The sequence below is a fragment of the Lissotriton helveticus genome, chromosome 1_1, assembly GCF_964261635.1.
Source record: "Lissotriton helveticus chromosome 1_1, aLisHel1.1, whole genome shotgun sequence".
NCBI lineage: Eukaryota > Metazoa > Chordata > Amphibia > Caudata > Salamandridae > Lissotriton > Lissotriton helveticus.
In genome coordinates this window covers 190,634,637-190,922,994 of record NC_136057.1, presented here as the reverse complement: position 1 = coordinate 190,922,994, position 288,358 = coordinate 190,634,637, and the positions used below count along the sequence as shown (strand labels likewise).

General features: G+C 46.3%; 1 protein-coding gene across 2 annotated transcripts; it reads left to right on the top strand.

Annotated features, from left to right (window-relative positions):
- Nucleotides 1-64,755: 64,755 nt before the first annotated feature.
- On the top strand, nt 64,756-220,067 carry DUSP12 (dual specificity phosphatase 12). Of its 2 annotated transcripts, XM_078662962.1 has the most exons (7): nt 64,756-64,898; nt 138,851-139,153; nt 162,201-162,314; nt 189,811-189,929; nt 194,350-194,443; nt 212,871-213,057; nt 219,050-220,067. In XM_078662962.1, the coding sequence occupies exons 2-7, from the start codon at nt 138,900-138,902 to the stop codon at nt 219,209-219,211; spliced, it is 930 nt and encodes a 309-aa protein (XP_078519088.1). In that variant the 5' UTR covers nt 64,756-64,898; nt 138,851-138,899; the 3' UTR covers nt 219,212-220,067. The 2 variants fall into 2 exon arrangements, with proteins under 2 accessions (XP_078519088.1, XP_078519168.1); XM_078663042.1 differs by lacking the exon at nt 64,756-64,898 and having other exon boundaries at nt 138,949-139,139.
- Nucleotides 220,068-288,358: the final 68,291 nt, after the last annotated feature.

The window sequence follows — 288,358 nt, the reverse complement described above, 5'->3', positions numbered from 1 at the left end:
GCTACGCAATTAAAGTGAATGAAACATGAACACGTGATAGAAGCAGTGACTTAAACTGAACTAATGAGCAGGAGGCAGGATCTTCTCGCGAGAGGAATGTGAGGAGTTCTTGAGATGTGGATCGCAGGGGCAGAGACATGCTGCCGAATTCACTATTTCTGGAAATAACACTTCTGATTGCCAATATTCAAAGCGAGGATACATTTTACGACAAGATGCAGGAAAGTGTGCAAATGTGCAGCACTAAATAAAATGGCTCCGGGGGCCTAACATAATTACGTAGCTTTACAGGCATGTTAAGACTAACAAACATTTATATATTTATATTTAGATGTTTGTGTACGATTGAAAAACGAAAACACCATATGTATTTGATAAGACACCCTGCAATCAACTTACGGTATCCAATAAAGTTTGTTTAAAAAAAAAAGACTAACAAACATGTTAAATCAATACAATAATTACATTGAAATTGGCTACGTAATATATCTGTGCATTTTTAGGCACACATAGGTGAAGAATTATTGTTATTAAGGCAACGCGTATAGCCGGTTATGCAGTCCAGTTTCCTTCTTACCAGAGGCCACCCCTGCTGCTATCCAGCTGCAGTCTGTAGTGACTCCTGTGATCTACAATCCTGCAGATAATCAATTCAAAAAGTCGTCGATGCTGCTAGACGGGTCCAGCCACTTGTGCAACACTCCCTTCCTGGATCTTTTATTTTTCAAGCGAGCAGTCTGTCAATAGTGGCCCATGCCCCTATTATCGTGCTAGCCATCTCCAGTCAGTAGCAGCCCCTGGAACTCTATTCCTGCTAGCCAACGCCAGTGATTAGTGCCCCATGGGAACTATTAACCTGTTACCTAGCATATATTCAATATCAAGTGCCAATGCTGCTTTTAGCCAGCTCCAGTACCTATTGGCACACAAGTATTCTTATCCAACATGGATTCGTGGCCAGCTCTAGTCAGTAATGACATCTGAGACATGCTATCCTGCTGGCCAGTTCCTGTTAATAGTAGCTATTGAAACCTAAATCCAACATACATTTAATACCAGTGGCCAGTGTTACTGCTAGCCAGCACCAGTCATTTTTAGCCCACAATATGTTATCTTACATGTAATGAATACCAGAGGCTAGAGTTGCTGCTAGCCAGCTTCATTCAGCAGTGGCCCCCTTCCCCTGGTATCCTCAATAGGATCAATAACAAAGGCCTGTGCAGCTGCTATCCTGCTCTGGTCAGTAGTGACCTCCTGGGGCCTGTTATTCTGCATATAATCAATAAGCATTCAGCCTGAAGATCACTCACCTTACATCCTCATGGGACATTAGCACTTCAATGTATTTATTTGCATCATACTGTACCGCACCACATCACATGATGCAACAAAATCTCTCCACAGTGTCAAAAATAACCTCATTGCGCCATGCACTAAAGCCTGCTGCATCACATTTCAGACTAACTGCAACATTACAAGATACCAGTATATATGACACAATAGAACTGAACATCCCATACAATGCCATGTTTTACACACAACATTCCACAGCCTGGTGTGGCATACTACACATCAGAAAATATCACGTCATGCCTTAGTAAAACAAAATGCAACAAATGACATCACAGTATAGCCCAACACTACACCATGCCCCAACGTTCCCCCCCATGTATGACCTACCAGCCTAAAGTACTAACTCACAGTGCTGCACACACTACCACAACATAGCACTTTACATCAAGTCTCATCACTCAATAAAGCCCCACTCAGAGCTTAACCACATAACTCATGCTATACTATGTATTGTTTTGTAAATGGATTTATGTAGCGATTACTACTCCTGACGAGGCATCAAATAGCTTTTTCGACGGGTTCCATGCTACTCCGGAACCCAAAAAGGATTAGTGGTGAATTAATATAGTGAACTATGAAATTAATTTGAGTGGTGGATAGGTTAGTCTGTTATTTTGATTGAGAAGGATAGTGCTGTGAAAGGTTTGCATTTGAATAGTGCTTGCTACCCCTGATGAGATGTCACCCCAGCAGACAGCGGTAAACTAGTGAAGAGATCCTGTTTATAGATAGACACATCATTCAAGTCGCTGTGCATTATCTGTACAGGTTTGTACATTTCTATCAGTAAAGCCATGTAAAAGGGAAAACGTTTTGTCTAGCCTGCTAGACGGATTGGACGAGTAACATAAACCAGAGTGGGCGAGTTTGGGGCAGATCTCGAGAGGCTGGGAGTTCCAATGATGGGGTTCTAGAAAGTGGACAGATTGGAATCCAGATGATGCAGAGTGACTTCGGTTTCATAATCGGGTTCTCTTTGGCAGTTGTGCTACATGACTGTTGTGAAGTTAGCAGACTAGTGGTTGTGGGTGGAGACAGGGGGAGGGCAGGAAGAGGAGGAGCAGGAGCGAGGGAAGTTAGTTAGTGTAGGGACGGGGTCAGGACGAGACCTGTGGAATAAAGCTCCATTGAATAGTAAGCTGTGTTTGTATTCATTAGTAGCACGATGCTACACCTGGCGACGAGGGTGGGATAAGGTGACCCACTAGCAACATAGGAGAGCAAGGAAAGCAGCTGACCCGTCCAGAACACCAGCCAGACGCGACCGCTATCTGCGACGTCTGTGCCCCGTGATTGCCGCCGCCTCCAGCCTGAGGCCAGCGGTGGAGAAAGTGTTCACGACCAGGAGATCGTGTGTGGCCACGGCAGAGCAGAGAAAAGCAAGACGCTGCCCCTCTGGTGTCCGGCGCTCCGTTCGCGCCAAATCCCGGGAGTGTGCCCCGAAGCAGAGAATCAAGAAGGAAGGGACTGGGAGCCTACCCCAGCCTTCCTGAAGTGTCCTGCACAAGTGAAGAGTGCAGCGAGAAGCGAGCGAAACTCGCGGAGGCGCCAGGACAAAAGCGCCGATGCCGCCGACACCGGGTCTCACCCCCGATGCGTGAGAAACGGCACGCCGCGGTAAACAAGACGCGGGAACCTGCATTGGCCTACCTGAATGGTGGAAAGTGGCCAGAAGGTGAAAGGGAACTGCCAAATCCTGATTACTGGAAATAAGGACCCTCGGTGAGTGCTGAAAGAGACTGAGTGTGACTGAAAGTGAAGAGGAGCTCAGACCTCGTGGATGACTGGTGGCGGCCATCTTGGAGTCAGGCAGGCGTGAGGACAGACTCCATAGTCATTGTGTGGTGGCCATCTTTAAGTCAGGCAAGTTTCAAGACAGACCCCTTGACTGTTACACGGCGGCCATTTTGAAGTCAGGCACTGATGGCAGAAACAAGCATTGGCAAACAAACAAGCATTGGTACCCAAGAATAAACAAGCATTGGCAAACAAACAAGCATTGGTACCCAAGAATAAACAAGCATTGGCGAAGAAACAAGCACTGGTACCTGCAAACAAACAGACATTGGCAAACAAACAAGCATTGATACCCGTAGACGAACCAACCTTGACAAAAGAAACAAGCATTGGCACCCGAACATAAACAAGCATTGGTGAGCCCAAGTGAGTGTGACAAAGACACCTGCAAACCGTGCCAAGATGTCCTGTGATGAGAGAAATCAGCCTAAGGCTCCGGGTGGGTCGCACCTGCGAGCGCCTGAACCCCTAAAAGTGACCACTGGGGGCACCATGGGTCCCAAATGGCAAGAATGGTTCGAAGAATTCGAGGATTATATCGAAGGATCAGAAGTGACTGAGGACAAAAAGAAGCTGATTGCCCTGCGTAACCTGGCGGGGCGAGAGATTGTTAAAATAATTAAGGACCTTCCGGCCACAGAGGCAGATACTTATGACAAAGTGCGTGACGCTCTGAATAAGAGGTTCCTTCACAAAAAGAACGTCGACTATGAACGACACACCTTTCACTCAGCACGTCAAGGGAAGGAGGAACCAATGAGCGCTTTCATGATGCGACTGAGGAGACTAGCCAAGCACTGTGCATTTGATAACTTCTCCATGGATGCTGCAGTAAAATCACAAATAATTGATGGATGTCACTCCGATCAACTGAGGAGACGGTTGCTGAGGAAAGAACACACAATAGATGAGATCGCGGAGATGACACGGATCTTTGATCAAGCAGAGGAGCATGCGGCTGCCATTGAAACAGGGCACAAAGGGAGTCGCGAAGTAGTGCAACGTGTGCACGCCAGAAGTGACCAGCGAAGAAGCTCGAGAGACAAGCAGTGGAGGTCACGCCCGTCATCTCGTCGAGAACAATCGCGACATCAGCGGCGAGAACCATGGAAGAAAGAGAGGAGATCTGAAAACACAAGGAAGTGTTTCCGGTGCGGATATGACTACCCCCATGTAGACAGCTGCCCTGCCATGGGCCAGAAATGCCGGAAATGTGGCAGAACCAATCATTTTGAAGCAATGTGTGGAGAGTACCACCAAGAGAGAAGAGGCGGAACCAACAAGACAGTTCAGCCTGAGCCACGAGGAGGTACCTCAAGAATGTCCCGATCTGACGGCCGAAGACACCATGCACGAGCGGTTCAAGATCAAACTGAGCTGTCATCAGGGTCGTCCCACTCCAGCAGGGAATCACGTCGGTCCAGGTGGGACCGGAGATCACCGTCCAGGGAGTCCAGGCCGTCATCCAGAGACTCTGTATACACCATTGAATATTTGAACTTGGCTGCGGATCCTGATCAGCTCAAAACATATCCAAGGCTGGACATCAAGGTTGGCAATCATGACACCAAATTTGTACTGGACTCAGGTGCGTCTCTGAACTATATTCCAGTCACTGAATACGACAGAATGAGCCCGCGTCCCCCTCTGTCATTCGCACCTGTCAGAGTTTTCACCTGGATGGCCAAGAAGCCACTTCCTTGCCTGGGGAAATTCTTGACAACCCTTACACATGAAGACACAACCATCTCGGCAGTCATCCACGTTATCAAAGGCCCTGAAGCAGACTGTCTATTGAGCTTACCAACGGCAGAACGACTTCACCTTGTAGAAATTCTTTTCAAGGTCAGTGTAAACCGAGACGTGACAAGTCAATTCCCCAGACTCTTTCAAGGGCTAGGTAGGTTGAAGGGCTGTCAAGTGCGGCTGCACATCAACGAACAAGTCAGGCCAGTGGCTCAGCATCCACGAAGGGTGCCGTTCCATTTGCAGACTGCCGTGGAAGAAGACCTCCAGGATCTGTTGGCCGCTGACATCATCGAGCGCACTGAGGGCCCAACTCCATGGGTATCTCCAGTAGTCATTGTCCCTAAAAAGGGCACCGCCAACAAAGTCAGACTCTGTGTAGACATGCGGTTGCCCAACACTGCTATTGAAAGAGAGAGACACCCAGGACCACACTTGAGCGACATGATCTCAGCTCTCAACGGGGCTAAGGTGTTCTCCAAATTGGACTTAAATATGGGGGACCATCAACTGGAACTAGAGGCAAAATCCAGATACATCACCACATTTGCAACTCATCTTGGGTTATTTCGATATAAGAGGCTCAGCTTTGGAGTTTCTTCAGCAGCTGAAATATTTCAAGAGGCTATTAGACAAGTCATCCAGAACATTCCCAATACGCTCAACTATAGCGATGACATTCTTGTGTACGGCTCTGATCTACGAGAACATGACATTGCACTCAATCGTGTCTGTCACGCACTACTGGAAGCTAACTTGACCCTGAACAAGGACAAATGTGAATTTCATCAGGACACATTAAAATTCTTTGGTCATATCTTCTCCAGTGCTGGCATGAAGCCTGACCCCGACAAAATTGGGACTCTAAACAACACCAAGAGTCCTCAAGACGTTAACGAGCTCCGGTCATTCCTCGGGATGGCCAGTTACTGTGCCCGGTATATCCAGGACTATGCAACTATCAGCCACCCCCTCCGCATCCTGACCAAACAGGGTCAACCATTTGAATGGACTCCACAATGTGAGACAGCATTCAAAGACATCAAGAAGGCGGTGGCAACTGCAGATCACCTGTCATACTTCAATCCACAACGGAAAACGGAAATAACTGTGGACGCCAGCCCCGTTGGGCTTGGGGCCATCCTGGCCCAGTATGATAACGATTCAGATCAACGTCGAATCATTGCTTATGCGAGTCGCAGTCTAACTGACCCAGAGAGGGCATACTCACAGCCCGAGAAAGAAAGTCTTGCCGTAGTGTGGGCATGTGAACATTTTCATGTTTTCATATATGGTAAGCGCTTCACTCTAATTACAGACCATCAAGCCCTTGTCACCATCTACGGAAATCCCCGGTCCAAGATGCCCCCAAGAATCGAGAGGTGGGGCCTAAGGTTACAGGAATACACATTTACAATAGTCCACAAGCCGGGGAAGTCAGAAAACCCGGCTGACTACATGTCCAGACATCCAGTCACATCGTCAGCCTCTAAGTCCTCTATTGCGGAAGAATATATACACTTTGTGACAGATCAAGCTCTCCCTCCTGCCATTCCTATGGACACCATCCGTGAATGTACGTCCCAAGACGTTGTCATGCAGAAGGTCTTGCGTCGCCTTCGACACAACAGGTGGAGACACGATCCTACGGATACAGAGACTGATCCACTCCTCAAACAGGAAATGCAAGCTTTTCAACATGTAAGTGGTGAACTGTCTGCCACCACTGATGGCATACTGCTGAGAGACCAGCGAATTGTGATCCCTACCAAGCTGAGACAAGGAGTAGTTGCAGTTGCTCATGAAGGTCATCGGGGTATTGTATCAACCAAGCGTGCACTGAGAGAGCGAGTATGGTTTCCATACCTTGACCAAATGGTGGAAGCCACATTGAAGGATTGGCACCTCTGTCAGCTCACAAGCAAAAATGACCCTCCTGCACCATTGAACATGACCCCCCTTCCACCGGGAGTGTGGCAAGAGATTGCCATTGATTTCTATGGACCCCTGTCATCGGGCAAATATGTGTTGGCCATCATTGATGAACACTCCAGATATCCATTTGCACACTTTGTACCGTCAACCAATGCCGCGAGCACTCTCAAGGTGCTTGATGAAGTCTTTGCGGCTTGGGGAGTTCCCTCTAAAGTGAAGACAGATAATGGGCCCCCATTCAATGGACAAGACTTTGCAGCGTTTGCAAAACACCTAGATTTCCACCACCGTAAGATCACGCCCCTCTGGCCACAGGCCAATGGAACAATCGAAAGATTCATGGCCACGCTCAAAAAGACTTTTCAGCATGCAACGGCAGAGGGAAAGGACTTGCAAGTAGCCCTCAATGAGGTCCTCCGAGCCTATCGGACAACCCCTCATGCTACCACAGGGCAGTGCCCAGCGACTCTCATGCTGGGGCACCCCATGCGGAACCGCATTCCAACATGGGAAGGGGCCTTACAACCGTCAGTGTCACCGGCTCGAGAACATCAAGAGATGATGGTGACTGACAAACACCGGAAAGACAAGATGAAGACATACGCAGATCGACGGAGAAGAGCAAGGTCACTCTCGCTACATGAAGGGGACCAGGTACTTGTCAGACAAGAGCAGCAGAGGAAGACTGACTGCCCTTTCAAGGATGAACCGTTAGTAATCACAAAACGGAAAGGAACTATGTTGACTGCCGAATCGGAGCAGCGACGCATCACCAGAAACATTTCACACTTCAAGAAACTATCGCAGGACACCACCGAAACTGCATCCAGTGAAGTAGCCATTCCTGGTTCGGCTGAACCACGGACAGATGATTGTGAGAACATTAGTCCTGCTGATGAAACACCTAACAGCATTGGTCCGAGTGTCAAATCGCCGCGACCTCATAGGAATACCCGTCCACCCAGGAGACTTATTGCAGAAATGGACTAAGAAGTCAGAGTTTCATTTGTTTTGTTACAAAAGGGGGAGATGTTGTGAAGTTAGCAGACTAGTGGTTGTGGGTGGAGACAGGGGGAGGGCAGGAAGAGGAGGAGCAGGAGCGAGGGAAGTTAGTTAGTGTAGGGACGGGGTCAGGACGAGACCTGTGGAATAAAGCTCCATTGAATAGTAAGCTGTGTTTGTATTCATTAGTAGCGCGATGCTACAATGACTGCCTCACAAATGTTTTTTAGGTAGTCCACAAAAGTGCCATGGGCCACTTTGAAAATGATTTTCAACAACTTGTGGAGAGGGTTTTTTGTTTCAGGAGAGAGCCCTGCAGCTCTGTGGTGTAAGGGAGTGGTGCGAGTGTCTGGTAAGTTCAGAAGGGTTTTGGTAGTGAAGGTAAGCACCTTATCTTATGGGAAGGAGGAATACTAAGAAGAAGATTATTGTAGTAATCCAATCGGATGTGGAAAAGCGAATGAATTGGTGCATTAGTCATGTGGAATGGTAGAGGGAGATAAACGTTATTCATATATTCATTATTTGGTATCATCCTGCAGTGGCGGTGATAGTAATGAGTGCTGTGATGTGCAGTGAATAGTTGGAAAGTACCCTTCAGTTTCTAGCAGAAGAGAAGGACAAGGGAGGAGGAGAGAAATGGAAAGAGGTAGGTGATGTGATGGTAGCAGCAGAGGAGGTAGGCGACCTCCATTTCGATGAGTTCAGCATAAGGGTCCCAGGGGCTGTCCAATGTTGAATTACATTGAGACTGTCGGAGATGCTGGGCTGCATGTGGGAGAGCAGGGAGAGAAGAAGCAAGTTTTTGCATTAGAAGTGGTAGGAGAAGCTAATAAAGGAGATGTCCTGAAGTGAGGTGGTTGAGAGCAATATTATACAATGACCGCAAATTGACACTAGAGATCCCAAAGGGAAGAGTGGCCATTGTGAATCTCTTTAGAGTTCCAGTCTACTACGAAAGAGCAGTCTGTGATAGCTGCCTGGATCCGGGTGCAATATTCTGACCTGAGAGTGAGTGTGGATAGGGCTGCCTGCTGTCGCCACTATTGTTTGTGCTCACCATGGAACCATTGGCATACAGATTGTGAGCACTAACAGGGGGAAACGGACATACAATAGATGGACAAACTCCTATTATTTCATTCAAAGCAGATGACATCTTGATATATTTGACCAATGCTGCCACTGGTTTACTACCCATTATGGACAGTTGGACTTGTTCAGTGAACTATCGAGTCTGCGCATGAATGCAACTAAGTTGTGCCTTTTCTTGCTGACAGATTGCGGGGTGGATCGTCTGACGAAGGCCAGGCCTGTCGGCATGCCAACCGCTTCCCAACCTTTCTGCCAACTGGCAATCCAGTGTAAAAAAGATCCGTACCAAGTTAGTAAATAGCTGGAAGTGTTCTTTATGGTGTAGCACAGTACAATTGGACCTGCTAGCAAACAGGCCCCAGGGAAACTGCCCCCAGAAAGATCATTCCAAAGAATCCTTGCAACCATGGAACTATGACTAACAAATGAATGTAAACCCACAGTGTACAATAAAGTATGTAACATCCAGATTTACGGAGACCTTGTGGTTGTTCGGGAGGACATCCTGGGCAAAGCGGTTGCTTCACTCCATGCATCAGTAATGTTTTGGCAGTCGAAACCCCGGACACCCGTGGGATAAGCGGCACTGACAAAGATGCTAGTTCTGCTGCATCTCATGTATGTGTTTGTCAACGTGTCTCTAGTACTGCCCAGCGCTGTGTTTCATGACCTGAACGGGTGGCTCTTCCGTCTCATTTTGGCAGCGGGCAGAAGGCGAGTTGTACCGAACAAACTTTGTATGCCCCTTACGGCGGGGATATTGGTGGCCCGGATTATGAACTATACTATCTGGCATGCTAGTTGCAATGGGTAGTGACATGGCTGGCCCAGAAGGAGCTATCGGAGACTCAATGCCTCTTGCCCTGGGGGACGAGTAGAAAAGTCCTCAGGGATGTTGTTGGAATGATCCCACATGTAACTGTACCTCAATTCTTGCTTTGGGTGGTCCGAAACTGTTGAATAAGTTACTAGCACCTACTGTGCAGGGGAACGGCATACTCGCTGGATTTAGCGCTGTGGTATTTTCCGGCCTTTGTTAGGGCCAGGAACACGGCACATCGGTCATCGTGGCAGTGAACAGCGGTATCTACATTGGTCCAGTTTACAGGCGTGTATACCGCGCCCCGACAGGACAATTCCTGACTCGCGCTGCATTCCAGCTCATCCTCTCCCTCACCAAAGACCCCACCACTGCCAAACTCAACTTCCAGAAAGGAATGCAAGACGTCGCAGTCTGGATGACCAACAGCTGCCTGAAGCTCAATGCCGAGAAGACAGAAGTCCTCTTCCTCGGTACCACCCCTTCTGCATGGGACAGCATCTGGTGACCGACTGCCCTCGGAAGCCCACCTACCCCCTCAGAGCCTCGGCATCGTACTCCACTCATCACTCACCATGAACCGACAGGTCACGGCCGTCACCTCCAGCTGCTTCAACACACTATTACAAAGCACTATTACATCACCAACATGTATGAAGCACTGATCAGGCAGTGTGCTCTAACTAAAAGACTGATGGAGCCAAGACTTATAAATAACCTTGACTGACAGGGACTGGAGGATGGTCACAGGGCAAGTTCTGCGGGTCTCCAGGAATGCGCACTTGAAATTATTAATATTGAAATATGTACACCAAGCATATCTCACCCCGCCTGTCTACACAGTATGTTCGCCATGGCAGCACATGAATGTCCCAGAATTGGAGCAGGCAGACTTCTACCACACAACATTAAAGTACTGAATGATGCACCCTTTCTGGACCTCAGTTTGCACACACCTCACACATGTCACAGGTTGGCACTATATTACCACACCCAAGACCTATCTTTTGGGCCTGATGCCTTGCCCGAGACGGACAAAGCAGGAAGCAGACTCCTAGACCTTGTACTGGCGTGCAGATTGATAGCAATGCAGTGGAAGGCGACCTCGGCGCCGTAAGTGGTGGCACGGAAAAGTGACGTCAGACGATGGACACGGGCTGAGGATATGTTAACAACGTCTCCACCATCATTTCTTGGGAGGGGAACTGTTGTTATTTTATTGGAAGAAGAGTGTGACCTGAGACTGCCTCAAACCGTAATACTTCAGGTCACATAGTAGGAGGCTCACAGGCCCCGTGAGGGGATCCCCATGGGTTGGATTGGGATAAAAAATCGGCATGGGCACGCAAAAAAAGAGGCTAACATTTGCATATTGCCTTTTCTGCAAAACACTGCTGCGGCGAAGTTGTATAAAAAGAGGGGGGGGGTTGACAGGCATATTTTCTTAACTTTACCTAGTAAAAAAAAAATGTGCACGTATTAGTTCACACTGGTGAAACACACTGAAAACAAGTGAGGCCACTTCTGCTCAGGCCCCCTTCCCCCACTCAATGAATCTATGACGTTACAACGCAAACAATTACAACGCATGCCTTTACAACGTGGTTTTTACATCACAGCTGCCATTACAACGCATGATTTTACAATGCATGCCATTACAATGCATTTTTTTAAACTACCATTACAACACATATCATTACAACGCATACCAGTACAACGCATACCATTACAACGCATAATACTTTTGGGGTAAGTGTTGGATAGTGAAGGGGTATAAATCACTGTTCCCACTCCAGTGAGTGCAACAGTAGGGTAAGTGTTGGATAGTGTAGGGGTAAAAATACTATCCCCCTGTACCCCAAAACCCATACCCACCCTAAAACTAAAAAATACCCATTACTTACCTTATCATTCGTTGTAATGGCATGCATTTTAATAGCATGCGTTGTAGTGACATGAGTTGTGATGGCATGTGTTGTAACTGCATGCGACGTAAAGGCAATTGCGTTGTAATGACTGTGTTGTAAGGGTAGTCCATTGTAATGACTGCGTTGTAATGGTTGTTTCCCCGCTTAATCTCCATATATTAATGGGCCGGCCCAGCGAGAGAAAGGGAGTGACACCTCTCCCGTTGATAAAAGGGAGGTAATGGACGCTCATCTACCTCCAGAAAGGCCACTCAGGCACCCACTGGGCCGCCGGCGGCATCCAAACAACAAAAACACCACCGAATTGCCCCCAGGCTGCCCAAAAAAGCATAATAATCAACTGATAGGGAGGAGGGATTACTCTCCATTCAGTTCCCCGTTTCAATATTCCAATAATCAATGTGGTTGAATGGACACTTGTAACTACATAACCATTGGTTGTAGTGGAACACCCTCATGAACGCTATGGTTTACGAATGCGGTGTATAACTATTTCCGCCCCACATTAGCATTGTTGGCATTATCATTGGGTGTCCATTTGTGCTATATGCCAGCCTCATCCAGAGGCGACCTCTGGTTTGGTAGCAGTGTCCAGAGAGAGAGGGGCACCCCCAGAACACGAGGTGAAAAATGGATTGAAGAACTTAAAAAACAGAGTCTATCCAGGTTCCACTTTAATATAAAAAGGTAAGGCTCTGTTATTAAAAATAGAGGTGGGTATAATATATGGATCAAGTTACTGGGTCCAGTTATACCACTTAACTTACGTCAACATGTTTCTGCTCCTTATCGCCCAGCTGGGTCTCTAGAGCATTCGTCAGGACAAACAAACAAACATAGATTCACTTACACAACTTGTGCAGTATTCATCAGTGTTTTTTCTAAAACACTCAATCTTTAGCTCGCTCTCAATTCCTGTAATAGAAAAAGAAGAAGGGAGGCAAAACAAACAACAATATATTTGCAATTGGGGGGTATAAATATAAGCACTCATAAAATCTTGGCCGCCTGTTTGTTTGTTTATTTACACAAAATTGGTTTGTTTATTTACACAAAATTGTTTTGAGCTCCTTTTACAACACGAGAGCTACAATTTGGATTAATTTATCAGAATCAAAGCTTAGTCCCCCATGAATGAGTCCAGTCTCCGTGATGATATCCTTTTGTCGGTAGACCAGTCCAACTTCGATAAAAAAGCGATATTCATTTTTCAGTTTTTAAAGAACACTAAAAGAAAGATATACCATATGATAGTCTCTCATACATAAGTGTAGTTCGGCCCATGTCAGTCCCCTAGAGACCACCACTTGAATACAGTGCTAAAAAAAAATAAACAGAAAAAAAAGGCACGCCTTTTACATTATTTCTCGAATGGAGATAAAACAGTGCTTATATTTATACCCCCCAATTGCAAATATATTGTTGTTTGTTTTGCCTTCCTTCTTCTTTTTCTATTACAGGAATTGAGAGCGAGCTAAAGATTGAGTGTTTTAGAAAAAACACTGATGAATACTGCACAAGTTGTGTAAGTGAATCTATATTTGTTTGTTTGTCCTGACGAATGCTCTAGAGACCCGCCATCGCACGGCCGCGGAGCGGAGCGGACCACAACTCCCAGCGTGCCTTGCTGACCGCCCACTTCCTGCACAAGCGCCAGGAGGCGCTACAAAAGGCGACAGCACCCGCAGGGGAGCGGGGAACGTTTTTGGCAAATTACCGGCTCCAGGAGGGGTCGTCCGCTTTCACCAGCACCAGCACTGCTCAGCGCCACTGGGTCCCTGACGTTGTGGCCGCCCCCGCCGCTGTGCAGCGCCATCGCACGGCCGCGGAGCGGAGCGGACCACAACTCCCAGCGTGCCTTGCTGACCGCCCACTTCCTGCACAAGCGCCAGGAGGCGCTACAAAAGGCGACAGCACCCGCAGGGGAGCGGGGAACGTTTTTGGCAAATTACCGGCTCCAGGAGGGGTCGTCCGCTTTCACCAGCACCAGCACTGCTCAGCGCCACTGGGTCCCTGACGTTGTGGCCGCCCCCGCCGCTGTGCAGCGCCATCGCACGGCCGCGGAGCGGAGCGGACCACAACTCCCAGCGTGCCTTGCTGACCGCCCACTTCCTGCACAAGCGCCAGGAGGCGCTACAAAAGGCGACAGCACCCGCAGGGGAGCGGGGAACGTTTTTGGCAAATTACCGGCTCCAGGAGGGGTCGTCCGCTTTCACCAGCACCAGCACTGCTCAGCGCCACTGGGTCCCTGACGTTGTGGCCGCCCCCGCCGCTGTGCAGCGCCATCGCACGGCCGCGGAGCGGAGCGGACCACAACTCCCAGCGTGCCTTGCTGACCGCCCACTTCCTGCACAAGCGCCAGGAGGCGCTACAAAAGGCAACAGCCCCCTCCGCCTCGCGGACGCGCGCGGGCGGCGCCGGGCGGAGCCCGGGCAGAGCCCGGGCAGAGCCCGGGCAGAGGGCGGGCCGTCTGTGGCCGTCCGGGGCAGGAGGAGGCAGGGCTGGGCCACCCCATTTCCATCTACCGTGCCGGTTTCAACTTGTGGTGCCGCATTTCAGTATGTCAACACGCTCCGGTAAGGCCTTGAGGGGTTGCGGGGAGAGTACCCCCAGCGGTGCTTTGTTTGGCTCAATGGACAAATTCCTGACAAGGGTGGCGGCTGTCATAGACAATGAACTTGCCATATCTGAACGGCGCCTTTCACTTGACTTCCCTCCTGCTAAAAGTCCATCGCCAGCAATGGTGGTGTCCCCTTTAAATCCTACTTCCCCTGCACTCTTGCTTGGAGATTTACCTGGGGATTCCCTTATTGCACCTCCAATGGGTGGTTTAGAGGGGTTAGAAAGCTCACTGATTGGTGTCCACGGTACCAGCCCATGTGCCGTGCTTATAGATCCTTGCAATGAGCTCTCCTTAGCAGGCTCACCTGGCACTCAGTTCCTACACTGCCCTGAGGTTCCTGCTCTCGCCCCACAAGCCCCGTCCAAAAAGCAACCCATCCAGGAGCCCATTAAAAGGAAGGGGAAAAGGGCAAATCACACTCGAAAGGGTTGCCCATCTAAGACTACTAACCATCCCAGGTACCCGCCCCTGAGGGGTCCTTTCCCCCAGAGCACTGCAGGACCGGTATCCTCAGGGGCAGCCATTTGCGCTCCAGCTGTTACTGATATAGTGCCACCTTTCTTGTCGGCCCCACCAACGCCTGTTCAGGACAACGTGGGTCACTCTATGGAGGCGTTTGAGAAGATGGTCAAGTCTCTTGTGTTGCCACTTATAGACCAGGTCAAGAGGTTGGGGGAAAGGCTTGACTGCTTTGAGCAGGCTACTAGGGACAATTTCTTTGCCCTAAAGACCCTTCTCAAGCACCAGCCCAAGCCCAGTGAGGATAGGACAGATAGGCTAGAGGAGTCCAATAGGATAGAGGCCCCAGTGAGACCCCCCCTGGGAGACCAGTTGACGCAGCCGCCCAAGTACCCTGTACCTGGGAATACGATCTTGGCTGCTCCTAAGGGTGGTCCTAGACAGACAAAATCGAAGGCTCCCACTTGTGTTGCCCACGTGCATGCTACCCTTCCCCCAGCAGTAATATCTCCGGTGGCTACCCAGGCCCCAAGGCAACACAAGAAGGGAGGGACGGGCCCTATTTCGCAACCTGGGGTTGCCATATCTGATGCAACTGGTGGTGTTGCATCAACTCCTAAGGTTGCATCTATTCCCGTCCCACCTACAAATCGGCCCCCTTTGGGTCCTCCTCAGATCAGTAGACGCAAGTGCCCCCCAGTTAACCTCCCCCCTGAGTGCCACCCGTATGTCGTCATCCTTTCGAAAGTCCCCCCTCTTGGGAGTACCCAGCGTGAAAACCATCAGGCACTAAAGAATAAGGTCATCCACTGGCTGAAAGCCAACAGGCCCTTGCCCGCGGGAGTGGATGGAATTATTCTTGGTGTACGCAGGGTGGGTTGGATTGGACACGGGAAAAAATCGCTTGAAGGGGATTGTGTGGTTGTAAATTTCCAAGATGCTAGGGTTGCCCAATTTATATGCTCTCAAGGTCAACCCACGGCTGGTTCGGGTATCGACATAGTCGATTTGACATTCTTTTATCCACGGTCTACTATGACCACCCCCTCCATCCATCTTGGTCAACCCTCCTTCATTGGCAGCCTAGGGGGCCAATTTTTGGTGGAAAACACTGCCCACGGCCTTCTGACCCCGGGAGTTCCTTCCCAGCAGCCATGCCCAGCCTCAGTGATACGAAATTGGGGACCTGGGAGTTGTTGACTCAGTTATGATCCGGGGGAGGACGTTGTGGCCCCAGGCTCTGTCGCTGAGTCAACACCATACCCCAAATCCATTGGCTCCTCCTCCCCACTGCAGACTCTGGCTACGGCCGAGTCTGTAGAGGGGAAGGGGGAGACCGGGGCTCCCCATAATTCTCCGCCTGGTCCCCCTGACGTGGGTTTTGCGGACTTGTCACCCCCTGTCGAGGATTGTAGCATTGCAGCTGTAACGGACCCCCCGATTAGGGTTTTCAGCTGGAATGTTGCGGGCCTCGAAAGGAAGCTGGCGTTGCCGGATTGGAGCAAGCGTGTGGAGCAATACTCCATTTGCCTGTTCCAGGAAACATGGAGCCGGGTGCCCCTTCATAAGGCGGGGTATTCCACCCACTTTTTGCCGGCAGCAGAAAGTGCAACTGGTAGGGGCCGCCCCTCTGGCGGTCTGTTAATCTGGGTAGCCACCGAACTTAACTGTAGGGTGGAGGAGAAGGACACTAACTGCCCTGACCTCCTAAATATTTTGCTTAGAAATTCCCAGGGCAGAGTCATCCTAAACATTTTTAACATCTATGCCCGCGGCACTAAGGGGGGAAGAGAATCCCCAGTTATAGCTTGCTTGGAAGCGCAACTCCGCTCATCTCCATACAGGTCTTGTACACTGTTGGCAGGTGACCTGAATTGCACTTTCGAGCCTCTTGATCTGGACATCCTAGCAGATCAAGAGGAATTTGATAATGGGTGGGGGATTCCTCCCCTGGAGCTTGGCCCTGTTAAAAAATGGACAGAAGTGGCCCTCCAGATTAACTCCCTAGTTATGGAGTTCGGGCTTAGAGCTGCCAATGGCAGGACCAGGTCCGATAAAGTAGGGGCGCACACCTACAATAGGCCAGGACACACGTCACGGATTGACTATTTCCTCCTTGACATACATCTGTGGGGCATGGTGGAGGACATGGTAGTTTTACCTTCTGTGGAGAGTGACCACAATCTACTGTCCCTCACCCTGTCCCACAGGTGCGTCAACAGCACCGTGAGTGGGTCTTCTTGTAACCCCGCTCCAGACCTGTCAGTGGTCACGAATTGTGGGCGTAGGCTAAAGTGGGCGAAGCTAGCTCTTTCGGAGGAGAAAACCTCTGCGATTAGGCAGCTTCTGGTTTCAGCCCTGGCCAATCTTGACTGCCAAGAGGAAGGGCAGATGGAGGTGGCACCTAGGTTTTGTGCCATAATTCAGGCCATTGGTGACCTCTTTGTAGTCCCAGCCCACCCGAGCGGAAGGAAACCCAACCTACGACCGGGTCAGGGCTGGTACAACCAAAAGTGTAGGGAGGCGAAATCACTTCTTATCGAGGCAGTTAAGTCCAAATTACCGCTCAGGACTAGGGAGGCCAGGAGACACTACACACTCTGCCAGAAAAATGCAAGGATGGAATGGGAGGATAATTTCTGGCAGGACCTCCTGGCTGCCAGCCGTGGGAAAGATGCTAAAGGTTTTTGGGACATGGTGGGCAAAAGGAATCGTCCTGACGATTCCCGGAGGACTTGTGCAATTAATGCCCAGACTTGGTTTTCCCATTTCCAAAATCTTTACTCTGTTGTTGAAGGCCCACTTAATGATCCCTTTAAAATTCCATCCTTTATTCTAGACCGAGACCTGGAATTGTTTTCCCCCCTCGATGTAACAAAGCAAATCAAAACCTTGGTCCCCTTGAAAGCAGCTGGCCCGGACGGCCTACCGGGGGACATTCTCCGTGCCTATCCGGAAGAATGGGGGGCTCTAATCTCTGCACTCCTCAATGCAATCATGGGGGGAGGGCTTGTGCCTGACTCCTGGAGAGGTGCGGAGGTGGTGCCCATTTTCAAAAAGGGCAGTCGGGACTCACCAGGGAACTATAGGCCTATAAGCCTAATAGACTCCAGCCAGAAATTGGCCGGGAAAACCATCTTGGGGAGAATTACTCAATGGGTGGACGACAATTACATTCTGTCCGATATGCAGGCTGGGTTCCGTTCGGGTACAGGAACTATTGAACAGGCCTTTAGGCTCTTGTTGTTACACTGGAAGGTGGTGGTGCTGGGCAAAGGCAGTCTCTATCTGGCCTTTATTGACCTTAAGACTGCCTTTGACCTGGTACCTAGGGAGGAACTTTGGAGGGTGCTTGATGGTTTAGGGATGCCCCCGTACCTACTGAACCTCCTCATTAACCTGCACACCAACACCTATGCCCAGGTTAGATGGGGGTTGAATGGGGAAAAGACCGATAAAATCAGGGTCGAGAGGGGAGTAAGACAGGGCTGTGTTTTGGCCCCCACCTTATTCTCCCTCTATATTAACGGGGTGGTAGATCATCTACTGGGCGAACCATCAGACGCTCCTAGCCTGGGTGGAGTAAAAATTCCAACTCTGTTGTTCGCCGACGACACCCTCCTCATCTCCAAAACCCCCCAAGGTCTACAGTCTTTACTGAACCGCTTCCAGGATTTCTGTACCACTAAAGGCCTCGTCATAAACATAGATAAGACCAAGTACCTAGTCATGCACCCACCCCGCAAACTTGGTCGCCCTCCAATTCTGAACTCTATACCCCTAGAAAGAGTGGCGGAATTTGATTATCTGGGGATCCGTCTGAATGATGCAATGAGCTGGACTGCCCACATTGCTAAAATGACTCTGGCTCACAAAAGGGTGGGGGGCGCCCTTCTTAAGGAGTACAATAACTCCTCAAAACATTGTGTTGCACCCATACTTGAGATTTACAAAGCCCGTGCAGTCCCTGCTTCTCTCTATGGATCGGAACTGTGGGGCTTGGGCAAGGTCGATTCACTGAGTAAGGCCGAAAATAAATTTATCAAGGACCTTCTTGCTATCCCATCGAGCAGCCCGACCATCCCAATGCTCTTGGACACTGGCTGTAAAGCCATAAGGGACCAGGCTCGGCTTCGTCCCCTTCTGCTCTGGGCACGCTTGTGGAGGGTCCCGGAGCTACAATCTTACGCCAATGGGCTGGCAGAAGTGATGCATGCTGATGGTTGGAGTAGCATCAAATGGCTGAAGGACATAAAACATCTTTTAGGGGAACTGGGTCTGGCCTCTTGCTGGCATAGTCACTCCGCTCCACCAAAGAAGATTTTAAAAAAACTTTTCTGGGAGTGGGTTGACGTGAAGCGCTCTAGTAGCCAGCAGCATTGTAAAACCACCGCAGCTTTCCTGTTGTTCAAAGACGTTGTCTTGTATGAGCCATATATGGATATTATAACAGTTGCCATGGATAGGTCCTTGTATATAAAATTTCGGCTAGGAACCTTGCCCTTGGCGGATCTCTGTTCAAGGTGGAATAAAGCCCAGCACACATCACGCTTTTGTGCCTCTTGTCCGGACAAACCAGAGACGGTGCCACACTTCCTTTTCGAATGCCCGGACTATGGTCGCCCCAGATCACGTTGGCTTGGCCCCATTTGCAGAGAACTGGGGACTCGTCAGCACTCTGTTGCCCTTCGGATTCTTTTAACGAACACAGCCCCTCCTATTGTCTGTGCTGTTGCAAAATTTTTAAAATGGGCTTGGTTGATAAGACTTAGAAGACTGTCCATATCAATTTAATTCTTTTTTAGCTAATTTATTCTGACATATTGTGTTTTAATTACCATTCTATTTGTACAGTCCTACTTATTTCGACATGCTGTTTTTATCTTTTTGTACTGCTTTTATGATATGTGCATATCGAAATAAAGCATCAATCAATCAATCAATCAAGTAAGTGAATCTATATTTGTTTGTTTGTCCTGACGAATGCTCTAGAGACCCGGCTGGGCGATAAGGACCAGAAACATGTTGACATAAGTTAAGTGGTATAACTGGACCCAGTAACTTGATCCATATATTATACCCACCTCTATTTTAATAACAGAGCCTTACCTTTTTATATTAAAGTGGAACCTGGATAGACTCTGTTTTTTAAGTTCTTCAATCCATTTTTCACCTCGTGTTCTGGGGGTGCCCCTCTCTCTCTGGACACTGCTACCAAACCAGAGGTCGCCTCTGGATGAGGCTGGCATATAGCACAAATGGACACCGAATGATAATGCCAACAACGCTAATGTGGGGCGGAAAATAGATATACACCGCATTCGTAAAACATAGCGTCTAAGAGGGTGTTCCACTACAACCAATGGTTATGTAGTTACAAGTGTCCATTCAACCACATTGATTATTGGAATGCCCAAAAAAGCAGCCTGCAGGGTGGATTTGGGCGGTGTCTTTCTTGACCAAAAAAGCACTTCACAGCTTGAACTTTGATACCGGCCCCTTGGCCTTTGCCCGAGTGCTCGCCTTAACAATCTGAGCCTGGGTCCCCGTAGAATCCCTGACACACCGTGGGTGATGTGCATTTCACACAGCTGCTCTTGCAACTCTACTCTTGTAATCATACCGCATAAATGTCTATATAAAATGATGTCAGTGATTAAGCCGTGATTACTGTTTGTTATACACCAGCAAATAAAAAAAGTTGTAGTGACATTGAAGGGGGAGGGGGTGCTTTTTCAGATGTATAAAGGGAAGTTAAGCCACACTGTAATTGCTGGAGTACATTCTTAGAAGAGAGATATATAGTGAGCCAATTGAAATCTAGGCATTCTAGTATCTTACAAATGAAAGTAGAGTGGATACTGGATGATAACTGAAGAAAGGTGAAGCGTCAGCAGTAAGATTTTCAGTAGGGATAATACAATAGCAGTTGTGAAGCAGTGAGTAGGTATTAGGTAAGTAGGAAGGATGGAATAGTGAGGTTCAGCAAAGACATTATATTCAAAGAAGGTGTTTAATAAAACCATGAATAGTTCAAATGTTGTCTTTGATGGATTTGCTGATTTGAGAATTGCGATGAGTTCTCTTGGTGAAAAAGCAGTGATGTGACAGAGAGTATCAAAGAGATGAAAGGGAGAAGAGGCAAAGGAGGTGAAGTAGCAGGGTGGTTCCAATAGTGGTGCTCTTAAAGTAAAGTAGGGCGGAGAGAGGGTGGTGTGAAGGATGAGTGGGCTTGATGGGGAGATTTTGTAGGATGAAGGGTGGAAGTGAGACTGTAGTGATGAGATGGTGTTTTTGAAAGTACGCGGACTTGGCTTTGGCAGCAGCTAAAAAGGGTGTGTTTAGTGCATTTATGTTGGTGGTAACATTTCCTTGTTGAAATTGTAAGGAATTCAGTAGAATGAATTGCAGTGGTTCTTACCCTATTGATTTCTGTGAACCCACACATAAGCATTACTGGATTTCGGGGACCCCTACTAAATCATAACTGGAATCCGGGGAACCTCACTGAATACTTACAGGAAGCCAGATACCCAGGCTTAAGCAACATCAATGTTGTGTCCCTTAAACCAATACTCAGACATACAGAAGCACCCATTCACCAAACAAATAGCAAACTATTTAATTTAATTCACAAAGCAGTATACAAAAATTCATTTTAATGGAAAGGTTTGTGTTTTTCAAATGAGGCCACACATCATCCGCGCTATATTTTGTTTGAGGCACTTGCACTGTTCCCACGAATCATTCTGAGGGCACTAGCTTATTTTTTAGCCTCCAAAGTCAAATTCTTTCACATTTATGGAAAGTTAATTTTAATTATTTTGTTTGCTTCAGCAGCAACATAAAACGGTTTCTGATTTCACCATGCCAACCTGTTCCACTTAACAATAACGTCAACTTCAGATCTAAATCACTTTTTGATTGGTCCATCACACATGACAGGTCACTCTCATGATCTTCTTTCCCTAATTAATATGGCCTGTCCTGCTACCTATTCTGACAATTGGCATCACTCACATTTCATATATGTCTTCTTATCTGTTACAACAAAGATCTGCATTATTTTGCAGCTGGTATAAAAGTTTCCCGACCACCGGTAACAACGAGCAACTCAAAGATAGCATTAAAATAGATGTGTCCAATCTTAAGTAAGTGCCTTGTTTAGAGTTTGCGGGCACGAGACTCATTCACAAATGTAATATGGCTGAAAGGACATATACCACAAGTCCCATTAATGCGAATGCACTTGCAATATTGCAGACAGGAGACCGCCCACGTTCGTGACTGAGTTCCCTGTGTGTCAAAATTTAAATAAGGCCCTATGGCTACATATTCTTTTCTGGTTGTATTAAGAATACATTCTAGTCCTCGTTCCCCCTTCAATCTAAAATATATCTCACTTTATCTAAAAACGTTTCCTAATTGTTTAAAACTGCAGCCAGCCAAGGATCTTAGTTAAAAGTTCAGCTTCCAGAAGAGCTCTTTACAATACATCCCTATATGTTCATAGGAGACATTTCAAGGTTGTCCATAAAAAAAGGGGGGGGCGAGGGCAGTCATCATGCCGCACGGATGTGAATCCGTTCGGCTCCGGCCCAGGCCCCAAGATATAAGATGCATTAAGGGTGCTACACGTATCCCAAAGCCTCAACTAGCCGGTGTAGTTTCTGACATGAGGAGATGAGCCCCCGATTCCAGATTTTGGCGGCCTTCTGAGTTTGTTGGCGGAGCTCTTGTACGGATGCGGCGCCTCACAAAATGGCGACTGGTTGCTGGCGAAGACCCTGGACCTTGTGAGGTCGCTCCTTCACCGCCAGACCGGCTTTGATCCACGACGGCTCCCTCGGTGCGGCGGCGTGTTGCTGAGGCCCCCCCCCTCTGCTGAAGAGGCGCATAGGTCCGCTGGGGGCGACACCCGGACGGGAGATACTAGGAGGAGCGGTTCGGGTGAGTGAGGCGCAGAGGGAGATGGGACCGCTCCTCCGACTGATCTATCCTTGTCCCGTGCAGTGGTGGACCGGACCGCTCCTCAGTCTGATCTATCCTTGTGCCGTGCAGTGGCGGACCCCCCCGGTGGGGCAGCGTGAACTGGAGGGCACCACATTGAGCTGTGCGTCAGTGTGGGGGAGGCTGCCTGCCTGACCCCAACATGGCAACGGCCATGCATGAGTACCCGTCATTCCACGGCACGAGGACTCCAGCCAGCCCTGTGCGACCGCTCTGCTGTTACTAGCACAAAGGCAACCACGTCCATGCTCCGGGCGGTTGCGGTCCACCCTGGTGACACCTCGGGGGAAGAAGAATCCTGAACTGAGCGGCGACTTGGTATTTAGGATATTGCCTGACTGTCCCCACTATGGCGGCAGCCGCATGAAGGGAGCCATTTTGCAGCACGAGGTCTCCAGCACCTCCGCTTTCTCGACAGGTCTCTACAGTGAGTGCGTAGGAGTGCAGCAGCTCCAGGTCCTGTACAGAAGGGGGCCTGGAGGGCCGAATGGTTGGCATCAGAAGGGGACCATTCCCACGAGCAAAGTAGCTTACCTCATCGGCATAAGTTATTCAATCGTCCCTAGAGTGGGTGAAGGACCAGAGCGGGTCTCCCACTGATGAGCTGCGCCCTCTCTGCACATGAAGGACGGATAGCCTTCTTACTGAGCGTAGGGAACAAACCTCAGAGTCCCGCAAACCTGGCGACAGCGAACACCCACCATCGGACCTCCCTCCGGGTGGTCTGTGAAGCCGGACGCCCACTCCTTGGCGGAGCCCGTGTTGGTCTCCTCCTCAACCCCCATATGGCACCCTAAAAGACTTCGACCAACAAAGTCTCAAACTACTTTGGCCGAACCGGAACAGACTCCGACGCACAACTCAGAAGCACCATGGCGCTCACCCGAGAAGATCTATTAGAGTCGCTCAGGGAATTCAAAAGGAAACTAAGAGAGGGCATCAAGGCAGACATGACAGCCAAGTATAGATGGGCCTATCCCTTCGGCATTGCCTTCCCCATGGATAATAAGTAGGGGCATTGCACAGAATTCGAGGAGATGATGAGCTCCTGGGTCTCATTTCACCCGCCTCTCCAAAAGAATCCAAGGCTCAGAACAATGAGGGAGACCGAAGGGGGTAGAGAAGTAGCGCCGGAGCATGGAGGATGGCAGGCCGAACAAATAAGAAGCCTCCAGGTTAACGCCGGGCAGATACTGGTTTGAAAGGACGCTCCTCGAATATTCAGTTCCACTTAAGGGGGACTGGCATTGAACACTGATATGTGGCCCGAAGAGGCCATGGATGACAGTGCACAGGTCTAGGACGTCCCCCGGAACTCTGGCTACTAGGAGCAGTTGCCCGGGAAGGGTCTTCAGTGTCTGGTTAATCATGTCTGTCAGGGCTTTGCTATCTGCTAAAGATTGTGGCGAAATTTGCATCCTATCTGTGAAATAGCTGGGGTAACTGGGAGCGGAATTGATCGACAGGAGACCCTCCTCTGAGATGGAGGTTCCTACGACTCCCTGTTTTGGGTTTTTGTTGTTAAATTTGTTGTGTATCGTGTTGCTTTCTTATTTTTCAACGCGGGGTAGGGTCGGGTAGGTGGGAGGAGCAGGGTCCAGATGGGTGGCTTTCTTGGGACTTAAGCAGGTTGGAACAATTGTGCCCCAGATTATGACAGTTAACTGTCTCTCCTGGAATGTTAGGGGCCTTAACTCCCCATATAAAATGCAATCCCTGTGGAAATATTTAACGGACCATCAGATCCTCCTGGCCACCTTGCAAGAAACTCATCTCAAGAAGACTGAGGAGGGTAGGCTGAAACACTTGATACACCCCCAGATATTCCGCTCCTCTACTGCCACGCAGCAAAAAGGAGTAGCTCCCCTTTTTACACCATGCCACTAAATCAGATGCATCAGGGCGCTTTGTAATGGTGCGCGGGGAGGAGCTTAGAGGCAGGGAGTGCACCATAGCCACAGTATATGTACCTAACACGGGGCAACTGGAGTTCATGACCTCCTTCCTGACCACACTGGAGAGGTTTGCCATGGGTAATATTCTGCTTTTGGGGGACTTAAACCTCATCTGGGACTCTACCTTAGCTGCAACTCATCCCCAGAGAGCTTCGGGGGGGGGGGGGGCATTTAATACATCTCTTAAGGCAACGATTAGGCCTGGTAGATGCATGGAGGGAAACCCACCCCACTGAGAAAGACAACAATATTTTTTTCCATTCCCACAGAACCCACTCTAGAATAAGCCATGTCTTTCTCAGTCAGTCCTTCCTGGGAGGAGTTCTGGACTCTCGCTATCACCCGATCTGTCTCTCAGATCATGCCCCACTAGAGACTACATTAGACTGGCCTGCACCACAGTTGAGGCACAGGAGTGGTTGTTCCCCTATGTTCTTAGCCAGGACAGACTTCAGGGATGAACTGCGGGCGTCTATCAAGGAATTGTTTTAAGAATAAGGACCCAGCTCTGACCTCTTTCACTAACAATTGGGATGCCTTTAAGGCACTGGTACGAGGCAAATGAATAGAATTGGTCACAGCCCTCAGAAACCAACAAAAGGAGGAGAGGCTTCAGTTAGAAACAGGCTTACAGGGGGCGGAAAAGCAACGTAAAGCGTCCCCATCCGCCCAATCTCTCTGGAAAGTCACTGCCCTTAAGGGAAAGTTGAAAGCCACATATACTAACAAGGCCGAACGTACACCGTTGCGGCTGCAGGCCAGAGGGTAACAAAGTGGCAACAAGATAGGGCCGCTCTTAGCGCACCAACTCCTGGTAAAACAAGAAAAAAACCTATGTTAAACAGATACTGAATGACACAGGCGTCTGCCATTCCACGGAAGAGGACAAAGCAAATGCCTTTGGCCGCTTCTACAAAGCTCTATACACTGCGGACCCAGGAGGCAGCCAAGCCCAGGAGCACTACTTGCAGCCCTTTACCCTGCCCCAGGTTTCGGCTCACGAAACGAAGAACTAAGTAAACAGTTCTCCTGGGAGGAGGTCCAAAAGGCAATAGATGCTCTGAAAATGCAGAAAGCACCGGGCTCGGATGGGCTTAATGCCCACTTCTATCGTACCTTTGCGCCCGAATTGACTCCCCATCTCGTGACCCTATTTAATGAGATAGTGAATGTGCGTAAAGTCACGGACACCATGGGGGAGGCCCTGATTACAGTTATTACTAAAGCGGGTAAAGACCCAACACTGTGTGCCTCTTACAGACCAATTGCTCTTTTGAACCTAGATGCTAAGCTCTACTCTAATTTTAGCTACACGCCTTGATAATCTCCTCCCGGCGCTGATAGATCCCGACCAATCAGGGTTTGTCTAGGGGCATCAGGCCCATGACAACCTCTGCAGAATGGCACATAATATTGAGGAGAGGGTAGGCATTCCCGCGGTCCTCCTTTCTCTGGATGCGGAGAAGGCTTTGACCGCGTCGATTGGGCCTCCTTAGTTGGAGCCATGCAACAATTTAGGTTTTGTGAAGAGTTTATAAACATGGTGCTGGCCAATTATCACTCTCCCACTTCTAGAGTTCTGGTGAATGAAGGGGCGTCTGAGGCTTTCCCGCTCACGAGGGGAACGAGACCGGGTTGCCCTCTGTCCGCCTTGCTGTTAGCTCTCAGCATTGAGCCCCTGGCGGAGAAGATAAGGGCCAACCAGGACATCAAGGGAGTGCCCTTCGGCCCGACACTCACAAGATTGTTCTCTTTGCCGACGACGTGCTCCTACCCATAATTGATCCACAGACCACGTTTCTTGGCGTTGCTAGTGGAACTTGAGAGCTTCAAGAAAGTGGCGGGATTCCAGGTGAACAGCTCTAAATCGTTTCTTTTAAACTTGACCCACCCTGCAGTTGAATGGGAGCATATAAAGGGGACTGTGCCATTTTGTTGCACTAACAAAAATCTTACCTACCTAGGGGTCAAGCTCACTCCCAAACTATCGGGCCTGTATAAGGTCAATTAATTATCTGCCGCTACTGCGGCAGATAAAGGGAGATATCAAAGGCTGGAGAGCTGCCTACACTTCCTGGATTGGGAGAATAAATGCGGTGAAAATGTATACTCTCCCTAGACTACTTTATTTCAAGGCCTCCCGATTTCTGTAGATAGGGAATTTTATGTTGACCTTAAAAAGGCAGTCACCGAATGTATATGTCAGGACCAAAGGGCCCGGCTCTCGCACAGGATTCTAACCAGGCCCAGATTAGAAAGGGGACTTGGCCCTCCCGGATTTTAAGAAGTATTATCGAGCGACCCAGCTCCGAGTCATCACGGAATGGTCACTTAGAGAGTCAGAAAAAAACTAGTTGCATATGGACCGCCAGATAACGGGGAAAACTATTTGGGAACTTCTGTGGTTAAAAAAACAGCACAGACCACCAAATGCTTACATCAGCACCCCTACGTCCACTACCCTGAGAATCTGGGATATGCTTACCAAAACGCTATCCCTAAATACCTCTCCCTCGTCCTTCACCTCCATCCATTTTAATTGTGACTTCCCCGGCCATGCAGGAGGGGCCTTTTACGCAGTGGAAACAGGGGGGCTGTCTAATGATGTCTCATCTATATAAGAGGGGGAAATAATGACGTTTGCGGAATGCGCCAAAGAATTCCAGTTAGCAGCAACTGAGGGTTTCCAATACACCCAACTCAAACATTGGGTGCAGCAACCACAGGAGCGGCTGGCTGCCATCAGGGAGCTGCTCCGAATAGAAAAGTTTGCAAAGTCAGGACCTTCCACCAAAGGCAATATCTCTTTTCTGTATGCCCTTATCCGATCGCAGGTCTGGTGGGACTGCCCTTCCATCAAACCATTTTGGAAGGAAATTGGGTCTCACATAAAACTGATTCTAGGGTATCCCATTCCAGAGACCATTGAACACACCCTCTTGGGCATAAGAGATCCTCTCCTGAAGAGACAAACAAACAGTGACCAGACCATTATGTGGTTATGCCTAGGTGCCACTAAGATGGCAGTCGCATCAGCTTGGAAGAAGCCTGAGGCCCCATTCATCATACAATGGCATGCAAGGTTGTGGCAAGCGCTGTTGCTCGAACAACTGACAGACACTATGGAGGACACCAGGAAAGGCTTTGACGTTAGTGACATACCTCTCGGAGGGTCTACCCATGTTTGCATGTAGCCCAGACTGGGGCGCCTTCACCTCTTTCATATCTGAATAAGTAGCGAGTCCCCCAGGGAGGACATCCTCCCACCTTGAGTGGCTCCTGGGCTCGTCCCGCCGCTCACCCCTCAAGACATTGCACTCCATATTACTTACACCATGATACCTTGTTCAGATTGTATTTCTTCTTTTATTTGTCAATTAATGTTTTTCACTTAAAAGAGCATATTAAGGATAGTGAGCATTCACACTCTTGCTGAGTACACCCGCAACTGGGCAGTTACCCAAAAGATCTAAGCAGTAAGAGCACGCAGGGGCGTAGAAGCATAGATGAATACTGGATCGAACCCTCATTCACAAGTTGTGTTTATCTGTAAGATTTCTAACGCATTTGACCTGATTATGGTGTGATTATACTTGCCATGTTTGCATTAATGTGATGCTCAGGAAAACTTCAATAAACAGTTTGTTTTTAAAAAACAAAAAACGCCTCCACTTATTTTCAAAACGGCTGAACTGCTGATCCAACAATAAGCGAATCCAGGTATGACACACTCACAGGAACTTTGCAACTCCCTGCTTTCTTTATTTTCATACAAGATTCTGTAGATTAATCCCCTAATTCCCACGCTTTAGTATCACTAAAGAAGAATTTTAGATGATGTCTGATGTTGGGTGACAGATCTTTACCAACTTATGTTGCACTGCAAAGAAGCACTTAAAGGACATCTGACATGTGAGCCCTTATCCAAAGGCTGATTAATTTTTACTTTGACCTGTGGTTTGTTACAATTCCTATGCTTCCATTTATTTTTGAATAATCCACCTCTAGCAGCCATTTGATTTAAATGTGATTGTAGCTTACAATGCATCCGCTTTACTCCCATCACTACCCTCCCCGGTGTAGTAGTGATCCTCACGGGGCAGGTAGGAGTAAATAGTCAGACAAAGGCAGAGTTGGCTCTTGATAGCGTTTAAAACATTTTGGCCTTCATAAAAGGGCTACCAAGATGTTACAATTCAAGCGTAAAGTTGTCGATCAAATACATGACCCATAAAGCATCAGTCACCAGTTGCCATAGCCTGTACACCGGGACGGTAGTTGTCCAAGTTGAGAGGAGAATGTCCTTTGGATACTTGGCCATCTCCAGTAGACTGAAGAACTCTGCCGAGGAGCATCCTTCAAAAATGAGAGCAACACCTTTCAGGTAGCTCCTGGCACAAGTTGTCTTGAATTGTAAAACTCACCAGGGCAGACCGGTGAAATCAGGAGCAGGGTGGCATAGGGGTACTGTCCCAATTAATCCTGTGACATCTGAGTCACTCTAAGGTTCAGTATCTTAGCAACTTAAGAGAATGTGTACTATCAACCACCCACTGTTCAAACAGCTATCGAGCATCCATTGTGTTTTTTGTGGCCTGGCTCCATATATATATATAAAAAAAAGGTACAAGTGCTCTTAGGCAATGGGCACTTGGTGAAGCCTGTGGCTAGTATGATGGCTAATATGAGGTTTTATATGGGGTCCTGGGGCAGTCAGAGTTTACTGGACAGTATCCCTGGGCCATTGTACTGTTATTCAGATCAACATGACACTCCCATTTTGGGACTTGACTCTCTGCGTGAAGCAAGTCAAGAAATCAAGGCTTACTCCAGGCTTAGATTCAATGCAACTCAATCGGAAACACTCATTAACCGCAGTGTGCAACCAGTGCTTCACTTTATACAAAGAAAACAGCTTTTAACAAAGACAAGTAAACAGTTCATTTAAAAATAAGATGAGCAAATGTTCCAAGCTCATACAGAGCCAAAATTACAAGCCTAAACACCTTTATAGCCGTTAGGTGCTAGGTTGTAGGCTGTGAGGCATTTCACCAGTTACTATCAAGCGAGGTTGTAGGTTGTTCATTAATGCTGAGTCCTATAACAAATGTTAATCAACTGGGTAATGCTTCTAGTTGACTTTGTAAAGTTCAAAAGGTCTTGGTTCTCTTTTGTAAGAAGATAAAGATGATTTATGGGATACAGCCATGGATCGAGTATCCAGGCGTTATTAGATGTACTCTGTTGGTACACAGGGTGTGCAGAGGATAAAAGCTGTTGATGCTAAAACTAGTCCTAAACATAGTTTATCCTAAAAACCTGCCATCCAAAAACAAAATACCCAACAAAAGGAAAATGGTGGGTGCTCCTAGTGATGTCATTAGTGTCTGATTAATGATGTTTGGGGATACAGTGTGGTTTACAGGAGACCACAGGTAAAATAGCAAACCTTGTCTATGCAAAACCTGTATTTTTCATTCATTACTGTAGTAAATATGTAATCTATTAATCGTGTGCCCATAAGGTAGATGTGTGGCTAGTGTTGTTTATATAGCACAAGACTAGGGGCCATATGTAGGTAAATTGGAAATACCGATTCCTAATTACCGAATTTTACCAAATCGCTATTTAGAAATCGGTATTCCCAATGTACGTAATAATTAGGTAAACTTTACCGAATCGGTAACAATCGGTAAAAATTTACAGAATCGGCAATACCGATCAGTGTTTCCGAATCGATAAATACCGAATCGGTAAATACCGAATCGGAAATTCAAATACACAGCAATTGAGGAATCAGCCAATCCTGTGCAACCACCACCCCTCCCAACCAGGAAGTGGCCACACCCAGGCAGGTGCACTCAATCAGACCTTCTGGAGAGGCTGGGAGTGCAGAGGAGAGCAACTGAGCCACTGCCTGAAACTACTCTGAAACTGTTTCACAATGGCCAGCCAGGACACAGAAGGAGGGGAAAGTAAGAAAAAGCTCAAATTCAGCCAGGAGGAACTGCAGGTCCTTGTGGAGGAGGTAGTCAAGCACCACAACAAGCTTTTTGGCAAACAGTCCCTGCAAGTAGCAGAACTGGAGAAACGCAACATCTGGCTTGGAATCCAGTCCCAGGTTAATGCAATTGGAGTGACCACCCGGGACATTGATGTGCTCATAAAGCGTTGGTATGATCTCCGGATCATCACCAAGAGGAAGCTGGCTTAACTAAAAATACAAACCAGCCTGACGGGAGGAGGGAGGAACAGGGCACCTGCCCTGAATGAACTTGAGAGACTGGTGGAGTCAACAATAGAGTCAGAGAGCGTCTGTGGAATTGGAGATGCAGACAGCTCTGCCAGATCTGCTTCAAAACAAGGTATGAAGCATGCACAGCATTGTGCCCCCCCTTCCCTGATCCCAAATCCTAAATTGGGCTATGTGAATCCCACTCCAGTCCTGGTTTTACTTCAGACCCGCAATGCATTATGGGAGATGTAGTCAGTGAAACCCCTATCATAACAGGAATAGTACTGGACAACAAGGCATGTGACACACATCAGCGATAAGCAGGCAGACGACAATGAGATAGTGTTGCAGAAATGTATTTTAATTGTAGCAATGCAGGACTGCAGGTACACTGAGCTAATGTACAATTTCTGTCCACAGGCGAGACCTCATGCAGGACTGCGCAGAACAAGGGAGAGAGGGCACCCCAGAGGGACACCACAGAGAAGGCCACAACAAGTGCTGGCCACACAACATCACCACAGCCAGCCTCACTACCACATCCAGCCTCACCACCACATCCAGCCTCACCACCACAACCAGCCTCACCAACATCAACACCACCTGCAGTGGTGAGACCAAGAAGGCGAGCTGTTGCCCGACTGCTGGATTTTTGAATCCTCCTCTGATGACTCCAGGAGGGGGGGGGGACTCCTACTGTGCCACAGGATGGCAGCAATGCTGGTTTGGTGGCCACGACTGAAGGAGCACACACAGGTGCCAGACGCCGCCGCAGGGCTTGTGTGACAAGTCCACCTCCACAGGATGGGAGCCATGATGTCTTTGGTGGGCTGGAGGCAACCATGGTCAAGGTGCAGCACCTACAAGGAAAGGCAATACAGTCAGTACAACGACAAATGAGGCGCCTCAATTATAACGTGGGCAACATAGACAAGGGCATCAACTCAATGGCAGAGGGAATGAAGGAGAAGGCAGCGGGCATGCGGGACCTGTCCCAGTCTGTGATGCTGCTGTGCAGTAAAATGGAAGAGGACAGAGTTACAAGGCACTGGGAGAGGCAGAAAATGGGGCAACATACTAAGGCAGTGAACCGGCTGGCAACTGCCACTACATTACTATGCAGGCGCTCCGTGGCCATGCAGGAGGGGCTGGCACACTGCAGCACTGATGTGTCTAGGGGACTGGTAAAGGTCACCACTGCTCTGGAAGTGCTTCTTACAAGTCACTCTGCCACCTGGTGCTGTCGAAGTTCCAGACAGCAAAGACACAACCAGTCGGAGCAGCATAACACCCCCTGTGACAGACACACGGAGGAGCAGCAGACGGCATAGGGCCGCCACTGGTCCCACAGCCAGTGACGAAAGTCATTCAATGCCATCCAGCAGTGTTGTGCGTGGGCGCAGATGGTGGTGCAGCTCAAACTTTCAGGACAGTTTTGGGTGAAGTAACCCATTGCTTCCTACTATGGATGTGACAAATTGGAGATTTTGTTTGTGGCGAAGAGCCCAGAAATTAAACTACGTCATTCCATTCAAAAACTGGCTGTGTCTCCTTACTTACTTAAAAATAGTTGCATGTGATCTCTGCCCGTCTCTGTCTCCCATCTGTTGCTGGTGGCACTTCTGCTGCGTTGGGCTCTGGCTGAAATTCATCATCTTGGTCCTCATAATCAGTTAATTCCACTTCTGTTCTTTCTTTGTGGCAAGGTTGTGCAGCATTGCACAAGTTGCAATGATTTTGCAGCAGATGATGGGTGTGTACTGACGTGCACCTCTGCTTTTGTGTGCTTTTCAATAGTCCAAAGGTGCGCTCCACAATGCTGCGAGTTGATTTGTGTGCCACATTGTATCATCTCTCTTTCGGGGTTGATGGGTTTAGGTAGGGGGTGAGGATGAATGACCGCACTGCATATGCACTATCGCCTACGTGAGACAATGCCATTAGTCACATATACCAATACACATTCATCTGCAGTTAGTATAAGGGAGTGTCACAGTAATTTACCTAGCAGGTATCCTTCCCCAAATTCTCCCGCAGCCAGGCGTGTGTAGATCCCACTGTTCTGGAAGATGTATGAATCGTGGGTGCTCCCAGGAAATTTTGCCACGATGTCAGTGATTATGTTGGCAGCATCGTAGATTACCTGCACATTTATGGAGTGGGTGGACTTTCTGTTCCTGTAGATGTACTCAGTGGCTGCTGGTGGGGAGATTGGAATTTGTGTGCCATCAATACAGCCTATGACATGCGGGAACTGTGCCATCTGGTAAAAGTCTGTGTTGGTTTACAGCAGTTCCGCTTGTGTGTATGGGAAGCTGATGTAGTGATGCATTCTCTGCATCATGGCATCCAGATACTTTCTGAAGATGCGGGACAGACAACTCTGAGACACCCCGCCTACCGCAGCTATCACGCCCTGTCGCAGGGATTCTGCTCCTACACAGACCTGTGCCTAGAGACTTGGAACCTCCGTCAATTAGGGTGTGCCAAAACTCACCTTAGTACCCAAAATCTCCTACCAGACTGGCAATCAGTGTCTCATTGGTTCTTAGAAACTCCCAATGTTTAGACAACCCAGAACATGGACTTAGAACACCTCAGGTAACGTGGAAAACATGAACACTCTTTCGGTATACTAACAAATCAATCCAGAACGAGGAGTCAATGAAGACACGTGCATGTATGAAATGTTCATTTCTAATGCATTGTTCTCAAGCGCAATATCTTAGCTAATACAAGCAAACATATAAGAAACAAAGTAATCAGCATAGTTACTAGTCCATAGAATACAAAGGGAGAAATCATGTTAAAATGCTAGAGGGAAGAAGGCTAAATAGCACCTAAATCTTACCCTCCCTTGCTAGTATATTATATTATATCTAAAGAAGGTCTCTTTGGGTTTTAGCAGGGCGCCCCATACCTCTGACCCTAGTGGAAAGGGATCACATCATCTTCCACCAGCTCTCTGCATGCGAAGCATTATCAAGTGTGTGTGTGTGTGCTCTGTGTAGTGCAATATTAATCGCGCCTAAAGCCAGAGTTGGCCACAGCTGCATGTATGTTATGTCTAGAACGTGCGAAGATCAAACCTCACAACAACCCCTGTGTTGAACTAACTTTGAAGGCCTCGGCACTCACTGTACAGACATAGCTTACCAAACAAAGCTGATACTAATAGCAAAACATATTATTCTCGCGTGAAGCAAAATATTCTACTGGGCTCAAAGCTCTAATAACCTTCAGTTTTCCCAGGATGGGAATGGGATGCTGAGTGACATCGGTCTGTCTGTGAAGAGGAAGATCGCAAGCAGCTCCTAATTTCCCACCCTGCCAGGAATGTGATGTGGGCGAGAAGGTACTACCTTCCTTACCACTGGTTTATTTTGAAAAGACACGTGCAGCTCCGGTGCCTCTAGTTGGGAGACTCACTGCCCTGTGTAGTATCCTCACATAAGAGACAGGAACAAGTGGACTTGGTAGAATTTCAATAGAGCTTTATTCCACTGGTACAAGGATGCATACACCTTCTCCACTGCATTCTAAGTCTCAACTGTACTCCTGGAGCTCTCCCACTGTTCTTTACACAATGCTAGGCAACATGGACTCTCAAGCATGAGGAACATTCGTAGTGAGATTCTATGTTAAAGGAACCCTGTGAATAAATACAACAATGATATACTACACACCCCCTTCTTAAACAACTTAAATAAAATGCTACACATCCCCCTTAAACACAATAACACCACCCCCTTGCATTTTCAATAAGCAAGGAAAACTTGTGTGCAAACAACGTTTTCTAACAATGTGGGTTTTGTTGATAGTTCTTCCAGACCTTCTGCTTTTTTGCCTACCTCACACTTACTAACAGCCTATGAGTCTGCCTTGGTTTCCTCACTCCTTGCTTCTCTGCACACTCCACTCTCTTCACAATCAACTCCACACCAATTTGGTCCAACCAACTCTCCAGTTCTATCAGTCGACCCAACATCCAGTTTTTCATTATCAGTAATCTTGGTTTCCAACCACCCAAAGCGTCTCAATCTATTTTAACCTCAAAGTTCCATATGTGGCTCTCCGGTATGTATCTCATATCTAGCAATGGCTAACCAACTCGTATGGTGAATGCCACCATCCTCAAGTTCCACAGTATTCTTCATCACTTTAACAATTTTTCTAGAAATACTAAAGCGGCTTTCCCCTTTAATCATTTTCCTGCCAGATTTCACTCTTTCCCACTGACCTTCCTTTAAATCAACTTCCTTCACTTTGTTCCTGGCATCAAAGTACACTTTATTCTTTGACTGAGAAGATCTTGTACAATCATTAACATTTTCAACATCCAAATCCACAATCTTACTTCTTCTCATCCAACCAGGATTCAGTTTACAGTATGGCAATCTACCTCTCCTAAGGCAAAAAGGGCTCTGACCAACTGTTTCATGCGGTGTCAATCTGTATTCCATACCATCCTTTTAATTTCGTTTTTCCAATTACCCTTACCTTTAATGGCAAGTTGGATAACTCCTTTCAACATTCTATTCATTCTCTCAACAACAGCGTTACCTCTTGGATGATAAAGGGCTGTAAACTTTTGTTCAATACCTGCCTTACTCATGAAAGATTTAATCTCTTCAGATTTAAATTGTACACCAATATCTGTCAACATGACACCTGCAAATCCTTCTCTAAGAAACATCCTCTAAAGAAACCTAATGACGTCCGCTGAATTCACCTTATCAACAATTTCCAATTCAATCCATCTAGTTAACATGTCCATCAAAACTATGACATGCCAACGTTTCCCATCTTTGTCTGTTAATGGACCCATTATATCCATGGCCACTTACTCCCAAGGAAGATTGGGACAACTCAAAGACGAGGAAGGAGGGTTGAGGGTTTAAAAAGTTTTGTCAGCACATTCACATTCCACATAACTTCTCACAAACCTCTTTACCTCTATGTCAATCCTAGGCCACCAATACAGCATTTTCAAATTTCGTTTGGTTCTTGAAATACCTGCATAACCCTCATGCACTAAGTAAAGCAGTTTGCTCCTGACGTGACTGGGAGGAATAATCCTTTCACCTCTACAAATAAAATCACAACATAGGCTTAGTTCATCTTTAACCTCCCAAACGTCTCTTAAATCATCACTACACTCCTCTCTGCATTTTTCCCCAACCAGCAGTGATTTTATTTTTTACCTCCAGCAAAACCTTATACTTGAGGTATGCTTCCATCCACTCTTCCTTCCTTATGCACGAATAACTGCTTTTATCCAAAATGCATGGCACAGAATACCAAGGGTCTTGTTTAACTTCTTTAAGTGACAGAGACATTCTGCTGTGAAAATCTGCAGTAACATTGTTGACTCCAGGAAAATACTGGACATCATAAACCAAATCAAGTAATCTCATAGAAAAAACAAGCAATTCTGACCGATGCTCTAGACAAACCCTCTGTAGTTAATAGCTTCGTCAGAGGTTTATGATCTGAACGTAATGTGAACTTCCTGCCCCAAATGAATTTTCGTAAGTGCTCCATAGCCCACACACAAGCTAGTGTCTCCCTCTCTGTCACCAGATACAATTCTTCCGTAGGTGATAGAGAACAAGAGGCAAAAGCAATGATTACTTACTTGCTTTGTGTAGACATTTGTGACACAACACAACCTAACCCTTGTTTGCTTGTTTAATTCAAACAAAACATGACTAAATATGCTCATTCCACTCGAAATGAGCATTATGCTTCATTAAAGCCCTCATCTTGTGCGTTTTCTGTGCAAAATCTTGCACAAATTTTGCATAGAATTCGGCTAAAGCCAGGAAAGTACGGAATTCTTCCTTATTCTTAGGTGCAGGAGCTTTTACAATGGCCTTCACTAACTTTTCTGTAGGACTAATACCTGCTTCAGAAATCTCATGACCAAGGTAGATTACTTTTTTCTCAGAAAACTTACATTTTGAACTCTCCACAGCCAAACCTTTATCTCTCAAAATACCCTGAACTTTTCTTGGGATTTCATCATGAAGTGCTGTGTTCTTACACATCACAAGAATGTCATCTTGAAAGAAAAAAACCTCAGGAATGTGGCTAAATATTTGGACCATCAATCTTTGAAAGACCACTGCTGCGGACGCCAACCCGAAAGGAATGCTTTCAAATTAAAAACAGCCAAATCGTGTGCAAAATGTGGTGAGGTGTCTACTTTTGGGTTTTAGCATTTTCTGGTGATATGCTGCTGTTAAATCCAGCGTAGAGAACAATTTGGCTTGCCTTGTCAACATAAGCATCTCAACACCACCAATCAACATCCAGCACAAAGGTTTTGAAACTCCTTCATCAGAAATGTTTAACACAACTCTTTTACGAGTGACACCCTTTTCATTTGATAGATCTTCATTCTCACTGGATGAGCTTTCCTCATCGCTGGCCTTTACATAAGCAACTTTTTGAGAAACTGAGAATTGTTCTTTCTGGTTTCTTTTGCATACTTTTGCAAAGTGACCAACAATTCCACATTTGCAGATTTGGCTGGACTGGACTGGTCTTGCCGCATGTGAAGAACTGCCACATCTATAGCATGCGTAGTTTGTGCTTCTTCCTTGCTCAGCAAAGTCTCCTTCTTTCAATTTTTTGATCTCTAAGCCTGACATTGCTCACTATGTTCTTGTGTTTGTTATTGGATATTTTACCTACAATCTCAGTAGAGGCCTTTTCTTGTGATAAAGCGCTCTAGCACAATGATCCGATAGTTCCGCTTTTTTACCATTGCTATAATTTCTTTAAGTGGATTTTCTCCTTCCACACAGAGTTTATCCTGCATTGCTTTATTTTTAGTGTACATGACAATTGAGTCGTGAACCAGTTCATCATGAATAACGCTGAATCTGCCTCTACTAGTAATATGTTTCAAAGCAGCCACATATTCTTCTATAGTTTCACTTTTCTCTTGCTTCCTCTGAAAGAAGGCTTGTCGTGTGACAACAATAGATACAGCCGGTGTGAAATGTCATACCCCAAAACCCATACCTATCCCTAAACCCTAAAACTACCCCTGTACCCCATAACCCAAAACTATATCTGAACCCTTAAAATACCCAAACACCCCAAAACATATACCTCAGTACCCCAAAACATATACCCCTATACCCATACTTACCTTATCCAAACATAAAAAAAACATGCTTTTACCATTCATGAATTTACAACGAATTTCGTTGTAAATGTATGCGTGGTAAAAGCATATAAAATGTAATGCCATGCGTTATAATGGCATTGCGGAGTCATGGTACTTTCGTAAAGAAGTATGCGGAGTGATGGTATGCGGAAAGTTGCGGAATAATGGGTGTTTACCCTCCCCGGTACATTGGTGGCACGGCGGCCCACATCTCCAGCAACATACTCATATTTTTTCACCACCGATTTGAAAAATGCAGAGTCTCTCTCATTGATGGCCAGCACCGACATACACTTTTAGACACACCTCCCGCCACAAGTACTAGAATTGCGAACTTTAGAGCTGGGGAGCTACGTTCGAATCTCGGCATAAGCTCAACATCCTGTGATTCCAGGCGAATCGCTTTGTCTCCCCGTGCCTACCACAAATGAATGTGTTCTTCTGTAATGTAAATTGTGCTCATGACATGTTTTCGAGTTCGCGCTATATAATATTGCAAGGAAAAATAAAGGGGCATATTTACAATAAGTGGCGCATCCCTGCATATCAGCAGGGATGCGCCATTTATTGTGCGCCATGCCTACGCCATGCCTACGCCAACATGGTTGCGCTGCATTTACAATGCGGCGCACCATGGGGCAAAAACGGCACAGATGAGTCACGCATCTGTGCCGTAAAAGTGTCGCATTGCTGGAGTTGCGTCGCAGGCACGACGCAGCTCCAGCAATACTCGGGGCCCTATTATTCCAATGCTGTATCAATCCTTACGCCTGCTTCAAGCAGGTGCAGGGTTTTGACTCAGCATGGGCACCAAAATGACTGAGTGAAATCTTGTAGATCCTCATCCTCTAAGTTAGGGATGTAATTTAGGAAATAATCTTTCCATTGGTTCCATTGAACTGCAGGTTCACCAAGTGCTGCTAAGAATAAAAAATTAGCTAGCTATCGCGCCAAGAATTTTCAATTCTATTAAGGACACGGAGGCGAGGATTATGCTTCTCTTTCTTTTAATGCTACACACAGCAGCCAATGAAAATCATTGTATATGTAAAACAAACTACATTTCCCATGATGCAAACATACATCACTTCCTGTCATGGCCCATAAGAACTAGGCAACACCGGATATAGTCCTCTTTCTTTGCTACGAACTTGAGTCCATTAACAACACTGATCCAACATGAATCGCTTCCAACGTGGAAGAACAGTCAACTGGAAAGAATTCCACCAATCCGCAAGACAATCAGTCCATCTTCTTTTCAGAACCTGAAAAAATGAGAAAAAATACGCCCGTAAATTCTGTCAAGCAGATCATATCAGGGTGGGCATAATATTACAATACATGTAATAAACCGGGTGGGATAATCCTCGCCTCCGTGTCCTTAATAGAATTGAAAATTCTTGGTGCGATAGCTAGCTAATTCTTTATTCTATTACAGGACCGGAGGCTTCGTATTATGCTAGTTTAAAGCTCTTGAAACACCACAGAGGAAATATCACCCACCGGTTTGTAATAAAACTGTTTAAAAGTAGATTCTGAGGACCAATCCGCTGAACGCATGATGTCCTGAACAGTACATCCCAGCATAAAACTCTTAGATGCCATGGCACCACGTACAGAATGAGCACCAAACATTTGGGTATTAATCCCCGCCTCCTGCATAACATATTTCAACCATCTGGCTATAGAAGCCGCAGTAACAGGCCTGAAAGGCTTTCGCAAAGCAATAAGTAGCTGGTTAACACCTGCCGGTCGTAAAGACCTTGTACATTCCTCATAAACCTTGAGACAATTCACCACACAAAGCTACGTATTGGAAGGAAATGCATGATAATCAATACTGCTAGACATCGTCTTAGTCCTGGACGTAATATTGAAAGAAACTCCTTGAGGAGTAAACACTCTACCTGTAATATCCAAGGCTTTGACGTCCGATGACCTCCGACAAGCCGCAAGTCAGAACAGAATAGCCAACTTGGCTGAAAGTTGTTTCCTGGATAATATTTCATTCTGAGGCCAACTATTGAACAAGGTAAGTACCAGAGAAACATCCCATAGGGAAGTGTATTTGGGCTTAGGCGCATTCCCCACCCTGATCCCCTTTAAAAGTTTACAAACAAGGGGATGCATGCCAACAGGCTTACCCTCAATCTGAGAGTGACCCGCCGAAATCACGGAACGGAAGTTGTTAACTGACCGATAAGCCAAACCCTCGGAAGCTTTCATGGAAAGGAAATTCACAATGCAGGGTAGTCCTGCCCCCACGGGATCCACGCGTTGTTCCACGCACCATCGTACCCAACCCTTCCAGGCTGAAGCGTACCGTTTCCTCGTGGAAGGGGCCCAGGCTTGATCGATAAAGGCTGAAGCCTGTTCCGAAAACAATGGCATTTGCCAACGTTTCCTGAAAGTCTCCAGGCCATCAGGGACAGACGTCCCGAAAGCACCATTGGATGAGTCTCTCCCTGAGGGCCCTGGAGTATCGTTGGAAAGTCCGGGATCCTCCTGGGAAGATCGCAACTGATCTCCAGAAGGCTCGTGAACCAAGGTTGCGATTTCCAGAGGGGGGTCACTAGGATCGTCTCCGTCCTCTGACGCACTATCCGTGAGTATACTCGCGGAATCAAAATGAAGGGGGAAACGCATAATTCAGGGACTGAGACCAGTCCTACGTGAACGCATCCGTCGCCAGAGCCGACGGATCCGGCCTCCAACTGAAGAACCGAGACATCTGCCGATTCAACCGGGATGCAAATAGGTCGATCTGGCAAGATCCCCATATCCTCTGCAACCAATGAACCACCCATGGTTGGAGCTGCCAATCGCTGTAGTCCCTGAGGTGGCGCGAATACCAATCCACCACTACATTCGACTGACCCGGTATGTACTCGGCTACAACCGATATCTGACGATTCAGGCAGTAGTGCCAGAAGTCTTTCGCTATCTCTACTAACATGGAGGATCTTGTACCTCCCAGTTTGTTGAAATAGCGCACCGCTGAGATGTTGTCCATCCTCAACAGTATGCAACATGACACGTTCTTGGGTGACAGAGTTTTGATCACAAACGATCCGGCCAGAAGCTCTAAACAGTTTATGTCGAGATCCAGTTCCTGCAGGGACCATCGCCCTCCTGTAGAAACATCCCCGCAGCGTGCACCCCAGCGGCTGGCGTCGGACTCTATGACCACCTCTGGAACTGAACCGAAAATGGCTCGACCGTTCCAAGCTTCCACGTGGCCTAGCCACCACTGAAGCTCTTGCCGCACTTCCGTGGATAGAGGAATTAGGTCCGTGTATGAGAGACCCCGCTGTAAATGCTGGATCTTCAATCTCTGCAGGGCCCGATAATGCAAAGCACCCGGAAAGATCGCCTGAATGGACGACGCTAGAAGACCCACGATCCTGGCCACTTGTCGAAGCGAAACAGTCTGTTTGGACAGAAGTGCACGTAGCTCCTTCTGGATATCGCGTAACTTGGACCTGGGAGGGTTAACTGAGCCGTGTTGGAATCGATCACAAATCCCAGGAAATCTATCTTCTGGGTTGGACAGAGAACGGACTTGGACTCGTTGATTACAAATACGAGATTTTGTAGCGTAACAATGGTCGTGTGCAGGTGCACACTGGCCATGTGTCCTGAATGAGCCATGATCAGTATATCGTCCAGATATACTATCATGCAAATCCCCTGCTCCCTGAGATGGGCCACCACAGGCTTCAACACCTTGGTGAAGCACCAAGGAGCTGATGAAAGACCGAAAGGAAGGACCAAATATTCGTACCACTGGTCTCTCTACTGGAACTGCAAGAACCTCCGATGCGGAGGAAAAATCGCACCGAGAGGTAAGCGTCCTTCAAGTCCAGGCGGACCATCCAGTCCCCCTGCTTCAGAAGGTCCGCTAAAAGATAAATGCCCTCCATCTTGAAGTGTTTGTAAACCATGCAACCATTGAATTCCTTCAAGTTGAGTACCAACCTGTAACCGCCTCCTTTCTTCTGGACTAGAAAAATATTGCTGCAGAAGCCGTGAGGGCCCTCGTCGCAACGAGCTATCGCATGCTTCTGCAGCAATTCTCCTATTTCGGAATCTATAAAAGTGCATTCTGTTTGGGAAAAAGACAGTTGTCTGGGATACCTGACCTGAACGGGAACCTGAAAGAAATCGAGATGAAAACCCTGTACAGTTTCTAAAATCCATGCATCTTGAGACAATTGAACCCAATTTTGGCGAATACGACCCCCGAGAGGGAGTGGAAATATATCCGGAGCACTCACCTGAAGATTATGTGGCTTGGAAACCACCACGATATGGTCCCCTGTTGAATTTCCGCTTATTGAAACGCTGCCTGGTAGGGTAGAAAGTCCCCCCTCGGGTGGAATCCCAATCGCCTCTACCTCGGCCAAAGTCTCCTCTCTGGGGACCGTGAAATTGCTGGCGGCCAAACAAGCGTCCCCGGCCTCGTCCGGCCCTGTTAAAAACACCAGATTGGAGAGCACGCTTAATGCCTGACTGGGCTTTAACTAAGGTGGTAAAGGTACCCACGTATTTTGCAACATCCTTTACGAAACGCTCACCGAACAAATTGCCATCAGCAAGGGGCCCTGGTTCAGCGGCCGCGAGTTTGGTGAGGTTAGAGTCCATTCTCATGAGGAGGGACTTCCGGCGCTCCGTGGAAATAGCGCAGTTGGCATTGCCCAAGAGGCAGATAGCCCTCTGGGTCCAGCCGGCCAGCACGTGGGGATCCCTTGCTGCCCCTGATTCCTGCGCATCCAACGTGATTTCCAAAATCTTGGCTAGGGGCCCAACTACGTCGAGGAGTTTGTCCTGACACCCTCTCCAAGCACGGTCAATACCCTTCTTAGGGTCCTTTGCAAATTTCTTGAGAAAGGTCAGCATACTGGAGTCAATGTCTGGGGTTTCTGCTACCTTGTCCGCAATATCAGGCCTGGGACACTCAGACCTGAGTCTATTCCTGACTTCCTTGTCAAAACTCTTTCTAAGATTGTCGTGAATATAAAGGGCGACTTCCGGCGCCGGGAGCCAGTTGGAAGATCTAGGATGCACAATGTCTGTGGGATCGAATGTAAAAGGAGTGGACACTTGTGGGGAAGGCTCCACATTCTTCGATTTCTTAGCCCTCTTCCTCGGAGGGGACTCATCCGAGGTATCAGTGGCGGTAGTGTCAGTATCAGTGTCCGTATCCGGGGCCCCGGGCTTACCGGAATCTGGAGCCGGTAGAGACTGCAATGAATAAGTGTGAGGCCACGAATCTGCCTGCGAGGCAGCAGGTCCCTCATCCTTCTTGGGCTTTGGATTCTTTGTGAACCCATGGCGCTTGGCGAATTTCTCTAATTGCATAGTGATAGACTTTAGCGCAGTTGCCAAGGCTTGTTGGACAGTTCCAGGAACCGTCTTTTCCAGGGCCTTGTTCACAGAGTCCTGAACGGAAGCGTCCAGGGCCACAGCAATCTTATCCTCAACAGAGGTGGGGGCCACCTCCTCTCGTTGAATCTCATCCTCCTCATAGGTTACCCAGTCCTCCATGGTAGCCCCAAACTTGTACATGGGCATGTCTCACAATAGGGTAGAAGCCTGGGAAGAGTACAGGGGGGAGCCAACCCACAGCACAACAATAATATCACCAGATACCTTGCTCCTCAGCCAAGGCTGTATAGAATTATTGCAGCCCACAGGGCGTAAAATGGAGCCAACCAAGCAGAAAATATACAAAGGAGGTGTGCACCCTCCAGGCCCAGCGTCTTTCACAGCCTGCAAGGAGTAGAACCAGCTCGGTGAACAATCCGGTGAGAAATGCGAAGAAACACGAAGGAACGTGCAGTAAAGGTGTGCGTAGCCCAATCCTACCAAAAACAAGCCCAATTGGGCTAAGCACGCTGGAACTATGAAGAAAGCGAAAGGGAAAGGCTCCGAGCGTCTCCGGCCAATGAGGGAGGCCTCAGCGCTCACAACAGGTAAGAAAAATCCCCGCCGTCGGCGGCTCGGTACTGGTGATATGAAGGAGGACCCTGACACGCAGCGACCGCTGCAACCTAGTCCAGCTCTGCGGGAAAGCAAGTCAATGCCGCCGGAGCTCGGACGCGCCGCCCGTACGCGTGTCCGAGGCAGGCGCGATGCTCGCTTTGAACACGGCAAACAGACTCGCGGCAGCTCGCGCTCCTCCCCACTGACAGCGGGACACGCGGCCGCCCCGAGACACAACACGGCAATCACAATCAGCAATGCGACAAAGCAAGTACACCCATTAACAGCACGCGCACAAGCGCTATAAAACACTCAACGAGGCATCAAAATAACCTTAACAGATCATATATCATTATCATTATTATAACAAGCAAGAGTAATAAGGCACTTAACTGGCTGCGTGAGGCTAGTTCTTATGGGCCATGACAGGAATTGATGTATGTTTGCATCATGGGAAATGTAGTTTGTTTTACATATACAATGATTTTCATTGGCTGCTGTGTGTAGCATTAAAAGAAAGAGAAGCATAATACGAAGACTCCGGTCCTGTAATAGAATTCTTTAGGAGAAGAAAATTGCGTAGGTGGAGTGTCCCCTTGCACAACCAATCTTTCCTTGGTTGATATGACAATTTTAACTAAGCAAAACTTGTGAGTTCAAAATAATAGCAAACAACTTATGGTGTATGCATCCTCATATAAATACCTTTAAAACCTGGTGTACTTCGACGCTCTGAAAATATGAAAATCCTTGGTTTGCTAACATCAGAATTGGTGCGCTTTGCTTTGTCTCCATGTTAATTACAAGAAACTGACAGAAAAAAAACGAAATGGTGGCACGTACCATGACCCCTAACTCCTGAGGTCACGTTGAAACCACGTAGCATAAGGAGCTGTGTGTAGTAAGGGTGCCCAGGAAGGTTTTGAGGTGACGCACACAAAGCTGGTCAGCGCGTCGGAAAGTCACAATGCTTGCGCAACAGCGCGTGTGGATCAGTGGAACGCGCACAGGAGTACGCTCAAGGCAGCGCATGTGGAAGACTTCAAACAATGGTTAAAACGGTAGGAGCTCGTGCCAAGCGAAATTTAAGTAGGGCTTTGCTGGCACTTACTTGGCACCATTGAGCATTTCGAGCACTGATTACACAATCGAGGACTCCCTGCGTTGGCTGTAGGTGGAAATCCCTGCTGATTTCTTTCTATGACAGGAATAACCACTTTTTCTTAAACTTGATTGAAGTGTAGAACTGACGAATACAAGTTGAAGTGGTATAGGTTCCTTCCAGTCGTCGCCAAAATCATGTAGTATCCACACATAAGAGACAGGAAAAAGTGGACTTGGTAGAATTATTCCACAGGTACAAGGGTGCATATACCTTCTCCACCGCACACTCCAAGTCCCAACTGACCCACCGTTCTTTACACAATGCTAGGCAACATGGAAACTCAAGCACAAGGAACATTCGTATTGAGATGCCATGTTAAAGGAAACCTGCGAATAAATACAACAATGATATACTACACCTTGCTGATATCGGATAATAGATGAGAAACAATCTCTGCTTTAACACTGCATGCGGTAGGAGACAAGGGGAAGTTGGGTGGTAACAATCCCATAGAGGAACAAAAAGGAGAGCAAGGGTTATGTTCACCAAGGTGAACGGGGAGTACTCCTGTACCCCTGGGTATGACTGCAGAAAAACAAATGAAGGAGTACCACCAGCAAGAATTCACAGGTTGCTATAGGGGTGGAAGGTTTAGACAAAGAGGAGAGAGTCTCCTTTTGTTAGAAACCCCTCACTCATCACCTAGTGATGACATGCTTCATCATCGGGGTCCACCCTAATGACCTAGCGTCATCAGGGTGTGCTACAACACCTGATTACAGTGGAGCAGGTTGTGAGTGGTGGTGCGTGAAAAAAGAAAAGGTAAGTGTGTTAAACATTGTCCTGGTTTGAACTTGAAGAAAATAAAATTTTTATTGGCAAGCAACTGGACAATGTTAAAATCGTGGCGAGATAAAGTGAGGGCAGTAATGAGCCCGTGTATCTCTCTATGTGTTAGGTCTACATGTTTCAACCTTCGAGGTTCTGATGAACCAGGTTTTCTTCAGGACCTTAAAACCAAGTTGGTGGACGGTCTGCGTCCCCTAAAAGACGCACCCAATCCTACCAACTGGGACCACTGGATGGCAAAAGTGTGCCCGTGGTATCAGCTCGCGCCACAGTGGGTGAGCTCCAAAAATCAAAATGCTCTCAATGGAGTGTTCGAGGACTTCATAGGGCAGGGGAGGTTACCCTCGCAAAGAAACGTACTAGTTTGGTGGCGAGGACTCTGGCCGGTAACCTACTACCTTCACCGCCCCGTTAGTCAAACGGGGTCCTGAAGAAAACCTGGTTCATCATAACCTCGAAGGTTGAAACATGTAGACCTAACACATAGAGAGATACACGGGCTCATTACTGCCCTCACTTTATCTCGCCACGATTTTAACATTGTCCAGTTGCTTGCCAATAAAAATTTTATTTTCTTCAAGTTCAAACCAGGACAATTTTTAACACACTTACCTTTTCTTTTTTCACGCACCACCACTCACAACCTGCTCCACTGTAATCAGGTGTTGTAGCACACCCTGATGACGCTAGGTCATTAGGGTGGACCCCGATGATGAAGCATGTCATCACTAGGTGATGAGTGAGGGGTTTCTAACAAAAGGAGACTCTCTCCTCTTTTTCTAAACCTTCCACCCCTATAGCAACCTGTGAATTCTTGCTGGTGGTACTCTGTTGTAAATGAAGTTGGTGAGACAGGTAAAAGACTTAATGAGTATTTATTAAGCACCACAGAGAATCACTGGTGTTCCCATCAGAAAGCAGGGAGCTAACTGACTCAGCAGAACACAGTGGAAGATGACATCAGGGAAAATAGAATGTAAGACTTAAAGAGGTACAGTAAAACATAAGTGCAGAGAATACAACATATCCTCTTCCCTTCGTATAGAAATAACAAACAAAAGTCTATAAAAAAAAAAAAAATACTAAGTACATGCTCTTCGTTACAGAGAGAGACCTTACTTGCAAACAAAATCATGTAAGTAACCCGGAGGTCTTCTCACTCTCTGAGTTCTACCAACCCCTATCTCATTAGGGGGCACATTACTCTCACACTCAGCCTTCTTATACAGCGCCACACAACTCAAATTCCAACTCTCACCATTAAATAGAGTCACAAACCTCTTATGGACAGACCTGACCTTAAATGGTCCCCTGAACTTTGTCAACCCGATGCCAACTCGACCAGGTTTGACTTTCACCCAATCATTCACTGCAAACTTACTCTTTCCATCAGGTCCACACACGTTGTCAGAATTATCAAGACTAACGGGAACGTCAGCGTTCAGATACTCCTTCATCCATGCAGCAACAAGCTTAGTGCCAGCTGAACGCCCCCTCATGACACAAAAAGGAATCTTACCAGTCACACCATTTTCAGTAGTTCTGTAGGCCCAAACCAGATCATTAACCAAACCTCTCACATCCATCCTAGAAGAAATCGCCATCTGGATGGCACCTTTAACCATCCGGTTCGCCCTCTCAACTATTCCATTCCCCTGGGGGTTGTAAAGTGATGTCCTTGAGTGTGCAATACCGCACTTTCCCAAGAAATTGGCCATCTCCTGGGAGGTGAGTTGCGTCCCATTATCGGTGATAATCCTTGTTGGAAAGCCTTCTTCTCTAAAAATTTCATTTAACATAGCAATGGTGCTATTCGTAGTGATCTCCTTCATGAATTTAACTACTAACCACTTTGAAGAAACGTCAACTACTACTAGCCCAAACCTCATATCTTGACTCAACTGGTAAAACGGGCCAATGAAATCAAGGCATATGGTGTGCCATGGATACCCTGGGTCTTCTATTGAGCCACAACCAGTATGACTACCGACTTTAAGCCTTTTCTCGCTCTCCAAGCAGTCTGTACATTTTTCCACCCACTGAGAAATTTCGGAGTCCATTCCGGGCCACCAAAAATTCTCTCTGACTCTCCTCTTAGTGAGGGACTGTCCTAGGTGACCCTCATGGGCTAACTTAAATAGAGTAAACCTCACTTCCTGTGGAGGAATAAATTTATCTTCCATTAAAATCATGAAACCATCTTTATCCAAGACAGACAATTGTTCCAGAACCTTCAAATAAGGGCGAAGTGCAGGGGATAAGCAACTCTCTCTCCTTGGACCCTTCACAATCAGGTCTTTCACTTCACTCAACACCACGTCCTTAGTCATGGAGGTATTCCACAAACTCCTACTAATTGCCCCAGCACACATATCTACAACTTCATCCACAGCAGCCACAGAGCCCTCAGAATTGAAAGATTCCACCCCTAACTTGTCTACCTTCTCCCAAGGTAGTGGAAGTCTAGAGAGTCCATCCGCTTGGCAGTTCTTCCAACCCGGAATATACTCAACAGTGTACAAATACTCTTGGATTCTAGCAGCGAGTCTAGCTAATCTGGCAGAACCCTTGCCAGCCCCACCAGGTGAAAGGATTTTAACTAAGGGTTTGTGATCTGTCAATAACGTAAACTTAAACCCCCACAAGTACATTCTATAATACTCACAACCCCACGCCGCAGCTAGGGCCTCCCGCTCGATTATAGAGTAATTTCTCTCAGCCGTTGTGAGTGTCCTTGAAGCAAAAGCCACAGTTTTGAGTCCAGATTCATGTACTTGAGCTAAAACCGCACCAACTCCCACAGCACTCGCGTCCACTGTCAAGACTGACTTACGGTTAGTGTCAAACGGTGTTAAGATGCCTGCTTCACAAATCTCAGCCTTGATTTTTTTAAAACACTCCTCTTGTTCCACACCCCACACAAACTTGCATCCTTTCCTCAACAACACTTTGATCTTCTCGGTTTTCTCTGCAAAATCTCTTACAAACTTAGCATAATACTCAATGAGGCCGAGAAAAGGCCTCAACTGATCTTTGTCACACGGAGCTGGTGCATTCCTGATAGAGTCTAATAAGTCTCTCTTGGGTTTTACCCCGTCAACAGACAAAGTATATCCAAGGTATTCAACCTCCTCCACCGCAAATTTACATTTCTCTTTCTTAAGAGTCAATCCTGCTTGTTCCATCCTCTCCAAAACAGTTTTCAAAATCAAATTGTGTTCTTCAACAGTCTCTCCAAATAACAGAACATCGTCCTGGAAATATACCACGTTGTTCACACCCTTCAGTACAGCCCCCATCATTCTTTGAAATACCCCAGCTGCAGAGGCAAGTCCGAACGGCATACGTGTGAATTGGTATATTCCCTCAGTTGTTATGAACGCGGTCAATGCCTTGGAGTCTCGATGTAGTTTTATTTGGTGATAGGCGCTGCGGAGGTCTAACTTAGAGAAGTACTTTCCCCCTTTTAGTGATAAAACCAGCTCGTTGATGTTCGGTAAAGGGAAGTTGTCTACTACAATGTTCTGGTTCAGGGTGCGAAGGTCCACACAAAAACGAAATTTTCCATCAGATTTGGTCGTAATAACTACGGGGGAAATCCAGGGCGACGTTTCGATCTGCTCTATCACTCCCTGGTCTAGCATCTCCTTCAACATCTTCTTCACATCTTCACGTGCAATGAATGGAACCTTCCTCACCCTGTGTTGCATAGGTACGGCATCATCTCGCAGTACAATTTTATGCACATAACTTCTCAACTCTCCAATATGATCGTCAAACAAACCATTCATCCCTTCAACAATTGAATTTGTGGTTATACTATCTACAACCATCACCTGTTGTGCTGCCCTGGGATTTATGATTATACCAAGGTCATACTGTTGCCCCCATCCCAAAATTGCAGGACCCGATTTGGCTACATACACCTTTCCTTCAGCGGAACGGTCCTTAAATGATATTACACATACCATAAATCCAATCACATCTATACTCTCGCCCTGATATCCACATGGACTAATATCACTAGCAAACAGTTGCACATCCTTCCAATTTGCTAAATACATATCTTTGGGGATAATAGTCCACAATGACCCTGGATCAACCATCAACTGAATCTCAATTTTATCAATAAGGAATAGAGCTTTAGGCCTATATCTTCTACCAGGCACACCTTCATTCACACCATTCTCACCCAAACACAATATTTTGTTGGCACCCTCAACACTAATAATGTCTCTCACTTCTTCCTTGTTTTCGACAACAGCCACTTTATCGGCGTTTGCACTCCTACACATCTTGGCGAAATGCCCTTTCTTCCCACACTTCCTACACATTTTGTCAATAGCGAAACATCTCCTGAAATCTGAACTATGGAAAGTACTCCCACACCTACTGCACATTCTTCCTTGGAATCTATTCTTGTCATTGCCTGAAAACCCATTGTTAAATCTCCTCTGACTTCTCTCCCCCAGGTCTACACTTTTCCTGTTCACAGCAGCAACTTCATCATGTTCAACACAAGAAACTCCATTCCCTTGTACATTTTCCTTTGCGTTATCTTTTCTTTCCATCTCTCTCATACATGCATTCGATTCCTCAACTACTTTTGCTATGTCAATGGCCATTTGCAAGGTAGGATTTTTTGCAGCCCATAGTTTTTCCTTTTTTTTTTATTCCGGCATTGTACTATCAACTGGTCTCGTATCATTTCGTCCCTTATCTCTCCGAAATTACATTTAATGGACAGCTCACGTAATCTAGCCACAAATTGATCCACTGATTCCTCATTCCTTTGGGGTTGAGTGTAAAATTTGTGTCTTGCCATGACGATGTTTACTTCCTTTGCATATTGCTTTTTCATACGAGTCTTTGCTTCTGTGTACACGTTGGTTATTGCCCTTCCATCCTGGTTTACTCCTACCGGAAGATATTTAAAAGAACGTTGACCCTCCTTGCCTAATGCGCTTAACAAGAGGGCTTTTTTTCTAGTTGCACTGAAATCCTTCCCATCAAGTGCTTCAATATAATTCTCGAAAATGTCTATCCATTCATCCCACTCGATGGGTGGATCTCCAGTAGTTTGTAGAAACATAGGAGGTACAATGACATTGAGATTCTCCATTTCAAATTGTTTTTAATAAAACAATACTACTTTTTTTTTTTTTTTTAACACAGAGGTGATCAGTTTTAATTGATGTGTCTACTCTCCCACATCAAACGCGCAACAAAATGTATACTTCTTTCAGTTCAGTACGTCAAAATATTATTCCTTGAAAATGTTTGAGGTAAGCTATTCAATTTAATGTCTCAAATTCTAGACTCTATAGTCTAGTAATATGGATTGTGTAAGAAACAACTTGTCAATCTCGTTAGCTTTGAGCCTTACAAAAAAACTATTCCGATTTTCTAAATAATTTCCTCACCGTTTAAATCGCCTCTTTTGGTGTTTGCAGTCACTCGTTTTTTGGGGAAAATTGTCACGGAAAGTGTCCTTTACCAGCTGCTACGATGTTTGTTCAACGCGTTGTTTAGTCATTGAAAAACAGCGTTCGTTGCCTAGTTACGTGGTAAAGCTTTAAAATGGCCGCTACGTACGCTACGTTGCGTCACTACGTCACTGCCGCTACGTCACTGCCGCTTATGACGCTCGTTTCCTTTTACTGCCCAATGCTTCCTTCTTGACGCTGGCCAGCTGAAGCATCAATGGCTCCGTTCGGAAAATGTCACCGGATTCCAACGGTGAGTAAGCTCGTGTTTCTCTGCTCGAGCAGGATTTTGAAAAATGCTGCGCAATGTTAAAAGTGACTCCGTATTCTTACTGGTGCTGTCGGTTGATTTTTTTGAAAGATGTTTACAGTCATACAGTAATGGTACGAGTAAAACGCACAAGTCAATTAATTCTGTTTCTTCTGTACAAGTTGCGCTTTCCACAATTTAAAACGACGCGGTTACAGTTCCATTTAAATCCAAGTATTACGGAAGATGCACTCAGTCACTGTTACAGTTCACTTTGTTTAGCAACAAATCCTGTTTCTTCTGCAGAGACTACGCCTTTCACAATCCCAAAACAAGTAAGGTCATAGTTCAATTTAAATCCAAAGTACAAGCAGGTGAATATTCCCTCAAACTCACCAGTTGTTTGAGAAATTAGCGGAGTTGTCTTGTTGCCTTCAAGTGTAGAGTTTCCTCCCGTTTTTGTTACTGTTTTAAAGTTGCAGAGACATTTCTGTTCCTTGTTCACAGTTCCTCTGAACTTGAAGTGCGTGGTTCTTCTTTTCTACCAATCTTGCGTGGTTCTTTTTCACCAGTGGAGTTCTCCTCCCTCTGTGGTTGTCCAGCTCCCTTTGCTCATCGTCGCCATGTGTTGTAAATGAAGTTGGTGAGACAGGTAAAAGACTTAATGAGTATTTATTAAGCACCACAGAGAATCACTGGTGTTCCCATCAGAAAGCAGGGAGCTAACTGACTCAGCAGAACACAGTGGAAGATGACATCAGGGAAAATAGAATGTAAGACTTAAAGAGGTACAGTAAAACATAAGTGCAGAGAATACAACATACTCCTTCATTTGTTTTTCTGTGGTAACAATCCCAAACACCTTGTGCACACCAGAAAAGTTCTCAAGCAGTAGTGGGTGGTTGGAGAAAGACAAAATGTGGGAAATAAACCGCCTAATAACCAAAGAACACAGGCACAACAAAGCGCAACACAAAGCTTCACTTATTTCCATGTTATCTGTGAAATGTGCATTCTTTACAAAACAATGCTACCACTGTACGAAAATCCATATTATGCCTTTACCTTAATTTGCATTCTGGGGATACTTGTGCTTGAGTGCATTGCAGCTCTCCCGCTCTGCATTTGTGCTAAACGAACTGTTCCAATAATATTGTTACACATTACACATGAACTACAAATCTATCTAAATACCCTATTAGAGGTTCAGTCTTTATGAATAGCAATACTAATATATTGAAGTTCATAATCGTCTCCTTTTCACGGATGCCAACTCCAAACAAGCATTGTTTGAGAGCTGGAACTAAAATATGGAAAACGTAAAAATGTCAAAAACAAAAAAAAGAAGGTGGGAATATGGACAACATGCTTCTTCCACCTCCAGTAAAGTGGAAAATGAGGTTGCTGGGTTTCACAGCTTATGGGAGTCATCTCTCCTCTTGTCGTGCCAGCTTGATGTAACCGTGTTTATAGAAATCTGAGCCCTGCAGAGTCCAGGTGGCCAATGTTTGTAAACAGACACAACACCGGTGGGCCACTTGCAAGTGCAAAAGAGATTTTAAAGACGTGCAGCAAAATTGATTTAGGCGCTGTGTCGGTACAGTTTGGCTACTGATTTAACCACGTGTCTGTATAAACATGTATATTGCAGAGGTATCATTACCAGTCACCCAAATCAAAGGCACTGGAGTTTAACCACGTGCACATGCTACAAATAGCACAGCTCAGTGAACAGAGTAGCACAGCCCTGTCGGCACTGCCTTGTTTAACAAATACATGGGAGTTTATGTACAAGAATTGTCTCTAGCTAACGCTAGTTAGCGGCAGTTTTCTTAACGTGGCCTATCACTAAAAACTATCGCCCTGTTAGCAATGTATTTGCAATACATAGTTACATGGCGATATTTTCAGGTAGCCTCAGTTAAAACTGCCGCTAACACTAGCATGAAGGCGATACAAATTCTGATGTTATCGGGCGAAAACTGATGAAAGATCCATTAGCGGCAAAAAAACTCATGTTAGACTGTCCAACGTGACTTGTTTTGCCTCTAGAGACAAAAATAGCCTATAAGTCCACCTTCAATGAAAAATAGAGAACAAAACCAATGAATGCATAATGGAATAGCGAGGGCCAAGTGCAGCACAGATCAACAACCCCACCAAGCCCCCCAACAGACAGATGACCAGCCAGAGTCCCAGGGGAAGAGGAACTTCAGGGCTACAATCATGAAAAGAAGCGCATTACTGGGCAAAACCAGTGACGCATCACTTATCATTGCGTACTCTTTACAACAACATGGCATCTAAAACCTTGAAAGGGCGAACAGTCCTCAGGGCCCGGTGGCCTCGCTGGGCTTTCTTCTGGGACCCGGAGTGAGATGCTGAGGTGCTGTGGATTTGCTGGGCCATGACGATAGACATTGAGGAATCGGCGATCTCCCTTACCTGGTGGTTAAGTCTGCCAGGTCGCATGGAGACAAGTTGCTGACCTGTGTGAAAACACCGCCTGGTGCCCCTTGGAGGGCTCCTGCCCACCAGCATAGGGAGGTCTGCATCGCATACCACGCGCCACCACTACACCGCACTGCATCACAGGCCGGAGGATGTTGAACTGGCTGGAAGCTGTGGAGGGTGATATCCCTGAGCTGTGCTGAACTTGTGTGATGGGAGCACTGCAACTTCATGCCTAAGGGAGCCCTGTTGCATCACCTGGATTGGGAGGTTCCCCAGCAGACTTTGTGGCGACAGCTGTACCCAGGCTTGCGAAATCCCGCCTGCCTGAAGGTCCTACTGGCTGAGTCACAGATTTGGACAGAGTGCAGCGGATTGTGCCACAGTGTCAATGTCCAGGTCAGGAGAAGGTGGGGCGTGTAGCGGAGGAGGCCGGGAGTCGAGTCGGACCCAGGCCTAGCTCCTGTGGTTGACGCACCCCAAGTGGCAGTTGATCCACTATGGAGGAAGAGCGTCGCCCCACTGCCTTCAAGCAGTGCAAGGAGAGGAAACATAACATGATGATCTACTCATGTTATGTTTCCTTTGCTATGGGGCTACTCACGGCCAGGGCAGGGGCAGAGTGGTATGCCCACTCAAGTGCACAATGACTGTTTGGTCGGCCCTCTCAGGCCGTCCAAAGCAGTCATGCGCACTTCCCTGTTTGCAATGAAGGCTGCATTACAGCCTGCATGGATTACATGCCCACCCCTCTAGGCCTGGCTGAACGCCTTGTCACGGTGCTCAAGAACAATCACAAAGCTGCACTGGAGCATTGTGATTAGCTATGGGGAGGGAGCCTGGCTGCCTGCTTCCTGTCCTGGAAGCAGACTCAGGAGAGCAGGAGCACAGAAGACACAGGACCCGGCCTCAAGGTAACAATTATTTAAAACCCCCGCTCCTGCCACGTCCCCGCCCCTTCCAGTGTCCTTTCCCGTGTTTGCCACCTCCCAGCTGTCGAGTCCCCCCCGCAGCACAACTTAATGGCGGCTGCTGTGCCGCCATGTGCAGTGGGCGTGACACTGGTGCACCAAAGGCACGCCTGTCTGCATCTGTCTGCCCCTGGACCGCACCCAGCACCAAGGACCCTTCCTCTCAGACACTCTACCGCTATGACTCCAACACCATCCTCGCCATCAACCCTGGACGGCACACCACCTGCCATCTAGCAACACTGTAGAAGTCTCTAGCACCCTGCACCTGTTGAAACTGCAAATGCACCTTCTGCCACACCAGCACCTCCTGCCACATAGCCGACCAACAGCGCAGAAAACTGGCTCAACTGCATCCTTATCAACGAGCGGTCCCTCCACAAACATGCAACAGAATACTGGAACCTCCTCAACGCCGACTCTTCAGACATCGCCTTCTTCACGTAAACCTCGACCAACCTCTGCTCCGGTCCGGACATTGCAATCACCATCCATGACGGCTACAAATTCACCCGCACGGACCATCCCGAGCTCCCAGGAGGAGGCATTGCCATTGTCTACAAAACCACACCCCGACTGACCACGCACTCTAATTACCTGATGGTGGCTATCGAACACCTCCACTTCCAGATCTGGACCAACGCCAGCACCACCCTCTGCGGCACCCTCCCCTACAGGTCCCCCAGGGCCATGAACCCCCATTCACCGATGCCATTGTAGACCTCATTGCATACCAGGCTCTCCCATCCACCGACTACATCCTACTCGGAGACCTCAAGTTCCTACTGGACAACCTCAGTGACCAGAACACCACCTCCCTCTTGGAGAACCTCGCCAACATCGTACTCAAGCAGCTAGTCACCGCACCGACCCACATAGCCTGACACATGCTCGAGCCTGTCTTCTCCACAAGCGGGAAAGTCAACTATAGCCACACCACAGGATCTCCTGTACCGACCATCACTGTTTACATCAAACCTTCACCACGCCCAGATAACACCATCGGTGCCCCGTCATAGTTGGATCGAGTCCACCAAAAAACTTCCCGTCAACTCCCTCAGCACCACCACTCTGCCAACGCTTACAGACACCAACACCAACTACACCGAAACCCTGGCACCCCTCAAGAAAAGACCAGGCAAACAACACTCCAAGAAGGCCAACTGGTTCACTCCCAGCCTCCACTAGTCCAGCCCCACCTGCAGACGTCGCAAGAGGAGATGGAGTCACAACATTGATCAACTCCGCAAACCAGTCACCCTTCCACCATGGCGCAAGGGTTGATGCGTTGGCGCATGGCAGCCATTGTGCGCCAACATAGGGTAAAAAGACAGGGGGCTTATTCATGAGCCCCTTCTGACAATTTCACCCCGCCAGTGCGTCATTTTCTTGACTTACTTGCAGCGTGAGTCTTGTACCACACTGCGCTGTATTTTCCAAGTGAAGCATCTAGGCCTATGCGTGACCTTGTGAAGCCCTGTGCCACATTATACCTGCATCAGGTATAATGTATGCAGGGTGGGTGTTCCCACGCAACAAAGCCTCATGAGAGTAGCGCAGTGAAATCCATCAGATTTCACTGCAACAATTGTAGGACGCCTCCGCGTCAGTACCTTACGCCTGCCTCATGGCAGGATTAAGGGTGATGCAGTGCCACAGTGATAGGCTGGTCTCATGCATTTCTGGAGTTGTGTCACGCTTGTGACACAACAGCAGCAATGCGTGTCTTTAGCGCTGACAGATACGTCAGGATTCCAGACGCATCTGTCATTAATTGTGACAAGGAGCGCCGTACAGAGAATACAATGCATCCATGGTGTCGCAAGAAGGGCGTAGTGAAAGGTTTTGCAGTGCTGTTTTGTCGCAGCGATGCAACACTTTCCATGAATGAGGCCCAGGAATGCGCCCTATATTATTGATGGTGTGCATTCCTGCCCTGTAGTTTTGTCGCAGGGCAGCGCAGCAACATTCCTTCTGGCACTGTTCAGCAACATAACCTTCTGAAATGAGGCCCCAAGTGTTTGCACCATATTTAAGACCAGCTATTTTCTGGGCTTAAAAAACTGCCTCTAACTGGAGTTGGAGGCAGTTTTGGGGGTTTTGCACCAGACAAGGAATTCCTGGTAAATATCACAAAGTGGGGTTAGCGACAATTTTTACACGGGAACGCCCACATTGCATCTCATTTTCGTTAAGTCCCGCTAATAGAAGTGGCGATCCTAAAAAGGCACGTTTACGCTGGAAAACAGCCGCTAACTGCAGTTAGCGGCAACTTGTACATATGGCAATAATAAAAAGCCACTGTAACGTCAAAAATTACGCTACAGCGGCGGTAACTCCCTATACATATGCCCATTTGTTTTTTTGCTTTACCTCTCCCCAGAGAAAGTAAGCTTCCAATTGATCTTCAGTTACCCAGTATGTCAATGCAGATACTCAGCCTAGAATGCAAGGCTTGCACTTAAAGGGGTTAATTCATTTCAGAATGCATGTGAAGTTGTTCTGTCCGAGAGGAAGGAAGCAAAGAATATGGCTTGTGGAGGGTTCATGCACCCTAGAAAAGATTCTCACTTCAGTCAATAAGCTAGCTGGTTCAATTACAGGATGCCTGGCTGTGTTTCTCACCTCTAAATATTCAGGTAAAGGTTAAGCATGCATTATTTATTATGAATGTATATTTATCTGATTGTGATGCTTCCCAGCCGATTCCTCACACCACCTAGCAGTGCTAGGCAATTAACAGCCCATCCTGTCTGAAGCACCCCGATTCCCTCACAGAACACAGTGTTGCCTTTCATATTGGACCCTGCCTGGTGTTTTTCGCAAGAGGCCTGCTCAGACTTAGCTCCTGCTCCCTTAGTCCAGAGTAGGGTCCTGCTTTGCTTTCCTTTTAGTCCTATGACACCTTTTGTCCCTTTTAAAACTCCTGTCAGAGCCCCAGTAGAACTCAACCAAAACACTTACTAAGGACAAGAGGTGCACAATTTACCTTGGAAGACCTGAACAGAAGGACAGCTCAAGTTAAGTGGAAGGCGGGGCTCTGGGCGACCTTAGCTGATGGGAAGAAAGGGACATTATACTTGTACAACTGTGAAACCTCATCTACATAAAAAGCTGCTGGAACAGTTTGGCTCACTGCCTTAAGCCAGCTCATTTGGGCAATGCTCCTGCTGAAGAGACCTGCCTTTTTGCAAATTGTTAAAATATAAACACTAGTGATTTAACTGTTTTATTTACTCATCATTAGCAGACATTGACACAGTGTTATTGTACACCAAGGAACAACTTCTGGTGCTGACAAATCAGGATTATGAATCTTGCCATATTGTAAAAATCCATGCCAGGAAATTATTGTGCCCACATCTAGTGTGTTACTACTGGCACGGGTATCACCCTGGCAGTTATTGTAAAACATGGAATATGGTGCGTCTTTTTGTCAGCACAGATTGTTGTCAAGGATGCCCTGGTTTATGAATGTGGGCTTCATATGTGACTCTGCTGGCTTGCTCGTCCACTCTTTGGCGTGTTCTGAATTTTGGAACGGGCAATTGTGCATGCTGTCTGAAACCTGTGCTTACAAGTGTAGGCCGAGCCGTCATGTAGCGGTAGAGCCAAAGGGGGATTGGCTGTGTACATCACTTTAGCACTAACATGCCCAGTCAAAAGGTATTCCTTACATTCAAGTGCTGTTGGTCAAGAAAGGGAAAGAATGATTAACCCTGGTATGCGGAGGACAGGTCTAGGACACTGAAACAACTAGCCCCCTTGATCAAAGTGAGAACCTCGTGTATGCGTGGTAACGGATGCCTGTCCACCCATATGCTGTTGTTGAGGTCTCTAAGGTCCACACACAACCTGATGTCCTTCCCTGACGATTTTGTTGTCAAAACGATTGGGGCCAGCCATTGTAAGCACTCTATGGGCTCAATGACCCCTTGAGCTAACAGTCTGTCTATTTCTGCTTGTAGGGGGGCCTGCATCAAATGAGGTATTGGCCTTACTTTTTGAGCAACCGGCTTGGCTTTACTTTTCAGTATTATAGAATGTTGGTAGTTCTTCAGTAAACCCAGCTCATCCGTAAACACCGTGGGGAAATCCTTACACATTTCCTCACCACCTACTGACTGGTCTACCAGAAGTACCTGGTCGGGACTGTTGGTGTCTAACTTGATGCCTAATTCCTTGAGTGTAGGCTTGTGGATTTAGGTAATTTTCTCAGGAATAATTTGGAGAGCCTCCCACATCACATTCTTATTGCAGGGGACCTTAATGTACATCCCTATTGGAACTCAGGGAATACTGTAACGGGATTACTGGGTTGCCACAGACAGAGAGGTTTCCATTTTGTTCACACTCGCCGAATGATCTTTTGAATGAATTTAACCTAATCTCAGCCATGTCTGTGGTGGCTGATCACACCATTCATGATGTACCCACATATAAAGGCACCCCGGGGGGCTCCTACATTGACCATATACTTCTCTCTGGTGCCCTTGGTACTTCTATATAGGATTTTAAAATACAGGAGAACCAACTCAGTGATCACAATCCAGTCTGTATTCAACTGGGTGGTTTGATACTAGAACTTCGTAAGAAGAGGTTAGATGGTGGGGTCCTAAAGTGCACTGATGGTAAACTACGCTTAAAGTGGGCAATGGTAAACTCAAGCCACTTGTATGAATCAATTAATAACACGTGTGGCACCGAGCTGGCTCTCTGTGTGTCCTTGGCACCTGCACCCCAGGAGATCCTGTCAGCTTTTGATGGTATTGTATCAAAAGTTGGGGCAATGTTGACTGTGTCTACTACGGGGCAGGCTCGTAGTGGCTCAAAGTGGTTTGATCACTCTTGCTTGCTCTAAAGCAAGTCTTGATTTAAAGGCGGCACTAAAGGCCAGACCCAGAGACCTGGCACGAATTAGGGCATCACGCCTCTACTATAAAAAGGCTCTAGCTAAACGTAAAACAGAAGTGAAGGCCTCTATTTGGGAAAACCTGTTAGATCCCAAAATCCTTGGAAATAGTGCGAAGTTTTGGGAAATTATAAATAAACCGCTTTTTGAATCATCAGGCAATCCCAATTTGGGCACTAACATACCAGAGGAAGAGTGGGTCTCTTATTTTAGCTCTATTTTTAATAGTAAAATGCCACAAGCAGAATTTAAAAAAGGAGTTTTAGAAGATAACCCTCTGTGCTTTTCCATTTGCGAGGTTGAAAAGGGAATCAAGGGTTTATCAAGTAACAAAGCTCCAGGGCCCGACGGTCTGCCCCCAGACCTTTTTAAATCACATGTATCACTATGGGCGCCTGTTCTTACTGCTGTGTTTAACGCAGCCGTTGTACATGGATGCCCTAGGTCGTGGGGGGTCTCTACGATAGTCCCAGTGTTTAAGAAAGGGAAACGCAACAGCACGTCCTGCTACAGACCAATATCATTAATCGACTCTGTGGTCAAAGTAGCGGGGGGGTAATTTTGAACAGATTAACAGCCTGGGCGGAAGAGCACAATATAATCTCCCCGATCCAATACGGCTTTAGGCCAGGCCACTCCACGATTTCACAGTGTCTCAACTTGTATATGGTCCTGGGAAAATACACATTGGCACGTCAGGGTACAATTCATATGCCCTTTATGGACCTCTCATCAGCCTTCGACTGTGTTAATCAAGCTAAGCTTTGGGAGGCCATGGGCCACATGGGCGTGGAGCAAAATCTTGTTAATCTGCTGGCGGACCTACACCAGGACACGAGGGCTAATGTACGTTACTCCCAGGAGCTAAAGGTAACAAGGGATTTTGGAGTGCACTGAGGAGTCCGACAGGGCTGCATTTTGGCCCCGTTTCTTTTTAATTTATATATTAATAATTTGGAGGAGAACCTTTTAAACACTCGTGCAGATTACCCCTATGTTGGGCGCAAAGGGCTACCCGTTTTACTTTATGCGGATGACGCCGTTCTGTTGGCAAGGACCGCAAAAGGGCTTCAATTGCTACTTGACTCCTTTTACAGTTTTATGAAATCCCGAGATCTCGCCATTAACAACACAAAATCTTTTTTAATGAACGTAGGGAAAGGATATAAGAAGACATTCTTATTTCATATTAATGGGGAGAAGATCCCTACTACAAAAACCTTTTCGTACCTGGGTGTCCTGTTTGATAATCAGTTGAAATGGGGCCCCGCAGTCCAGAGGAAAAGGGGGGAGATAACTCGGGCTAACACGGCCATTTTTAACTTTGCTAGGAAAATGGGCAATCGTCCAATTGCTGCAGTTAAAAATTTACCAGGCCAAGAGTGTGGCGTTAGGCTGCTATGGAAGCGAGTTATGGGGGCATACGGTAGCCAATCACCTTGTCGTAGCAAAAAATAATTTCCTGAAACAGCTGCTGGGGGTCCCAAGGGGAACGGCTAGTTTTATAGTGCATGAAGAATTAGGCATTCCCTTCTTAAGTGATACCATAGCACTACGGCCATTAATGTGCTGGTTAAAATGTTGGCTAAACAAAGATCTGCCACTTAATCACCAACTTCTGAGAGAAGCCCTATCATGGGATAACATGCATAAAATCCTGTGGCTAAAATATTTGAAAGACTGCTTCTCAGAATTGGGGCGACCGGAGCTCTTTATAAATCCAGATTCTATCAGCAGAGGTGATGTTGCGTATGTGAGGAAAACCTTTTCCCTCTCTCGGTATCTGCATCGTGAAGAGGTGGAACTGAACAAAAGCAGTGTCCGGAAATATGTTGTTATAAAATCTACACCAAGTATGGAACCTTGTCTTGGCCAATGTCGGGCTTTGATCGTTTTTTAGGTCGAGCGACCTATCTCAATGCGCATGTGCATTGAGCGGGAGCGAGATATATAGGGGCTTATCGACAGTTTACCTAACTGGCGATTCCACTGGCGATTTCTTGCAGTGCATGTGAAAAGGAGCTCAATGCGCAAGCGCATTGACATAGAAAAGCGCGTGCACAGGAAAGACAGCCATCTGCCGCCAGCAGCTTCACTTCAAAGGGATCATTTCGCACTCTCAGGCATTTCTCCTCCCTAATTTATTCACTGCCGACGGCCAGCCGTACTTTCACTTTGACGGCGCCAGGCCGTCTCTTGTTCTAGTTGAACACTTTTGGTAGCCATTATGATCACGTTTACACTATCGGCCACGCAGTGAAGGTTAATAATAGATCTCACATGGGTGCGTGTCTCATTGCTATCAGCACCGCACTACTGCCTATACTCTGTATAATCCTTGTCTGTTATTGACTTATTGACAACACGACATTAGATCACACAGATTTGGTTCTGCTCACTGTTTTTAAAATATTTGTTATAGTCTGCATTAATACACAAGATATTGCACAGACCGCTTGGTTTGGGTGGAGCACGCCTAGAATTATTGTTCTATCAAAGATTGGTCGCAATGTATCGAAGCAGACTTTCTTTGACTTAGCCTTTGACCTTTCTGCAGCCCATGGTGTTAAGACACGGTATTGATGAAATATTCATGTAGTTACCTGCAGTCATTTGTATTGGTGCTCAATGTGCTTTCAGTCTTGTATATATATGGGGCATTATTGCTTATTAGGACACAGCTTTTTTTTTTCCTTCCTCCCCTGCATTTTGAAATATGTGGATTGTAGGTTACAACCATTCAGAGCGTGCAACATTGCCAACATTTGCTTAAGTGCCCATATATTAGTGTAGCAACACACTTACAAGGGCCAAAAGGCGAGACCTATTGGCAATGCCAATGCTTGTTGTTAATTAAGTTCCGTTTGGATCTTTTCCACCTATTGCTTGCCGTCCAAAGGGGAGCCACCGAGGTCAAGTGCTACCTTCCTGCGGCTGCGACAATATGTCTCCGCAGGACTTGGTGCACTTTTTATTTATTTGTCCTTATTATGATTTACCTCGGAGGTTTTACTTAAAGCCTCTTCTTAAAAAACTGAACTTTACCCAGGTTAGACCTGCACTTTGTTACTTACAGCCGCTAACCCACGATTGCACTTTATTTGTAACTGGATTTTTAAAACTAGCACTAAAATTTAGAAATAGCATGGAGGGATAACTGTTTTGCTTTTAACATTGTACTGTACATGATCAATTGTTATTGTTAACTCTGGAAGTGGTTTTTAGAACGATTCAATTTTAACCTTGTTTAATGAACTGTACTTTTATGGTTGTTTGTATGAATAACCGAATAAAGATTCTTGAACCTTGAAGTGTAGTTAACTACCTATTATAGGATACGTACTGATATCAAAGCATTTTTGACAATGCATACACTATCACTAAAATGATAACAATTCTGTTAAGATGTTCATACTTTGCAGTAGTAACAAAGCCCAAAAGTGAAGGCACAGTCTCATTATAATATAGCATAATTGCTAACAAGTGCAGACATTGTCCTGTGAGTATACAGCTAACAGGTACTCTTTAAATAATCACAATGACAGTTGTAGATAGTAACCAATTAAAGTTGCAGGAACATTGTGAGACTTACAGGTCATAGGGAAAGGCCAGGCTCACCAGCAGCCGGACCCTGGAGCTCTTCGCAGAACGTGAGGAAATGTGAAAATAATTTTTTTTTAAGTACACACATATATTTATTTGTATATAAGATGCCCTGAGACCTATTTGGACAGTTAGTTCTATTTCTATGTCTGTGCCGGTCCCGGTTTTTATTAATTCTGAAAATCTGGCCACCCTCCTTTGGCCTCCAGAGTCAAGCCGTTGCACGCTTGGCTCTGGAGGAGCCTCAACCGCAGTGCCCTAGGACCCATCTGAAATTGACCAGTGAAGATCTGCATCTCTTGCAGATGTGGTGAAAGCTAAAATACCCCGCGCAGCATGTTTCGAAAGGAGGCCGTGCACGCTGTAGATATGTTCTGTGGCCGACCTCTCCCTCGACCACTACAGAAACAACACACGAGTACCACGGGCTTCTGCCTGCAGTCGGAACAAAGACACGGCAATGCACTCACTGGAGCATGAGAACTTGAAAGTTTCTTCCACGTTATGAAAGATGGGAAAACTGACTGTTCCTCTGGACCTGTCAGAAAAGTTCCCTGCACTTCCCGTGCTTTGGCTTCACTGTGCATGAGGGAAGCTGGCATTTTGCTTGTATTTGTCTTATGTGCACCACAGCTTCAAAGACTACTGTGAGAAACGTTCAAGAAACTATTTATTAGCAAAAAAAACACATCGAACAACTGAGCCGATGTCATTAGAAACGATTAATCGTATTTCCTGTTATTTACTAAACCATTTATTTATCTTAGCTACATTATGCATTCATTGTGTAGAGATAAACACGCCAACACCCCTTCCTTGTGCGTCACGGTCCTCACGGAAAAGAACTACAGGGGATTTCCGCCAGGCAGCTCCTGAATCAGAAGCGGAGCCAGTCAGAATCAAAAAGAGAGAAGCCAGTCGGAATCAAGAAGAGAGGAGCCAGTCGGAATCAAGAAGAGAGGAGCCAATCAGAATGAAGAACAGATGAGCCCGTCAGAATCAAGAGGAAATTGGCCAATCGCCGACAAGACCCTATGTGTACTCTCAGCATGCTGCCGTGAGTCAATGGTGTTGTCATGCTTTTCCCCTCTGTTCCTGCTGTAACTGCAGCCCTGTTTGGCTGGATGTGAAGCCACACTAGGCCACTGGTGAGTATATGGGTGTGCTGGATGCTGGATTTGAAGCAAACGTCCAACTGTATTTCTTTAGCACGTGGAGCGTTGATATTAATAGCGTATTAGAACAGCGCACTGAGAAGATAGTTTTGTACATCTGGTAGTCTAAACTCACATATTTGAAAGTTCTTTCGTACTTAATCGGTATCAAAGATTATGTATTTTAAGTATCTTATAGGGTTATTAACCTGCTGCGCAGATCTTTGTATGGCCAGCATTTGTGAGGAGATTATAAGCGGTAAGATAACTGGTAGTTAATGCAGATCTTGGAGATTTCTGTGTTTTGTCCGATTGACTCCTAAAGTAGCATAGAGGATTAATGTGCCTGCTGCAAAGCAGATCGTGTAACGTACAGATCTCATCTTTGTATTTTATGTAACTAGGTAAGTGGGAGAATGCTTTTGAGACTGAGATCATTTGGTGACTTACAGATCATAAGTTGCAATCCCTCGAATATGGCACAGCAATATATTTAAATATAGGTGTTCAAGTAATCGTGTACCTGAGTAACTGTGCAGTTGTGCACAGCTGTGTGTATGTCAACAATTTAAAATAACACTTTTACATTTTTCTAACACAAATCAATAACAAATCATCATTAATGTGTTTTTCATTTTTTTCAGGTTACACATATATTTATATACCTCTTAATTTTTTTTTTGAAATTTTCCATTAACACACTTCTTCAAAGTGTACAGTCAAACAACCATAAAACAAAAGACTTATGCAGATGAATGTTGTTTTAACATTACTTCATCATTATCCGTGTGTTGCCCTATGCATTTCGGGATACAAGGGTCCCTTCCTCAGGGGCCTCTAAAGACATAAATAATGAAACCATCATTATTTAAGGACAATACCTATAACTTACATTGCTACCAATATCTTGCTGCACCACCGTTGTTCCTTAGTGTCACATTACTGCAGTCTCAATCAAATAGATTCACAAAACACAAAGTAATGAGTGCATTACATGCTCTCAATTTCCAGTCCTAATGTGCAAGCTTTCCTGAAGAAACCCATGGCCAAAATTCCCGTGCCTCATAGCCATCACAAGCTTCTATCAGCTATTTTGATTTTAATTGTAAACCACCAGTAGTTTAAACATGCTTACGTGATACCTGATATAAAATTGCTCACTTTCAAGACCGAGTCTCAAGGTTGCTGTTATCAAACCAACTTCTTGAACGGTCAAAAATCTTTAAAGTATGTGAGCTAAATCAATACACAATCGCTCTTCTCAGAGTCAGCTGAGCTGCAGTCAGGGGTTCCGGGCCGGCGCATTCTGTGGCTGTAAACGCGACAGTACCAGACGGGCGCCGCTGCAGACTCATGAGTCAGCCGTCCTGGCCACCACCATGGCCCCGAGGGGTCTTCGGTGATCGGACTTGCACTTTGTCACAAAATCACGGGACTCATTTTACAGTGGGCTGGCTCACAGTGCAGAATTCAACTGCCGTCCGCTGACTACCCATTGGCAGGCACTGACTGTGATGTCAGTGAAAGTATGCAGAATGCTGCGCCGCGGGGCAGTGATTATTTCAACAATCCACCAATGTTGCATGATTTATAGCGAGCTCAGCCCAGGCCAGCCTCTAGACTGCCGAGCTGCACACACTGCACGTGGCTGCTGTGCCACTCCATAGGTAATTAAACAGGCTACAACCAGCGCTCGGCCGCAGTACTTGACAACTGACGAGGCACAGGCGCTTATATGCGTGACTTCGCATTGCCATACAATGATGCGGACTACCACACTGAAATGTGTTAGTCTAACGCTTGATGTGTGGTACTTGACAGGGCTGAAGAAGTGCTCCTTTGAGAATGATTAAAGTCTTGATAGTACAGGCAACCCAAAACACTGTTATGTTTCCTATCCTGACTTTGTGTTTCGCCCAACCGTTCACTCTCATCATATAATGTCTAAACTTATGGATGATATGTGATTGCTACACCACATAACCCTCATTGTCTCATGTACATTTCCTGTACATTGATTTACTTTCTCTGTGAGATGTAAAGCGCTCTGACCCCATACAGTGGGATAAGTAGCTCTATAAAAGAACTAAATACAAAATTAATTAGTACGTGCCATTTAAATCATTATTAATATCATTACTCATACACATAGATAAATATTATTTATTTATTTTATTTATTGAATTTGTATTGCGCACAGCTACCCGCAATGGGTTTCCCGGCGCCAGGGACAGACTAGAGAAGAAGACAAGCAATTGCTGAGGGAGAAGAAAAGAGGGACAGAACCAAAAACTCAAAACAGAAAAGTCTTCAATTTTTTGCGGAAAACCAGAAGATTAGTTTCTGTTTTTAGCGCCAGCGGGAGAGCATTCCACATCTTCGGTCCTAAGTGTGCGAATGAACGGCCTCCCATTTTTGCCAGTCGAATTCTTGGAATCGCGAAATTGCCATTGTTAGATGACCTAAGAGAGCGACTAGGCTGATATGGCTGGACAAGATTGTGCAGGTAGATGGGGGCAGAACCCTGACGAATCTTAAACAGGAGACACAAAGTTTTAAAAACCACACGATCAGAGATTTTTAACCAGTGAAGGTCACGCAGAGCTTGCATTGCGGACATTCTCCGTGGAACATTGCACAGAAGGCGGGCGGCTGAGTTCTGTACAACCTGGAGTTTATTTATTGTTGCTTTATCAGCTCCTAGATAAAGCACATTGCCATAGTTGATACGGGACATCACAAGGGCCTGAACGACAGTTCTTCGAGTGGACTCAGGCAACATCCATATGATCTTCTGCAACCAGCGTAAGGTATTAAAACAGACTGCAGCAACCTTAGTTGCCTGCTGTCTCATCGAGAGTTTCTCATCGATTAGGAAACCGAGGTTACAAGCAACCGGCACGGGGATAGGTAACGGACCCATGTCACTGGGCCAGTGTCTAGAGCCCCACAGATCTTTATGTTTGCCTAGTATGATAACCTCAGTCTTTTCTCCGTTGAGCTTCAGCAGATTGACTTGCATCCAAGCTGCAACGCGAGAAAGGCCAGTTTTTAGGGCAGAAGTGTCCTGAGCCCTGCTGCTAGACAAAGAAAACACAATCTGCGTGTCGTCTGCATATGAGTATATGGACAGACCGGCGTCCTCTACGATAGAAGCAAGTGGTCTGATGTAAATATTGAACAACAAAGGGCTCAATATAGACCCTTGAGGGACGCCGTGAGCAGATGAATGAATCGCAGATTCAGCTTTGTTTGAAAAAACCTGAAATGTGCGCTCATTAAGAAATGAGGCCACCCAGGCAAGCGCTGGTCCAGCAACACCGAGGGAGCGGAGGGACTCCAGTAGGATGGAATGAGACACGGTATCGAAAGCAGCGCTTAAATCAAGAAGGATAAGCGCAAAGGTCTCACCGCTATCAATACCGTGTCGGAGTCGCTCGATCACCCCAAGGAGTGCGGATTCGGTGGAATAATTAGCGATGCCCATGTCTTACTTGGGAGTATTAGGGGGTTGAACAATGTCAAAAACCTGCCTCTGAGTCATAGTTTCTGAAAAGTACGTATGAAGTGATCAGCTATGTACTTTTGTTTCTTTCTGTTACATTATCAGCAAGATGTTAGGCCTCAGATGGCCTCCTGACAGGATATTTAAACAAAAGATGGTTGTTGAAATTTGGCCTTTGTTTGTGCCCGATTGGAAGTGAAAATAATAAAACCACCTTGCTGCCAGAAGGTTGCTGCACCAAACGGAATGCAGACACCATGCGGGCGCTGCTTAGTTGTGTCCTGCTATTAGAAAAGGACACCAGGACAAATTCAGCATATTTCCCTGAGTTGGCCAGATCCCCGATCCGGCCCAGAAATGGCTACTGGAATCGGGATCCAGTAGGATCCCCCCTACTTTCCACCACTGATAACAGCTGTTTCTGTTTTGTATTGAATTTACTTTTTAGACCAAAACATTAACATTTTCAGAGTTTCTGTTGTTTTCCTATGAAAATATGCCACATGCATCTTTGTTTCTAGTTCTGTTTTTTATTAGCCTAAATTGCATTTTAAAATTAAATAGGCATTTCAAGTCAACCTACTTCTAATGTTCAAGAAAAAAAGATAAAGCAGATGAATGTTTTCTTAACCACTACAGTGCTAGGGGTTTTCCCGCTGTGCTCTGGATGTTCATAAATCCCATTATTCATGACAAAGCCAGCTCGTCATGAGCGCAGCGCAGGTAACGCCCATGACGAGCTGGCTTTGTCATTATAACGCCTTCGGACAAACATTCATGCTTGTGTTTTGCACTGCAGTTCCTTGCATTTTGGGATCTATGGTTTAAGTTTTACCCAATTATGATTAAGGGCATATAGCTCCCAGCATGCAAAAATAAAATGCTTTCCAAAAGAAAGAGGATTTGCTCAAGGTACGACAAATGATAGATATATCAGGATGCTGGGTAACCTCAGTGCTACCCCATCTTTTCAAACCTGTAGTCCTGAGCTTCTGAGACAATTTTAAGTACATGCAGTTGTTTGAACCTTATCTGTTTAGCATACTTGACTTTGGTTTTTGGCTGCTAAATGAATGCCGACCAAAAGTACCAGAATGCATATTCATGTGTCTGTTGGGACAGAAAAGTCTTCTGCATGGTAAAAGACAGTAAAAGAGTTGATTATATACTCAATCTCTGGTATCTTGTGTCTCCAGTTCAACCCCCTTTGTTTTGAAAGATACCCACGTTTTAGAAATGTTAATTCAGAAAATCTGAACAAGAGAAACAGAGCAATTCCACAAATTAGCAAAATAATCACAATGTTGGTGTAATCCTTAGCATGCCCCTACCCAACCTTACTAAAACCCTTTTCAATCTCACCAACTCAAGAACCTACAGATTCCCAAAAACCATGTGCTCCCAAAGCTACCAACCTAGGGACCTACAGATTACCAAAAGCCATATTCTTCCAAAGCTTTGACTTCACAAGAAAGATAAGTTGTTAGCAACATATAAGCTTATTGTTGTCTGGGATGAAGGAGCACCACTCTCTCACCTTCATAACCCTGCAAATACTGCCTTCTTTCGTGAGAAGGAAACTAGCGCTAAGCGGTTCTTATAATCATCACATGCAATAATAATTCATTTATTATTTATATGTGTTAATGCGCCTGCAATGTTAGAAGCCTGCCAGTTAACAAGCATAGATAATCTTCTAATTTTTACGTCATTCATAGCAACACGAATAGATGGAATTATATCCCTTAACCTCTTCCATGCTCATGACAAGGTCAGCTCGTCATGCAGTACACTGGAGCTGTGCTTATGACGAGCTGACCTTGTCATGAACAATGGGACTTCAAGATGTTCTGCACCCAGCGGGAATTGCCTTAGCATTGAAGGTGTTTAATACATCTAGCACAAACTTACAAAAAACGCTCTTAACTCTCTTCAATCTTACAGCATCACTCATCTCATTCACATGGTAAACCAATGGGAATACCAAAGAAAGAAAACATGAGCCTACCCAATAACGAGGCCGGTTAAAATAAGAAGCCTTGCCACTCAAATTTTATATTCCTCTAAGTATTGGTTCTTTACCAACTAAAAACTCTTTATTAACAACACAAATTCTCTCACGCTGACTATTTCCCACAATCTCTATTGACTTCCCTCCTGTTGGTCCATTATGCACCATTGCAAGTGGAGGAGTGTGGCTCCCTGATGCAGAGGTCTGGCCCGGGACCAGGGTTCAGTTCCCGACGCGGCAGGGTCCTGAGCCCAAAAATGTCCACGGACTCGATAATTCTCTCCTCTGTGCATATTCTAATCATGGGGTCCCACGCTGCAACTCTGGGCAATAGTTGCTTAATCTCCACTACGGCGGCCCACCCGCTGCGGGATGCCTGGCTTTCACCCTGGGGATACCCAGTAGGGGTTATCTCACAGGGAAAAGCCAGGACGGGTTCCCAAGGCAAGCGCCTTGATGCCTTTGGGTGATACGTGCGCTACATAAGTCGCAATACAATACAATACAAGTCAGCCTTTCTCTCATGCTTCATTCTCCACCTTGTATGCAGATTTGATGTTCTTAAATCCTCTTCAGCCTTAATATATTTCCTGATGTTTCCTTTCATCCTTCCTGTCTTTCAAAATGTTCACTTTTCTCTTAATATATTGTTTAACCCATTAAGGCTTCTCTTTATTCACACATATTTCCCTTTAGTAATTTACATTTTCAAGTTAGTTTGTGCAACCATGTTCAAATATTTACTATAAGTTCCAGAATACCCAGGTTCTCCGGAAACAGGAAGGGTTTACAGTGAAACATTGAAGTCCGACAGATATAGTAACAGAAACTACTGAAACTCTTCATTAACGACACAAATTCTCTCACGCTCACTATTTCCCACAATCTCTATTGACTTCCCTCCTGTTGGTCCATTATGCACCATGCGCAAGTCATCCTTTCTCTCATGCTTCATTCTCCACCTTGTATGCAGATTTGATGTTTTTAAATCCTCTTCAGCCTTAATATATTTCCTGATGTTTCCTTTCATCCTTCCTGTCTTTCAAAATGTTCACTGTTCTCTTATTATATTGTTTAACACATTAATGCTTCTCTTTATTCACACACATTCCCCTTTAGTAATTTACATTTTCAAGTTAGTTTGTGCAACCATGTTCAAATATTTACTATAAGTTCCAGAATACCCAGGTTCTCCGGAAACAGGAAGGTCTTACAGTGAAACATTGAAATCCGCAGATATAGTAACAGAAACTACTGCTTATTAAATATACTAAGAACAACTTTGCAGGATAAGCTACAGTTCATTAGCAGTTGGTGATAATTAGCTCCCTCACCTGCAGAAGAAGGCAGAAAAGTGCACACAAGACAGTTACCCCCATAATATCTATACTCTTCCAATAAATTTGCATATACATTATTTTTAGTCTCCTGGGGGCTAAGGATGTGCTCAATGAGTCTTCGGCACCTCTTTTCAGGTGCTAAGGATGGATCCAGAAAAACCTGGCATGAGAGGCAGTACCAGAGGGATTTCCTTTTGCTATTTACAGCTTGGGCTGCTGGGGACTAGCTACTCCAGCAGTCTGCAGCTGTTTTTTCTCTCTGTTATGACGTCAATGCGATGTAATTAAAGTGAAAGTAAAATGAGCCCGTTGGCTAATTTACTTTCACTTACATTGGTGCTCAGGGTCATATCTCAGCCCCCCTAGCACTCGTCTAGATGAAGGGAGGTAGCATTGGAAAGGGGAGAATAAAAAATTTGCTAGCATTCGCGCCAACATTTTTCAATTCTATTAAGGACACGGAGGCAAGGATTATGCTATCTCTTTCTTTACTGTATAAAACACAGCAGCCAATAAAAACATTAAATTAGTTATAACAACTACATTGCCCATGGTGCTTTGCACTGGTAACGCCTCCTTGGCCCTCCATAAGAGCCCTTAGTCCAATCCCATCATCCTCTTTCTTTGCTTGAACTGCAACAGTTCATAGATCAACCATAACTCTAGAACATCCTCCAACATGGAAGTTAATACGGAACCAAGATCCATTTTGTAGTCTTCAACTGGAAGAACTTCTTATTCAGACTTCTTGTCTGCGCCTAGGAAAAAATGAACAACCTGCAATATCTGTGTATCAAATTCCTCATCATGTCATTAAACACGGGTGGGTAATATGAACAATAACCTTGTACATAGCCGGGTGGGATAATTTTCGCCTCCGTGCCCTTAATAGAATTGAAAATTCTTGGCGCGAATGCTAGCAAATTTTTGATTTTATTACAGGACCGGAGTCTTCGGATTATGCTAGTTTAACGCTTTATTAAATACAACAGATGTTATGTCTCCCACCGGCTTATAATAAAATTGTTTAAAAGTCGATTCTGCAGACCATTCAGCACAATGCAAAATATCCTGAATATTAGAGCCTAACATGTAAGACTTAGATGCCATGGCACCTTGTACTGTCAAGTCAAATAACTTTATTCGGTTATTAGTAATAACAACCATGAAAGCATATTTCATTAGACATATATTAACTCATACAGTCAAAAGAATTTTAAAAGCAACATAGAACTAGAAAGTCACAAGCAGAATGTACTATAAAAATATAAAAGGTACTATAAAAATGTAAAAAGTTATTATTAGCTAAGAATATATCTGTCAATGGCACTATTACCCCCCCCATGCTTTTCCTAAATTTAAGTGCTAATTTTAAAAAGCTGCATACAAATAAAGTGCAATCACAACTTAACAGCTGAAGGTAGTAAAGTGCGGGTCTGATTTGTGTAAAATTAAATTTTTTGAAGCAAGGTTTTAAGTATAGCCTCCGTGGTACAGTATAGTAGGGGCAGATAAAGAAAAAGTGTGCCTGGTCTTGCGGAGACTTTTCGTCGCAGCCGCAAGCCGGCAGCACTTGACCACGGTGGGTCCCCTTAGGCACGGCCAGTAATAGGTGAAATAAGTCCAGGCGAAACCTCGTCAGCAGGAAACGATCGTAACCTGACATAGGCCATGACAAGTACGGTTCCATGAGCAAAGATGTTTTTAATAGCACATGTTTCCGTACACTTCCTTTCTTTAATTCGCCATCCACCCGGGCTAAATACCTGGATGTAATAAAAACCTTCTTCACATTAATAACATCCAATTTCGTAATGGATTCTGGGGTTGAAAAGAGTTCGGGGCGCCCTTATTCAGTGAAACAGTTACTTAAGTACTTTATCCAGGGAACTTTAAGCCTATTTTCCCATGTTAATGCTTCCCTCAAAATTTGCTGGGTAAGTGGTAAATCACTGTTTAGCCAGCAAAGTAAGGGGTTAACAGCTATCTTGTCACATAGGGAAGGCATACCCAACTCTTCATGTACAGAAAAGTTTGCTGTTCCCCTTGGAACCCTCAGTATCTGTTTTAGAAAGTTGTTTTCTACTACCTCCAGGGCTCCTAGTGAGGCATATCCCCTTACCTCACTGCCGTAGCATGCAGTAGCAACACTCTTGGCTTGGTAAAGTTGGAGCAGCGCAGCCACCGGGCTATTGCCCATTTTTCTTGCAAAGTCAAGTATTGCTGCGTTTGCCCGGGTTACCTCCCCCTTTTTCTTCTGTACCGCGGCTCCCCAGTTCAGTTGGTAGTCGAACAGGACTCCGAGATAAGAGAATGTTTTTGTTACTGGGATTATTTCCCTGTTAACATTTAGGTAATTTGGCTTTTTATTACCTTGGCCAACCTTCATTACGAAAGATTTGGAGTTATTAATGCTCAGGTCTCGAGACTTCATAAAGGCAAGGAAGGAATTTAACAGTGTTTGAAGACCAATTGCAGTCCTGGATAACAGGACTGCGTCATCCGCATAAAGCAGAACCGGCAGTCCCTTCCGTCCGACATAAGGGTAATCTGCTCCTGTGTTTAAAAGGTGCTCTTCCAGGTCATTTATATATAGGTTGAAGAGGAACGGGGCTAAAATGCACCCTTGCCGGACACCCCGATCCACACCAAAGTCTCTTGTCACTTTTAGATCTTGTGTGTACCGGACATTTGCTCTCGTGTCAGAATGCATATCTGCTAGCAAGTTAATTAGGTTCTGCTCTACACCCATTTTAGCCATGGCGTCCCAGAGCCTTCCACGGCTTACACAGTTGAAAGTCGACGATAGGTCCATGAACGCCATGTGAATTGTATCTTGGCGGCCATGGTGTATTTCCCTATGATCAAGTACAGGTTAAAACACTGGGTGACCGTAGAGTGACCGGGCCTAAAACCATATTGAATTGGGGATATTACTTTATTTTCATCTGCCCATGCAACTAGCCTGTTTAAGATTACTCCCCCCACTACTTTGACCACAGAGTTAATTAAAGATATTGGTCTATAGCAGAGGGGGCTATTTCGGTCTCCTTTCTTAAACACGGGTACGATGGTGGAGACCCCCCACGACTTTGGGCAGCCAGAAACCACTGCCGCATTGAGTACAGCAGTGAGGACAGGCGCCCATAGCGATATGCAAGATTTAAAGAGGTCCGGAGGGAGGCCATCTGGCCCTGGGGCCTTGTTGCTTGTTAGCCCTTGGATTCCTTTTTCAACCTCATTAATTGAAAAGAGCATAAAGTTCTCCTTAGGAGCAACAAAACTATGTTCAGCTTGAGACTCATTACTTTTAAAAATCGAACTAAAATGGTTAACCCACTCCTCCTCTGGGATATTTGTACCAAGAACAGAATTACTTGGGTGGTCAAACAGGGGTTTATTTATAATTTCCCAGAACTTGGCACTATTTCCCAAGGTTTTGGGATCTAAGAGGGTCTCCCAGACACTTTTCTTTACCTCTTTCTTTCGTGTAGCAAGGGACTTTTTATACCTGGCGCGCATGGCCTTAATGTGAACCGAGTCTCTGGGTTTTATTTTCAGGACCATCTTGAGATCTCGGCTGGCCTTAGAGCAGGAGTTGTCAAACCATTTCGGGTTACTGCCAGCATTGCCTTTAACTGGCACCATTAACAACGACCCTACTGTTAATGCAACACCCTCAAATGCAGCCAAGATTTGTTGTGATGATGATACTAGTGACACACAAAGAGAAAGTTCGGAACTGCACAAGTTATTAATAGAGGTGTGCAAATTTTCACAGTTCACCATTGTCCATTTTAGGCGACGCTTTCCATTTATACACTTTAAAGTCCCACGAGCTTCACGTGGCTTTCGCTGTTCAAAAACTCCCCGACCCAGTTTGATGCATATAGGGTTGTGGTCACTATGAATGTTCATTTGGATGGAGAAGTCCAAGACAATATTGGCAAGATCAGCGGATAATAAAATGTGATCTAGGTATGACCCATTTGTGTGACCTTTATACGTGGGGACAGGGTGAAGGGTTTGTTCCGCCACCATAGTCATGGCTGTAATTAGGTTATTTTCATTCATCAGGGTATTTAGTTGTGTTCCACGCCGCGAATGATCGAAGTGAAAGCCTTTCAGGCTATTACATCCCAGTTGGTCAATAACAGTCACTCCTGGGTTCCCACAAGGATGGGTATTAAAATCGCCTGTGATCAGTATTTGACGCGGCAGATTTCCCGCATTGTCTCTCAGAAAGTCACACAAGGGCAATATATTACACTCTCCATTCTGATTTACTGCATTATAAAAGTTGATCAGAGTAAGGGTGTTTTTGCCCCTCTTTAGCTCTAGAACTTGGATATTTCTGTTTCCAGAATGACGCTTGACTTTGTGACAGGTGAGTGTCAAATTAACGTAGGTTGCCAGGCCCCCCTTTGCTCTTCCACTATTCGATGGTTCTGCTGGAGTAAAAAAGCTTTGATACCCCTCAATATAAACATTTTTTTCCACCAGCCATGTTTCTTGGAGGCATATCACTGCAGGTTGCTTGACAAAAGACAGCCAGGTGGTGTCGCAGGCTTTATCAGCCAGCCCTGCAATATTCCAAGACACTAAACTTGCACTACAGGGTATTAATGAGCACAATATTTTGGTGTCTATATCTGTGTTTGCCTTTTCAGCTAGGTTAACGTACGATGGCTCTATACGTATGACTACCTGCTCTTCCGTGATGTTATACGTTTGGTCTACATGAGTGGGAACAGGACTATGGGCGTTTAATAAGTTAATAGGTCGATTTAGCCGGGCTAGTGATGGTACGACCTCGGGTGGGGATCCCTTTTCTTGAACTGTGAGGTTGTTTAGTTCAGGTTTTTCAACGGAAATAGATTTGTGCAACGCATTTGTGTTAACCTAGGCCTATATCATGTTGTATATAGTCGGTGTAATCAGACAAAATTGATGTTCCAGGTAGTCAATCAACCCCTTCCAGGCCTCCTTGTCCGTAAAGGGCATCAAACCTATTTGAGATAGGGACACTGTACTGGTTGTTGAAATGAGTTGAGTAAGGATACTCGTATTGATATAGGTGATGTGGGCCTTCCCGCCTCTCTAAACTAATATCCTAGTCGTTAACAGGAGCACCTATACCCCATCTGTTTGTCGTTACATTCCACTCTGGCCTTGTACTGAATGTGCCCAAAATTTTTGAATGTCAATACCAGCCTCTTTCATAATATAATAATTGCTGCAGACACCGATTTAAAAGGTTTCTGTACTGCATTGAGCAGTTGAGTAGATCCCTCTGGTCTCAACAACTTAGTACATCCCTCGTATTCCTTTAAACAATGCACAACACATAATTTCTCATTGCAGGGAAAAGCATTATATGTCACATGTCTAGATAGAGTTTTCGTACGACCTGTGATAGTAAAAGAAACTCCCTCCGGAGTAAATACTCTACCTGTAAGTTCCAATGCTCGTACATCCGATGAATTCCTGCATGCCGAAATACAAAGAAGCATTGCCAACTTGGCAAATAACTGTTTCCGGCATAGAAGATTATTCACTGGCCAATTATTAAATAAGGAAATAACAAGTGGGACGTCCCATTAGCCAGAGTATTTGGGTTTAGGCGGATTTGCCACCCGTATACCCTTAAGTAGCTTGCATATCAGTGGATGCATACCAATAGGTTTTCCGTCCACCTGATTATGTCCTGCTGAGACGGCCGACCTAAAATTATTTACCGACCTGTAAGCCAAACCTTCGGCCGCTTTGTCCAAAAGAAAATTTACAACATGGGGTAGGCCTGCCCCAACGAGATCCAAGTGTTGTTCCAGGCACCAACCCATCCAGCTCCTCCAGGCCGAAGAGTACCCCTTTCTAGTTGACGGAGCCCAAGCTTGCTTGATGAAAGCTGAAGCTGTCTCCGAAAATCCTGGCATTTCCCACTGTTGCCGGAAAGTGGCCATGCCATCAGGGACAGTCTCTCGTCTAGGATCAGCGGATGCTGTTTTCCGTGAGGTCCCAGGAGTAGGGAATTCGACCACAATAACATCCTGGGAAGGACGCAGCTCATCTCCAGTAACACCGGGAACCATGGCTGTGACCTCCACAGGGGTGTCAACTGTATCACCTCTGCCCGTTGCTTGAAAATGTGTGACGTCACTCTGAGTATTAACAGGAATGGAGGGAACGCATAGTTCAATGCTTCCAACCAGTTTATTTATTTACTTATTTTATTTTAGTGTTTTATAGAGCGCGAACTTGACCCGTGAGGGTATCGGAGCGCTTTAGTTCTGAAGGAAGGCATCGGTTGCTTTCGGCGCTGGGTCCGGCCTCCAACTGAAGAAGTTGGAAAGCTGGTGATTCAACCGGGACGCAAACAAGTCTGTCTGACATTGACCCCAACGGGTCTGTAACCATTGGAACACTGTTGGGTCTAGTAGCCAATTGCTGTAATCCCTGAGATGTCTCGAATTCCAGTCCGCCACCAGGTTGGACTGCCCCTGGATGTACTCTGCAATCACCGTGATCTGTCGTTTCAGGCAATAATGCCAAAAATCCTTGGCAATGTCCACTAGAAGAGATGACCTCGTTCCCCCTAACTTGTTTATGTACCTGACCGCTGAGATGTTGTCCATCCGTAGAAGGATGCAACATGAAGTCTGTTTGGGGGACAGAGTCCGAATCGCAAAAGAACCCGCTAGGAGCTTTAGACAATTTATGTGTAACGACAGCTCTTGGGGCAACCATCGACCGCCTGTGGAGATATCTCTGCAGCGCGCCCACCAACCCCAACGGCTGGCGTCTGATTTGATGACTACCCGGGTTGTGATCCGAAAATGGCTCTTCCGTTCCAGGCTTCCAGGTGGCCCAGCCACCACTGCATTTCGTCTCGCACCTCCTGGGTTAACGGAACCACGTCCGTGTAAGAGAGACCCTTCTGTAAATGTTGGATCTTGAGCCTCTGAAGTGCTCTGTAATGCAGCGGTCCTGGGAAGATCGCCTGGATGGATGACACTAGCAATCCCACTATCCTGGCAATAAGTCTGAGAGACACCTGCTGCTTGCTGAGAAGTGGCGTAATCTCTTTCCTGAGATCCTTCAACTTCGATTTGGGAAGACTCAATTGTGCTGACTGGGAATCTATCACAAACCCCAGAAATTCCGTCCTCTGTGCCGGAATTAGTGCAGACTTGGCGTGATTGATCACAAAGCCCAGACTCTGCAATAGGGACATTGTCATTTGAAGATGATGAGCCATTAACTCCGTGGTCTGCGCCATTGTTGGACCTGCGATGGGCAAGCCCAGCACAAAGGGGGTAGCTTGGCTCAAGTGACAAGGCAAGTGAAGGCTGTAGTGTTAAGCCAGCTCTGACCCAATAATAACTCCTTGTACATCCACACCAAAAAGAAGGACACCGCACCACTGCTGTAGAAAAATACGATTCCTTTATATAAAAGTTCTTTGTTGTGAATAGGGTTGACTGGGAAAGCACATATACATTTCTTTTGGTCATACAGTTCTGGTAATAAATAGTATTAATAAATAGAATAACTTCAGGAATGAGTATCACAATAAATATCAGAATAAATATTGGTTCATTTAAATAAACAACCACATTTTTCTTCTGGTATCGCTGCCACCAATTAAATACTTTAGAATCATTACATCTGCAATACGTTTCAAATGGGAAAGATAACTCTTACAGTTTATGCTGTTGTCAATGACCAGGTATACGGCTTCTCTGAGCACAAAATAAGGTTTGGGACTCTTTAATAATCACTCAAGGCGTATGCGCGTATATCTAGAAGGCAAGGAAACACAGTAAATACATAATTTGCACTCGGCGGTCACCGGGATAGGATCTCTGCTTTGCCGGTGAAGTCTAAGCGCGCCTACGGGCTTTAGCAACACTTGAGCACAGGCGGCACCAGTTCAAAGTCATTAGACTGACGAACGGGCTGCCGGAGAGGTCACACAACCTTCGCGCACAGTCAAATAAATGCCGGTTCACAGTTCCTTCACAACGCTGCATTCACTATGAGGAAACGGGCCCACCTCACATCGGCTGCAGTCAAGATACGATTCAGTCGGGCACAGCACTCCTCTCGTTAGCAACGGGGCTCTCAGGGGCTCCACGGACCACCCTCCGACTTCCGCAGTCAGGGTGGTTCCCGCCCACAGCTACAGCTCCCGGGTCACTGGGGAGTGGCAGAGACGCTAGTCCCGCCCAACGAAGGCCGGCCTTTCCCCGCCCCGGCGCACCACCTCACCTTCTATCTGCGCAGGAAGCGCTCTACGCTGGTGGGGCTCGGAGACGTCCGAGCTCCCCTCTAGAGGCACCTGACGCAAAGGGGGCACAGCTGACGATGGTGGTCGCGGCGAACTTGCTTTCGCCGCGCGACTCGATAAGTCGATCACAGTTCACCACCGGGGGGGCGGAGAGGCACACGAATCTGGCCACAGTCTTTGGGGGCAATGAGGTACTCGCTGGGCAGGCGCTGTAGGCGCTAGATCACTTCTCACGTAGCTGACTGGAACGCCAGTCAGACACAACGCCAGCAACCCTTTGCTGCTCTACTGCCTGCGCCTCCAGCCACCTCAGGGGTCAACAGGGCAGGTGTCAATCTGGTGTCAAGTCTGGAATCTCTTAATCCTTCATTCAATCTAAACTTCATCAACATCATCTAAAATGGCCGCCAGGGACTGGGCCTTATATAGCCAGTGCCCTGGGGTACTGGCACGAACCAGAAGGTTCTAGAACCTTCTCCGGCTGTGACAATGACATAGCACTCTTGAGGGGTATTTAGGACACTCACAGCCACCGTACTGGGGTTCTAGAGCAGCCATTTCGTGTACCTGAGGAAAATAAAGGAATTCCTGTCAGAAATGTGCGCCAAACAAAGGGCGCCAAAACCTCAAGAGGCCAGGGTTCATGAAGGCTCCAATGGGAGTCACTTCACATGAGAAAGAAAGGGTGTCCACCATTTTAGGTGCATTTATACAGGTTGACAACCCCAATTTGTAATGCCACAGGTTTGGGCCAGGCGCCTTGTAAATAGGTGCCACAAACCTTGTGAGCAACTTGGCGTCAAGGAACATCTAACCCCATGAAACAACACATAAAAAGTCCTGGTAGACAAATAAAAAGCGACAAATTTTGGAGGTACAGGGGAACAAAAGAAATCATAGTGGTGAGGGGACTCTCAGAAGCAGACGGGTCTAACACGCGTCCCCCCCAGCTGAAAGTGGGGAGAGCTACCCAACCCCTTGGGAGTCCTCAACACTAAGGCGGAAATACCTGGAGAGACCGTCTGCATTGGCGTGGTCAACTCCGGGCCGGTGTTCCACCCGAAAGTCCATTCCCTGTAGGGAGATAGACCACCTCAACAGTTTGGGACTTTCCCCCTTCATTTGCATGAGCCAACGAAGGGGTCGGTGGTCTGTCTGAACAAGGAAGTGTGAACCAAACAAATATGGTCGCAGCTTCTTCAGTGCCCAGACCACCGCAAAGGTTTCCCGCTCGATGGTACTCCACCTCTGTTCCCAGGGAAGCAGTCTTCGTGACAGAAAGACCACGGGCTGATCCAGACCCTCTTCATTGAGTTGCGATAGCACCGCCTCAATGCCAATGTCGGATGCATCTGTCTGGACAATGAACTCTTTTGAAAAATCTGGAGCCTTCAGGACTGGAGCTTTACACAATGCTTGTTTCAGAGTGTCGAAGGCTCGCTGGCAAGCCTACGTCCAAATGACTCTCCTGGGTTGCTTTTTGGCCGTGAGTTCTGTAAGGGGTGCCACGATAGTGCCATACCCCTTCACTAATTGTCTGTAGTAACCTGTGAGGCCCAGGAAGGCTCGGACCTCAGTCTGGGTCTTGGGGGGTTTCCAGGCCATGATTGCCTCAATCTTCGCCTGAAGGGGCTGCCCCGTTCCCCGGCCCACCAAGTGTCCTAAGTACACTACCGACCCCTGTCCAATCTGACATTTGCTGGCCTTCATCGTCAAGCCAGCCCATTCCAGGGCCTGGAGAACGGCTTGCAAGTGCTGCAAGTGATCCTCCCAGCTGCTACTGAAGACAGCTATGTCATCCAAGTAAGCAGCAGAGAATGACTCCATCCCAGTGAGGATCGTGTTCACCAGCCCCTGAAAAGTGGCAGGAGCGTTCTTGAGCCCAAAGGACATGACGCAAAACTGGTAGTGTCCATCAGGTGTGGAGAAGGCTGACCTTTCCTTGGCTCCATTAGACATGGGAATCTGCCAGTACCCTGCAGTGAGGTCCATGGTACTGAGATATTGGGCAGCTCCCAACCGGTCAATCAATTCATCCGCCCGAGGGATCGGATGAGCATCCGTTTTGGTTACCGAATTTAGTCCTCGGTAGTCCACACAGAATCTCAATTCTGGTGTGGTACCAGGTGGGGCAGCTTTAGGAACTAACACCACCGGGCTAGACCAAGGGCTACTTGAAGGTTCGATGACGCCTAGTTCCAGCATCTTAGCTACTTCGCTTTGGATACTGGCCTTCACCTTGTCAGACAGCCGGTAAGACTTTGACTTCACAGGTGGGCTGTCCCCTGTGTCCCCGTCATGGGTACACAAGTGGGTCTTACCCGGGACAAGGGAGAACAGAGGAGCGAATGACCCCAAGACCTGGCGACATTCCTCCTGCTGCTCAGGAGTCAGGGTTGGCGAGAGTTTCACTCCGTCCACTGACCCATCCTTTTCTTGAGACGCAAAAAGGTCGGGGAGAGGCTCCGTGTCCTCTTCCTCCGATCCGTCAGTCACCATAACCAACATGACTTCGGGCCTCTCGTAGTGGGGCTTGAGGCGATTGGCATGTAACACCCGATGTGGATGCCGAGGGGTCTTTACGTCCACCAGATAGGTAGACTTGCCCTTCTTCTCCAATACCTCGTAGGGGCCTGTCCAACGATCCTGGAGGGCACTCAGCTCTCCAGGCTCCATCACCCACACCTTCTGGCCAGGCTCCAACTCCACTGGGTGAGCTTTGTGGTCATACCACGCTTTCATAACTGCCTGACTGGCTTCCAAGTTGTCAGAAGCTTGCTTCCACAACTTAGCCATTTGGCTTCGGAAGGCCAGCATGTAGCTCACCACATCATGGGGAACTTTCCGGGGAGACCTTTCCCAGGAGTCCCTCACCAGGCTGAGAGGTCCACGTACAGGGTGCCCGTACAAAAGCTCGAAGGGGCTGAAGCCCACTCCCTTTTGCGGCACTTCCTGTAGGAAAAGAGCAAACAGGGTAGGAGGACGTCCCATTTCCTCCGCAGGCTTTCGGGTAGACTTCTGATCATACCCTTCAAGGTTTGGTTGAACCTTTCCACAAGACCATTGGTCTGTGGGTGATAAGGAGTGGTGAACCTGTAAGTCACTCCACACTGCCCGCATATATGCTGACAGGAAGTTGGTCCCCCTGTCAGACACAACTTCCTTGGGGAATCCCACTCGGGTAAAGATCCCCATCAGGGCCTTGGCCACTACTGGTGCAGTAATGGTTCTCAGAGGTATTGCCTCTGGATACCTTGTGGCGTGATCCACCAGGATAAACCTGTGACCGGATGATGTAGGTGGATCTAGGGGCCCAGCAATGTCGATGCCCACCCTTTCAAAGGGGGTGCCAACGACGGGAAGTGGTTCCAGGGGAGCTTTCAGCTTCATCCCTGTTGTCCCACTGGCTTGGCATGACACGCACGACCGACAGTATGTGTCGGATGCCACCCTCATTCGAGGCCAATAAAAGTGGGGGACAAGCCGGGCAAAGGTCTTGTCCTGACCCAAGTGTCCTGCCAAGGGAATCTCATGAGCCAACTCTAATAGGAAGGCTCGGTAACACTGTGGGACTACCAGGGCCCGTGACAATCCGTGCACTGGCGCCCTGGGTTCACTGTAGAGGAGACCATCCTCCCAGTAAACACGATAGTTCCCAGACTCGTTACCTGCTGCCTGGGCTTCAGCCTGTTGCCTCAGACCCTCAAGGGTGGGACATTCCCTTTGTCCCTTGCTCAGTTCCTCCCTGGATGGTCCTCCTTCCACTCGCCACTCAGCGGGGATAGGCAAGTCCTCCAACGGAACTATGTCCTCCTCCACGGACACCTCCACAGGTGGCCTATCCGTCTCACGGGGCATGGACCTCGAGGCAGGCTCCTCCTGTCCTCGAAATGTTCCCTCATTAGCAGCTGGGTGGGCCATTGTTCCAGGCTCCAACCCACGCGACTTCTCCTCCCGAGCAGCCGCAGACCTGGTAATCACACAGGCCCAATCAGGTGTACCCAGCATCTCAGTATGAGTCCGGTATTCCACCTCCTTCCAAGCATTGTGCTCCATATCATTGCCCAGCAGACAATCGACTGGCACGGCGGGGCTTACGGCAACTCGAAGTGAACCTGCAACCCCTCCCCACTCAAAGGGAACCTCGGCCACAGGATAGTGGCCCATTCTGCCGTCAGCCATCGCGGCTAGATGAAGTACGCCTGGAATCACCTGCTCTGAGGACACCAGATGACTCCTTACCATAGTCATACTGGCTCCTGTATCTCTCAGAGCTTCCCCTCTATGGCCATTGATGGTGACCCATTGCCCATACTTGGTAGTATTTGAGGGCACCTGGATCTTTGGAACCACCTCCCGATCGCCCAGGGACACTAAGGTGACACCCGCCCACTCCCCCCCTTAACTAAGGGCATTTCCTCCCCGAGCGCTACACTAGCGACTCCCGGGGCCTTTCCTCCAGTGGGAGGGGGTGGTCTCTTTGGGCATTTCACGTCTCCCTTATAATGTCCAATACCACCGCACTCATAGCAATGGATAACCCTTGGCTGCTGACTCTGGCCAGGATTAGGGTTCTTCTGCGGGTTAGCCTTAGAAGTGGAGAAGAAACTTTTCCCCTTAAAGGTATTTTGGGGACCTTTGGAGAACTCTTTCTTATTATCTCCCCCCTCTTTCTTCTGGGGAGCGCCCTGTCCGGACTTCTGAGAATCTCCTCCCGTATCCCCTTCGTGGACACTCGGGTACTTGCCCAAATGTCCGCCTCCTCAGCAAGCTTACGGGGGCAAGTAAGTTTGCTGTCTACCAGGTGTTGCCTCAGCTCGGGAAGACATTTCTCGAGTAGATGTTCCTTGAGTATCAGGTCGTACAACCCTCGATAGTCCTCCACCTCATTACCTTGGACCCACCCATCCAGGGCTTTCTTGGCAAAATCCAGGAAGTCAACCCAATTCTGTGAGCTCAGCTTGTGGCTGCCCCTAAACCTTTGCCGGTATTTCTCGGGGGTCAACCCAAACTTCCTGATGAGCGCCACCTTCATGGCGGGGTAATTAACCTGTTCCTCCCGGTCTAGGGCCAATAGGGCATCCCTACCTGTCGGAGGCATGTACCGGTATAATTCACCACCCCAATGCTTCTCATGGATCCCATGGGCTCTTAAGGAGACCTCATAGGCTGCCAGCCACTTGGCTATGTCATCTCCAGCGGTATAACTGGCGACTACGTCCTTGGGTAAATGGGGCCTGGGCTCCCTGGCAAATTCCTTTGACTCGACACCCTTCGGAGTGATGTTAGGGGCCTGGAATTCGAGCTCTCGTAGCTTGAACTCGTGTTCCAGCCTCCTCCCCTCCCTTCTTTCTTCCAACTCCATTTGTGCTATTTCCCACCTTAACAGTCTTTCCTCTCTCCTGTCAGCTAACTCGGTTTCTGACAACCCTGTCGATGACACACTGCTGCCCTCCCGTGAGGTTGCCTTGGGGCTAATTGACATCTCACCCACCCCCGGGGGACATTCCGCAGTCCTATCAATGACAGTACCTCTGTCCGATTCCTCCTCCTCCACCGTTCCCTCCGTGTGTGCTTCCACCCATGCTCGCAGACTAGTACGGAGCTCCTCTCTTTTGGCCCCTCGCCTGACAAACACTCCCCTCTCCTGACAGAAATCCTTGAGCTGTGCCACAGTATAGGTCTCCAGCTCTGACATTTCGAATCCCATCTTGTCAGTGAAAAGTGTGGACCACCACCCCGAAGTAGGTGACCAGGATAAGAACTTTGAGGGTCACTTCCACCCACCTCCAGGAAAGAATTTGGAAAAAGCAAAACGTTGAATTTTAAGGGCCGCTAGGAGAAAACTCCGGGTGTGTACCTGTGGTGCACACTGAATTATTATGGGGTTCAAAACAAGCACGGCTCGCAATTCCACCCGCTGAGCACCAATTTTATGTTGGACCTGCGATGGGCAAGCCCAGCACAAAGTGGGTAGCTTGGCTCAAGTGACAAGGCAAGTGAAGGCTGTAGTGTTAAGCCGGCTCTGACCCAATAATAACTCCTTGTACATCCACACCAAAAAGAAGGACACCACACCACTGCTGTAGAAAAATACGATTCCTTTATATAAAAGTTCTTTGTTGTGAATAGGGTTGACTGGGAAAGCACATATACATTTCTTTTGGTCATACAGTTCTGGTAATAAATAGTATTAATAAATAGAATAACTTCAGGAATGAGTATCACAATAAATATCAGAATAAATATCAGAATAAATATTGGTTCATTTAAATAAACAACCACATTTTTCTTCTGGTATCGCTGCCACCAATTAAATACTTTAGAATCATTACAACTGCAATACGTTTCAAATGGGAAAGATAACTCTTACAGTTTATGCTGTTGTCAATGACCAGGTATACGGCTTCTCTGAGCACAAAATAAATGTAAATGTAAATGTGGGTGTACTTGTAAAGCGCACTGCGACTCCATGGAGTATCCTGGCGCTGAAGACCGCTGGGGAACCCGTCCTGGTTTTCCCTGTGAGATGGTCCCTTTCTGGGTATCTCCAAGGTGAAACCAGGCATCCCCAGCATCTGTGGGGGGCCGTTGTAGAGATGAGGCAAGCCTAATGCCCAGAGTTGCCGAGTGTGGTCCCTGGTTAGAGTAGGCACCGAGGCGAGAATTATCGAGTCCGTTTTGACCCTGGTCCATGACCCTGCCGCGTCGGGAATTGAACCCTGGTCCCGGGCCGTTCTCTGCTTACGGGTCTGCCGCCTCTAACCAGTGAGCCACACCACTCCACTCCAATAAGGTTTGGGACTCTTTAATAATCACTCAAGGCGTATGCGCGTATATCTAGAAGGCAAGGAAACACAGTAAATACATCATTTGCACTCGGCGGTCACCGGGATAGGATCTCTGCTTTGCCGGTGAAGTCTATGCACGCCTACGGGCTTGAGCACCACTTGAGCACAGGCGGCACCAGTTCAAAGTCATTAGACTGACGAACGGGCTGCCGGAGAGGTCACACAACCTTCGCGCACAGTCAAATAAATGCCGGTTCACAGTTCCTTCACAACGCTGCATTCACTATGAGGAAACGGGCCCACCTCACATCGGCTGCAGTCAAGATACGATTCAGTCGGGCACAGCACTCCTCTCGTTAGCAACGGGGCTCTCAGGGGCTCCACGGACCTCCCTCCGACTTCCGCATTCAGGGTGGTTCCCGCCCACAGCTACAGCTCCCGGGTCACTGGGGAGTGGCAGAGACGCTAGTCCCGCCCAACGAAGGCCGGCCTTTCCCCGCCCCGGCGCACCACCTCACCTTCTATCTGCGCAGGAAGCGCTCTACGCTGGTGGGGCTCGGAGACGTCCGAGCTCCCCTCTAGAGGCACCTGACGCGAAGGGGGCACAGCTGACGATGGTGGTCGCGGCGAACTTGCTCTCGCCTCGCGACTCGATAAGTCGATCACAGTTCACCACCGGGGGGGCGGAGAGGCACACGAATCTGGCCACAGTCTTTGGGGGCAATGAGGTACTCGCTGGGCAGGCGCTGTAGGCGCTAGATCACTTCTCACATAGCTGACTGGAACGCCAGTCAGACACAACGCCAGCAACCCTTTGCTGCTCTACTGCCTGCGCTACCAGCCACCTCAGGGGTCAACAGGGCAGGTGTCAATCTGGTGTCAAGTCTGGAATCTCTTAATCCTTCATTCAATCTAAACTTCATCAACATCATCTAAAATGGCCGCCAGGGACTGGGCCTTATATAGCCAGTGCCCTGGGGTACTGGCACGAGCCAGAAGGTTCTAGAACCTTCTCTGGCTGTGACAATGACATGGCACTCTTGAGGGGTATTTAGGACACTCACAGCCACCGTACTGGGGTTCTAGAGCAGCCATCTTGTGTACCTGAGGAAAATAAAGGAATTCCTGTCAGAAATGCGCGCCAAACAAAGGGCGCCAAAACCTCAAGAGGCCTGGGTTCATGAAGGCTCCAATGGGAGTCCCTTCACATGAGAAAGAAAGGGTGTCCACCATTTTAGGTTCATTTATACAGGTTGACAACCCCAGTTTGTAATGCCACAGGTTTGGGCCAGGCGCCTTGTAAATAGGTGCCACAAACCTTGTGAGCAACTGGGCGTCAAGGAACATCTAACCCCATGAAACAACACATAAAAAGTCCTGGTAGACAAATAAAAAGCGACAAATTTTGGAGGTACAGGGGAACAAAAGAAATCATAGTGGTGAGGGGACTCTCAGAAGCAGACGGGTCTAACAGCCATGATTAGGATGTCGTCCAGATAAATAATCATGTGCACCCCCTGCTCCCGCAGGTGGGCTACTACTGACTTCATCACTGAGTGAAACACCAAGGAGCCAAGGAAAGCCTGAAAGGAAGGGCCGAATACTCGTACCACCGACCTTTCCATTTAAATTGCTGGAAACGGCGGTGTGGAGGGAAAACGGGAATGGACATGTACGCATCCTTGAGGTCCAACCTGACCATCCAGTCTTCGTGCTTCAGTAGATCTGTCAAAAAATGTATCCCTTCCATTTTGAAATGTTTGTAAATGAGGTATTGATTGAATTCCCTCAAATTCAACACCAGTCTGTGTCCACCACCCTTCTTTTGGACCAGAAAAACATTGCTGCAGAAGCCGCGAGGCCTGCCATCGCAAAGCCTGATTGCGTGTTTCTGCAGCAATTCTGCTATTTCGGAGTCTATAAAACTGCACTCTCGTTGGGAAAAATGGAGAGGTTTGGGTAAACTGTCTTGAAGTGGTGTACTGTAGAACTTCAGATGGAAACCCTGTACCGTCTGAATCACCCACGCATCTTGCGTAATCAAACACCAATTTTGAACAAAGGCCTGAGTTCGACCCTCCCAATGGAAGTAGAGATACGTCTGATCGGCTTACCTGAGGAATTCTGTGCTTGGAAACCAGCCCAGTTCCCACCGCCGTGGAAAAGTTGTCTGTTGAAACGTCGACGAGTGGAGTAGAAGGTGCCCCCTGTTGTTGAGTCCCATTTTCCTCGTCCACAAACATGGCGATTTCTGGTTGGCTAGGGCTTGAGCCAAAGTCAGGCAGAAACCACCATTCTACGTCCAAGCAAGGAAGTCACCCGCCAAGATAACCCCTGCTCACCCCCTTGGTAGCTTAGCACGAGCAGTCAGGCTTATCTCAGAGGCCCACCACAAAGGAAACTCCATACAAGGTTATATATAAAAATAGCCTTTGTATTATACCAAACACATTAGATAATAAATACACACTTTACAATGTGCCATAGGCACGGGCAGAATTTACAGGGGATTATACACATGGGACAGGGCCACAGGGACCACATGACAGGAATAAGCACTTTTAGAACTAGCACTTGGTAGAATTAGCAATTTGTAGGACTAACACTTAGAACATAGAACATATCGTAACTTGTAGCACCAAATAGAAAATGTAGCACACAACCAGTAACCATTGGAAACCGGTAAGCACCACCTACGCAACCCTAACCACCTTAGGAAAATATCACGCAGGGAACCAGGAACTACCTAGTATAACTATACTAGGAAAAACAACCACCCAGGCATAAAAATACATTTAGGGGTATAGGCAAGAAGCTTGGCACATGATGTATAAGAACCAATTCAGAGGTATAGGCAAGCACATGATGCATGAAAACACATTCAGCATATATTCACATATTGCGCAAAGATCACATAGGGCATAAACATGTACCCCATGCAAGGGCACAACACCAGAACTGTCCCCCAGGCCAACTGGCCTCTCCGGGGCTGAAACGCCCTGTGTCCAGAAAGTCAGGGCTGGGCTGCGCAGGCACCCAAAGGAGATTCACCAGGACCTAAACGTAGCAGCTGCCCACTAAGTGCTGGTTAGCTGGGGGTCTCCTCTGGGCTTTTCACTTAGGCAAGGGTACCCAAAACAACATGGGAGATGGGGAGCCTCGTGGGCTCTAGACAATAATGCCCCCGACGTTGGAGTCCCCCCTCTGGGGACTCGGAATCAACAAATGCCCCCTGAGCCTCTCGTAGGCTCTCCACAACAGTGCGCCTTCGTTGGAGTCCCCCTCGTGGGACTCGGGATGCGAAATTGCCCAGGAGCCTCTTGGGGCTCTCAACAATACTGTGCCCCGGTTGTTGGAGCCTTGGGGCTCGGAATGTAGCAATGCCCGGGGGTCACGTCTGAGCCTGGTAGGCTTAAAATAAACAATGCCCCCTGAGCCTCTCGTGGGCTCTACCTAAAATAATGCCCCCAGGAGCTTTGACAGGCTCTACACAACTGCGCTCAGGTGAGGCGACCTGCTCGGGGGACCCTTACTAAAATGATGCCCCCAGCACTGCAAAGACGGAGCCCCACTCACTGGAACTCCTGAGGCGGGTGCTCCTCTTCGGTGAACTTCCTTGCTGCGCCTCCTGGCGGCTGCGGGGGTGGGAAACACTGCCGGTCTCCCTCTTCACACGGGGACCGGCGAGGTGTGGCACGGCTTCTCGACCCGCTGCCCGGGTCTCTTTCTTCTTCGGGCAGCGTGGGGCACCAGCAGGCAGTCCGGGGCTCTCCCTTGCTCTCGGGAGCCCTGGTGATGACGTAGCTATCTTTTTCCGGGTCAGGCTGGGGTACTTTCGGGTCGCGACGGCAGCGGCCCGGCAACGTCTTTGCACTCTCCTGGGCAGCGGCGGTGAATTCTTTCTCCTCAGTACGGGGTGGGATCCGGTCAAATAAATAAAATAGGGTGGGCACCTGTTCTTGAGGCACAAACAAAATCGGCAAATAAGAGGGGTGGGCACCCGCGCCGCAACTCGGCTAACCGGCTTGGCAAAATGCAGGGTGTGCACCTGCCTTGAAAACCAGCCAAAAGAGGGATCCCCACGCTGGGAAATCCCTCCAGGAAGGGATCGCCTGCACAAGCGGCGCAACACGCTATTTTGAGGGGGAGGCCAGCACTCCCCAGGCACTCCCCAGGCACTGGCAGGCCACCCAAATCCCTACAGGTCCAGGGACAAAGTCCAAAAAGAAGGGAAGGCGGGGGGGGGGCAAAGTCTGGGCCCAGGGGCCAGCTCACAGGGCCCTCCAGGCAGGGAGGCAGTCCCAGTGGCTGTCCTCCTGGCGCCCAGCAGCAAAAGCAGGCCCCCTCCTAGTTAGGATCAGCAAAAGAACATTTACATGGGGTCACAGCCCTCTTTTATACACCAAATCCCTTTGTCTGCGGTTGCAGGGTGGGGGAAAAACCAGTCGCAGCTGGTTTTGGAGCACTCTGATGTGCTCAGCCCCTCTTCTCATTCACTGGCCAGACTAGGGACATTAGACGCACCACAGGGGGCGGAGCCAGCATTTTGTGGGGAAAGCCCAGCCCTATTCCGGTCCCAGGTGCACCCCTCCCTCACATTAACATGCAGATCTCTCCACTGACCACCGGGGCAGACCCATCCTTACTCCAGGAGGCCGGCTCACCAGCCAGCTCCAGCCAATCACAAGCCAGACAGCCAATTCACATAATTTACTCACAGGCCAACTTCTAGAAATGGCACTTCCACACTAGTCACAATCATGCCGCACACATCATCGCGCAGCATTTAATCACACGAGTCCGCACATACCAAACTCACACCTGCATTCCCCACTCATCAGGAACTAAGATGGAACATACATTCCCCATTCATTCCTATGGGAGGGCAGGCCAACCTTACCACACGCACACACTTTACCCTGGGACACTGTGGTAAAGTGCGCAGAAGCCAAAAATCACTAACACTTGGTCACAATAAAAAGCAAAAAGTTTAGGGGTGAACCTGCCAGAAGGGCCAAGTCCAACACACGGGTTGACGAAACACGTGTCGGCTGGCTATTGTCAAATGTACTGATCAAGATTGACTTATAAATCTTCTCTACATGCAAAATTTGGAGTTTGACCTTCATTCCTTCAATGAACATTGTCTCTAATGTTGGGTTCTGACACCAGGACCTATTACTCTATAAACGTGTGCACAGGACTTGGTTCTTATCTGTTTGGTGTAGGCCTCCCTATACTAATGCAGGGGTTGTTTGTTATCTGGGTTTGTTTCGCCTGACCTGTTTGCACCGTGAAATCAGAAGACTTACACAGAATCATACACGCTTGAGCGCCATATCTTCCTGTCCATTAATCTAAACCCATCCTCCTCCTCTACACCTCTGGGGGGACCTTGGTTATATCCACGGCCTGACGAGCGTCCCCTGCCTCGTCCTGCCCTGTTAAAAAGGCCTTGCTGGAAAACGCGTTTAATACCTGACTGCGCCTTATCCAGGGATGTGAATGTCCTACATATTTCGATACATCTTTTATGAAACGGTCTCCGGAGAGATTACCTTCGGCCAAGGGACCAGGCTCTGCTGCTGCCAGGTCTGGAAGGTTAGTATCCATGCGCATGAGCAAGGAATTACGCCTTTCTGTGGCTATGGCGCAATTTGCATTGCCTAAAAGGCAAATCGCCCTCTGGGTCCAGCCTGCTAGTATACCCGGGTCAACTGGGGTTGCTGCTTCTTTGGCTACCAATGCCATTTCCAGGATCTTTGCTAACAGACTCACGACGTCAAGAAGTTTATTTTGGCATCCGCGCCTAGCGCGGTCAATGCCCTTCTTGGGATCCTTAGCAAACTTCTTTAGAAAAGTGAGGAGACTAAAGTCTATCTCTAAGGTCTCTGCTATTTTATCTGCTACTTCAGGCAGAGGGCATTCGGACCGGAGTCGGTTGAGAACCTCTTTATCAAAACCTTTGCGAAGGTTCTCATGAAGGTACTCAGTGACTTCAGGAGCTGGAGACCAATCTGAGGACCTGGGGTGCACGATGTCACTGGGATTGAAACTGAAAGGAGTATTGAGTGCTCCTTCAGGGTTTGCGGACGCCGCCGTCTTCGCCTTCTTTTTAGGAGGCGGTTCCTCATCAGTAGTCCGAATCAGTGTTAGTTGTGTCGGTATCGGGGTAAACCTTCTGTTTACTTTGCGCCTTGCCACCCTCCGTGTACCCATGTTCCCCTGAAGGAGCAGGAGGAAGATCGTTTAATGCGCTGGCATGCGGCCATTGGCTGCCCTGCGCTGCGCCTGCAGTTGGTGGAGTGCTTTTCCCTTTATCTTTAGTGAAGCCATGTCTTTTAGCAAAAGTTTCAAGCTGCTTAGTGATAGGCTTAAGTGCAGCAGCTAAAGCTTGTTGCACAGTATTTGGTACTGTGTTCTCAATAGCCTTATTGACTGAGGACTGGGCGGAAGCGTCCAGAGCCTCCACAATGTTATCCTCAAGTACAGTCTCCTGCTGTCCTTCACAGTACACCTCCTCTACGCCATCTTCATAAGTCACCCAGTCATCCATCATCTCTTAAGGGCTGTGGTGAAATATACAGAATAACACTAACATAAATCTGTATATAGACATGATTCAATACAGAGGAGTAGGGGGTGCAAGCCCACACTGCACACAATCACTGATGGCCAAATAAGTTTGTACCTAGCCCCGTCAGCAAAGCTGTTGTCAACCCCTTTGAAAAACCGAGGTGTATGAGCCAAAAAGATGTCAGGAGCGTGTGCTCACTCCACAAGGCAGATTTTCTTGCAGCTGACCTGGGCGTCACCTCCACCAACTAATTCCTAGGCAAATACAGGGAAAAATTTACTCTCAGCACGAGCGTGGCGTGCGCAGCCCAACGCGCGTCAAAAAAGGAGCGCTTGTGCAACGCATGCCTGCCGTGAACCACTCTGCTCTTGCGTGGTGCGCAGGCGACAAGGGGAACCCAGGACACTTCAGGGCTTGTACGCGAGGCCGGTAACTGGCTTGAAATGACCGCTGGAAGCGCTTGGGTACACTCTCGCGAGGAGCGCGCTGAAACAGACATACTGAAAACAACACCAGCCGCGCTGGGGTACAGAGGACAAAGTACCGTCACAGCGCTCAGATCGCGCTAGGCATAAATAAACCAAACTGCAAGTAAACCACAAATAACTTCACATAAACAGTGATTAAAACATAATTGCCTAAGAGCAAAGGCATAAACCTGACGTGCAAACAGTCATGAATCAGAATAGATAATACAGCATAAGTCAAAATGACACCTCAGTAGAAAAAATAACATTTCTATAGAGAGCAATCGATGGGCACTTAACTCTTGCTGTGAGCAGCAAAGAAAGAGGATGATGAGATTGGACTCATGGCTCTTATGGAGGGCCAAGGAGGCGTTACCATTGCAAAGCACCATGAGCAATGTAGTTGTTATAACTAATTAAATGTTTTTATTGGCTGCTGTGTTTTATACAGTAAAGAAAAAGATAGCATAATCCGAAGGCTCCGGTCCTGTAATAAAATCTTCCCTTTCTAATGGCATCTTTCCCTAGTTGAACTCTGTTCGGGTAGTGCCTCATGAGGGTGACCCCCAAGCAGGGATCCACCCACTAGATACGAGGGACTATTTAGGTCGAGCCTAGCGGCAGTGTGCATGCGCTGCTGCTGTAGTAGAATATGGGAGAGAAGCCGTGCCCACACTCCGCCCATATGTTTCATTGGCTTTGTCATTGTCTTTCATAAATGATGCCTTTGTTAATAGGCTTGTTTGTCCCTCCTTAGTATGGCCTTGTCTTCATTTGTAACCTCCCATGGCTACTGGCCCTTTTACTTTGGTTGTACACAGGACCTGTTTATTAGTCTGTAAGCACTGTTTACTTTATTGAGTTTCTCTTTCTGCAGGCCGGACATGCACTGCTTCAGCTGAAACCACTTGTGATTTTTTAAGCAGCACAACCACCCTTGTTACACGGGCGCCTGCTTTCAATCACTTTAACTTTTATCTTGTGTCTGTTTCAACCTCCCCCAAGTAAAATGGATTTCGAAATGATTAGCAAATTAAGTCATGTGAATTTCAGGTAGCACATAATCCTGTGCAAATGGACTGAAGCAACAACAGCATATCTGTGTTACATGTCACCTCTACTAAAGTCACCTGACGGGTTGTTTTCAAAAGCCTGTTTTATTAACAACAACAACACTACCACCACTACCACCAATTCCACCACCACCACAAAAACCACTACTGCTAATGCCACCACCACCAATACCACCACCTCCACCTCCAATACCACCTCCACCTCCAATACCACCTCCACCTCCACCTCCAATACCACCTCCACCACCAATACCACCTCCACCACCAATACCACCTCCACCACCAATACCACCACCACCACCAATACCACCACCAATCCCATCACCACCAATCCCATCACCACCAATACCATCAACACACCAATACCATCACCACCACCACCAATACCACTAATACAACCAGCACCAATACCACCACCAATATCATTACCACTACCACCACCAATGTCACGACCACCACCAAAACCAATATCACTATCAATTCTACCACCACCATTACCACTACCAGTACCACCAATACCACCAGTACCACCACCACCAACACCACCAATGCCAGTACCACCACCATCATCAATACCTCAGTAAACTCTCATAGACTAAAAACCTGCAGCATCAGTCCAAAAAGAGGTGAACCTGCAAAAAGAGGCATTCCTTTACAGTCCTAAGAACAGGAGGAGGAGCAACGGGCCATTTAAGATTTGTTGAGGCACACACTTTAGCCAGCTTACTTTTGATAGTGCTGTTCTTCTTCTCCATGGTGTCTGATGATTGTAGACGATAACTACAGTGGAACTTCTGTTGGATTTTGAGAGCCGTACTTAATTGGTTTATGATCTCATTTTTAGGTTTTGCCTGCACAGCGCTTGCGATGTGCTTGCAAAATTTCTTATGTTCAAACAAAAAAAGAAAATCTTAAAAGGGGCTTAAAAGCTGCTGTTAGGAATGGAATTCCTGGTTAGCTGAGGTATGCGGCCAGACAGGAATCACCTCTCTAGTAAGTTTTATTTCTGTCAGGGGTAAATTTCCAAGCTTTCGCTGTACAGGAAAATATTACAGACGAGCTGATGAAAACCCATAATACATATAAGTTAGTAGGTTTGCACAGACTCAAAAGGGCATTCCAACCATGGGGAACTATTGCTTACCACTTTCTCTAGCCCCACTATGTAGATCTGCAAAACAGTGGAAAAATAAGAATTGCTAGTTTTCAAACCCTACCATGGTATGAGCTCTGACATAATCAGAGAGGTTATTATCAGAGCTTTTATATAATGAGATTACTGCCATAACGTGTCACTGCACAACGTGGCACCAAAGCGACAAGTGAATTTTGTTACAGGACAAGTTGATTTATGAAGCAACCTGTCCTATGGATGGTACATTTTTTATTAAATTCCGCACCCCTGCTCACCCTCTGGTATCTTTGCACAGAGCAGTCCGGCTTATCTAAAGGGGCGATGTGTAAAGTTTTTGTGCAGCACATACACAGTAACACAATGAATACACCACAAAAAGACTCCACACAGGTTTAGCAAAATAGGTTATCCTATTCTGAACAAAACAAGACCAAAATGACAAAAATCCAATGAAATAGAAGTTGAGATATTGAATTTGAAAAGAATAAGTGTGCGAAAGCGCTTGGAAGCAAATAGTGCTATTCGGATTAATTTAGGTCGTAGTGGAGCGGGGCAAAGTCAACGTTTGGGCTGACTGAGATGGATTGCAAGTCGGCTACAGGACTCCGCAGGCCCTGGTGAACAAAGTACCTTTCCTGGTCACAACAGCGAGATGTGTGGAAAGATGCATTGAAGCGGGTCCTGCAGTCGAGGGAAGCGCCTAACTTCTCTGTGCAGTGATGGCGATGTGCCGGTTCTGTGGACAGATGCCGTAGTTGAAAGGCGTCGAGTGATGCGCCTGGTTTCTCCACGCAGTCTAGGGGATGCGTCGATTTCACGAAGCTGCAGCAGCGGTGATGCACTGTATGAAGCGTTGATCTAGGAAGGCAAAGCGCTGGTTCCGATGCGATGCGCTGATTCTACTCCCGCAACCGGGTCGATGCATCGATTCGGTCACCTGTAGATCGGAGATGCATCAAAATATGTGTTGCAAGTATCTGTCCCACTTCAGTGAGCCATGCACCGGACCAGGGGTAAAAACTCTTTGATTTCCCTGAGTCTCAAGCAACAGGAGGCACGCCAGCAAGCCCTTGCAGATCACGTAGAGGGAAGGCAGAGTCCAGCTCTTCTTCAGCAAAGTCAGATAATAGCAAGGCAACAAACAGAAAACCAGGCTTTCCCGATCAGCAGTTCAGTTGAGTCCTGAGTCCTTTAAGCAGCACAGAGGTTCCTCTGGCACAACTTCAGTGAGGGGTCCATTAGTTTCTGATTTGTTGGGGTCAGAGACTTATACCCAAAAGTGCCTTTGATTAGGGGTGACTTCAAAGCAGCTCTCTGAATTGCACATGTCCTCCTTTCTTCCCAGCCCTGTCTGTCAGGCTGTCCATGGGGGGGTAAATCAATCAGCCCTTTGTGTGGGGACATCACTCTACCTATTCAAGTGAAGTGTTAGCCCCTTCCTTCCATCCTTCCCAGGCAAGGCATCAAAATGCAGATGTATGTAGCTGGGTACTCGGTCACATCTATCTTTCCTCTGTTTGTGACTGTCTAGAAGGCATTCATAAAGTGTAGCTGTCACCCACCCCAAACGTGTATTGGAGACAGGCTGTCCGGCACACAGAGCAGTACGTGCAGAGAAATGTCCATTTTCTAAAAGTACGAAGAAGATGACAGAGTGCAAACCATATCTTTTCATATTTCATCAATGTAATGAAAACATGGGGTGTCTTTTATGTGACTGGACAAACAAGATAAACATTGATTAAAAGCTTGATGAAAAAAGGAATAAACTTTTGGATTAACTGGATCAAATTGTGGCATCTTTGTTTTGCAAATATAAAGGGTGTGCGTCCGGAATGGGGTGACACTTCGCCCTATTTTCCTTTCGTCATTTTCTAAAAGTGGCATTTCTAAAACAGCAATGTTAAATCCAACTTCACCAGTAAGGAGCATTTATCATCACAATTAAACATGAAAAACCTCCTCCTCTCAGCATATTAGGTGATTCCCAATGCTAGTCTGAGAGGAGTAAGCCTCTTAGTAGTGAAGAACAAATGTTGTTTGTCATTACCAGGGCATACAAAATATAACAGTACATGTCCTACCTTTTACTTGCATAGCACACTCTGTTATGGCTACCTTAGGCCTTCTTTAGGGCTTACTTCAAGGTAATAAAAGGAGAGTTTAAGGCTTGGCAAGTAGTTTTAAATGCCAGTTGAATTGGCAGTAAACCGGCCTGAGACTGGTTTGAAAGGCTACTTCTATTCAGGAATGTGGAATTCCTATAGCCCGTCGCCCAGGACATATTGTTTGGGGTCAAGGGCAACAAGTGTCCATGACTATTTTGTCCTTGGGACAAGTAGACCCAACCCCCTACAGCACAAACCCTTTGGATGCCAATTTGCAGTACCATATTATGGACAGGGAAAGGCATTGCCTGCAGTTAAGGTAATATGTGTGTCCATGTGTTAATGCTGTTCAAACTTGTATTCATGGTTCATTAATGCAAAGCCTTTATTATTAGTGTCAGTAAATGTTGTAAGCTCAGACTGCACTACTGACAGTGGTTCCAGTATAAAAATGTGCCCACGTTTTCAATGTTTAGCAATATAAGGCTATGTATAATACTCCCAGAATGCTCGCTGATTAGATGCAAATATTTGCAGAAGCTTGAAAGCAAGATGGATGATTCTTTGCTTTCAAGCTAAAATGCTCACAAAAAAATGGTAAAACAATTAGTTGAACTACTGTAAAATTTTAGGCACCATTTCTTTGCAGCATCATTTAGTAAAATGCGTTGATGTATGCTAGTATTTCCCCGAAATATTCTTAATGGAAAATCAGTGTAACCAGTTTTAATAAGATTATGGGAAACTAAAAAATGAACAAGCATTGGTAAAGTCAATAGGTCTTAAATTGCTGTTCAGCCTTTTGGTTTTGTCAATGCGTGACTTGTTTTGGCATGTTTTTTGTAAAACCTTATTAGTGTGGGAGCTGCAGGGCCCTCATAACAAACATTGGCAAAAGCAAAAAAAAATTGGTCTCAAAAAGCACACATTACTACAGTAGTTTCTGGCACTGAACAAAACAACTGTCGATTATGCTCCTTGTGAAACAACAGAATGCTGTCACTCACAGTGCAGCTAGCCAACAGACCGAGAGAGACAGAATTTTAATAAACACATATTATCATGGTTAATGCCAGACTTAATTAGGGGCCCAATTATTAATGTCGGAAATAAGGGTACTCCTGTCCTTGTATTAAGTGCAGATATCCGACTTTTGTGAATTCACAAGACTATACAGAAGTAGGCCAAGAAATAGTACTCATAGAAAATATTAGTGAACTGCATATTAGCACAGGGTCAGACTGAATTGCATATAGCCATGTCTGAACTGGGGCGGCAGAGTGGGCTAAAGAACGGTGATGGATTAAACCCAGATCTTTTGACTGGGTGTGAGTGTTTGATTGGTTCAGATGCTCCGTCCATCACCACCCCCTTTTGTACTGCATATTAGCATAAGCAAATATTCAAGTGTAGATTTGCTCATGTGAAAATTTGATTGTCTGCAAGTTCACTTTCCCTTCAACCAATTTTTTCCCAACCCTGGAAGAAGTTTTATGTCTGCCATTGTCAGTAGTAAATTTCCAACCTTTCTCAGTATTGGAAAAGATTAGAGAAGAGTTGGTGAAAACCCTTGCAAACCTACTAACTTGCATGTTTTACAGACTCAAAAGGGCATTCCAACCCAGGATCTGATGCTTACCCTCAGCACGTAGTAGTATGTAGATTGGGAACTGTGGCAACATAAGGGAATTGGTAATATTCAAACCCTCCTATGAAAGGAGCCCTGTCATAATCAGAGAGGCTATTTCAGAGCTCTATTATATTGAGATTGCTGCCATAATTTGTCACCACTTTACATGGCACAAAAGGGACAAGTGGATTTTGTTACAGGACAAGTAGATTTATGAAGCAACCTGACCCATGGACAAGTAGATATTTTATTAAATTCCACACCCCTGCTATTGATGTCACAATACCATAAAATGTGTATTTTTAAAACGCACATTCACCCAGAACGGTAGCTTGGCACTGAGTAACAGATGCTTATTGTTGCCCAGTTCCCTGGTACTGATTTTATCGACCTCCAAAGGGACTTGTATACAATGGAAGTAAAAAAAAAATGGCAGTCATGTATTTTCAAATTACACACAGGTTTAAGAAGAAGCACTTAAGCACTGATTAGCAGTGTTTAAGTGCGCAGTCTTAAGGCCAACAAAAAGATTCAGCAAAACATGGACGTAAAATGCAAAAAGATTGGGTAAAGACCACCATAAGGATGCCAGGTCTAACACCCCCGATACATACCTCAAGTTGCCATTAGTTGATTCCAGCGTCACACTAATTTATGTGCTTCTGATTGGCCAGCACGTCGACTGCTTTCACTTCCGGCTCTACTTTGCCATCCATATCGTGGCATGGAGCTTGGCCCAAGTATACCTTCCGGTCACTGGCCAGTGAGTTTTCTTACATTGGCTACTCACTCTGAAGGTTCTTTCTTTATTTCATTTCCCGAGAAGCACTCCACACGAGTGCAACTGCTGGCCTCCTTCTCTCATCCCAGCTTCTGGACATTCTTACATTTTTACTTTATGATGGCATGATTTTTATGCAGATACGGTGTAGGTAGATCTAACCCACCCGTTGTTTTTCCGTTTGCCCCGCCTCCTTCTCGCCCTCTGTTGTTTTGCTGCCCCCTCTCCTGTTGTTCATGACCCTGTCCGTGCTTGACCAATTTTTGCTCCTCCCACCTCCTGTTGTTTGCCTTAACAAGTAGCACCCCCCCTCCCTTTATTGCGTGAAATGTCCCACCCGCACCCTCCCACGTGTAATGTCGTAAATCAATTAGTAAATCAAATAATTAAACTTCCAATATTTATCCCTAGAAAAGCTCATACCCCAAGTCAAGATTCTTAATATAAAATGTGTAAAATCACAACAGTTGTACTATTACTGTCTGTGTATCACAGTAATAGTCTCCTGCCTTTCCTCTTAAATGTACTCAATTTAAGCTTACTCTGTGCAGCCGAACTAGGTTTCAGTCTCTGCGTCTGCTCAACATTCTGTGATTCACGGCAAATCACTTAATCTCCCCACGCTTCTAAAAATAAATGAATGTGGCCTTGTGTTATGCATCTGGTGCTCATGGAAAGTGCTCTAATACCTTCAGATGGAATTTGCGCTGCAGAAAAACAATAAGCATTGGCAAAGTCAATAGATTGCACCTCTGCAAAATCTGTTGGTTTTGTCAATGTTTTTTAGACATTTTACTCAGCAGCACTAGATGCTATACAGCATGTCTTAAAGGAAAAAATAAAAATAAAAATACTCTAATGCGGACTACACAGTCTGCGTAATAACTCTTTAAAAAAAAAACTTTAAGCCTTGTTGTATAACAACTAGCGCCGCTGTGCAACATTTCTATGGGTTGCCCGCATCATACTGCTTTTAAAAAAAAAAACGAAACTTTAAGAGATTGTGCACTGCGTTGTAACATATCTGACAAACATTGACAAAACCAATAGATCACAGAGGCGCATCCTATTGGCTTAGCCAATGCTTGTTGAAATGAGTTCCTTGGCCTGTCTCAATAGATGTTAGCAGACCAAATGGAGGAATCCACTCTCTCAATAAGAGTTTGACAGCTGTCATACTGTTGCTTCTCCTGGATGGGCAGGCTGCAACCCATTTAGAATACAGACAGACAATCACAAGAACATATTTAAGCCCATTGGAAACGGGCATATCAATAAAATCTGCCTGAAGTCTAGTAAATGGGCTTTCTGATTTGCCTAGGTGACTCATGACGACTAATGTTTTCTTTCCCTGATTATATCTCTTGCAAGTAACACAACTCTGTCATAAATATTCTGCTATACTTTAGAATTTTGTATTATGACAGTGCTTTTTTGAAAATCCTGGTCATGGCCTATCTCCCCACAGGTTTATGCCCATGTAAATGACGGGCCATTGAATGTAACGTGGAGTCTGGGAGTACATAACTGATGTTGAAGAGTAACCCACAAATCATTAAAGTTTTTCTTACAACCAGCCAATTTCCATTTCTTGCACTCATCTTCTGGTTCTTCTTCCTGGAGATGCAATAATTCTGTTTATGTGGTCTGTAGTAGATTAAAAGGAAAATAATAAAAAAAATTCTAGCTAACGCATCAAGCATTTTCAATTCTATTAAAGACACGGACGCGAGGATTATGCTGCTCTTGCTTTACTGGCAAAAACAGCAGCAAATGAAACTTTAAACAGCATAACCCGGAAGGACAACCCCCTCCATAATATGACCCAATAATTACACACACAATACTTTATAATGTTCATGACGTAGAACATCTTCCTCTTTCCTTGCGTAAAACCTTTCAACACAGTCCTTAAACTTGATCTTCAAACGCAGAATTCTGCCGATTCCTTCATCCACTTGACTTCAAACTTCAACCACAGAAACTTCTTCTGTCGCTCCCGACAAGGGACACCATTGACTCCTTAAGCCGGTTTACTCTGTTCTCCTGAAAAGAGAATATACGTTGTGATATACCATTCACTGAATGTATGTTGAACAATAAACTGGGTGGGAAGAAACCCATTAATGAAATACATAATATCATATCAACATAATCCGCAATATGAACAAAGTCCAATCACATATTGTAAAGTACAGTTTTGCGGGTGAGATAATCCTCGCCTCTGTGTCCTTATTTGAATTGAAAATTCTTGCAGCGTTAGCTAGAAAATAATTTATTCTATGTCAGTCCACGGAGGCTCAGATTATGCTAGTTTAAAGTTGTCCCACCACGTTAGTTGCAACTACAATCTACAATTGGTTTGTGATAAAATGTCTTGAAAGTAGAATCAGAAGACCAATCCGCCGCAGTCAAAATATCTTCCAAACGGGAACCTGAGGCAAAAGCCTTAGAGGCCATAGCTCCTCTTACTGAGGCCTAAGTATCAATACCTGCCAAATGACCCACCTGGCAAGTGTTGCGGCAGAAACTGGGTGAAAGGGTCTCTGTAGAGAAATCAACAACTATCCTGCAACATCATTTCTAGATTCCCGAGTGCAATCTTCATTTCAAACATTGTGCAACACACAATTTGCTGTTATGCAGGATATGAAACACATGTAGAGGTTCGAGGTTTTGCTGTTATCATGCCGGGGACCATCACCTAAGATCTAGTTTTTAGCAGTTCATGCCGAATATGTTATCACCTGCTAGTCACTGTCGGTCTGGCCGTACCTGAGGCGGTACACAGGTGCTTCTTCATTCCTTTTCATATGCCCATGGATATACATCCCTGCAAGTTTGCATTTTATTATTTGCATCAAATTTCCATACAGTGTCGTTTTTATTAGTCTGAATTGACCTGGAGCAAGTGTCGACGCTGTTTTGACATATTTTCATTGGGAGTTTACAATTTGATGATGAGTCAAATCTCCATACGGTGTTCTTTTTATTACTTTGAATTTACCTGGATCAAGTTGCTATGCCGATTCGGCCTATATCTATTGGAGCATTGACGAAGTCCCAACAAGGAACGAAACGTGTTGGCTGTGTGTCGTTCTTGGTAAAAACTACCGAAATAAAGATAATAATTACTGGACTGAAAGAACTTGTTTCGGATTTCAATGAGTGCGCCTTCTCCTTTTTTATGAACAAATTGACCTGAACTGCACCTTGGGACGACGGGTACAGGAAGTTTGTCGCACCGGAGTTAGATTTATTGATGGTACTTGTGTTTTGGTTGTGCTAGACCTTGGTTGGTCGTCCTGTTCTCTATTTTTTCTACACATAGAGTTTGTTTTGGTTCTTTTTGATATAGTAAAAGAAACCCCCGAAGGCGTGAAAACCCTACCTGTTAAATCCAGTGCTCCTAAGTCTGACACTCGTCTACATGAAATTAAACATAACAGAAGTGTCAACTTGGCCGCTAATTGTTTACGAAATAAGCCCTTATTTGCTGGCCAATTCCTGATAAAACGTAGAACCACATTAACATCCCACAACTGTGAGTACTTTGGCTTGGGAGGATTCACCAACCTAATGCCTCTCACTACTTTACAGCCTAAAGGATGTTCCCCCACTGGTTTACCGTCCACGTGAGGATGGCTTGGCAAAATCGCAGATCAGAAATTGTTAATTGTCCTGTAAGCTGAACCTGTGCTTGCCAAAACTGACAGGAAATTAACTATCCTATGAATTCTGGATCGCACAGGATCCCCCTGTCGTTCCACACACCAACTAACCCACTTACGCCAGGCTGATGCATATCGGGAGCCCAAGACTGGGATAAGAAAAACATTACGTTCTCCGAAACTCCTGGCATTTCCCAGTGTCTCCAGAAAGTCTCAACGCCATGAGGGACAACTGTTCTTGAATTACCAACGGATAGGAAAGACCCAGAGGGTCCCTCAAAATCTTTGGGAACGATATCAGACGTATTGGATGTGCACACGACAGGGCCAGCGCTGCTGGGAGCCATGCCTGTGCCCTCCAACACGGGGATATCAACATCACTTCCGCTCTCTGCCTGCGCATCTGTGTCAAAACTCTCAGAATCATGACGAACGGAGGAAATGCATATTGCCTCCCCGTTGGTCATGATTGAAGAAATGCGTCTGAGCTGCTCGCCAGAGGAACTGGTCGCTAACTGTAAAACTGAGGCAGTTGTGTATTCAGTCTGGACGTGAACAGATCTATCGAACAAGGACCCCACTTGTCGTTCAGTTGTTGGAATACTCAGGGATGAAGTTGCCAACCACTGGAATCTCGAAAGAAGCAAGAGTTCCAGTCAACCAACACATTGAGGTCGCCCGGAATGTATTCCGCCGTTACCGAAATGTGGTGGAGGAGACAATAATGCCAGAAATCCTTGGCTATTTCCACTAACATCTGGGATCTCGTGCCATCCAGACGGTTGATGTATCTCACTGCAGAGACATTGTCCATCTGCACTAGTATACAACAACTCTCCTTCTGAGGGGAAAGTGTCATGATCGCAAAGGCTCCCGCTAAAAGCTCCAGAAAATGTATGTGGCATTTCAATTCTTTCGCGGACCATCTGCTATCTGCTGGTATCCGACTCTATCACCACTTCCGGAACTGATGTGAGAATGGCCTTGCCATTCCATGCATCCATGTGATCCAACCACCAAGAAATTTCGGTCCTGGCTTCCACATCTAACAGAATTTGTTCTGTGTAAGTCAGACCCTTGCAAAGGTGCAGAATCTTCAACCTCTGGAGCGCCCTGTAATGAAGGGGACCAGAGAAGATGGCCTGAATGGAGGAGGCTAACAACCCCACTAACCTGGCTAACGCCCGTAAGGATATAGTCTGAGAGGCAGGCGCTCTCAATTCCTTCTTGATTGCAATCAGTTTCTTCAGAAGGAGTAACAACTGGGTCGCTACTGAGTCCACTTGGAACCCTAAGAACTCCATGGACTGGGCTGGAATCAGTATAGACTTGTCGAGTTGATGACAAACCCCAACTCCTATAGGAGTTGTGTCATCCAAGCTTGATGTCGAAGTACTATATCCACATCTTGAGCCACGATTAGAAAGTCGTCTAAATTAATAATGAGCCTGACCCCTCGGTCTCTCAGGAACTGAACAACAGGTTTGAGGAGCTTGGATAAACACTAAGGGGCGGACAAAAGTCCGAATGGCATTGCTGAGTATTCGTACCATTTGGTTCCCCATTGAAATTGCAGGAACCTCCGATGAGGAGGAAAAATAGGAACCACCAGATAAGCGACCTTTAAATAGAGATGTACCATCCAATCTCCTTTTAAGAACAAATCTCGGAGTAAGTGTATGCCATCCATCTTGAAGTGGCGATACACTATCCAAGAATTGAACTCTCTGAGGATTAACACCAGCCTGAAACCGTGATCATACAAACACTGTGCTGATAAAACCGTGATCGTGAGGCACTGACTCGACGATTGCTGCTTTTTGCAGCAAAGCTGCCACTTCTCTGTCTATAGAAGACCTCTCTACATGGGAGAAATGAAGTGGTTGCGGCCTGACCGTCTGTCTTGGGGTCGTGTTAAAGTCTAGTTGAAAAGTCTACTTGAAAACCCTGAACTGTCTGAAGGACCCAAGGGTCGTGTGTCAAATCTTCCCACTTGTGTAGGAACCAAGCAATCCAACCCTCCACTTTGACATCCCCCCACTGAATCAGATTTACCTGAATAAGAGGCGTCTGTCGTTATTCTGTCCACGATAACCTCCTTTTTAGGTCGAGCCTAGAGCAGCGCATGTGGTGTTGCTCAACTTTTAGTAGGGGGTAGAAAAAGTGCTACCCACAAGCTTTTCCTGGCCTAAAGCTTGGGTGCATGTGCGCCAGAACGCACGCAGCCGCCATCTGCCTTATCTCATTAAGCCTTCAAGCCGTCATGGCTCATTAAGTGCTTTTGCGCGCAGTGCACGCTCACACTCCTCCCTCTGCCTCTCTCTTTCCCGCTGCAGCCCCCATCTATGCATTCCACGCGGCATCTCTCATCGCTCATTTTGCCCTTCACTGTCTCCACCTGTTCCTTCCTCCCCTTTGCCTCTCTTCAGTCTGTCAATTTCTTCTCTGTCCTCTCCCCTCGTCCCTTCCAATCGCAGCCACTCTCCTGTACTCATTTTGCTTTCCCTCCCAACTCCTTCTCCTCTCCCTCCCCCCTACTCTTCAACATTCCTTCTCGGTGTGGAGCTGTCATCTAACCGCTAAACCATTCCTCTTTTCTGTTGCTCCTTTCCTCCTCTCTCCTTCCCACTCGCACCACTTTCTTTTCCTGCTCTCTCTTTTCTCACCTTTCATTGGTTTCCTCTCAGCCCCGCCTCTCCTCCCCGCCCCCTCCCCTCCCCGCCCCTCCATCTGCTGTTGCCCTGTAATCCCCCTTCTTGTAGGCGTGAGGCAGGCTCAATGAGCCCCTTTGGGGATGGGGCCGGACTGCGGAGATACAGCGCGTATTGCAAACAATTGAAATTTTCCCATAAACTCGGGCTTGTTTGCTTTGGGGAGAGTTCCATCTCCCCTTTTGACGTGTGCTCGGCTTTTGAATATAAGCCCCTCAAATAACTTTTCAGATGCAAGACAGGGTCTGACACATACCAGGGCAGGGAGAATACCTTCTCCTGGTAAAACCATTGTAAAGTTACTTTCACCTAGCGCCCCAAACACATGGCAGTATTGTTGATTGTTGTTTTGTAAACACCAAGTACACGTGGCCTGAGGGTTCAGAAGTTGAGAACATCACCTGTGGGTTCTAAAGCACTGTGAGCCCCTAATGACACCCACATTGATAGGCTGGTTCTGAACTACGATAGTGCTCGCTTCTGTTGAAGATTTACACCAGCATCATCAGTTTCATCATGCCAGTGCGTGTCATTTTTTTAGTTTGCTCTTTGCTGTGTCTTGTGCTATGTATTCTCCTGCGAAAGCCCCAAAGGCACATTGACAGACCTCTGAAGCATTGCCTACCACTCGCCTCTACATCCAACTCTGCTACTAGTTGGAATGCAAGTCGGAAACGGCACCTGCACCACATAGGCTACGAGTGATGATTTCCACTTTAGCCAGAGACAACCCGTGGTTCAGGGAAGTCAACTGCTTGGAGGCTTGGGTCCATGAAAAAATATAGACCGATACCTACGATAGCCACGGAGAAGTGTTGCATATAATGAGTTTTAGGGATATAGGCCTAAAATTATCCAACATTCTTTTTTTAGATTACGCCCTGCTCCCGAGCTGTTAAAACACTCTTTAAAGAACTCTCTGACGACACAAGCCCTACAAACCAGGATCTTCATGAAATGCAACAGGTCTAATGCAAAATACTACCGATTATGTACAAATAAGAATACAGATAAGATACTTGCTGAGGCTCCGCGATCGGGCTACCATCCTGCCCATTACCTGTGATCGCCGGGAGCCTCAACTTCCACACACATCACCTGTGCTGCCCTGGGGCATCCCCTAAGCGACCTGCAGAAGCAGCTGACGGACGGCGCGTCCTGGAGAGTCTCCTACCGGAGCCGAGCGCCGACGTTGAAAATGGCGGGCGCAGCCCCGTCTCCCGGACGCGGAACCCGCTAAGGGCCGACACCCTCATCGACGGCCACAGAAGATACTGCCAGCTGACGACGGTGGGGAATCCCGGGGGAGCTGTGGGTCCGGCCCTCGAGGGTACACTTTGGACGGCGCTCGATTCTGCCTCTACACCCCCGGTGCGCAAGATGGCGGCCGCCGCACCAAGGCTCCGCAACCCCGGCGCTTCTACCTCATCGGAGGCCTGATCGGGCTGTGACACCGACCGACCCGCCACCGCGGACCACGAGGGACCGGCGGACGCGCCGCCAGAGCGGGGCTGTGCCTCCGGGGGCCCGCAACTCTCCTCGAGGGCGGTGAGTGCCAATCGCTCCCCCCCCCCCCCGGAGTCCCGACACCGATGCCCGGCGGGGCCCCCCCACCTACTCGAGGCCCTGCAGGGGTGCACAGCCCACATAGCCACCGGACAGAGGGAACCGAAGGTCTTTGCGTTGGGGGCTAGGTGGAGAGCCCGAGTGCCTGACCCTAACATGGCGCTCACGGAGGCCTAGGCGCCGAGAACAACACGAACCTCGCCCCCCCCCCTGGGCCGATACCACCTGACCCCGCCGGTCGGGCACTGACTCTGCACTGTACATTGGCGAGGGAGAGGGCGCTTCCACGACCTCCTGGCGCCGGGCGCCAGGCGCTGCCGGCCCTGACGAGCCACCTCTGACACCCCGGGCTGGTGGGGAGACCCCCCTTGGAGTAGGCCGGGGCCACTTGGAGCCCGGGCGTAACTGGAGAGGCCTGCCAGCATCGGGCTACCACCTACCCGGACGCGCAGTGAGGTGAGGGTTGGCCGATCACGAAGCTACACAGCAGCCCCAGGAAGTTCGGCCAGCCGGCGACCGGGAGCCACCCCTGCAAGGGCTAGAACACCGAGCGGAGCCCTCTTTCACCCCGGTGCCCCGGCTCCCAAGATGGCGGCCGCCACCCCGGAGCTCCGATGCCTCAGGGCTGTTTCCCTGCTGGGAGCCTGATCGGCCCTCAAACCCGGACAGCTTGCCACCGCGGACTACAGGAGGACCGCCACTCACACGGAGCTGAGCGCTTTGGAGACCCCGCCACTACCATCGGTGAGTGCTGTGCTGCCATTTCCCCTCCTGCTCCCTGAGGATCTCAGGTCGGCACCCCGGTGGCCCCCTCTTCACGTCCACCCACGAGGATAGCCACAGAGCACGCTGCCACCCGGCCAGAGCACCCAGTTCGCGCTCACACGTACAAACTGCCCAGTGGATCCGAGTGCCTGACCTTAACATGGCGCCTGTGCAGGCCTAACACCAGGAACAGCCACGAGTCCCGCTCTGGGGACGAGAGCATCCCACCTGCATTGGAGACATTGTCAGCGCCTCCCCTAGCTCACGCCACCCGACCTTGCCCTGCCGGTCAGCGCGGGCACTGGACCCCGCCCTGTGAGGTGCAGAGGCCCCCACGCGATCGAATCCACCGACCCCGGTGACCGCGTACCACCCTTGACGCCCTTGGTGGTGGCCCCCCCGGGGTGAAACGAGCCTCGCCTTGGACCCGGAGGAACCGGAGTGGCGGCCCACTCACCCACCGATACCACGTGGCGACGACCTACCACCCGCAGGACACACGACGACCGAGGGGAAACCCCCCCCTCTTCCCCTCAGCAGCACCCATGGGGAAGCCGAGGAACATCCAGGGGTCGGCAGTCCCAGAAACGGCTGTCGAGAAGATGCCCCAGACGAGGGCGTGGACACAGTCCAATACGTCGCAAGCCGACCCTACGCTATCAACGAAGCTGGACCAGGTGCTGGCAGCAATAGAAATGTCTCGCCTCTCGATGGAGGAGAGATTAGGCACCCTGGCAACAGACATTAGCCTGATCCGAGATGAGCACCGTAAACTGGCGGACAGAGTGAAGGAAGGTGAGCGGATCGTGACTGAATTGCAGCCAACGGTGCAATCGCAGGCAGCAGATATGCAGGAGATCCTACGCCGCGTGACGACCCTGGAGGAACGCACAGTGGATTTGGAGGGACGCTCGAGACGCTGCAACATTCGCGTCCTGGGCCTGCCGGAGGGGATAGAAAACTCGGACCCTCTGACCTACATGGAATCCTGGACTAAATCATTCACCCCGGACTGTGACCGGTCGCCTTACTTCTCCATCGAGAGGGCACATAGGGTCCCGGCCCGGGCACCCAAACCTGGTCTTCCCCCGCGGCCCATGCTGGCCAAGTTTCTGCACTTCCGGGACCGGGATGCGGTGCTTCGTGCGGCCCGGACGGCGGGCCCCCTGCAGTTTGAGGACCAACACGTTATGGTGTCCCCAGACTATGCCAGGGAGATTCAACAGCGTCGATCCACGTTCCTAGAAGTCAAGAGGCGCCTCCGCGCGAACGAACTTCAATATTCCCTGCTGTTCCCTGCCCGCCTCAAGGTGATCCACAAGGGGAAAGCCCTCTTCTTCGACACGGCGGCGGACGCACAGGACTGGACCGAATTTCATTGCCCGCTGCTCCCTAAACCCGGACCCCGGAAGGCGCGCAATAATGACTCCAGACGGCCCAAGAGACGTGGCGCTAACCATGAGCGATCTGGCCACCCCAAGAGCCAGACGTCCTCCCCAGCGGGCTCACCCGATCTCACCCAAATCATGCAGGAACGACGAGACACCCTGTGGGCGGTCACTGAACTACATTCGTCACCCCCTGCTTCGGACTTGGAAGGTCAGCCACACCTATTCACCCCGGAGAAAGATCGAGACAGCGATGGAACCATGTCGGGATTTGGCCCGATCTCCTCCCCCCTTGTTGTGGCACAAACTCTGGACGTTGCCCTCACCAGCCAACCTGTCACTTCCTCGTGAACAACTGAACTGTCACCTGACATATCCTTTTCTTGAATGCCTGTGATGATGCGCGACGTCTAGAAACCTAGACTGATCTACTAGATAATTGTAAGCGCCAGCCAGCGATAGATATTTCTCCTACTAGAGCCCGACCCGCGCACAGGCCCAGCGTAGACACATGCTGCCACCCCCGCAAACTACTGTTGAATTTCTCCCCTAGTGGGACACTAGTTTGGATATGCCACCCCCAGTGACGTATCCTCAGTATTGGGACAGTTACCCACCCGAAGTTCTAGTTACTGTTCACCTCCCCAGTCCCCCCCCCACGTTTCAGGAAGCTTGGCGTGCAGGAACATACACGACACGCACACATAGGCGGCACACGGGAACTGTAGAGGGGCCCCTCCCCCAACCACGTCACCCTAGCAATGGCTATCCCCCACTCTGACGTTAGTATCCTTACACTAAATGTACGGGGCCTACACACACCCAGCAAGCGCTACTCTGTATACTCCTACATACGGCGCATGGCGGCCAACATAACGTTCTTACAAGAGACGCACATTAACGCTACTGAACTCATTCGCCTACAAGCCAAATGGCGGGGGACCATCTGCGCCACACAATATTCAGCATTCGCACGCGGCGCATTAATCTGGGTGAGACCTGGTACTCCCTTCCGGGCGCTCCGGCGAGTAGTAGATAGAGAGGGCAGATACGCGCTTCTGGAAGGAATTCTTGATGGGCAAGGGGTACTACTTGGCAGCATATACGCCCCTAATACGGATCAGGACCGGTTCTGGGATCACCTTACGGGCGTCCTGGCCCAGTTCACCACAGTCCCATGGGTGCTGGGAGGCGACTTTAACTGCACACTAGACCCCTCACTGGACCGCTCACATCCTCCCCCCACGCACTCCCCGGCCCCTCGGCAGGCGGCCCTCTTCAGGACATGGACCACACACTGGGCGCTCATTGATGCATGGCGACACCTACACCCACTGGCTTGCATCTACTCCTTCCACTCGATTCCACACAACCTTCGGGTCCGCCTAGACCGTTTCCTCTGCTCTGTTCCGATCCTCCCTAAGGTTACATCTGCAGATTACCTGGGACGGATCCTCTCAGATCATGATGCCCACATAATACGGCTTACCTGGCGCCCCCCGCATCCACCGGTCCCCACCTGGCGCCTCCCCAGAGACTGCCTAACGGACCCGGTCTTCAGGGACACGCACAAAACCAGCATAAGCGACTACTTTATGCACAATGAGAACACAGCGTCATCGATACTAGTGGAGTGGGACGCGTATAAAGTGGTGGCAAGGGGAGAATGCATCAAACAGATAGTGGGGGTCCGCCGCACCTTAGAACGGTCGCTCTTAAAGACGGAACAAGCTCTAGCTGCTCTCACCAAACGGCCTGATGACTCGGAGGAACACGCCGTGCTCACGGCAGAGGCCAAAACGGAATACCAAACTGCCTGCGCTGACCTCCGTAAGTATAACTTCAGGGCATACGCCTCTCGGGTGCACAAAGACAGAGACAAAACCGGGGCTCTTCTGGCCTGGATGGCGAAGCAGGACACCGAAACCAAGCCGATCACGGACATTCTCAACCCGGAGGGTGTACTGGTGCAATCACAAGCGGAGATTCTCCTAGCATTCCAACGCCATTATACACGAGTATACGAAGCCCCGACATGCTGTACCCCGTTCACCGCAGATCAGTTTTTAGACCCTCTGACGCTGCCCACGATATCGGATTCCGACAAGCGCACACTAGACGCCAAGATACTCCCCTCTGACATTACCCAAGCAATACGCGCCATGTCCCGAAATAAAGCACCAGGACTGGACGGCTTCCCACTAGAATACTACGCAACATTCTCTCCCCTGGTGGTTCCCCGTCTGTCACGGGTGTTCGGGGCGTCACTTCACCTGGGGAAACTACCCCAGTCGCTACAGGAATCCGTGATTGTCACCTTTCTTAAGCCCCACAGAGATCCGCTTCACATGGGGTCATACCGACCTATCACACTCCTGTCGGCTGATTGTAAGATCCTGGGGAAGATCCTAGCTGATCGTTATGCGCAGGTCATACGCCCGCTGGTCCACCCCGACCAATGCGGCTTCGTCCCCGGGAGGAATACCTCCCAGAACCTCCGCCGAGTCTTCCATATCCAAGATCAGGTACGCGACAGATTTCCCCGCGCTGCCTGCCTCATTATGGACCTAGAGAAGGCGTTTGACACCCTCACCTGGCCCTACCTATTTTCGGTCCTGCGGCGCCTTAATCTCGGCCCGACGCTCCTGGCATACACCCGCCTCCTATACACCGACCTCACTACTCGAGTTCGTATCGGGAAACGTATCTCACCGGCGTTTGCAGTCCGACGAGGCACAAGACAAGGTTGCCCCCTGTCGCCCCTCCTGTTCGCGCTAGCGGTCGAACCGCTGGCGGTTCGACTGCGTCGGGAGGGGATGGACTGGGGAGTACCGCTTGCAGACGGGACCCATTGTGTGTCCATGTACGCGGATGATCTCCTCATATATGTCCGAGACATTGAAATGGACCTAACCCCCATAGGGGCCACATTGGCGGACTTTGCAACTGCCTCGGGCCTACAAGTCAACTGGGACAAGTCCACGGTTTACCCCCTACACCCGGACCTACCCCCCCGAGACATCGACCTTGGACCACATAGGCTTTCATGGTCCACGGAAGCTCCCCGATACCTCGGCGTCCGCTTATACCATTCTCCGACGGACATCTTTGAGGGCAATCACCGCAAGGTACTCGAGAGTCTGCGCCCAACGGTCGCCTTCTGGAATAAGTTACCACTGGCCCCGATTGGACGGATAGCCCTTGCTAAAATGGTGATGCTCCCCCGGCTCCTCTACCATTTCACAAACCTGCCGGTGATACCACCCAGATCCTTCTTTCGCGACGTTGATTCCCTCTTAGGAACTCTCATCTGGGGAGCAGGCCGCCACAGAGTCGCCCTGAAAACGCTTCAACTCCCCACAACACAGGGGGGACTCGGAGCTTCATCCTTCGAGGCATATTTCCTCGCAGCACAGCTCCAGTGGCTGTCCTACTGGACAGCGGACCGTTATCCTCAGGAGACGGTTACCCCTACTGGTAGAATCATGACTCCGGAACTCACCCGTCTGCTCCTCCCGGGCACCAAGCCACGGCGCACTTACCCCCTCCAGGTGACGATAGCGCGCCGATGTATGCTACGGATTCACCGGCTGTCTCCCGCTAGACCCCCATACTCCCCGCTGCTGCCGCTAATAGGCGGCCCCAAGCAGGATTCCTACTTTGCGGCCCCACTACTCGCCGACTGGTCCCGCTGTGGCATCACAGATCTAGAATCACTCTTCGAGGAGGGTCAGCTGAAACCGCTGGACCGCCTGGTCGCAGAATACGGGCTCCCCCCAGGCCAATTCCTCAGGTATAGGCAACTGCTCGACGGATACCGACCCCATTTCAATCTCCAAAATGGCGAGCCAGACACGCATCCAGTAATACATACTATCCTACATATGGGGGTGGGTCGCCACCTGGTCACATGGCTATACAAATCCATCCGGGAACTCTCATACACCCCCCTGACGACCCTGCGAGCCACTTGGGAAGAGGACATAGGCCGTGTTCTACACGACTCGGAGTGGACTAAAGCTCTTGAGGCCCCTAAACGTGTTTCTAGAAATGCCCGCTTCAAAAATATTCAATATTATATATTACACAGGGCATATCTCACCCCAGCGCGATTACAGAAGTTCTACCCCTCCACGCCATTCCTGTGTCCCAGATGCTGTTCTCCAGCTGCGAACTTCCGTCACATGTTTTGGGACTGTCCCAAACTCCAACCCTTCTGGCAGGGGGTGCACAACACACTACTGGAACTCACGGGTCTCACTACACTAGCCACCTGGGAGTCCAGTGCATTAGGCATCCTCCACATCTCTAAACGTGAGCCGGTGCATAGGCGCTTCGTGTCCTTAGCGCTCCTACTAGCCAATAGATGTATAACCATGCGCTGGCGATCCCCAGAGGGTCCCCCCATAGCACACTGGCAGGGGGCGGTTAACAAATGGGCGGCAGCGGAGGAAGACGCTTTAAGGGAAGAAGAAGCCAAGGGCGCGCGCAAGCTTCCCATCTCCATGGAATGGGCCATGCTCCTTCACAGCTTCCGCCAGTCCACGCAAGCTGGAGACCCGCCTGACCCTTCCCCTCCCCCACCCGGGAAGACCGGTAGCCTTCACCTGAAGTGAGCCACCCCAGAGTCGGACCCCGATAACCCCCTATATCCTAGGCAACCTCTCGCATGTCCGGCCACCCATGGGTTTCTCCCCCCCCCCCCCCTCGACACCCGCCGCCATTATCTCCCTACTTAGACCCTGCTAGCGCCTACACGCTTCCCTCCCACAGTTCCGTTACCCCCCTGTTCACTGGTACCACTGTTGTGTGCACAGTACAGATCTAGATCCGGCGCTGTAACGGCATGAAAGTACCCATCTGATCTTATTCATCGCCCCTATGGCGATACCGTCCCATCACCTTTCAGCCTGCAGGAGCCTTTGCATGATTATAATGCACTGATTCACCGAAGTCATGTTTATGTGTACCAGTTCTATATAGCAAGAAAACGTTGCACACATAGCTGTTCGTGGCTGAATGTTGAGGCCACGTCGGCGATCTGTTTATTCTGTACTGAAATACTTTACTGCAACAATAAAAACAAATTTAAATAAAAAAATAAAAAAAAATAAGAATACAGATAAGATAACTTGGTGGCCACGATACTTAATTTGTAAAACAGTAAGTGCTAGGGCCCAGATTTTTTCTCAGAAGCCAGTGACCAGTGCTATCAAAGGTCAGTCAGCGATGCTGCATACCAGTACTGTGTAGTCTTGATTCCACTTCATGACTCTTTAACACACCACCACCCACTCCCTGCCCCTTTAACAGACCACCACACACTCCCTGCCCCTTTATTCTACTCTTTCAGGTTCTTTCCATTGCTTCTTTCTGTCATTGTTTTTCCGTCTTACTTTTCCTCTTTCTTTTCCCCTATTGTTTTTCTCTCTCTCTTTCTTGTTCTTGGTCAAAGTCTGATGAAGAGAAATAACTGACAGTCCCAGAAATTCGTGCTGGTGGAACCCACCTGCAAACACAGGCTCAAATTAAAGTGTAGAAAACTTTTATTGTTTCAGTTAGTTAAAACCACAACAATACATTTAAAAAGAGTCGACTAATGTGTTTAACATTTCTTAATATATAAGTGCGATCTCTGTTGGTATGTTCTAGAGCATTCCAGTCTAATACCAAATTTGTTATTTAAATAGAATAAAACGTAATTAAAATACAATCTGTCTGATTTAGTGCAGAAGGTCTTGGTTTTTATCACTTTTAATGTTCCAGAGAGCTCTCTCCCCGAGCTACCACAGTTATGTTATCCTTTTATTGACTGGGTGCCAGGGAGTACTTTAGCGCTTGGGTGTGGGCTGCAAGGAACTTTAGTAGTAGGCAGTTCAATCGCGTGTCTACTGGGTTCAAAGTTGCCATAATTGCAGATCTGCACGTTCTTATGCCCCGCTCGTTCATAGACTTTTTTAAAAGAGATATTCGAGCTTGAGCAAGATTCGGGCAGATACAGACAAGATGGATGAAGTCCTCATTACTCCTCCCACATAATCTACAGATTTTGGGTCCGTCGTGCACCCAGATTGGTTGGTCCATAGTCGATGGAAATTTCCCCAAGCGGAGTTCCATCAATTTCTGTTTTCTGTGAGCTGGGAATGTGATTGTTAGATATGGGGCTGCCACGAGTGTTTTGTAGTTTGATATGACCATCCATGCGTGTTTCCTGGTGCTAAACGTGGCTTTATCGAGTAAGAGGGAGTGAAATTTTGTCGACTTGTTTATAGCTTGTTTGAACGCCGGGTAGGGCAGGTTGAGTTCCCAATGTTTTCTTGTTCCGGTCTCAGTTATAGCCTTTTCGAGATACTGATTGTATGGGGAGTTAACATCAGATCTTATTTCTTCCCATAATGCTTGGTGCAATTCCGAGGCTGACGTGTTGTGTTTCAGTGTATACCAGTACTTAATGCTTGCGTACTTTCTTCCCAGTGTCTCGTTTATTATTCCGAATTCTAACCTCGTCTGAGCTGGTGAGGCTCCCTGATGTATGTGGAAGGTGGATTTGAAGATGGCTGTCTGCATTTTGTTGAGCAGATCTGCGTCTTTCCCATGCAATCCTACACTGCCATATGACAGGGTTGGAAGGACTTTTGCTTTTATTGTTGCCAGTAAAGGTTTATATGATGGCCCCGAGAGCTTTTTAGCCAAAGATCTAAAAGCAAATGAGAGTGAGTTTGATCTCTGAGAGATGTAGGACATTTGCTGCTGGTGGCTTTGTCGGTTATCAAAGTGGAAGCCCAAGTACTTGAAGTTGGACACGGCCTCTAGCTTTGTCCCATCCAGGTAGATGTATGCGCTGGCTGTCCGCCGCCTGGTGATCAGCATTGTTTTTGTTTTTGTTGTGTTTATCTCCAGGTTGTTGTTTTTTATGAATTCTGCCAGCCCTGCTAATAACCTTTGAATGCCAATCTTCGTTAGATTCAACAGTACCACATCGTCCGCATAAGATAGATGAGTTAGCGGAAAGGAGCCAAGTTTAGGTGGATGGGATGGGATCTTATTCAGACTTGATGTTAGGTCTGCCATAAAAAGATTAAAGAGGTGGGGGGCTAGGACACAGCCCTGCTTTAGACCTTTACTGGTGTTAATTTTCCTTGAGAGCCGTGTTCCATTCCCCAATTTAACTACCATCCAAGTGTTGGAATAAAGGAGTAGGATCCCTCTCAGGATTTTATCCGGGATGTTCCAACTGCGCAATTTCCTCCATAAGATATTCCGATCTACACTGTCGAATGCTGCCTTTAGGTCAATAAAACACAGGTGAAGGGGCTGTTTTCTTCGAAGATATTTATCGGCTAGCACTGAGAGAGACATAATATTTGTCAGTGTCCCGGTTCCTTTCCTGAAGCCTGTTTGGTTCAACGGAATTCTCTTTGTGTCGTCGGACCAGTTTATTAGATCTTCCAAGATGAGGGATGCAAAGTACTTCGCCTCTACGTCTAGGAGTGCGATCAGTCTATAGTTAGCTGGGGATGTTCTGTCTCCTCCTTTAAAAATTGGTGATATTATGGAGCCCTGCCAGCTTGACGGTATTTTATTTACAGTTGTTATCTCTTCAAATAATTGTTTTAATTTCCTACTCCAAAAGTCCTGATCAGTTTTGTAGACTATTGGGGGGATCCCATTCGGCCCTGGAGCACCGTTGCCACGTGACTTCCTTATGATTCTACTTATGTCCTCTTCGCTGTACCTTGCTTGTTTGACCTTGTTTGATACATCCTTCTTCTCCTGTGGGCTAGCCACGTCACAGTAAAGCCTGGTTACCAAGAGATCCCCGTCTGGTGATGGATTTTCTCTGCGTTCATCCTTATTGTTTGATGTTTGCATACAAGCGGTTCTAATTCCACCGCTGAGAGTGATACTCCCTTTTCTTTTTTGGGCCACTTTGTTGGTAGTTTGTTGGATTGCCCCCGAGTTAGACTGATCTGGTGTTATCTCTGCGAACCTCTCTGTTAAAAACGCGGCCCAGTCTGCTTCTTGGACATTCGATGATGTTGGATTTGAAGGGTGATTTAAGCTGTTGATAATCCTCCAAAATGCGTTTGAGTTGGTGTTCTTGGCGGTGCAGAGTAGTTTTGCCCAGAAGTCATCTTTCAGAGATCTTTTGTGTTCCCACATTTTCTTTTTATATTCTTTCTTGAGGTTTTGTCTTTGGACCCAGTCTTTGGATGACGTAGTTGTCTTTTTTAATGCTCTGGCATTTCTCCTTATCTCTATTTTGAGTTTTGCCAGGTTCTTTGGCAAAGTAATTTTCTTATTCCGAGGTTGTGCTTTATTTGGGACGGACGTACTTGCTGGTAAATTTTCTGTAAAACTCTCCCATTTTTGTATTTGGGTACCTGTTGTTCCCTCACCCTCTATTTTTAGTCTCTGCACATTTGCCTGCAGCTCATCAATGTTGGCCGTTGTCCAGTTAAGTCGTTTTAAGTTAGTGGTCGTGAGGTTATCTCCCACTGTATTACAACTGTGATATTTGGTCAGTTTTAAGTTGAAATAAATATGTTGATATGAATGATCACTTTTTGAGGTGTGTTCTATTGAAAATTGCTGGACGAATGGCAATAGTGAAAGAGAGACTGCTGTGTAATCGAGCCTTGATGCAGACGAGGTTCCTAGATGGGTGTACTGTGGTGGATTGTCACCTTTGGTTCTTCCGTTAAGGAATCGCAGCCCTAGGAATTCCAAGCTAGTTACCAGTTTTCGACCAATTGGGTCGAATCGCTCTGTTTGCAACTGAGTTTGAGGTTTGACATTCCAAAATTCGTTGTCAGCTGCTATAATCTCATCATCCTCAGGCGTGTAGATTAGATTTGAATTAAAGTCGCCTGTTACAATGATGTCCCAGGGTGGATTATTATTTCGAGTATCCCTGATTATGGATACTAGCTGATCCAATGTGGCTTGTTTCTCTTTTGCCTTTGGAGGCGCATAAAGGTTAACCAGTAGTGTCGGAGTTGGTCTGCCTGGTATAGTTAGTTTTATTAATTGCATGTTTGGCCCGTGAGGGGCTATTTGTTCTGAGTTAATCTTGATGTCTGACGCAATATAAACTGATAATCCCCCTTTCGGTCGACCGTAGAGGAAATTTTTCCTTGCTGGTATATTGAAGTGGGTGTACCCAACAAGATGTAACTCCTCCAATGCCCATGTTTCTTGGAGGGCGATGATATCACATGCTGTCCAATTGTGAGGGGGCAAGCCTTCTTCCATCCATTTCCTCGCTCCGGCTATATTCCAGGACAATAGGTGGAAGATTTCCTGGGTGCTATCCTTGTGAGGTTTTTTGGGAGGTCAATTATTGTTCTGTTTGTTTAATGTGTCTGTTTACCAGCGCCAGTAGGCGGCGTCATCCTTGGAGTTTATTTGATTGCCTGTTATAGTTAGGGGATGGGTTGTTGACGAGGGGCTGTTTCCTCTAGCGTTCCGTAGTACTGAAATTTCCTGCTCCTTTCTTTCTATCCGATTTTCTGTTTTCACTTTTATCGCAGGACGAGCTTCAAGAGGGCCTGGGTAGCGTGGTTTTACCGGCCTTGAAAGTCTTATACCCCATAAATCGAATCTCTCTCTGTAGGATAGTATTAGCTGGGCGGTTTCTGCTGTTCGCCATGTTGTTAACGTTTGTTCCAATGAGCTAGTTGTATCTTGCTTGCAGAATTTGACTGATAGTAGGTCCGTGTTAGTTAGGTGTTGAAGCCCTTCAATGTTGGCAAAAAGTTTAAACAAATTTCCCCTGTTGAGAATGTCATGCTTCCCCTGAGTTTCGTATTCCGGGGTAAAAAATAGTTGTTTAAGATGTAAGTTGTCATTGCTAGACCAGTTCTCAGGGCCTTTCCCTAACTCTGGTGTGTTGTCTGGGCTGATTTTGCAGTATGGCCCGGTCCCGGCGGATGTTTGTGTTCCGTGCGTATTGATCCCTTGTGCGCGCTGGGATATCGTGGTCATTATGGTCTGGTTATTCTCTTTTGTTGAGCCTCCGTTTGTGGCAGTGTTTATCTGGGGGGCTCTGATGTAATCAGACTCTGTTCCTTTCCCTGGAGTGACATCCTCGTTGCGGTTCAAGTTTATGTGACGGACTCCGTGCCTTAGTAATATTTTTATACCCGCAGTGGGGGGTAGAATTTTTCCACCCCAGACTTGGCTTTTGCTATTTACGGCTCTTTCATTTATTTTTCGTGGTACCTCCTGGTTATTATTTATGTTAGTAGGTATGCCCTCTGTTGTGGAATCTTGTGACGTGCCTTGAGGCCTGCTTTGTCTTAAGATTGTTTCTTCTCTGCCTTGTAGGCAGTGTTTCGTTCCTTCTTGTCGTTTTTCTTGGAAGACTTCGCTCCTTTGTCTGGCTGGTGTTCGTTTTTTATTCTCTGTCGCCTCTTGGCGTTTTCCCGGAATCTCCGAGGTTGTAGGTAGACCTGGGGGGCCGGTTGATTGTAATGTGCTGCCGTTTTCTATGCAGCTTCCTTTTTCCACTGCTTCAGTTGTCTGTGTTCCGTTGCCCAAGACTGACCTCGGCTGTGCGTCTCTGTTGTTTGTTTCACCTATAGCCGTTAATACTGTGCATGTGCCAGCGTTGCTTATCGTCTCTGTGCGAAGGACCTGCCTTTCTTTTTTTACTAGGAGCTCTTGTCCTGATGAGTTATGTGTTTGATCAAATGAAACGTTGGATTGAATCGTCGTATTTGGTGTTTCATCCTTGTTTATGGCTGAGGTGAATATGGGGAATATTCTGATACCTTCTTCCGCGTGTCCTGTTGGTTGTTTATTCCTTGCTTTCCTTTCCCGTTTTTTTTGTCGCCTTGTTAAGGAAGTTGTTTTGTTTAGAGTTGTTATGTTCACTGCTGGGCTTATTTCTGCCCTGTTCTTTCCTTTAGAAGTATCCGTTTCTGGGATCTTAAGGATATTATGGTCAGTAATTTTTTTGGTTAAATTTACTGTTTCCGGACTGTTAGCATGGTTGTGATCGATAATTTTCCTGATTGAATTTTCATTGGAGAAATGTGGATCTGATTTTCTTACTGCCAGTATTTGTTCTAGTAGATTGGGAAGGAGACTTAATTTGTCTATGATCGGACCGCAGGTGCGGGGACTCTGTTCCACCGTATACTTTGATTGAGCTGTTATTATTAGGTTATTTAGTTTATCCAATTTATTGTCGATCCCCGCAATGTAGTGGGCTATGGTGTTCATTAAGTCGACTTGGATGTCCATTTTGTCAGATTGCCAGTTTAAAGCCTTTACTGTTGATTGAAGTGTTTCTATTGTAGAGAGAAACAACCCTGAGTTGCTTACTCTAGTGCTCTGTTCGTAATTCTGATTCAATGGCAAATCAGCTAGTTCTTGGGGAAGTAAGGAATTGCCCGGTTTTGGGGTAGCAGTTCTTCCATCTTTGGGATTTTCCACTGTTTTTCCTTTGCGTTGCAGTTGGGTAAATTGCCCTTCCTCGTTTGTATTGCCTAGTTTCTTTTCTGAGATTTCTTCCCTTTTATAGTTGGTTATACTTGTGTTTTGCCGCTTTTCCTTGTTTATTATTGGGCTTGATGTGGGGCTTGCCGTGGGGCTTGATGATTTTGTTTCCCCCATATTGTTCTTCCCTTTGTTTTTGCTTGTGTCTTGTGTTAATTCGTTATTTGGTGTTGGACTTGATGTAAAGTTTAATAGCTTCAGCCAAGATGTTTCTGAAGTGTTCTGACTAGTCAATTCCTTTTGGGTTGTATTTTGTTCCCTGTGAATCTGGGCTTTGGATATCTGGGGCTCTTTGTTAAGTAATTTCTGTGTATGTGGTACTGTTGGGGGACTTTGGGAATTGATTTCTGAGAATTTTTCAAAAAAAGTTAATGCTACTGTTGGTGTTTTCAGTTCTGCATTGGATGCTGATTTTTCTGTGCACGTCAATACTTCCTTCGTCCTCTTACTATATGAGGTGATCTCTGTTGCGGTTCTGGTTGCTTGTGTTTTACTCAAATCCGGAGCAGAAATATATCTTGTTGTGCGTTTTTGCTGCTGGGGGGTTTCCTGATCGAGACCTTCTCCAAGTTCGTCCTGCGTATGGGCCATTACTATAAATTCGTCCTGGTAACTATTTCGGCCAGGTGAGCTAGTTGAGTTCGTCCAAGGTACCTGGGCAGTTAGTTTCATGAGTATTGGTGTTGGGCCTTTGTTGCAAGAGACCTTCTCAGGGGATAAAGGTGTAGGTAGACCCGGAAGAGATTGTTGGGTCGTAAGGAGAGTGGCTCCTGGATTTTTCAAAAAGAAGAAAGCTTTGTTCGCCTCTAGTCTCTCTCTCTCGCCCTGCTTTTTTCTGAACATTGATGCGATTGGAGAGATAAGCTGGGTGGATAGCACTCTTGGTGGCCCTTTTTTTGTGTCCGTTTCCTTTGGTGATGGTTTTCCCTGATTTGCTTTGCACTGATCGAGTGATGGGGATTTCTTTGCCTTTGGGGTCCGTTTTTTCTGCTTTGGTGTCCTCCTTACCCTACCTGATCTCATCCTTTAAGGGCTGCCTGGATAATTTTCTGGTATCCTTGCAGCCCGGTGTCTGTGCCACCTGTATCACCTGCACCACACCAGCCTTTGCCTCCGACTCCGCTGCTTTCCACTCCCCTTCCCCTCCCAAGCCTGTCTGCCCCCACTAAATAGGAGCAGCTGCTGTCCGGGAGGATGGTGAGATGTGACTGCAATATGAAGTCTAAATTGCCGGAAGTGTGCTAGAGCCTGTGTGCTAGAGCCTGTTGGAACACAGTGCCTCTACGATGGTAATGGCCTGGAAAATTTGATGAGGTTATGGTGTAGCTGGGGTAGTGGAGAAGGAACCATACAAGATGCAGCAGTTAGTTAGTGGTTTGTAGTTAGTGGGAAGTTGCAGCGTCGCTTTAAGTGATTTTCCACTGTTGGTGCGATATGGCGCTTATCCAGCGGTTAATTGCCCCCTTTACGCTCGGTGTGCAGCGTTATGCCTCCCTCCTGGCGAATGGTATCCACATACAATGGGAGGCAGTATAGGCTGACCTAGCGGTGGGGTAGTTGGGGGCTTGGCTGGGTCCTAGATGCCTGCCTCCAGCCTTTGCCCTTGCGGCCTCTGTTCTTAGTTCTCAGTTCTCCTACCGCCTTCCGCTGCCAGCGCCTGCAGCCCCCCAATGCCCCGAAGCTGCCTGCGCGGGGTCCGGGGGTAATGGCTCCGCTACTGTGCAGTCCGGTCGCCACGCCTCTGCCAGTTGAAAGGGGGCCAAGTGGGACCCGGGAGGGAGGGTCACTGTCTGTGAATTCAGTGAGGCTTTTCGGTGGTGATTTCAATAAATCAGCATTATTCCGGCGCCTTTACTATGTGCTCGAAGCTCACGAGTGCTCTTGCTCCTCGCTGTCCCTAGCAGATAGCAGATAGCAGATGGCAGATGGCAGTGAGAGCAGAGAGCAGAGAGGGCGCTTCTGCACTTTTCTGAGGCGAGGTTGAGTGGAATTGTGCAGGGGGAGGAAGGAAGTTTTGATAGATGGCTCACCTCGGCTCGGTTTCCCCTGCTCTCCTGGTGGGCGCTCCTGCACGGTGACTCACAGGTCTTGACTCCTCACGAAGCACCTGGCCTCGCCTGGCCTCGCCTCGCCTCGCCTTGCCTCCTCCAGGTGCCTTTCTCCCAGCGTCCTCCCAGCGCCAGATACCGTGACCCCAGCTCGCACCGCCGGTGCTGGTACGGCGAGAACGGTGACCTGAAGCCTGAATTGCACGGAGCAAATCCACCACACCGAGGCAGACGCCCTCCGCTTTCCTTCCAAGGGTTTTTCGGTTCGCAGCCGTCCTGTAGCTCTGCGGCTCCGCAGCGTTCCGTAGCTCTGCTCTCCACTCCTCGCTCTCGCTCTCGCTCCTCCTCCAAACAGAAGCACTAATTGTTGCATGAAATGTACTATTTGTATTCCTTTTCAGCTATGGACATGTCATAGTTCATTGGTGCACTTCACTTTGTCTGAAAGAGGCACTGTAATATTTAGCTCGTAAATAGTTCATTAGTTTGCCCGTGTACAATTGGGTTCTCACTTCACTTTAAATTGGTTACTAAAAATTAAAGTCGGCTAGCAGTGCAGTGAATTACAGAAATACAATTTCAAGACAGCAGGGTACAATCTAACCAAACTAGAAAAATAGAAAAACAAGCATTGGCATAGCCAATAGGGCTCGCCTTTGGGACCTTATAAGTGTTTAGCCATGCAACAGTTGATGCTGTTGTACCAATGATATTGTGCTGCATAACTAAATACTTATAAGGTTCCAAAGGCGAGACCTATTGGCTATGCCAATGCTTGTTGGAATCTGCTTCTACCACCGCAGTTTCTGGTGGGGTAGAAATTGGACCTCTGGACTCCTCCACGTCCTCTTTGATCCGATCCTCTGGAGGTCTGATTGAATCCAAGGCCGGTCGCTCGACCCCTGAAGCGTCCGGCCCTGGTAAAAAGGCCAGTGTGGAAAACCTTTTTGATGTTACTCTGGGCTTTGTCTTGCGCCGAGAAGGTGGCCTCATATTTACCAAGTTCTTTTACAAACTTATCTCCAAACAGTAACCCATTCGCCAGGGTTCCAGCCTCCGTCGTGGCCAAATCTGCAAGTTGCGGGTCAATGCGCATGAGGAAAGATCTCCTCTCTGTAGATAATGCACAATTTGCATTGCCTAAGAAACAGAGGGCCCTCTGCGCCCGCTCTAATACTTCAGTCGCATCCAATGGTGTGTTAGAATCTTTGGCTTTCACAGCTGCGTCTAGGATTTTGTGAGAGGGCCAGACACATCCAGCACCTTATCCTGGCTACCTCTCCATGCCCTGTCCAAACCTTTCTTAGGGTCTTTAGAAAACTTTTTTAGGAACGTGGCAATGTTAGAGTCCAGTTCCGGGGTCTCTGCTACTTTGGCCAGTAGGGCCGGGCTAAGACACTCAGGCCTTAAAGTAGCACGCACTTCAAGTTCAAAGCTTTGACATAGGTTCTTTTGCACATACTGCGCCACTTCCACACATGGCACCCATTCGCTGGATCTCGGGTGCACAATATTCCTGGGATCGAAGTTTAGATTTTTGTTAGAATATTACTCACATTGTGCATCTTGCGCTTCGTTTTAGCTGTCTTTTTAGGCTCCTTCATTACCTGTTCAGAGTCAGTGGTATCCGGGGCGGTCGGAGAGGACTCCTCCTCATCCCCTGTATTCAAAAGGGTTGAATTGCCAGACTAGAGAGAACCACCATAACCATGGTCTTTCATGACATTGGATGCCATTCTAGCCAGGACCTCAGCCAAAGTCTGTTGGGATGATCCACCTATTGCAGTTTTAAACTTACGTTTGCCATAATTTTGTAAGGGGCTGTGTAAATGGCTGAAGAGCCTTGATTAATGCCTTGTTCACAGAGCCCTGGACGTGGGTATCCAGGGCTTCAACCAGTTGTTCCTCCAGCTGGTGCTCATAGGGCACCTCTTCCTCTACATATTCATTATACTCTGCCCACTGGTCACCCTCCTCTGCGTAGTACGCCATCATAAATTGGACGTATGGAGGAATTTCAGGGGTGGACTAGCTCAAGTGTGTAAATGCTGGCTGAAACCCCTGAACTACACCGTCCCTAATGTAAATGTGAAACCGGCACTCTCCCTATCACTGACTATATTTGTAATTTTTATGCCAAAGATGCTTATTATGTAGCGGTGGGAGCCACCCTTCAAATTCCCCTGAGGCAGTGCCTTGCAAACGTTTATGCGCCCTGTCGGGCGTTCCAGAGGCTGAAGATCGCAGCAATGAAAAGCCGATTCGGCTCCCCGCGCATGTGGCCACAGAAAGAGGACTGCCTGCTTCTTCTAGCGCGCATAGCGCGTCTGCCTCGCTCCCGCTCTACACGCCACAAAGCGCCGTAGCGCTATGAATAATTCAAAATTTGCGAACATACGTGACAAGAATTTTCAATTCTATTAAGGACAAGGAGGCGAGGATTATGCTTTCTCATTTCTTTAATGAAATGCTCAGCAGCCAATAAAAAACAACCAAAAACTACATTTCCATGAACAACAGGGAATGACCATAGAGACTACAGTATAAAGGGTCCCAACATTAGTCCTTCCTCCTCTTTCTTTGTTGTGGAAACAGTTCAAGGTCAAAATACAATCCAATGTAGAATAATAAAATCAACTCCAAACACGCCGCAGAAATCCAAAGGATCTGGAAGCAGGCAGTAGAAGAACTCTGGGTCCGTGAACCAGGGGAAAGATGAATTTCAGAAGGAAGTCGGCAAAGTCTACTTCGGGTCTGAACCTGAAAGAGATATAGAGCCGTAACATCCAAATAATGCAAGAGAGTCAAAAGCAATCCAGGGGTGGGGGAAAGAACAAGGAACATATTTCACAATAACATCAAATAGATTGCAGAATATAACAATGCAAATCAAGAACAATGGGTGGGATAATCCTCGCCTCCTTGTCCTTAATATAATTGAAAATTCTTGTTACGTATGTTCGCAAATTTTGAATTCTATGTCAGGACAGGAGGCTCCGATTATGCCTGTTCAAAGCTGGTCCACCACCACAGAAGCAACACTATCAATTGGCTTGTAATAAAATGATTTGAAAACTGAATCAGAAGACCAATCTGCGGCCTTCATAATGTCAAAAAGAGTAACCCCCATGGAAAAAGCTTTAGAAGCCATTGCTCCACGGGCAGAATGTGCACCAAACACAGATACATCAATGCCCGCTTCGGACATAAGCCAACGCACCCAGCGCGCCAGAGTAGCTGGAGCGACAGGGCGAAATGGTTTCTGTAATGCAATTAACAATTGACCCTGCATGTCTGAACGTAAAGAAGCAGTACTCACCTCATAATCTTTCAGGCACTGTACAACACAAAGATTGGGATGTGCGGGAAAAGACGGATAAGTTATAAGAGTAGTATTACACTTAGTCCGTCTGGAAAGGCGAAAAGAAACACCTTCAGGCGTGAAACTGCGACCCGCAAGATCTAAAGCGCGGACATCCGAAACCCGCTTACAAGATAGAAGACACAGCAACATGGTCAACTTAGCGGACAACTGTTTACGGGACAAGAACGAATTGGAAGGCCAGGCCTCCAAGAACCGCAGTACAATGGAAACATCCCATAGCGAGACATACTTAGAAGTGGGAGGTTTCGAGAGACGAATACCTTTAAGTAATTTAGAAATGAAGGGGTGTTCCCCAGCTGGCTTGCCATCAATTTGGACGTGGCCAGCTGAAATAGCTGAACGAAAATTATTGACCGTCCTATAGGCCAGACCAGAAGAAGCCAGAGACGCCAAAAAATTAATGATCAAACAGACATCCGCTGAAACGGGATCAACTTCCCGTTGAGCACACCAATCGCACCACCGCTTCCAAGCACCTTTGTATCGCTTGTGAGTATTGGGAGACCATGCCTCACTAATGAATTTGGAAGCGTCGCTCGAAATGCCCGAGATCGTCCAGCGATCCCCGAGATTGATTGAATCAGGGGATGCGGATCTTCTAGAGCATCCAACAAAAGATTCCACTTCTGGGGAAGAAGGAGAGGCGGCTCGCAACACATCTCCAGGAGAACCGGGAACCACGCTTGAGCCCTCCAGAACGGAGCAATCAGAATCAGATCCGCTCGAAACCGCTTGGCGTAAGCCAGAACCCTGGGAAGCATCATGACCGGGGGAAACGCATAGCACAGAGTCGACGGCCAATGCTGAAGAAAAGCATCCGTGGCTAGAGTCTCCAACTGTAAAACATCGGTAGTTGCGTGTTGAGGCGAGAGGCAAACAGGTCTATGCGACACTGACCCCAACGCCGAAGAATGGAACGGAACACTCGAGGATGAAGCCTCCAGTCGCTGTAATCCCGAAGATGTCTGGAGTGCCAATCCGCAACTTGATTGTTGCAACCCGGAAGATACTCCGCAATAACGGTGATCTTCTGCTGCAGACAATAATGCCAAAAATCCTTGGCTATCTCTGCCAACACCTTGGACCGAGTCCCGCCCAGTTTGTTGACATATCGGACTGCGGACACGTTGTCCATCCGGAGAAGAATGCAGCAACTGGTTTGACGCGGAGAGAAACACTTGATCGCAAAGGAACCCGCGAGGAGTTCCAGACAATTTATGTGGAGCGACAACTCCTGAGGTGACCAACGACCTCCCGTCGAGACAGGGCCGCACCGGGCTCCCCAACCCCATTGACTGGCATCGGATTCTATCACCAGTTCCGGCGACGTCCCGAATCGAGCTCGACCATTCCAGGCCTCCATGTGGTCCAACCACCACTGCATCTCCCACTTCACGTCCTCCGACAGAGGAATGTGATCCGAGTACCTGAGACCTTTCCGGAGATGCTGAATCTTCAGACGCTGCATTGCTCTGTAATGGAGGGGACCCGGAAAGATCGCCTGAATTGAAGAGGCTAACAGACCGACCACACGTGCCAACGATCTCAGTGACACAGTCTGTCTGGAAATAATAGACGTCAACTCCCTCTTGATGCAACAAATCTTTTGTCTGGGCAAGAGGAGCTGGCAAGAGACGTAGTCTATCTGGAAACCCAGGAAATCTATAGACTGAGTGGGAGTCAAAACTGATTTCGGAATATTGATCAGAAACCCGAGAGATTGCAAAAGACCGATGGACCACTGTAGATGTAGCAGAAGCCGATTCGGACAATCCGCCATAAGGAGAATGTCGTCCAAATAAATTATCAGTCTGACTCCCCGAGCTCGCAGGTGTTCCACAACTGGTCTCAGTAGTTTCGTAAAGCACCATGGCGCCGACGAAAGGCCGAACGGGAGAACTTGATATTCGTACCAAACTCCTAGCCAACGAAACTGGAGAAACCGACGATGAGGTTTGAAGATCGGGCTCGACAGATACGCATCCTTGAGATCCAGGCGCACCATCCAGTCCCCCTCGCGCAGGAGATCCCTCAAGAGATGGATGCCCTCCATTTGAAGTGCCGGTAAACCACCCCATTGTTGAAGTCTTCCATGTTGAGAACCAGACGAGATCCGCCTCCCTTCTTCTCGACCAGAAAGACTGAGCTGGCAAACCCCGTCGGATGACGGACGGTTGGACGAATCGCCCCTTTCTGTAGAAGAACAGTTATTTCCTCGGAGAGGCAACCCTGATCGCGAAGGGAAAAACTTAAACAAGGGGGAGGACGGGTCTGATGCACAGGATGATAGAACTCTATCTTGAAACCTTGTACCGTTTCTAACACCCAAGCATCGTTGGAGATCATGCGCCAGTTTTCGAGAAAAAACTGTATCCGACCCCCCAATATCACATCGCAAGCATGAATCAGGCTCACCTGCTGAGTTGGAGTCCTGGTAGTGTCCTTGCTGTCCTCCGGAGCGACCTTTTCCATATTGGCCCTTCCCCTTGCGGGAAGGATAGAAGTTAGCTCTGGTGGAGTAACCTGAGTCCTGCGCTCCTCCACGATGAGAGGGGTTACCTCGGTTGGACTGTTGAGCATGGCCACGGCCGAACGAGCGTCCACGTCCTCGTCCGGCCCTGGCAAAAACCGGACGCATAGCCCGGCGCAAGGACGCTTGCGCTTTGTCAATGCCTCTGAAAGTTGAAACAAACTTAGTAAGTTCCTTCAGGAAGGGCTGACCAAATAAGAGACCCTGCGCTTCAGGACCAGACTCCGATGATGCGAGCTTGGACAGCTTCGGATCCAACTTCAAAAGAATCGACCTGCGCCGTTCTGCAGACACTGCGCAATTGGCATTACCCAACTGGCAGATTGCTCTTTGTGCCCATTCAATCAATTCGTCCGGGTTCACAAGAGCTGAGGCCTCCTTTGCCTGAAATCCGAGATCAAGGATCTTTGTAAGAGGGCCAAGCATGTCCAACATCTTGTCCTGACAAGACCGCCAGGAACTGTCAAGGCCCTTTTTCGGGTCCTTAGCATATTTCTTTAAATATGTGACCATCATAGGGTCGACCTCCGGTGTCTCAGCCAAATGGTCAGCGAGGTCGGGCCTCGGACATTCCGAGCGGAGTCGTGCACGGACCGAAGCCTCAAAAGGCTGCCGAATATGAGCCTGAATGTAGGCCGCCACAGCAGGCGAAGGCAACCATGAAGACGAATTTGGATGCAAAATATCCGCCGGTTCAAATGTGACCACCGAAGGACGTTCCGGTGCGTCCACAAAATGCTCCTGACGGACACGCTTTTTTGGCAGGGGTGAAGCATGGTCCGAAGACGTGGAAGAGTGCACATTGTCCGAATCAGAATCATGAGGAACAGAAGCACTGGAAGGTGCAGACGCCAATGTTTTGGCCAGTCTCTGGAAGTCTGATTTATGGGCATTAACAGGTGACTTCGTGGATTTTGTAGAAGGAGGCAGCCAGCCTTGTTACTGGGCATACAAAGTCAAATGACGCTTTAGAGGATTAATTGCACGTACCAGTGCTTTATTAACCGATTGTTGGACACCTTTATCCAATTGTTCCACCAAATCATGCTCCAATGAGCCTTCATCCTCATCCCCATAGTAGTAATCATCGTCTTCATAGTAATATTCGGCCATTCTACAAGTGTAGAAAAAAATATAGAGCCCACAAGATGATCACAGCAATATTGAGTGTCAAAACACAAGTCCAGGGGGAGTGTCAGAACCCCACAGCAGGCTTTGAGAAGAAGCAGGCACAAACCTGACTCCAAAAGAGTTAAAACGTGGAGGGAGCCAAAGCCTGCGCAGCACAGAAACACTCTAGGCAGAGCCTATGCGACAAAGTATCAACCGAAGCCTTCACCAGACTCCAGTGTCACACGGGGATAAATATTTGGGACACGCTGTGGGCAGGGACGCCTAAACGACCGTCGTCACTCAACCGACGCTGAGGAAACCCCAGAAACCGGAAACAAAGCAGCGCGCATGCGCGACCGCCGCCTGACACCAAAAGACCGTCTCGAGAGCGCTCGCGCTCTCCCAAGAAGACGGAAACCCCTGCTCCCGCTCCACCAGAGTCTGCGAGCCGCAAAGAAGCGCCCGGACTGAAAACGGAGGTGAGACACACGCTCCTAGAACAAATACCGCTGCACGCCGACAGCAAGGGAAAAAAGCACACGAAGAGACTGAGTCAGAGAGCTCCAATGACGTGCAAATACAACGCGCTACAGTCAGATGCGATAAACAATGAAGCAAACTCAGCAATACAGTAAGCAAATACAATAATACAGGAAGCAATCATCAATATAAGGCAGAAAGATATATAAAGCACTTAACTGGCTGCGGAGCAGCAAAGAAAGAGGAGGAAGGACTAATGTTGGGACCCTTTATACTGTAGTCTCTATGGTCATTCCCTGGTGTTCATGGGAAATGTAGTTTTTGGTTGTTTTTTATTGGCTGCTGAGCATTTCATTAAAGAAATGAGAAAGCATAATCGGAGCCTCCTGTCCTGACATAGAATTACTGCCTACACGCGCACAGAAAGGCCAACCTCATAAACCTATTGCGTCTTTTAACACGTTCACATTAAAAAAACAAGCATTAAACCACCAATCATAATATAAATACAAATCACTTAACTCGCTGCTGCAGCAGCAAAGAAAGAGAAAGATGTTCTACGTCATGATTATTATATAATATTGTGTGTAGTGATTGGTGCATACTATGGAGGGGGTCGTCCATCCTGGTTATGCTATTAAAAATTTCATTGGCTGCTGTTTGTGCCAGTAAAGCAAGAGAAGCATAATCTGAGCATCCGTGGACTGACATAGAATTGACATTATTTGCTTTTTCGACAGCCCTTGTATTGGTTTCGCAGTGTTCAGATTCTTGCACTGTGATTTGATCTCACAGCTACTTTGCCACTTGATTGGCATAATGGTTTGCCATTGCGACTAGGTTGCCACCAGTCTAATGGGCCGTACATTTGAGCACTGCAATTTCTCTAGGTTGCTGTATTGCTTTCAAAAGTTCAAGAATGTACGAACCATTCCTAGTGGCAGTACCAGAGGACATGTTTATGTTGTCCATGGAACAAGTGGACCTAACCCCCTCCAACACAAAACCTTTGGCTGCCGGATTAGAATATCGCATTAGGGTTCAGGAAAGGGCATTGTCTGCTGTTAAGGTAATATGTGTCTGTATCTTAATGTTGTTCGAACTTGTATTTATGGTTCATTAATGCAACGCCTTTACTATTAGGGTGAGCACTCTAAGGACGTGTTGTAAGCTCCTACTGCACTACTGCCAGTCGTTCCAGTATAAACATGTGTACAAACATTTGGAAAGTTTAACAATATGAGGCTGTGTATAATGGATCCAGAATGCTCTCTGGTTAGATGCAAATATTTGCAGAAGCTTGAAGGCAAGATTGATGATTCTCTGTTTTCAAAATAAAAAGTTCACAAAAAATTCACCTAGGAAAAAAAAGTGTTGCTAAACTACTGTGAAATTTTAGATACTTTTTCTTTGAAACATCATTTAGTCAAATGTGTTGATGCATGCTAATACTTCCCACCAACTATTCATAATGGGAAAATCAGTGTAACCAGTTTCAACAAGATTAGGAGAAACATAAAAATAAACAAGCATTGGCAAAGTTGATGGGTCTGAAATTGGTGGTCAACCTTTTGGATTTATCAATGCATGTCTTGTTTTGAAATAGGTTTTGTAAAACGTTATTGTTGTGGGAGCTGAAAGGCCTTCAGCATCATAACAAACATTGGCAAATGGGCCTATATTCTCCTTGTGAAATAGCAGAATGCTGTCACTTTCAGGGAAGCCAGCTGATAAATAGAGGGAGAGAGAGAGAGAGAACATTTTATTAAAAAACAAAAGGTGTTGTATAACCAATTAATAATCTGTTGGCTAATCTTTGTACTTGTGCAGGAGCAGTAGGTCCTGCTACGAGAGTACGCCTGGAGATTGAAGTAAGTTATACAAATTGTACAAGTCTCCTGTATAGGGCAACAGTATAGTTTAAACTCCAACCCCCTTCACATATGTCAGTTGATCGGGGCGAGGACGGTTGCGTAGCCTTCCAAGACCAGCCACATAGCCCCTTCCTTGCTCTGAGGCCCCTAGTGGACATTTCTGTGTGTGGCAGTTGACCAGCAAACCAGTTCTGATTTTCCTTGTAGTTCAGAGGGATTTCCAAATCTTGGTAAGCTCTTCAATGTGCCGGTGGGTCAACCACTATATAGGCATACAGAACTGGACAGTTGTATGCCTACACTGCAGTGATAGGCTCGAACTCCACCCATGACTAAAATGTCTCAAAGGCGTACACCGCATGCGCAGCTCTTGCAAGTAACGTTTTCACTTAATTGACCCCTATCACAATTGGTGCTGCCATAGTGAAAGGATTCAATTGAATTTTGAATCAAAGAATTAGAAAACCCACAGAATGAGGAATAACAGTTTATGAGACAAGCTTGACAAACCTATGGAACTAGCTGCTTCCTTATCCGCCAGTAGGAGGTAACCATGATTACTACGGACGTCTCCATAGTGACATAGTAATGATTCACGTGTGTGAATAGTGAAAAATTACAGGCATAACCGTAAGGTACGAGTCCATTGCTGGGCGCCAACTGTTGGGTAAACTACGACTTTGGCATAGTTTTACAAGGTTTGCCTTCCAACCCACAGGTGACACAAGTGAACTTGGTTCAGTGCATCAGCGCTGAATGAGAAAGACAGGTTATTGTAGCACCACAGAATCCCACCTAAGATATTGTTGAAGTAGAGTTCTTGCTTTTGGATTACTAACAATCCCTATAAGGGGAACAGGGCACTGTGGTAACAGAAACAAACCTATTTCGTAATTCACAGTATCACTTACACACACACACACACACTGCACTAAGAAGAATAGACCCTTCTAAATAAAAAGCATTTATTATGACCAGAATAACTTGTTTCTCAGTACTAATACAATTATGTTATGTTATGTTATGTAAAAAAACGTATAAAGCGCACTTTCACCATACGGTTTCTTGGCGCTCAAGCTTTCATAAAAACAGTAAGAAGGCACATTTTAAAGAGAATAAAATTAACATAGCATGTTTAGAATGTCATCTAAAACCTAACCCCCTGAACCACTTCTGTGTGGTTTAGGGGGTTAAGGGCTGAGAGAGCATGGAAAGCAGAGTAACGCCCAGTCTAGAATTTCTTGGGGCGAAGTGACACATTGCAAACCTTGTCGACAACAAGAGCTGTCGTAATCAGTGGAGGCATGAAGGCATTGTTTCCTGCGAAGGGCAAGCACTCGTTGCTTTATTGGCCTTCCTCCAGGACTCTGCTTTACCAGCACTGGGCAAGAACTAGCATTTTTGAAGTGCACTGGCAGTAGGTGAGTAAGTCTTCTGGCAGAGTCTCATTTCTCATTCCCACTCCTTACATTCCCTGCGGCCCATTGATTAAAAAATTCTCAAACCACTCGCAATCTGAATCAGAACTTATCTTCTGATTTATGTTTTTCTGAATCTGTTTCGTATGCACAATCATCAGTGTCCCCTTGATCTTTCTGATTTGCGTCAAATCACGACACAGTATTTGGCATACTTCAGAATATTAGCAATACTTTTAGTCTGCTAACACGTTTCTTTTCGGGTTCTATAAATCTGCAGGAGGCTATCATAATAATTCAAAAGATAGTGGTCCAGCACTCCATTCAGCATTTAGTGTAAGCACTATATACAGAGATAAATTCTCAAGAACCGGAGAAGCAGGTCATAGTATGATGTCTTTATTCATGATTCTTCATTCTTTTTTCTAAAAGACACACTTGACGTAGTCATAAAAAACACACGAAGTAGCCACGCGTTTCGTCCTTACGGACTTCTTCAGGGCCAATACGTTCATGTAACACGACCTAGATATTCTCTAGATGTAACAGCTGCCAAGGGAAGTTTAAAATGGCATCCAGTAGCGGCCTCAGATCGATCAAAAATTCAGATAAATCATATTTGTAATGACGAAACCCGTTGGCTACTTCGTGTGTTTTTTATGACTACGTCAAGTCTGTCTTTTAGAAAAAAGAATGAATGAATGGCCAACTAGAAATGCTATCTCCTAACTATTGGCTGCGACTTATTCACTTTAAATATATACTCTGCCTGTACTGCACGCCATTACAACTGTTCAAAATGAGGTTATCGCCTGATCCCCATTGTTTAAGATGCCGTGCACCACAGGCCATGTTTCTTAATCTAGCATAGAACTGCCCAAAAATCGCAGACTTCTGGTAGAAGATTTACAATATACTACATGAAATCATTGGTTTATCACTCCCTTTCTCAATCCCTTGGTTAGTCTACATGGGTATGTGAAAGACCTACCCAATACATATTGTTGGCTGACGGTCATGCTACTCCTATTAGCGAAACGTAGGGTAGCAATGCACTGGGTCAGGAGGACAGCCCCCTCTATCCAGGCTTGGCTTAATGAAGGGACATATTTTCAGGAGCACCTCTCCACTTATTGGGAACTTATGCCAATACGTTCCCGCCCTAAAAACATATGGAAACCCTTTAATGCCTTTATCTGGCAGATAAATACAGATTCATCTGGGCCTGCGGAAACGTTGCCTTTAACATGGGACCACTAGATCTGCATAGAAATTTCTTCAACCTAGGGCCACCTGCATCAGTTTTTCTGTATCTGCATGTTCTTTAGCCTGACACTATCATGACCATTCTGATGTCTTTCTGGTATGTAAAGGGATCTAACCTGTATTGATGCCAGTGGATTAATCTAATGCTTCCTATGAACATAACGATGGGTGCCTTATGTGAGTGCTTTTTAAATCAACACGTCTGCTGTTGTTATAATGTTTTTGTATTTCTAAATGCCAATAAACAATTAAACAAAATCACAAGGAACAATAACTTCAAATATTGTATCCAAATCAATCAAAGCATCCTCGAAATTGTAATTGACCTATGATCCTTCTTATACCACTTGTCAGGGTCCACTCTCGATTTTTGAAATTTTGTCATAAAGGGATAGTTCAATGCACATAGTATCTCTCATGTACTTCCTTTAATGGCAATTCTGCCACTGCCTTAGGTTCTGAATCACTTAATATCACCCATGCTTTCTTACCTATCTCAGTATTTTTCTTTTTAGTACCAGTTTTCTTTTGCCACTTCTCATATATAATCCACTCTCTCCACTCCTTAATGTGCTCAACTAAATCCTTAATGTGAGCTCACAAAGTTGCTAGGGCCCTCTCTATTTCTACTTCACTCAAATCCATTCTTTAATGCTTCTGAGTTTTTTTGAGTTGCATATATCAAACCCTTGCAGTTTAGCTACATTCTCTAGATTATTCTATGCTTCAAATGCACACCTTCCTGCTTCTTTGATTCACTCATTTAATGTCATCTACATAATATGGAGTTACTCTATTTAAATCAGTCGTTCCCTGTAAAATGACTCTGAATTCAAACTTTGAGTGCAGTATTAACCTCTCTCACCTTAGGGAGTGCATTAGGCACATTAGAGGCTATGGTAGACGGAGCAGCAGGCATAATAGTAGAAACACTGCTTCTGCTAGAAAAAGGAAAAGCCATTGATGCATTCTCAAACAGAGCACTTGCAGTTGCACTCTTACTTGCTATTGCAAGCACCAAAATTCTCTTCAAAGCAGGGTTTACCTCCCACACCCATATCGGATACCAGTCTGAGCTTCTACCTGTGAACCATCTGTAAATGGAGGAGGTCTAGAAACCAAGAGATCATTTAAGAAATTTTCCTCCTCCTCTGACTCTTTGTCTTGTTTTTCCCTGTCAGTTTCAGACTCAACAGCATTCTTTTTATTTGTTGTCTCGTTAACTATTGTGGGGAACATTTAAAATCCTTTAAAGATCTTCTGTCTGAGTACAAATCCCAATTTTACTGCTACTTACAACTACAGCATTCTCTTTAATCCCATCATGTGCTCCTTCTTGACATACCTGACTTTAATCCACTTGCACCAAGGATCCTTTTGGGTCCCATGGGTAAGGCAGATGTCTCCCGGATTTATAAACACTTCTCATCAATTCCCCAGCTCCCCTCACAACTTTGAAGTCACTTTGGGAGGCGTGGTTGGGGCCCCTTGACAAGTCAGGCTGAAGAGATTCCTGTATGTCCTCCAGAATATTGGTCATCCCATCCAGACTCAAACTCGGACAACACACATACCTCTACGTATCCTATCTCGCTGATGTCCGATTGTAGTGAGCTAACAAGCAGGCTGCACCGACCAGTAATCAATGCCAACACGGGGCGGGGGCTAATTTTTTCTATGTAGTCCCCCTATTATGCAGTACTGGCTTGGAGCCTTTGCCTCGCTTATGCAGGTGATTGGGGAACGAGTGAAACCATACCCAAGAAACACAAGAAGGTGTGGGGGAAATAGTGGGCAAATTATATTCTATGCTGATACATTACTGGTTTATTTCTTCCAGTCCTGTTGATGTGATTCTCACTTCTTAAATAGGTAAACTTTAGGTTGTGTTATTGCTTATTTCAAAATTAATAACATTTGGATATAAAAAGAAAAAACTCCTTCCACAATATCGTCCCTACAAAATCTTTCACGAATTCCCCACTTACTTTCTATCCAAAGACTAAATTAACTCTTAAACTGTTTCTTCAATTTATTTTCCTGCTGCTATTTAATCTCATTTATTCAGTGCTTCAAACTGTGTGGGTTTAGGTAGTTGCTTTGTCTCTTTCATTATTTGTATTGGAAATCTAACTTTATCATATTAAAGGAACTTACACTTTATGAAATTGTGGACAATGTTTACAGTCGGGGACGTTTTATGTGCAAATAATTGTTAATGGTGGTGTTATTCTAAATAGGCCAGTGGACTCAAATCAATATTCAGAATGCTTTGGGTCTTCATGCTGAAGTGGAAGACTGAAAACAGCATCTGTAAGGCGATGGAGCTAATTAGCGGCTCAAAATGGGTTATGAAACAAGAGAATTACACTGCAGCAAAGAAAGCCTTGCACTATAGTTTACGTAGTCCATGATTGTTAGGGTTCTGCAGGACGTATTCAGTAGTTCAATCCAACAGTTCCATGCAATCGCATTCAATAAATACTTTTCTTTGACTTTTCTATATTTGATTCTCTAGGAACCCAGTGGCTTAAACCTGGACTGCAGAAGATTGTCTCGTGCAAAAAATGATTGAAGTCCAGCCTGGTGTTTTCATAGGTGGTGCTGAAGATGTAGCAGATCCAGGGCGACTGAAAGATGCAGGAATCACCCATGTGCTCACGATAGACAAGGAGGCTCCACAGACTCCATCTTTTTTCTATACAAAGTTTGTTTTTGCCTTAGATGACCCCAGCACTGACCTCCTAAGCTACTTGGATGAGTGTATTTCCTTCATTAAAGAAGCCATCTCAGGAAGCTGTTGCAAGGTATTGGTTCATTGGTGAGTTGTGTGCATAAAACCCCATTTGTTTGTGTGATGTGTGGTATTCTTCCGTCTTACTCTTTACTTTATAGTAGTACATTAGTATTTCCTATCTATGTCTAGGCTTTCACCAGGATTTGAAGAAATTGTTGCTATGCTTTCTTGGGAAATGAATGGAAAAGAGAGCAAACCCAATTATGCTATAATGAATTAGTCAATATCGAAGCAGTAATGCATGTATAGAATGGAAGGCTGCTCAAGTTAGGTTTGCATCTTCTGTAAAATAGGTGTGGTGTATTGGGAGTATTTGTACATGACCCACACATAACTGTACAATAGGTATTAGGTGTTTTCTTCCATCCTGTCAGGGAATGTTCAATTAAATATGATATAATCAAGTGGGTAACACTTGTAACTTGAGGCTCTGGCATGGGTGACCATAAACGTGACCCTGCTTATCCCCTGATCCTGGTTTTAATGTCTTTTAGTATACCGGCAACGATTTGAAGGGATGGAAGTGCCATCTCTACACATTACGAAAAGGAGGAGGTGAATAATGTGGCAAAGAAGTTTTGTTTGCTTCAGGAAAAGCGGGTGGGTTAAGCTAAAAATGGGAAGCCCTGTTGTGCAATAATCTGACCTTACCAATTGAAGAAGAGTTTTGAGGAATTTGAAAATATATTTGAAACGTTTGGACAGGTTTCAGATGTGTACAGTGATATGTTGTGCAAAGTGTAAGGAAAAGAGTTGTGATGTAAATTACATTTCAATTAAAACTCTGAATGGTCCTTGGTTTCGAACGTTTAGTGAGTGCAGCGTAATCAGGGGAGCGCATTGAGATTCAGCATGCATTTTTCTCTCTGTGTCAGACTCAACATGCGTTTCAAAGAAGGACTTGACTCTGTCATCAATTAACATTGTAGTAGTTTCTGATTCTGTATCAGGACCAGAGGATTCAGATTATGCAGTCTCTTATTAAGCTTCATTTCTCAGCAGCTAATACACATCTTCAATGAAACACATGTATTCATGTAAAAGTACAAGATCCAAGAATATGGTGAAACTACAAATCCCTACAACGCACTATAGAATAGCCAATCAGCATTCATCTATCCGTATTTGTCATATAGTGTGATTGAATTATTCCTCCGCTTTTGCTGCTCACCATCTATGTTAAGTACAATGTAGTTATCTCCTACAAATATCTCAAAATTATTCATTGCTTAATAATTAGTTTTCTCTTTCAGGTTCAAGATTTGAGTTGCTGACTTTGTTGGCAACTTCAATCTCGAATTATTAATTTTATTGTCCCTTCTGGACATTTACATAAATATTTCAACCTGTCGCTCGCGGCAACTCTATTTTGAGAGTCTCATCTCTTCAGGTGTACTGAAGTGACCAATCAAGTCCGCCTCCTGTAATTTCTCACCCTCCCTGGCAGTAATCCTTTTCCAACCCTCTTCGGATCAAAGTATTTTTTTCATCCAACTTTCTCTTTGGTCACCTAATCTTCACGCTGCAGTCTAAGGAGCTCGACTGACACCCTGTTTCTTGACATGTCAGGACCCGCCCTTGCTCTGCCAATTACTACCTCAGTTCCACTCATATTAGCCCATTAGCATTGGTCCATCCCAAGGTATTTCTTAGCAGTGTATTCTTAGTAGACAAAAAATAAAGAGGATCCCATCTTGTCATAAACCTTAAGGAATTCAAGGATTCTATACAGGTATTTCAAAATGGAAGGTATACATCTTCTTAGAGGCCTTTTAAGAGAAGGCAACTTCATGGTCCAGCTGACTGTCAAAGAAAGTTGCTTACATAGCAATACCGATTTATGCACCTCATCGTCGATATCTTCAATTTCAATGGAACAACTGTACTTACGAATTTCTCATACTCCCTTTTGGTCTCTTCTCTGCTCCTTAGTGTTTCACGAAGTTGATGAAACATGTGTTGGCATTCCTGAGAGCTTGAGTAATCTGCTTGATCATCTACCTATGCGAAGTTCTGATAATGTCTGAGACCTATTTCTACTGTCCAATACGTAAAACTTCTTGGGGGGTGGGGGGGTGAAGGCGGGGGGGACGAGGTGAAATTATGTTTGTTAGTCGGGGCAAGCTAGGAGTTTTGACATTACTGCATCATTCACAACATCTCAGCAGTTCATCTTCCCTGCAAAATGAGCAGGCTAGCAGACTGGATCTAAAGACATCTCTGAGATTCCAGCGAATGGAAATTGATTTATTTCTTCTACTCCCAGATAACCCAGATATGTTGTCCATGCAGGATAGCTTTTTTTCCTTCTCGCTTGACTTTTCAACTTCCCAGGTTGTGCGGTTGGAGACCTGATCATTTCGCTCTGGCGATGAATGTGTTTCTTCAGGACTGGAAGGACTTGAATTATGCAGTTTCACCTTTTTAGGTCGAACTTTCGAGACCTGTTATATATACTTTAATATAGACTTCTCTGTGGGCTTAAAGCCCTCCCACTGCTTTTTATTTGTTTGTTTCAGTGTCCTTTAAAAATCATTGCTTGCTAGTGGTCAATCCTTTCTCTTTGCCTTCCTTTTTTTCTTTCGATTCCTCCCACGGAGCAGTGACCAAGTACTGTATCTTTACGCTTTGGTTGTTTATCTGTTTGGGGAATATGTTTTTTATTTCTTTCCTACTTGTGTTACACTGTGGGTCCATCATCCCCTTTGGTATAAGTTGACTGGGGGTGAGTGTTTGATTTGCTCAAGCTCTCCGTCCATCATCCCCTTTGGTATCGCTTTGTTCACCCTAAGTTGGCAGGGTATGCCCAGCTGTTGGTCCATTGCTCACTCTGCCACTGGATAGCCTGGCTGAAGAGGGTTATGGACCCGAAACGGGTCCCAGGATGCTTGTTTCCGGTCCAGGGAAGACATGGATTGGCAGTTCGGGCTGGACTGTTCCCATGAGGCACAGGGTCAGACTGATTTGCATATGGCCATGTCTGAACTGGGGTGGAGTGAGCTAAAGAATGATGATGGGTTAAACCCAAATCAGTTGACGGGGGTGAGTGTTTGATTTGCTCAAGCTCTCCATCCATCATCCCCTTTGGTATCACACTGTGGGTGCATGTCCCGCCACGGAGCCCATATTTTATTGCATCTTCCCTCCCGCCCCCTCCTTTCCCTGTTGTTGCTGCCATCCTTCCAGCACCTTCCGCTCCGTTACTTGAATGTATTGCCCCCAACCCTCCGTTATGCTCTTTTTGTCAGCAATAAAAAACACCTCTGACAAGGCTGGATTATTTACGAGGCTCGTTTCTTTTGGATATTTTATAGTCCGCTATTCACCCAGGACTTGTTTGCCAGAGTTGCTTGTGTGAACTACAGGGTGTGCTCTCTTTATCACCCCTGCAGCGTCTGGCTAAACTTACATTCTGAGGTAACCCTCTGCTTCCTTCAACTCCCTTTTCCCTCGTGGTCAGTAATAACTGCAGGGACAACCTCGCAGAGGAATTCAAGCACAGGCTGGGGCAGCTGCTAACAAACAGCAGAAGGGGAGATGCGAAGAGGAAAAAAAAATGACAAAAGGCGAACTGAGAGAAGAGTGAGTTACACCTGACCAATGGCAAACCATTCACACGCCGCAGGGCTGCACAGCCAATGCAGTGACCACCATAGAGAGACGAGCTCATGACTTACCCCCTTCCAAAGTTACTGCCTGAAGAGCAGCGGGGGTTCTTGCCACAGCACAGAAACACAAGTGTTTCTATTTCCGAACTTAATGGCTGGCTGCAGGCATCGAGCCGGTCACTTGGACGGCGTTGCACAGTGTCCTCCTGCAGCTCATGTCGGGGAGACTCTGACTGATCCGGGTGAGCTGCTGCTGGTCATGTGGCTGCTCTTTGCGTCCACAGAGTTAAGTCTTTGATGTAAGCATGTACTTCTTTCAAGATCGTGACTCCGGGTGTATTTGTAATTTGAATTGAAGCTGGGTTTTGATTTTGATTTTTATTCATAGATTTTCATTATGTGTGGTCAAATTTCTGCAGATGAAAATCAACCATTCAATGTGTTGATATAGATATTGGGTGTAGATACAATTTCCGCATAGCCCTTGGTACTAAAACAATAATTTTTCAAACTTCATCAAGACGGGACATGCGACTCCCAAACGTTGTCAGCGCAGTATATTTTTTTAGCTTAATACCCAACCCATCCTTCCAAGTTCCTTACTATATACATGCCTTCTTTTCAAATTCACTGCTTGTAAGTACTCGCAGTGATCTGCCCAGGATCCCACAATGTGGTTAAGTTGACAAGCTGGGACTATGATATCCGGTTTGCTGGTTCAATAACTAACAATGTAGCCACTACCCAACACCATCCCTCTTCCGGTGGTTGACCGTGTTCCCTGGTGCGCTTTCTAATTTTCACACGTTCTTTAGTATCAATTGGATACTATGTGAAAACAAGTGCACGTGTGTGTGTTATCAAGTCGATCCACATGTAAATCCCATACGTGCCCTATGAACTGTTTTGTCTGGAAATCCAGTATAGCAGGCAATATGCAATAAACCGACCACTGCTACACCACTTGATTAGTAAACACATTAATGATTTACCACTCTGTTGCCCGCCTGACTCATAGGTCAATACAGGCAGAATGACACACTGGAAGGCCGCAGCACTGAAGCTGAGGATTGTTACCTGAGTCCTGGGGTGGTCATTAGTTACAAGCAGTAGCCATGGTGGATGTTATTTACCAAAGGTGTTCCATGGCCCTACTGCACTGCATTTTGATAAGCAAGTTAACCCTTTGTTAACCCTTTGTGTCCGTGACACTGCATGAGTAGCTATATGCCAAGGTATTGTATCATTCAAGAGGTGGCTGTAGGTTTGGTAATTAGATTGCACAACAGTGTTTGGTTCCCTGGAACTAAAGGTGTTACACACAATGTAACACTATATAAAGTATACCACAATATGTATCCCTTCTGTCCTACTTTCACAGCAGCACTAGGTGCAATGAGTGAGAGAACAAAGTGGGTTTGAGCCCAGTTAGTTGAAAATCCTCTGGAAATGTCCTAAAGCGCAACATATTTTAAACACCTACCCACTAATCACCTAAAGTGATCCTGGATTCGCACTCCCAGAAGAATGGTTTTAGAGTGGCAAAGCCTGGGTCTAAAGTCAGAGTTCTAGTGTCTAATTAGCGGTGGGCTCAACTTTCGTGGTTAGTGGCAAGAGGAACGCCAGATACATTTCAAAGGGAGACCAGTGAATGCTCCCATTGGTTCCCGAGTTCAAAGTCAGAACGGTGTATTCTGCGCATACATCGCTTAGAAATGAATTCATATAAACTGTTCACATTAAACAGCGATTATTGGCTTTTAGTTCCTCTTTTTCCATGTTCAGTGCCATAAGCGGTGACTTGGTAAAAACAACATCACTTATGCCAGAAGCCAGCAAGCCCTGCTGTCCTGCCAGTCTGTATCATAATTGTGCTGCAAATCACATGGCTTCAGTACACACTGAACATTCTCTAAGATATACCTCTCTACCATTCATTTCCAGATAGATGTGCAAAAACATGGGTTTCAGTTCCATTATCCATTTATCATCCTCAGAATAAACATGAAAGGCGGGATCACACAATTGAAAAGTGATAAAGCTGCGATGCTATATGCAGTATGTGTTGCCATAGTGTCACTTTCTCGGAGACAGCATACAGCAGAGGCCAGGAAGGAGGTGCTTCATGTGCTGGAGATAACGGCTCCTCATGTTGCCCACATTAACAATAGTGTGCGTAATGGCTAAACATTTATAATGTCCCAATGGCGAGACCTATTGGCTATGCCAGTGCGTGTGCTATTATTTTGAGGTTAGCCCTTAAGTTCAGAAAACAGGAATCAGAAAGCATTCTAATAACTCCTCCTTGGAGAACTCGGAGTTGGTTCCCTCTATTTCTGGAATTGTCTTTCCAACTTCCATGCATTCTTCCAGTTTTTCCATTGCTTAACCTAGATCCAGTGAACCGACTGCATCTATTAATAATTGAACATCTGGCATGGAGACTTTCCAGAGATGCTGGCAAGTGCCATGACTTTCAGAACAAGTTCATAATCTTATTGACAAAGCATGGTTAATGTCAACACACTAAACATCTTGTTCATCTTGGAACATATGGTCTGGCGTATGCTTGGAACGGGATTTGTATCCTGTGGCAGCGGATGCCATTTACATAGTTAATTTCTGAGCATCTTTGGCTTCTGAAGGTCTGTCTTACAGGACTATCAATTCTTAGTGTTCTGCAATTTTGGCAGGATATCTTCCAGTCTCCAATAATCCTGCTTGAGAGCAACCTCTTGTCTTTAAGCTCTTACGAGGTGTTTGATATACTTCCCCTCCTCATCCTAAATATTCATCTGCGCAGGATGTTTCCGTACTTCTGAAATTCCGTCAGTCTTGGCCTGCTAATGTATTTCTTTCTGAAAGAGCTATAGTCCACCAAACTATCGGTTCTTTTCTGTTGAGCATCTTGTAAAAGAGTTTCAGATATTAGAGCTCTGAATCTAAGAGGTAGACATTTTCCCACAGAATGAGTTACCTATTTTATGTAAAAAAAGTAATCCGGTACCAACCAAATTATATATCATTCTTTCCCTGGGAGACAAGAAATTGTGTGGTCCACTGTTTAAAATTCCCCATCAGGTCAATTGTTATTATCTTTTGTGTGCCCTTATGCTTCAGTCTCTTAACTAGCCCTAGCGAGATGGATTAAATGGATTTTATCAGAAGCAGGCTTTGATACTTCTACGTTTGGTGCTCGTTCTGTCAGAGGTGCTCAACATCTAAATCCTACAGTGCTGGTGCACCTTTAGAAGACATTATCTGCATGCTGATTTGGTCAACGGACTCCATGTTTAATGAATTCTATTATAAACCAGGAAGTAATCATTTTTCATTAGTGATTGATTAGCTTTGAATTTGCATACTCTGTGCCTGCGATCCTGACATGGAATCGAAAATGTTGTAGAATTAATGAACAAAAAGTTTGAATTCTATTCACAGTGGAGAAGTGTGGCTCAATGGTTAGAGCGACAGACCCTGATGCAGAGGTCTGGCCCGGACCAGGGTTCAATTCCCGCCTCGGCGGATATTGGGCTCAATTTCCCCGGACCTGATAATTCTCGCCTCAGTGCCTATTCTGATCATGGGTCCCACTCTGCAACTCTGGGCAATAGCTTGATTAATCTCCACAACGGCCCCAACAGCGCTAGGATGCCTGGCTTCACCTTGGGGATGCCCAGGAGTGGGGACCTCACAGGGAAAGGTCAGGAAGGGTTCCACAGCGATATGTGTACAGTGCCTTGAGACCCCTTCGGGGGTGATACGTGCGCAATATAAGCACTACATTTACATTTCACCTTGGCTAAGATTATCCCACTTTTGCTTAAAATTTCATATACCTATTCTATTAGGAATTTAAAATGTAAGATATTTTGTTACAACCCTCCCTTTTAAAAATATAAAATTTTGTAGGTTAATTGTTGTAAGTATTCTGTTCAGATTTCTTCTTAGTACTTCAAAAAAATTCTAGTTTTAGATGTTCTTTCAATGATTATCACTTCTGGATGACTTCTCAACCTCGCAGAAAGTGAGGAAGAATTCCATTGGACTATAACTTATATGGATGGCTGAATGCTGATTGGTAATACTACGTGCTGTAATAGATTATGTAGTTTCCCTGTATTCATGGATCTTGTAGTTCTTACAGTAGTACAATTGTTTCATTCAAGATGTTTATTGGCTGCTGAGCTAAATTAGGAACTGCATAATCTTCGCCTTTGTGTCCATAACAGAATTGAAAATTCTTGTTAACAAATGCTATAAAAGTTTTGATTGAGCTTGCTGTTTGTTCCCTCGGTGACAATCACACCAGATGAATTCCTTTTCAGCTGTTGGGGCAATGGTTATTGTTCATGCCTGAATTTTCTGAGGCGATAGGCACACCATTTCACTTCCTAACTTCATATGAGCCTCGTGTATCTTGTGCTTGCTGATCGCTAACAAGCTCAATGTTGGAATAAAGTGATATATATTACTAAAAAAAGCGAAGGTTATAGTGATGTTATAGTAAGTTATGATAAGATCTGAGTTTTTTTTCTAACCAAAAATGTAATAATTCACTGAAAAGGGATATTATTATTAAGTGACAACAAAGTTTTAACCTAAAAACACTACAGAAATGTAGCATTTATATTTATCATTGCTAACTATAACTTGTACCCCCGTCATACACTGCTTAGGAGCTCACGTATTACATCGCTCATGACTTGTTCTCTGACATTATCCAATGAGTATGTTCATTTTTTTTTTAACCTTTACATAGTGGCAGATAAGTATCATCCTAGTTTTCTACCTAATTTTTTTAGCCTCTATTCTGCTAATGGCTGTGTTTAGAAAATGCTTGTGCACCTAATGGGTCTTAGAGGTGTTGAGCTTTTTGTGAATGTTGGTAAACACGGCTAACACTGTGTTCAGGTGATAGTTGATGATTTGTGTCCAGTGTGTTCGACACAAGTAGTTTGGTTTTACCAACAGATTTCAAACAGGGCGAATAATCTATGTAGTAGATACTAAGTATTATCAGCAGCTTTGTGTATTTGGAGGGAAGTGTCTCAGTACAACAGCTTCTTCATAGGAGAGATGGCTCTTTGCACCAGATACCCTTGAACATATGCTTGATTGGCCACCGAATGCGATCTATCAATGAGGTTTTCAGGAGTGTCTGAAGGCTGTAAATAGTATGACTGACTGTTAGCATCTTCAGCTATATAAACCATGGTTCTGTCGGGCATAAACTGATTGCTTCAAGATTCACACAATTAACCCCTTCACTGCGGCGGCTATTCCGCCGCAGTGCTAAGGGGGCGGGGCGGCCGCATGCTGGTGACGGAACCGCTCCGTCACCAGCGTCGGTTGAGCTGTGCTCGTGACGGAGCGGTTCCGTCACGGCCCGCCCCGCTCAATAGAACGTTCAGCGCAGGCGCAGAATTCGCGCCGCGCATGAGCGTTCTATCGAGCTGGGCGGGCCATGACGGAACCGCTCCGTCATCAGCACAGCTCAACCGCGGCTGATGACGGAGCGGTTCCGTCATCAGCATGGGAGGTGTTAACTAAATAATCCATTAGTCCTCAATTGAATCAATCAAAACAATGAACAGAACAAGATTGCAAATCCAAACCTTTTAGGGTATATCCAAGTATTTTTATTAATTATTTGCATTCATAAGTACCCTATTTTGAATAATAACAAGTTAAGTACATTGTAAAACGGCTCATCAAGTGTGGAGAAGGTGATATTCAGTGCTCAGTGACATACTGTGCAAAGGTGAAATATAAATTAGTGACTTATGGTACAGTGATGGAAGGGAAAAGGGGGGATATTTGGCCAGTGAGACACTAGTTTCTAGGTGGTTCTGTGGGCCACGTCCGTTGGTTATTCCACAGAATATCTTTGTAGCTGGTCCAAAGGATTACACAGTCGACGTTTAGAACCTAGAGAAGATCTTTTTGTGGGTCAATGCGGGTCTTCATCAGGACTGGGGGCGGGGAAGGGGGGTTGAGGGTTAGAGGCCTGTTGGTTAAATTAAGATTCAGTCAGGTAAGGATTTACGTGGGAAATGAACAAAGCATGTAAGGGGGTATTCAAGAAGTGATGACTCACCTCTGGGGACCCACGGTGGGTGCCCCCAGGCTTGACTAGTAGATAGTCACTTGTAATAAGGATGGCAAGAGGTCTGGAGGATCCCTTGTGGGTTGGTTCTAAGGAAGAAACGGGTACTGAGATTAATGACCCATTCTTCATTTAATCTGATTAAGAAGCATGGACCACTCAGACCAATGATTCACCTGATTTTAAAAAAAAGCCTACTCGGTCACTTTCATCCAATTCCTGAGGTTTATTCTTAATCTTTCCTCAGTTCTAAGCGTAGTCAATCAAGCGCGATCTAAAAGAAAACAGAGGACACCAATTAGTCTGGTCCGTCCTGTTAGGCTCATCGAAGATCGCCTACTACAATGCCAAACGGAATGGGTTAAAAGCGGAAAAACACAGAGCCCATACTAATGAGGTCCGTCCTTCCGAGGTATGCAATGCTGCATTACATTAGCACCTAACGCTCACCTTAGTTTAAGCATGCCTACTCAAGTAGCGAGGATACGATACGCGACATGATTTCCACTGCGCTGTCTCTGCTGGCTCTGACTCTGAGAACCAAAGCCGCTGTCATTCCAAACTTGTATGAACTGGCTTGGCGAGCGTGAGGATGTTCCGTTGTCGACGCGTCATCCAGTTACTAAGCAACCAACTGTACGCAGGTATAGGGGATAGCCTATAGGAATGCTTGCAGGTTCCAAGTGTATGGATTCAGTGATTTGTTTTCTCGTCGTGGGCTCTGGTGATACGGAGTAAACACCGTTGGCATACTGATTCATTGAAATCTAAATCGCGGATAAACCACAGGCAATGGTAATAAGGAATAATTCTGGGAAAACCAGTTAGTCATGCACTCAACCAATGTTTTGCAATGAAAGTAAGGTGACATTATTATACACAGGCGGTGCTTAGTGTGGCATCAATCATAAACATCAACCATAAATGCATGTATTCCCTTAATCCTATATTTCTCATTCGCGATAAACTTAGTGCATACGTCATTATCAGTGATGTGTGTATATATATATGGGTTACCACGTTGTAACTTACAATGTTAGCATCTTCAGGCCTTTGGTGTTTACAGTGATTCCTCTCTTTTAAGAAGTTTTGCATGGAGTGTTCTTAGTAAATACTATTTAGGTTGAGCCTCGCAGCGCACATGCGCTGCTCTGCGAGTGTCTTTCTATAATGAAAATATGCAAAGGGCTAAAGGTGGGTGCATGTCCCACCTCTTTTGAAAGGTTCACTCCCACCATGGTTTGCCACGGGAGCAAGCAGCGACACGTAGGGCGGCAGCTGCAGTGCCTACTTGTCTCCCCTGCACCAATCCCCCTTGTCTCCCTGTGTCCACTCCCACCACTCCTCTTGTGCAGGGCATGTAGTGTATTTTACTTGTGGAAGCGCTGACCAACAGATGCCACTGAAGACAGACTGCAGTGCGCGCCAAGTTAAGACTGCACTTTTCTACCCGTCTCTTTAGACTGGATAACTGAAATAAAGCTAATAAATTCAGCACGCAATGCATCTGCAATCCTGATTCGTTGTGTTCCTTGGCGTTCCTACTTCTCCAGCACGGCATGATTATTTAACAAAGTGCTGCAGTCGACCAGGCTGCTAACAGGTCACCTTTCAATAGAAAAACAAGCTGGCGGTTTGCCGCACTCCCTGGGTTAATGTTTGTAACCTAGCAAGTGGCAATTACTTCAGCGAGAGCTGAAAAAAACACTTTTCCACAGCCAGCTTGTGAGGTGGTTTCGCAATCAGCCAAACAAAGTCTCTTTCCGAGAGAACCTCAACATGATTGCGGACCTCTGAGGGTTACGAAGTCATAAGTGAGGGAGCTAATGGCAAACAATGCGCATTGTGTAGCAGCATTTCATGTAGCACGTACTGCTCCTATGTGGGTCACTGATGCGCATACCTATGTGGGCAGCATGCTTAGTTGTGTAGGGGGCGTGGTTGGAAGATTGTAGCCATTGCTTTTGGTCCATTGTGGCAAGTGTTTGCAGAAAACATTTCACTCATTCAAAACGGATTTGGGTAATAGAGTGGAGCTTTGGGCATCCTATGGTGTTCATTAATCCACCCAGGGGCTCTTTACCTTTTGACTTTGTTTGAGCCCCACTTAATCATTGCTAGAACCCAGGGACTACCACATAATCATTGTTGGAAACAGAGGACACCCACTGAGTCATTACTGGTAGCTGGAAACCGGCCTAAGCACTATCGATAATTTGACCCGCAAAATGCACAAAAATTACAAAAGCAAACATTCAAACAAATACATAAATGCTGAGGCTTTAATTCACAAATTTAAAGAACTGAATTTTAATGGGAAGGTTGGAGCTTTTATACATTCAATTTAGGGCATTTCTGTTTGATGCTTTTGCACTGCTCCCATGAAACAAGCTGAAGATACTAACTTAATGTCTTGGCCTCCAATTTCAAATTCCCTCTTGAAGAATGTTTCAAATTGTTCAACTTTAAATGTTGCTTCTTCGTTCATATACATTTTAATAATATGTTACTATTTAATTTGTAAGCAGTCGTAGACTCGCTGAGTCATCTTCATGGACACTCAGTGTTCTCCACATTACAGGCTAAGAACCGCTGCGTTCAGTCTGTTCAATGCCTGAAAATAAACTCATCCTATGGTAATTAATAAATGTGTCCTAGAACATAGTAATGAAGTCACATAGTCATCATTTAGGGTAAAAAAATCTACAGTTTAAAGGCCATTAAATGCAGCAGTGGGTTTCTCAGTACACGTTTATTTCAATTCAATTCAAGTAACTTTATTTGGTTATTATACATATAAAATAACCATAAAAGTACAGTTGTCCTATCGCAATCAAAAGTCATATTTAAAAAATAACCATAATGTTACACATGGTTAAAACATATATAGTAAAATTCATATTATAATAGATTTCCGAAATCTAAAAACAGTCTTTACACGGGCGGTAACAGAAACAACAGTTAGTATATTATCCAGTTTCTGAATTGCCAGGAATGCGGGCGGCATCGTCTTATTTCCATACTTTTTAGTAGTGGGGCAATCCATTTTTTCCTCGGTACCATGTAAAATGTGCAGAAAAACAAAACATGCATGTACGATTGCGCCGACAAATCATCACAAGGCACTTCGAGAGTGATCGTGACCAGTCATTCCCCTCAGGAAAACTTAAGGATCTATGCGGGATGTTAAGTCTGAAGCGTGTTAGTAAAAACCTCTCAAAATCCTTTATAGGTAGCAGGATGTAAGGTTGAATGTTACCAGTAACCAGGGTGAGGTGGTGTGCTACCACTGTGGGTTTGGTAATTTCATTAGTTATTCTTAGGTCACTCAGATGTGTCATGCAAAGGTTTTTAAGTGCCTTTCTAGAAACCTGTAACATAATAAGGGATCGTTAAAATATTCCAAGTGGCATGGGTTTGGTAATTTCATTAGTTATTCTTAGGTCACTCAGGTGTGTCATGCAAAGGTTTTTAAGTGCCTTTCTAGAAACCTGTAACATTAATAAAGGATCGTTAAAATATTCCAAGTGGCATATTTGTGACAAAACGTTTTGACATAGTGTAGCCATCTAATTTTGTTGGCATTGTCAATACTCATCACATCTTTTAAAATAAAACAATTAAAAACAGACTCTGCGGTGGTCCAAACACTATGCCACAATAGGACTGGTTGAATCTTAACTAAATCTTCCAAGGACGGAACAGCGAGTTCTGTGTGGCAGATTAGGGTGGAAACACTGTCCGGAAAAATATATTTTCTGCCACCTGAAATGTAGAGACATTGGCGTACCCCTGGATGCCTGCCACATAAGTAGCGATTGCTACACATGTAGCTCTGTAGATGCATAGTAATTCTCCTGGTGATCGCCTATACATCTTTCTGCTAAAATTTGTCAAGGCCATTACGGACTTACAAAAAAGGAGCCTTCTAGTTTTTATTGCATTGCTCCATGAGCCAGACTGATCAAACAGTAACCCTAAATAGGAGAATGTGGGAGTAAAATCTAAAAAAATTGAATCAATACAAATTGACTTTTTCTTTTTATTTGCCCCAAGGCCGCAGTTCATTGGGAAAGTTTTAGAGCAATTAATTGTAAGGCCCAGATTTGTCATGAATTGTGAAAAGGACATTACCACCCTTTGCATAGCAATGGGTGTCCGGGTCATCAAGACCGCGCCATCTGCATATAGGAGTGCAGGGACAGATCGTGCTACTGCCATGGGCAGACCCCTGCACTCCCTAAGCAGAGTATTCTTAAGCCCATTAATATATAGGGTAAACAGAAATGGGGCAAGAACACAGCCTTGCCGCACCCCTCTCGAAATCTGGAGTCCCCTAGTTAAGTCCCCGTCCTTTCCAAATCAGACATTTGCCCTTGCCCCTGAGTATAATTGCCTCAAAAAGGCGGTTATTTGACTGTCGACCCCCAGCCTTTCCAGAATTGCCCATAATTTTACATGTATACCGCAATCAAACGCTGATGTTAGGTCAACAAAAGTTAAAAACAGCTTCCCTCCCTTGGCTTTCGTATATTTGTGAATATGAAGATTTAGGCTCTGGTCAACAGTGCCAAGGCCTTTTCGAAAGCCATATTGGAGATCGCTAATGATTGATTGCTCGTCTGCCCAAAAGTTGTAGTCTGTCTAAGACCACACGCCCAATTATCTGAAAGGTGGAATCTAGGAGTGAAATTGGGCGGTAGGAAGCTGGGCTTGCTCTTTCACCCTTTTTGAATATGGAGACTATGATGGATTCATACCACGTTTTTAATAGGCCTATAGAGCACCATGCATTAAATAATTGGGTGAGTAATGGTCCCCATAAAGCTACATTGTTTTTAAACAGATTGACCGGGACTCCGTCCGGTCCCGGAGCCTTACCACCCATACTAGCTTTAATAGCTAATTTAACTTCTTCCAAAGTGAAGCCCATATCCAGTTGCTGGGAGGGGTGGTAGAGCTCTTGGTCGAATTCTGGCCCTTCCTTTTCCTGGTCAGATAGAGGTTGATCGCTATAGAGTTTGGCGTAATGTGAAACCCACTCTTCCTCCGTAATAGAAATCTCAATGTTTATTTATGTTTCCTGCTCGTGTTCCAATCCCTGCTCCATCATTTTTAATTTATTTATAGTATTCATAAGTTATATATACGTGCTTTATGGCAAAATACTTACAAGGTCTCAAAGCCGAAACCTATTGGCTGTGCCAATGCTTGTTAATAATCTGTGGTTTATTCATCATGAGAGTTTGACTGCCTGCAAACAGTGTGGTATGCGGTATAGACTCTGCATAGAGTAAGAGTAAACGCTGTTTACAGTACGCACATTTCTTCTCGTATCAATTTCATTTCTCACTAGAGTTTTGCTAACTGAGAAGGGTTTAATACAGGGGAAAGGCTGTCCGTAGTAGGGCTTTACTTATGTAACAGGTCGTGAGGAAGTTGGGTTTCTCCAAACCTTGTATACAGTTTGAACATTGAGGGAAATAGGAGCTATCTATGTGTGGTTGATTATTAACATGAGTTTTGTTACCCATTCAAAGTATGGTATAAAGTCTTTGTCCCACGTTACAGAAGCTTGTTTCACATAAGTGGGTTATATGTGTGATGGCATTAATGATGCTTTATATTATTCTGAGCTATTTGGTACTTATTGTCATACCCCTAATTCCTTTATCCTTTTTAGAGTAGTGTGTACAAAAGTAATTTGGATGATGTTGTCAGTGATGTAATCGGTGATGACATCAATGATATTTTTATATGTCTTCGGTGATGTCATACATAGGTCATATAACATGTCATGAGTGATGGAATATGTGAGGTCATAAGCAGTGCATGGTGAGGCGCAATTTATAGTTAGCACATGAATTTCTGGGTGTTTTTTAGTTCATAACGGTACGTTATCACTGACATTTTCACCTAACCATAACATTACTTTAACCTTTGGTGTTTTTCAGTGAATTTCTAATGGTTTTCAAAAAATTATTATTAGGTAACTATAACTTCACTTTAATCTTTGTTTTTCTCACTGAATTTGTAGTTTGTTTTTTATTGTAAAGTACCTTCCTTATAGAAAAGTTATTACAATCAAGGTGACAAGATTACTTCGTGCTCAATCAAACGAAATGGGACCGGATAAGTGGTCTGCCAACTGCTACATCGGCAGTTCTCCCAATATCCATATACCTTGTTGTGTTGCACTTTAATTTAAAATGACTATTTAACTGTGTGTTTAAATTTGTATTGAGAACTCTTGCGAGAGGTCCATGAGACACCCGCGGGAGGTCTGCCAGAGTGAGTAAATTGACCCCTCACATGCTCTCTGAGGGGATGGAACTTGTTGTCTACTCTAGCGGATTTTCATAAGAAGACAACATTATTACGATATACTCACTATAAGTATATATTCACCATATTACTAAAGTTAAAAACGTAAATGATAGATTGGGAACATATATTATTAAAAAAAAAGTATTAATTGTCAATTGCGATCCTACTAGAATCTCGCAAGACACATTCAAGAGGACTGCAACAGCATAGATATACCCTTTAAAGAGATTTGATTGCTTAATAGTAACGTCACAATTTATGTAAGGAAGTACCCACCATAGGTTCCTCTTTCTGGAAAAGCCTTTTCATGATCTTTCATCTGTTCCTGTTACCACCAGTACCTTTTCCTTTTGTTGGTGTCTGCGCAGGTGCTGGTTTGTTAAAATGTCATCTTCTGAAAGTGGAGAGGGGTCAGGGCCACCAACATGGACTGAGGCCCCTAAAACATCTGCAGAGTCCCTTGTTTGGGAAATGTTTACAATTCTTGAGGGAGCCAAAAAAGTGTCCACTTGGACAGCAACATGCAAGCTAAGCAAAAAGGATCTTTCCCCTGGGACGCGTAAACCATATTCGTTTGGAATACCAGGGACGTGGCGCCACATACACGCAGTGCATCCAAGTATTGCCAGAGTAATGCCATAAAAAAGTGTAGAGGTATCTTCTGGAGTTACTAGTATTCCATCAGTAAAACCAGGGAACTCTGTTCCTCAACAAGGGCAGGCAAGCAGGCTGACTTGGACCCTGCGTATCTTAATAAAGTCTTGTGCTGCCAGCTGTGTGGCACAAAAATATTTGTATCTGAAATCAGCAGCAAGAGACTGGCTGTTCCATATAAGTGCCAACCACATAGTAATTTTTACTCTTATGTTTTTAGTCCTTCCTTTCCCGGAGTTCTTTTTGCTAAATATTTTATTTTATCCCTGGGGGAAAAGTTTTTAAAAATGTAAAGTTTTTGCAAAAAAAAAAACAAATTAGAAAAGTTTTTTATATATATATATATATATATATATATATATATATATATACATAAATTGACTATTAAGAGCTACCCTACATCCTCATTATTCAATGGTTTATTTGAACATCTGCAGAGTAAGAACTTTGGAATACCCCCAGACCCCTTCTCTATACCGAGCTGCTGGGACGCACTAAGATTTATATATGGTCAACAGAGGATAATACATACAATATCTCTGTGCAGTGCTGGGAATTAAAAAAAAGGACATGGTGTAGATCTTGAATACCCCTTTACATAATTTGCATATGTGATCATCCCTTTTTTTTCTTCCATGCACGCATTATATTTCTAAGGGGGAGCATCTTTAAGATAATGAATCTTTGCACCACATGATCTAAGTTCCATTCCAAATATGATTGTGCAGTGTTTTCATTACAAGAAGAGCTAATATAAAAAAACGTATTTTTACTGTCACAAGTATGTCTATGCATTTGCATACTAAGGGCTGGGCAAAAGAACTTAAGAAATATCTTTAACTCAGCCCTATACATGTTCATAAATACTTCTTTCCCCAGTTTAAGCAAATTCAGGGCAAATAATGGATTTTTACCGAATGTGAGATCAAAAACATTGCCTTTACAGTTTCAGTGGCTCATAGCTTCCTCCAAATATTCCCTTCAAAGTGCACCAGGCACAGCCCCCAGCATAGTATTGTAGCCAAACCCAACACATAGGCACTGGCCAGTGCGAGTTCTAACCCGATGGCACATTCTGGTTCGGATGTATTTAAAGAACAAAACATTCTGAGGATTTTGTCCTCCATCAAATCTAATAAGCACATTTCTTAATATCAATTGTTTTAACCTCATATAATAGAAAAGGGTAAGGGTGTGCAAAATGTCTCAGAAGATGCAGGTTATAGAAATCTACGCAGCCCTTTGCATTGCTCGCTGTTCTCGGAGTCATATTGGCTATTTGTGCCCTATCATCTAGCGAGGAGCTAAAGATCTTCCCCAAAAAAGTATACTCTTGGACTACATTCAGTGATTCTGTCCCCCATACCATTTAAAATGTTTTTTTCCTGATGATTTCTGCCTTTAAAAGAATTCAATTTAGCTTTTCATCGTATGTTAAAAAAATTACTGAGAATAACATTTCAGATTATTCAGTCTTCTTTGTAAGCCTTTAGGTGACAAATCAAACATTACAATATTGTCAGCATAGAGTAGGTAAGGTTGTTTTTGACCACCGCCTATAGGAAGGTCTCCTGGGGATTTTGATACTACCACTGGTAAATCATAAATCTAAAATAAACAGTAATGGGGTCAAAAAGACTCCTCTGTTTCCGACCATTATATATACGACCATTATATATACTTAATTTTGTTGCAACTCCTTGAGTTTACCTCCTCCCTCTATCTGTCTCCCTCCCTGTCGCCCTCCTCCCTCTGTCTGTCTATCTCCCTCCCTCTCTCTCTGTCTCCCTCCCTTTCTCTCTGTCTCCCTCTGTTTCCGTTCCTCTGTCTCCCTCCCTCCCTCTCCCTCCCTCCCTCTGTCTCCCTCCCTCTGTCTCCCTCCCTCTGTCTCCCTCCCTCTGTCTCCCTCCCTCTCTGTCTCCCACTCTCTCTGTCTCCCTAACTCCCTCTGCCTCCCTCCCTCCCCCTCAACCTCTGTCTCCCTCCCTCCATCTCCCTTTCCCTCGATCTCCCTTTCCCTCTATCTCCCTCTGTCTCCCTCCCTCTCCTTCCCTCTGCCACCTCACCCTGCGTGTGTATCAGCCCGGGCTGAGACAGCTTCCCAGGCGCGCACACACAGCCGCACCCAAGTACTTCACAGGTCTATAAAAGACCATTTACATGTTAATAAAGCTTTGTCTTCATAGTGCCCCTGCATCTCCACTCTTGACAGTCACTGGAATCGCCCGGCCCCCACAGAGCAGAGTCTGTGCTGCTGCAACTTGCAGTGTTTGACGACACTCCTTAAATTGTTTTAAAAAAACACAGGTGCAAGCTCTGTGCGCCGCCAAAAAAGGCTTGCCGGGCCGCTGGCGTCCCGCCGGCCGTACTAGGAGTACCCGTGTTCTAGTGTATTCCTAATGAACATTGTCACTACAGCATTAAGTAGTGTTATTTGTCTATAATTCAATGGGGAGGACTTGTCTCCTTCTCATAAGGGGGTATTATGCTGCCACTCCAAGATGATTGAATAGTCCCACCAGTATAACAACATTTAAAGATGGGGCCGAAAGACTGGTCAGCGATGGGCTTCTCTCTTTATTCAAGTGATTTGTAGTTCGTCGGGGCGCATGACAGCCAAAGATCTTGCTTTTAAGATATATCTTTGTAGCCATTAATGGACCATACACTTTCGTTAACCCTATGCAGATAGTTGATTCAACCCGTGGGGTGTTACCATTATTTCCATTTGCAGCTAAAATCCTGAAAAATATTCTACTCCCATATCTCTACTAATCGCAACTGGAGAGGCATCTAGTCTAGTCCCTAAGACTTCCTCAGTTAATTTCCACAAACTGTTTAATATCCAATATCAGGGGCGTGGCCAAGATGGCGACCTGACCAGACGTCCTTTCATCGGCTCCCCGGCCCTGAACCCCATATCACTCTTTTATTAGCAAAATACCCCCTCAGAACTCACCGATTTCACCCTGCTGTGTTTGGTGGTACGGCGAGAAACACTTGCCAAGCTTTTGGCGAAGGAGGTGACCGCTGGAACCACTTTCTGATCTTCCGCGGCGCGCCTGAGGAGGGGCGGCTGTCATGACGGCGACGGCCTGAATCGAACCGCAGTGTCGGGATACCATCCTGCACCTGATCGGAGGGCGGTGAGGAGCGACGACGTACCCAGAGGCGGAGAGCAGAGCCCGGCATAGGCGGTCAGTCCTCGGGGCACCGGAGTCCACTGGAAGCTGAGACCTGTGGTGGGCTGGCCCGTCGGGCGCTCCCAGACCTGGAGGGAGGCCGCTGGCCTCGGGGCAGACCCGGCCCTGTGGAGCGCCCTGCTGACCGCCGCTCCCGGGGACGGGAGCCTCCTGCGGTGTGCCCGGCTGGAGTGGTCGATCTCCGGTGCGAAGAAGCCACATACCCGGCGGCGCCCGGTGAGGAGACGCTGCGCGACCGGAGGAGGTGAGCAACGGGCAGACGCCAAAATGGAGCTTTAGGCCTTCCCCCGTACAAAACAGAATCGCCCTTACGGCGTGGACTCGACACCCGAGCTCCGGAGAGAAGGCAAGAGACTTTCCCAATTAGATACAGACCCCCCCTCTGGTGCGTGTGGCCCTGAGGGACGGCGCCGAGCAGAGAGGCCTGCACACACAGCACCAGGGGGTCTGGAAATTTAATCCTTGGCTCTGGGCCTAGCACAGTGCCGGTGGGGACGGGCCCTCAGCAAATGCGTCCGGACCTTCCCTGCGGCACCCAGCACCTAGGGACCCTGTTGCGATAAAGCCGGGAGGCCTGGCCCTTTGCCGCCGACGCACTGGCCCGGCCTTGGAGTGAGGGGCCCAAGCACCGCCGGCTTTGAGGGGGGCAAGAGACTCTTCATAGCCCCAGCGCGCGTTGTGGACATCACCGTGGACGGACCCCCGCCATACCTGCTAGTCGCACAGGGAGGCCTGCACACGCAACGCAGGGGGAAATTTAAGCCCCGGCGCTGGGCCTAGCATGACACCGGCGGGGACGGGCCCTCAACCAACACGCCTGGGGACTGGACCCTCCCTGCGGCACCAAGGCACCCACCACTTAAAGACCCTGTTGCGATTGAGCCAGGAGGCCTCGCCCTTTGCCACCGGCGCACTTGGAGGGAAAGACCCAGGCACCGCCAGCATTGAGGGGGGATCATAGACTCTCCACAGCACCGACGCGCGGTGCGGTCATCACCGCGGACAGACCCCCGCCATACCTGCTAGCTGTGGGGGACGCCGGCTGGTTCTCTGCAGAGGTCGGCCGCACCTTCCTAAACCATTCGGGGCGCTGAAAGAGACCAGGCCACGCTGCAGCGGCCCCCTGGATGACATAGGGCCCGCGGTCCTCGAGATCTCCGAACTTGGCGGCAGCATGACTAGCGGGGGGCGCAAAGGCAACCGCACGATACCCGACATGCTCACCAAAACCGTCCCTAAAGGGGGGGGAAGACCCAGGCGCCCCCTTCGCCATCAACCGGCATCGCTGGGCAACATCGAGAGGATGGAGAGGCGCCCATCACAAGTACCTTCCTGGAATCCCTTTTTAATACCCTACGGGAAGACTTCCAGGTCCTGAAGCAGGAACTAGCGGGGGAACAGCGAGAGCTAAGCAGAGACATTGATGGACTGGGCGAGCGAGTGGCTGCAGTGGAAGAAGCTGACCATACCCGCAGTGAGGAGCTAGCTCACCTTCAGCAGGAGGTCCTCCGCCTTCAAGAACAACAGGTGGACCTACAGGCACACGCGGAGGACCTCGAGAACCGTTCCCGGAGGAACAACATTCGGGTCCGGGGGTACCATCAAAAGCGGAAGGGAATAGCGTCACGTGCTACCTGCAGGACCTCTTTAGAGATATACTTGGGGAACCACCTGAATTTGTCATCCGCATTAACCGTGCACACAGGGTGGGCCTGGCAAGGCGCGCACCGGCCCCACCGCCGGACATCCTAGCATTCCTCCCAGACTTCCCCCTGAAGGAACGGATTCTACAAGTGGCCCGCCAGAAACAGCCTCTGCAGTTCCGAGGAGATTCCATCGCCCTGTTTCAGGACCTATCGACCATCACGCTGCAGAAGAGGCGAACCTTCAAAGTGGTCACGACATTTCTACGTGACCATAAAGTACCATACTCCTGGGGTCATACATTTCGCAGCACCATTGCGTAGACGAAATGGCAGCTGGTGCTCCTTTCAGGATGGCCTGTGCTCACCATCCTCCCCTCTGTGGAGCAGCCCCCGCCCAGCTATTGAATGCAACCAGTGCGGTCCAGAGGTCTATTTTCACACCCAATACTACGGTCTCATGCTCACCAGCGGAACCAGTAACATGAGGCCTACAAGAGCGCACTCCACCACAGCCCGATGGAGCCAACTCCCCCCAGAAGCACCTGCAGGATAGTCTGGAGACCTCGGAGCGTCTCCCCTCGTAAGATCACTCATGCTTAGAGCTCACTCCACCACAGCCTGATGGAGCCACTGCCCCAGAAGCACCTAAAGGATAGTCTGGAGACCTCCCAGTGCCTTCTGCCGGTAAGATCACGTATGCTTGTAGAGTGTGCATGGTGCAAAATGAGGCTTCTCAGATGTGGGAGTGGAGTGAAACTCTTTTTTTAAAATATATATATTTTTTTATTCATCATCATCAAGAATACGCGGGAGTACAGGTTATAGAGAGAGAGAAAAGGAAAATAAAAGGGACAAAATTAAAATATTATAGCCGTTACATCGATATTCTCAGATCCAATGATTTCCGGCATAAAAGAAAGAACGATATCTGCAGTTACAATAGAAAAATGTGTCCTTGAATAATATAATACACTCAGTAAACATTCCATTTATAATCAGTCTCATTATTTGATGCCTGCTTTACATCTCTCCTAGACTCTGCTTCCATTCTGAAACTGGAGCCCAAATCCTTCTCCCAGCTTTTTTTCTTTTCCCTCCCCTTTTTTCATATAAGGCTTTCTCTAGTATATATGTAGCCAATACCCGGGAGATCCATTGTTGCAGTGTTGGCGGATTTGGGTCTTTCCAAAGAGTAGCAATACATAATCGGCTGAGAGTCATTGGAGTGAAACTCTTAAGTGGTCGTGTTGGTCGGCAGTTGCCACCCCTAACCCAGCCCGTTGGCAATATCCAGTCTCCTCCTCTGCAGACTCCTGGTATCAGATTCTCACCTAGGAACACTGGCCTCTCTACTCCAGCACCAGTAATCCCAGATCCTTTTAAGGGGGTGTACTGAACCATGTAGTTAACTTAAATCACACAGGCTTTCTCTTCCTGCAGGGGATGTCATTCCTGCCCAAGTAACTTCTGTAAAAAACAAATGTCATTCTTGTTCATTCACTAATGAAAGATTTTGTTTTTCAGTCATGCAGGAGTCAGTCGCAGTGCAGCCATTGTAACTGCTTACATGATGAAGGCCAGTGGCCTCCAGTTCCAGCAGTCCTATCAGGCACTTAGGACGGTCAAGCCAGATGCTGAGTAAGTCATTTAACGCCTACTACCTTTTCGGATTTCGCACTACCAGGAAAGCGTCAGCCAGTTTGTCTCTTGTGTGCTCCTTAATGACATCATATGTGCTTGTTGATTGATCAGAAAGCTCTGGCATGTAAGAAATGCAGCGATGTGATAATTTTAGGAAAAAAACCTGCAATATCTCAATTATTGGACTATGAAAACAAATACTACAGCTCAGTCTGTATGTTCCTTGGCCTTCCTCATTCTTGAGAACATTACATGCCTCTGATTGTTAGTTACTGACCTTTTTAGTTGTCTGGCAATCCTTCCTTTTCTTGCTTCTTTCTCCTCCCTCCCAATCAATCAATCAGTCAAAGGTTTGTTAAGCGTGTCTACTCATCCGTAAGGGTCTTAAGGCGCTAGGGGTAGGAGGGGTTGCAGGATCCCATCCATCAAGGAGGGGGTGTGTCGAAGAGGCAGATTTTGAGGTTCTTTGCGAAGATGGGGAGCGATGTTGTCTGTCTGAGGTGTACCAGGCTTTTGCTGCGAGGAAGGAGAAGGAGCGTCCTCCCGATCTGTTTTTTCCGTGTGTGGGGGACCGCGGCGTAGGAGGGTTGGGCTGATCGTAGGGTCCTTTGGGGTGCCTGGAAATTGAGTCGGCTGTTCAGGTATGCTGGTCTGGTGCAGTGGAGGGCCTTGTATGCGTGGGTGAGTATCTTGAAGGTGACTCTCGCCTCGACGGGGAGCCAGTGTAGTGTGCTGGGAGATGTGGCAGTGTTTTGGTAGGTTGAGGACCAGTCTTGCGGCAGCGTTCTGGATGTTCTGTAGTTTGCAGGTGAGGTGAGGTTTTTGTTTATTCCGGCGTAGAGTGTGTTGCCGTAGTCTAGTCTGCTGGTGACCAGGGCCCAACACTCTTCTGTGTACTGGCGGTGGTCCCAGGGACCGAGATCTCACCATTGTCTCTTATGCGGAAGTTGGTGGTGGCTCTCTCCAATGACTCCACGCGGGATGCCCCCACGTTTAGGAGCGGTCTTGCGGCTGTCGCAGAGTGGGTGACTGCCAACTGTCTCCAGCTGAACGCCAATAAGTCGGAGGTGTTGCTGGTGGGAGAGATACTGAGCTGTGGAGCGAACGTTAGTGGCCCAAAACCCTGGGGAGCGCACCCATCCCCAAGTTGGTGGTAAAAAATTTAGGGGTGTGAATGTATTTAACCCTCAGTTTTCAGGACCATACAAAGAAAGTGGCAGGAACTTGTTTTGGCCTACTCCGTGCACTGAATCCCCTGCTGGGTTTCTTCGACCCGTCCACCCGACAAATCATTGTCGAGGAGGCCATTTTGTGTAAGGCTGGACTATGCCAGCGCGCTCTACCTGGATGTGAACAAGGCAGAGGTTATGCAACTGCAGAGGGTCCAAAACCCTGCAGCCAGAGCCCAGCTTGGGCTCCCTAGAAGCTGCCCGACAGCTGGTGTCATTCGACGGCTACACAGGCTGCCTATGGCCAAGCGGATTGAATTTAAAGCCCTCTGTGTGGCCAATCTGCTGGTGCCCTACGTACCTTCGCACCAATTGCGCTCCATGGAGCAATGTCTGGTCACCGACCCTCGGGTAAAACGGTTATATGCTGGTGGGCATTCCTTCCGCAGTTCAGCAGCGAAACTCTGGAACTCCCTCCTCTTTCAGATTTGCAGTCTGGACAGCTTCCTGGCATTTCGGAATACAATTAAAACTTATCTCTTCCCTCTGGTGTAGGCTCTAGCTTCTATGTCACATTACTGTCAGCTCCAGTACGCCTCTTCGCTGAGGCAGCTGTGCGCTTTATAAGTGGGGTTAACATTACATAACATAACATAACATCTAGGAGCATCTCCTTGGATGCCTGTATTGTGTAGCCTTGTGATGAGTGTGTGATGGGAGACCATATTGAAGGCTGCAGAGGTATTTAGGAGGATCAGAGCCACAGTCTTTCCTCGGTCAAGAAGGGCTTGGATATTGTTGTTAGCCGCTATGAAGTCTGTCTTGTGACCGTGGTTGCTGTGTTATTTGTATTGGGATGAGTTGAGTAGGAGGTTCTGTTCCAGGTGTGAGGAGAGTTGTTGGTTGATGGCTTTTTCTAATACTTTGGCTGGGAATGGGAACAGGGAGATCGGTTGGTAGTTGCCGAGTTCGCTGGGGTCTGCCAATGGTTTCTTTAGTCCCTGCTGGTGCGCCATCCCCTTTCCAGTAGTTTACAGTGTCATTTAGCGGTTCTGAGGTCTTCAGTGTACCAGCTAGCCGTTCGCTACTGTTGATGTACTTTGACTGAGTGTGCCCTGGGTTCCTGCAACCAGGTACCCAGGGCTTATGTACTTTCCCTAAACTGTACTGTTGCAAAACCAAATTGTAACTCTCTGGCCACATACAAGTCCCTTCTCCCAAAGTGAAGAGTCGATATGGGACACATCCCTGTATGCCATGCCTACAAGCCACTGTCCTGGCATAGGTAAGTCACCCCTCTAGCTCGGTGCACTATACCAGTGGTGAGGGTACAAGTGCATGAGCTCTGTACCCCTACAGTGTCTAAACCAATTCTTAGACATTGTAAGTGCAGTATTGCCATTAAGAGTATATAGTGCTGGGAGGTTGTCATTACGAGCTCCACAGCACCGTAATGGCTTTACTGAAAACTGGGTAGTTTGGTATCAAGCTGCTCAGCACATTAAACCCACACTGATGCCAGTGTGGGATAAAATGAAAAATGCACTCAGAGGGCATCTTAGAGATGCCCCTGAAAAACGACCTAAGTTTAGTGTCCTTGCTAAGTGGCTGCTCACCAGCTGCCACCACCAGACATGTTTCTGGACCCCTGAGTTGAGAGCCTGCTGCTCTCGGGGGTCTGAAACAAATCGCACCCTGGGACGAGTTGCCAAGCCTCCTTGCCCAGGATGGGCATGGTCCACGAAGGGAAAGCTTCAAAGGCTTGCCAGCTTTTGAGCTACCCCAGCCATTTTTGCTTTCAGCAACTGGCCTCCACCTATTCTGATCCCCCACTTTAGGCAGGAGAATCGGTGGGAAAACCAAGTGAGAATGGGAGGTGTGCTCACCTTTGCCAACCCGACCCCCTCAGGTGGGGAAGGCGAGCTAAAGTACAACTCTGCGTCCCCGCCATCTTGTGGATGAGGGGACCCAGCATCCTAGAGGCCCCCCTCCCACTGGAGAGTGGCATAATAGTGGGTGTACCCACCCCAAGGAAGGGGCCCATTGGTCCCGAACTGTACCTACATGTAACGGCCCTGAATTTAGTAATTTGGGGCATTCCTGAACCTTGCCTCCTCAGATATGAAGATAGAAGAGAAAAGACCGAAGAAGCCGTGCTGAACTAAGAAATGGAGGCTGCCCACTGACTGTGGCCTAGCCCTACTGGCCTGTCCCCACCTCGAACCTGCTCCAGCAAAATCCCTGCATTTTCTGCAGCCAGCAGCCTTCAAGAACCCGGATGATCTGCCCTGCCTTCCAAAACCAACACTTTGTCTCCCGTGAGCACGAGATTAGCTCACCAACAGACTCTGGCTCTGGCGAAATCCACGAATCTGCACCACTATGCACCTGACGCCCATGGCCTGAGTTTGAGTGACCCAACACCACCAGGAGGTCTCCCCAGCGATCCTGACCTGAGATCTGGTGATCTCTGACTTGCCTCGAATCTCCACTCCACTAAACGTCTACAGCCCCTTTCTGGAGGATCCCCCCGACCGCGGCTGGAACTGATAAGAAAAACCCAACGCCTAAAGACACCCAGGCACTCGACGTCATACAGCCTTGGGCGGCATAACAGACGGTGTTCCAGCATCCCCAGGAATCCCAACTTACCTCTCCAACTGGTGGACACCTCCAGAAGATCTTTGTCCCAGAGCCTGCAGTGTTTGTTGCAACCGGAGAATCCCCATTGAAATCAACAGGGCACCCGACGCCAAAACAGCACCCTCCACCCAGCTGCCCCTGTGCCACTTTGTGTGCTAACTCTGATCCCCTTTTTGACCTGAGCCTAACAGGTGCTTTACTCCCACAACCTTGTGGCCTGCTCATGAGCAGCTACCCACCGCAGGCCCCATATCCCCCATTGGATAACATTGGGCTTCAGCACTCTGCACCCGACCGCCCTAGTGCTGCTGAGGGTGTTTTGAGAGTACATCCTTGACCCTTGGGGAACCCTTTTTCTAATCCCAGAAACCCAACTCCCACAACCAAGTACTCACCTGTAAACCGATAACTTAATTTCCTCCCATAGGATTGCAATGACTGCTTTTCTTGAAAATTGTTCTTAATGTTGAGTTGGTTTGTATGGAACTCTAAGAAAACTGCAAATATATAAAAAAAGCTGCTTTACTTACCTTTTCTCTAGGATATGTCCCAGTTTGCTGTCTAGGCATTTCACCCTGAGTAGAAAAAGTAATCTGTAACATAATCAAAAGTAATCTAACAGTAATTTCAACTGTAGTCAAAGCATAAAACACTATATAAATGTAGTTGCAATATATATTGTGTAAACACCTCTTGCCAGACAAGTATGACTGACTGAAGTTAAATTCAACCTGCTGGTACAAAACTAGGTCATAGGAAGTGCCCAGCCTCATTGTTAAGGAGTTTGACTGGCTTTCGGCAAGAGAGGTGAAAGTGAGGGACCTGGTATGATTAAAAATAATGAGGTCAAAATGCTTCTTACTGATGAGTAGGCATAGAATAAAAGTAAATAATGCAATTATACGAACATGTTCCGCTTATTTTACCTGGAAACAAAAGAACAATGACAATCCTATAGATGGAACTCGAAATTGTTATTTGCTTTCATGCTTACCAGAATATCCGATTACGAGAGTATGCCCCAAATCACCTTTCAAGTGTCAAAGCTTCTTTGGACGCCAGGTTAGTTTGATCATGTCCTATTTTGGCGACCATCAGTTGCTGTGGTCCATGTTTTTCTTTCAATTCTGGGAGTTGTTGAGGAGGAGCTTGGCGGGCATCCGAGATGGCCGCTTGAGCACAGCGCTCTCCGGACCCTCGCCGCCCCCGGCATTTTATCCTGACTGAATCCTGATTTCTTGCAAGAATCCGTGTGGAGGACGTTTGGCTGATCAGCCTGGCACCTTTCAGAAATTGATTTGGATCTCTTATTCCTGAGATATGATGGTCTGAACTTTTGGACTCCGCCCTCGAGGTGCGCCCGGGACGGGGTGCGGTTCTGTAGCCGTCCTGGAATTGAACAACAACGGCAGGTGATCTGGCCTTGTGGGTCCCCCTTCCTAAGTTTCGGTTTCGATTCTGTTCCGACTTGGGCCACGGGTGTGACTATCGAGTTGCGGCTGAGACCTGGAGGCGGATCGGCTGTTGGGTTTTTCCTGCGGACTATTTGCTGGCTTGGCGACCTCTACCCGAGTTGTGCCCCTCATTTTTGTGTACTTTTGATCCTGTGCTTTGGGTGTCGGGCCCGTCGACCCTGGTGGCTTGTCCTGTGACGCATCTTCAAAATGGCGGGCAGAGGGGACAGAGAGACGCGCAAGACGAAAGCACCTCTGCGCGGAGCCCCGGTTCAATCAAATGTCATGGACCGCTATACTCATTCTAAGGGGTCCCCCGGAGCTGCCCTGCCTGGTTCTAGTACAGCGTCCGAACGAGTTTTGGAAGAGTCGGCGGAGCCCTCCCTACAGGACATCATGGGCGCCATCTCGGGCGTGAGGGAATCCACCGGCCTACAGTACGAGGCCTTGGCCCATAAACTTGACACCGTGGCTATTGAGGTTAATCTTATTCGTGCTGATCTCGGCAAGACGAATGAGAGGGTGCAATCGTTGGACATTAAATCGTCCAGCCTCACGAAGGACGTCTCGGAGCTCCAGACAGAAGTCGGAAATCTCCGTCGGGTGCACGACTTCATGACCCGACGTCTGGAGGATTTTGAAAATAGGGCAGGTCGCTGCAATGTTCGCCTGGTTGGTGTACCGGAGAACCCTGAACCCCACTCGGTGGATCTCCTGGTTGAGGATCTGGTCTTGAACCATCTTGCCCCTTCCGGCCTTACGAAGTTCTTCACGGTGGAACGTGCACATCGTGTTCCAGGGGGCAAGGTTCGGCCGGGAGCCCCGCCGAGACCCATTGTAGCGAAGCTTTTTCACTATAGAGACCGGGACGCTATCCTGCAGGCCTCACGGGTGAAGGGCCCGGTGGCCTTTGAGAATGCTACGGTGAACTTTTACCCGGACTTTTCCCAACAAGTTCAGAAACAACGGATGGAGTTTCGTGGGGCCAAGAAACGTCTTCGGGATCGGGGCTTACGTTATGCTATGCTCTATCCCACCAGACTTCGGATCGAGTATAATGAGCGTACCCTTTTCTTTGATCGCCCAGATGCTGTTAATGACTGGCTAGACTCCTTGCCTGACCGTGCTCCTGAGACTGAATCCGCCGCTCACCCTGGTGGTGCCGAGGGTGGTGTGGAGATCTGACTGTTTGGCTCACATGTTTTATTTTGAATACATTTTCAGGATTGTTGACCGGCGTTCCTCTGCATTGTGATTATTTTATCTTTCTTTTGTTACTTTTCGTTCTTGATGTTTGTCAGGGGCGGGTGGAACGGAGACCTTTCCTCCTCCGGGGTCTTTGTGTAGACTAGGGGTTATGGGGCGACAGGCACACTGCAGGTTGGGGTGGCTCTTTAGCTTTTTGCAGGGGTGCAGGGTGGGGGGTGTTTCCCTTCAGTTTGGGGGAGGGGGGCTGGGAAGTTCTTTCTTTTTTGTGTGTTGTTTTCAAGGCGAATTGCTCCTGTGTCTGCTGCTGTTTCTGGTGTCTTGCTCGTGGATGAGGGGTCTTGGCTCGGGTGGTTGGGATGGGGGGTAGAGGGTTGAAATTTGTTTCCTGGAACGTTAATGGCCTGGGAGATCGTATTAAGCGCAGTGTGGTCTTGAATTGTATACGACGTTTGTCGCCAGATATTGTTTTCATGCAAGAAACCCATTTGATTGGTAATGTTTGTAATGCGATGAATAGATGGGGCTACCGCCTTGTGGCGCACTCGGGGTCTACCTCCGGATCTAGGGGTGTGGGTATCCTTGTTCGAACCTCCCTCCCCCTAGCGATTGACGAGGTGATTCAGGATGACCGTGGGAGGTATACTGTCTTGGTGGGTAGATATGAGGGCCGCACCCTATCTCTCTTTAATGTTTATGTTCCCCCGGGTTTACAGACTTCTACTTTCACTGATTTGGGCCGTGTTTTGTTAGATCTCCCTGAAAGTACTCTCTTCCTGGCCGGTGATTTTAATTCGGTGCTTTCCGGCCTTCACGATCGCCATCCCCCTAGGGATACTCCGCAGGCTCAGCAGTGGTTGGGTGGGTTTCTGGATACCTTTGGCCTTGTGGACTGCTGGCGACTTTTGCACCCCACTCAGCTCCAATACACTTTCCATTCTGGGGCTCATGGCAGTCTGTCTCGGCTGGATTATTTCCTGATGCCCGCGGCCCAGTCGTCAGCGGTTCGCGAGATTTTGCATTTGCCAAGGGGTATTTCTGACCACTCGCCGCTCTGGCTTCGTTTCGAGGTTGGGGTGGAGACAGCGGGCCGAGTGGCTCCAATTAACCCATGGTATCTTTCCTCTCCTGAGACTCGTACCCTCTTGCTCAAGTCCATAGATGCATATTTCCTGGAGAACGAGGGGTCGGTCCCTTCGGCTGTGTCCCTGTGGGAAGCCTTTAAAACTGTGATTCGTGGACAGGCCCTCTCCTTGATTGTTGAAGCCAAGAAAGCCGGGAGGAGGGAGGTGGTGGACCTTGAGGGGGAGATCTCTGCTTTGGAGGATGAGTTGGGATCTGGTGTCACGCCTGAGAAACTCCATGCCCTGGGTCTAAAACAGTTTGCATATAAATCCCTGGTCACGGACGCTGCTAAGGTGATGTTTCGTGAGCAACAAGGCAGATTGTACGATGTGGGTGATAAGGCGGGTAAACTCCTAGCGTGGTTGGACAAGAAGGACAGAGTTAATCGTGTGGTGCCTGTGATTCAGTCTGCGAGTGGTGAGAATGTGACTGATCCGACTGCCATTGTTGATCGTTTTGCGGAATATTTCCGTGTTGTATATGCTCCCGTGTCTGAGAGGGACGTGGCTGACTCCCGCTTACTCTTGCGCGATATCACTTTGCCCTGTGTCACCGACCTGGACCGTATTGCTTTGGACTCCCCTTTTACGAATGATGAGATAGCGACTGCTATCCGTTCGCTCCGTTCGGGCAAAGCGTTGGGCCCGAACGGGTTGCCCATTGAGTTGTACAAGCTACGCCCCGATAAGATGGCGCCGTATCTTCGCGCCATGTTTCTAGAATCTCGTGAACGTAACATCCTTCCCTATGATCAGCGCCTGGCGACAATTGTCGTCATCCCTAAAGATGGTAAACCACGTGACCTCTGTTCCTCATATAGACCCATATCCCTGTTAAATGTTGAACCCAAGGTTTTGGCGAAACTTTTGGCGACTCGTCTCCTTTCGGTTCTCGGGGATTTGGTCCATCCGGATCAGTCTGGCTTTATCCCGCATCGCAACACTGCTTTGAATCTGCGACGCCTTCACGGCGTGATGGCGAGGGCGGGGCTTCTGACTGAGCCGGCCATTTTGGCGTCCCTGGATGCCTCTATGGCCTTTGATACTGTGGAGTGGCCCTATCTATGGGCGACTCTTGAGAAATTCGGATTCGGGTGCGAGTTTATTAGCTGGATTCAGTTGTTGTACGCGGAACCTCTGGCACAAGTTGTGGTAAACGGTAGAGTGTCGGCTCCCTTCTCCTTGGGCAGGGGTACCCGTCAGGGTTGCCCCCTGTCCCCGTTGTTGTTTGCGCTCGCTCTTGAACCATTGGCGGCCTGGCTCCGGTGGGAACCGTCCCTTAAAGGGATTCGCTGGGCCCCGGACTTCGAAGACCGCGTCTCGCTTTATGCGGACGACATCCTTTTGTACCTTACTTCCCCTCGCAAGTCTTTAACTGTTTTATTTGACGTTCTTGTGTCCTTTGTCGCTAACTCAGGCCTCGTCATCAATTGGACTAAATCCTGTGTGTATGTTTTGTCTGGTGTCTTGCCTCCGTTGCCGAGCAGACTTCCTCTTCAGGTGGCCAGGGATGGCTTCAAATACTTGGGGGTTTTTGTTACCTTGGACTCGTCCCTTCGTTTTGATCGTAATCTCCTTCCCCCGTTACTTAGGCTACGTTTGGACGTTGCCCGTTGGCGCAGACTTCCCCTTTCTCCCCTGGGTCGGGCGGCCCTGTTTAAGATGATGTCATTGCCGCGGTTTCTCTATGCTCTCCAGAATTATTTTGATCCTATCCCTAAGTCCTATTTTCGGGAGATTGAGAGCCTTCAGAGGCAGCTTATTTGGGATGGGCGTCCGCGCATTGCTCTCGCGAAACTTTCCATCCCGTGGTATGATGGGGGCATGGCGCTCCCCGATATTAAGAGATATTACTGGGCTTCCCATCTGTCCGCTATCAATCACGCTATGTTTTCGCCAGGTCGTAATCCGGCGTTTGAAATGGATAAACTTCAGCTTCCGGGAGGTGACTTTAACAGAGTGCTTTATTCTCGCTCCGCTGGGCGCCATCTTGTGGGACCTACATTGACTGCTTTGACGGTGTGGCGTGCCGCGAATGTGAGCTTGGGCTGGGAGGATCGCTTGACGTTGGCGACGCCGCTTTATGCTTCAGAACGTCTGGGCGGTCTTTGGTCTTCCAAGGGTTTCGACCGTTGGGACATGATTGGGATTTCCAAGGTGGGGGATGTGTACTCTAAGGGTTCTGTGCGTTCGTTTCAGGCCCTCCAGGCTGACTATGGCCTGAGTGGTCGGGAATTCTTTCGTTATTTACAGCTCAGGCACGCCCTGGCCTCGGTGTTTGCTCCTGGTGAGATTCCGCCTGACTCTTCCCCCCTTGAGGACCGTATCCTTGATGGACATCTTCCTGATAGCACTATCTCCCTGATCTATAAAAAGTTGATTAATAATCGGACCGACTTATTGGCCCGACTTCGGGAATTGTGGATGGGAGATGGGTTAGAACTTGATGATGAGGATTGGCAATCAGCCCTCTCCTCCCCGAAGGAAGTGGCTATTCCGGCTCGTCTCCGTCTGGTTCAATTGAAGATCCTTCATCGGGTGTACGTGACGGGACCGCGACTGGTGGTGATGGGCTTTTCCTCCGATGGATTGTGTAAGCGTGGGTGTGGTTTGCGTGCTACTTTCCTGCATATTCTCTGGGAGTGCCCGATGGTGGCTGCTTATTGGGCGGCCGTGCTTGAAGTGATGGCTGCGGTGACAGGTGTGTCCTTGTGTCCGGAACCTCGTCGATGTCTTTTGAATGTTTGGGAGCCCACGGACTATTCGGTGGCACAGACTAGATGGGCCACCCTGGGCTATATGGTTGCGAAGCGAGACATTGCACAACTCTGGGGGGCCTCCAGGCCCCCTGACCTCTCGAAATGGGAGGATAACATGGATTGGTCCATGTTCCGTGAGAAAACTGTCTATGTGGCCAGGGGCAGACCCAGGGCATGGGTGAAGATGTGGGGTCAATGGAACGACTACCGTGGCGACATTTGTACTCCTCCCTTTGTGGGCACTGTTGAGCTTGCCCTGTCTCCATAGGCAAGCGTTCTTGGAACCTTTCATATAGGGGTTGTGCTGGTGTCTCCGGCCCTCCCCCTCCCCTTTTTTGTACTGACTTCTGTGTCCCTCCCCCCCCCCCCTCCGAGCTCCTCAGTGCTTAGTGTTTTGCTGCTGTACTTCTGTTGCTGTCCCCCCCCTTACATCCATTGAGCTGACCTTCGGTACTATACTTTCGCCTTTTGTGTGTGTTTGTTCTATTCATATAAATAAAATTTGTTTTTGTCCTGTAAATAGTGCTGAGTATTGCATTGTTGATTGACTTTTACCTCTGCGGGCATATATGATATGTGTCTACTCCTCTTTTAGCGGCCGGCCCGTGTGGTTGTAGGCCCATCCTTGTACTTTTTTGCTTACTCAAATAAAGGTTTTAAAAAAAAAAAAAAAAAAATGTAAACTTAAATTTCACGGCGACATATCGTGGAATCGACCTACCCCCTCTGCCTGAGGAGGACATCTGAGTGGCATCCTCCGCACCCTGCTATGTGTCCCCTAAGTTCTTATCACTTGACTGTTTTATTATCTCACTGGTATGTGTATTTTGTATCTGCTGAATCATGTGCTGTACCTCGAAATGTGACCACTGTCTGCACATTGTTTAGATTATTATTTTACCTGCATGTTCAGCAGGGATTGCTTACTTTCATGGAAATGGTTATTGATGCACATATTGTCCAAATGATTCATTGTCGCCCGATGTATCACAAAATGTCCAAATGAAATCTGTTGTTAAAAAATAAAAACGTACATTTCACAATAAAAAAAAAAAAAAAAAAAAAAAAGAAATTCTGGGAGTTGTTGTCTTTTTTGTTCCATTATAAAACCGGAAATGGAAGTCCCAGAATTGAAAGAAAATAAACTCTATTTGAACAGCTCCTCAGGCATGGTCCTGGTAAACTTAGCAGCCTATAGTAACCTCATGGGCCACAGCGTGTGTTCTATGCGGTTCTGTGTCCAAGAGTGAGGGTAGTGGCACCTCTTGGGTGCAGTCTACACTTCTTTGGACATGTTGGTTAGAGTCACCCTTGTGTCCTGGTGGATGCTTTGTTGCATCACCTCTCCTACATTTGTTTCCCCATCCCCAAAGTACGTTGTATTCCTTCTTGGCGCTGTGCTTCCTTATCTCCTATGCGGCCTTCAACCAACCCCCTCATTCCAGCGTCTGTGCGGGACAAAGACTTCCAGTAGCTGGCTCTTGGCATGCCACATCTCAGACCCCGTTCCACCACTAGTCACCCCACCTTTGGGAACAACACAGATACAAAGAGGTCGAGTTAAGGTGAGGAATAACCCACCCTCTCCACACAACTGGCACCAAGGGAGGGTACTGCTGCATTTCAATTGTCAGGAATCTGGCATAGTCATTGTCAGGTCTCCTTGAACCTCCAGCGCTTCTTGCCTCATACATGAGGGCTCTAGTAAATGCCTACAAGGGTGTCACACTATCCTCCCTTGTGGTGGTGACTATAGGACTCAGGCTTCTTGTTCTCTACCCCTCTCCCCGGTGTCCCTCCTCCAAGGGGTCTTACACAGAATACAGGCCTCAAGTCAGCATGCCCTGGCACCTGTCAGAGCATGGGGTCTTCTGTTTGCGGGGTGTAGCCTTTTACCTATCCACCCCAGCACCTCTTCATTCCACTGAACAGTCTCACATCCTTGGGCTCCAGCATCTCCTGCTCAAGCTTGAACCCACCTCCTTTCGATCCAATGTCTCCTTTTTTCCTAACAACACCTCCCCAATGGACTTTAGTGAGGTCAATACCAGCAATGGCCACAGGTCAGACCATTCTCATTTAATGTAACAACATGTAAGGCTACTTTATATATACTTTATATTACCTATTACCTATTTTCTTTAGTGTGTGCATAGCACTCCCATACTTAAACACTGGTATGGGTATGGAAATTCCAGAAGGATACTTACTCCTTTTTTGTATAACAGTGCTACATGCTCTGCAATGAAACATTTGAACAGTAATTTCTAAGTCTGAGAGAAACACCTTTATGTCAGTTTCCATTGTGCTGCATACAAATTCAGGGGCCTGACTGGAACTTTCCTGCTGCCCCAGGGGTGTGATTTTTAGTCCCTCTGAAAAGGATATCTTTTTTTTTTTAAACAAATTTTATTGAATGAAGATACATATGTATGCAAAGCTCCGTAACCCAGAGTCAATCGCCATCATCATCGTCCTAATATCCACTTCAGTGATTTACAGTAAAATGATAAGAGAATAAGGAAAGTAGACAACAGACCCCCCCCCCCACCCAATCAACAAACCCCCCCCTGACCCCCACCCCCTTGAAAAGGATATCTTTACGACCTACTGTTGAATAAAGATTAGGCGTTGAGATTAGTGGAGTATGCTGCCAGGATGGGTGGGGTGGACCTGGTACGTGCCCACTTGGTTTTCAAATGGCAATGGACAGTGCATACACAAACGAAGCTGACACCAGGTCAACCTTCAGGAAGGTCTCACTATACAGGCACCCTAGGAAGATCAAGGGAACTCATCAAACAAGTTTTCTTTGGCAACGATACTTCTTATCCACCCACTGGCTGCTACTAGGTATATAGATGGCGTGCTCAAAATGTAAAGTCACATCACTAGTGTCCCTATGAGGGCCAGAAGGACAGCCATGCTGTTCGAACTATAAAATGAAGAGTTGAACTGCTTACCTTCACTCCAGGACCCCAGCTTTAACTCCAAGGCTCACCTGTCGGACTTCATGTATGACCTACAAGGGTACCGAAAGTGTCCATTGCAAAAACATTGAGCACAAAATATTGTTAATAATCATGCAGATGGTGAAAGCTTCTCTAATCTTCCATATGCCTTAGAAGAAATGTCTCAGGTGTTAATACAGTTGTGACAAGGCGCATGTAATGTTAGATATGTATTATTGACCATACAGCATCACTGACATTACATCACTAAGTCGTGAAAGCCTAGACTTCACATGGTTATAGTTGTGGCTTAAATACCAATACTCATACTTGTTGTTGTGACCCTGCAAGACCATTATTAATCATACAACACAATACAAACAACCTTATGCTTACCCCTTTGTTGCTGCTCTATGGCGGTTTGGCTACCTATCAAGCTGTGGATTGGCCACTACCAAGGTGCGGGCCATTAGAAGGGTCATGATCGCCACACCTGCTTCTGCTCTCTGGAGGACTTTCTGAGCCGGACCTCAGCTGTTATTTTGTTCCAGTATCTCTGGCCCTCTCACCTCTTCCAGAAGTGCAGGCTACGGGACGTATGGACCCTCAGGGTCTGCAGTTTCCGTGCAGTGCCCTACCAGGTTTTCTTCTGATGGAGGCTCACCCCCTTGCATATTGGTCCAAGCAAATGCCAGATTAATAGGCAATATACAGATTCGTAATTTTGTTTGTCGAAATACAGTAGAGAAGTATCTCTTTTGTCTTTGATCTTCGACCATTCACTCGCTCCCTAGCATTTCTCTTGCTTATATCCTTTTCTGTGTCTTTCTCCTCTTTTTTTTGTGCCTCCTTTTTCACTCTTCTATCTGCTCTTTGCCTCCTTTTTGCCTTGGTTTCTCTGCTTTTTCACCCTTTGCTCCTCCTCCTGCACCTTTTCCCTGTGGCAGTCTTCCTAATTTTCCCCTGCGCTCCCACCTGCTCTTCCCACCATTCCTCATGCCTGCTCTAGCCCCACCCACTCACTACCCTGCGAACCCCACCTCTCTCCCTCTCCTTCTTAGTGGCAGTAGCAGGAGGACAGGTGCAGCAGGCATGCCAGTGGAGCACCATAGGCAAGCTAGTCAGTGCCACATCTAGTGCCAGGACCCCTGGTTCTCCTCCCACTTACCATATCCAAGAAGCTCCACTACCCCAGTCCTTGCCCCCAACCCCCTTCCCATGCCTCTTCTGAAGCACTACTCTCCACCCGCATCCACCACACCCATTTCTTCACCAAAACATGACCATGAATTCCACACCCCCACAAAGTTCCCAACACCTGGTTGCTCACCAGACAACCCGCCGAAGTCTTTGACCACCTGCACAACCTCTCACTGGAACTGCTCTTCCTGACAGACCTGGCTGACCCTGTTGTCGCCCTCCAGTACGGTAGGCCTGGAGTCGGACTCGCCATCATTTTCAAAGAGGGCATCCTCTGCTCCACCACGTCCGCTGACACCAGCAGTTGCAGTATGGAACACCTGGCCATCAAACTACAACAACTTCACGCCCCAGCTGGACTCTTGCTGCCATCCCACCCATTGAGACCCTCCCTTAGAAACTCACCATCACCAGTTCGGAAATCACAACGGCCATGTGGTCCATGCACTCTGGAGCACCATACAGACGCATGCCTCGCCATTTCATCACCAAGAGACTGGACCCAATTAGCTCCGCTCTGACAATGAATAATTCCATCTCCACAGCCACATTCCCGACACCTTGAACTAAAACAGTATGTTACCCCATTACCCCTCTCCCTCAGCAGAACCGAAAACGTTGGCCAACAACCCCACACATCTCCCTGCTGCCCTACCCTGCAAATTTCCTGCAGAAGATCATCCACAAGCGACTAGTCCATCACCTTTACCTCAGCCACATCTTCGTCCCAATTTATTCCAGTTTCTGCTTTCATCACCGCCACATATGACATCTGACTGATCATGGATAGAAGAGACCCCTCAGCTCTCATCCTACTCCGCCTGTCTGCCGCCTTAGACACTGTCTCTCACCCACATCCTCATCTGATATCTCCACGAAGCTGGCATGCAAGGACCTGTGGTCCACTGGATCTGCTCCACCCTTACAGACTGTGGGCCCCAGTTAGTCAGCCTGGCTCCTTATGTGTCATCTGCCCCAAACTTGTCAGCAGGGTACCCCAGGGTTCATCTGTCTGCCCCACACTACAGGGCCTGCTAACAAACATCATCAACATGGTTGCTTGGAACATACTGAAGTAAGGATCAAAACATCCGGCCACTCTGTGCCCTTATTTATGGAAATTCCTTTCTGAAAGGTTTTGGAAAAGAGTTGTGCACGTTCTGATCAATGTCAGAGCTCAGCAGTTGTAATGCTCAGGTCAGATGTTCTGTCTTTTAAAGGCCACTGTGGGCCATGTATAATTTGTAGTTTATGCTCCTTAGTTTTTCTGGATTTAGACAATACGATGCATGCGGCCTCAGGTGCACTGTATATCTGCATTGTCATGAAGACGCCTGCTCTTTATTTGGAGAAAGAATCTGATCTGAAGGAGAGCCCCTTTTTGGTTCATTGGCAGAGTTGTGTGCTGTTTGAAGATAGGGGTGTGTGACATTTATGTGTAAAGAGAACATTTACAACCTACCACAAACGTCCAGGGTTCTCTAATCCGGCCAGGAGAGGGATGCTTTTGTGTGAATCCAAAAAATGTATTTAATAAAAAAAAGTTCCCTTTCTGCAGTCATCTTCATATATGCGATACATATAGGATTTTCATTGGTTCATTCATATTACAGAATAGATTTAGATTACAGGAAGTTATTATTGTTGCCTAACTCCTAGTCACAGCAACTGAGGCACAGACAGAAAGGCTTCTAATCTTTGAAGGGAGAACTGACTGTCAAATAAGAATGATGGCAATGTTCTGTATTACTGGGCCATGCCTTCACACCTTCTTTCAAGAGATCTGTGAATGATGTTGTTTCCTTCTTAAGAAGCTGTTATATGTCTACAAAGTGATATATGAGATCCATTCAGTAACTGCTCTAATGAACTGGTGTGCTTTTATAGATACATATAAAGCTTGATATCAAAGGTAAGCTTTCCTAGGCTGATTGGGTGTGTCCAGCAAGAACTTAGCAAGAGGAAGTTCTTTTGTTCCATGATAGTTTGGTACCTCTGCTCCAAACTAGCCTGCCTCCAGCATTAGATTGGAAACTAACCTGAATTACAAGGAAGCAGCGCAGAGCGTAGCGCGCTCAGAGGAACTACTACAAGCCTATTTTTAAAGTCCCGTTTTTTCGTCATTTATTGTTTGCGTTTACTTTAGCCTTATACCCTGTTTTTAATACCGGCCACTTACTTGCACTCTAATTGTTTGAGTACACCGTGTTGGTGCGGGTCCTTTTTCCCTTTCTCCCTTTCCCTCGAACAGCTTAGCGGCGGACATCTTGGGTGGGGGGTGGATGGTCCAGACGCTTCGCGCGGTCTAGTCGGCACAAGGACGCTAGACCGGTACTTAAACCAGGTAAATCAGGCGGCCTGTGATTGGAAACTAACCTGAATTACAAGGAAGCAGCGCAGAGCGTAGCGCGCTCAGAGGAACAAGCCTATTTTTAAAGTCCTGTTTTTTCGTCATTTATTGTTTGTGTTTACTTTAGCCTTTTACCCTGTTTTTAATACCGGCCACTTACTTGCACTCTAATTGTTTGAGTACACCGTGTTGGTGCGGGTCCTTTTTCCCTTTCTCCCTTTCCCTCGAACAGCTTAGCGGCGGACATCTTGGGTGGGGGGTGAATGGCCCAGACGCTTCGCGCGGTCTAGTCGTCACAAGGACGCTAGACCGGTACTTAAACCGGGTAAATCAGGAGGCCTGTGATTGGAAACTAACCTGAATTACAAGGAAGCAGCGCAGAGCGTAGCGCGCTCAGAGGAACTACTACAAGCCTATTTTTAAAGTCCCGTTTTTTCGTCATTTATTGTTTGCGTTTACTTTAGCCTTATACCCTGTTTTTAATACCGGCCACTTACTTGCACTGTAATTGTTTGAGTACATCGTGTTGGTGCGGGTCCTTTTTCCCTTTCTCCCTTTCCCTCGAACAGCTTAGCGGCGGACATCTTGGGTGAGGGGTGAATGGCCCAGACGCTTCGCGCGGTCTAGTACTTAAACCGGTCATGCAGACGCGCAGCGGTCACGCGCTGCGGGCTCGCCAGAGCATCGCCGGAGTCACGCCAGAGTCCAGCCAGTCTGCGCCCGTCCGCGCACGGACGGGCGCAGGGGCCAGGCCCCCTGGCTACCGGCTAGCGTACTCGTCGGAAGAGCTTTATCAACTTGATAAAGGTGAGCTGCCATTAGATCCTGCAGTCTCATCAAAATTGGATAAGTATGCTATTAAACGTCTCGATAATGGCAAGCTCGGAACCCGGTCTTCTCGGCTGAAGTTAGCCAGTTTAAACACCAGGTCACTCCATAAACATTATGTGGAGATCTTTACCCTGCTTCAGGATAACGACATTGATGTCCTGACCCTAACTGAGACTTGGATGAATGACAATTCCATCCCAGACATTATTGCGGCTCTCCCAATCAACTACGACGCAATTTGGCACAACCGCGCAGGAAGCGCACGGGGAGGGGGGGGGTAGTGATTTTATTTAAAAAGAATCTGTCAGTAGGAAGATTGCTGTCAGAAACAGTGGACTTATCCGACTTGTTAGGGGTAAAAATCACCCTGAACAACTCCTGCCTGGTAGTTTTGTCGGTTTATCGTCCACCTAACTCGACCTCGCTTTTTAATGATCTATTTGCCCCCATTATGTCTGATCTCTACACGCGATATAAAAAAATCGTGGTTGCTGGAGATTTTAATTTACATTGGGATAATCCCCATATGGATTTGGCTACATGTCAACTGAATAGTACAATGTCCTGCCTAAGTTTTAAACAACAAGTGGAAGTACCCACACACATTAAGGGTCACACCCTTGATCTTGTATGGACCTCAGATCCTACTGTAACACTCAGAGGTGTTCTACCATGTATTTGGACCGATCACTATCTAGTGAATTGCGAGGTCCGCATCGATGGCCACCTAGGTGATCAGCCTCGTAGAGTCTGGAAAACCCGCAAATGGGATGAGGTCGATTTAAAAACCCTGACTGAAACACTTCCGAAAGTGGCACGACCTCCTGTTGGAATTAATTTGGACCTGGAATATATAGACCTAACGCGGAGCTTGTGTCAAGCTATAGATCAGATAGCACCTGAGAGGACACAGCTCATCAGAGGTCCAGGCAAAGGAGCTCCATGGTTTACCCCACTCCTGAGGGAGCATAAACGAAAGCTCCGGGCTTTGGAGAGATCCTGGAGGAAAACTAAACATGATAATGCCAGGGATCAGTACAAAGCTTCCCTTTATAGGTATAAAAAACTTATATTGCAAACAAAGGCGGAGCACTATGAGTCTCGTCTATACAAAGCTGGGAATATTCAGAAAGAGACCTTCAAAATCTTAGCTGAGCAAGAAACCGGAAAGCTCAGAAACCATTATAGACTGTAATACCTTTCAGGGATATTTCCTAGAAAAAGTGGAGAACATCATCTTGGAAATAAAAAGTAACACGGTGAGTGGACTTGTCCTACACCCTGATTCTCATAACTCCACGGACTGCACTATCATGGAGTTTCCAGAGATGGATGTGTTGAGTCTGGAGCAACTGATGGGTAGAACTAAATCTGGTTCCCCAGCTGACCCGTGCCCCCCTAGTGTATTCCGCGAGGCACGTCCCATCTTGGAGGAGCGTATTATCTCCCTCCTCAATAGATCTTTAGAAATGGGGTATCTACCTGTCAAATTCAAGGAAGCGCGTGTTAGGCCCCTATTGAAGAAACCCGGTGCCGATCCTGCGGGCTTGAAGAACTATAGACCAATCTCTCAGCTGCCTTTTCTTTCCAAGATTTTAGAACAGCACGTCCTGAAGTTTCTATCTATTCACGTGGAGTCTCATGATCTACTCCACGAGCGACAGGCAGGGTTTCGAGCACATCACAGCACCGAACTGGTTAGGCTTTCGGTGCTGGATGAACTAAGAGGCATGGCTGACATCAAGAAATCGAGCGCCCTGATTCTCTTAGATCTGTCAGCGGCGTTCGATACTGTCAGCCATGCCATGCGCTCCTGGAAAGACTTGAAAGCTTCGGGGTTAAAGGTTTGGCTTTTAAGTGGCTGAAATCCTTTCTTTTGGGAAGGACACAGAGGATACAACTAGGGGACTTGACATCAGATGTGGGGACTTTAGGGTGTGGGGTGCCCCAGGGCTCCGCGCTGTCCCCACTGCTGTTTAACTTATATCTTCAGCCTCTGATTGTGTCTCTGGCCAGCATGGGCTGCTGAGTTTTTAATTATGCTGATGATACTCAGCTTGTTCTGAGTATCGATAACACTGAGGCCGTGCAGTCCCAAGTACAGAATATCTTGAGGTATACGGTTGGGTGGATGACGGGAAATCTGCTGAAGATCAACCCAGATAAGACTGAGGTATTGGTAATTCCATTGGCCACCTCACCTTGGAGCGATCTTTACTGGCCACCGGAGTTAGGTACAACTCCGAAGCCAAGTGCAGTTGTAAAGAGTTTGGGGATTAAGTTGGACTGCGATTTGTCAATGGGCAGCCAAATTTCTTCTGTTGTTGGGAGCTGCACGAACATCATTAGGCAGCTACGGAAGTTAGCCCCAGTCCAGTACTTTCTTAGGCCATGCTGCGAACAATCGTAGCGGCAACCATTATCTCTAGATTAGATTATGGGAATGCCCTTTATCTAGGCCTCCCAAAAACTCTGACAAATAGACTGCAGGTCGTGATGAACGACGCGGCGCGATTGATCTTTGGACTCCCTAGAAGGACTAAAGCTTCTCCCCTATTGCAGAGCCTACATTGGCTCCCCATAAAAGAGAGGGTAGAGTTCAAGAGTCTATGCACGGCCCATAAAGCAATTTATGGCCATGCGCCGGCCTATATAAAAGTCCGTTTGGATGTGTACAGCCCAAAAAGAACACTTAGATCCTCTGCTTCTCAGTTTGCGACCTGTCCTCCGTACAGATTGGTGACTAAGGGAGGGAGAGCCTTCTCTGTGTTGGTCACTCAGTTATGGAATAAGCTGCCGGAGGCACTGCGCAGAGAGGTGAATCTCCTAAGGTTCAGAAAGTCTTTAAAAACATGGTTGTTTGGGAGGGCTCTGGGTGCAGTGTAGGCTGTTGCACTAACCCCCTGTGTTGTATGTAGTTATGGTATAAATTCCATCGATTTCCGAGCGCCTAGAGACCTGTAGGTGATTGGCGCGATATAAATCCAACATACAAATACAAACCTTTCAGCAAATACCTATAGGTTGGGGCCATCTATACATTGTGGTGCTTCTGTCTGCTTCTTTATTTTTGGCAACGTTTTTACCAATTACTAGCTAGCTAAGTGATTCTGTGGTGCTAATAAATCAAAAGGGATCAAGTCTCTTATAAGTGTTCTCATTTGTATTAAAATCTTACAGTTGGGAACCCTCCCAGACCCCTCAACGGATAGGTGCAAATGCGCTTCAGGAAAGATTTGAAGAAGTGTTTCAAATCTTTTTGGATGAACCCAAACAATTGATTTCACTTGCCTTTTTGAGGCCCATCTCCAAGTACTTAACGTTATGAATCGTCTAAAGTATAATTACTTTTGGAACCCTGTACATGGTGAGTTAAAGTGAACCCTTAACTGGAGCACATAAGTTCTACATGAAGTCAAGAAAATGAACCATGGTTTTACCATAGCCAGTAGTTATATGTGAGAATTGTGATGGAAGGGATTTCAACTGTGTAGGGCAGTTTATTGCAAGGAAATACAGAATCATTTTGGAAACTAGGCAGACTTGGAGCTTCCTCTCTTCCTGTAAGAAAGAAGCTAGGGTGCTTTAAAGTGCACAAAGCAGGAATTTGGTTTAACTAGATTCAAAGTTAATGTTGCAAGACCTGGTCTAGTAAGAGTAGGCAAACAAAAGAGAATGACCTCGCCGCTGCACCACTGTTTTTAATTAAGCCGCATAAGGTAAAGATGATCCAGGTAGCATCACTGGTTTATTTGTCTGCACTGGTAATGCATACATTTGGTAAAAGCATTCAGAGGAAATGGATGAACAATAGTATCGAACAATTGTGTATCAGAATAGCACGGAAAAAAATCTATAACCTTTAGATCAGCCATGAAAGTTATAAACGCACAACAAGCCAAATGCTTTAATTGTGTTGAATCGATGAACTAAGGAGCAAAGACACACTGGGTTTCATTGTTTTACTTAGTAACTAATGTTAAAGTTAATAGGAACTACATATTAGATTATAAACTTGTAGTTAATATAAGAAACCTGTAAAATATGTATTTTTGATTTTTATGAGTAATTGCTAAATGCAATAGCTTAAATATGCCTAAAACAATTATAAGCATATTTTTCTGTGTCAAAAATGCACTGCCGACGTAGGGATTTGCATAAATGAAATATCCACTGTTTATAGCAGGACACAGATTGCCACCGAATCTATTGGAGTACTTTTAGTTTTGAGAGTCAAACATACTTACTACTGGTAAGAACCTCTCAGTGACTACATTAGGAATACGGTGTACGCCATGCATTGTGGTTGCCTGCAGCCAAATAAAGATGAAATTCCAAAATATGGGAACGTAATTATTACACTAACAGTCTTATTATGACTTTGGTGGCCTTGGAGCAGGGCCACCACCCTGCTGCCCTGGGCCCTGAAACCGGTCCCAGGATGCTTGTTTCCTGTTCAGGGAAGACTTGGCTTGGCAGTTCGGGCTGGACTGTACCCATGAGGCACAGGGTCAAGACTGATTTTCATAAAGCTGGGTCTGAACTGAGGTGGCGAAGTGAGCTAAAGAACGATGATGGATTAAACTGACTGGGGGTGAGTGTCTGAAAAGTTTCAGCGCTCCGTCCATCATCTCCTTGTGTTTGCTCTGCTCTGAGATGGCCAAATCCATTAAAAACCACCCGCCAGAATTCGACTTATTTTTACATTGGCTAGCAGTTCTTTAGCGGTCCCAAAGCACCGCAATGGGAGCATCAAAGGCAGTACTGCAGGCATGGACGGTGAAGTCCATGCCCTGCAGGAACAGGGGCTACATGCATACAGGACGGTGCAACATGGGCTCCCCTGCATGCACACCATGGTGCAGAGGCACAAGGGGGCCTGTTTCCGCACAGACACCAAAAAGTGTGGCAGCGAGGAAACTCCTAATATGCTTGGTGGTGCCACAGGATCCCTGGCGGCAGCAGCACTCTCCTGGCTGTCCAACCTCCACAATTCTAATGGCTTAGGCAGACCGTGGACCGCAACCATGGGTTTGCAGTCCGGGGACCGCAACCATGGGTTCGGTGGTCCATTGGAACGCCAAACTCTTATTAAGACCCAAAGTCACTCTACTCCACTGCACTGTACGACATTATTCATTCTATGCCACTGCACTCTGTGCCACTCAACTTCATTCTGTGCCTCTCCACTCTACAACACTACTCCGCTCTATGCCACAACACTCTACTCCACTCTCTGTCCCTCCACTCTATGCCACTCCACGATACTCCAATCTACAACATATTTATGCAACTCTGTGCCACTCCACTCTACAATCCGATACACCACTTTGACCCTTCACTCCCCTCCACCCTACACCCCTCCATGCTCTTCCACACCACTCTACTCTATGACCCATCACTCTATGACCATCCCTGACACTTTGACACTCCACAGCACTTTACTTTGCGCCACTCCATGGCACTCTACGACCCTCCCCTCATACACTCCACTCTAATCTGACACTCCACTCTGACACTCCACTCTACGTCTCTCCAGACTATGCCACTCTATACCAGTCCATGATACTCCACTCTATGTCTCTCCACTCTGACACTTGACTCCACTCTACACTATGCCCCTCAACTCAACAGCACTCTGCTCTGCAACATTTTACTCCGCTGTACGACACTCCACTCTGACACTTCACTTTACTCCCCTCCACCCTATGCCCTTCCACACCACTCTTCTCCACGGCACTAAACACCACCTTACTCCTTACCACTCTACTCTGCGACTCTACCTGACACTTTACAACACTGTACTCTGTGCCACTGTACTCCACGCCACTTTTTAACACTCTACTCTATGACCTTTCACTCCACTCTGACACTGCACTTCGCTTTACTCCACTCCATGCCACAACACTCTACTCCAGTCTTCTCCACAACACACTACGTCACACCACGACTCTCCACTCTACACCATTCCACACCACGCCACTTTAGAATTTACCACTCTTCTTTACGCCACTAACTTTTAGCCACACTCAATAGCCCCACAATGGCGTACAGTATGACTAAAACACTTTGGCAAAGACAATAGCTCTTGCTTGCTTAAACAAATGTAAACATGCATAGGAAAAGACGTATTGGTGTTGCCAATGCTTGTTTAAATTTGTTTACAGTCCCCCTACAACTGGGTACATCACTCCATCCATATGGGGCACGAGAATGGAGCATACGTGCTGTTTGTCTGTTGCACACAGGAATCCATTCTGAATCTTTTGTCTGCAAGTACTAATCGATATGGAGCCAGACATACATCAATGTGAATTACAGAGCTCCTCTTCAGCATTTCTACATTCCTTTGTAGTGGCCCAGACTAGGGATTTTGCGAATAGCAGCAAAAAACCTTTGAAGTATAGGGACACCGCTTGCCTTCTTTAGTGTCCCTTCTTCTGCAGAAGTATTACTAGAGTGGGGGGGTTCCCATGATCTTTTCTGCCTTTTGGTTTGGGTTCCCCGGTCAGGGACCACACTAGCCCACATTTTTGATTTCTTACTGAAACTAGATGAAATACTGTGCATTGTTCCCAAACTGGTCAAGCCACAAATGTCCTGAAATGGCCTTTTTTGATTCAAGATTTGGACCTGTAGAATGCATAATCTCTGTCTGCTAACATGCTTGAAGCATGGGGCAGAAACCACCAGCCATTGTGGCAGGGTTTCCCATTGATCTGTATCGGAGGTCTCACACTAGAGCAAGAAAGACATCTCTTGTCTCTATAACCTGGTTCTCTGACTACCAACTTCCCTTTGCAAGTTAGGTTCTTGAATAGGAATCTGGATGTTCTGTATTCTGGCAAGACTAGCTACCTTGAGACTGCCAAGAAGGAAGGAGCCCACTAGCTGCAGAGTAGGAGCACAGGAGGTATGCTTGCACAGGAGAAAAACTGCATAGGAAAAAAAGGCTGTGAGTAGTTGTGCAGTGAGAACTGAAGTTGGCCTAGTGCAACTCAGGGAAAGATGTGCTCCGCCAGGCTGCATGGTGAGGTCTGGCGACACTTGTTTTCCAGCAGGGCACCTGAGTGAGATTGGCTGCACCCCGACCTGTTCTTGCATTTGGGGTGTCATGTACTCCCTGATAGGATCATGTCGCCATGGATAAAGCAGTCCGAGTTGACAGAAGTGCCTGGCAAAAGATAAAATTGGCAAAAAGCACTATGAAAAATTAGCACTACAAAACATTGCCACCACAATTAACAGTTTGCTGCTCCAGGAGAAGCAACATCTGCAATGACTTGGCGGTAGCATAATATGCAACCGCAGTCTGTCGTTCATCGTATCGGCAAGCTAACTGTTGTGATCTAGTGTGGCTCTTCATTTCTTTGGTGGGCTTGGATTTTAAGCCTGAGCAAGATCCCAGTGAGAAAGTTGACCTCCTCCAACCAACACATGACTGCATGCGTTACCTGTGCCATCACCACTTCCCTTCGTCTGAGTCTGAGGTGCGAATCTTCACACAGAGATGCAGGAGGACATCAGGCAGGTTAAAGACCACACTGCACTCCATCAAAGCAAACATGCACATGGCCAAGAGCAGTTCCACTGTGACAGCACAGTCCGTGAAGTTCTCATTCGCTGAAATAACACCAATTTCAGTCACTGGGCTAGCTATAATAATATTAGAAGTAACTGTACTGTGACCAGTGTCTAGCAGATAGCCACTATCTGGGGGAAGCGGGAATAAGATATACCCCATGTACTGTGGGGGTCATGAAAGTATCTTTGCACCCTGCTCTTGTTAGGCTACCTGGGAGAACCGTCTAAACATTACTACGTTTGCACAAACCAATATGTGTGTTGTTTTACATGCTGCATTTCGTTTGTAGTATTGAGCTACGTGTACTGACGAAAGTACTTTTTATATATGTTGTCTTATGCTTGCATTTTTATGTCTGTACTTGTATGCATTTTAAACGATGCGAAATAAAGTTGACTAACTGACTAAATTACTTTTTTCTTAAGTACTGGCTGATCACTAATGTATTATCAGGTGCTTTCAGTTCTGTGTTTCTACCCCACGCCATCTCCTTGAGTACGCTTAGAACTGCTCAACATCTCTACGCTGACAGTCAAATGCTAAAACGGGGGATGTTTTATGCTTAATTTTGGGTCAACAGTAAGGGAAAGCCACAGTACACCCTGCTTTAACCCCTTCGACGCTCATGACGAGCTGGGCTCGTCATGCAGTAGCCTCCTGCTACGCTGATGACGAGCCCAGCTCGTCATGTAAAGTGGTATCTGCATATTCCCAGCACAGGAGAAAAATCCCCATAGCGTTCAAGGTGTTAAGGGTCCCATTGTTTTGGCTGCAGCCTAGTAACCCCTGTATGCCCTAGGGCTCTCAAGAGTTCCCACTAATACCATTGACCTTTGATAAGTACACTACACTATCAATTGCTCTATAAGTCTGTTCTCTCAAATTAGCTTTCTCAAATCAGCATGCCATTTCTCCCCTAGTTTGAGGGTTTGTTTATTGAGCCAACGCGTTAGTTGACTTAAAATCATTCAGTGCATGAAAAGATTTTAATTTGGGCCAGCGACTGCTCTCAGCTGACTTTCATGCGTCAAAATCTTTATTGCATTACCATTAAGCTAGGTCATTGCTGATGCTTCCAATGGAAGGAAACCTATTTGATAAAGCAAAAAGCCAAACCTATTTGATTGAGCATAAAGCCAAACCTATTTGATGGAGCATAAAGCCAAACCTATTTGATGGAGCATAAAGCCAAAGGCAGCAACCACTGAGCAAAGTCATATTTCCGCATAATACACAATTGCACAGTTTAGTGACTTCTGGGCCATGAAGCTCTATTGAAATGTCAAGAAGTACTATGTATAATGATTTAAAGTCCTGCAATCCAAGGGAGGGATATAACCTGCAGAAATATGTTTGAGCTTAAGGGGATGATTGAATTCTTGCCTGACTTCATAATTACCATCTACATGGCAGAGTACTTAAGTCCCGCCATTGCGAAGGTACTCCGTCAGCCATATTTAGCGATGTTCGCTGTGCCTGCCAGCATCTCTTGCTTTTCCAGGAACTGCCGTCACGGCGGTTCATGGAAATGCATTGCAAGTCTGACGGATAGCTCCGTCAAAATTATGGAGCCACACATCAAACATATACTTTTTTTTTTTAATTTTCAAAAAGAACATCCCAAAGCGTATATTGTTGTTGAAAACAAAATAACTACCCCCTCACCATGAGAACATTCTACCCATGATGTGGGGGTAATTTAAAAGTTTTCACTGCCCCGTACCGCTGTTTTTCTGGTCGTGACGGCAGTGAACGATGACCCTGTGTCCCTCACTCTAAAGTGGGCGGACACATGGCAAAAAATCTGACGGCCACTACTCCGTCAAGCCATGAGAGTTGTGTGTAGGCAGCTGAAATGGAATAATATCTGCTGTCTAAAACACTGAATCTCCACCCAGCTCGAAATGAGGCAGGTGGAGCTTCAGTCTTGCAGAAAGGGTACTTAAGGCTCTAAGTCACCTGAAATTAGGAGTTTTTCAACAGCATATTTACAAACCCACATAGCTGATTTGTACCACTATCCATTATTTGATGAAGCCGGATGTTAACATGAAGATACCAGAATAACACCAACACAATGGGGAAATAATAATTTTCCGTTTTATTGATTTGATTTGTTAAATACGCAAGCAGGTTTGACATTGCTACTTGTTTGATGTACTGTGCAACATTTAACGAAGTAACTTTCTCCTTTAAGAATTATACCCTTTTGTTTTTACAGAATGATCGAGGAGTTTGTATGCCAACTTAAGCTGTACGAAGCAATGGGCTTTGAAGTCGATACAACAAGTGCCATATACAAACAATACAGGCTGCATAAGGTGGCAATGAAATATACTGGTGAGTACAAATGGGTAGGTAATTATCTCACTTTTTAGTCATTGCATGAGTTTTAAAGTCTGTGTGGGGATCAAAAAAGTTCCTAGGTATTGTAACAGAATTCAGATTTCAGATTTCACTCTTCTTTTTTCACTATATTTTCTCCAGCAGTCAGAAATTTATAAAAGTAACTTATTTGTAACAGTTTCATAGCAGTGGTAAACTAGCTTTCCCAACAACTCCTGGGAAAGGAAGACACAAAGTTCCACCCAATCATATTCTTCATTGCGCCTTACAGTCTTGTCTCTCTTTATGTCTCCTCTTTCTTCTTGCAACAGATGTCATTCCAAGTACCCAGCTTATTCCTACTTGGAGTTCCATTCCTTGTAATTAAAAGACATAATCCTTGCCTCTGTGTTTCCAATAGAATTGATAGCTTTCATCATGATTACCAAGAAATGTTTAATTCTGTCAGGACTGCAGGTGAAGATTACATTGTTGACAACTAATGTAGCCATATCTGTGTATGGTTTGTCATATAACCTCCTAAAGTTCGAATCAGAAGGCCAGTCTCCTGCATTCATTATTTCTTTTAGTCTGGCTCCTAGCAAAAAAGCTTTTGAAGCCATGACCCCTCGAGCAGTATGTGCTCCAAAAACATTAGTGTCAGTGCCTGCCTCTTGCATGACCCAACAAATCCATTTGGCGAGAGCTGGGGAGGTAACCGCTTTAAAGGGCTTTCAAATAGCGATCAACAGTTTCCTTTCGCCCGGAGGGCACAGTTCCTCTGTCATTGTCTTGTATGCCTTAATGCACCTCACCACACATAGCTTAGCTGTGTCGTCATACGATATATATATATATAAGTTTCAGAGTTAAACTTCGTTTGTCTCCCTATAATGTCCAGGGCACTGGTGTCCGAAACTCGTGTACAGTATATGAGGTATAAAACATGGCGAATCTACTCGAATTTCCTTTCTAGACAGATATTTACTGTCTGCCAAGAGAAGAAAAGGTAAAGAACCCTGTGGACACCCCACAGGGAGGAGTATTTGGGTTCAGGAGGAAGGGCGAAGTGAATGCCGCTCAAAAATTTCCTAACAAAAGGATGTTGACCCGCAGGAGAACTGTCAATTGGAGCACAGCCTGCTTAAATGGCAGATCTAAAGATGTGCACAACATCCGATCCCATGGGATTCATGCCCCTATGCAAGCATGATCCCATCCATCTAAACTAGACTGTCTAGTATCATTTAACTATGAGGCCAAAGGCTAGAGCGGTCGACCTCGAAGCTAGGGAACTGGGTTTGAGTCTCAGCAGGGACACTAGAAATCATGTGATTCTGGGCAAATCACTTACTCTTCCCGTGCCTAACAAAAATGAATGTGTCTGTCTGTAACGCAACTGGTGCTCATGTAAAGCGCTCTGATACCTTCGGGTCGAGTACGTGCTTTGTAGAACTCAACAAAAAAACTGTTCCATCTGCCCGAGCTTTGGAGCGGAGACTCTGGTTTTTGTTAAAGTCCTGGGATTTTCAATTGTCCCCTGTAATCTGCCATGCCATAAGCTGATAAGCTGCAGAGTGCTTTCTACCACTAGTCTGTGACGGTTCTCTGGTGGATTCTGGAGAAGATCACGAAATAGGAAAAGATACATTGGAGAATCCCAAGAAAGTACTATCAGAACTGCATACCAAACTTGAGCTCTCCATATTGGGGTTACTAGGATCAGGTCTGCCTTTTACTGTCTCGGTTGGGCGGGGAGGTGTGTGCTCATTGAGAATGGGAGAAAAGCGCAACCAGCTTCTCTGCTCCAATCCTGAAGGAAGGTGTCCACTGATGCCGCGTTCAGGTCCAGTTTCAGGCTGAAGTACAGTTCTACTCGGTGGCCCAGTCTTGAGGCAAAAGATCAAGAATGAAAAGCCCCATCTGTTGCTATCTCCTTGAATCCCATTGAGTCCAGTTTCCACAGGTTCATGTCCTACGAGTGTCAAGAATGCCAATACACCACAGTGTTGTATGTGTCCAGGAGGTATTTCCCCATCCACTATATATGGCTGTTGAGGCAAATGTTGCAGAATTTTCTGGCCAGTACCTAGCAGGCCTTTGATCTTTTCTCTCCCAGGTGGTTGATATAGCCTACCTCTGAGATGCTGTCCATCTCCAGAAGGATGCATCTTTAAAATCAGTCTTTGGTCCAGCATTGCACCACAGAAGACCCTGCCAAGAGTTGATGTGAAGTCTCTGTTCTTGAACTGACCGTTTTCCTCACCACAACTCGCTCCCTGTCACTTCTTCTGGCATCTGATTCGGTGTTTAATTATGGGTTGGAACCGAAGATCGCTCTCCTGCACCATGACGGAAAGCCAACATCTGTTTTCCTCCTTGGCCTTGTTCAATCGAGGTGTTGTTTCCGAATAGGTTTGTCACCTCCGAAGATGATAGTCTTCTCACCATTGATGGGTCATTTAATGCTGTGGGTGCTGGGAATATGGCCTGTTTGAATGGCAAGAGGAGGCTGATCAATCGGGCAATCTTGTGTAAAGATGTGTTTGATCCTTGTGAAGTTCTTGCTTAGTCTATGACTCTTTCATTGAGTGGGAGGCTTAAGGTACTCATTGAAGTCTATCGCGAACTCAAGGAATGTAGTGCTTTGTGTTGGTGTAAGTAGGGGCTTCTTGTTGATTATCAAGCAGAGAGATTTTAATAGGTTCCGAGAGCCTACTCCGAGCAAGGGGTATAATAAACCTAGATGGCATTCTGCTGGTGGACCAATGCCTAAGTGAAATGTTGAATGAATGAATAAATTGGAGAAATATGTAATAGAGTGGAAAATTGGGATTGGTGAATGTTCTCCATCTTTAAGTGGAGGAGTACCAGCCACTCGTTGAAGTCTTTAGGATTTATGACCAGGCACTGTCCACAATCCTCCTCTGCCAGCGAGAGATTGCTCATGAAACCCCGGTGGGGAATGCTGGTTGGGGGAAATTGCATCTTTTGAAAACAAATCTGCAACTACCTCATCTATAAGGGAGGCGTCTTTTTCTGAAAATGTCAGAGTGCAAGTGGTGCTCAAAACCTGCCACCCTACTCCCTACGTATGCTTGAGAAGGAGGTACACTCACCATTAAGGGGTACTTGGACATAGTTTTCTCGTAAGCTGCCTCCGAATCTCAGTTGGAGCGGCCAGTCTCTGGAGGGAAGAAACCGAAACCTATGTGAATGTGGCAACAAATGTTCCTCAGCTGTTTTTATTTATTCTGGTACAGACCCTAGAACAGGGCAGACAGACTCCAGCTGGAGCGGGTAAATACTTCACAGGCTCCATGGTCAGGAGCACTGGTCCAGTGTATTCGGGTAATCATAAGCGCTGCACTGGCCAAGTGCAGAGAATAATGACCTTGTCTCAGACCTCCAAGGTGGAGTAAGAACACCCTTGTGAGGTCTGTGTACCAATCCGTGTAAAATGGCCATGCTGATGCGATTCAAGCCATTGAAAGTCGTGTGCAAAGTTCAGGAGCTTTTCCACTGCTCTGCAAGCAAAATAGGGGGAGATGAGGAAATGGTTAATTACATCTTTAACTTTCCAATCAGTAACAGTCCGTAAAACATTCCCAGACCAGACAGAGGAGACCTGGAATCACTTAACAGAAGGTGTCCTGGAGCAGTGAAAGAAAGAGGGGGCATGAAGAAAGGGACAGAGCTATAAGAAGCGGCCTAGAATATGATTGGATGGGACTTAGTCTCTCCCTTTCCCCAGTGTTGCTGTGAAACTTAGTTTAATACCGTTATGATGTTATGGCTGTTGGAGGTTGGAGGAAAAAAAAGGAAAAGAGTAGAGTGTTTTCCTCACCTCTGGTCCTGACACAGAATTGCAGGATGTTTTTCAAATTTACAAATCCTTTGGCTGTCGCTGCACTACTGCATGGCACTAGTTTTCAGAAGAGCCTTCCAACATACATTTGTAAAGTTTTTTTTTTTTTAAACCAGAATGGGTGCATGCTTGGGTAGGCAGTTGGCTGCCAGCAGCACATGTGCTTTTGTTTACTTGGTGCATTCTCCCACTGCAGTGAAGTGGGGATTTTCGAAGTTGTCAGCATATCTTTTGTTGACATGCTAAATTAGAGGGCTTTGCTTGCAATTCCTTCTTCAAGGTCTTATTGGGCGTAGTGTACACCCACTTAAATAAAATGTGCCTCTACCTCTCAAGTGATGAGGAAGAGGAAAACAAAAATAGTTTATGATGAGGAAGAGGAAAACAAAAATAGTTTGAAGTAATTTCTGTGCAGCACTTAGTAAAATGTTCCTAAGTACACCTTTCTCTGCCGTACTTCCTTTAGAAACGTATAGTGATATCCCAATTATAAAAACACTTTCCACCCGTCCATGCTTCTATGTGTTACTGTTAACAGAGTACAGATTCCTTTATCTCTATTTGCAGAACTGAAGGATTTGTCAAAGGTGTTTGCTGACGATCCAACTTCCATTCCCCAAGGAAAGTGCAATGAGGCAGTCTATAGGTGCAGAAAGTGCAGGTATGATTTATTTCTGTAAAAATTTAAATACAAATTACTGGGCACCTGCTGTGTAAAACTAATCACACCCCCATTTCAGGTCTCGCCTAGGCAGAGCATGCGCTGTCTCTTCGATACATGTGGTGTCTACTTTGTGGGCTTTCTGCACGCCCATCTTTTTTCATTGGTTCCTTGTAGTGCCCCCTCATACAATCTTGCTTTTCTATGGTCCCTTTGTTGTCTTTGTCTCGCCTTTTGGTGTTTGGTTCCCTCCCATGGTGCCTGCCCCTGTTGCATCCCCACTTACTCATTCATTTATTTATGGTTTGTCTGACGCACAATTTTTTTTCTTTCGGCTTATTTATCATTGCAGCCGCATCTCCAGTTCCTTTGCTTGCTGCCCCCCTTCCCTCATCCCTCCCTCTACATTACTTTTGCACTGCCTCAGACCCGCCCGCCACACTTTATCTTTAATCATTGTGGCCGCAGCTCCCACTCTGTTTCTTGTTGCCCCATCCTTGGCTGCCCGCATCATCATTACTGCTGTACCTTCCACACGTTGCTTGTTTACGTCTACATCCCAACGAACCACAGAGGAGGAAAATATACAAGGAAGAATGGCTGGAGTAGTGATTTGGGGGCTTCGGTTGGGTTGGGTTGGGTTATGTGGGTGGTGGGTAGGTGTTTTGGTGCTTAGTCTTTTTAAACCCTAGGGGCTTACAACAATTGCTTCACGTCCCCTAGCCACATTGTTTACTCCTGCAAGGCTCACGCTGGCAGCTACACATCAGTTGCTATTCAGGACTTAACGAGGTCGCCTCGGTCCCGGCAGGGACACCCCCTCTCCAGCACCCTCCACTCGCACTGAACATTTTAACTCTGACCCTTCATATTTTAGGTGTCAACAGTGTCCCCTCACACTTCTTTAGAGCTTCTGACTCTTCCCACCCCCCACTCAAATGGAAGCGTCCGCGTCTGCCATTTTCTTCTAGGGTTGCCTTAATTTGCATACCGCATTTCCGTTCATAAAAAAAGAGCTGGCAAGAGCCACTGTTAGGAGGAGGGTGCGAAGTGTGGAAGAGTCTGTGATCTCGCCCAGCCGTTGGGCAGAGAGTCCTGGCTAGGTGAGGGGGAATTGCAGCCGCCTATAGTATAAGCAGATGGCCCTCTTCCACTCTGCTCCACTTGGTCTCTTGGAAGGCAGGATGAGGCACAAGACTGCACAGCCCTGGGCGAACCACCTGGTTTGTGCGGTGTGGGCCACCTCGAACTGAACAGTTTGTGGAAATGTGCTGGTTCACACTGCCCTTTAAAGCTTGTAGGGCGTAAACCTTGATTCCATGTGAGGTAGGGCATGGAGCCCTCTAGCTTTCGCTGCGCCTCATAGACCTTCTTATTGACATATGAGACTTTTTGCTAGTCTACAAATAAATCAACACTTGTTTAAAATTTCACCTCTGGGTAGCTTTTTAACAGTGGAAAGCCCCTGAACCCCAATATGTCACTCTAATATCTTAAGTAGGGCAGTTGGGTTTAACACCTATGTACTTTGTTTAAATAAGCACATCGTTATAGATACTAGATTCTTACACTTGGAAGACAAGCTGTATTGCTGCAATACTTGTTCAAAATCACAAAGCTTTAGATTAGTTTCTCCAAGTTTTAAACATCGCAGATTTGGGTCTGTTCCTCCCAAAGAATTAGCTGTTTATTTCTCTTCTAATACAAGAAGGGATATGCTTTTGATGCAAGTGTTAAATTAAAAAAAAAATATAAACTTATTTTAAAAGCTCTAAAAATAACGATATTCAAGTCTTTATAGTTTAGTACAAGGCAAGAGTGAAATGTGTATTACTGACCTAACTTTTCAAATCACCTATGGCCTTACTATTGTTCCATCTAATTTATAGAACGTTTTAATTTAAGTTTAGCCTCGAGTGCCACCTAAGAATCAATGCAGGGCAGGATGATGTCTTTCAGTAGCTCCTTTAGGCACTGCCCAATGGCAGGATCCGATTGGGACAGAAAATAAACCTGGGCACCAAATTAAAAGTGGCCCTCATTAATTAACTGCATAGTTAAAATATTCCCCCTTGTTTGCAAATTTAGGCAGTTTTGAACTTGTTCACGCATGCTGTGTAAGTATTTTTCAATGTTTAGAAGACTACATGATTTATGCTTGTTTTGGAAATTGGCATGGTGTAGGAAAGTAGGTTCTGCTTCTATGCTTACCCCTACTTTTTGCCTGGTGCTAAGATGTATGGACTAGTCTGACTGAGATCCTGCTAATCAGGACCGCAGTATATCTGCTTTCTCCCTAAATTGTTGTGTTCAGTACTTGTGTACACCCCAGATTGGATACTGGGGGAACCCTTATAAGTCCCTAGTATATGGTACCCATGTACCTAGGGTATAGGTATCCCAGAGGTCTCCGATGGGCTGAAGCATGTATTATGCCACCCATGAGAGACCATTCAAAAAGGAACTACAGGCCTGCCATTGCAGCATGTGTAAGCTGGTGCTAGCACCACTTACTAAAGATATAGGTTTCCTATATCTAGGATCATTGTGCTTAAAACCTATGTCACCCCTATAGCAGGCCTTTGCAATCCTGATGACGGGGTGCTTGGCTCTAAGTTAGAGGGTTTCCCTGCATTAGCAGGATACCCCTGCAGCCTAAGGAGTCAATTCTCCTGGTTTGTCATTGAAGCAGCCATATACTATATAGAGGGGCACCACATAATTACGCGATGAGTATCTTGTAAACGGCTACAACGAATCCTATCATGTTTGGTATCAAACATGTTGGAATCATACCCCACACACTGTAAAACGTGTGGGAGGTATGATTCCAAGCACTGCAAGAGCCCTCCATTAGGCTCTGTGTTCCCGGTACCAGACTTCTTGGCCTGGACAGCACAAAATGGTTTCTGCTGACCAGAGACACGATTCTGCCCTCCTGCTGCTGAGCCAAGCTCGAGCAGGGGAAGGCAGTACAATAGACTTCCTGTCACAGGGAGGTGTGACAACTTCCCAGACCTGATTTAGTGTATTTGGGTGGGGTGGGTGCGCTTGCCAGTGCCACTCAGTTTGCATGAGAGGCACATTTGATGTCCTTGTGCATAGTCAAGTTCAAACCTGTTCTGGAAGCCGTTGTCTCCCGCTCTGGTGCGAAACTGGACAAAGGACAAGGTAGTAAACTCCGCACTGTCCAGACCCTCCCATGGGAGGGTCCCCTGCATCTTTCCAACCCTTTCCCTAGCGTACTTAAGGGCTCACCTGGTTGTAGGTCCCTAGATTCGTCTTGGGATAGGATTCAGATTAGACACCACTTCTGTTCTACCGTCTGGGCACTCTGGAATTTGCTGGTCTTTCTTTTGGGCTCAACTTCATCCCCCTTTCAGTCTGCTGCCTCGTCTGTGCCTGTACATCATGCAGGAACCTTCCAAGGCCTGTGAAGCATCATAGACACTTGAAGGAAGTCTCCCTTGGAGAGAAGGAGACACTCCCCTGCATTCGCAGGCACTGCAACTAAGTTAACCGGTCTGCTGATCCTGAGCTCCTCCAGACTCTGAATGGGTCTGCAACACAGGTGTTTATTTTCCAAAGATCCTGAGACCTGCCCTGCCATCTTACCAAGTTTGAGGCCAGTATCCCTCGTGGGGCTGCAATTGTCGAACCCTTGTGCACCACGTCAACTTGCAGTTGAAAATGCTTGTTGACTTCTTTCCAAGAAGATCTTTGGGCTCCAAGTAGCCCCTACCTTGAGCATCTCCTGTGACTAGAATCTTGGGCCACACCAAGTGCATTGTGGCCTGCATCATTTGGTGAGCTGCTTGAGGTCCTCTCATGACTCCAGTGCCTCCGGCCTGTGGGTCCACATGAGGGTCATACTTTTTTCTTTTCTGCTCGACCCTGTCCTGACTCCCCTGCCTTCGGTGAGTCCCCTGGATCTTGCTGGTCCCGACGTTGATCCTCCTTTGATTCCTGCGTTGATTGCCTTTGCAAAGGCTTCTTGGTTCTCCCGCCGGACACCGACCCCGCACTCGACATCCTTCGTAGGACAGGTCGTGCACAGCTCCTGGTCCTCTTCAGTGTTGCCTGGTCCTCACAGCTGCAGAGTCAAGGTCATCATCGCCCATCCTGCAACACCCGACATGTTCTTCGGATCATCCCGGAGTGAAATAGACTCTGTACCCTCTGCTTGCAGGTACCTCTCATCTAGAATCCACCTTCAGATTCCACTGGACACTTTCTCCTTCTGCCACCGCAGCACTTTCCTGAAGTCCTCCATTGGGTTCGACGGCAGTTTCCGACACCACTTCACATGTATGCACCTGGCTTCCCTGGTGTAGGTAACTTGAGTATTAGGGTATCCACGGGTGGGGTGGCTTTCCAACTTTCTGTCTTCAGGGTCCACTGGGAAGGGTCCTTAATCTTTAAAAATCCAGCGACTTACACGTAGAGTTGTTCGGAGTACGCAGTCGTGTTCTCACTCTGCACACGCTCTTTGTTGGGTCCCTATGTAATCACTTTGGGTGGTTTCTGGAGTCCCCAGCACTTCTACATCCTCTCGACATTGTCTGGACCCGAGTCATGGTTATTATACCACTTTCTTAGTATATGGTTTGGTTCTCCCCCCCTCCGGGTCAACTGTGTATTTTGTGCTATTTGTATTGTGTGCATTGTGCATATCTCTGGGTAGGAGATATTTCTATGTGTTAGAGAGTATTATATAATAAATACATATTTTTATAAATACTTGGTGTGGTTCTTTTTCACTTAATCTATACTATAGGATTGCATTCTGGTAAAAGAAGCTGCTTTACACTATTTCTGGACTAAGCCTGAAGGCTGCTCTCCACAGCTACCACTTGGAGAGCTTTCTATGGTTGTCTAAGACCTCTTTAATCACCATAAGGGTTGTCTGGACTGGTGCAAGGTGTCCACTTACATAAGTGTACATCATATACCAGGCAAGGTTCTCACACACTGGGACAGCATACACAGACTTGAACCCGGTTCCCCCTTTCTATAGTCAACAGCTCTGGATGTTATTCTACATTCTTTTTCTTAACCAATCGTCATTTTTGGCATCCCAAGGCGGTCACCCACCACGAATTTAGCAAGTATTACCGTAGTGATAATACAGTATTTTCCCTTTTTATATCTGCATGTTTCAGCCTTGTTGTTTGAAGGGGGCAGGTGGCATAGGGGCAGCACGCTGAAACTTGAAAGCAGTTCTCCAATTACAAAGTCGGCAGCACTGGATGTTATGTTACTTCCTCTTTCCCAAACATTCGGCATTAGTTTTATCAAAACACAGCAGCTTTAAAAACTTTCAAATGTTTAAAAAATGACTAATTCCATCTCAGCCCTACTGTCCTTTCTAAACCATAAGGTATTTATATTTTTGAGATCGACGTGTCTCAGCATTTTTTGGGGTTGGCTCGGGGAGAGGACGCTGAAATTTAAACCTGGTTCCTCAAAGTCGTCCGCTCTGGATATTTTTTTCTCTTCAAACAGTCGTCCTTATTTTCATCCAAATGCAGCATCTTTAAAAACATTCAAATGTTTAATAAATGGCTGATTCTCTCCCAGTACTACCATCCCTTTCAAAACAATACGGTATTTATAGTTTGGATATCTGCATGTTACTGCCTTTTTGGTGGGGGTTGGCACAGGGAGAGCACACAGAGACTTGAACCAAGTTCCCCATTTCTAAAATCAACAGCTCTGGATGTTTTGCTACACTCTTTCTCCCTAACGATTGTCATTTTTGGAATCCCAATGCGTTCACCCAATGGTAATTTAGCAAAAATTGCCATAGTGATAAAACTTTATTTGCATTTTCTGCCATTTTTAAGGGTGGGTTGGCACAGGGAGAGCACGCCGAGCCTTGTGACCGGTTCACCTGTTCCAAGGTTAGCAGCTATACAGTATTTACTTTTTGGAAATTCGCATGTGTCTACCTTTTTGGGGAAGGAGGGTTCGGTACGGAGAGCACACAGAAATTTGAACTCAGTATAACAGTCAGCAACTCTGAATGCTTCATTCTTTCTTCCAAACAATTGTTATTTATGGCATCCTAATGCGTTCACCCAACTCGAGATTAGTAAGTATTGCAGTACTGATAATACCGTATTTTCATATCTGCATGTTTCTGCCATTTCTTTAGAGAGGGTTGACACAGAGAGCGCACGCTAAGACTTTGACCTGGATCCCTTGTTCTGAAGTTGGCAGCTCTGGATGTTATGTTACATCCTCTTTCCCAAGCAATCTGCATTATTTTAGGGTGGGTGGTACGGGGAGAGCACGCCAAGATTTCCACCCGGTTCCTGAGTTCCAAAGCCTGCATCTCTGGATGTTATGTTACATCCTCTTTTCCATAACACTTGGCATTTTATGTATCCAAACGCGGCAACTTTAAAAACATTAACATGTTTAACAAATTACTAATTCAATCCCAGCTCAACCATACAGTATTTCTAATTTTAATATTGGGGTGTCTTTGCATTTTTTATATTATTCTATCTGTCCATTGTCATGTTTTTCTTCATTTCCTCTTCTAGTTTTACTCGTGTATATACCTTCTTTAACTGTCTGCCTGCTTTGTTATTATTCTCTGTCTACTTTTCCCATGACTAGCTTTCCTACGCCTTTTATTCGCCTAACTGTGTCTCTTGGTTGCGTGGTACATATCCGTCCGAATATTCGTTCATCCTTTTGCTTTTTCTATCCGCCTGCCTAAACTTCAGCCATTGCTCATTAGGACTATATCTTCGCTGTCGTTTTAATTTTTTAGCAGCGTGTCTCCCTTGTTACTTTTGCTTTTTGTCTGTCTTTTCTCATTTACTATCTATCTTACTCTTTTCTGCTTACCTTTTATGGCACTTGAACACTCTGCCCATCTTTTCTCATTTTCTATGTACGCGCCTTCTTTCTTTTCTACTTTACTTGACTTTTTTCTAACACTCCCAACTGTCAGCCTCCTCACACCCTCTTGTCTTTTCAATAGGTTTCTTTCTGATTCTGTATTTATTTCTGCGTCTAATTCTTCCCTCTTGTTTTTGTACCTTTCTCTATACATTTGTGAAGTTATGCCGTCTTGTTCCTGAGCACTTTGGTACAATGCAAGTAAATACTTAGCAAGTGAACTGCGGATATGTTTGCTCAGTGGTTTACAAGGCCAGCTTCTTGTGTCAAAAGGACCTGAAGACTGTCCTGCATTTCACGGTGCAATATGTGCTCACACAGCAAACATCTCGACTCCCTGCAGCAAGAAGTCCGCAGAGCCAGCACGCCGGTGGTGGATCCCTCACATGCTAGAGAGGCAAGCGTTACCAATTGGATCAATCCGTCATAAGCGCCTTCTCCTCCCAGCTTTTTATATATATAGTGCACACATTATCATGGGTATGGGCCATACTAGCTCAAGAAGCGGGTGCGATAGCGCGCAGTAGCACATGAATGTGAAATAGAGGCAGTACGTACTATGACGTGCAGCAAAAGTGTCAAATTGGCTCTCACTTTCCCAATGATGTATATGAGACACACATACACCCGCTTTGTTATAATTTACAGCCTTTGTCATCCATCAATTTGCCCGCTCCTCCATTCATCCACCATTTGTCCGACGCCCACCGGTCTGTTCCCCCGCGCATTGTCCTTGCAAACACCCCCTATCCTTCTGTCTGTCCACCCTCCCACTGTACTTCAAATACCCAACTCACTCCATTGGTCCACCTGCGCACTGTCCATCTACATCTGTCTGTCTGTTTACCCACCCACAGTCCAGTGGTGTTTAGTGCATTCTGAAGCCAGCAGTACAACCTTTTCAGGCTTTGACATCAGATATTCTGATGTTGCTGTATGCTGAAGTTGACATATCTTGATGACTGCGTATCTAACTTGTTCATTCCGCTGCCTGGAGGGTCCGTATGAAAGAATTCAGAAATCGAACAAGATTCAACCAGTACCTTTTAATTTAAAGAAGAGGACAAGGGTGAATCCAAAAACATGGACGGTATTTAATATAAGAACATATCTAACAGACTGCCCATATCGGACCTTTAACACGGTGCAACCATAAAAGGGCACTCGAGTGGCCCTTTCAGTTGAAATTTTTGCTTCCCGGAATAGGGCAACGCCTCGTTATTAGAGATTGTATATAAAAGCGTTTGGAGCCCTAAGGAGCCCCGCTATCCTCACAGTGCTATATATAAATCTCTGATCTACCCTTGAAAATTGAGAGGAACTTCCGTGGCTGGTAACAAGAGAGACTAATAAATGTTCATGTCTTGAAGAAGGTGGTTGGAACTAACATTTGTGCCACCGAAACGCGTCGACGCATCTGTAGCTTCACACAGGGTTGCATCCAAGGAACTTGTTTTTGTCCAATAGAGGATGTGGTTTATGGACATTTATGAAAGATTTTAATGAATTCCATGTGGAGCAACTGATTCAGGATGTCATTAACATTGTGTACTGTATGTTGATGTCTCTCTCTTCTTTTCATTTTTTATATGGTGTTTTTATCTTTTGTGCAGACTGTGGACTGTTCCACGTGTCTTTTTAAATTGCTACTTCGACTGAATAATATTTTTAATAAATTCATTTATTTTCCTATATATATGTTCTCTTTGGAGTATTGTATGTCATAATTGACCAGTGGGGTCCTGGGTTGTTGATCAAATTGGGGAGTGGTGACCATACTGGTGACTGAATGAGTCCGGATGGGAAGTGTGGTTGAATGATACCATAGGTTTCAGAGGCGTTATAGTTAGCTGGACATTGCACTCGTACAAAACCATAGAAATTCCCCCGTTATAGTTAGTTCAGCTAACTATAACTCGTGCGCCCGCAATGCACTGCTGATGACGTCACATATTACATCACTAATGACATGAACAGTGACATCACAAATTACATCACTGATGACATCATGCAGTTACTGTGAAAATGTTAGTTTGTATTTTTGAGTGTGTGTATCAAAGATTATATTAGGGTGAGAGGAGGTCTGCCACTCTATCACAAGGATAATGTCATCAGTGATGTCATTTGAGATGTCATGAGGGATGTCACTGACCATGTCATGAGTGATGTAAAATGGGACATCATCAGCAATGCATTGCAGGCATGCGAGTTATAGTTAGCTGAACTGTAATGTCCAGCCAACTACAACGCCCCTGAAACCTATGTTTTTGCAGTGAATTTCTAAGGTTTTTTAAATGCTAATTCCTAACTATAACGCCCCTGAAACCTATGGTTTTTTCTGTGAATTTCATAGGTTTTTTACATGCTAATTCCTAACTAGAACGTGTCTGAAACCTATGGTTTTTTCAGTGAATTTCTAAGGTTTTTTAATTGGTATTTTTTAAGGGTAATAGTAGTTTTACATATATTTTTTGTACTGAATTTCTAGACTTTTTAAACTTTAAAAAAATATAGATTTTAAAATATTTTTCTTTTGAAAGTTGCATTTTTTTTAATTTAAAAGTAAAATATAGTGTAATTATTTTGTTTTATTTTTTTATTTTAATATATATATTTTTTTTATGAAAATTTTTTGGAGTCTGCACCGAAAGCGCACCGACCACGACGGATATGCAAATCCAAGCTGCCATTTTGGAAAAATCGTGAAGGATCCACATACGGAGTGCGACAGGTTTGCGTTGTGCAGTTATGTTATACACATACGTTACGTGGTGTGCGCGTCAGGTACTCCTGCTCCCGCGCATTCGATACACATGCGCATTACAGTACGCGACGCTTGCGCGGTGCCACGCCATACGTGAAGTCATACGCATACCAAACACGCTGGGTGCGCGACTCCCACACATTTTTTTATGTTCTAAAATGATATGTACGTGCCTTTTATATATATATATATATTAGGGCTAGACATTATCTAAGGTATTTATAATAATAATATAACATGTTGGGGACCGTGGGGGGAGACCAATGCCCCCATGGTCCGCTGGCTCCCCGCGACCTTCAGGAGCAGGCATAGCTTTTCGCGCTAGGAGTCGTGTACCCCTCGCGTGCACGGTAGCGGCGGCGCTTGTACGCGACTCCGTATTTTCCCGTTAAAAAAAAAAATGGCTCTTACCAATCATTTGTATTCGCCCCTGGGACTCCATCCCCGGGGCCCATATAACACGTTGGGGAACGTGGGGGGAGCCCCAATGCCCCCACGGTCCTGCCGGCTCCCAGCTACCTTCGGGAGCCGGCATAGCTTTTCGCGCTAGGAGTCGCGTACCCCTTGCGTGCACACTAGCGGCCGCGCTGAGTTCAGCGCTGGGTACGCGACTACGTATTTTCCCATAAGAAAAAACATGGCTCTTACCATTAATTTGTATTCGCCCCGGGGACCCCATCCCTCGGGGCCCATATAACACGTTGGGGACCGTGGGGGGAGCCCCAATGCCCCCACTGTCCCCACTGTCCCGCCGGCTCCCCGCGACCTTCGGGAGTCGGCATTGCTTTTCCCCATGGGGACCTGCTAACATGCAGCTCCCCATGAGGAAAATCAATCTGCTTAGCTTAATTGAAGCGAGAACAGATTTCCCTGCTCTCGCTTCAATTAAGCAAAGCAGTTTGCAATGACAATTCTGGAGCTGCGAGGCACTGCAAACAACAGTGTCCCGGGGGTGGGCACCCCGGGACAATGCAGGAGCCGTCCCTTGGGGGGTGGTGGTCCCCAGGGCCACCACAGGCTCCAGGAGGAGGCCACGCAGCCCCCCTCCAAATCTGAACCTGGGGAGGTGGTGATCCCCGGGGCTCCGGTGTCCTTAAAGAACCCCCATATTAACATATTAGTGCCCCGGGGAGGTGGTGCCCCCGGGGCGTGTGGGGGGGCTCCAACCCCCCCACAGATTTTTGTTATTTTAACATAAAAGAAGCCCCGGGGTGGCGGGCTGGCGGGGTCCCCCTGGGCCCCCACAGATATTATTTACAAATGCCCCTGGGACTTGGCCCAACCAGGGGGCTTAGTTTTTTCCATTTTCGCGGCTAGATCCGCGCACCCAGCGCCTATTCAGCCGATTTCTCAAAACTAGGTTTTTTTACCCTGGGAGTCCTTGTGGGACCTCCTATGCACCCCTATTGGGCCAGGGTGTTTCTAACCTGCCCCCTTTTCCTGACTTCCAAATTTGTTTTTCGGTTTTCTTCTGCCTCTGTTCTACTGAGGCACAAAATGGCTGCCAACACTTCCTGGTTTGGAGTGTTGATAGCCAATTAACATGAAGCTTGTGATCGGGAGGGTGCGCGCAGTGTGCGCGGATCCTCTGCGGCCATAGATATCACTATCTTTATTTCTTAATTTCTCAAAACTACTGAACGGATTTACACCATTTAAAAAAAAGTTGCTTCTGAACAAAGCTCTACCTTTTGGCAAAATTTGGTGTAATTCCGTTCAGCAGTTCGGGCTGTAGCCGCGTCTAAAATTTTGAATGGGAAATAACATGGGGAAAACGCCTTTTGTGACCCCCTTTTTTCTCGGCCCCCGCTTGATGAATCACTCCCAAACTTTCAGGATAGGAGCTGACCGGAACTGGCCATTTGTTTTGGAAATTTCGCGAAGATTTGTCAACCTGCGCCAAAGTTATTGGGAATAGAATGTTAAGATTTTTCTATGGATAATAGGTCCTAACCATAACTACCTACTGGCGACCGCCAGTAGGTAATATATATTTATTACCTACTGGCGGTCGCTAGTAGGTAGTTATAGTTAGGACCTAGTTTCCATAGGGAAAGCGTTTTTTCTTTTCCCAATAACTTTGGCGCCGACTGAAGAATCTTCGCTACATTTTTTTTTTTAAAGTGCCCAGCTCCGGTCAGCTTCTGCCTTAAAGGTTTCGGGGTGATTCGTCAAGCCGGGGCTGAGAAAAAAGAGGGTCCCAAAACACGTTTCCCCCATGTTCATTTCCATAAGAAACTTTAGACAAAGCTACAGCCCGATCTGCTGAACGGAATGACACCAAATTTGGCCAACGGGTAGGTCTTGGTTCAGAAAGAGCCCTTTTTAAAAAAAATAGTGTAAATCCATTTAGTAGTTTCTGAGAAATTAGAAAAAGAATGGGTTCGATATCTGTCCTCCATAGGAAACTTTAGACAAAGCTACAGCCCGAACTGCTGAACGGAATTATACCAAATTTGGCAAAAAGGTAAATCTTGGTTCAGAAAGAGCCCTTTTTGTTAAATGTTGTAAATCACTTCACTGCGGCAAAGCAGAATTGCTTTCCCACAAGGGGAGCTGCATGACAGCAGCTCCCCTTGTGGAAAGGCAATACAAGCTCCTGCAGGAGGCAGGGAGCCGGTGGGACCGTGGGGAAATTGGGGCTCCCCCCACGGTCCCCAACAGAGGGCCGGCCCCAGGGATGGTGTCCCAGGGGCCAGAAGTGGCCAGTGGCATTGCAGAGAGGTGGTACGAGGCCATGCCCCTTATTACCCCTCTCTGCAACACAGCTCTGTGGTGCTTACTGGAGGTACCTGATGGGCTAGTTGGCCCCCAGCGACCCTCAGGATTCAAGGGGACTTAATCCCCCCATTTACAACGCGCCAGAGGGCGCATTTGCACAGTGGTGCAGGGAGGGGGCGGGCCTGATGTTACAAGTGTGCAAACACAACCCTGACGTTGTAAATTGGTGGTTTAAGTCCCCTTGAATCCAGAGGGTCCCTGATGGCCAAGTAGCCCCCCAGGTACCTGCCAGAAGCCTCGTTTGCAGGATGGTGTAAAAAGGGGAATAGTCTAGGAACACCTCTCTGCAACGCAGCTCTGTGGCGCTTACTGAAGGTACCTGGTGGGCTACTTAACCACCAGTGACCTCCAGGATTCAAGGGGACTTAATTGGTGTCTTATAGTTAGAAATTACATTTATAAAACCTTAGAAATTAATTACAAAGAACAAAGGATTGAGGCACATTATACTTTCTCATTTAAAACACATTGAAATTCACTGAAAAAAACATAGGTTTCAGGAACATTATAGTTAGAAATTACCATTTAAAAATTCTTAGAAATTCACTGAAAAAACCATAGGTTTCAAGAACGTTATAGTTAGTTGGACATTTCACTCATACACAACCATAGAAATTCCACAGTTATAGTAAGTTCATCTAGCTATACGCGACCCCGCAATGCACTGCTGATGATGTAACATATTACATCATTCATGGCATGGTCAGTGACATCACTGATGACATCTCAAATGACATCAGTACAAAGGATTACTGTTTTGCCACGGTCAGACATATTGGCTGGATGTATGATGATACAACGCATACCATCACAACGCGGTATGTTACATCGTGGTCTTGACAACGCAAGTCGTTACATGAACTTGCGCTGGAGGGCGTTGGACTTAGGAATAGTGTGAATTACTATTTCAACTCCAGTCTACGTACAGTAGGGAAGTGGTTGGAATAGTAATTCACACTATTCCTTAGTCTAGAGCGCCCTCCAGTTCAAGTCGATGTAACGACTTGCGTTGTCAAAACCGCGATATAACCATACCGCGTATTAATGGTTTCGTGGTAAAGGATGTCTCCCATATTGGTTAGCATGTTGGCCAAATTATACTCTCTGCACATAAAAGCAAACTGAGCAATCTGCCATAGTTTTTAGATTTGCTGGGATCATAAAAAAACAGACAAAGGCATCTGATAATCAAAACATTTCTATTAATGTTTTATTATTCAAGGCAATTTTCTTTTCATATGGTACTGCTGCCGTGCGGGACTGATTCTGTTCATGTGATCTGAAGGGTGATTTCTTTTGCATCCATTGGGCAGACCATGGAACCACAAATATTTTTTATAAGCATTGACACAGGACTTTAGTCTCATTACTGCACTGATAGAACTGATAGAACTGTTGTCCAATGTAATTGATGGGCTATTGGGTTTTCTTGTTAAGCTTGTGATGATCATGAGCATCCTGATTATACTTTTGTTTACATTTGGACAAGGTACTTTTGTGGTTTTAATTATTGAGATGGGCTAATTGGGCTGAGGGAAATGTTGAACTCCATGTGTTTACATCTGCATAGGGCACTTTATGTCCTAATTATTGATGAGGGTGTTTTCATGATTGAAATATGGGCTGGATATGTCTTTTTTTAACAGGAAACAAAAGGTTTGTATGAGTTATTTTATGATTTTAACTGAATAAAGATTGAGTTGAAATAAATGATACAGAAAAAATATATAGCTTGACATGAAGGCTCAGATACAGAACACACAATCACAAATTCATAATCCAATCCCTCGAGATTTTGTGTGTCAAACTCATAAAGAGTACAGACAGCAGCCTATGGGAGAAATTGAAAGTCTCAAAATAATCGGACAGAATCTCAGGACGAAAATGAGAAGTCGCCCGATCCTTCAAAAGCAGGTGTTTTTGTACACAATTAATGCATAACAATTAACAAAACTACAGATTCAGCATGGTATGATCATTGTTAGGTTGCATTGCAAATCAAAAACAGCCCGTTAAAAATAAATTCTTCTTAAAACTAACCCATTTCTTAAGGTAAGGTATCCTCTGCTTGCTTCTTCAGCAACTGCACTCCGGAAATGTACAACATAATATGAAACATTTCTCAAATGATTGCTCAAAACATTATGGGGCATATTATCAAGGGGGTTTATCTCCGCTTTTTTGGCTTTAAAAGCCAAGAAAGCGGAGATAAAATTATCTCCCTATTACCTAGCTGTCGCTAACACCAGTTAGCGACAGTTAGTAGGAGATAGCGACCATCTTGGGCCCCACTTTGCATGTCAGTGATATTTATCACTAATGACATGCAAAGTGGGCGTGCCAAGATGTTAGCGACTGGAAACAGTCCCTAACATCGCTATCTCCTATTACCAACTTTTGGAGATATTCGCGCTAAGCGCGAATATCTACAAAAGCTAACTCCTGCCCTGAGCAGTTCTTAGCCATGTTATCCAATGGGAGGTGGATAACATGGCTAAGAGCATTAGCTCGGTAATGCATGAATATCGCTGACTTTTCAGCGATATTCATGCATTGCGGCCGATTTTTATCGCATTTGCGATAAACCTTGGTAATACCAAGGTTTATCTGCGATAAAAATCGCCGCAGCTCAGCGGTACATTTTTGTCTCTAACCAAGCAATAGCGATAAGTATCGCTATTGCTTGGTAATATGCCCCTATGTTCTTCTGCAAGCCTGCATCAGAACTTCCAGGGGAAATCTGTCAAAATGATACATTGGATACATGATGAAAAGTATGATTAACAATACATACTCTCCTAATACAATCACACTTTACCTCGAGCACAGAATGCTCCGCAAAAATTGTGACGAGAGAAGACTTGCAGTGGATCTGTGTTTGGGAAGGGGAAAATGAACAGGAACAGGATGAGCAGAACGTCAGACACTTCATCCATTCTATCAAAATGGAGTCTTGCACGAAAATATGGCCTAGCTATGCTAAATTATTAATCACACTTCTAATCAATCTTATGAAATAGTTTCAAGTGCAATAGCATTAATTCTTATGTTGCGACCATATGCATAATTAAAATCACTAATTCTCACAAGTAAAATATTAATCAAATTTGTACATATAACAGAACTTTAATCCTGTATGCTGTAGTTGGTCGATGAAAATTGGAATCACTTAGTAATAGAACGATTAATGAAGAGGGCTGATGAAAGTCCCTATAAGTGAATTACACATATCATTTTAGTAAAATCAAATGGTATTGGCTAATGTCCGACCTAAAATTGAGTAATTGTACATATGCATCAGTTTGAGAAGGGATAGTTATGGGGATAAATAAACCTATTCAAAAAAGATTTTGCTTCAGCATTGAAAAAGTACATTGTGCATATTTTTGGCCATGAAAAATAAATGTTCAATTCTTTGTATACAAAGTTACAAATCTTTTTTTTTTAAATCTATAGTTTTATGTTTTTCACAATTCTTAGGTTTGCCTGGATTTCAGTAACTGTCAACATGTCATTTTTCATGACATTTAAGTCAGTATTAACTTCAGGGTTTTCTTGTCTATATTCAATTTGACACATATATTCGCAATAAAAGTACCCAAAGATTTTCTCCAACACACTCTGGACTCTGACTTAGGAAACTTAGGATTTTAACAATGAACTGTATTTTACGCTAGTATGAGTATAGGGTTCCAAACAGGACTGCTGCATATGTAGCATCAAAAAGTATGGGAACTGTGATCATGAGTATAATGGGGGTGGAGCGAAAGACATGGCAAAGAAATATATATATTCTGTAACTATTTTGTTTTTGTAAAATCATTTTTATAAAATAATGAATCTTAAGTTAAAAAAATGAGTGCAAATAAAACTGATTGGTGTGAATTGTGCTTTTTTATTGCATGAAACCCCAGTTGGTTAATGCAATCACTGCAGATTTCTTTGTATATAACCAGAAGATCACAGTTGAACTTGGTTGGCACAGTGGGCAATAGTGACGTGTATTTACAGTGCTACCAATTCCAAGCCTGTGACAGAAAATACTGAATATTTAAGACATTATTTTAAAACAGTTTTACATACAGTATAAGACAGCCTGCTGAAAAATTAGAAAAAAGACTGTTTTAAGTCAAATTAAATGCTTCCAAAATGTTCATTTCAGAATTACACAGACTGTACCTAGAGCAAACATTTATTTTTGCCCATTGAAAAGTATGCAGTACATAACTCGGCTCTTAACACCCATACACCGACCTAAAAATAAAAACAATCATAAAAATTGTATTGGATCTGCAGGTCTAATATCTTGAATAATCTACTCGACCTAACTGTAATGTACTTGACCCGTGAACTGGTCTCAAATTGTGGGATCCTAGGCAAATATTTTGTCTTATGGAATTACCTTTCTCTTCATTATCACATAAGAGAGCTCCTTCAAATATGCAAGTTTTCCTATTTCTGCTGTACAAAAAAACTTTTTTTTTACTATATTAAATGTTGGTTCCATGTGTAGGAAGAATCAAGTCCATATATAGAGTACACATGATACCTGGCTTGCCTCTTAGTTCACTAATAGCATTGTCATCTGGGCAACGGCGTGAATATTTCCCAGTTCATGTTTAAAAACTCACTTTTATTAAATATATTACTAAAGCATGATGTGGTAGTGCACTGTCATATACCGAATGCACTTCTACCGTTGAAATGGCCCAAAACTTTCCCACTAACATGTAGTTTTACTGATAAAACTATATAGCAAGTAAGCAATGTTTGCCATTTGGGTTTCAGCAAAAATATTAAACAGTTGCACATCACCAAGTAAAGTGTTCTGTTTTGTGCTTATCTTATAAAACAAAATGGAACATAATAACACAAAAGTGCCTTCGTAGCTACTGAAATATATTTTGAAAATGTGTGTACAGTTCACTAATTAGCTATTTCTAATGTGTTAGAAAAAAAGCCTGATATTTTTCAACCTTTTATTTCACATGCTTTGCACAGCACAACGGTCACCCACTTCACAAAATCCTCTAACTTAACAGTCACAGAAAGAAAAGTAAATGTAGGCAGACAAACTGACTTTTGACCTCTTTCTGAATGCCAAGCAAATGTGAAAAGGAAAAAACAAGATTTAAAGGCATTTTTATTGCTCATTCACTTAGTGAGCAAATGGAACACCTGCTTTTGTTATTGCTCCACAACTGGCTAGTAGACCTTAAAAATAGCTCGTCCTGGTGAAATCTGACTCGCCATAGAAAGTGGTTTTCTCGAGGCCTGCTTACAACTACCTCTCAAAATGAAAACCTTTTAGTCTAAGTTTCAAGTGACTCCAAAATTAAAGGTTATACAGGCTCCCAAGAAGCCATTACTTTGGTAACTAACCAGTTGCATGTATTTACGTTTCTTTCAGGTAGCAGGCACTCTGCTGAGAATGTTTGTTTCTTTTTTAGGTGTCTACATTGATAGTTTCACAGTGCAGCAGACTCGCCCCCCCCCCCACATCCACCACCTTTACTTTTTCACTTTTACCCGGGGAACTCTTGAGGGTGGAGATGTGAGGGGTTTTTTGTTTTCGTTTTTAAAGGTATTGAAATTGTTCCTGTAAAATTTAAACAGTTGGGGCACGTCGTTTCCCATAGCTCCTGTCCACTTTGTCCTCTGCCTGAATGCAGTATCTGGATGGTTAAGAAGACCTATAAGAGGCGTGATCTAGCAGCCACAAGCCTCTCAAAAATGCACATTCAAGTTTCTCCTGACATCTAGTTTATACATGTCAAATGTAAGAAATCTATGTACTGTGAGAACCCTAACATCCATGGGAAGTCAGCTTTCATATTGTTTTTTTTCTGTACCAGTGGATCCTATATACAAAAACAAAAGTCCAGACTAGGTCAACAATTCATAAGGTGGTTGTTTATTTGAGGTGCAGAGGGGCTGTAAACATTCTCTTTTCCTCTCTCTTGGCAGGCGCCATTTATTTCGTAGCTCATCCATTTTGAATCATGCCTTTGGATCAGGCCAGTCCGCTTTTACTCACAAGAGGCCAAGTATACAGACACAATTACATGAAACAAATGAGGCTAAGTGCACTTCCTATTTCATCGAGCCGGTCCAGTGGATGGAGCCTGCTCTCCTGGGGGTCATGGACGGGCAGGTGAGAGTGATAGGAGCTTGCCAAAGATGTGACTTCATGGATTTACATTTCAAGTTATGTTGTGAAATACATGCAATAATACACAACCAAAAGTGCTTTCCCAATGAAAAGAAATCTATGTAGTTCTGAATGTCACATGGCTTTTCTGTATGTCTGCTTGTGACACATTTCTGGCCCTTGTCCTTCTTACATTGTTCAAGCCAGCTCTAGTTTCTTTCCTTTCAACAAATCTTCTGTTAGAACTACTGCCAAACATGGGTTTTATTATGTAGAGCCAAATGTCATGACTTCTTTCCACGAGTACACCAGCTGCAGAGATTGGTCTGTAAGCACATGCTAGATCAACTTCGCATACTGGTCCTAAAACTCCCCATCTAATATAAAATCACAAAAGTCCTCGTTGGGAGTGGCCCTCATATTTCTGAAATGCAACTCCATGCTGACACATGATTTATTCAGGATATTGGGCCCGACCTATGGCCTGGACTGCTGGAAATTCTCTGAGCTACTATAGCCCTATACCTTGCTCTGAGGAACTTAACATTGTTGGCGGAGTCAAGTAAGGAGTTTGGACAATGTGTGGGATATGCAGTTAGACCATGGTGTTTGTAATATAAGTTAAGCAGGGGATGCATTGGTTATTAGGATGCTTAATCACTTACCATACTATTTCCCTTGTCACAAAGGCATGTGGATTTACCCACACCAAAAGATCAGAGCCATTTAATTTTGTAAGAGAAGTAATACAACTGGTTTTCTTCATAACATGGAAATGTCAAGATTCCTGCTTAAAGAACCTGAATCTTCTTTAAGAAATCTTTCTCCGAGGCCTGTTATTGTGTGCTAATATATTGTCAAACGACAGCCTCATAGCTTGCAACAGTCTGCTTTCAAATGAGTACCTCACTCCATTTAAGGATAACCCTGTCCAAAGTGGGGACCAGTTTAACTTGGGGTTAAAAATGAGCCGACAGGACCAATTCCAGTTTTTTAAGCACATAAATATTTACATGTATCAGCCAGTCTTATCTTTTCATTTAGCCAAATTTGCAACCAGGCACATGAATCTATATATGACCTCTATTTTGTGACTAACCAATTTGTTGTCTGTGACAGATGAATAGCATCATCAGCTCAGAAGAGAAACAGCAACGCATATTCCCAACCGTCATGGGATCTGCTCAACAACTGGTTTCAGCTGATTGATATAAAAATTGAATAGGAAGGTAGTGAAGAAGCAACCCCGCCTGCTCACTCGCCTGTGCGATATATCAGAGATTTCCTGTAAGGCAGTTAAGATGGCAACAGTGTCTACATTAAACTCTAGTGTGCCCAGAATCATCCAGAGTTTAGGACATTCCAAAAGGTCGCCTACGGAAGATAAATCCATAAATGCCATTCACTTAGGACCTTTATTGCACGAACAATGACACCATGAACAGATTCAAACATAGCTAAAGGGTACTAATGTCCTTGCAGAAACCAAATTGTATGTCTGAGAGAATTTTCAACTTTGGGCCCTAGGCATGTAACCTTTTCAGCAAAATCCTACCTAGATGTTTAACCGTAAAATGTAGGAGGGACGCATGCTGTTAACACAATTGGCTTCTTGTCTGTCCTCCTTTTCAAAGACGAGAATGATGATGCAAGAACCTTTTACTTTTAGGAAATAGAGAGCCCTAAACTACATTTAGCACCTTGGTGACCTTTGATCTCAAAGGTCTACACCGTCCAGTCCCCCACATGAACATTCAGTCAATAAATCAGGATTTAGAAAGCACAGCAAATCACCGGTGAGGGTCTCAAGGCGCTGGAGTTTCAAGCTGCTTTGTCGTGCTCTGTTCATTTGAACAGCCATGTCTTGAGTTCTTTTCTGAATTCCCGGAGCGATGCAGCATTCCTGAAGTCTGTCAAGGTATCTTGACCATTGCTGGTTCAACATAAAAACGTAGTGCATGGCTTCCTTTGACAACGAGTCTCTCAAATCCATTCTTCAGTCTGTCTAGTCAGGTTCCCTGCTGGACCTTTTAACACCCAACATGCGCAGGCAATTGGTTTATGGCTTGTTACTTACGATTACGAATCTCTTTAATGCCTTGATTTGTGAGGCTTTATCCCCCTAAAGTGGAAACATGCCATGGTCTATTCACCCCTGAAAAACAAACTTGGACCCGGCCAATCTGTCCAATTTTTGCCCAATCTCCCTGCTACCCATCCTCTCCAAGATTCTGGAGAAACATTTCAACAGCCAGCTGACCACTTTTTTTCTCAGCTCAGAACTTTCTCCATCCATCTGGCTTTAGGGCTGAACACTGCACTGAATACACCCTTTTGGGTGTAACTGAGCTTGTAAGGCAGTGCCTGGACGAGGGAAGAACAGCCAAACTCACTTTATTTAGACCTTATTGTGGCTTTGGGCACCGTGTCCCACTCTATTTTGGTGGAAAGATTTGATGGCACTTGGCGGCCTAGTTCTGAAGTGGCTCAGATCTTTTCTAAAAGATCGGACCTTTCGGGTATTTTCTTTCAGTGCTAGATCTAAAATGCAAACAATAACTTATGGAGTCCTGCAGGGTTATGTACTGAGCCCAGTGTTTTTTAACATCTACATCCGTCCTTTGGTAGATGAAGTAGATAGCATTGACTTGTCCCTCTTCCTGGGCAGATGACACTCTGATCATCTTTACTCTGTCATCTTCTCATAATCATGGACCTTCCGATCTTAGTCTGGGCTTGAGTCACATCTCCTCATGGATGAATGAAAACTCACTCAAGCAGGACAAAAATGAGGTCATGAATATGGGCAACAATTCTGCTCTTTGGGGTCCACAACGTTCCCCAGCTTACTCTAGCCTTAAAGGTCAAGAAGTTGGGCTGCCTCCTGGATGACACATTATCTATGAAGCCAAGGTAACAGCCTCTTGTTTTGTAGTGTTGAAGTGGCTAAAAAGATCCTTTGGTTGATCCCAACCTCTGCGCAAAGGACCTAATCCTCTCCAGATTAGAGTACGGCAATATGCTGTATTTTGGAGCTGACAAAGTGGCTATCCGTCGGCTGCAGCTAGTGCAGAATGCTGCTGTTAGGCTTCTCTACCAGCTTCTCAAATTTGCCTTGGTTTCATATCTTTTCCACGAGCTGCATTGCCTTATGATTTCTCATAGTATCAAATCTAAAGCACTATGCTTCATGTTTAAGGCGAACATCAGACTCTGACCTCGCTACATCAAGGATTTGGTCCTTCCGTATCATCTACCTGTTCCTTGAGACCCTCATATCGGGCCTTGCTCCTAGTGCCTAGGTTCTGTTGGTCTTGCATGAAAGGGAGCTGTTTTGCCTATCTAGACCCAAAATTATGGAACTCGCTTCCAGAGTCTCTGAGGACCTGTGCTTCACTTCTTGCTTTTCACATGGGACTGTAGCCTTGGCTCTTGAAATGTATGGCTCATCTGCACCCTCCCTACCCTCTCTGCACTGGAAAACCTCTAGGGGTAGCTGCGCACATTACAAATCGTTTAATAATACGTTTTTTATAATGAAATTTAATAAAGTAAAAAAGCACCATCATGGCCAGCGTAGAAAGAGTCATAGAGCTATTACTTTCGTACTTTCAGCCATGTTGCACAGCAGCCTGCCCATCTGTGCAACATTTCTAAATAAACATTAACAAAGCCAATAAATCTTGCATATGTGAAACCTATTGGCTTTGCCAGTGCTTGTTTTCCATTTATGTCCATCAAGAACAATAGCTCAAACCTGTTCTTTGGAAAGACGACGTCTACTTCTATGATTGTTCCTAGTTAAGACCGGTAAACTTGTAACAAGAGGGTTGTGCACTCTACAGGGACAAGCAACTGTTAATTTATTAATTTGCTAAAAATAAAACCGGTTCCTCTAGTTGAAACTGCACTTTGCAAGCACGGCTGACTTCCTTTCCTTACATAACTCCTCTTGCCTTCTGACAGGGCTGTTGAGGCTGTGACCGTGCAGAACCTTCATGGTGCTAGAAAGCTAAACAACAAAGCTACCTGTGGAATGGGCGAAGGAATGTCTATCAAGCTTATGTTAATTTGAAAAAATGCTCTTAGCAAAACTCCCAGATGAGATTCTGTTTTTCAGAGATATCCTGTCAGAAGGGAAAGCCATGAAGTCTAATATAGAGTAGTTTTGAAATGTGATTGACCTTGAAGCAACACAACAATCCCGGTTTATTTTAGGCTTGTGGCTTGATAGGTATACTGTTTACTCTATGGTGACATTAACCACTTGGCTGCTAAGGGGTGTGTGCGAGGTCCATTGACTTTCCATTGAAATCAATGGAAAGTCCATGACGAGTTACCCTTGTCATTAGCGCTGAAGGGGTTAAAGCCCTTCCATCAAAGGTTTTAGTGAAGGAACTGTAACTTAAGTGACATTTTTAAGTCTATGCTTTACTATCCACAAGTCTTCCTCTAATACTTTCTTCAAACCATGTTTATGGAATGCCCAATGAACTAATTTGGGCCCTTGATTTAGTAAAGCGAATTTCCATATAATCAGTACCAATTTAATAAGTCCAAAAAGTGGAAGAAAATTGCCATACTTGGTCAAAATCTTTAGGTCACCCTTCCAATTTGGATCACAGACAATGAAAATTGTCCAACCTTCAAGAAAAAAACTGTAACAATCCTGTGCTATCCACAGCGTCATTTTCTTTCACTCCACCATTTGAGATTCTCCAGGCTCTGAAGAAACCTTTCCCCAGCTGATACCAGTGAGCTAAATAACAACTGCCAAATACATAAATTGCCTTACAGTTTATTACAGCTGGAAAAAAACATTCCCATATTACCCTCGGCAGAGAGTATTTCGTTACAAATGTTTCTCATTGGCTGCAAAGTAGTTTTTGCCTAAGCACCTTTTATTAAAAGATGTATATACCTGCTTAGAACAATTTGTTCACAAAATAAGTCTATTCTGAAAGATGGCACCTACTAGAGAAACAGGTCCTATGCTCCACCTTATATTTTCATGATGAATGATTCGTGGTTTCACAGGTTGGATGTTTTGTGTTACTGGCTTGTACTTGGTGGGTGGCGTTGTCAAACGAATGGGTGAGTTATAGCCCAGCAAAAATGTAAAATGAGATAGGTTTATCATTGCATCCTATGTTCCTACAAAGTCAGTATAACTTACATACTTTGTGACCCAGTTTTGATGAAATGTGATGCATTCATAGGTTGTCCTGGGAAAGATGTTGGAGTAAATTTATTTTGTGTTCTGTCTAGTATTTGACTAGCTGCATGTCACCCGGAACACATTTTTCTGGCCCACTACTTTTGGTTAATAGACTGGGTGATTTCTGAGAGCTGTGATGATAATTCAATTAAAAGGAACTAACTCCACTATGAAGCAGTGATTTATGAAGTTAAACCCCTGACTGGTGATGTGGAGGAGGTGATGACACAACCGGTGGTCTTTGCTGAACATCTTGTTTAGAGGGACTAAAAGAAGTTACTGCTTCCTCGCATGATGTCGGTCATGACTCTTTGAGAAGTTAGTTAATGGTGTTTTACAGTGACTTAGGTTGAAATTCTGATACACGACATTTTGGAATAGTGTGGAATAAAGATGATCCGTGATTTCAAGTTGTTTAACATGTCCCGATGAAAGAATGCGTGGCTGGTTTAGTTCTTGTTATTACTTTGAGCTCTGTGACAGACAGACCTCCATTTGCAATGTCTAATAGAGAATTGTAAGTACAGCAAGTACAAAGAATAAAAGTGAGCCTGGATCAATCTATCAGTCAATCAATTAAGGGTTGGTAAAGCGCAACTACTCACCAGTGAGGGTCTCAAAGCGCCGGGGGAGGAGGAACAGCCATTCAGGCAAAATATAGAACACCCTTGACCTCTTATTATTAATAAATAAAATGGCAGTGTTTCCATTGATATATGGTTATGATATATGGTTATGATACATGTTAATCTGATACAACTTGGTATTTTGTTACAGCTTCTCTGTCCAAAGTGCTCCTACAAACTGGGCTCTTTCAACTGGTACGGAGAGCAGTGCTCGTGTGGGCGTTGGGTGACACCCGCCTTTCAGATACACAAGAATCGAGTCGATGAGGTGAAGTCTCTGCCACCCCTTGGATTACGGACAGTGACCACATGAGTTGGTATACCCAGCCTTAATATGAGATCATGACCACAGATTTCCTCTGCTAATACCTTTCTCTTTGTTTATAGCTTCTAATACCAAATTCCAGTTCAGCTTTTGAAATGAAATTGTCAACAGCTCAATCTCAATGCCTGCTGGAAACAAATCTGCAAACTGGAACCTTGAGATTGCTTTCTGGGTTTCCTTGTCATGAATTTATCTGTTGACGTGATGATTTGTCCGGCTGTTCAGCTTTTCAAACAAAATTAGTAAAACGAAGAAGGCCATCCATCTCCATCAATGCATAGCTCTATGAAAGAGTTAGTGTTTTTAGTGCAGTATGAATAATCCTAGACTTTGCTTCTGCCACCGGCCTTTTGTAGCAGTCCTTGTGCTGTCGAGATACAGGATAGACAGATGCCTTGGGCAAGCCTCTAAACTTGTACAAAAATCTTGGTCCTGAATAAACATGTTAATTTTCACCATTATTTGATTGCTGCCGATGAAATTATGTGGTTTGGTAATATTTGTGTTATAGGGCCTTTGCATCATTGATATATAAAGAAATGCTCAAATTAGAAATCAGTAGGCATGTTTTGCCACTTAAGTTGTGGCTTTAGCATCCTCTGTCTAGTAGAATACATTTATCAACATGTTGTATTGATAAAGACCCTACAGTAAATCCTCTTTTTATCAACTGTTGGCTTCTCAGGGCAGGTTCGAGCTGGGACAGACACCCCAGACATTTATCAGTATAAGTTAAGCATTCCTTGCCTCACGCTTACACATTTGCTGCTTGGGAAACTTCTTTTCATAACTTAAGACATTAGGACACCATTACTGATTGAGGAAAATAAATTAATGAGTATGTTTCTCTGACTCCTTGTCTTTTATCTCTTTGGTGATTAAAGCATTCAGTGAATAAGTTAATTGAAAAATAGGTTCGGTAAAAAATGTTTTTAATCCAGATCACCTTCAGCCTGTCTTGGATTGCTTGTGTTCTGGTTCATAGAGGCCCTAGCCTGGCAGTTTGGGCTGAACTGTTCTCATAAGAGCAAGGTCAAGACTGATTAGCATATAGTGGTGTCCAGACTGAGGTGACTGCCATGGTGAGCACAATAATGATGGACTGGAATGCGACCCTGAGTAAGTACCAGTGGCTTAGACTAATTCAAGCATTTCATCCATCACATTTTTTATACTTGAATAACTTTTGTATTAGTTAGTTCTTGAGCTTTACGTTGTCTACCCTGAACTGCACCCCTTCTTATCTTCAGCTTTCATCAAACTGCAAGGTAATTTTAGGGGTTTTCTGTGATTTTCCCCTTCAGTACTGGGCACTGTCACAAGCTGCCACTATGGCTGACAAATAGAAAATATCTCAAGTATTGCTCATTCTGTGGACACTGTTTATTCTCAATATCAGGGTGTTTATTGACTTTTTTATCCCATTCATAAAGTGTCTCGCTGTGATATCTGTAAGACATTTCCTTCAAAGATGCTCAAGGAGAGAGAAAGAAGATTGGCTCTTTACTTACTTGAAAAGAAGAGGATCCACAATTCTAAAAGGGATGCCACTCCTCTGGGGAAATTTCCATGAAATGTGCCAACAAAGCACTTCTACAAATGTGGGCCAATAAAGGAAGCATATGGAATTTCCTGAGCTGGAATTTACCTAAAACAGAACCATCTCCTCCAATTATTAGACAAAACCTTCCTAATGCATGATTTTTAAAAAAGGGGAAGGAAAAATAACCTCTGAAAAATACTGTGTGAAAGCCCAGCTCTGCTGACATCCAACTGCCAAATTGTTCACGACCAAAGCTGTACCGTTCACTAGATAGAGCTTCTTGTTGATCGGCACTGCACCAATGTAGACAACAACACCATGGACAATCCCTGTGGTGACCATCACCTCTCTTCTGGTGACGACCTCATCAACAGCGACCCTGTCGACCGCGACAATGCATCCACCGTCTACAGCCGTGACCACCTTGTTGACAATTACATCATTGATGACCCCATCAATGGCAGAATACCTTTTCCACCTTCAATTGTCCTGCTTTTGAAGCTGAATGTTTCAGTGCACCCCCAGCGCACATACTGGATTCAGAATTGGAAGCTGATGTCAGCCACCATGACCAACCATCTTGAACTTGAGGGAAATCCTTCTGAGGAGGATTAATACCCACACACCTTCACTCACCCATCCGCTGAGAGAAGTTCATTATCTTCACTTGTGTGATCTACAGTAAGATATTCTCCTTCCTCTCCTAAAAGAAGTCCTAGAAAAGGTATCTGAGAACTAGAGGATTCAACTCCAGATTTTTTCTGTTTAAGAAAAATTAGGCTAGTGGAGGCCAATACTGAACCTTCGAAAGCAAGCAAATTACTGTAAAAACAATCCTTCCGAATGATAGCCTTCCAAGAAGCCCTGATGTTTCAGGAAGGGGAGTACCTCACCTTCAGGATCTGTGTTTTCACATTCCTACACTTTGAAATCACAGGCATGACCTGTCGCAAAAAGGAAAAGTGTCCCATCGAGGGTAGAGTTAGAGCACACTGCACCAGAATCATGGAAACAACAGCTGAAGTCTGTGCTTGAGTGTCTTCACAGAACATTTCTCATGCAGCCAAGTGGAAAAGCAGGTATACTATCACCGGGCATTTGGCCTGAAAGCAAACTCAGGAGTGGACAGACAGTCTGTGCATCCATTTTAACCAGATCGATGCTATGCATTTTCCCCTCCTGTGCTGAGATTTGTTTATTCCCATGTTTCATGACGAGCTGGGCTCGTCATGAGCGTGCGAGGAGGCTACCTCATGACGAGCCCAGCTCGTCATGAGCGTGGAAGGGGTTAAATAGTGTGAGCTTGCTTCCTGCTTTACTGAAATGTGCACTATTTGCTATTCTGATTAAAGTTTGGATGGGGGCGTAATCCTGCAGTTGGCAAGTTCACTGGGTCTCCTCCCAATAACATTGCAAAGATTTTGTCTTTTCTGATTTTTACCCCGACAGAGCAGATGCGCAAATGTGCTGGTTGCCTTAATTGATGCAGCAGAACAATGCAGGCTTCTGTTCATTAGCAGTGGCAGCCTGTGTAGGCTTGACATCAGACAGAGGTCTGCAACAAGGTAACAGCAGAACCACCATGAAGACATGGGCACCCAATTCATATTTCCAGGACAACCAGAAGAAAGCATGACTTTCACCAGCTACCCTCCCAATACACACCTCCACTGAGTGCCACCAGTAAGGTGATGAATCTCTGCGTTTTACTTTTGATTTAAAGTGGAATGACTTCATTAGCAATTCGGGCCGGAAGTCTATGCCCCATATCTTTCCAAATTGCCTGGTGCTGGTAGCTAACTGATAGTTTCTTCGAAAGGAAGGTCACCAACGTTAGCCGTACTTGAATGACTGGCTTTTCAAAACTCCAACAAAGGAAGCATGTGCCTCCACAGCTGCCTGCATCAGTCTATTCCAAGAATTAAAACAGGCCCTAAACATTGAGAAATCCTCCATCCAGCCACAAGATTGCACTTCCTATGGGCAATCTTGAACACTCAAGTGGGGAAGGCTGTCTCAGCAAAAGTTACAAAACTTAGGTTGTGGCAAAAGCATTTTGCTCCAAGCAAACAGTGCCAGTCAGAATATACAAATCCTTCTTAGGGCTCATGTCATCTTGCATCAACCCGATTCCTTTCCGCAAACTCCAGAGTAAGCCTGTTCAGCAGGAGCTAGTTCACCAGTGGAATCAGGCAACTGGCAAATGGAACTAATTGAGCCTGGGCCCACTTACACATCCCCATCCAACCGGATGTACCTTATGTACGAACGTCTTCCGTCTTCCTCGTATCCTGACCCGGAAAACGTTCGTAGCGAGCAGGGAGGCCGCAGTATTTTAAACAGATTTTATTCACTTCAATGCTATTACAAGTCTGCATACTTAATCAGTTAGTCTGCTGTCACATATAAGACGTTATCGTACAGACTACGGGCAAATCAGGGCTCACCTGTATAAATCATAAAAAGATACTGGTTTTTAAAGGAACTCCAATCCCCTACTACTACTCCTAAGAACGCATTATGATGGAAAAGTACCATATCAAAAGAAAACTCTGTCCTGAAGAAGGTGGTTGATCCATGTCTCACTAAAACGCTGAGGCGACTGCTCTGTAGTTTTCTTAGTTTTTACAAATATTTTGTTTGTGTAAATGATATAATTATCATTCTGTGCTCAATATTATGAAATTGCTATTTTAACTTGGTTTTTAATTGTGTAAAATTCTCTATGTAAAAGCTTTTTTTAATCATCAATACAAACTGAATTATTTTATATATTGTTCCTGTTTTGAATGTTCCATTTTGATTATGTCAATTCCATTGCAACTGGTGTTAGAATAATCGTTGTATAAGTACCAATATTGGGTAGCACTACATTTCCCAACACTTGATCCACGTATAATTTCAGTTAGGGATCTTTTCAGTTTTGACGAAAAAAGGGAAAGTATACATTTAGCCTTCATGAACCTCATCACAACTTTTGACACAGTGGTGAGATCTAAATTGTGGTCTGATCAGAGGGGCATTTATTTAAGGAGTTTTATATAGTGCTGGCTAGACCCAAACGTATCAGAGCGCTTTACATAAGGTTCCACATAGTTGCAAACTCACATCACATATTACCAATGATACCAGTAAAAACATTTAAGGAGCATACAAGAAAAGGAAAATGGAGTGAGAAGGGTAAGGGGGTAGGGGAGAAAGGGGTAGAGTATAGATAAAACGGAGAGACGAAGGGAAAGTCTGCCCAAGGTCCGGCTGAAGTGAGAAGGGTAAGGGGTAGGGTTTATTTACAACAGAGAGACGAAGGGAAAGTCTGCCTGGGTAGGTGACGGCTGAGAGGGAATCCGCAGCTTATCTCCTCTTCAGCTATCAGGTAGCTCCACCGGGCATCGGTCAAATAGCTAGGACTAAACAGAAAAACATTAAAGGCGTAGAAGGCAAGAAGAAGGGAACGTAGAGCAGGAAGGGTGTGGAAAAGTAAATTTTGCCATGTTGTATGTGCCTACGTGTTCCCCATCTTATGCTATATGTGCATGACCGATATGCATGTATTCCTTTCTGATCGATTAAAGACGCGATTACAGTTGTATCCATCTCTAGTATGTCCGTTTCCAGTCTTCGTGAAAGCTACGAATATTGGGCCTATGTAAACCTACGTTGCCACGTTTTACAGTGTGCATGTTAATTCATTGAATTGTCCCCGTTTCTAGGCCTCAAAGGGCCCGGACTCAGATTCAGCTCCTGTTTCCTGAACCCTCTCCGAGGAGCGATACAGCCCCCACCCATATCCCTGACCCTTAGCTTACTTTCATGCCTCGCAGTGCCCGGCCCGGCCCGGCTCTGCCTCCCAGTCTGCCAAGAGTATGTTATGTTTCTAGTTATCAGTCCAGCCCTCCTTCTCTGCATTCCTAAGCTACTGAATCGCATCAATAGTTTCCGTCATGGTCTAGCCTTTATGTCTCCATGTAAGAGAAATACTGTCATAGAATATTCCTCGCACACGCACTACATGTAGAATAATGCATGCACCAGTCTTAGCGTCTATTAGCCTTTACCCTGATAACTTTTGGATTCTATCAACATGTACTCTAAACACCAGATACTAGATATGCCTGGGTACATGTCGCTCTGACACTCCAGACTTTAGTCTCCTCTTCTAGCGCAGAAGTCATAGCCCCCAGTTCTCCCTAGTAACACGTCATTGCCAGTTTGCGCGCACCACTAGGTTAGAGGTCCCAGCTGCTCAGGTAGCCCCCTCCATGTTTCCGCCCCGTTTATGACATATTCTGTTACGTTTACATCACATGTCTATGTATACGCCCTGTACACGCCTTCTTGTTACATCATTTTGCCCTTATCTTTCGCGACTGTTACGAACCACGCCTACTGCTACGCCTATTGTATTGAATGTAATGTATCCTGTTTAACTATATATATTGTGGACTGTTATTAAAAGTTACCCACTCCTATGCTAGCCAATTCCCAGATCCTGCCCCCGGCAGCTGCCATCCTATTCCCGTACAGGCTGTCCTGTTCCTGTCCTTTATGCCTGATTAAAGCCTGTAAACTTCAGCTACCTCGTATCCTGACTCTTATTTATTGAGCTACCTGTTTATTGATTAATTCCGAAAAATAGATCCGGTAATAATTTATTTATTTACCACATAATGGCGCCCGAATAGGTACTTGCCCTTTCCCCACGCGCCGGAGAAGCCACGCAGGCCCCCTGATCCTCTGCAGCCGTGACGGAACCATACCGTGCACGTGCAGATATTTCTGCTTCAAGTATCCCTCAGGCCCACGGAGGTTGCGGTCCAGCGTCCAGACGAGGCGGTGAGGAACGCGGCGAGTCCCGACCAGAAACCAAGCCGAGAGTCCAAGGTCCGAGGTATCCGGAGGCCCACCTGTAACTGAAGTCCGAAGTTCGTCCGTCCGACGTCGTAGCAGTCCAGTCGAGTCCGAGGCCTTCCGTTCTTGCTGCCCGGTGAGTACCGTTGCTGGGGTAGTATCTAGACAGGGTCAATTAATTTGTCTCTGGTCCGTGGGTTTGGGTACGCAAATCCAACACGAAGTGTTCACTTAGGTGGACGCGGGTCCTGACGTGTCTCTTTATGGGACCGATAAGTTTCGTGCTGTTTTAGCAGTACATCTAGTCATTCTAGTAAGTTCTGTTCTCGAGAAATTCATGTGTTCTGTTTTTCAGTATTTCAGGTAGTATTCTGTCCGAACTGTTATTTTAAATGTCATTCCATGTGTCTTTCAATGTCGTGGTATGAGTGACTTGTTTTCTTAAGTTATTATTGTGTTTATCGTGTATTGTATTGTGTTCAGACTCCAGCCTAAGTTATGCCTCTGTTCTCAAAGTTACGTCAGTTAAAAACTAGAAAAGGTCTGCTCGAAGAAGCAGTTCCTGTCCCGCCTAGGGACAGTCCAGTCATTTTATGTATCAAAAGCATGGCATAAGTGCCATATTATATCTAGACTTATGGGTGGAGTACACCAAAGAATTAGAAGAAAAGTATAGATGGCCCGTATCAGGTACGTGGGATGCCGAGTGCATCATGCGAGTAGAAGAAGCATTATGGAAAAAGAAAGCCAGACAGTCCCAGAGAGATGCCATCGAGTTATGGCGCAAAGAATCTCATAAAAGAACCGAAAAAGAAATCAGAAAGTCAGAATTAAGTAGAGAATCCTCAGAAAGAGCCCAAGAAAGGGAATTAATCGAAGTAAGTGAACGAGTTAAAGCCGAACAGTCAGACAGACAGAGAAATGCCCTCATTAAGGGTATGTATCCTCTTCTTGCCGAGGGCTTGCCAAAAGCAACCCCGGAAGCACCATGTAATTTTCCGCCGCCATTAGTTCCGATTAAGCTACGTCACAAACCGACCGCAGCTGATATTTTTCTCTCGTCCTACTTGGACGACACAGTCCCAGAATATGCAAATCCTGTTCCGCCAGCTCCTGTAAATAATGTAATTCCTGTTCCTCCAGCCACCGGGGCACCTGTTACAGCACCGGTAACGGTACCCCCGGTCCAGCCCATAGTACAAGTACCCGCTACATCAGTCACTCTGCCAGCCCGTATGATACCCGTCGATGATTCTCGTTTAGGAGCCGCGGGGGGGGGAAGTCCTCCGGGAACCCCGCCGCAACACAAACGTGTAACGTTACTCGAGTTACATGAACGTGCGTTACAGCGTACGCCTAAATCTCAGTTGCAGATATCAGATGAGCGCTTACCGAATGCCGTTATGATTCAGTCCCAGGCAAAGATGATATGGTCATATATTCATTGCGTGTAAGACGGGTGACCGAATATTTGGACACCCTACCGAATATGAAAGAAGATCTAGACAGAATATATCGTTTCATCCGTACAGGAGAAGATCCAGAAAGTATTGGCGAAGTCATGTCTCAAAGGAAAGCTGAGACTCAGCTCATGCTTTTAAAGTTTCTGATTAATTGTTTAATAAGGGAACAAGATTATCCGACTAAAGATCCGATCGAAATGAGAGTTCTGACAAAGTGGAGTGATCATATAGCCGAGGGAAGACACAAGACACTGAGTTGTATAGAGAGTATGTACAAGAAAATTCGTAAGGAAATAATAAGGTTACACGAGAAACGCAAAGCAGCACAAGTGTCCGAGAAAGAAGACAACACTGACACTGAAGAAGTAGAAGACGAGAATACCGCCAGAATAGCGTATGTAGGTAGACTTCCCGACCGACATTCACGTCTAGAACACAAGAAAGTTTTTCATCTTCCAGCACCAGAACAAGAGAATCTTGAACAAGTATTTCAAGCTACCGATCACATTCTGAAATCACGAATCGGTTATAGTGAACTTAGTACCATGCATGAACAAGAACTAGCCCGATCAGCAGTCCGATGGATTACAGATTCTACCACTTTTCCAGACGAAATAGTGGCACAAATGTTTCTGAAACTGCCCCCAGCCGGGTATGTATATGATCCAGCACCTCATTACACTGTATGAGGGACAACATTCTGATCCAGGTCCGTTACATGATGTTCTGAACGAGTTACTCCAGTATAAAGGAGAGGTTTAGGTACCGATTTAATTAGTGTCATTCCAGAAAAACGCCACAAATATAGAACGTTTCTGAATCCGCATTTTGTTCATGTCTCACCTCCAGAAAGTAAACCATTTTACATAGATAGACAGCATCCGTTACGAGAAGTACACCCAGTTAGGACAGTGGGTGGTGAAATGCAACGAGTATTTGTTTACACCCCTATCACAAAGATGGAACTCTTAGAGATGAAGAAATTAATTCCCTGTCACGACAAAGATCCAGCAGGGTTCCATCGAGAATTAAAAGACATGCTCCGTATGAGAGAATACACGTATCCAGATATCATTAAAATGCTAAAGGTCCTGTTGCCCGCAGGGGTATATGAAAAACTCAAGGAGAAAGAATGGGAGGTGGGAGAGAAAAAGATTGATTGGACAGCTCTAGAAGCTGAAGATAAAATACGAGTACCAGGTACCGGTCTTGGGGACAAATGTAAAGAATTGCCCGAGTTATTGATACAAGTTTTGCCAAGGTTATTAGCCACGAAAAAGGAAGATTGGGATGCAATCTCAGCATGCAAACAGAAACAGGATGAAGACACTAGTGATTTTTATTCTAGATTTGAAAAATGTTTTATTATTAACAGTGGTTTGAAGACGAGTAGCGAGTCATACCCTCATCTTTTTGTTACTAAACTGGTCGAGAATTCAAGTCCACAAGTTAAAAATCGAGTTTTGAAAGTCGAAAGTACCTGGCAAGCTAGTACCCCGTCACAAATGCTCCAAATGCTCCAGTATCACCAGAATAGAATCAGGGAAGAGCAAGAACATGAAAGGAGACGTATGAAAGACACGAAAATGAAAGTGTTAGTTGCACAATCTGTTCCACAAGACAGTCAGAAGAGGGGTCCGAATCAAGCCAGTCATCCTGCAGCTCCCGTTAAAGGGACATGCAATTACTGTAAACAGCCAGGTCATTTTATAAACGAGTGTGCAGTTCTGAAACACAACATAGCAACTGGTAAAACTAAAGAAAGACCACGTCCGCCTAGACAAGAACAAGTTTCACAGACTTCTCAGTCACCACAGAATGCACAACAGACAGTTCCAGCACCGCAGCCCATAGCTGCAACACAGCATGTTACACAGCAGATGTACCAGTATGCCCAGTCAGAGTATCCAGAGTATCAACAGTATTCATGAAACAGCCTAGAGAGGGAGGTAGGCTTGCCTCTCATCGAGATACCTGTAGATCAAGAGGGTCCCTATGTACACAGTCAAGTATTAGGGAAAGACAGAAAGTTTTTGATTGATACAGGGGCAAGTAGGACTACTATCAGTCATGACGAGGTTCCAGGGGCTCCGCTCTCAGGCTCTAGAAATGTTTCCCTTGGATTTTCAGGAAAGCCCATTGTGAACGAGATTTCAAAACCAGTTACTCTAGAAGTTGGTCCATTGTCCCGAACTACTGATTTGTTACTTACGAAATCATGTCCAGAAAATTTGTTAGGCATTAAAACTCTGAAAGAATTAGGTGCAGTTATTTGCTGTTCCCCAGAAGGAATCCGATTGTTTTTGCGTGACTTTAAAGGTCACTATGTATTACGTGATTTTGATCCAAGATTATCAAATGTACCGCAGCATTTATGGGCGCAAGGTCCAACTGATGTAGGTTTTATGCAAATCACACCCCATCGTGTGACTCTCATACAAGGTATAGTCTTGCCACGAATCAGACAGTACAGATTGCCACCTGAGACTGTAGCAGCCTTATCCAAAATTATTGACAAGCTCATTGTTCAAGGAGTGGTTGTAGAAACTGACTCCAATGTATGTAATTCTCCTATCATTCCAGTCATGAAACGTACTGATCCAAATGCACCTCCAGTATATCGATTAGTGATTGACCTTCGAGAACTTAATAAATGTATTATACCCCAGTATCCAGTAGTCCCAGATATTTCATCCCTATTGACAGCTATTGATTCTGAAGCTACATTTTTCACTGTTATTGACCTCAAGAACGCATTTTTCAGTGTCCCGATTCATCCAGACAGCCAGTACCTTTTCGGTTTTTGTTTAAATGGAAGGAGCTATAAATTCACACGAGCTCCTCAAGGTTTCACAGATAATCCTAGCATTTACAGTCAAGCACTTAAAAGACAACTAGACAATATTCACATGCCAACTGACACTGCCCTGCTCCAGTATGTCGATGATCTACTGATCACAGCCCGTTCTGAACGTGACTGCGAGCGTGCGTCACTTACAGTCCTGTATTTCCTAGCCGAGATGGGGCACAAGGTGTCCCCTTCGAAGCTCCAGTTCTGTGTCCAGCAAGTGATCTACTTAGGCCACTTACTGTCCAAGTGGGGTAGGCAGTTGACACCAGACCGTATCCAGTTAATAGCGAGTCTTCCACAGCCCAAGACACAGAAGGAGGTACGTGCTTTTATTGGCCTCACTTCTTACTGCAGACAATGGATTCCTCAGTATGCATTTCTAGCAAAGCCACTGATACAGTTAACGACACAGGAGGCAGCCGTATCGACTGTTCTCCCTTGGACATCTGAACATACACTTGCTTTTAATGAATTAAAGAAAGCCTTATGCCAAGCACCTGTTCTAGCTACACCGAACTACAGTAAGCCTTTTACACTTTTTGTCACAGAACGTGATGGTACTGCATTATCTGTTCTCACACAAGATCAAGCAGGACAGTACAAGCCTTGTGCTTATTTTTCGAGCACATTAGATCCAGTAGCCCAGGCTTTGCCTGCGTGCCTCAAGTCAGTTGCAGCCACAGCTCTAGCTAACAGACAAAGTGATTCCATAGTATTGGGACACTCCCTGACAGTACAAGTTCCACACTCCGTGGAAGTTATTTTAAACCGAACACAGACTCAGCACTTGACAATTGCACGTTTAACAGGTTATGAACTGACACTGTTTCAGCCACACATAGAAATCAGATGCTGCAACGTTCTAAATCCTGCTACACTGTTACCATCAGTTACTTCAAATCCTGCCACACATGACTGTGTGGAAGTCATTAACACTATGACCAAGCCAAGACAAGACCTGACAGACATTGCATTACCTAATCCCGACCTGACACTTTATGTGGACGGTTCATGTATGAGAACTAGTACAGGAGAACTAGTAGCCGCGTATGCAGTGACTACTGACACCGAGGTTATTGAAACACACCGTATTGACACCCTGTCTGCTCAAGCAGCAGAGCTAGTTGCTCTGACCCAAGCCTGCATACGTGCCAAGAACCAGACGGTAAACATATATACAGATTCACGTTACGCATTCGGAGTTGTACACGACTTCGGAGTGCTCTGGCAGGAGAGAGGTTTCATGACTTCTCATGGAACCAAGATTCAGCATGGTCTCCTCATTCAAGCTCTGTTAGATGCAATACATTTACCGACAGCTATCGCTATCATGAAGTGCAAGGCACATACGAAAGTTACTGACATCATTTCCCAAGGTAACGATCTAGCAGATCGAACAGCCAAGCTTACAGCTCAGACACCAGACATTCCAGTCAACACGACACAGACATCCACTCCAGAACAGACTACTTGTATGACAGTTAAGGACCCTACACAAGATGTCATAGACATACAGTTACATGCTACTCCCGAAGAAATCAAGAAATGGTCCGAACAAGGAGGGGTCCAGACAGATCAGGGATGGGTGACGAAGGGAAAAGCCACATGGTTTCTCCCCGACTCTATGGTTCAAGTCATTATCAATACCGCACATAGTCCAGCACATCTAGGAGAAAAAGCTATGTTAGACAGTATACAGAACCTTTGGTTCAACAAGCACTTACGAGCTGCAGCCAAGCAGAAAGTCCGTACTTGTATGATATGTTGTCAATTCAATCCAGGTAAAAGTGTCCCGGTGGAACAAGGTGGATTCCAACCTCCTGACCACCCTTTTGAAGTCCTCCAGATGGATTATATTCAGATGGAGCGATGTCGAGGTTTCAAGTATGTCCTCGTAGTTGTATGCGCTTTGTCCAGGTGGACAGAAGCATATCCAGTTCCAGATTACACAGCCGCGACCACTGCCAGACAGTTGGTTCGTGAATTTTTTCCCCGCTATGGACTCCCTAGGGTCGTGTATTCTGATAACGGCCAGCCATTCTCATCTGAGTTAATGAAACATGTTTCCCTTTTGTTAGGGTACCAGTGGAAGTTCCATTGTGTGCGCCATCCTGAAGCAGCCGGTCTCGTAGAGAGACATAATCAGACCCTGAAAATCCGTATTGCTAAGACATGTAAAGAGAAAGGTGTAGACTGGCTAGTTGCCCTGCCAGTTGCTTTATTTTTCATGAGGATGGTTGCACATTCCAGATCAGGTCTGTCCCCTTATGAGGTCGTATTCGGCCGCCCCCCAAACATGTGGGGTACACCTAGACCCCGCAGTATTACAGATGTTTCCAGTAATATGTTGACAGATTACCTAGCTTCCTTGATGTCTGCCCTACACTCTTGTCGTTCACAGGTTGCCGCTGCATTTCCAGACAATACTGAAGTGAAACCGCATGAGGTCGTTCCAGGCAACCTTGTTCTCGTCAGGAACTTTGATCGTTCAAGTCCACTGGAGCCCCGTTGGAAGGAGCCACGACTTGTTCTTCTGACCACCCGCACGGCCGTGAAGTTGGAGGGCCGCAAGGGGTGGGTCCATCTGTCCCATATAAAGAAGTTCCATGGAGTTCGTGAAAAAACATTTTCAAAGGACATTTCTAAAGACTGCCTGAAACCAGACTCTGAACTTAATTCTGAACTGAAAGTTCCTCTGTTAGAAAAAACTCGGCAACAGGAGTATAAGTTGAAGCTTCGGTCTAGTAAAATAAGTCAGCCAGTTTAATTGTCTAAGTCCCTCTCGGGTGAAACGGTTAGACAGGTCCCTGACATGTATGAGATAGACCCCCATAGTGAGAGAGTTAGTCAAAACTCTATACGATGTATCGTCGTTCTAAGTTTCTTATTGTTTCTAAGTTTAATGGTTACCTGCACAAGTTATGCATTACATTTATGTTTTCCAATTTCTCATGTAAATAAGTTTTCTAATGCTACAGTAGAGCACACATTTAGTGATCTGCCTCCTCACGAGTTATCCTATCGTCTTGCTATGCGAAACAATACATTTATAAGAATGTTACACTATTCACACCAGACCAGCAATGCCACTAATTGTTGGGTGTGTGGTCGACTCCCCCCTTTTCAGACACCGAAGGGAGTTCTGCCACTCTTTCCATATCTGTTTTCACATAATGGTTCGTGTGGAGCATGGTCCACGTTAACGTCATCTTCAAATGATATGTCCCTCCTGAATAGAACATGTTTTCCAGACAAGCAAGGTCTCCCCCATAGAACAGGGTTAGATCTAGAAAATGAAGTTTATAATTTAGGTAATTATTCTTCGAATTTTATGGTCCTGAATGTTCAGTCTGATATTACTCCAGACTTACCTGCTATTTCAGTATTACCAGTCAAAGGCGAATTATGTGTCAGAAATAATGGTTCCGCACATGTAGGACATAGTGATTGTACTACTACTGTCGAGTATAGTGACAGTGGGAAATCTATTTTCAAAGCTTCACGTCATTCTTATTTTGTTTGTGGTCAGACCGCATATGTTCGTCTGCCCCTCGATTGGGATGGAACATGTTACATTGCCTTCCTACTGCCACCAGTTTTTCTAGCCCCATCTGATTATCACAGAAATACACATCTAGTACACGTTAGACCTAGAAGGGAGATTGAGTCCCCAATTGTCGATCAAACTGAAACTACTCTAGAACAGTATACAGACTTCAATAAAGGTTTCTTTTTCTTTATAGGACCTATCCAGAATAGTAAGTTAATACGTAGACTAACCAGAACCCTTGAAGCAGTAGTGAATGAGACTACTTCTGCTCTAGGTAACTTAACTGAAGAGCAATCTGCTATGAGATTTGTCGTGCTCCAAAATCGTCTCGTTCTTGACGTCATACTGGCCGATAGAGGAGGAGCATGTAGAGTCATCGGATCTAGTTGCTGCATTTTCATTCCTAATAACGCGCCGTCTGTATATTCAGCTATAACCAGACTTCATAAAATTGCCCATCAGTTACACCAGAATCCAGGCACCTGGACATGGTCCGGTTGGCTCTGGAGTATTATATCTGCCTGGGGATGGAAAGTATTGTCATTCCTAGGTATTGCAGTAATGATCATATTCAGTTGCTGCCTCTGTATACAATGTGGCCCTGCGATTTGCGGCATGTGTGCTACCTCTTGTATTCCTAGTCCTAAATCCCGTTCCAAGACAATTCGAGACGAGCAGATGATACTATATGAAATGATAGATGGTATCATGAATATTGATGTTTCCTGATGGAAACGTAGGGCACAAGGAGGGAATGTGGAAAAGTAAATTTTGCCATGTTGTATGTGCCTACGTGTTCCCCATCTTATGCTATATGTGCATGACCGATATGCATGTATTCCTTTCTGATCGATTAAAGACGCGATTACAGTTGTATCCATCTCTAGTATGTCAGTTTCCAGTCTTCGTGAAAGCTACGAATATTGGGCCTATGTAAACCTACGTTGCCACGTTTTACAGTGTGCACGTTAATTCATTGAATTGTCCCCGTTTCTAGGCCTCAAAGGGCCCGGACTCAGATTCAGCTCCTGTTTCCTGAACCCTCTCCGAGGAGCGATACAGCCCCCACCTGTATCCCTGACCCTTAGCTTACTTTCATGCCTCGCAGTGCCCGGCCCGGCCTGGCTCTGCCTCCCAGTCTGCCAAGAGTATGTTATGTTTCTAGTTATCAGTCCAGCCCTCCTTCTCTGCATTCCTAAGCTACTGAATCGCATCAATAGTTTCCGTCATGGTCTAGCCTTTATGTCTCCATGTAAGAGAAATACTGTCATAGAATATTCCTCGCACACGTACTACATGTAGAATAATGCATGCACCAGTCTTAGCGTCTATTAGCCTTTACCCTGATAACCTTTGGATTCTATCAACATGTATTCTAAACACCAGATACTAGATATGCCTGGGTACATGTCGCTCTGACACTCCAGACTTTAGTCTCCTCTTCTAGCGCAGAAGTCATAGCCCCCAGTTCTCCCTAGTAACACGTCATTGCCAGTTTGCGCGCACCACTAGGTTAGAGGTCCCAGCTGCTCAGGTAGCCCCCTCCATGTTTCCGCCCCGTTTATGACATATTCTGTTACGTTTACATCACATGTCTATGTATACGCCCTGTACACGCCTTCTTGTTACATCATTTTGCCCTTATCTTTCGCGACTGTTACGAACCACGCCTACTGCTACGCCTACTGTATTGAATGTAATGTATCCTGTTTAACTATATATATTGTGGACTGTTATTAAAAGTTACCCACTCCTATGCTAGCCAATTCCCAGATCCTGCCCCCGGCAGCTGCCATCCTATTCCCGTACAGGCTGTCCTGTTCCTGTCCTTTATGCCTGATTAAAGCCTGTAAACTTCAGCTACCTCGTATCCTGACTCTTATTTATTGAGCTACCTGTTTATTGATTAATTCCGAAAAATAGATCCGGTAATAATTTATTTATTTACCACAAGGGGGTAGGGTGAAGGGGTAGGAGGGAAATACGACCGAGACGAAGGACCGTCTGCCCAATGTCTGGCTGGGTAGGTGATGGCCGAGGGGGGATCCACAGCCTGTCTCCTCTTCAGCTAACAAGTAGCTCCACTGGGCATCGGTCAAATGGCAGGGTCTCCGCGGTCGAGGGAAAGTTCGAAGAGTACATGTCCCAACGTGATCACCATCTCACTGAACTCCATGTCAACCTCATCTGTGGAACACTCCACAGTGCTTTTACCAGTAGTAGAAACAAAATCCACAGGAACCTTCGTATAGTTGGTGGTCAAAAACACCCTTACCTACTCTATGCTGACAATATTTTAAAGTTTGATATGTCACATATAGGCTTACAAAGAAGACCGAATGATCTGAAATGTTATTCTCAGTAATTATTTGAACATACGACGAAAAGCTAAATTGTATTCTTTAAAGGCAAACATCATCAGAAAAAAGAAACATTGTCATTGGTATGTGGGGACAGAATCACTGAAAGTAGTAGAAGAGTATACTTTTTTGGGGAAGATCTTTAGCTCCTCACTAGATAATAAGGCAGAAAAAGCCAATATGACTCCGAGAACAGCGAGCGATGCAAATGGGCTGTGAAGATTTCTATAATGTACATCGTCTGAGACATTTTGCACATTCTTCCCCTTCTCTTTTATAGGAGGTTGAAACAATTGATAGTAAGAAATGTGCTTTATACATTTGATGGAGGGCAAAATCCTTGATGTTTTGTTCTTTGAATATATCCGCACCAGTATGTGCCATCGGGTTAGAACTCGTACTGGCCTGTGCCTATGTGTTGGGTATGGCTGCAGTATTATGCTGGGGGCTGTGCCTTGTGCACTTTGAAAGAAATATTTGGAGGAAGTTATGAGCCACTGAAATTGTAAAGGCAATGTTTATTTATCTCACATTAGGTAAAAATCCATTATTTGCCCTGAATTTGCTTAAATTGGGGAAATAAGTATTTATGAACATGTATAGGGCTGAGTTCTTAAGTTCCTTTGCCCAGCCCTTAGTATGAAAATGGATAGACATGCTTGTGACAGCAAAAATAAGATTTTTTTTATATTAGCTCTGTGTTATATCCTTCATTCTGTGTATTTCCCTTTTAAATGTATTTCCCTTTTATGTACATTGTATTCCTTTGATTGTGGCACATGCCATACAGTTGTGTATGACATCACTAAGATCTGTATTCTGATTTCTGCTGGTGAACTTGACTGGAAGAAGTACTGTGCTCCAGAAGATTAAACTAATTTTCATTTAATCTGGAATCCTGGAATTTAATATTGGCGACGAGGAGAACTGTACCTGCTACTTTAAGGAGCACAGGAGCGGTACAACTATTTTGGGATTTATATATTTTTTTGTTAAATCAACCTTTTCTCTTGTGGATTTCGTGGATTTATTATTGCTGTTTCAACTTCCTCACCCTCGGAGTGGTATCTACATGCTGTTGGTGAATTTCTAGATTATTCCCATTGCCTGTTACACATTTTTGTACATTTTGAAGTGTTTCCTGAAAATTTCCTGAATCGTTTTGAAAGTCGCTCTGTTGTTGTGCGCGTGTGAGTCCCGAGGCGAACATTCTCCTGAGGGTGTGAAGCGGAGGAAGTCCTGACGTGCTGCGGTGATTCCTTGCAGCGTGTGATGTCGACGCGCAGGAGTTCCTGACGTGCTGCGGTGATTCCTTGCAGCGTGTGACGTCGACGCGCTCCACGCTAGCGTCAGCGTCATTTCACGTCGGCGGCCATTTTGAATCTCCTTAGCAACCCTGATACACACGGGAGCGCCGTGTTTGTTATCTTCAACACGATTTCTTCAACGCTGATGCACACAGCTACGGCACTTCAGATGCACACAGCGTTATGATTGCGTGAATTCTCCGACGATGATGCGCATAGCAGACAGATTTGTGTGCTGAAAATTACTGGCTTAATTATTCTTCAAGTTTCGTTTTCCATTAAGCCATATTGTTGCATGACTACATTATTTGCATGTAGTCGTGGGGGTGGTGCGGGCCGGAATAACAGGTGTGGAGGCCGTATATAGTGTGCTATGACTTAGCAGTCTTTTATTACAGTACACAGTTATGGTCGTGGGAGGTAAAGAAGCAGAGGATAGGGATGAAGGTGGTGTTCCGAGTTCTCGTCTTCGGGTGAGGGATGGTTCTGGAAGGGTCTTGCACGACGCCTCTGGGGTTCAGGGTTGATCCTTCTTCTCCTTGCTGGTCCGGTGGTCCTCGGAGTGAAGGGGAGAGAGAACAGGGCGGTCGGTCTTTAAGCATAGGACTATCGGAGTACTGTCACCAATCACCAGAGTTGTGTGGAGGTCAAAGCGAGAGTGAGGAAGGGGACGGTAGGGAGGAAGATGGGAGGGTATCCGAGCGGGAAGGAAGAAGGTGGACTAAGTGAGGGTTCCAGTGTGGGGTTCCTTACTCTATGTGACTCGGGCCGTGGTATATATATATATATATATATACACAGTGCTCCTAGGGGTGCTACACGGTGAGGGGGTACTCTATTTACAATATATACAGGTCCGCCTGGGAGCCAGGAGACAGGGTACTCACATGCCCTGCCGTAACTCCCTTGAGTTACGGCCGCTCTCCAGCGTCCTCCACCGGACTCCACCAGTCCTCGGTCCAGACCTCGTCGTCTTCTCCGTCTTCTCCGTTCTGCTTTCCAGGGGCGCTGCTGTCCGTCTTCTGCCACGAGCCGAGCTCACCGTGCACCTTGCCGTCTTAGTTTCCTGCTTTTTCTTCTCCCGTCGTCGGGTAGGGGGTGGGACTTCTGGGGTCACTCGGGAGTCCTTCCGGTTTCACGTCCTTCCGGGTCGGGTCCTGCAAGGAGGGAGAAAAACATGGAGTCCGGGTTGCCAGGGACGCCGTCGGATCGGTCCGCGAGGCTCGGGACCTCGAGGGAAGCAACGGGTCACTCGAGGTAGGGACCGCATCCCGTTCACATTGCATGACTACATTTCTACTACTCTCTGAGGGGTATTGTTCATTTATTTTATAATATCATTTGAAGATATTTATATCTTTTATGGTTTTTATCAGTTTGCAGAGTTTTGTGATAATTTTCTTTTGCATAATTTATTGAGTTTTAGTGTGTTTTATTTGTTCTTACCACTATGCAATTTGATCCACCTACTAAGTTCTTACAATCTAAAGGAGATCCTCCTATTCCTTGGTCCAGATGGAAGGAAGAGTTTCTTACCTATTTAAAAGCGATCGATAGAGAGAGGATGGGTAATGAAAGGAAGAAAAATATCTTTTTACATTGTCTGGGTTCGGAGGGGCAAGCTATTTTCAGAACCCTCCCTGTTGCTAGTGGTGATTTTGGAACATTTGATGAAGCTCTCATGCGTATTGAAACTCGTTTCAAGCCCTCTTCTAGTATTGCTCTTAATAGGTATAAGTTTTATACAAGGGCACAGAGAGATTCAGAGACTTTTGATGATTTTCTAACTGCTCTCAGGAGTCTTGTGATCTCATGCAATTTTGGTAATTTAGCAGACGAAATGATAAGAGACCAAATTATTGTAAACGTGAAGAACAAAAAAACACAAGAGCAGTTATGGATTTTGGGAAATCCAAATCTTAATGACACTATATCCACAGCAAAAGCTTTTGAACAGTCGGAGAAATGGAGAAAGACTATGGATGATGTCAACGTTAAAGGAGATAATAGTAAAACTATTGATGAAGTGTGTAGTTTAAAGAAGAAGTCTACACCACAATATTTTAAAGATTCTAGGAATATTGTCTGTTTTAGATGTGGAAGTACCAACCATGTGGCATCTTTCAAGTTTTGTCCTGCTATTGGGAAAGAGTGTGTCAAGTGTGGTAGGATTGGGCACTTTGCTAAAGCTTGTAAGGATGATCGCAAGAGAACTATAGAACCTCAAAGGAGTGTGGGGCCTAAGAGTAGAGATGTTTCAGTTGTGAGAGATTTGAATTCTGTGGATGAGGATTCTTGGTTGTTTCAATTCAAGGTGTTTGTGCAGTTGAGGAGTATCTTCCTTCTCCTAAGTGTCATGTCAAATTTTTGGGTGAAATTTTGATTCTCATGGCTGACTCTGGTTCGCCATGTACCATTATAACTGTAGAATATTTTCATGAAAAGTTTAAGGATACTTTATGTCTGGATGATTTATCTAGTCCTGACATTGTTGCCAAATGTTTTAATGAATCTACCATTGAATTTGTTGGTTATATTGCTTCGAATTTAGAATTTAAAGGGAGATCAGCTCAGGTGAAGATGTATGTTGCTAAACAAAGTATCAATGTTTTGGGTTGGAGAGATCAATGGAAACTTGGTATCAAACTCAATCCACGAAGTAAAGAACCTGTTATGTTAGTAGAAGAGATGGATTGTTGTTCTGGGATCAATTATTATTCTGTTGTAGTTGAGGAGTTGTTCCTGAAGTTTTTACTGATACGTTAGGAAAACTAAAGGGTTTTTGTCATGAGATTAAACTGAAAGCTGGAGTTTCTCCTGTCAAACAAAAACTCAGGAATGTACCCATTAATGTGAGAGATGAGTTAGGAAAGTTGTTGGATGGAATGTTGAGTGAGGGAGTGATAGAAGAAGTGGAATCGTCTGAGTGGGTTTCGCCCATCGTTTTGGCACGAAAATCGGATAATTCCCTGAGGTTGTGTGTAGATCTTCGTGCCCTAAATGCGAACATTCTAATTGACTGCCATCCTTTACCTAACATTAATGAGGTTGTTAGTACACTGGGAGGGGCCACTGTTTTCTCTACATTAGACCTGAGATCGGCCTATCATCAAATAGAGTTAGCTAAGGAATCTCGTCATTTGACTGCCTTCATAACGCCACAAGGGTTGTTTCAATTTAAAAGAATGCCATTTGGACTTGCCTCTGCGGCGTCCGTTTTTCAAAGATCAATGTGTCATCTTTTTAAGGGAATGCAGTCATGTGTGAAGTGTTTTCAAGATGACATCTTGATTTTCTCACCAGATGTAGGAAACCATTCGAAGCACTTAAATAAGGTATGTGAGATTCTCAAGGACTATTGTCTGACTTTAAAAAGAAACAAGTGTAAATGTTTCCAAGAGTCTGTCGAATACTTAGGACATACACTTTCTAAAAGTGGGGTGGTTCCAAAAAAATTGTTGGTTGATGCCATTCTCAAAGCACCTGCGCCAAATTCTAAAGAGAAACTTCTTTCCTTTTCTGGTCTTGGTGAATATTACAGTAAATTTATTAAGGACTTTGCATCAAAAATGGAACCTTTAAGGGAATTGATAAGGAAGAATGTTGTATTTGAATGGGGAGATAGTCAGCAAAAAGCTTTTGAAAGGATTAAAGCGGACATGATTGCTGCGCCATCTCTTAAAGCATTTTGTGTTGGGAAGACGTGTTCTCACTGTTAATGCTAGCCTGTATGGCCTAGGTTGTGTTCTTTCGCAGTTTTCAGGTAAAGTGGAATGGAATGTGGCGTTTGCCTCACGCACTCTTAATTCAACAGAGAGACGCTATGCAGTGATTGAAAAAGAGTTATTAGCGTGTGTGTGGAGTGTGGAACACTTCAGGAATTACATTTGGGGAGCGAGATTTATTATTAAGACTGATCATAAGCCTTTAGTTTCCATTCTGTCTCCTGGTGAAGGTTTGAATGCCACAGCAAGGATTGCTAGGTTAATGTCACGTTTACAAGAATATATATGTTCCTGGGAAAGTCAATGTTACTGCAGATTGTTTGTCGCGTCTTCCTTGTGTGGATAGTGAAGATTTGTACAACGTTGGGATTGTAGCAGGAATTGCTGATGTGCTACCTGGGAATTTTGGTAGTATCTCAGAGGAATTGTGGAAAAAAAGTATGGTAGAAGACAAAGTTTTGCAGAAAGTTATGGTGTACTGTCATGAAGGGTGGCCTTCCAAAAATGAAGTTCCAGAGGAGTTGTTCCCATTTTGGAAAGTCTCAGATGAAGTTTTTATTGAGGGTGATTTTATTTACAGACAAGGAAAGTGTATTCCACCGGTTTCTTTACGGGAAACAATTTTGAATTTGAGTCATGAAAGTCATGTTGGTATCTCCTCAGTGAAAAGACTTATTAGATCTTTGTTTTGGTGGCCAGGGGTTGACAGGTTTGTTGATAAGTTGGTTAGGGAGTGCCCGGAATGTGTTAGTAGTGAGAAGTCTCTCCGGTGCAGTCCGGCTCCACTTATTCCTGTTAAGTGGCCAGAGTTTCCATGGCAGAAAGTGGGTATTGATTTTGCAGGGCCTTTAAATAATTTTTTGCCACAAGATTGTAGGTTTGCCATTGTTATGGTAGATTACCATTCTAAGTGGCCGGAAGTCAAACTAGTACCTAGAGTCGCAACCAGTAGTGTGATTTTGTTTTTGAAGGAGGTGTTTGCCAGGGAAGGTAATCCAGAAGTGATTATTTGGTGTGCAGTTAAAGTCCTGTGAGATGCAAGATTTTCTTAAATCCCAAAATATTCCTCACATAACCACACCTTTATATGAACCTCAAGGAAATGGTCAAGTAGAGAGGTATAATAGAGTTCTTAAGCAAGATATACTTTGGGCGCGAAAGTTTGGTGCTGAATGGAAAGACAAGTTAAGGGAGAAGTTATGGTTGTATCGGATAACTCCCCATACCACCACTGAAGTCTCACCTTTCCGCTTACTTAGGGGTAGAGATCCTGTTTCTAAACTATGTCCTTGGTGGTTCAAGAAGGTTGTTAAAGATAAGTGTTCGCAGCCATCTAAAGATGATATTGCTCAAACTGTTGAGTATAAACAGACAAGAAGCAAAATCTATTATGACTCTCGCATGAATGTTAAAACTCCAAACTTCTGTATTGGGGATTATGTTAGGATACGAAAGCCTGGAATCTTACTCAAAGATGATGCAAGATTTAGTAGACCTTTGAGGGTTGTTAAAGTTAACAGAAATAGTATTGTCACCCAAAATGGTCAAGTTTGGAATGTGAGGCGAGTCTCCAAGTGTTTTATGAATGATTAATGCTTTTTGTAAGAGAAGAGATGTGTTATATCCTTCATTCTGTGTATTTCCCTTTTAAATGTATTTCCCTTTTATGTACATTGTATTCCTTTGATTGTGGCACATGCCATACAGTTGTGTATGACATCACTAAGATTTGTAATCTGATTTCTGCTGGTGAACTTGACTGGAAGAAGTACTGTGCTCCAGAAGATTAAACTAATTTTCATTTAATCTGGAATCCTGGAATTTAATACTCTTCTTGTAAGGAAAATACTGCACAGTCATATTTGGAATGGAACTTAGATCATGGTGTGCAAAGACTTATCTTCTTAAGGATACTCAATCAGCTCCCCCTTCGAAATATAATGTCTGTATGGAAGAAAAAAAGTGAAGATCACATATGCGAATTATGTAAAGGTGTATTCAAGATCTACACTATGTCCTTTTTATTATTCCCAGCACTGCACCGAGATATTGTGCATATTCCACTCTGTTGACCATATTTAAATCTTAGTGCATCCCAGCAGCTCGGTATTGAGAAGGAGTCTGGGGGTATTCCAACGTTCTTACTCTGCAGACAGAGGGAAAACTTATTTGCAGATGGCTCCTCTGCCTCCTTTCTACCAGTTCTCACTATGTCATCCATTCTGAGCTAAGTTTACAATATATCTCAGATCATTGTAAGTTGGCCCTTCTTTTGATGTGGGTTACGACTTAGGCAAATATGGAGACTAGTTTGAATAGGGACATTATAAGCGATAAAACGATACCTGGGGTTGGATGAGGCCGTAGTGGTGTTTTTTCATGACTTACACACTGGGCTTGAAGCCTCAGTAAGATACGGCCCATTGAGGGAATGCACTGTGCACTTTCAGTTAGGGAAGGGTGGCCAGCAAGGTTGTAGTTTAGCACCTATGCCTTTTATCTTGTATATCATTCAATTAGATACATTTTTAAGGGCGCATTGTAAAGATGTCCCATAGGTAGGATACGGAATGGCCAACGCCTTTCTGTACGTGGATAATTTCATTCTTCTCTCTCGTACAGCTAATGGCTTGCAATTTTTATTATGCCGATTTTATGGAAAATCTGGGCCTAAAAATGTATCACTTTAAACCGTATACTATGACCATGGGACCCAGAAATACCATGACCAAAACGTATGTAATAAAGGATCATAACATTGGCAAGGTGGACATGTTCTGCTATTTAAGCATCGTGCTGGATGATAAACTGTCCTGGGACCCTTTATTGAAATCACATATTCAATATTTTACTTGGGTCACCTTTAGTATTGATGGCTTTTCCAGGCATCTAGGCTACAGTCATACAATCAGTATTACACCTGTATAATGCTAAGAGTGTTCCAACCATTCTTTAAATAGTAGGCACAAGCTACTACATTTTAAGTTTCTTCGTAGAATATATCATACTCCTGCACATTCACACAGAATCGACCCAAATAGACTCCACCAATGCCAGAAATGTGGGGCTCCTTTTGCTGATTTTGCCCACCTCTCTTGGGCTTGTCCTAAGATACACCTTTATTGGTCCTCAGTTCACGCCATTCTTGGCCACATGCTTTCAATGCAACTGGAGCCTATCCCTGAGATCGCATTGCTCGGGTATGTGGCTAATTTTCCTCGTGTGGTCAGGAAGCTTGCTGTGCTGGGCTTTTTGCTGGCCAAAAGGGAGGTTGCCATACTGTGGGGCAGTAAGAGGTCCCCAACACGAACCGGCTTGGCTTCGTAGTCTGGCATGCTGCAATATAAACTGCGAGGAATACTCCACTCTGATACCTGGCCCGTCACGTCCGGTGGATATTTGTGGCCCATATAGGAGCTATATCGCCAGGACCAAATACGCTCAGCCCTCACAGACAACTCAGGGGTTCGTCCCAGAGGGGGTAGGCTAGGCAGACTGCTTCTGGGTTACTCCATATTTCGTTAATTTTTTTTTTGACTCATTTTTGTCCGATCACTATTGATGCAGCTGTGATTTACGTGAAACATTGGCTTCTTTGTGGAATATGGCATTTATTTATTGCTGATCTGCGGTTTGTATATGTTGGCTTCATCCTGTAATATTGTTTGCACATTTCTTTCCATGTACATCTTTACCTGCTTTTCTAATATGTTTTACGATGTATATGCTGCTTTTCGCCACGACTGATATTCTATTGACCCTTTTTGTTTTTCCAGTATGTAAAATTGGGAAAATAAAGTTAAAAAAAAAAAAAGTGTTCCAACCGTAGCCTCTGGAGTGGTGATCTGGGGTTATAAATCCTCCATTACTAACTATACAAAAAGCAGAAAATAATTTTTTTAGAAAACTGTTACAAATTCCGCAGAATGTCCCTGCAGAAATAGTACACAATGAGATAAGTACAGGCTTTATTGCTGACTACATACAGTTGCGCCTTATACTTTTGAGGTGTTCGATATGGGCCAAAAATAAGTTAGAATTCAATAGATTGATATTGAGAGATTGACTGAATATGGACTATAGCCTGCGCATACCTTTGTTGAGTTATATAAAAAAGACCCTGACAAATTTGGGTAAGCCACATTTCTTTAATTCACCAGAGCTAATTTCTAAATCAGGTATTGTATTGGCTAAGAGAGTATTTAATGTGTATACCCAAGAAGCTAGAAACCGACTCAAAGCCCAAACATTGCTAAACGCACTGTCATGGTGAAATCTATGGAAAACAATTGAATTTTACTTAACATTGGATATGCAGGTTATTCACAGAAGATTTATAACATACTTTCATTTGAACGTGCCCCCCTCCCCTCTCAATTACTTGCGGGGTGGCATAAGCAATCAGACCCTCCCATTTGCACATGTGATTCGTTCTCTGCACTAGACACTTTACACATTGTTTTAATTTAATGTGCCTAAATGGGCCAATTTGTGACATAAATATATTCGCCCATTACTCGTGCCTTTGAATTTCAAGCAAGCCAGACCAGCTCTTTTATATTTGCAATTTTTAGAAAATGTTACTGTTTGTTGGTATTTATCTAGGAGTGTATTATGCTTACACATGACACTGTATTTTTATTGAATTTTATGTTATGAACTTGAAATGTATTGATGTCTTTATTGTATTTCTAGGATTGCTGATACTAATCGAAATAAAGTAAATACTGACTGACACAGAATATATTTTGAGTGGTGAATACGTATGATGCACTTCTACAATATTCAGGATGGAATCAAAATTACGCTGTTCCACTGTGAAACCGTGAAAGTCTCAAGCAAGCGATGCTGTTGTGGAGGTTCCGATCAATCAGCAAAGCAGGTCTTCAGTTAAAACCTCAAGCAAGAAAAATAATTGTAATAACAGATGCGTCACTGGAAGGGTGGGGTGCACACATATGGGAGCACTCCTCAACAGGCTTCTGGTCAGTGCCGGAAAAGAAACGTCATATAAACATTTTAGACTGATGGGGCATCAGTCTAGGCTTGCAGTCGTTCCCTCTAAGAGTAACCACCACTGTCTGAGGATGAGGACGATGGTAATAAACTGTGCTAATCCAGATGACAACACAACCTCTATGTAATACATCTTTAAGCAAGGAGGAACTATTCACATTTTCTATCAAAAGGGCACAGATTTTGTGGAACAGGGCTGTCGTCAACAAGATGGACATTGCAGTCGAACAGCTTCCTTAATACCAAAATAGCCAGGCATATGCACTGAGCCACACTGTTACAAATTGCCATGAATAGAATTCGACAGGCCCTAACAGAATACATTTTTTTGTTAGTGGGCGATCCAACCATAGACCTATTCACCACTCTGGAGAACAAGGAATGCCGAATACACGGTCCAATGTCTTTGCTTACACCTTTTTCCATTTTTCCCTGTCACCAGTGTGCTTTGGATGGGAGGGTAGCTCACTGTTACTTGATTCTGATTGCCCTAGCATAGCCTTGCTAATTTTCACAAAGTGGCATGCGCAGAAGAATCACCCTAGGCTCCTCTCAGGACACAAATGAGATTCTTCATCACAAATTCAAGTCACTGAACCTGATTGACCATTTCTTAACACTTAGAGTATGGCCATCTGAATGTCCCTTCAAACTGCAGCAATATCTGAGCACCCCCACAAACTAAGGCCTACAGAGCTAAGTGGAAATGCGTTTGTTGCAAAGATTAGGGCTTTAACCCAATCTCCATGCAGCTCCAAGAGCTGCTGTGTACTGACTGTGGTCTCAAGTAATCATTGGTCAGTGTTTACTTCTCTCCAATTTCCAGGTTCCGGAGAATGAAAACCCTTCCTCATCTTGTTCCCACAGACAGTTATAAAGTAATTCATGAAGGGACTCTTTAGGGCTTTTCCATTGAGGCATCATCCAGCTCCATGGAAGCTAACCACTGTTGAACCAACTCACAAGGCCTCCTGTCATATCCCTCCATAGAGCTAACCTGAAATTCCTTTCTTGGAAGACCGTGTCTCTGCTTGCTCTCAGCTCAGCAAGACAAGTTGGGGAAGTTCAGGCGTTCGTTGTAAAGGAGCCGTATGAGAAATTGAGTTATGGTTGAGAGGGGTAAAACTCTTCTCAAGCAACAACCAAAATCTGCATCAGGGTGACTCACTAAAGGTCACTAAATTAACATGTACTTAACCCTCTGGTAGCTTGGCACAAAAGCAGTCTGGCTTGACTTATTGGCAATGTGTAAAGTATTTAAGCTGCACTCAAAGAGCAGTAAAGTAAAATAAATCCCACACTAATCTAGAGCAATAAAGTAATCTTTAATAAATTAAATGCTCTGCTGGGTAAGTGCCAGAGAGCCGCCAATCAGGAGCTGAGAAGCAAGGTCTGGCGCCAAGGTGCGGCACGCTACGTCAGTTCAGATGAAGCCACTAGTATGGAGCTGGTCATGCAAGGACTTGCGTCGGTTCTGGTGAAGTCGCCGGTCAGGAGCCTGTTGTGTTCTTGTAACTTGGAAAAGGGGGCCAGTTGACTGCCCATTGGATACACTCTGATAGTCCTGTGTTCAAGCAACAAGGCAGGCCAGACTGTTGAGGCATTCCTCGAAACAGCTGGGCAGTCATTGTAGACTTGTAGACCGCAGGTCCGGGAGTGATCTGAAGAGCGGGTCTCAGAGTACAATATTTATACCTGGTGCCAGCTTTGAAGGGGGAGAAACATCTTGGTCCTCTTCCCCCCCCCCCTCCCCTCCCCCCCGCCCCACAATCTGGTTCAGGAATTTCATTCTTCTCTTGCCCAGGCACCAAGATGCCTTGGGTGGCAAAAGGCTAGTGTGTAGTTCTTTGAGTGCCGGGGGCAGCCCCTATTATAGTGCAAGTATGGTAGGAGACAGCTCCTCTCCCTTTCATCATATTAGGGTGACCCAACCTTTTAACACCTAGTGCCATTTTGTAACACTGTCTGGGAAGAATATACAAAGACCAGCTGCACCAAGTTATCAGATCCAGGATAGAGGCACCATATTGTTACAACAAGAAAATGCAACTTTCTAAAAGTGGCATTTTCTGAATTGTGGCTTGAAATCTGACTTTACCATAAAAGAGAAGTTTTTAAATTACAATTCTTAAAAGACCAAACATAATATAGCTCCCTTTTCCCAAGCAAACGTTATCACTTATTAAATGTAATCAGATAGCCCAATGTTATCTTATGGGAGAGGTAATCTTTGCAGTAGTGAAAATCGAATGTAAGATTTTTTTCTCTACAATGACTTGTAAAACTATAAAGAGGTTTCCAACCGTCTAAATAAAAATGTACAATGCCCTTAAGGCTGTTCATGGCCTACCCTAGGGATAACACATAGATAATAAAAAGGGAGTTTTAGGCTTGGCAAATAGTTTATTTTGGCAGGTGGACATGGCAGTTTAAAACTTCTGATTGAAGCAGAGATTAGGATATAATCCTGCAGGTGGCAAATTCCAGTGGCGGCTCCATCATGAGGGTGTAGGGACATTGCCCCACTGGTTTTTCGCAGTTCGAGAAGCAGAAACATAAAATGGTAAAACTACCATTTTATGCTCCTGCTTCCCGCACTGCGAGAAAGCATAAGTGCCTGGTTGTGGGTGGGCGGATCTGCTGGGAAGCAGGGGAGATGTGGCTAGCCCACTGTTGTGGGCCCAGACTGTGTGGTTGGCCCTGGGGCCAATCATAACAGTCATGCGCAATCTCCTTTTGTTTCTATGTAGGCTGCATGCAGCTGTAACGAATGTGCCATTTATATGGTTGAATGGCCTGATTATGACCATTGCCCATCACTATCTCAGTATATTTTGATCTAATATAGTGATGTGTAGGCCTGCCTAGTAAGAATAAGTTACAAAGTAGGGCTTGATTATGTCCTTTCTGTTTCTGACTTTATCTTGCTTATTAGCAGTGCTTGCATATTGGCTTTGGCATACTCTTATTGTGTCTTGCATACTAATTATGCTTGTTTACTGGAATAGTGGCCTATACTTGAGCGACTCCATTTTCTAAGCTGTTGCCATCTTCTGAGCCTTTCTAGGTGAGAAGCCATGTTTTGCTTTTCACTTGTTTTCTGCACTTCGTATACTAGTAGGAACTGGTTCTTGTCGGAGGAATGTACTTGCTCTGCTCCGAAGTCATAACAGATGACTGGCTAGCTGAAGCTGTGGCCTTTGTGCGTAGTGGTACGGATTATGATGGGAAAAGGGGTTGCGGCTCACAGAAGCCTCGTCCTACGTCTCCACTGGTACTAAAGGGGGTGTCTGGGTTCCGATCACCGGAAGTCCACCACAGGGCAGACGTGCAGCTGTGACGGTGGAGCGAATGGTATCGCCCTGTCTCTTGATTCAGCCCTAGAAATGGGCTCCCCTCTGGCAAAGTGGAAGTGGGATGAATAGACAGTTGGTGAGGTGTTCCACTAATTCTTATATTCCTACTGATCTTGCCTAACCATCTTCTTCTGTTTTCAGGTTCTATACATTTATATACATATAAGTTCTATATATGTTTTACTGATTGCGGTTAGCAGTTGCCTAGGTGTTAGTTTACGGATGGATATTTGCATATAGTACAGTTTGGCCTACCGTGTATATACTAATAAAAATACCCCAGAGCATATAATTATTTGTCTGTTTTCCCTGTGACGGGAGGTTAGGACCTTTCTTGTCCAAGTGCTTATGTTCAGAATGTCGGAAAATTTCCTTCTAGCAGGTAATTGTGTAAGAGAAAGTTGTTCCACTCCCAACCCGGGAAGTGTAAATTCTAATTCTTCCACCCCCAGCCTTCTTGTGAGAGGTATTGTGTGTGTTTTGGATGTATGTAGTTCTTCTTAGGTGAGTATTCTGTAGCGGAGAGGAGTGATCAATTATCTCACGCACAGCGCCTGTCACTAGGAGGATTGATGTAGTGTGCGAGTCCTCTCGGCAAGGGCTATGTTCTAGAAAGTATTATTGTTCCTATCTTGGGTAAGTATTGTGGAGTGTTGTATCTTTTGTGTCCCAAGAGGGATAAGCTTGCATATCCTGATTATTGGCAGAATATCAGGCCATTACAGCAGTCTACATAAAGAAAATGGCCTCCCATTAAGCTCCGTGCTGGGCGATGTACGCACCGATCACAACGCTGCCATCGCAGCATTGTGATTGGCGAGAGGATGCGAGGTAGGCTGTCTGTGGGTGGCTGCAGCTGCAGGAAAACGCGGGATGGTGAGTTAATTTTATTTTAATTCTCCCCCCCGCCCCCTCTCACGCGACCCACCCCCACCTGTCATGCTGGCCGAAACTTGAGGTATAACTCAGGAAGAGTCTGGAGACAGCCGGACTGAAGAGACCGAACACTCACCTTCACTGTGTTCACTCCGACCCATGGAGCCTCCTCCACAGGGAACACTGCAAAACTCAAACCGCTTTATCAGCCAGCCAGTGGCCAGGTGCCCGCCAATCCTCCCAACACTCTTTTCACACCCTGCAAGGTACTACACCTGCCTCCCTCCCTTGGAAGCGCTGAAGTGTGCCCAGAGCAGGCCTGTTCAGACACAGGCCCGGCGGCAAGGCCTGCAAGGCACAATAATCATTATGGCCGGGTAATTCCCGTACATAATAGTAGCTCGGCCGCGGTGGGGCTCTTGCACCTCACCCACCCTAAGTCACTCCGTGACTCTTAGCGCCTTGAACCGTACTTTAACATGTACAAACATGCAAAGTGGGCCTGAGGAAAGGGATGTGAGAGCACAGATACACCCCAATAAGTATGACACAGACTGGCTACTGAGACGTAGGTGTGGCTGGTAGAAGTATAAGAGAGACATAGTCCGACCGTGGCACCAGGACGCATGAACTGTAAGCACTTGCATTTTCAACCACATCGTTCAGCAGTGCATTTTATGTGTTCTTTTTGCGCTTAACTGTTCTAAGTACAATGGTCATTTGTTTCCCCACACGCAGTGTATTGATGTACATTTTATTGGCAGGTCTGTTGTGCACATGGTACCAGTCTCTACATCAGTTGGTTTTGAGAGTGCTGCGGGTTCGTAGTTCGGTGCTGTAAATGGATGCAGTAGTCTGCAGTATTCATAAGCAGATGTAAAAAATGGGTCCCAAACACTAACCGCCAGCCGTGGAATAAAAGATCGTACCCTGCTTCAGGTCTGATCTGCACATGCCACTCGCCTCTTTCCCAGGAGGGGTTGTTTTTAGCTGCAGAATATCCCAGCTCTCTGAAGCACCCGCGGTGCCCATTTTTCCCCATGCTAGAAATTTACCAACAGTGTCTTTTCAAGCAGGGTCAATGCTCAATCAAAGCACACAAGGTGTTCTTTCACCCTACCTCTCTCCATGCACACAGTGATATATTGTCTCCTTTCCAAGCGCTTTACAGTCACTTATGACAACAGTCAGGGTGTCTTTCTTTTTGCTCTTGTTCTTACTTCCTAAAAGCTTCCATCATACTATGGGGCATATTACCAAGCCCCTATCGCCACCACAACATCACTTTTTGTGACGTTGTGGTGGCGATCAGGCGATAAGGTCAGCGCCTATTACCAAGGCAGCGTTAAACCATATAATGCCACGTTAAGTGGCCTAACACTGCCTTGGTAATAGTACCCCTTTCACGCTAAACTTAGCATGAAAGGGGGCGTGCAGTGGGTGTTGCGGTGGGCGAACCACCGCAACACCCATTCACTTTGACGCTGCCACCTATTGTCAAGAGAGGCGATAATAGGTTGCAGCGCCAAACTTAAGACCAGGAAAATCCTGGTCTTAAGGTGGCGAAACGAGGAGAAATGTTTCATTTCTCCTCGTTTTTGCTTTTTCCATGTATGCTGCCTTGTGCCGCACACATGGAAAAAGCAAAATGCCAAGGTTTGTTTATGTACAGGAAGGTATCCGTTCCTGTACATAAACAAACTTTTTTTTTTTTAAATGCCATTTTGTAACTTACACGTGTGCTACATGAAGCAGCACATATGTAAGTTACAAAATTGTATTTTAGGATTGTTTATGTGGAGGAAGGGACACCTTTCTGTACATAAACAAACCTCACCTGCACACAGACACCCTTACACCCTTACTGGTGCAAGGGTGCCTGCTTTGGCGTTAAGTCGTGAGGGGGAAGCGTCAGGCTGCACCATATCTGTGGTAATATGGTGCAGCCTGACGCTTCCGAAGTGTTAAGTCAAGGAGGCTAAAGCCTCTCCCCACCACTTCCTAGATAATATGGCCCTTTATCTCTTGGTTTCTTTCTTCATTGTGTATTTAGATTATTTACTTTCCGTTTTTCCCTTTAGTTATTTGTCCTCTAAACCCAACTGCATAAGATGAGCCTTCTTTCTCTCTATTATTAAACAAATCATCACACAGAATTGGCTCTATTTCACCCACCGACCCCTACAAGTGCAATTTGCACAACAACAGAGAGGGGTATATTCACAAGAACGTGCACTAACTACCGCAAGAGTAGCGTAACGCAACTTTCAACATCACAGCCTATTGCGGGAAAACAACTCTGTGACAATGTGGAATTCACAACACGGCGGTAGCATGCAATAGTTTGCCGACACCGCAGGCAATGCCCGTGATACAACCACCTCGACTGTGATAAAAAGACAAACCCCAACGCGAAAAAACCTGCAATGGGCAAAAACGCAATAAGATAACAGTGACAACCAGCACGAGGGTAGCCATACTCATGCGCAATGTGGGAAAAAGCACAAGAACAGCATACGGAAAATGCCACAGAACAAAATTCATCAACAGCGGAGTATCACGGATGCACCCTGGCCAACTGCAGAGGACAACTTGTACACTACAAATTCCTAGCACCGTGGAAGAACAGAACTGACACGCACACCGCATGAAAGAGACCAGTGGCAGACCAATCAGAGCCGCACGAGCGACACTCCCACAGTGCAGAATACGCAAATAAGCAGGAGTGCAAATTCATGACAACATCCCGGTACAAAGAGCACCCCCACCACATTTGAACACAGGACACAACTGGTTCAGCAAATGTGCACAACCTGGCAAATCACATCTGAAATCGTAGGGAAATGTAACATGACAATGTACAAGTACAACCTGAAACCTGCAAATATGTTTTATTCACACATGCAGTGCATTTGGACATTTTCTACTGTTGCATGATTGCCCTGGACGGTCTCAATGTGACGTGCTCATGAGAAGTAAGTGTCAATGATGGTATTAGCGCCGAGACGCCTGCGGGTATTTGTTGCGCTCTATAAATGTCAAAAATAAAATAAAATAAATATTCCTACAGGCCATTCCTGCCACTGCTGCAATGAGATGTGGGCCATCTGCCCCATCACCACCATCATGGGCCAGTACCTCTGAGACTGGGATCCATGGGGCCCTGGTGCTAACACAGATGTTGTGCAACACAACATGCAACGATCAGCTGTTCCTGCGCAGTGTTGGGGAAGTGAAGGTACTGGGGTATGAAGCTGAGGATGGCATCCAGGACTGGTGTGAAGAACTTTGATAGGGCTGGCTGTGAGACCCCTCCAACTCTTGCAGTTGTTGGTTGGAAGGTACCAGAGGCCAACAGGTGCAGCACAGCCAGCAGCTTTGTCTGCAGAGGGATGTTGGTTCTCCTCTGTGTTGGAACCGTAAGCCTGTGGGCGATGTGGGTCATAATGCGGTGAATGATCGTCCTTTTGAGCCTGTAGTGGGCAATGACTTCCTCGGGCTTCAGGTCTGTGAGAGTGGTGCATTTTTGGTAGGTCCCCTGTCTTACTCTGCTCTGCCTCTGTGGTGGTCTGGGGGGTGGGACAGGTCCAGGTCCTGGGGATGGTGGCGGTCCTGGGGGTGGTGGCGGTGGGTGTTTTTGCCCTGTTGGGGCTCGGAGCTGCATGATGAGTAGCTCCATGGCGTTGTTTGTTCTTCGGGTGTGGCTGTGTGCGGGGCTCCGTTGCCTACTGCAGGTAGTCGTCCGTCTTTACACCTGCTTGAGGCAGGTGTTAAATACCTGCAGCTACCTCTGGTGACTTACTAAAATACTAGTGTGTAGTGCTGGGTGATGCTCGCAGCGCGAGTTGGTAGTGGGGTGACGAGTGCTAATGAATGATCGAATGATGTGCACGCAGAAATACACAAACAATGAGGACAAGTAGGATAGGATTTTCAATGGTACTGGTATGGCCTACCAAAGCTAATTTTCAGCAGCAAGTTTACCGGTGCTACATTTGACCAGGTTGTTCCTGGTGCGCAGCACTGTCACTAATTGTCAACACCGGCACCTATTTCAGTCTGCCACTGTTGGCGGTGACTCTGCAAGGTTTAGAGGCCACAACAACAGGCATTGTTTATACAATATGCTTGCTGCTCAAGCCATTCTCAATTGTGGGGGCCTGGAATATTCGGATTTGTCACACTTGCACATGTGTCAGGGTTAGTAGTTGTGATGTTACGATGATTGACGGCACGGCAGGAGCGAGGTGTGGGGCAAACTGATGTGCCCGCCGGACTCGAATCCTGGCAGATAGTCGATCAAGTGTCAGGGTCAGTAGCGGTGATATTATATGATTGGCAGCACGGCAGGAGCAAGGTGTGGTGCAAACTGAAGTTACAGGAGCGAACTGCTAAAACAGCTTGGGCCTCACATATTATACGATGCATGTGTCTGCGCACACCCATAACTTTACCAGCTGTGGGACGCACAACATCTTTCCAGGTAATAGGATCAGTTAGTACAGGGGCATCTAAGTTCGAGTTAAATAAAAAGGCTTTTAACACTGTATTTGCCTTGCCACGTTTGCTGCGCTTCAAAGACAAGAGGTTGAAAGTGAGGCTGTCTCTAGACAAGTTCTGCTTGCATTTTAGTTGTTTTAACAATGGGATTGGTGCTTACAATCTCATTTCATTTTGCAGTCAAAGAAAGGAATGAAAATGTAAAAAATTAGCATTATATAAACTGTGCACACTTAGGAGTAAAGCCAGCAAATATGAAGCACATATATCGTAATCCTGAAGTGGGATGCAGATGTTTCAGCTCAGGACCAGGTGGAAGCAGATTTCAACTGGAGGTTGCCTGAAACGCTTCGCCCTTCGGGGGCATGAGTAAGGGTGTGGACTGGTGGTCCACCGGTGGGAGGGTTTATCCCCTCCCCAAAATTGGTAAGCACCAGTTGGCTCATCAGGCGGCAGAGGGGCTGCCTGCCCTTGCATCGCCCGTAAGATTACCCACCATGTTGGCATATTTGGTATGCAAATAAACCTGCAGCAATTTTCACAGACAATGTGTTGTGTGGTTTATTTCCTAATAATATAACTGTATGTGGGAAGGGGAGTGTTGCTGATATTGGCACTTAGACCAGGGCTCTGCATGAATATGCCCTCCTCTGCACATCTTCACGAAGGAGCATGGCTTGCAAAAACGGCTATTAATATAACCTTTGTTGTTTTAATTATATTTATTTATTCAACCTATACTAGGAACCTATGTAAGGGAAGGGGGCGCAGCCCATGCGCCCATATACCAGAGTCGCCGCTGCTTGTATGAGCCTTACTCTTACGCACACTTGATTGGCGCCATTTCTACCACACCTAAGAAACCCACCCCTTTGTGTTTACATGATCAGAACGGTAGTTCACTATCCAATAAATGAGCAGGGGCTTAACACAGGCCCCCGCAGCCCCCGCAGTGCGGGGGGCCCTGTGCTCCAAGGGCCCCTCAGTCTGAGCAGAGCCAGCAAGCCTAAACTGTGCGCACAGGGCTTCTTAATTCATTAAATGGTGTTGCGCTGCGTGTGCAATGCACGCTTCGGCATCTTCTTTCATTACTTAAGGTGCTCACGCCGGGGCCCCGGCCTGTTAATAAATCAGTGGTCTCCAGTCCAGGCCCGGGCCTCTGAAGAGAAGAGGCGCACAAGCAGGGGTAGGACAAACGGCGAAGGAGTGGAGACAGATGAGGGAGGGGAGGCAAGAGAAGAGGAAGTGAAACCAATGAGGAAAGGAGCTTGAGGAGAAGACAGGCCTGTGATTGAAGACAGAGGACACACATGATAGAAGCAGGGCGTAACGACACCCTCTCTGCAGGGGGGGAGGAGGGCAGTCTTCAGTAAGTGAAACGGGCCCCATTAGCTCTTGTAGAGAACTGGGTACAGAGCTGTGACTCTGTCTTCCTAAAGAAACCTGTAAAGCAACCTGCACGTGCTGTGGACTGAAGAGAAACAAAGTATCAACATTGTTTCTCTTCAGTCAGAGCCACGATCCAGACCCCGGACAAGGATGGGGGTGGGGGCCTCAGAGAGGGCACTGCTCCTATGAGGCAGCACAAAGCTGACTTGGACGGGTGAAAGTTTTCCGCTCAAGGCTTCCTTACACTTGAAGGGGCCCCCACAGTGAAGAGAGTGCTGAAGCACAGGCCTGAGCAATGCACACCAGTTCTAACCAGCTTCAGCCTTTCTTTGGTCAGGAAGCAGTTTTCTGAAGATCTTGCGCACAAAAAAGAAACAGTTACACTTTATAGCTTTTGTTTCTTGCTTGTGTACAGAGGCCTGGAAGGGAAGGGACCCCAGGATTTATCTGGAAATCAGAGTGCTGGAGTGAACAAAGAAACAGGACAGAGCAGTGATCAGGAGAAGGTCAAAAGGAAGTTCAAAGGAAGAAGCAATGCTGAGAGGGAGAGACAGGTGAAAGAACTCTGCGTGTGCACGCAAAGGGGCTTAACCACCCCCCAACCCCACCCCACGTGCAGGGGGCCCCGGGACCCCTCAGCCATGCACCTTGCTTGTCCTGATATTCAGCAGACACCAGCATGCTCTGATCTTTGTGCAGAGACCGTGCGATAAGGTGACACTGCTCTGAAGAAATGTAAGTAACCCTTTATTGTTACATTTTAGGAAGCCACTGATTCTACAGGAAGCCAGGACAGGGTTTTTTAATTGCAGAAGTGGGTGATGGACTCTTGCAGAAGGCCTGGAAGGATGACTACAGTAAGATTCAATGTTTGTTTGTGGACCAGGGGCGTAACACAGGCCCCCACAATCCCTGCATTGGGGGGCCGTGCTCCAGGGGCCCACTCACCCAGCGGCTCGCCGTGTGCTCTTCATGGCAGAGTGTTGCCTGCATGGGTGAGGGGTGGCTGCTGATAGCAATTCACTTGAGGGAGGTAGGCAGAACTAGATCACGGTTTTGGGGTGATGGTTCTGCCAAAGGCACTGTGGGGTGTTCACGGACCTTGGGGCTGGGGGTGGGGGCATACAAGAGCGGGTGGTTATGGGCAAGCGACGTGGCTTGTAGTGGGCATGGGGGGCTGCTGACTCCAGGCACTAGGAGTTGCCCCCGAGGGGTACATTCAGGGCCGGCTCCAGGATTCAGGATCTGGGAGGGCCAAGAGAAAGCATGGATGGGCCGTGAAGATGAATGGAGTTGCATAACATTTCCCAGGTACCAGTGAGTTGGGATCAGGCATGCTGGAGGGGCTTTGAAGGGGGGCTGAGCTGCATACTGGACCTACTGCTGAGAGCATGTACACTAGTTTTAGTTCTACCTTTCTTGGGGTTTCACCTACGTGCTTAATCTCTTCTGTTCTCTCTGCAGCAGGCTTCTTTCTCTCTACCACATGATCCTTTCTCCCCACCTCACCCATCTCTCTTTCCACCTCAACCTCCTTCCTTTCTACTTCACCCTGCTCACCTACCTACCTCCCCTCTTTTCTTTTCTTTTTTCCCCTTTCTTTTCTTTTCATCTCACCTTCCACTTCCTCTGCCTCACCCTCCTATTTCTTCACCTCGCCCTTCTCTCTCCCTGCCTTGGTTTCCTCTCTGTTTGACCCACCCCCATCTTTCTCTCATCTCACTCGCCGCTCTTTCTGCTTCACTCTACCCTCTCTCTCCACCTCTCTGCGGTCTGACTGTGCCTCCACCTCCACTCCATTCTTCTCTCGAGCTCACCCAACTCTCTCTTCTTCACCCTCCTCTCTGTCTCTGCCTCACCAGTCACCCTCCCTCTCTCTTTCTCACTATCCTCCCTCTGCCTCACCCTCCTCCCTTTCATCATCACTCTTCTACCTATAACCCTCCCTTCTCTCTGCTTCACCTATTCTTCTTTCTATCTATCTCAACCTTGACTCTCTCCACCTCACCCTCTTTTGTCATTCTTTCCTTTCCTACTGCTGCATTAGGGATAGTGGCTGTACTTGTGTGGGTGCATGGATGTGTGAAATCCTGCTGCCCTGCACCTGTTCCTGTTCTTCATTGGTAGCCTTTACCATTTGGAATGACAGCAGCAACAATGCCTGAATTATTTACATAGTGTGCTCCTGAGCATGCAGAACATCTACAAACACTTGAAAGCCATACATGTTTTAAAGAAGAAGTAATAGCCTATGCAACTTTTTTTAAAGTTTTGGATAGTGTCTACTGCGGTACATGTACGCCAAATAAAAGAAGTAACAACTGGATGATCAATCAAAGTTGCCAACCTAAGCTGAACCAACCAAACTTCAAACAGAGGTCTGTTTCAACCCCTAGCTTCCCACTGTGCAAAGATTACAACTTCTGAGAATGACAAGTGGTCCTACAATTTGGAGGCTAGTTTCTCAAACAATATTTGACTGTCAGCTTTTTGAGCAGAATGCATTCTAGGTGAAACCCAAGAAAACATACATCTTATGTGAATGCTTCAAAACTGAACTGTCTCTTCTACATTGTGATCCGCGTGTCCCCTCCTCTTTCCTGTTTTCCTACTTTCTCCTACTAGTATATCCTATTCCAATCACCTTCCTCTTCCTCGTGTTCTACCACTGTCCTCTTAACACTCCATTTCCCCCAAATTATCATTTGCTCACCACCCTTCTCTCTGATCACCTTCCTTTCTCATCATTTGTATCGTTCACCAGACTCATCTTCCACCTTCACCATTTCATACTCCTCTCCTACTACTCCCATCTTATCACCCTCTCCCAGTACATGCTTACCAATCATCAGTCTACTTGCATCACCCAATTTGCTCATCATTCTCCTGCTCCTATATTCTGCTTTCCCAGAGTCCTCTTTCATCTCCCTTCATCCAACTCAAACACCATCTCCATCACCTTCTCTAGTTTAACACTCATCACCCTCATACTCTTCCTTAATTAACATCTGTTAAATGTGTTCTCTTGCCTTCTACTCACTCGGTTACTTTTATTTCACCTACCTCTTTCTGTAACATTCTTTTGTTGTATCCTTTTTTCTTATCTTCATCTTTTTTATCCTCACATTCTCCTCTAATCACCCTCCTCCATTTCTCATCCCTGCACCACAGCCCATTTCCTCATCAACATTCTATAATTGTTGATAATCTTCCCTGCCCTAGAGAGCCACAGACCTGGGTTTTTCAGGACTTCTGTTGAAAAGACACCATCCCAGCTGCTAGTTAATTGACAACATTAGTGTGTTATGTGTTCTAGCTTTTGATATGCCCCAAAAGACCAAATTTATTTGAAGCTTAAATATCTGTGTTTACCCAGATCAGAGACACTGAAAGCTCAGAATATTTATACTGCTGTAAGGACATAAAAGTTGTCCCACTCTTGTGTAAGTAATGAAAAGTTGACAAGATTTTAACTTACTAAGTCACAGATTATAGGAACATCTTTTAAGCAAGTGCATTAGCCCACAAGAGTATCTTATCTCTTTATGATCTGAGGGGCTACAGCAGTGATTTGTATCTATTCATATGACAAAAAAAGAGAATAAAACGAATACTCAGTCACTGTTGCTTGCCGCAATGTGTGGTGTTTGTGCCATAATTGAGGTGCAATTATATTAGATTTAGCCATCAACGAGTACCGCTGGAAATTAAAAGTAGGCAGTGCTGCCACAGGACAGCCGGCAGTGTTTTTTTTCATTTAATAAGAACTTGCACTGCCCCAGTCAATGCTGTATCTGTGTTGTATTAGTGAAACTAGTTAAAAGTCTTCACTTCAGAACAGTCAAAGGATGTGTGTGATATTTGTAGTATATAGTGCTGCACTTTAAGAATAGCACAAAAGCACACTAAGATATAAATACTAATTCCACATTTTCAATTACTTACCATGGGATGGCAAAATACTATCAGATTATTGTGGCCCTGTAGTATCTCTTAAATACTGTGTAATGAGAGCTTTCATGTCTCTTTTGATCTGGTAGGAGTGTCACAGGCTTTCCTCCTTTTCACATGTGCTTATTGATAACAACAATTCTCACTGACTTCACACCTGTCTCCAGGTACTTCAAGCAGCCCAGGGCATTGGTGCATATCATGTTTATTAAACAATTAGGATGAGAAAGCGAGGCCGCTGGCCCAAAAAATTCATAACGAAAAAGAACAAACAATGTTTTTCTGCTTGAAAATCGGCTTTGGGAGGGCCATGGGGCTGCCTTGGGTGGGCCTGGCCCACCTGGCCCTCCCGCTAGAACCGGGTCTGGGTACATTCAAGGTCAGGGGCATGCTTGACGAATAACAGGGGGTTTGAGGTTCCTAAAGGGCTCCCTGGGAGGGCTAACAAGGAGCACTAGAGTGCTGGCACGGCAAGCAAGTGTGTTTACGAGGTAGGGCCAGGTGCCCGGGGACTGGACGAGGCTGATTGTAAACATTGGGGCCATTGACTGCGGGCACTGGGGGCTGTTCACCTGGACAATGGCGGCTCACAGGAGCGCTGGAGAGAGGCTGTGGAGAGGCCTTTAGGGGCAGAGAATCACAGGCCAAGTCTGGGTGGCATGGGGCCCCCACTCACTGATGAGTGGGGGACAGTCTGGCAAAAACCTGTGGTCCCTTTAGGTTGTCGAGACTCTAGAGAGAAGCTTAAGGAAGGGTCTGCTTACTGTGGCACCCCTTACAGGCCTGGGGAGAGGAGGGTCTGCGACTGGCGGCTCTTTGCCTCCCAGCCACCAGTGCTGTATGCCTACTTCTGAAATCAGAACCCCAGCTGGCCCTAGTGTCCTGTCACCTCTCACTGCCTACTACGTCTTATGCATTCTAACCTTCAAATCCAGTCCACCCATTCCACTCACCCAAATATCCATCCAACCAACCATCACCCAACCAATCATCCACCATCCTCAGTCACACACCCATCATTCCATCCACCCGTCCATCCATCCATTCAACTATCCATTTATCCATCAATCCAGCAGCGGCCGGTGCAGTTAAGCGCCGAAGGGGGGATCTATAGACGATAGAATAGAGTAAATAAAATAAATTCTATTCCAACGTAATGTCAACATCACCCACCCGCTGAGCTTAACTGCATCCCCCGCTGCTGCATCCATCCATCCGTCTATCCGTCCATCCATCCATTCAGCCATCCATTCCCAGCCATATACTCATCCTTTCATCCATCCAGCCGTACCTTTGTCCATCCATCCGTCCATCCATCCATCCATCCCCAGCCACATATCCATCCGTCCATCATCGAAAGAAAAATAACAAATACCATCAGAAAGAACTAAAAAAAGATAAAACTAAACTTACCCAGGGAGTCACATAAGCCTGTATTCTAGCATGTGGAGCACGGTCATGAGGTGGGCCTTCCCATAACCAGCGTATGAGGGCCCATGTGGGGAAGGGAGCAAAGCCCAGGGGCCCCACCGTCAGATGGAGAGTGCCCGTCACTATATCAGGAAGGGATGCAGCGCCCTCAGCTTAGGACCACACGCGAACAGCTGAAGCCCCTCTGACAAATAACTGACCGGGGGACTCGAGACATAGTTGAAGCCCTTATGCGTGTCCTCCACAATATCCGACATCTGCTCGAGGGCCAGGGCTTCTCAAAAGCGGGCGTGCCATTGTGTAAGTGAGGGGGCCTCCGACTTCTTCTGCACTGCTGCCAGTGCCATCTTGGCCGGCCTAGACAAAAACATATGATGGAACGGTCCCCTTGGGTCTGATATTTGAGATCTGGGTCACGGATGCCCAGGAGCACATGCTCCTTAGAGTCTGCAATCGGGTATCCTAAAATTAGCTTAATCTGGGACAAAATTTCCTTCCAAAAGAGTTGGATAGCAAGGCAATCCCACCATATGTGTTTAAAATCCCCCATTAGGCCACAGCCCCTCCAGTAGCTGTCAGAATTGTCAGGGAAAGTAGAATGCAGCTTCTGCGGGTGAAGGTACCAATCATACATAGGGGCATATTACCAACAACTAGTGATATTTATCGCTATAGGCGCTTAGCGACTTTTTTTATCGCTGCCTATCGCTGGATATTTTAGCGGGGAAAACATGCTATTATTAATATAGCGATATTCTCGCATTAGCGACGAAATGCACTTAGCCATGTTATCCACCTCCCATTGGATAACATGGCTAAGAACTGGTACGAGCAGGCTTTAGTTTTTGGCCATAGCGGGAATATTTCCATCGGTACGCCAGCCTTGTGAATAGGCGATAGCGACGTTATCGACTGCTTTCAGTCGCTAATGGGTTGGGTACGCCCACTTTGCATGTCATTAGCGATAAATATTGCTGACATGCAAAGCGGGCCCCAAACCGCTTGCTATCGCCTTCAGGCTGTCGATAACTGCTGTTAGCAACAGCTTGATAATGGGGCGATAGAATTTTCGTCGTTTAGCGGCCGAAAACGGCCGCTTAACCGGCGAAAAGTGCCTATCGCCCCCCCCCCCTTGATAATATGCCCCATAGTTTTATAGTGTGCCTCCCTCAGGAACATGGAGCGGTTGTATTTCGCTAAATCTTTGTGGAGGGCCTCCCATTGCTTCTCTGAAGGAGGGGATGGAAGAATGCCCTCCCAAAAAGTTTTGTGGCGTGGTGGCTGCTGCGGGCTGAGTGAAAGCAGTAGTGTATATAGGAAAGAGATGCAACCCTTGCCTGCATTGCCAGTTTGGACATATTTTTCTAACGGGAGCAATTCTCTAGTGCCTGCCTGTTGCATCTGCAGCTGCTGGACCCAATGTACTAACTGTGCATGATGGAATTCTTCAGTTTGTGGGAGATGGAAGTGGGTTACCCTATCAGCGAAGGTTTGTATCTTCCCTTTGAGGAAGAGTTCTGAAATCATGAGGCCCCCCTCCCTCAAGCCAAGCCAGTGATCAAAAGGCCCTTCTTTAAGCAGAGGGGGGAAGGCGGTGCTTAAGTGGATGGGGGTTTGAGGGGATGGGAACATGGTCAGTGGTAGGGACTTGGTTACCGTGTCCCATACCTGAAGGGAAATCGCTGTGGGAATGCTCAGGTAGGCGTTGGCTGATCTATCAGCCCTCTGTCTTCACGGCAAGTCCCAAATGGTTCTTCCCGTCACCCGTCTATGTGGAGCCACAGTTTCTCCGAATCTTTCAGCGACCATTCGCGCAAGACCCGCAGCTGAGCAGGCCTATATTATAGTAGAAAGTCCGGAAGAGATAGGCCCCCTTTTGGTCTCGGCCTCGCCAGGAGGCGGTGGGGAAGCCGGGCCCTTGGACCCTGCCAGATGAAATTGTGGATATTGGATCTCAACTCTTTGAATAACCCCTTCTCTGGCAGGATAGGTAATGCTTGAAAGAGATAGAGAGGGTGGGGGAGCACATACTTTTTTACCACGTTAATTTGCCCTAGAGAGGTATGCATCGCGCCATCTTTTAAAGTCGGTTTTAAGTTGTCGAAGTAACAGAGGGAAGTTGGCCCTATATAGATCGCCCAGCTTGAGAGTGATTTGGACACCCAAGTATGTAATTGCATTCGCGCCCACCGAAAGATGGGCGTCTCCTCAACAATTCTTTGTTCCTCTGGGGGCAGCGTCACATTTAACAGGAAAGATTTCAAAAGGTTGACCTTGATTCCTGAAACCTTTTCAAACTGACTTAGTTCCCAATGTATTTCGGTCAGGGAAGCAGCTTAATTAGTTATCGGTAGAAGTACATCATCCGAAAAATAATGCAATTTTGTGGTCATTGGATCCGAACCCAATACCGCTGATCTTCGGGTTTGCTCTTACCCTTACTGCAAACGGCTCAATGCTAAGGGCAAAGAGAATTGGGGAGAGGGGCCGCCCTGTCTGATGCCCCTAGCTAAGTTAAAGAAGTCAGATGCCACCCCATTTACCAATACCCTGGATCTCGGGGCACTTTAGCTCACCCTCACCATCCCCAAGGAGGACTCACATAACCTGAATCAACGTAGGGAGAGCTGCAGGAAGGCCCAGTTGACTTGGTCAAAGGCCTTCTCCTCGTCGAGTGACAGGAGGGCCGCTGGAATATTTTTCTTCTGACACGTGTCTATAAGATGAAACACCCTACAGAGGTTGTCGTGGGTCTGGTGCCCTTTGATGAACCCTGATTGGTCGGGTGAATAGGAGTGTGTAGGACTCTCTCCAGTCTAGTAGCCACAATTTTGGAATAGATTTTTGCATCCAGGTTCAACATAGTGATAGGTCTATAGGAGGTACACTACTGAGGATCTCTCTCCAACTTTCGGGATTGAGATTAAGGCTTCCCCCATGGGGGGGGACACCGCTTGGGCTGTCGCAATGTCATTAAATAGAGTGGCAATCTGAGGAGCCAATATGGGGGCAAAGGTTCGGTAGAACTTAACCGTAAACCCATCTGGGCCTGGGCCTTTATGTCGATTGAGGCAATCAATTGCTGCCTGAACTTCCTCTTGGGACATGGGGCGGCCCAGATCCTCATTGGCTACTGCCGAGACCTGCGGGAGCTCAAGGGAATCTAAGTATTGCGTCTGGTCTGTCTCTAGGGGTGGTTCAGCCTTATATAGAGTGCAGTAGAAATTGTGAAACGCTCCTGCCTTCCCCTTTTCACTAGTATGGGTGACACCATTCCTATCGATGATTTGCCTCACATAGGGGCATAGTATCAAGAACGGCGTTAAAATTATCGCCGCTTTAGCAGCAGAAAACTGCCGCTAAAGTGGCGATGATAGGCTTGATAATATGCCCTTGTGATTCCCATAGAAGCCCAGGTTCTGGTGTGAACCTGAGCTTCTATGGGAATTCATAAGGGCATATTATCAAACCCATTATCACAGCTTAAGCAGCAGTTTTCTGCCACTAAAGCGGCGATAATTTTAATGCCGTTCTTGATAATATGCCCCGTAGTCCTTCTCTTGTTTAGCCCTTCATTGTCCTGCCAAAAGTGAGCCTACCTTATCTTTCCCTTCATATACGTGGGCCTGGAGTCTCAAGATAGTCTTTTCAGTTCTGTTATTATAGATCCCGTTTAGTTTGCCCCTAAGGGCGTGACTTTCCTAAGGGCTCGGACCAAAGGCGAGTCTTTGTCTGTTTGTTCCGCCTGGAGCAGTTCTTGTTCTAAAGCCAGCCTTTTATTCATCTGGAGTTTTTTCAGGCAAGTGGCGAGGGCAATGCAATGTCCCCTTATGTATGAAGGCCTCCCAGTTGTTTGCTGGGGATCTATACGCAGGGTCGTTGGACATAAAAAAATCTCTGATAACTTTACGGAGATCATAACTGTGTAATCTGTCCCCGCACAGTACGTCAGTAAAGTACCATCTGGTCAGTTTAGAACGTGGGCCTGGACAATTTAATAAGCACGTTGGGGGGGAGCATTATCCCAAGAGAGTTATGCGGAGGAAGAGAGAGGCTGTGCACGCAGAGTGACTAACTAATGCGAATGTGGTCTATCCTCGAGTACGTCCTGTGGGCATGTGAAAAAAAGGAATAGTCCTACATGGTAGGATTAAGTTCCCTCCAGATGTCCAGCAGCCCCAGTTGCTGCAGAGACAATTTTAATGCTTTACTAAACACTCCCCCCAAGCCCTCTGCAGATGTGTGGTGTCCAGCTGTGCATCCAAAACGAGATTGAAATCTCCCATTACAATAATTTCCCCTGAGGCAAACTCCGCCAGGGATGCAAGAAAGATAGAGACAAATTCAGCTTGACATGTTTTAGGAGCATACACTTTGGCGACCGTGCAGGGGCGACCCATCAGAAAACCCCTAACCATAATAAATCTTCCATTCTTGTCGCTTTTTGAGGCTTAAAGGTGAAACTGAGTAGAGGAGTGGAACATCAGGGCAATCCCATTCTGTTTCCTGGAGCTAGCAACCTTAATTCCTCTCCTTTTTTTTGAGATGTGTCTCCTGCACGGCCACCACATGCGCCCGCTGATCTCCAGAAATTTCCAAAAGCTTTGCCTCGTGAGGGTCATTTAGTAACGACTAGTTGAACTGCAGCTCTTTGTAGAATTATTTTTGTATTGGATACTGTAATAGTCACTGCCCACTGCTAATCTCGTCCCATAATGCTTTGCAGGACCTTTGATGGGATTGTTTTTTTTGCCAATACCTGTGCTTGGGGTAGTCCCAAGAGGATGGGACCACCACCGAAATTCAACAAGACGTGCTTTTTGTTTATGCTCTTTGTGTTCAATGCATCTGCTTGGTCCTCCCCCTAGGTTAGGGGGACCCCAAAATCATCACCTCTCTCATTGCCCAATGTTTTCATTGAAAAAGTTCACTTTTGTGAATTGGTTGTATGCTTTTCAGCATGTAAAATTGCTTTATCAAAGTATCTAAGGATGTTGTTGATTTAGCTGCTACTATGCCCAGGGTTATTCATGAGTCAAATGCAAAGCATTGAAGTTATTCTTACATCAAGCTGCAGTTCCAATAGTCATTACTAGATGTCCCTCACGCGTCAAATGCAAAACCATTGAAACTCTTTAATCAAGCATTTGCATTTGACTCGTGAGGGACATCTAGTAACCACCAGTTGAACTGCAGCTCTTTGTAGAATTATTTTGATATTGGATACTATATAATATTCACTGCCCACTGCTAATCTCATCCCATAATGCTTTGCAGGGCCTTTGTTTGGGAATTGTTTTTGCCAATAACTGTGCTTGGCGTGGTCCTAAGAGGATGGGACTACCACCGAATCGTTCAATAAGATGTACTTTTTGTTTTCAAGGCATCTGCTTGGTACTCCCCCTAGGTTAGGGAGGATCCCAAAATCATCCCCTCTCTCACTGCTTGCTAATTTTTCAGTATCACTTTTGTGAAAGTACTATATGTCCTGTAGCATATAAAGATAGAGATATTTATTTTATCATAACTGGTACTGTGCAGGATGCCATTTGCAATTATTTCACAGTGCAGATAAGTACACAGTGTCATCAGCAATGCTAGTACAAAGTTCTACATTGCCTGGGGTGGGCACTGGTAAGGCCAAAGGGGAGCACGGTAAACTGACGTGGCCTACCGTAAACCGCAGGTAACGCCGGATGGCGATAATGGGCTTGATAATATGCCCTTGAGAATTCCCATAGAAGCCCATGTTCTGGTGACCATGGGCTTCTATGGAAATTCTCAAGGGCATATTATCAAGCCCATTATCGCCGTTTTATCTGCAGTTTTCTGCCGATAAAAGCGGTGATAATGTATCGCCTTTTGTTGAGAATATGCCCCTATGTGTCCTGCAGATCCAACGCTACCATCCAGTCTCCAGGGTCGAGGGCAGACAAGACCTGAGCCAGAGTTAACATCTTGAACTTCTCCTTATGGAGGAAGCAATTGACGTTCCGGAGGGCTAAGATAGGACGCAGGCCCTTGTCCTTCTTGGGCACCAGAAAGTAGTGGGAATAACAACTACAACCTATTTCTGGCGTACGAACATGCTTGATGGCCCCTTTGGCCAAGAGGGCCACAATTTCCTGTTGAAGAAGTGCCAAGTGATCCCCAACATGCGGTGGTACTGGGGTGGCATGGCTGGAGGAGTAGTCTCGAAGGGGAGGGATTAGCCCCTTCGGACTATTTATAAAACCCACCTGTCCATAGTGATGGTGCGCCAGTGAGGGAGGTGATTGCGAATCCTGCCGCCCACTGGCTTTTGATGGGCTTGAAAAACCGGACTAGGTAGGTTTGGAAGCAGTGGTGGCCGGGGTGGAGGTGGACTGACCTGCCCGCTGGCCCCTTGACCCGTCTCTGCGGGTCCCACGTCTACGCTGAGACTGTTGCTGCTGCAGCCTGTGGCTCTGAAGCAAAAGTGTTGGGGCACACCTTCCATGTCCACGAAAGGAGCGAAAAGCAGAAGGCGGAGGAGGGCAAGTGGCCGGAAGGCCCAAGTACTTGGCCGTAGCCCGTGAGTCCTTAAAACGTTCCAATGCACTGTCTGCCTTGTTGCCAAAAAGGCGGATGCCATCAAAGGGCATGTCCATCAGGGTGTTAGACATCCCCGGAGAAGCCAGTATTCCTCGGCCATGTGTGGCGGCGGAGCACCACTGTCCTGGAAATCGCCTGGTCCAGCGAGTTCGCGGTGTCAAGGCCACATCGTATTGTGAACTTTGCCACATCTCATCCTTCAGCAATAGCTTTTGAGAGCACTTTCTGGGCCTCCTCCAGACACTGAGGTAGCACCTGCGCCACAGTATCCCACACAGAGTGAGAATAACGGCCCAAGAGGCATGTGGTATTTACAGACGGCAGCCCTGAGCTGGCAGAAGAAAAACATCTTCCCAACCTGTTCCAGTCTCTAGGATTCCCTATCTGAAGGTGCGCTAGGGAAGGCGCTTTGGGACGTAGAAGCTTGGACAACCAAGCTCTCAGGAGTGGGGTATTGGGAGAGAAAGAGGTGTGGCCCGGGGCCGGGCGATGGCATCGGGCCACGTTCCTATCCACGGGAGCCCCTGTGTTGGGCCTGGGCCAGGTGCCCAAAAGAACGTCCAAATGTTCATCATTCGTATTCTTATTTGAAGATTTTTATGCTGTGCTATTTCTATACATATGTTTAGTTTGATGCAGCTTGCTTTATTACTTTCCAATGATAGTTATATGACTGATTTCAGGGCACAGCACACAGTTCTTTTACGGGGCCAAAACGATGCATAATGTGGTATTCATACTGAGGGGCAGATTTATGAGTTCTGGCGCATCTCTGCAAATCAGCAGGGATGCGCCAGAACTGATGCGTCACGCAATTCCCTCCTTGCGGCACCACAGATGCGCCGCATTTACAATGCGGCGTACCATGATGCAAGGAAGGGCAGATGCGTGACGCATCTTGTGGTGTACGGGCGGGGCATTGCTGGAGTAGCGTCGCAAGTGCGACGCAACTCCTGCAATGTACAGAGACCACCCATACATAACGTGGTGCATCACTCCTTACGGGATTTGACCCAGCAGCGTCGTAAAACTGACTCCGTGAAATCTTATAGATTTCACTGCGTCAGTTTTACGGGGCTCTCCTACGAGGGAACGCCCACCCTGCGACAGACCGCCCACATGAAACCTGACGCAGGTTTCATGTGGCGCAGGGCTTTACAACGTGACGCATCTGCCTAGATGCGTCACGTTGTAAATAGGTCGCAGGGATGCGCCACATTTCCCCGCCGTTGTGTGACGCAACGGCGGCGTAAACGTGGCGCAAGTCTGACATAAATCTGCCCCTGTATATTTTTCTTTCTTTATCTTCTCTTTTTCTTTAGAAGTCTGCCAGACTAAGGGGTGGGGGAGGGTTAGGGGGTTACGATGAACTTTCTCAGTGTAAATTTATGTATTCTATGATTTTATATAAAAATCAATAAAAATCATTTAAACAAATGTTCATCATTAAAGGGCAGCAGTGGCTCCACAGAGGTAGCTGCCGGCTGAAGCACTTCTGTCAGGAGGTTAGTCCTAATGGCCACTGTAGGCAGTTCGAGGTGGAGTGCCTCGGCCGCCCTACGCAACACCACTGCATAACTCGCACCCTCCTCCGTAGCCACGGTAGGAGGAGTTAGCATGCCAAAGTCAGGAGAGGTGAGAAGACCACTGGCATCCCCCAAATCCTCAACCCAGTCCGGGTCATGTGGCGCCGCGGCCAGGGCGACTGACGCTGGAATCTGGGGATCAGGGTTCGACCCCCGGCTCCGGCGGCAGGTTAGCCCAGCACCATGTGACTCTGGGCAATAGCTTGCTTAATCTTCCCGACGGCCCCCAGCGCCTAGAGACCCTTACGGGTGATTGTGCGCTTTACAAATGTGGATTATTATTATTATTATACTCACACTGTGCTGTGAGAGGGTCATCAGACCCCTCCCAGTCCTCCCCTTCCTCCGAAGGCTGTGGAACAGGCTGAGAATATGGAGGCTAGACATAGGGGTAGAAAGGCCCCATCGGTGGAGGAATCGGCATCGAGCGATGCTGTTCTGGCACCGTGTCCACATCAGGGCTGAAACTGGGGACGGTGTGGTCCGGGGGCTCGGGCGACGTCGGGAGTGGTGCCGGTGGGGTCAACGTCAGTGTGGGTGTCATGAGGTCAACCGGCGTTGACCGAGATCCAGGTCTGTATCCTTGGGGGCCCTGCGGCGCCGGGCCGGAAGCAATGCCGGAACCGAAACCGCCAACTGTGAAAGGGGAGGACCCCCAGTCGGGCGCGTGGGGCCCAAAGTTATACGGGCGGGGCCCGACAGCCCAAAGAGGCGGGCCATGGCTGACAGCGGGGGGACCTGACACGAAGGATTTTCAGACTCACCAAAATACTTTACAGGCTGCCTAGCGTGGTGCTGCTGGAGGCGGAGCCCCTGTGGGTGTACCGCGCCGGTCTCCCTCCGCCGCTGTCCTTGTGCCTGGAACAGCCGCCGAGAGGGGGGGACCGAGAGGGTTAGAACTACCCTTCCCAGCTGCCCCGTGACCAGGAAGTACCGCGGGACCAGAGAGCGTGCCTGCTGGCGCATAAAACCGCCCAGCCCCATCGGTGGAGCGGGGGACCTGACACGAAGGATTTTCAGACTCACCAAAATACTTTACAGGCTGCCTAGCGTGGTGCTGCTGGAGGCGGAGCCCCTGTGGGTGTACCGCGCCGGTCTCCCTCCGCCGCTGTCCTTGTGCCTGGAACAGCCGCCGAGAGGGGGGGACCGAGAGGGTTAGAACTACCCTTCCCAGCTGCCCCGTGACCAGGAAGTACTGCGGGACCAGAGAGCGCGCCTGCTGGCGCATAAAACCGCCCAGCCCCATCGGTGGAGCGGGGGACCTGACACGAAGGATTTTCAAACTCACCAAAATACTTTACAGGCTGCCTAGCGTGGTGCTGCTGGAGGCGGAGCCCCTGTGGGTGTACCGCGCCGGTCTCCCTCCGCCGCTGTCCTTGTGCCTGGAACAGCCGCCGAGAGGGGGGGACCGAGAGGATTAGAACTACCCTTCCCAGCTGCCCCGTGACCAGGAAGTACCGCGGGACCAGAGAGCGCGCCTGCTGGCGCATAAAACCGCCCAGCCCCACCCGCGTCGCGGGAGCGCCGGGCGAAGCCCGGGCAAAGGGCGGGCCCTCTGTGGCCCTCAGAGGCCTGAGGAGCCTGGCCTGGGCCACAAACCCTGGCCGGATTCCCTTAGATCCTTTCGTTACCACTGCAAGATAACACTGGCTATGAACTATCGGGAAACTAGAAGTATGGCTGCCGCAGGAGCTAAAAAACTTACTGGCACACTGGATGACTTTATCACCCGCACTCATGCATTAATTGATGAGGGAATTACACTAATGGATAGGAGAGTTTCCCAAGACCTGGCAATGGCCAAGCGATCCTCTCTGGGCCTCATTGCCCAGGCACAGACGCCAAATACCGATTCTCGGTCGAACATCCAGGCTCTAGTACACAACATCGGGGTGACTGGGGTTCCTGATGTTTCAAACACCCTACAGGACCTGGAGGCCTCTCCTAACCTTAACCTCCTAACAGAGAGTGGAGCGCATCAAAGTGAGTCAAACTCCCCTAATACGACAACCGCTATTAATGCAAGGGGCCGGATAGAAGGGGCAATCCCTAAACAAAAACGAAAGGTAAATAAACCATCCATTTCTAAAGGGAAGAAGGTCCAAATTGCCCCCAACGATCAAAAGGTCGACCCCTCTATCATGGATAATTCATTAGTAGACCTACCTACTCCCACAGGGGGATCGCATTCCACCAAGAATGGCCTATCATTGAGCCTCCCAGACGATACTATTATCGACCATAGTCTGGAGGAAATTCTGGAGTTGAGTGGGGAAGTTGGTAATCCAGCAAATTCATCACAGGAGGGGAATGGTGTAAATACAGACAATATTACTATTCTTAATATGCTAAAAGTACTGCTTGAACCTATAGAAGTGAGACTACGTTGCCTGGAGACTATCCTAAAGAACATACACAAGGATATAAGTGCTCCTAGTTTCACTATGAACAATAAGACAGTCCAGGTCATCAATCCACCTAAAATGGCCAACAAGCCGTCTGTGGTGGTTAATAGAGTTCTGGAGACCAAAAGTGCTGACCCCGAGAAACCAAGTAACACCCCAAAACAGGATGGTACTAAAACTAAGCCCTCTGTAATAGTTCAAACCCAGAAAACAGACCAAACTCAGAAAATAACAAAAACCATTCCAACTCCTCAGGCCACATTGAGCAATTGCACATCACAGCCCTCAAATCTTGATGCACCCGCCAGAGCCAAGGGCACGGCTCGCAGAAATATTCATCTCCCTCCTGATGCTTGTCCCTATGTGGTTATTCTTACCGGCGTTACTGAAATTTCTCCATCAGAAGTAGAATCGTATCAGACTCTAAAAAACAAAGTACGCCACTGGCTTTCCAAAAACTATCCTCTTCCGCCAAACATACCGAGTAACATCTTAATGGTAGAGAGAACACCGTGGGTGGGAGGTAATAGAAAAAAACTGCAAGGGGACTGCGTAGTGGTCACCTTCAAGAATACGGAGGCCGTAGATTTCATATGTAACAGCGGATCCCCTAGATATCATGAAAGCACTGTGACTGCTAGACCCCTTTCCTACTTTTATCTACCAGAAAATCAAGCTGATAACCGATGGAGCTGGTTAAAGGGACCACATGACTTTAAACCTAGACAGAGATTTACCCCCCCATGGGAACTACAACCCCAAGGATGGGAGGAGGGGGGGGATGTGGGATGGAATCCGGTAAGGAGAAGAAGAGGCAGACCGCGTCATGGCGGCCCCTTTGCTGGCCCACATCACACTCAGCCTCACTATTACCATCATTTTGTAGACGGTCCAAACAACCCTTTCCACTTTCCAATGGCAAATCGCTTTGATTGTCTGTCAACCACAGATTGGGTTGACTGACAAATACAGGACTCCCCAATAGGACGGAGTTATCAGAGCACTCCTACTCAACTACGTATGGCCATTAATACGAGGGATCTGGAAAAATCAAATTTATCTACAACGTTTGACAAAGGCCCTGTTGCTGGCGAGATCCGGGGATCACCTACCCTGCCTAACCATGATCCATTATATTGCAAAATTCTTACCTGGAACGTGGCGGGTTTAATTGCAAAGGCGTCAGACCCCATATGGCAAGGGTTCGTTAGACATTATGATATCCTGGCACTCCAAGAAACATGGGATACTACTACAAGTTTCTCAATGGATGGCTTTTGTAGTTTTTTTACTCCAGCAGTGTCGGGCGCAAGAGGGAGAGCCAAGGGTGGCCTACTTATACTGTGCTCCCTGAACTTGGTGGGGGTTTTTAAAAAACTAGATTCTGCACCCACAAATTTTTTAGTTGTGGAGTGGACTTTGTCAGACTCACATACTTTTTTGCTTATTAACTTCTACAACTCCAAAGAGGTTTCCTGTGAGAATGAGCATTTGACTGCCTTGTTAGACTTTTTGTCAGTCTATAGACAAGATTGCATTTCCGTCCCAGAGATGATAATTCTGGGTGATTTTAATATTCACCCCTGCGAGGGGGATTGCTACAATGATAGATATGGAGGATTACCGACCGAGGGCATCCCCCATTTTGAATACACGAAGGAGGGTGAGGGCCTTGAGACTTTCCTTGCGAACTTAAACCTATTTGAACCAGATCAGGGTAAAAACGAGCCTAAAGCGCCTACCTTTATCGGGAGAGACGCCAACACCGTCATAGACTATATTTTTGTATCAACCGGGGCTTTGGCTAAGGCATGTGAGTATAGGGTTGTAACTGCTAGCTTTAGTGATCATCCTGTCCTCTTAAAGCTGGACCTAGATTGCTTCCGGACTGGTAGAATGACTGGTGTGGCAGGTCCAAGAGATCTGACGACTAAGGACCAGAGAAGGCGGCTAAAATGGGAGAAGATTGGTCCTGATCAATTCTTTCAAATATTAGCCCAAGAGACTGAGGTTAATATGGCAGTGTGCTTAGATTCAACCGCCTTGGGCTTTGATGTAGTGGCCGCCTATGTGGAGATATGTGCGAGTATTGCCAAGAATTCGGAGTTAAGGTCGGGCGCGCAAGGAAGTAAGAAAATTCATAAATGGTTTAATAAGGAATGCTCGCTAAAGCACTTTGCCCTGTTGAAGGCACTAAAACATAAACCCAGAGACAGGACATTAGTGGCAAACTTAAGAAAAGAATACAAAACTGCAGTTATTAAACGCAAGAATCAAATCAAGGAGGAAGCCTGGGACAGCTTACAAGACATTGATGTATTGAGAGACAGCAAAAAGTTTTGGGCCATTGTGAATCAGCCATTTTTCTCCGAGGATGGGAAAACTGACATGGACTGTGTGATTGAAGATGATAGATGGCTTTGCCACTTCAAACAGATTTACGAATCCACGGTTCCAATTTCACCAGTCAGCGCCCACGGTCCATCCAATTTGATTATGGAATTTAATACCACGGAGGTAGAAAGGGCGATTAAAAATACTAGCAAACACAAGGCCCCTGGACCTGACGGGGTCCCTGCAGATCTCTACATCCAGTATCCGCAATTTTGGTCAAAAATACTAACTAATGTCTCTAATGCGATACCTGCAGCTGGTTTCCCGTCTTCCTGGTCCACCTCTATTATTGTTCCCATATTCAAGAAGGGGAACAGGGGGGATCCTGCCTGTTACAGGCCAATCTCCCTGCTGGACTCTGCTGTTAAGATCTTGGGCAGAGTCATTCTGCAAAGACTCGGGGATTGGCTTGAGGAGAGCGGGATCCTTTCTGATTTGCAGTATGGTTTTAGAGCACATAGGGGGACCATGGATCAATGTTTAAACCTTCACCTTATTATCAGCAAATACACCGTGGTGAAGGGGGGGCTTCTTTATTTGGGTTTTATGGATTTATCTTCTGCTTTCGACCTGGTTAACCGTTCTAAACTGTGGATTATTTTACGAGATTTGGGTTTGGACACCACCTTGGTTAATTTCTTGCACGATCTTCATCAAAAAATTTTCGCCTCTGTCAGGGTAACAAGGGAGGGAAGATGCACTGAGAAGTTTAGGTCAGGGAGAGGGGTCAGACAAGGCTGCATTCTTGCCCCTCTCCTTTTTTCTTTGTACATCAACTCCCTGGGAAATCCCTGAACTCAGCTACTTTGGACATGCCGCGTATGGGGGGGGGTCACCCATCCCGGTCCTTCTATACGCGGACGATGACGTCCTCATAGCTCGTACAGGTATGGGCCTGCAAAGACTACTAGATCACTTTGGTGGTTTTATGGAAGCTCTGGACCTAAAGATTAATACAGCTAAATCTCATGTCATGGTTACAGGCTCACGGAAGAAAAACATGAAGCTCAGGTCCTTCAGTTGTAATAATTCTCCAATCTCGAGGGTACCCTTTTTTTGTTATCTAGGCGTCACCTTTGACGAAAAAGGAACTTGGGGTGCCCAACTGAAACTAAAGGAGAATGGAGTTAGTAGATCCACTGCAGCACTCATGCATTTCTCCAAAAGGCTTGGTTCAAGACCTATGGAGGCCATGACTCGCATCTATAGATCCAAATGCGTGGCAATTGCATCCTATTGGGCAGATATTTGGGGTTATGTTTCAGCCCCAGGCATTCAAGCTGCAGAAAATAAATTTATACGTACCTTGCTGTCACTCCCGAAATCATCTCCTACATATTCAATCCATAATGAAATAGGCTTGGGATACGTTACTGATCTCTTAAAAATGTCTCCACTGTTATGTTGGATTAAAACCTGGACAAATGAGGAGATCACATTGAATCACTGCATTCTCAAAGACTGTATGGCCCTGGATAAAGCAGCCAGCATACCCTGGCTGGCGTATGTTAGAGCGGCATGCGCGAGGTTAGGGCACCCGGACATGTACTCTTTACCACAGAGCCTCAAGAAAGAGGATGTAAGGTGGGTCAAGCAGCATTTTCGAAATATGTTGGAGACAGAGAGGGAAGCGGTTGAGCTCTGCAAGCCAATGGTAAGGTCATTATACCAACTCTCGTCGTCCATGGCTATGGAACCTTATCTAAAATACGTAAACAAACCATACCACCGCTTTTTATTAATAAGGTTCAGGTTCAACCAGATACATCTTGTGCTTGGCTCATATACAAAGTGGGGTACTCCAGAAAATACCCCACCCTGTTCCTGTGACTGCTTTTCCACGCAGGATACTCTTCATCTAGTTATGCTTTGCGAACATTACCTGGTGGCCCGCAAAAAATTCCTTTTCCCAATTCTGAAAGACCTAAACTTTGTCCAGGTACGGCCGGCTCTCCTATACCTACAGATGTTGAACTCGGTGCAGGTTACATATAGTGTAGCTTGTTTTTTGGTAGCAGCCGTCAGACAAAACAAAACTAAACGCCCGCCGATAAACTACCTCCAAACCTGACACTTACTGCAAAATATGCCCGGGGGGAATGTGCAAAACATACTGGAAAGTGTATTCCCTATATCTACCTTCTTGAATTCGTTCTTATTTAATAATTTCTTTCTCTTTTAAGTACTTTTTAATGGATTTACTCAGGATTGGCAATCACGTCTAAAAACTTGTTTTATTGTATTTTATTGTTTATGAACTATGTACTACTTTTATGGTTTTAATTAACCGAATAAAGTTATTTGACTGACTGACTGACAGAGATTTCTGCAGCTGGGCCAGAGTCGCCGATGGACCCGGGAAGGGCGGATAGGCCGACGGCGACACCATAGGCTCCGCCAGAGCCACGGGGGTGGCACCATCTGCACTCTCAGCCATGTCGCACGACGGGCGAGGGGAAGTCAGTGAGCGATGACGCTTCTTCGACTTCTTGTGATGCTTCACCTTACCTGACCCGAGTGCGAAGACTTCAATCCCGAAGAACGATGGTGATGGCTCCGCGACCGGGACCTTGAGCGACACTGAGCCCACTGGCGGACTTCAAGCAACTTTCGGGACCACTTCCGAAAAGTCTTCAGCGCAATGGTCCGGCAGTTGGGGAACACCTTGAGGTCGTGGTCGCGCCCCAGGCAGTAGAGACACACGGTGTGCGAGTCCGTCACCGACATCATTCGATGACAGTCCCCGCAGGGCTTGAAACCAGGCTTCCCTTCTGCACCAGAAGTTGATCAACTAAAAAAAAAAGAGACAAAAAGGCCTCGAAAAGTGACTGGGCGTACCGCTCTCTCCGGATCTGCGCTTGCTAGCGCGGAAAAAGAATAACTGACGTCAGCGCGTGAGGGCGACGTCTAAGTAGCTGCCGCGATGTCATTTCGGCATCCACAACGCCACCTTCCAACACGCAGGGGGACTGCTGACAAAAACTTTGCGGATCCAGTCTGACGCGGGGGGTAAGTCTAAGGTAAGGAATCTATCACTATGTGTTTCTTTCAGATATGTGCGTCAATGGGAGCCCCCATTCCCTCCTCCCAAACCTCTCCATTGCTTTCGAGTTTCGCACCGTGGGGTAAAACATGACTCAACATAGTTAAACAAACAAAAAACCTGAACAGTTCAGGAAATCGCAGAGTCCTGTTGGACTTTATATTCGGATGGCTACTGGGGCAAGACCATTCCCACTCCCATAGCCCCGCAAGATTTCTCTGGGGAACCTTAACTCTGGAGTGTTCCCGTCATGGCTCTAGACAAATAAGTGGCAGTTGTCTGCTAGCATTTTGTGGCTATGACAGGAGAGAAAGGGGGAGAACCCTCCATCATCTTTGTCTTCCTCCTAGGGGCATCCAGACACCCCGGAGGTAGCTCCTCAGTGCATCTAATCACCTCAGGTAAATGAGGCCTTCAGCAGGTTGAGCAGTGTTTTTGTCCTGTATCATGTGTGCGATATCATTTGTTTGTATGTTCTCATCATGCCGACTTCTTGCTTCCCTTCTTAGGTGTCTGCCAGAGACCAGGAGCCCTCGTTGTGTACTTCTCTCGGCGATGTCTCCCTTTGTGGCGATGTTCTCCCCAGACCAAGGAGGACCGCCACCTTCTTCCCCTCCCTAAAATGCTGCTGTTTGTTATTGAGGGAGAAGGCAAGACCGAACGGATAACTCCATCGGTATTTTAGGTGGTGCTTCCTCAGAGTCGAAGTGATCAGCAAGAACATTTGGTGCCTCATCAGCCTGGCCTGGGCGACATCCCGGAAAAGAGCGCAGGTTGCTCCCTGGTAGTCTATCATCTCCTTGTCCTGTGTTTTCCGGAGAACCAGTTCTTTGACCTTAAAGCAGAGGTCTTCTAACTTTTTGATGCCGAGGCCCCCTTGTAAAACCTTTTTAGGTGTAAGGACCCCCTTCCAACAAAAGTTTCTAGAAACTGGTACTCCTCATCATCAACAACTATCGACAACCATAAATACGCCTGTTAGACCTCATCACATCCACCCATCCATCATTCATCCACCCACACTTTCACACATCCATCCATCCATCTTTCATTCATCCACCCTTTCATCCTTCCATCCATACATCCATCCTTCATCCATCCATCCTTCATCCATCCATCCTTCATCCATCCATCCTTCATCCATCCATCCATCCTTCATCCATCCATCCATCCACACATCATTCATCCATCCACCTTTTCACACATCCATCCATGCATCATTCATCCATGCAACCTTTTATCCATCCATACATACATACATCCTTCATCCATCCATCCTTCATCCGTCCATCCTTTCATCCTTCCATCCATACATCCATCCTTCATCCAGCCACCCTTTCATCCATCCATCCATCCATCCATCCTTCATCCATCCACCCTTTCATCCATCCATTCACCCATCATTCATCCACCCACCTTTTCACACATCCATCCATCCATCATTCATCCATGCAACCTTTTATCCATCCATACACCCATCCTTCATCCATCTACCCTTTCATCCTTCCCTCCACACATACATCCTTCATCCATTTACCCTATTATCCATCCATCCTTCATCCATCCACCCTTTCATCCATCCATCCATCCACTCATCATTCATCCACCCACCTTTTCACACATCAACCCATCCTTCATCCATCCACCCTTTCATCCTTACATCCATCCATCCATCCTTCATCCATCCACCCTTTCATCCTTCCATCCATACATTGATCCACCCTTCCATCCATACATTCATCTTTTATCCATCCACCCTTTCATCCATCCATCCACCCATCATTCATCCACCCATCTTTTCTGTGCCACTCTCATCAGTATCTCTCTGCGTCTTCTTCCTCTCTCATGGGAGGGCATCTCTGTGCCCCCCTGCTGGGGGCGGCAGACAGGCTGTAACAACATCTGACCGTGAAGAACAGACTCTCAGGCACATTTCTCCTGCACAGGTGCCAGGTATGAGGGCTCGTGGGACTTACTTGAACCAATGATTTATGAGACGTGTGGGGTGGGGGAAGAGGACCTTTCACGTGCTTTACTGGCGGGACCTACAGCTCCAGGCGCGCAATGTCCATTGAACTCAAAGGGCTAAAGCCTCCTCTCCCAGCCACCCCCAGCCCCCTCCCCCCCCTTGTGTATGTGAGCCCGGCGGAAACAGCTTCACGGACACACACACACAGCCGCAACCGAGTACTTCACAGGTCTTTAAAAGACCTTTTACTTGTTAATGAGGCTTTGATGTTTTTCACCCCTCGGTGTGAATTAGGCCTCCGCCGTGAGCACCCTCAAGCAGCCTGACGCCACTAAGGCAAACCACGCATTTCAAGGTACTGCACGCTCTAACAGACTCTGCGACCCCCTTCCCAGGACTCCACGACCCCCCTGGGGTCGCGCCCCACAGATTGAAGACCTCTGCCTTAAAGGAAGCGAATTTAGTCAAGACATCTCTTGGGCATTTATTTTCCCTTGTAGAGCCGGGCCCACTCTATGCACGTGCGCCAGTCGAACTTCGTTCGCACCCTCACCTAGGATGCAAGTGAAGAGCCCACCATGTATGTGATCCTAGTGAGCCAGGTAACTATCGTCCCATCTTGCCTTATTTCGGGAAGGTGCTCGAATCCTTGGTAAATAAACAGCTCACCGTCCATCTAGAAAGTCATGGATTACTTAATCCATCACAATCAGGATTTCGAGCAGCACACAGTACCGAAACGGCAGTAGTAGATATTGTGGATAACATCCGGTTAGCTTTAGACCACAGAGACTCAGCTATGCTGGTTCTTTTGGACCTGTCTGCTGCTTTCGACACCATCTCCCATGACATTTTACAGCAACGGCTCTGGGAGATGGGATTCCGAGGGAAAAGCACTGGTCTGGTTTAATAACTATCTAAAATACCGATCCACTACTGTACATATAGATTATTTGGCAGCCTGTAGCAGACCAGTAAGCATCGCAGTTCCTCAGGGTTCTATCCTGAGCCCAATGCTTTTTAATCTTTACGTAACTCCTCTGGCCAGGAAAATCAGGTCGTAACGGTTTGAGGCTGTGTGGTATGCAAATGACACTCAGCTGCTGATCACGTTTGGTCCCGACCCTGCCGACACAATGGTCCGGTTTAAAAACTGCCTGGTTCATATCAATAGCTGGATGGGCATAATTAAATTGCAGCTGAATGGCGTTAAAACGATTTGGTCCCCTCCCTTTGCAGCCCCCATTCCCTCTATGAAGGTGGGGGTTCCACAAGGATCTATCTCAAGTCCGTCACTCTTCAATGTGTATATGGCTCCCCTCACACTGTTAGCCGAGACACACGGCACGAAAATAGTATCATATGGAGATGATACTCAACTGCTGTACACCTTAAGGGCACCGATTTCAAAGGTGGGGAAATCAACACTTGCCTGACAGAGGTTTTTTTCTAGCTGAAACAAAACCAATTAAAATGTAATCCCGAAAAATTGGAGATCATTTTTTTGGATGAAAGTATTGCATCAGTGGTGGCCACGTGATAGGTCTCCCCCGGCAGCTTCAGTGAGCATTTTTCTTTAATTCGTTTTTATTAGAGTAGTGAGAACAAGCACGGCCAACAAGTTACATTTTTGAGTCTGTTACGACACCAATAATACAGTGACAATTTGGTACATTACTTACATTTATAGCTATAGGGAAACAGTTTTCAGTCTATATCTTCTGAGCCAGTCTGTTGGGCTTGTGGAGGCTCACAGATGTTACCCCTAAAGTCATTCCAGCATGTCCACACCTCCCCCCATTTTCGAGGGCACCCTCTTGCTGCATACACAGTCTTTTCTTGAAGCCTGCACCAGTCCATGTCCTTTTGCCAGTCTACCAGTTTCGGTGGGTAAGAGGCACCCCATAATGGAGCAATGTTTCTCTTTGCCACCATTTGCCCAAGTGTCACCCAAATTTTCCCTTTTGTAGGCAGGTCCGTGGGATCCCAGACGTTCAGGAGACATCTCTTAGCCTCTGGGCGAATATCTACTCCCCACACTTCTTGCATACATTGCACCACCCGTCTCCAGTATCTTTGCACCTTTGGGCAGTCCCACAGTATATGGAAAAAAGTGCCCGTCCCACCGCAACCTCTCCTGCAGATCCCTTCTCCTCCCCTCCCCATCACTTGTAGTCTCGTGGATGAGATGTATACTCTGTGCAATATTTTCAGTTGGATTAGTCGCAGTCTAGCCGAGATCGCCACCTCCCTAGGGGAGGCAAGAGCATACAACCATTCTTCTTCATCGATCACTAGCCCATCAGCGACCCATTTCTCCTTAAGGGGAAGGAGCGTGTCAGGGGGATTATTAATTAATTTTTTGTATGTGAGAGATATGGCGTGTTCTGGCATGTGTCCATCTAATAGTCTGTCTTCGAGTGGGGAGGCCTGAGGAAGTGTCGTCCCCGGTGGAATGTTTGCCTGCAGGGAGTGTCGCACTTGCATGTATCTGAAGTATTCGGTTTGCGCTAATTCCTGTGTTTCTTGCAAGTGGGGAAACGTATGGATCCCTCTAGGGCTCCACATGTCTTTGATTTGTGAGATTCCTATAAGGTCCCAATTATAGAACCCCGTGATGCGCCCCAAGTTGCCAAGTTTTTCGGACGCCCATAGTGGAGTAGCCATGGTAAGGACATCTGACCACCCGAGTTTCCGCTGTGCTATGTGCCATATTTGTACTGAGTGTTTTGTCGGTCCCGTGAGTTGGTATTTACCCGGTTTGGAGTAGAGTTCAGCTTCATAGTTCCCCCCAGGAAGTAGCCATCTGTCCATCCCGTACCCGGGTTCCTTACCGTCACTGTATGTCCCTTGGTTAATTGCAGAGAGATGGGCGGCCCAGTAATATTTACGGATGTCAGGGAGGGCTATCCCACTGTCGTACCATCCCAGTGTGAGTTTGCGCAATGCGATTCTAGGCGCCCAGGCCCAGGGAGGTCACGCTGTGCTGTTTCAATTGCTCCAAAATACGAGTTAGGTACCAGGTCCGGGTAATTCTGTAAGGCATAAAGAAATCTTGGCAGTGCCATCATTTAAAGAGGGCCGCTCGGCCCAGCAATGACAATCGGAGTTGCTGCCAGGATTTGGCATCACGTTGGAGCCGTCTCAAAGGTGGCAGTAGGTTTCTTTCGTACATTAGAGTCCTGTCTGTGGAGGCGAAGACTCCTAGATATTTGAAACCATCCTCACCCACTGTAATAGGACATGTGTTGGGGAGCCTCGGGGGGTCGCCATGGAGTATATAAAGGTGAGATTTGCTCCAGTTGATACGAAATCCGGAGTTTCGTCCGAAACTCGTGAAAATGTCAAGTGCCGCCATGATAGATCTGCGCGGTTTGGAGAGGTACAGAAGGATATCGTCGGCGTATAGGGAGATCTTGTCCTCCCATCCTTCCGCCCAGGCTATCCCTTTAAGGTAGACGTCTTGCCTTATCCAGGCAGCAAGTGGTTCAAGGGAAAGCGTGAATAGGAGGGGAGAGAGAGGGCAGCCTTGTCTAGTCCCTCGCTCTAGGGTAAAAACCTCAGAGACCTTATTGTTGACCAACACCTGAACCAGTGGTTACGTATAGAGGAGACGGACCCATGTTATAAAATTGGGCCCAAAGCCCAATTTGCGAAGTACTGCAATCATGTAGGGCCATTCTATGGTGTCAAATGCCATAGTGGCATCGAGCGAGACCACCACCGCATCATCTTGCAACCTATGGCGTTGCCCAAGTACCCCGTTGAGGCGTCGAATGTTAAGTGCCGTGTTGCGGTGGGGCATGAACCCTGATTGGTCCGGGTGAACCAGGGTGGGCAGGACTGATTGAAGCCGATTTGCAAGCGTTTTGGCTCAAATTTTTGGCTCAGCATTAAGCAGCGAGATAGGTCTATATGAGGAACAGGACTCTCTAGGTTTCCCTTCCTTAGGTATTGCCACTATAGTTGGTAGGCGTTGGTCTCGTGGCAACAGTTCCGCCTCTTTGCTCTTTTCAAACATGTGTTTAAGGTGTATACTGAGGGCATCCAGCTTTAGCTTGTAAAGCTCTATCAGGAGGCCGTTGGGTCCGAGGGCCTTGCCTGGGCGAAGGTCTGCTATAGCACGTTGAAGTTAAGCGACATCAAGTGGGGCCTCGAGGGCTTCCCGGTCGTCATCCGATAAGCAAGGGATTCGGATATCTGTCAGGAGAGCTACCGAGTCCTCCTCTGCCGGTCCGACTCCCGGCTATAGACCTGTTTGTAGTGTCGTTCAAATTCAGCCACTATCTCCCGGGGTTCAGTAACCACAGTCCCTGAAGCCGTTTGTATTTCTGGCACTACTTTATCGGCCTGTTGCTTTTTATCAAGCCATGCTATAAGTTTCCCAGCTTTGTCGCCCTGGTCGTATAGCCTAACCATCTTGTGTCGAGCTATTGTTTGGGCTGCCTGCATGACTAGTTCCCTGTATTCTGACGTTTTAAGCTGCAGTCGATGTTGCACGTCTGTGTCCCCATTTTCACGCGCGTCCCTCTCCAGCACCGCAAGATCTGCTTCCACTGAAGCAATCTGTTTCTCTTTGTCCTTTCGCTTGCCTGCGATGACCGACAGTGCCTCTTCCCTAAGCACGGTCTTAAAGGCCTCCCAAAGGGTCACGGGGGAGCTCACCGATCCAACATTACTGTCGAAGTATTGGGTGATTGACCTGGACAGCGTCTTCCTAATCTCCTCATTCTTTAGATGCCAAGCGTTTATTGGTGCGATGCAGCCCTCACGTTTAGTCCCGAATGTTATGTGCGTAAAGACCGGTGAGTGGTCAGATATGCCACGGGTTAGGTGTGTTGCTTCTTGTACGGGTGTGTCATGCTGTAGTAGGGTAAGAATATAATCTAGGCGGGAGAATGAATGATGCGGCCCGGAGAAGAAGGTGAAATGACTATCCGCAGGGTGCAGCAGCCGCCAGACGTCCGTGAGCCCGAAGGCCTCCAAGAAGTCCGCAAGCCATTTTTGCCCCTGCGGTATGTCTCTGGGAGGACGTCTGTCCAGGGTCCCTGACACTACAGCGTTGAAATCTCCCCCCATAACCAATTCACCGTCGAGGAAGGAGAGTAGCAGTTTGCCCAGATCTATGTATGCTTGAGTTTGGAGGCTAGGTGGGATATATACAGAAAGCAGGTTGTCTGTAGCCCTCCAATCTTCCAGACAATGCTGCAAAGCGGCCCTGCGGGTCTGACTCGTACGGTCTATGTGGAGGGGCAGTAGGCGACGCAGCAAGATCCCTACGCCTCTGGAGCCGGAGTGAGTCGCAAGAGTGTATCCCCATCTATTGAGGGCTTGGCATGTGTTCCCCATAAGGTGTGTTTCTTGCAGCAGGACTGCGTCCGGCTGGTACCGTTTAATGAACTGCAGGACTATGGTGCATTTGAGCCTGTCTCCTAGCCCGTTAACATTCCAGCTCAGCACTTTGAGACTGTTTTCCCATCTCCAAGCCATAACCGTTACTGTGTGAGATGATCTGTCCTTGCATTTTGGTGACCCCATCGACTTTGTTGATACTAACAACACGTGACCGTATAACCTTCCCAAATCCCCTCCCAGCTACCCTCCCAACATTCACATTCAGTACAAACAGTGATAGTTACATCAGGCATGAAACCCCCCCTTCCTTTTCCCTCAACTTCATGTGGATTACCCTCCCTCCCCTGTGAATCAGACCCCCCCACCCTGCTCCCTGCTCTGTGGGTTTCAAACTACCCACCACCCCAATTAGCAGAGCGCCTGTCGCCTAACCCCACCCCGGAGAAAGTGGATACCCCTCCCCCCCCCCGAGGAAACTCTGTGTGGGAAAACGTTGGCCGGCCCGACCTCGGCCGCCATACCCGTGTTGCCTCAGTTTGTAAGTCCCTCAGGTCTGCAGTACATGCAAAGACTGTTTGGAAGTCTCGGAGGCCCAGGGCAGACGTATATGCTACCCAGCCTCACTAGCACCCAACATGTCAATGACTGCTTTATACGTTACTGTTTGGCGAGTTCTGGCGCCTTTGTCTGTGTTTTCATCGCGCTGTATTGTCCCGGGTCGAGTCCCAGCGGGGACTGTTCGACCTGGAACGCCAAGATCGCTGTCTCTGCTCGTCTCCTTCCGATCTCCCCACCGCCGAACCGGGGGAGGAGGCCCTGGCTTCCCTCCAGTTGTCGCTGTCTCGCCCTGCTTCTGCCTCCGGCGCCGTCGTGTCAAGCCATTCCTGGACTGCTGTGGGCGATGTGAAGAAGAGGGATTTACCTCCTGAAATTATTTTCAGTTTAGCTGGGAAGAACATCATATATTTGAATCCCCGTTCCCGGAGCGTCACCTTAACCCCCTGGAAGGAGCGTCGTTCCTGTTGTACTTGCAGTGTGAAGTCTGGGAAGAATCGGACGGTAGCCCCTTCGTATTGCAGGTCTCCATGTTGTCTAGCTACCTGGAGGATTGCATTGCAATCCCTATAGTTCAGCACGTTCGCAATGATTGTTCTCGGTGGAGCCCCTGGTTTGGGTTTAGGGATCGGGGCGCGGTGGGCCCTTTCGATGGCGAAGATCTTTGAGAGTCTCTTCGGCTTTAGATGGCAGAGGATCAGGTCTTCAAGAAATAGCTCCATACTATGCCCCTCCGTTCCTTCCGGTACACCTACCACGCGGATGTTGCTCTTCCGGGCCCTCCCTTCCTGGTCCTCGAGCCTCAAGGCCATCTGTCGGTGTTGGCGGACGAGCTCGTTCACCCTGCCCTCCAGCAGTTTTTCGTAGACCTGTAGCGCCTTGATGTCTATTTCGTTGGTCTTGGATCTCTCTGTGGTCTTGCCAAGGTCCGTACGTAACAAATTTACCTCAATAGAGATCTTGTCCATTTTTGTCTCGAGGTTGGTGCCAAGGGTCTGGATTGCGGTCATTATGGAGGTCAGGGAGGGTTCCGCCTGGTCTTTGTCGTCCTTCGCCGCCCCACTGGATTGCGGTTGTGTTATTGGCACAGCGTATTGGTCTAGTTTGTTGGTTTGGGTCACTGCTCCCCCCCCTTGGGCCGCATGGCGGAGTGAGGTGCTCTTAAAGCAGGTGTTCGTGCCTCCCATTCGGGGTAGTAGCAGCCTCCGGGCCTGCGTTGTCGCAAGTTCCAAGTATAGCCACGCGGCAAAGAAGGGCGGCCAGCAGATGTCGTCGCCACGTGTCTCTCACGGGATATCACCCTAGTCCGAAGCCTGCCCACGGATGTCTTGCCGTGCCTCTGTCCGTGCACCCAGCAGTAGAGCCACCCAATGCTCCAGGAGGCCCGAGCCCTCAACGTCTTTTCGGGGGCAGCTGGCTCGGCGCTAAGGGCCCTCGTCCTCCACTGGTGCCGGCCACCTCTGCCCTACGCCGCCAGTGGATCCCCTTGGATCTTATATGCCGCTATCACCAGGGAGCCACGTGTCCAGTCGAAGTCCTCACCGCTCAATACCAAGGCTTATATGCCACCAACACCACCCGTGGAGCACAGTATTGCATAGCCAGCTTCACCTTGTGTCTTTATGGTGCCCCCTTGGCATGGCAGTAATTGACGTGTCTCACTACGCAGGGACGGCGCCGGACTGTGGCCTTCCGCCCGGTATACCAGGCTCCCCTACAGTTGTTCGTGTTCGTTCCCGGCACGTCGCCGACTCCAGCAAGGGCCGCGGCCCCAGCGCGGCACGCCCGATGCGGCCACGCCCACCGCAGACGCCGCGTCACCCAGGCCTTGCTCTCGATGTAGGCCGCAGTCCGGGGCCTCGATTTCGGCTACTGCCGGCGCCCGGGCTCCGCTCGAAGCGCGACGATGCAGCACCTCGTCTAAGGGAGCTGGGGCGCCGATGGCAGTGCGCTCCAGCAAGGATAAAGGGTCGGATTTGATGGGGACAACAACGGTCCCGGCGGAGCTTGGTCTTTAGGCGGCCATTTTCGGCGGCGCCTGGCCACGCCCCCCCAGTGAGCATTTTTAAGAACTTGGAGGTAAAGTTAGATGCCCAACTATCAATGAAGGCTCAGGTACAAACAGTCGCCGGCACCTGCTTTGGCATGCTAAAAATGTTTTAAAACTTTCTTCCCCTGCTGCCGGACACTCACAAGAAAACGGTAGTCCTGGCCCTGATTGTATAACGGCTTGACTATGTTAACGTCATGTACCTTGGCCTCCCAGAGTACTTATTGGACTGTCTGCAGGTGGTTCAGAATGTGGCAGCTACAGCTATTCTTATGATAGGGCCCAGAGCACGAATGTCCACTCATTTGAAGTCCCTGCTCCGGCTGCCAGTCGTAAAAGGATTCAATTTAAAGCTTTGGTTATGGATTTCAAGGCCTTCCATGATACTGGAGCTATCTATATTACAAATAGGATCCAGCATTACGTGCCGCAAAGAGCCCTCAGATCTTCACAACAACTTCTTATGATGATTCCCAAGTTTTCCCGCTCCCGATGAGGCGGCCGCTCGTTTCAAGTGCTTGCCGCCCGTTTATTGAATCTTCTGCCTTTGCCGCTTAGGCAGTTCCAGGACTTGCTCTCTTTTCGGAAACACTTGAAGACCTGGTTGTTTCAGCAATAACAGTTGATAGTGCTTTTCCGTAACATGGTTTTATTTTAGTTTTTCTCTGTTTTCTCCCTGTCTTGTGGTCCTTAGCACAGGGGCACTCTGTGGAGTAGCCGTGTGCTTCAAAAGTACCCTTTTACATTACATTACATAACAGAGAGGGGTTCCGCACCCTCCTCTAGCGGTTGGAGTCGGCCCTCCAGTCATGGCATTTCACCTCCAGGCCCAGGGTGCGTGTCCCTATTGAGTCGACATCCACCTGGATTGCAATTAGTTTAGTCCCCATTTCTGTCTTGAACGACTCGAAGGATGCCTCAGGTCTGCCTTGATGTCTTCCCATAGCTCCCTTTTGAATTTTTTTAGAGTAGTGTGTAGGTACTATTGGGTAAGCACCATTCTTCCCGTCTCCTGGGTACCCTCTCCCGCTTGTTCTTC

Coding starts and splice junctions, on each gene's coding strand:
- DUSP12 (XM_078662962.1), top strand. CDS start 138,900: ATGATTGAAGTCCAGCCTGGTGTTTTCATAGGTGGTGCTGAAGATGTA. Junction 139,154..162,200: donor TGCAAGGTATTGGTTCATTG/GTGAGTTGTGTG, acceptor TTTGTTTTTCAG/TCATGCAGGAGTCAGTCGCA. Junction 162,315..189,810: donor ACGGTCAAGCCAGATGCTGA/GTAAGTCATTTA, acceptor TTGTTTTTACAG/AATGATCGAGGAGTTTGTAT.